Raw genomic sequence first — 218,666 nt, 5'->3', positions numbered from 1 at the left:
AGGGAAGGCATTTTGCTTAAGTAGTGACCTCTTAGGTAATTTCAGGACATGTGTGTTTTCTTATGCTTTTTGTGCATCTACCAGTCTGTTTGCTGTGGGACTCTTCGGGCTAGTACTTCATGATTTAACAAACACAAAGGGAAAAATAATTGCTAACATTTATTTAGCTCCTATTATATGCTAGACACTGTGCTAAGTGCTTTAAATATGCACTAACATTCAATTCTCACAATAATTATATGAGATTTGTCTTCTTATCATCTTTATTTTACACATGAGGAAACTGAAATAGAGTCCTTACCCTGGATTAGCTACCCTAGTGGAAGAAACTAAAAGAGAAATAACACAACTATACTATTATTTGGTAAGATAACAGTGGTATATGGTCAGAGTTGTGTGAGCCCAGAAGGAGAAGCTACAAAGAGCTTGTCAGAAAGAGATTAGAGAAAGCTTCTTAGAGCAACTAATAGTCTGTGACTCCTTCAGAATTTCTATAAAGGGCTTAGTGGCTGCAATCTAGTTGGAAGTGTAGGCCAGCAGGGGACTTAGCTTAAAGATGTATAGAAAGTACTTTGCTTTTACTTCGATTGTATGTTATAGATCAATAAAAATAGAAATGTCCTTAAAAGATGCTTTTATACATAGTTTATATGAAGTTGCAAACAGTCCAATTGTCCATACCAAAAAAAAAATCTTATTTTTATTTTGATTTGGCTTGCTTTGGAGGACTGATAAAGATTATGTAAACAGCCCCTTTATACCATCTCTTGGAGCAACCAGGTAACCAGATGCTGGCTTTCAAGGATGAGGAAGAATTTTCTTGGTGATACGGCATACTGGACACAACAATGCATTAAGAATGGTAACCAGGATGTGTGTTGAGGATTAGGAGGAAGAGTGATAGGAGATAGAGCTAAAGAGCGGACTGGAGTTGGGTTCCTAAAGTTATTAAAAACTATGCTATAGTGTTTAGTCAAAATCCTGGATTTAGTGAGAATTGTGTCTCCTTCCACTGTGCATTCCTTTATTTTTAACTCTCAATAGACAAGCTTTCCATGTTTTGAGGAAATAACCAACTACAATCAAAATGGGTAGTCATCAAAGTTGTTTTTTTAAGTAGGTAACAAAACCAGGTGTGTTTCAGAAAGATAACTGTCAGCTCTATTGAAGATGGCCTGGTTTGAAGAAGCACCCAAGTCTCAGGATGCAATTAAAAAATAGTTTTGTCAACCTTAGAAATTGGAAATGGAGGAGAATCTGGTAACAGAGATATCAGATAGATTGAGATTATAGAACCTGGTGAATAATTAGATGGTGGGAGAAGATTGAAAGGAATTTTATAATTGCTATCAAAAATAGCATTTATTCAGGGGCATCTCGGTGGCTCAGTTGGTTAAGCATCTGCCTTCGGCTCAGGTCACGATCCCAGGGTTCTGGGATTGAGCCCCACGGGGCTCCCTGCTTAGCAGGGAGCCTGCTTCTCTCTCTCCTTCTGCCCCCTCCCCCATGAGAGCTCGTGCTCTCTCTCTCTCTCTCAAATAAATAAGATCTTTTTTAAAAAATTATGAAATTGTAATGTGTCATAACATAGCTCTGTATAAAGTGTAATCAGTGCATAAAGGAGAGGGAAACGATGGGATGATAACTTGGATAGGCTCCGTTATTGTAAGAGTTCACAAGACAAAAGAGGCATACTCTTGGCAAAAGGAGTTTAGAGGCAGTGGGGAATTCTAGTTGTTCCATATGGCTGGAGAGAAGGGAACAGATGGTAAGGGCAAGGGATAAAGTTGGATAGGGAGATGTAGAATCCAGGGAGTAGCACAATCAGATTTGCATTTTATTTTCATTATTTTTTTAAGTAGGCTCCATGCCTAGCATGGAACGCAGGGTGGGTCTTGAACTCAAACCTGTGAGATCAAGACCTGAGCTGAGATCAAGAGTCAGACACTTAAATGACTGGGCTACCCAGGCGCTCCAGATATGCATTTTAGAAAGATCACTCTGGGGACACCTGAGTGGCTCAGTCGGTTGAGCGACTGACTCTTGGTTTCAGCTCAGGTCATGGTCTCAGGGTCTTGAGATCAAGCCCGAGGGGCTTGATGCTCAGCAGGGAGTCTGCTTGGAATTCTCTCTCTCCCTCTACCTGTCCTCCCCCCTCCCCCACATTCTCTCTCTCTCAAATAAATCTTAAAGAAAAAGAGAGATTCTGGAAGTGGTATATAGAATGGAATGGAGCAGGGTGACAAGGCAGGGAGATCAGTGATGAGTATTCCAGTAACCAAGGCTTGGATGAGAGCAGTAGCTGGGGAGGTAGAGAGGTGTGGACATATTTGAGAGATTTAACATGTGGGTTGGAAAAACTTAGTAACTGATGTGGGGATGAGAGGAGGGAGTCATCTTAAAAGACTCAGGTTTCTGACTAGGGTGCCTGGGTGGTTGATGATATCATTAGCCAGAAATTGAAGCAAGCTTAGGATGTTTGAGCTGTCCGTGGGACGTTCCAGGGGCTGAGGACAAAATACTATGGAATAGAAAAAAGCCTGAGAAGGAGAATGAAAAGGAATATTCTGAAGTAAGAGAACTAGCAGGCTAAGGTGAGGAGGAAAGAGTGATTAATGTATAATCTCACTACTAATCAGAAGGGCAAATCAAGGCTAAGAGATTCCATTTGAACCTATCAAACTGAAAGGATTTTTTTAAAAAATACAGTGTTAGCAAGAGAATGATAAATTTCAGATACTCATGCATTGCTATGGGAATATAAATTACCTTTCCTTGTAAGTAATTACACAGTGTATATCATGAATGTTTATAACTTCATATCCCGAACCTAGTACTTCCCCTTCTTGGAATTTCCCATTAAGAAATAAGAATCTGGGGGCGCCTGGGTGGCTCAGTCATTAAGCGTCTGCCTTCGGCTCAGGTCGTGATCCCGGGGTCCTGGGATCAAGCCCTGCATCGGGCTCCCAGCTCCGCGGGAAGCCTGCTTCTCCCTCTCCCACTCCCCCTGCTGTGTTCCCTCTCTCGCTGTGTCTCTCTCTGTCAAATAAATAAAATCTTTAAAAAAAAAAAAAAGAAAGAAGAATCTGAGACCTAGGTATATTAGTGAAAATTGAAAACTAGCTGAATGTCAACAGTAGCAGAAGGCTAAATAAAGTATGGTACATCTATATAACACATTATGCAATGATTATAATTGTCTCCAAAACATCTGTTTAATGCCAAGGGAAGATGCTTAAAAGAAAAAACCCAAAATATATATTTATAATATCCCAATTTTCCATACTTATATAGAAAAAGGGACTTGAAGGAAATAAGATGCTGATGATGGTTAAGTGGTACTGATGATTTTATCTTTTAACTCACATATTTTTCATGTGTTCTACAAAGCACAGAAAATTAAGTAGGTTGGTTTGTTTGGGGGTAAGTAGAAGTAGTTAACAGTGTTGAATGCTGTTTGAGATGTCAACTAAGGTGCACACCTAGATTAGTTCATTAGATTTGGACATTATGATTTTACTGGCAGTTTTGTCAGTTGGTGTTTTTTATAGTAGTAGGAAGGGCAGAAAGGTGAGCAGGAGGTAAAGAAGTAGAACTTACCCTTTCAAGGAAGTAGACTGAAAAGGAGACAATGGTAGTTTGTTTTTAAGATAGAAGTAACTTCAGCACTTCGAAAAGAAGTTGGGAATAATCATTGAATCAGGACCATCAAGGAAGAGGCAGGGAGCAGTGGGATCAAGCACAAAGGGTCCTAACTGACACAGGGCACTTAAAGGAACTTCAGGTATTTAATACAATTAAAGCACCGAGGGGCGCCTGGGTGGCTCAGTCGTTAAGCGTCTGCCTTTGGCTCAGGTCATGATCCCAGGGTTCTGGAATCGAGCCCCGCATCGGGCTCCCTGCTCTGCGGGAAGCCTGCTTCTCCCTCTCGCACTCCCCCTGCTTGTGTTCCTGCTCTCGCTACCTCTGTCTCTGTCAAATAAATAAAGTCTTAAAAAAAAAAAAAAAAAAACGACAAAGCACCGAATGCATGTGGGACAGCAGTGGAAGATAAAGCTGGAAAAATACAGGCAGGCCAAAACATGAAGAACCCTGTAACCCATGCTAAGGACTACAAACAGGCCATTTAGGCAACATATTTAAGAAAAATTTAAAAGACAAATACATTATAGGACTTTTATTAAGATTATATAGAAAATATTTGGGGATGAGAAGAGACTGGAAGAAGGAAGACCTGTAAGGGGGTCATTGGAATAATTAAAGAAAAAGAGTGGCCCACGCTTAGGAAGTAAAATCAAGGATAGAAATAAGAGGATGGATTTGAGAGAGAATTGGAGGTAGAATGATCAAGATGTGGTTGCCATTTGAGGGTGAAGACTTGGGAGAAGGGATAAAGGTGATCCCCTACCCGTATCCCATAATTCTAACAAGTGAAAAAAAAAAATGGAAGGTAGATGGTTCCTAATTGGAAAAAAGATAATTTTCAATTTGGACATGTCACATTTGAGATTCAATTGAGATAACAAAGGTACATAGTATAACGTCTTTTGAAATTCAGAAACCCAACAAACTATGACCTTTCTACTCCCACCCCATCTTCTGCTAGTTTTGTGGAGGTTTGGACAGGTGAAAGTGGGGACTTGGTTTGGCTCTGTTTAATGATATATTGCAGGAGCTTTTATTAACTTGGAATTATCTATACACTCTTCTCCAGTGATATATATATTATTTTCATATTGTAAATTCTTATACCAAGAACACTTTGAATCTGGCTTAGGTATGAGAAGTGTACATTTTTATCATGTTAATATTGCATGAGTTACTTTTAGTGTCCATGATTCATCTTTCATACAGTGGTTCCTTAACTACTTCCAAATTTAGCCAACATTAGCATAAGAATTTTAATTTTGAGAATTTCAGTTCTATTCTGATTCTACATTTTTATAATAATATCCCAATCAATTAAACAATGAATTTCCAAATCAGGAAGATATTAAGAAAATATACTTTCACACAAGGACATATTTTTCCCTAAAAGAGTTTTCATATAAAATGTACCGCTTTTCTTTCCATTTATGCTCAATTTTAGCCTGGCAAGAGAACTTTATAAAAAACTGAAATAGAAATATACCTACATTTAAACTACTACATGCTTAGGAAAATATGTCTAACACCCTTACAAAACTTTTTTTACTTAGATATATGCAACTCTCAAAACATGCATAATCTACTTTTAAAGTCAAAAAGGTAAAATACTTTTACAGTTTTCTGATTTAAAGTATAGAGAACAACACTCAAGTTTAAGAAGTGAGAAAAATAACATTAAATTGAATCAGAAGAAAGGAATTAATACAGACAATAGTGGAACTTAATTAGAAATCAGAGATGAGTGAAACTGGTAAGTCTAAGAGCTGATTCTTAAAACAATCTCCACAATGGAGAGAAAAGCATAAGTACACAATATTAGAGATGAAATAACAAAATAGTAAGGTATTAATTTGCACAACTACATACAAAACGGTTGAAATGGACTTCTAGAGAAATATAAATTACAAAAACAGGCTCAAAAAGAGAAAATATACACCTTGGAAGAAACTGAGAAAGCATTCAAGATCTATCATTTTGGAGTATGGAGAAAGAAAAAAAGCCTCCAGATGCAATTTAAGAAACCATCACAGTGTGATCACCAAAACCTGCCTAAAGATAGCATAAAACAGAAAATTATGGAATAATATCACTTATAATAATGCAAAATTCCTGAAAGACTCAAACATTTAATACATGACAATTTATTTAAGGAATGCAAGATGATTTAATGTCGGGAATCCTATATGTATAGTACATCCATATTATAATATGGATGAAAATATGAAAAATAATATCATATAATATGAAAAATAATATCATCTCCATAGATACCAAAATCTAACTTGAAACAATGAAGCCAAAAGAGTACTATACAAAAACATGCATAGTGTTTTATTTTTTTTAAAGATTTTATTTATTTATTTGACAGAGAGAGACACAGTGAGAGAGGGAACACAAAAAGGGGGAGTGGGAGAGGGAGAAGCAGGCTTCCCGCTGAGCAGGGAGCCCTATGCGGGGCTCGATCCCAGGACCTTAGGATCATGACCTGAGCCAAAGGCAGATGCTTAACGACTGAGCCACCCAGGCGCCCTGCACAGTGTTTTAATATAATCTTGAAATAAGGGGCGCCTGGGTGGCTCAGTTGGTTAAGCGTCTGCCTTCAGCTCAGGTCACAATCATAGGGTCCTGGGAGCCAGCCCTGCATCAGGCGCCTTGCTCAGTGGGAGCCTGCTTCTCCCTCTGCCTGCCGCTCCCCCTGCTTGTACTCTCTCTCGCTCTCTGACAAATAAATAAAATCTTTAAAAATACATATATAATCTTGGGTGCCTGGGTGGCTCAGTCGGTTAAGTGTCTGCCTTCAGCTCAGGTCATGATCCCAGGGTCCTGATATTGAGTCCCATGTAGGGCTCTCTGCTCAGTGGGGAGCCTGCTTCTCCCTCTCCCTCTGCCTGCAGCTCCCCCTGCTTGTGCTCTCTCTCTGTGTCAAATAAATAAAAATCTTAATATATATATATATATATATATATATAAAATCTTGAAATAAAGTGCATGAGCCTCAGAAAACTCATGCAACTCTGAAACATAAAACATAAAGTATAAGATTGATAATTTGGCTATTTAAAATTTAGAACTAACGTATGCCCAAAATACCGTAAACAGAGTGAAAAAGCAAAAGATAAATTGGGGGAAAATTTTGTTTTTTAACAAAAATTAAAATGCAAACAGCTGGTAAATAATGAAAATATGTTTGACCAGACTCATGATTAACAAAGCATTAGAAAAAGAACCATAAAAGAAAAGGTTTTATTCCATGCTCATGGATCAGAAGAATAAACATTGTTAAAAGGTCTATGCTGCCCAGAGCAATCTATACCTTCAACGCCATCCCGATCAAAATTCCAATCACATTTTTCAAAGTGCTGGAACAAATGATCCTAAAATTTGTATGGAATCAGAAAAGACAGTGAATCGCCAAGGAAATGTTGAAAAAGAAAAACAAAGGTGGGGGCATCACGTTGCCTGGTTTCGAGCTATATTACAAAGCTGTGATCACCAAGACAGCATGGTACTGGCACAAAAACAGACACACAGACCAATGGAACAGAATAGAGAGCCCAAATACGGACCCTCAACTCTATGGTCAAATAATCTTCGACAAAGCAGGAAAAAATATGCAATGGAAAAAAGACAGTCTCTTCAATAAATGGCGCTGGGAAAATTGGACAACTATATACAGAAGAATGAACCTCAACCCATTCTCTTATACCATACACAAAGATAAACTCAAAATGGATGAAAGACCTCAATGTGAGACAGGAATCCATCAAAATCCTAGAGGAGAACACAGGCAGTAACCTCTTTGACATTGGCCACAGCAACTTCTTTCAAGATACATCTCCAAAGACAAGTGAAATAAAAGCAAAAATGAACTGTTGGGACTTCATCAAGATAAAAAGCTTCTGCAAAGCAAAGGAAACAGTCAACAAAACAAAGAGGCAACCCACAGAATGGGAGAAGATTTTTGCAAATGACACTGCAGACAAAGGGCTGATATCCAAGATCTATAAAGAACTTCTCAAACTCAACACCCAAAAAACAAATAATCGAGTCAAAAAATGGGCAGAAGACATGAACAGACACTTCTCAAAAGAAGACATACGAATGGCTAACAGACACATAAAAAAATGTTCATCATGTTTAGCCATCAGGGAAATTCAAATCAAAACCACATTGAGATAGCACCTTACACCAATTAGAATGGCAAAAATTGACAAGGCCAGAAACAACAGATGTTGGAGAGGTTGTGGAGAAAGGGGAACTCTCTTACACTGTTGGTGGGAATGCAAGTTGGTATAGCCACTTTGGAAAACAGTGTGGAGGTTCCTCAAAAAATTAAAAATAGAGCTACCCTATGACCCAGCAATTGCACTACTGGGTATTTACCCCAAAGACACAGATGTAGTGAAAAGAAGGGCCATATGCACCCCAATGTTCATAGCAGCAATGTCCACAATAGTCGAACTGTGGAAAGAGCCGAGATGCCCTTCAACAGTCGAATGGATAAAGAAGATGTGGTCCATATATACAATGGAATATTACTCAGCCATCAGAAAGGATGAATACCCAACTTTCACATCAACATGGATGGGACTGGAGGAGATTATGCTATGTGAAATAAGTCAGGCAGAGAAAGTCAATTATCATATGGTTTCACTCATCTGTGGGACATAAGGAATAGCATGGAGGACATTAGGAGAAGGAAGGGAAAAATGAAGGGGTGGGAATCAGAGGGGGAGATGAACCATGAGAGACTACAGACTCTGAGAAACAAACTGAGGGTTTTAGAGGGGAGGGGGATGGGGGGATGGGTTAGCCCGGTGATGGGTATTAAGGAGGGCATGTATTGCATGGAGCACTGGGTGTTATACTCAAACAATGAATCATGGAACCCTACATCAAAAACTAATGATGTACTGTATGGTGACTAACATAACATAATTAAAAAAAGAAAGAAAAGGTTTTTAAAAATATGAATAGATTCAATAAGTAATATATTTGATAAGTGAGAATATTATAAGTAAAATAAGTGAATATCCACTAACCCATTTTAATTAGGAATTACAAATGAAAACAAATTAGATGCTTTGCCAACCTTATAAAAAATTATTGGAACTAATTGGACTCAACTAACCAGTTGAAATATATTAAAGTAGAAAAATAATTCCAAGTATTACTATACAATACAAATTTAAATTATTGATCAATTTAGATAACTTACCTGGAATTCAGTTTCACCTCAATTTTGAAAATCAAGCTAGAATTCTGGGCAGATTATATTAAATGCAATTCAAGAACAGTGTGTGGGATGATTGTGCTTTTCATAGTCAATGAGATAAGAAAATCTAAAAATTACTAAGGAGGAAATGAAAATATTTTGGGCTGTCATATGTGGCACAAATGCCTGAGTCAATTTATATTGCCACACAGATTTATTTGTAGCATGTCAGTGTCAAGCAGCTATTATTACCATCACAGATTTAACACCCTTATTTGCTTTTTAAATTTTTAAATTTATTTAGAAGCAGAAAAAAAATCATAAGTTCAATGTTTATTCTTCCATAATTTTTTTCTTAAAAATTACTGATCATCTCAAAATTTATTTGAACATAATGTTGACAACATCTTAGAAATGACAATTCAGTCAGTAGATTCTGAAGTTAGTAATACTACTAAATGAAGAAAAATATTTCATATGTAAGAATTCTAAGGGGAAAAAATGTGAGTTTTCCCAAGTATGTTTTTTGGAAAGATGTGACTAGTTACCTGAGTCATCCGTGGGAGTGATGCTTCATTTGTGTATGAAAATAATCTCATTTTCATGTTTCATTTCCCTTAATTTTAATCACCAATAATATGATTATACCTTTATTAATTTTGATCAACTGTTTACCCTAAGTGAAAACTTGAAGTATCTATAGTTTCTTCCTTTACTTAAAGGGAGGATTTACTTTACTTAAAGTAAAGGATTTTATATTCTAAAAATTTTATACTAAGAAAAAACTAGAAAAGCAAGTTAGGAATCATTCACAGCAAGTATGACCAAGATTTATATTCTTAATATATAAATACCTCATACATCAATCAGGAGAATGCTAGTAGCCTAACAGAAAACTAGGCAAAAGGTAAAAACAAAATTAACAAAAGAAAAAATAGAAAGGATCAATAAAAATATAGTGAATGATTAAATGTTTTATATAGCAGTAAAGAGATACAAAACAAAACATGGGTTCATCTATTTAATTGATAAAATTATGAAACCTAATTTTGTCCAGAGTACAGTGACATCAGAATTACATTCATATATTGTTGGTGTAAATTGGTGCAAACTTTCTGGAAAGCACATTGACACATTGGCAATAGGAATATAGGCCTTAAAAATCTTTATAATCATTGACTTGATAATCTTACTTTTAGAAATTTAATGAATAATCAGAAATAGTTAAAAATACATATATATATGTATACCATGTTTTTAAAATCCTGAAATATAGGAATAATTTTATTTTGATATGTTGGGATATCATGCTACTTTAATAAATATCATGTTTTATATGAATATCTGATGATTTGGGGAATGCTCACAATAAACTGAAGGAGATATTAATGTAAATATGTAGTATAATCTATTTATGATAAAGACTGCTATGATAGTCTTACATGTCAGTTTGGCTAGGCTATTGTACCCAGTGATTTAATCAAACACTAACCTAGGTGTTGCTATGAGGTATTCTGTAAATGTACTTAGCCTCTATAATCACTTGACTAAGTACAGGAGATTATCCTCAATAATGTGAGTGGGCTGCATCCAATCTGTTGAAGGCCTTACAAGCACAAACTGAAGTTTCCTGAAGAAATTCTGCCTTAAGATAAAAGCACCAACTCCTGCCTGAGTTTCCAACCTGATCTACAGATTTCAGACTTGTCAGGCCCCACAATCCTGTGGGCTAATTCCTTAAAATAAGTCTAATATATATCTCTGATTGGTTCTGTTTCTCTGGACAACCCTGACCAGTGCAACTGCTATATCCTACTCTAACATCTATTCTTCTCCTTTTCCTTCCTAGTAGAACCCTGAATTTTATAGCTGGGCACTTGTCTACTCAGAATAAATAGTACATTTAGACTTAGGAAGCTAATCTTGCAGCTAATTATAACCCTGTGGCCAGGTTCTTTCCAATGAAATATAAATAAAAGTGTTGAGTAGTACTTCCTAAAAGAAAACAATATCATTTATAACTGCATCAAGAATAACAAAATACCTAGGAATAAACTTAACCAAGGAGGTGAAAGACCTGTACTCTGAAAACTACAAAACACCAGTAAAAGAAATTCAAGACAACACAAAGGGAAAGATACAACGTGTTAACAGATTGGAAGAACAAATATTATTAAAATGGCCATATTACCCAAAACAATCTACACATGTAATGCAATCCCTATCAAAATACCAACAGCACTTTTCACAAAACTAGAGCAAATAATCCTAAAACTTGTATGGAACCATGAAAGACCCAAATAGCCAAAGCAATCTTGAAAAAGAACAAAGCTGGAGGTATCACAATCCCAGATTTCAAGATATATTACAAAGCTATAGTAATCAAAACAGTATGCTACTGGCATAAAAATAGACACATAAATCAATAGAATAGAATGCAAAGCCCAGACGTAAACCTATGATTGTATGGTCAATTAATTTTGACAAAGGAGGCAAGAATATGCAATGGGAAAAAGACAGTCTATTCAACAAACAGTGTTGGGAAAACTGGACAGCTACAAGCAAAAGAATGAAACTGGACCACTTTCTTACACCATACACAAAAATAAACTCAAAATGGATTAAGGACCTAAATGGGAGACCTGAAACCACCTAGATGAGAACACAGTACATTTATCATGATGAGCACTGAGTAATGTATAAAGCTGTTGAATCACTATATTGTACGCCTGAAACTAATATAAAACTGTGTGTTAACTACACTGGAATTAAAATTAAAAATAACTAAAATATAGATGGTAACCTTTAATATTATCATTGAATTTTTTTGCACACTGGGGCGCCTGGCTGGCTCAATCAGAAGAGCATGTGACTCTTGATCTCAGGGTCATGAGTTCAAGTCCCTTGTTGTGTGTAGAGATTACTACTACTACTACTATTAATAATTATAATAGGTAAATAAATGCCTACCCTTTGAAAAAAAATTTTTTTGCCCACCAAAACAAGTCAAATGAGTTTGAAAGCACAGAACTAACTAAGAAAGGACTCATTCGGCTTATTTTTTATTCTCATTAAAATTATGTGGGGTGCCTGGTTGGCTCAGTTGGTGGAGCATGTGACTCTTGATCTTGGGGTTGTGAGTTTGAGCCCCACATTGGGTATAAAGATTACTTAAAAATAAAATCTTTTAAAAAATTATGTGCGCATATGGTTTAAAAAGTGAAATCGTTCTGCAATTTTCTGTAGAAAAACAAAAGTCAGTCCCCTGCCTGATTCTACCCACTCAAATCCCACTTCCTATAGCAACCACTTTCAAGTCTCTTAGCTATTTCTTGTTTGCTGCTATTTCTTTAAATGAAATGAATTCCCTTTGACAGAATCTGTCACAAATTAATTTTTCAGTTTTAGACATTATCTATTGTTGTCTCACTGTGGAAGATGAGAACTTGGTTCTCATTCACCTACCCTGATGACCCAAAATAGTTGTATCATAATTTTAGTTGTGTCAGGAATTAGGGTTTACATTATTATAATTATGAAAATACTACTTAATCGCTAAGTCGGTAAGTAACATTATTACTTTTTCTTCCATTCTGTTTTTCCTTCTCCCTGGATTTATAACTGTGCTTTTTGTTTGTCTGCTTCACTTTCTATGTAAATATAATTTATTCATAGCTAAACCCTACCTCAGTTATCTAAGTAGTCTTTCAGTATGTTCAAACACATCAGGTATCCATTTCAATTTATCCTCCTGAAAATCTTCCTCTTTGTTTTATAGTCTTATTTTGGTAGAGTACTTCCTCCAAAGGAGTGCAGGAGAGGCATAATTTTTGAGAACTTGAAAGTCAGAAGACACTTTTATTCTACCCATGTACTTACAAAGATAGTTTAACTGAATATAACATTCTTGATTGGGAGTAATTTTACTTCCAAATTTTGAATATGTTGTTTCCAGTGTTGTTGTTAAGTCTGATGCTATACTGGTTCTTGATGTTTTGCAAGTAGACTGAAGAATTTTAGGACTTTCTCTTTGTCCTTGATGTTATAAAAGATTATGACCATGTACTTGATGTGGGTATATTTCATTCATTGTCCTACACATGTGGGAGGCCTGATCAGTTTGGAAACTCATGTTCTTCCATTGTAGAAAATTTTCTTAGAGTATTCCTTCAATTATTTCTTCCTCCTCTATTTTCTCTGTTCTGTCTTTTTGGAACTCCTATTATTAGATATGGGACAATTTATACTTTTTCCCTCATATTAATCTCTTTGTCTTTGTCCTTTACTTCTTGGGGCATTTCTTCAAATTTGTCTCTCAGTCCTTCCATTCAGTTTTGCATTTTCATTACTGCTATTTTATTTTTTATTTTGTTCTTTGAAATTTTTGTTCTTTTTTTTTTAAAGATTTTATTTATTTATTTGAGAGAGAGAGAGAGCACAGAGGGAGTGTGAGAGGGAGTGAAATTTTCATTCTTAATAGTGTTTTGTTCTTGTGGCACTTGGGTGGGTCAGCCGGTTAAGTGTCTGACTTCAGCTCAGGTCATGATCGAGCCCCTCATCGGGCTCCCTGCTTATCAGGGAGTCTGCCTCTCCCTCTGTCCCTCCCCTCACTCCTGCTCTCTTTCTCTCTCTCTCAAATAAATAAGTAAAATCACTGAAAAGAAAAATATAGTATTTTGTTCTTGTTCCTTGGATGCAGTTTTTTCCTCATCTAAAGGTATAAATTATATATTTACAGTTTTATACTCTCTACACAGTGAGTTTCTTCCAATTTGCTTTTTTCTATTTGTTTCAATCTCTATTTTTTACATTAGAGGCATTCTTTGGCTTTTTGCTCATATTTTAGGGACTCAAATCTTTTTCAGAAACTATATGTGAGTTGGGCTTGTTGATGGTAGGCTTCTCTGCGGAATCATCTGATTGGGTTCATTTGAAACATGAATGTCAGCATCTTGAGGATGTTTTCACCTAATCTAGTTAGATTCCTCATAGAATAATCTTCCAATCTCCTGTCTGGAAGAAATGACCTTGATACCAATATTCTAAGAGCAATTGTGGGAAGAGGGCATCACTTTCTGTGTACATGTGCTCTTTTATCCTCCTGTTTCCAGCAAAGTCCACTTTCAGTTACACCTGTAGTCTCCCAATCAGAGAATGTCAGGTTTCCCTCTCCAGAGAAAGAACCCCTGATTCTGCTGAGGTGAGGGAGGAGGAGTCACCTGGTTATGTACAGAGCATCTTGAGTTCTGAATACTTCTTACACAGAATTTCAGTAATTCTTCTGCCTTTTAGTCACACCTCTGATACACCAGAAGCTCTGAAACAAATTCCTAAACCTCTGGGAGTTCTGAATTTCTTTCTGACTCTCCCCATTGCTAAGTTAGGCTTTAGCTTTCTTGGATTTATTAGATTAATTGTCACTCCTTTTGCTTCCAGCTTCCAAAACTGTTTTATCATCTCTACCATTCTCTTGTTTTATTTGGTGATGTATACTTTTATTTTTCTTTAAATATCTTCAGCACCATTTATAAGATTAAATTTGTTAATTTTGTTTTAGTTTTTTTACTATTTATTTGAGAGAGAGAGAGCACAAGCAGGAGTGAGGGGCAGAGGGAGAGGGAGAGGGACAAGCAGACTTCCTGCTGAGTGGGGAGCCCAACGTGGGGCTTAATCCCAGGACCCCGAGATCATGACCCAAGCTGAAGTCAGATGCTTAACTGACTGAGCTACCAGGCACGCCTTGTTTTAGATTTTTATGTTTTAAACTTCCTTCTTGTTTTTTGTGTCTTTTTCTCTACAAATCAGATTTCATTTGCTTTTCTGTAATGTTTTAAAAATTTAGTATTCCATTTTTAATTTTCCATACAGTTAACACCATTTTCCCTAAAACATTCTTTACCTTATATTTCTCCAACTCACAAGTATTAAATGTGTGATGACATCTTTTGAGTTTCCCCTACTGGAAATGAGAAATTAGCACAGCTCTCTCTCCACTACTCTCCTCTGGCCTTATGTCCTTTTCTTACTCCTTTGTGATACTGTTTAGATGTTTTGAGTGTTTGGATCCAGATTATCGTTCAGAATTTTTACATTATGTGTCTTACCTTTTAAGAGTAACTTTGACTTTTGTTTTAGCCCAGTTCTCCAGAAAACAGAACCTAAGGTAAAGCTTGTGGAACTGATGTTTTATCAGAGGGTTCAATCCCAGGGAAGCAACAGTGAGGGAAAAAGTGAAGTAAAACAGGGAAGGAAGGAAGCAAATACAAGGTAAAAAGCTATGCTCAGCTCCATGACAAATAGCTGCCTGCTTGGTTACACAAGACACCTTTGGAGAGGCCAAGGGAGCTTCTGAATCTTGGACCCATCGGGGAAAGAAGGGTGAAAATTTAACTGCTTGCTCTTCCCTCTTTTCTCTTCATGGCTCAAAGTTTGCCCCATAGGAGTTAATTCCTCCATACTTCCAGGCTGTGACATGGGCCCCTACTGGCAGCTACTGGAAAAGCCAGAGCCTCCCTCCATGGATCTCACTGGGCCAGTGCAGCTTCCGCGGTAGCATGTATGATGGAGCCCCTGCCAAAGCTATCCTTTAACACCTGCCTGGGAAGGCTGAGTCAGCTAGTGGTGTCAGGAGACAAAATCCAGTTGGAGCAATCAGGACTTATTATTGTAAGAATGGCAAGAGACTCTGACAGGTTCGTTTGGCCTGGGAAGCTGAGCCAGTGCTGAGACCAGGGAGGCAAGGGGTCAAAAGGATCTGAAGAGGGGCATAAATGAATGCATTACATTCGTGTTTTGCTTTGTGGCTACATTTATAATTCTCTAGATTTATGTTTTCATTTAACTCGTTTGGGTGCTCATTGCCTGTCCTTATCTCTCAGTTGGCTGAAAAATAGCTTGGAGTAATTATCTCCTATAGTTTAGTGTAGCAGCAGAGAAGTCTGAGGCGAACATGATTTTCTGTGCTTTCTCAGAAACATCTTTTGTTTCCTTCATAGATCTTAGTAGAACTTCTTCTGTAGTCTTGTAATTAAAAAAAAAAAAAATTGTCAGACTTGTCTAGTTGTAGGTCTTTGTCATTTACTTCTGCCAAAAACATGGTTATTTCTTTCTGTCTGCATCTATGGCCTTTCTTTTCTCATCATATATTTGATTTTCTCCCATTTGTTGTTCTCTTCTTCATGAATACCAATGACCTTTTCTCTCTTTTCCTGCTTTTATCTGTTCCACCTACCTCTAACCTGTATCTCTTCACCAAGTGTATCTCAAGTAACCCTCATTATCTATTCAATATTCTTGCAAAGTCAAGTCTTTCTTTATTGCCAATGGGGATTTTAATTCTGTGGTTGCATTATTTTTGTATCATTCCCTGTCCTTTATTTCAATCATAACATTCTATTGAATTTCCATTTCATCCTGTTTATATCTTTCTTCTCATACTTTATAGATGCATGTTTATAGAACTTGCGTGGCTTTTTGTACTCTATTAGGGATGCGAGTAGTCTCTTCATATTTTCTTTTTGGTCCTGTAGTAGATCATTTTTATGCTTTTCCTTTCTCTTTATGTTGCCATTTCCTTTCCCTTGTCCTGAAATTTTTTTTCATAGGTTCCATGTTGAATTTTCTTCTCTTACTCAGTTTCTGTGAGAGTCCTCAGACTTAAGTGTTTATCAATAGTTGGAATGCATATGTTTCTTTTGGTTCTGTTCCCTATCCACTTATTTTTAACTTTCACTTATTTTTCTTAATTTAAATTCAATTAGCCAACCTATAGTACATCATTAGTTTCAGATGTAAAGTTCAGTTACTCATCAGTTGCATATAACACCCAGTGTTCATCCCATCATGTGCCCTCCCTATCCACTTGAATGTATGTCAGTTCTTATTTCAACTTCCATGTCTACTAGGCATTGAACAACTGAACTTCCACTTTACTGGCTTTGCCTACCTTATTGTCTGATCTTCTATTACTTTGAAATGATGAGCTCATGAAAAATACAAAATTCTCAGTTTACACTGCTCTTGGGTTCACCCTCTTTTTGCCCCTACCTAAAATGCTATATATTGGGACCATACTTTTCTCAATATGCAGCCTTCTCCCTCCCTGCCCAGCTGTTTCCTTGGAGCTCTCTATGGATGTAGTACGAGAGAGATAGTGGAGATAAAGGGAGGAAGAGATAAAGAGATAATTAATATAACTCTAGCTGCTCCTTAGGCAAGTAAAAGATAAAAATAAAAATGAACAATTGGGATTACATTAAACCAAAAAATTTTGGCGAAGTAAAGGAAGCCATCAATAAAACAAAAAGGCAACCTACTGAATGGGAGAAGATATTTGCAAATAATATATCTGACAAGGGGTTAATATCCAAAATATATAAAGAACTTATACAACTCAGCAATAAACAAGCAAACAAACAAACAAACACAATTCAATTAAAAAGTGAGCAGAGAAACAAAGAGGCAGAACTTTCCAAGATGGCAGAGGAGTAGGAGAGCTTAGTTTTGTCTGGGCCCAGGAATTCAGCTAGGTACCTATCAAATCATTCTGAACACCTGTGAACTCAACCAGAGATCTAAGAAAAGATTTGCTCCAATTCTACAAATAGAAAAGCCACCACTTTCTGCAAGGTAGGAGGTGCAGAGAAGTGAATCCAAGGCCATATACTGGAAGATAAAGGATAGAGGGAGCCTCTGTAAGGCAGCTACCAAAAAGCGATACAGCAGTGGAGCACAAAATCAGAACTTTTAGAAATCTGCTCCAGTGAGGGGAGTCCCTGCCCGAAAGGCACTCAGGTGGCAAAGTGGGGCCGAATCCTACATGGGACAGTGTGGTCTCAGGATCCCTGGGGTCACAGGAAGACTGGGGGTGCCTGAGTGCGGCAGAGCTCCCAGGCATTGGAGCAGGGAAGCCGGCTGAACCAGCGAGTCCAGGAGTGGGCTCTCAGCTCTGGGTTGCCATAAACCTCGAACTGTAGCACAGATGGGTGACTGCAGGGGCCCAATAAGGGGCAGAACCCTCAAAACTCTCCTTCCTCCCCCAGAGGAGCAGCCACGGTGCGTGCTGCTGGAGTCTGCAGGGTTTGGAGACTCAAAGCCAATTCTTGTGCCTGAGATGGAAATGCGCAGTCACAGGCCAAGGATGCACAGAGTGCAGATGGAGACCATGGAGACTGCTTTTCCCTGAGGGTGCACTGAGGAGTGGGGGCACGAGCTTTTGGCTCCGCAGCTGGAGATTGGGAGGCCTCCATTTTCAATCTCATCCTCTAAAGTGGCATGGAAAGCCTTCAGGAAACAAAAGCCACATAGAGCAATCCGGAGCTGCTTACTTAGCCTGGCCCCCTGGCAAGAGCGGTGCAATTTCAACCAGGTCAAAGACACCTGAGAATCAGCACAAGGGGCCCCTCTCCCAGGAACATCCGGCTAAGACCAAGTTTACCGGTCACACAGAACTGCAATTACTCCAGCACTAGGGGAAAATAGTATATAGAATTCATGGTTTTTTCCTCATGATTCTTTAGTCTTTCAATTTTATTATTTTTCCCCTTTCCTTTTCAACCAATTTCTTATTTTATCAACTTTTTAAAAGTCTTTTTTAATTTTCATTTTTACAGTTACAGTCTATCCTTTCATTGTATATAATTTTATTTATATATATACAGGGGCGCCTGGGTGGCTCAGTCGTTAAGCGTCTGCTTTCAGCTCAGGTCATGATCCCAGGGTCCTGGGATTGAGCCCCGCATCAAGCTCCCTGCTTGGTGGGAAGCCTGCTTCTCCCTCTCCCACTCCCCCTGCTTGTGTTCCCTCTCTCCGTCTTTCTCTCTGTCATATAAATAAATAAAATCTTTAAAATATATATATAGGGGCGCCTGGGTGGCTCAGTCATTAAGCGTCTCCCTTCGGCTCAGGTCATGATCCCAGGGTCCTGGAATCGAGCCCCGCATCGGGCTCCCTGCTCGGTGGGAGGCCTGCTGCTCCCTCTCTCACTCCCCCTGCTTGTGTTCCTGCTCTCGCTGTCTCTCTCTGTCAAATAAATAAAATCTTTAAAAAAAAATTAAAATTAAAAAATTAAAAAAAAAATATATATATATATAAAGTTTTTCTTTCTTTATAATTTTGGGATGCAGTTTCTTCTAACAAACAGACCAAAATACACACAGAATCTAGTGTATTGCTCTGTTCTGTTCACCTGTCTGCTTATATTCTCTCTCCCTTTTTTTTGTCTTTTAATTTTCATTTTTACAGTTATATTCTATCTTTTCATTGTATTTAATCTTATTTTTGTACATGTATAAGTTTTTCTTTCTTTATAATTTTGGGATCCAGTTTTATAACAGACCAAAATACACACAGTATCCAGTATATTGCTCTGTTCTGTTCACCTGTTTGATTATATTCTCTCTCTCTTTTCTTTTAGTTTTAATTTTTTTTTCAGTTTTGGGTCCCTTCTGATTTGTTTAGTGTATATTTCTCTGGGGTCATTGTTGCCATTTTAGTATTTTGTTCTTTCATTCATCTATTCTTCTCTGGACAGAATGACAAGATGGAAAACTCACCTCAAAAAAGAGAACTAGAGGCAGTACTGACTGACAGGGACCTAATCAGTATGGATATAAGTAAGATGTCAGAACTAGAGTTCCAAATAATGATTATAAAGATACTAGCTGGGCTTGAAAAAGGCACAGAAGACACTAGAAAGTCCCTTTCTGGAGAAATTAAAAGAACTAAAATCTAATCAAGTCAAAATAAAAAAGGCTATTAATGAGATGCAATAAAAAAATGGAGGCTCTAGGGCCACCTGGTTGGCTCAGTCGGTTAAGCAACTGTCTCTGGCTCAGGTCATGATCCCAGGGTCCTGGGATTGAGCCCCAGATTGGGCTCCCTGCTCAGTGGGGAGCCTGCTTCTCCCTCTGCCCCCTGGCTCATGCTCTCTCTCTCACTCTCTATCTCAAATAAATAAAATCTTTAAAAAAACGGAGGCTCTAACTGCTAGGATAAATGAGGCAGAAGAGAGAATAAGTGATATAGAAGACAAAATGATGGAGAATAAAGAAGCTGAGAAAAAAGAGATAAACAACTACTGGATCACAAGGGGAGAATTCAAGAGGTAAGTGGTACCATAAAGCGAAACAATATTGGAATAATTGGGATCCCAGAAGAAGAGGAAAGAGAGATGGGGGCAGAAGGTATATTGGAGGAAATTATAGAGGAGAACTTCCCTAATCTGGGGAAGGAAAGAGGTATTCAATTCCAGGAGACATAGAGAACCCCCCTCAAAACCAATAAAAATAAGTCAACACCTCGACATATAATCATGAAGCTTGCAAATCTCAGAGACAAAGAGAAAATCCTGAAAGCAGCTCAGGACGAGAGGTCGGTAACCTACAAGGGTAGAAACATTAGATTGGCAGCAGAACTATCCACAGAGACCTGGCAAGCCAGAAAGGACTGGCATGATATATTCAGGGCGCTAAATGAGAAAAATATGCAGCCAAGAATACTTTATCCAGCAAGGCTGTCATTCAAAATAGAAGGAGAGATTAAAAGCTTCCAGGACAAAAAGAAACTAAAAGAATTTGTGATCTGGATGCCTGGGTGGCTCAGTTGGTTAAGTGTCTGCCTTCGGCTTAGGGCATGATCCAAGGGTCTTGGGATTGAGACCCACATTGGGCTTGTTGCTCAGCAGAGAGCCTGCTTCTCCCTCACCTGCTGCTTCCCCTGCTTGTGAGCTCTCTTGCTCTCTCTCTCTGACAAATAAATAAATAAAAACTTAAAAAATAAAAAAATAAAAATGAATAAAAGAATTTGTGATTACTAAACCAGCCCTGCAAGAAATATCATAGGGGATCTTTTGAGCAAAGAGAGAACCCAAAAGTAACATAGACCAGAAAGGAACAGAGACAATATACAGAAACACTGACTTTACAGGTAATACAATGGCACTAAATTCATATCTTTCAATAGTTACTCTGAATGTAACTGGACTAAATGCTCCAATCAAAAGACAGAGTATCAGGTTGGATAAAAAAACAAGACCCATCGATATGCTGTCTGCAAGAAATTCATTTTAGACCCAAACACACCTTCAGATAGAAAGTGAGGGTGGAGAACTATTTATCATGATAATGGATGTCAAAAGAAAGCTGGAGTAGCAATGCTTATATCAGACAAACTAGATTTTAAACCAAAGACTGTAACAAGAGATGAAGAAGGACAATATATTATAATAAAAGTGTTTATTCAACAAGAAGATTTAACAATTGTAAATATTTATGCCCCTAACTTGGAAGCACCAAAATATATAAAACAATTAACAACAAACATAAAGGAACTTATTGATAATAGTACAATAATAGTAGGAGACCTTAACACCCCACTCACAGCATTGGACAGATCATCTAAGCAGAAGATCAACAAGGAAACAAGGGCTTTGAATGACACACTGGACCAGATGGACTTCACAGATACATTCAGAACATTCCATCTTAAAGCAACAGAATACACATTCTTCTCAAGTGCACATGGAACATTCTGCAGAATAGATCACATACTGGGTCACAAATCAGGTCTCAACCAGTACCAAAAGATGCTGCATATTTTCAGACCACAATGCTTTGAAACTTGAACTCAACCACAAGAGGAAAGTTGGAAAGAACTCAAATACATGGAAGTTAAAAAACATTCTGCTAAAGAATGAATGGGTCAAACAGGAAATTAAAGGAAAATTTAAAAAAATTCATTGAAACAAATGAAAATGAAACACAACTGTTCAAAACCTTTGGGATGCAGCAAAGGCAGTCCTAAGAGGAAAGTATATAGCAATAAAAGACTTTCTCAAGAAACAAGAAAGGTCTCAAATACACAACCTAACCTTACACCTAAAGGAGCTGGAGAAAGAACAGTAAATAAAGCCTAAACCAGCAGGAGAAGAGAATTAATAAAGATTAGAGCAGAAATCAATGAAATAGAAACCAAAAGAACAGTAGAACTGATCAACAAAACTAGGAACTAGTGCTTTAAAATAATTAATAAGATTGATAAACCTCTGGCCAGACTTATCAAAAAGAAAAGAAAAAGGACCCAAATAAATAAGATCATGAATGAAAGAGGAAAGATCACAACCAACACCAAAGAAATACAAGCAATTATAAGAACTATTATGAGCAACTCTATACCAACAAAGTAGGCAATCTGGAAAAAATGGATGCATTCCTAGAGAAGTATAAACTACCAAAACTGAACCAGGAAGAAATAGAAAACCTGAATAGACATATAACCAGTAAGGAAATTGAAGCAGTAATCAAAATCTCCCAACAAACAAGAAACCAGGGCCAGAAGGCCTCCTAAGAGAATTCTACCCAACATTTAAAGAATAATTAATACCTATTCTTCTGAAGCTATTTCAAACAATAGAAATGAAAGGGAAACTTCCAAACTCTTTCTATGAGGCCAGCATTACCTTGATCCCAAAACCAAAGGCCCCAACAAAAAGGGGAATTACAGACCAATATACCCAATGAACATGAATGCAAAAATTCTCACCAAGATACTAGCCAGTAGGATCCAGCAGTACATTGAAAGGATTATTCACCACAACCAAGTGGGATTTATTCCTGGGCTGCAAGGGTGGTTCAATCAATCAATGTGATACACTACATTAATAAAAGAAAGGACAAGAACCATATGATCCTCTCAATAGATTCAGAAAAAGCATTTGACAAAGTACAGCATCCTTTCTTGATTAAAACTCTTTACAGTGTAGGGATGGAGGGAACATACCTCAATATCATAAAAGCCATATACAAAAAGCCCACGGCAAATAACATTCTCAGTGGGGAAAAACAGACTTTTCCCCTAATGTCAGGAACGTGGCAGGGATGCCCACTATCACCACTGCTATTCAACATAGTATTAGAAGTCCTAGCCTCAGCAATCAGACAACAAAAAGAAATAAAAGGCATCCAAATTGGCAAAGAAGAAGTCAAAAACTCTCACTCTTTGCAGATGATATGATACTTTATGTAGAAAACCCAAAAGACTCCACTCCAAAATTGCTAGAACCCAAACAGGAATTCAGCAAAATGTTAGGCTATAAAATCAATGCACAGAGATCAGTTGCATTCCTATACACTAACAATGAGACAGAAGAAAGAGAAATTAAGGAGTCAATCCCATTTACAATTGCACCAAAAACAATAAGATACCTAGGGATAAATCTAACCAAAGAGGCAAAGGATCTGTACTCAGATAAGTATAGAAGACTCATGAAAAAAATTGAGGAAGACACAAAGAAATGGAAAAACCTGCCAGCTCATGGACTGAAAGAACAAATACTGTTAAAGTGTCTATGCTACCTAGAGCAATCAACACATTCAAGGCAATCCGTATCAAAATACCATCAACTTTTTTCACAGAGCTGGAACAAATAATCCTAAAATTTGTATGAAACCAGAAAAGACCCCAAATAGCCAAAACAATGTTGAAAAAGAAAACCTAAACTGGTGGCATCACAATTCCAGACTTCAAGCTCTATTACAAAGCTATAATCATCAAGACATTATGGTACTGGCACAAAAACAAATAGATCAATGGAACAGAATAGAGAGCCCAGAAATGGCCCCTCAACTCTATGGTCAACTAATCTTTGACAAAGCAGGAAAGAATATCCAATGAAAAAAGACAGTCTCTTCAACAAATGGTTTGGGAAAATTGGACAGCCACATGCAGAAAAATGAAACTGGACCTCTTTCTTACACCATACACAAAAATAGACTCAAAATGGATGAAAGATCTAAATGTGAGACAGGAATCCATCAAAATCCTTGAGGAGAACACAGGCAGCAACCTCTTTGACCTCAGCTGCAGCAACTTCTTGCTAGACACATCACCAAAGCAAGGGAAACAAAGGCAAAAATGAACTATTGGGGCTTCATCAAGCTAAAAAGCTTTTGCACAGCAAAGGAAACAGTTGACAAAACCAAAAGACAACTGACAGAATGGGAGAAGATTTTTGCAAATGTCTTATCAGATAAAGGGCTAATATCTAAAATTTATAAAGAACTTATCAAATTCAACACACAACTAATCCAATCAAGAAATAGAAGACATGAACAGACATTTCTCTAAAGAAGACATTCAAATGACCAACAGACACATTTAAAAATGCTCAACATCACTCGGCATCAGGGAAATACAAATCAAAACCACAATGAGATATCACCTCACACCAGTCAGAATGGCTAAAATTAACAAGTAAGGAAACGACAGATGTTGGCGGGGATGCGGAGAAAGGGAAACCCTCCTACACTGTTGGTGGGAATGCAAGCTGGTGCAGCCACTCTGGAAAACAGTATGGAGGTTCCTCAAAAAGTTGAAAATAGAGCTATCTTATGACCCCACAATTGCACTACTGGATATCTACCCCAAAGATACAAATGTAGTGTTCCGAAGGGACACCTGCACCCCAATGTTATAGCAACAATGTCCGCAATAGCCAAACTATGGAAAGAGCCCTAATGTCCATCGACAGGTGAATGGATAAAGAAGATGTGGTATTAATATTCCATTGTGTATATATATATACAATGGAATATTACCCAGCCATCAAAAAAAATGAAATCTTGCCATTTGCAACAACGTGGATGGAACTAGAGGGTATTTTTTTTTTAAGATTTTATTTATCTATTTGACAGAGAGAGAGCACAAGCAGGGAGAGTGTCAGGCAGAGGGAGAGGAAGAAGGAGACTCCCCACCGAGCAAGGAGCCTGATGTGGGACTCAATCCCAGAACCCCGGGATCATGACCCGAGCCGAAGGCAGACACCTAACCAACTGAGCCACCCAGGCATCCCGGAACTAGAGGGTATTATGCTAAGTGAAATAAGTCAAACAGAGAAAGACAATTATCATATGATCTCACTGATATGTAGAATTTATGAAACAAAACAGAGGATCATAGGGGAAGATAGGAAAAAATAAAACAAGATGAAACCAGAGGGGTAGACAAACCATAAGAGACCCTTAATCATAGGAAACAAACTGAGGGTTGCTGGAGGGGACGGGGGTGGAGGGATGGGGTAATTGGGTGATGGACATTAAGGAGGGCCTGTTGATATAAGTAACATGGGGTATTATATAAGACTGATGAATCACAGGCCTGTACCTCTGAAACCAATAATACATTATATTCAATTAATTGAATTTAAATTTAAAAATATTTTTTAAAAAAAGGAAGGACATCCTGACACATGCTACAATGTGGATGAACCCTGAAGACATTATGCTGAGGGAAATAAGCCAGTCATAAAAGGCCCGTATGATTCCACATATAGGAGGTCCCTAGATTCATAAAGACAGAAAGTAAAATGGTGGTTGCCAAGGGCTGGATTGAAGGGGTAATGGGTAGTTATTGTTCAATGGGTACAGAGTTTCCATTATGGAGATGAAAAACTCTAGAGATGGTTGGTGGTGATAACTGAGCAACAGTGTGAATGTAGTTAATGTACACTTAAAAATGGTTAAAATGATAAATCTTATGTATATTTTATCACAATAAGATTTTTTAACAATTCTAAAAATTAATAAATAAATAAAGGGAAAAAATGAGTAGGGGCTCTGAATAGTCCTTTTTCCACAAAAGACACACAGATGGCTAATAGACACATGAAAAGATGATCAACAGCACTAGCCAGAATGGAAATGCAAATCAAAACCACAATGATTTATTACCTCACACCAGTCAGAATGGCCAGTATCAAAAAGACAAGAAATAACAAGTGTTGGCAAGGATGTGGAGTGGAGAAAGGGAAACCCTAATGCACTGTTGGTGGGAATGTGAATTCATGCAGCCACACAATATGGAAGTTGCTCAAAATTAAAAAAAAAAACAAAACAGTCATATGATTCAGTAATTCTACTGCTGGGTATATACCAGAAGAAAACAAAAACACTAATTCAAAAAAGTACATGCACCTCTATGTTTATTGCAGCATTATTTACAATGGCGAAGATATGGAAGTGACCTAAGTGTCCATCAATAAAGGGACAGATAAAGAAGTGATATATATATCAGTGATATATATAACAGATAAGGAAGAAGCAAATATATTGAATATATGCATATATGAATATATATTCATATTGAAAATATGTGATGAATATATTTATATATATAAAATTCAATATATGTATATTATATACATATACAGTATGTATGTGTACACATACACACTATGGAATATTACTCAGCCATAAAAAAATGAAATTCTTCCATTTGCAATAATATGGATGGACCCAGAGTATATTATGCTAAGTGAAATAAGTCAGACAGAAATAGACAAATAGCATATGATTTCACTTATATATGGAATCTAAAAAACAAATGAACAAATAAAAACCAAAAAACCAGACTCAGAAACTCAGAAATACAGAGAACAAACTGGTGGTTACCAGAGGGGAGGGGTTTGTGGGGATGGGTGGAATAGGAAAAGAGGATTAAGAGATACAAACTTCTAGTTATAAAATAAGTAAGTCATGGGGATGTAAAGTACAGCATAAGGAATATAGTCAGTAATATTATAATAACTTTGTATGTTGACAGATGGTAATTACACTTATTGTGGTGAGCATTTTGTAATATATATAATTGTCAAATCAGTATGTTATAGACCTGAAACTAACATAATATTTAATGTCAGCTATACTTCAATTAAAAAAAAAAAAAGAACTCTGGCTGCCTCAAAAAGAGGTACATACCTGGTAAAGTGATAACCACAAAATTTTTAGTTGGTGCACACCCTTGATCTGATGCGGGGCAGAGATAAATATTATGTATTTTTTATGCTTTATCATATGGTAAAACTTAACTATGCTTTGAAGGGTAGAAATTTCTTTATACAGTTCAAAATTACCTTAAACTCAGCTATTTTTATGTTCTCAGATCTAGTTTTTGCTGGTGTGTTGAGTTTTCATCTTAGTTGCTTTTACATTATGACTGAGAACTGAAGGCAGTTTCCCTTGCCAAAAACAAGAATCTGTCGAAATGTCAAAATTTTGAGGAATCCACCATTAAATTACAATTATGCTCAATAATCACATTAAACCAAAAGTCGCTAAAGCACAAGGGATTACCATTGAGGGTCAGCTGAGAACCAGGAGAGATTTAAGTCAAAGAGGATGAACAGAACCAGTGTGGTGGGAAAGTGCAAAAATTCTTTCTTAGTGCCTGAATAAAGAACTGAATAAAGGGTGCCTGGGTGGCTCAGTCGTTAAGCATCTGCCTTCAGCTCAGGTCATGATCCCAGGGTCCTGGGATCGAGCCCTGCATTGGGCTCCCTGCTCCACAGGAAGCCTGCTTCTCCCTCTCCCACTCCTCCTGCTTGTGTTCCCTCTCTCGCTGTCCCTCTATCAAACAAATAAATAAATAAAATCTTTTTAAAAAGCACTGAATATGTTTTGCTTTGATTTTCTAAACCCATATACATGCATACCCAAACCTATTTGGAAATAGAAAAGCTTTTGAAGCCAAACAACCAGCTGTTTTTAAAACATACAGCTTAGGGGCGCCTGGGTGGCTCAGACGGTTAAGCATCTGCCTTCGGCTCAGGTCATGATCTCCAGGTCCTGGGATCAAGCCCGCGTCCAGCTCTCAGCTCAGTGGGGAGCTTGCTTCTCCTTCTCCTTCTGCCTCTCACCCTGCTTGTGCTCTCTCTGTCTCTATCTCGAATAAATAAAATCTTTTAAAAAATAAATAAAACATACGGCTAATTAAGTTGAGCCTGTTGTTTTCAGTACAATGAATTGTTTAAATCCAATCATTTAAAAAATAAGAATTTATATACATGGTGAGATTTAAGAATATAGTACAATATCAGTTCCTGTATCAAAGAAAATTGATGAAAGGTTAGATTTGAAAACAGCCACTTTCTTTCATCAGATTTCCTCTACATTTTTCTTAGTCTTTGTGTGTGTGTGTGTTTCCTTTTGACAGTTTATAGCATCAAGGTCAGAATGTCGGGAATGAAGCAGATAACAAAAAGAACATGGAGTAGAGCCTCAAAAGAAAATGCTTGTTCAATATTTGCAATTGTTCAATATTTGCAGTTGACTAAAAGGGAAAATATTGAAGTACATTGATTATCAAAGCATTCAAGCCCCTAAGCAGATTAGAGGGTTTGCTGTTGCTGATGAAACTGAGACATCTCACAGCAACACTAAGCTATTCTTCGTACTGTCTCATAACAGCTTGTCATTCTACAACTAATGTGGAAATATGGCATTGTGAGGTTTATGAAATATATATTTTTTATTGATTATATGCTTTCAAGTGCAAGCTTACATTTTCCATCCAGGAATAAATAATTTATGGAATTAATTTTTCATTATAACTTTCTCACACTGCTGAATTAGGAATGTTCTGACACTAACCGTAAATGTAAATTGAACATATTTCTGTGTAGGAATTCTAGCAAGTAGTGAATCAGAGAGCTGGGCTGTTATAGAGTTGCCAAATATATTTGTGTTGTCAGTTTCAATACAGTTGGACCTGAATTGTGTAGAGAACCTTTAAAAGCACAACTCAAATAGCTTGATTTGTTCTGGTAATGAATGAATCACTGTAATATATAAGCCTCCCAGATAAAAACTCGTTAGCAGGGTTAACTGTTAAACATTTATTTCCAGTATATACCTCTCAGACAAATTAGTTAGACCCAGAAGACCAAAGCTTGAAATAAATTATTTCGAGCCTAATAGTAATAAGACTAAGAATTTTAATAAAAATTGAAGCCCCCATTGGTACTATTCATATTATGGCCACTAACATTCAATGAAGTCTGATATGTTATTATTGAGACACGAACTAGAGGTGTCTTCTATGTCAAGGCGAATGATACTTCAACATTTAAGTGTATTTATTAGTGTTTATTAGGTAGCAGACATTGTTCTAGGTACTAGAGATTCATCAGTGAACAAAACAGACAAAAGTCCATACTTTTGTGCAGTTTACATTCTAGTGAGAGAAGAAAAGCTGTAAACGATAAATACAGTAAGTATGTATATTAAATAGTATGTTAGAAGGTAGCAAATGATATGAAACAAAACACAGCAGGTTAAGAGGGATCAGAAGTCGTTCTAATTTTAGATGAGGAAGTCAAGGTGGGCTTTATTGGGAAGATGACAGTTGAGTTAAGTAAGATTTAAAGGAGTAGCGAGAGTGAACTATGAATACAGTTGGGAAGAGAGTACCTTTGACAGAAAAGCTGGTGCAAAAGCCCTGAGGCAGGAGCATGCCTGGAGATATGAGGAAAGGAAGGAGGCCAATGTGTCTGGAACAGAAGGAGCAAGTTAGGAAGATAGTAGTAGAAGGGGTTTAGGTAGTAATTGGCACTTAGACTCTATAGGTCATCAGAAGAACATAAGCTTTAATTCTGACTTCTATTTTATTTTATTTTATTTTATTTTATTTTATTTTGTTAAAGATTTTATTTATTCATTTGAGATGCAGAGATACAGAGAGAGAGAGAGAGCACGAGCAGGGGGAGAGGCAGAGGGAGAGGGAGAAGCAGGCTCCCCGCCGAGCCAGGAGCCCGATGTGGGGCTCAATCCCAGGACCCTGGGATCCTGACCTGAGCCGAAGGCAGACCCTTAACAATCTGAGCCACCCAGGCACCCCTCTGACTTCTATTTTAACAGGACTACGCTGGTTATTATGTTGAAAAAGGACTGTAAGGGGCAAGGCATAAATAGGGAGATCTCTTAGGAAGTGATTGCAATAATCCAGGTGATTAGTGATGGTTCAGACCAGGGAGGTGGTGAGAGTCTGGATGTATTTTGAACATACAGGCAACAAGATTTCCTGATGGATGAGAGGGAGTATATAAGAAACAGGCAAGGTATTTAAATTTAACAAGAGAAGTGTGAGTTATTAACTGAGATGGGGAAGACTATGGGTGGTACAGATATGAGAATAACATATACTTTACAGCCTTTATGGAGATTAATAGAATCATGTATGCAAAGTATCTGGTATAGTACTTGGTACACAGTAGGTTCTCGATAAGATTAGTTTTCTTTCCCTCCCTATTCTGGTCAGTTACCCAGAACTTCAGTACCTTCCCCAGAATGGACCCTTCTTTGCACTTGCCAGTTTTACTGCCGGAACTGGAGTTGCCGCTCTCAATTCGGCTAAGTCTCGTAGTATAACAGGTAGAAAGGAAAGGCTATTCTGCACTCTTACTTGTTGGGACCCCCTGCGGCTTAATTTTGGATGCCTCTCCTACCCCTCTGCAAATAGCCTGTTCAAAACATGAGGACCTTCCAAGGAGGGTCCTCTGGCCGACCCAACCTTCCTGCCCACACCAGCAGCTGTGTCAATTCCTCGAGTTCTGAAATCCACACGGTGTGGCTGGAGTCAGGTCTTGATTAATTTGACCTCTCCTATCCCGGCTTTAATGTCCAACAGCAGCAGTAAAAGAGCGCCCCTAATTTTAGTATCAGTTATACAACTCTAAACTTACAAAATGGTTACTTCAGGGAATAATTAATCCACATTACAAGTGTGCTCCAAAGGATTTTTCCTGGAGCAGTATTGTTTTTCCCCCAGCAATTATGTGTTTTACAAAGGAAGACATAAATAGTTTGGCATCCCAACCATAAGTTCTAGGCAAGTGTTGGCTTTTCTTTTTTCAATTTTTACAGTTGTGAACACCAGCACTTAATAATTTGCTGAGTTGCAGTCAGGTCTGAAAGCAATGGATTCCAAAAGAGTAAACAAACAGGCTTCTACTATGTTATACTTAACAGCCACGAATGAAAATGTGAGTCTTTATTTTTTCATAATTTGGATAAACCTGAGGCCACTTTGATTTCATATTGTCAATAACAGTAAAAGAATTAAGCCTGCATTTTAGAAAGTTGTGAAAAGTCAACTCCAGGCGACTAAGTCGAACGCAAAAAACAAACCAACCCCTCCACTTTCTCCTAATCACTTAGCAGTTGGTGAAAACCTTGCAATCTCAAGAGTAGGAAAGGCGGGGCCATCGTTAGCGAGGTCTGCGCCTGCGCGGAAGCCCAGCCAGTGGAGAGCGCGCACCGCGGCTGGAGTAGCCACGAACGTGCCTGGGCGTCTGTGCCCCGCCCTCCGTGCTTCTGGCTACTTGGGGGAACGTTCTGGAAGTTTGGGAGGCGACGTGGCCCCAGGGAGCCTCTGATCTGGTAGGTGTGTTTGCAGCTACCGAGGACCTGGTTCTTAACGTTTTTCTTGCTTCCTTCTCCTGCGGGTGTGTTTTTTCCTCAGACTTGCCGAGGTGCAGTCTTTATCTCAGAGCTTTGGCGGAGTGAGAGGATCCGCCCCACTCTTTTCTTCCTTTGAGAGTTGTGTGGAAAGGGGTTTCCTCATTTTTTCATGTAGGGTTGTAGAAGTGTTTCTTTTTCAGAAGCCCTGTCGTCGTGCAGCCTGCGAATTTATATTTTATTTACGTTAGCTGTTGTTTGTAACCCATTCCCCCCAACTGCCCCGCGGTGGGTGGGGGGGAGAATCTCAAGAATGGACGCGGCCCTGAAGATCACTTGTCAGTTGAGGTGACTGAGCGGGAACGCGATCTACGGGAGGTTTTTGTGCAGGGTTAAACCGATTTGAATTTGAAAACTTGAGAAAAACAAACAAAACCCTAATAGCTGAGAATGCTGGGGCCTTGGAACCAGCCAAGACTTAAGACGCCTTGAGTCCGAGCCTTTTAGTTTCCGACGAGGAAGCAGGCCAACTGGAAGTGCAGTGATTTGCCCAGAGTCGCGGAGCTGTGGACTGGATGAGCCGCCGGCCTGGCTGCTAGTCCAGGAGCGTTTCCCCAGACATTCCGGGGGGACCTTGCCGCCTCAGCCCTAGTTTTCTGATTCATTTCTAGTCGTTAATTGTACACTCTTGGGGATCTACTGATCGCAGTTCCTTTCGCACTTACAATTGCACCTCATAGCTTCAGTTAAATTAGTTTAAATTGTTCGTAAAACCTACATATGAGACTATATATTATGTGAGTATATTATCAGGAGGGTGGTCATTAGCTAAACAGTAAATTAAATTGTATGGGAGGGGAAATAAAAGTTACAGCCCTTTCCCTCGCCAGGTAGCCATTTACTCATTCAAAAACAAATGTGTGGTTTTGTTTTTTTGTTTAAAGATTTTTAAAAAATTTATTAGAGAGCATGAGCAGGGGGGAGGGGCAGAGGGAGAGGGAGAAGCAGGCTCCCTGCTGACAGGATCCCAGGACTCTGCGATCATGACCTGAGCCGAAGGCAGACGCTTAACCAACTGAGCTACCCAGGTGACCCCAAAACAAGTGTTTTTTGAGTGTCTACTGTGTGCCAGGTGCTGGAGATACAGTATTAAGTAAAACAGAAGGTGTTCCCTGCTCTCATAGAGCTAGTTGTCATTCATTCATTCATGCAATAAATGAGGAAATTATAGAACATTTGGTTTCAGACCAGCAGGAAGAACTTTCTAATTATTAGAGTTGTTCAGGAGTAGAAAGAAACTGCCTTAGGACATACTAACCGTAACTAAATGTGACTTTCATCTTGGTTAGTTGGTTTCTCAATTTTGCTTCAATCTAATTTTGTATTAAATAACATGACAAATATAAACTTGATGTTAAGATGCTTATGATTTAGGGGAAATGAAACATGTTTATAAATAATTTTGTTGGGCAAAATATGGTAGGTGCTCAGCAGAGCTGGTGTGAGGTGGAAGGAAGGAGAGGTCTCATTTAAGTTGGAGGGGATCAGGGATAGTTTCTTGCAGGAGATAGGCTTTTTAATGGACCTTGAAGGAGAGGTAGGATTTTTTTTTTTTAATAGACATTATTTTTTAGAATAGTTTTAGATTTACAGAAAAATTGAGGTCCAGAGTATTCCTACATACTGTTTAGTTTCCCCATTACTGACATTTTGTATTATATGGTACATTTGTCACAATTAATGAACCATTATTATTACATTATTATTAACAAAACTTCATAGTTTATTCTGATTTCCTTAGTTGTTTACTTAATGTCCTTTTTTTTCTGTTCCAGGATTCCAGTCAGTATAGCACGTTACATTTAATTACAATGTTTCCTTAGGTTCCTCCCGGCTGTGACAGTTTCTCACACCTTCTTTGTTTTTGATGACTTCGATGGCTTTGAGGAGTGCTGGTCAAGTGTTTTATAGGATGCCCTACTATTGGAATTTGGTGTGTTTCTCATGGTAGGACTAGGATTATGGATTATTGAGAGGAAGGTTACATTATATCAGTAGTACATACTGTCAACATGATTGATGACTGTTAATGTAGACTCTTGCCACCTGGCTGAGGTAGTACCTATCATGTTTCTCCAGTGTCTCTTGGAGGCAGTGTCAGGAGATTTGTCTCTTCTCCACCATTTATTAATTTACTCAATCCTTTATATCAGTATGGATGTGTGGATATTTGTTTTATACTTTGAATTATATTATTTTACTTAGTTTGCTACTCACGTTGTTCCAACTTTGGCTGTAGGAGTCTCTTTCAATTGATTACTCTTTTTGTCATATTCATCTCAATGTAAGTTTTTCCTTTGTTTTTGTTTTTAATCACCTTCCTTTCTGTCACTACAGAATACTCTAGGCTCAGCTTGTATATTCATTGTCCCAATCCTAGAATAAGCCATTTCTCCAAAGAGCCCTGCTTCTTTTTATTGGAGAATGGTACTAGAAACCAAAGTCTGATTGGTAGGTGTGATTGTTGCTGAGAAAGTATCATTTCTTTTAGGCCCCTCTCAGATAACAGAGCAAAGAAATACATACTTGTATGTACTAATCCATGTACGACCACACATCTATAAGTATTTCTATATATATTCATTTGTATTTCTGTTAAGCTGATAGTGATTTCATACTGATGTTGCCAACTCTAATCCATTACCACATGAATCATTCTAGCCTTGAAAGATAGATTAAAGATTTAAGCAAAAGTATGAGGAATAAAGTTTAAAAATGCTGTTATGAACATTCTTATACAAATCTTTTAATACACATTGTATGCATTTCTTTTCAGTATAAACTTAGGAGTTTAATTGCTGGTTGTGTATCTTCAACTTTGGTAGATACTTCCTGTCAAGAACTCTGAAAAGTCTGAGATTTTATCCTACTTGCAAGCTAACAAGTTGGCCTGATATTGTTTGTTTGATTCTGGCAGAAGATACTTGATGCCTGGATCAGACACAGGATTTAAAAGAAAATTATGGCAAAAGTAGTAGCCAAAGATTTAGGTTCCTAATGGTTTCCTTGGCTTCCAAATCCACAAGAGGTAGACGTGTTGGAATAACACAAGTGGACTTAGACACAGAGGTAACTGGTTACGTTAACAGAGAGGAACACTTAATAATGAGTGGTGATAAGCCTGCTCAATGCATTTCTCAGCGTTGCTCATTGCAAATGAAAAATGACCTGGGTAAAGAGTCAGGGCCTGATATTCTTGGCATTTTCAGAAAAAAACATGCAGGGACACTGAGGGCCCATCAAAGATTACCCCAGCAATCCCTAATTATCTTCCAAAATGGTTATATTAGTTTACATTTCAGCTACTCATGTGTAAGAGTCCTTGTGCTTCATATCCTAACCAGTTTTTTTTTTAAACCCTTAATTTTTATCACTTAAAATGCAGCCATTCTTAACTGGATTCTATAAGAGAATTAAACCTATAGAACATGATTTGAGTGATTCTTTTTTCATTTCTTCCAAGAATGGTACAAATCTAGTACCATTTTAGATGTATAGGAGAGAACCAAGATCATGATATACCATGAATGCCTTAGGGAGGGCTTGGAAAATTATGGCCCCGGAGTCAAATCTGGCCCTCCACCTTTGGAGCTAAGAATAAATCTTTATAGGAGTGCCTGAGTGGCTCAGTTGGTTAAGCAGCCAACCCTTGATTTCAGCTCCAGGTCATGATCTCAGGTTCCTGGGATCGAGACCTGCATTGGGCTCTGTGGGGAGTTTGCTTAAGGGTTGTCTCTCTCCCTCTCCCTCCACTTGTGCTCTCTTTCTCTCTCTCTCAAATAAATAAATCTTTAAAAAAAAAAAAAAGTAATTCTTTATAGTTTTAAGTGATTGGAAAAATATTTGTGATGCATGAATATTAATGTGAAATTCATATCTTCGTATCCTTAAATGTAATTTTAAGAAACCCAAACACATTAATTTGTTTACTTTTTGTCTGTTACTGGCTGCTTTCATGCTATAGTGGCAGAGTTGAGGCATTGCAAGAGACTGTGTGGCCCACAAAGCCTAAAGTAGTTACTGTCTGGCCCTTTACAGAAAACACAAATAAATGGAAGACATTCTTTGTCCATGGATGGGATGACTTACTATTCTTAAGATGTCCATACTACCCAAAGGTGTACGTGACTGTTGGGGCCAACCTCTCTCAGCCAGAATTTCCTGAAATGTAAAATTACATATTCTCTTTTCCTTTTCACATTGGTTGTTCAAAACCCAGCCAAAAATGAAGTTTAGTGCTCAGTTGCTTGTGTTCTCTTTTGAGCTTTCCACACACTAATATATATATTTAAATATATTTATACACCATTCTCATTCCATTTCCTTTTTTATAGATTTTATTTATTTGAGAGAGACAGAAGAAGAGAGAGAAAGCACAGAGGGAGAGTGAGAGGGAGAAGCAGACTCCCTGCTCAGCAGAGAGCCCAATGTGGGACTTGATCCCAGGACCCTGAAATTATGACCTGAGCTGAAAGCAGGTGCTTAACTGATTAAGCCACCCAAGTGCCCTCTCATTCCATTTCTAACTGATCTTTTGTGTTAGTATGTCTCCACTCTGTGCAGCCTTTAATTTTACTACCAAGTTGAAATCATTTCAGCTTTTTCTCTCCCATCTTGTCTCCCTAAGGAGTCTGTGTTGGAAGGAGAAGCCTGGGATATGGATTCCTTGGTTACCCAGTTAAATAACATAATGTTTATTAAATATCTACTGTGGGACTAGTATGGAAGGAGACCAAAAATTGAAATATAGTCCGAGAATTCTTCATGGAAATGTTGAGGCATAATCTAAACTACAAAGTAACCATAGGATTTGAGCATTCTAAGAGGAGTAGAAATAACAGACATCAAATTCTGTTACTTATAAAACAAGGGCGAGCTCTCCTTTTACTACATTGACCACAAGCATTCTCTTTTTAAAAAGTAAAAATTATACATTTAGAAATAACAATTTTAGGTGTATCATGTCTCTTGTTTAATAGTAGTAATTAACATTTATTGAAGCTTACTGTTTGCAAAGTGCATTTCAGTAATGACTACTTCACATATGTGCTCTACTGCTTTAAGTGCTTTATGCACAATAATACATTAATTCTCTTTTTTTTTTTTTTAAGATTTTTTAATTTATTCATTTGACAGAGAGAGACACAGCGAGAGAGGGAACACAAGCAGGGGGAGTGGGAGAGGGGGAAGCAGGCCTCCTGCAGAGCGAGGAGCCCGGTGCGGGGCTCCATCCCAGGACCCTGGGATCATGACCTGAGCCGAAGGCAGACGCTTAACGACTGAGCCACCCTGGCGCCCCTCATTCTCTTTTTTAAAAAAAAGATTTATTTATTTACTTGAGAGAGAGACACACAGAGCATGAGTGGGGGGAGGGGCAGAGAGAGAGGGGGGAGAGAGAATCCTTAAGCAGCTCCCTGCTGGGTGTGCAGAGCCCCAATGGGATTCAATCCAAGGACCCCGAGATCATGACCTGAGCTGAAATCAAGAGTTGGATGCTTAACAGACTGAGCCACCCAGGCACTCCCATTATCCACATTTTACAGATGAGGAACTGCAGTATGGAGAAGTTAAGTGATTTGCTCAAGATCAAATAATTTACAACTAGTAGATAGCAGAACCAAGGATTCAAATCAGGGAGCCTGTCTAGAGGCCACACACTTAAACAGTACACCATATTGCTACTTCATGGTGTGATGTAATCCTCACAGAAGTGTTGTGAAAGTAGGACTGTTACTTGCATTTTACAAACAAGACAGCTGAAGTTTAGAGAGGTAAAAATGACTTGCCCAAGTGCATATAACTAGTAGGTGAAGGGACCAGGGTTTGAATCTAGGTACTCCAACCATAGAATTTGTGCTCTTAATTATTGTTATATTCCTCTGAAGATGACTACACAGTCTTTTAAAGAATAACCTTTAATACCACATACTTTAGTCTTTTAAAAATCTAAAAACTCTTGGTCCCATTTATTCTAAGTTTTGATTTAATATTTGAGAATTCCCAGTATCTGTACCTCCCAAAGCCATGCTGGGTAGATTGCCAAGCCAGATAAACATTGTGCTCTTCTGAGTTTGTCTCAATTCTCAGTCCAGAAAGGCTTCCTGGGGCTTCCTTTCTTCCTTTAAGAACTCACTTTAGTGCTGCCCTCTTTTTCTCTCCATGTGCATAGAAACTTATCAATATATCCTCACCTTGGTGATTTCTGTGCTTTAAGAAAATGAAAAATAGTTGCTTCTTACAAAAATGTAGGAGAACTCTGTTTGATAATTCGAACTCTTCTGTTTCCATACTATTGTAAAAGATGTTACCATCTGAGCAGGGAGCCTGATGCGGGACTTGATCCCGGGACTCTAGGATCATGACCTGAGCCAAAGGCAGTTGCTTAACCAACTGAGCCACCCAGGCGCCCCTGAAATCCTGCATTTCTATACATCAATAATGAAGCAGTAGAAAGAAATTAAGAAAACAATCCCATTTACAATTACACCAAAAATAATAAGATACCTAGGAATAAAACTAACCAAGGAGGTGAAAGACCTGTACTCTGAAAACTATAAAACACTGATGAAAGAAATTAAAGACAACACAAAGAAATGGAAAAACATTCCATGCTTATAGACTAGAAGAACAAATATTGTTAACTCTTTTTAAAATGTTTGGTAGAATTAATCTGTGAAGCTCTCTAGTCCCAGACTTTTGTTCACTGGGAATTTTTTGATTACTGATTCAACTTAATATTCTGCTGTTTTGGGATGACATATTCTGTATATATCTGTTAGGTCCATTGGTCTAATTTGTTGTTCAGAGTCACTGTTTCTTTGTTGATTTTGTGTCTGGATGATCTATCCATTGACGTAAGTAGGGTGTTAAAGTCCCCTATTACTGTATTACTGCCAGTTTCTCCCTATATGTCTGTTAATATTTGCTTTATGTATTTAGGTGTTATTGTATTGGGTGCCTAGATATTTATAATTATATTCTCCTGTTGGACTGATTCCTTTATCAGTATGTAATGCTTTCGTTTGTCTTTTGTTACAGTCTTCATTTTAAAGTCTGGGGTTTTTTTTGTTTTGTTTTGTTTTGTTTTTGCCTTTGATTGCATATGTTTTTCCATCCCTTTACTCTCAGTCTGTATGTGTCTTTAGGTCTGAAGTGAGTCTCTTGTAGGCAGCATTATAGATGGGTCTTGTATTTTTATCCATTCAGTCACCCTTTGTCAACAGCCATCACCATGGAGGCAAGACCCTCCTACACTAAAAAGATTACAACTCACTGAAAGCTCAGATTATGGTTAGCATTTTTAGCAAGAAAGTATTTTTAAAGTAAGGTAGGTACATTGGTATTTTTTTAGATACAATGCTATTGTGCATCTAGCAGACTATACAATATAGTATATATAACTTTTATATGCACCAGGAAGCCAAAAAATTCATTTAACTTACGTTATTGTGATACTTGTTTTATTGTGGTGGGTCCAGAACCAAATTCACACTTTCTCTGTGGTATGCCTGTATTTAGATTTCTCTTATTTCTATTTTTTCATTAATGGTAATTTTTGTCTTTCTAGGAAAGTGTCCATTTTATATAGGTCATCAAATCTGTTGACACAAAGTTGTTTATAGTATTTCTTTATAATCTTAACTTCTGAAAGGTTGGCAGTGATATTCCTTCTTACATTCCAGATTTGGTAGTTTATATCCCCTCCCTCCTTCTCTCTGTTTCTCTCTGTTAGTTTAGCTCAATGTCAGTTTTGTTCATCTTTTCAAAGGCCCAACTTTTTATTTCATTAATTTTCTCTGTTGTTTTTCTGTATTCTATTTTACTGATTTCTGCTTTAATCTTTCTAATTGCTTTGGGTTTAATTTTTCTAGTTTTTTAAAATGGAGTAAGGTGCTAATTTGAGACCTTTTTAAATTTAGTCTTTTAAAGTTATAAATTTCCCTCTAGTACTGCTTTAGCTATATCCCATAAATTTTGATATATTTTATTTTTATTTTCATTCATTCAAAATATTGTCTGATTTCCATTGTGATTAGTTTTTTGACTCATTTATTTCTTGTGTGTGTTTAATTTCTTTATATGAAGGCATTTGTTTTTATTTATATTGATTTCTAATTTAATTCTATTGTGGTTAGAGGACATACTTTATATGACTTTTGTTTCATGTATTTTGGGTTTCTGTTAGATGGAAATACATTTATAGTTGTTATATATCCCTAATATATTGAGTCTTTTATCATTGTAAAGCATTTCTCCTTGTCTCTAGTGATGTTTCTTAATGTCTATTTTGTTTTTTATTAATATAGTCACTCCAGCTCTCTTATGGTTAATGTTTGCATGGTGTATCTTTTTTCTATTTTATGATTTTCATTCTGTTTATATCTTTGAATCTAAGACAGCATGTAGTGGATTTTGCTTTGGCTGGAACATTTTATCTGTTCACATTTAATGTAATTATTTAATATGGCTGGATTTATGCCTGCTATTTAAGTTTTTTTAAGAGATATAATCCACATAAGACAAAAATAACCATTTTAAAGTGAATTAAAATGAATTTTTAAAGTGAATTGGAGTGAATTTTAAACTCAGTGATTTTTAGCATATTCACTATGCTGTACAACCATCACCACCATTAAATCTACCATTTTGTTATTTGTTCTTTATATATCTTTGTTGTTGTTCCTCTGTTACTTTTTTTTTTTTTTTTTTTTTAAGATTTTATTTATTTGACAGAGAGAGAGATAGCGAGAGCAGGAACACAAGCATGGGGAGTGGGAGAGGGAGAAGCAGGCTTCCCGCAGAGCAGGGAGCCCGATGTGGGACTCGATCCCGGGACCCCGGGATCATGACCTGAGCCGAAGGCAGACGCTTAACGACTGAGCCACCCAGGCGCCCCCTCTGTTACTTTTTTACTACCATTTTTGTAATATATGAATATTTTTTAGTTTACCACTTTAATTTCTCTGTTGATTTTTCTTTTACTTTTTTTAAGTTATTTTCTTAGTGCTTTCTCTTGGGATTATAATACGCATCTTATTATTTCAGATTAATACTTCTACTTGGCACTGTAAAATGGATTCTCCCACTGAGGGATCTTAGAAGTTAAATGTATGAGATGCTGCTTACAACCAAAATAATTTCTTTTGTTACTAGAAGCCTACTGTTAATATTGTCAGCATATCTTATCACTAATGTTATAGGAACATAATTCATTGACCAGCTACTTTAGTAAACACCACTGTGCTAAGTGTTAAGGGAATATAGTAAGGAGGTGAATTCATATCGCAAACAAGTAAAGGGAAGTCTTCTAATGATATTATTTAGGGAAAGATAATTGTGGGATAATATTTGTCTGAGAAGGTTTTGTAGATTGAGATATGAAGTTTGCATTTGCAGAGATAAGAGGGAGTATTTTAGTGAGAAACCTGAGAGAATTTTGGAAGAGTTTAGAATAAGGATGGTATATATAAGTGATGGCAATGGAAATTAAAAAGGAATTAATCAAAATACCACAGGCTTCTTGTCTAAAATAGCAGATTGACCCCATCTGTTTATCTTTTTTTCTCCAAACATTTGAAATGATAGCAAAGATTTTTTTTTAATTAACAAACACAAAGAAGGAGTAAAATAGCAAGTGAGAAATTTAAATGAGTATGAGGAAACTGGAAGACAGAGAGGAATGGTAATCAATTTGGTTATAAAAGAAAGTTATCCAAGTGCCTATAGAGGGAGAAATTAATGAGAAGAGAGGAGTTTTGCCTCATGGACAAGAGGCTGAGTACTGTACTTGGAAGCATCAGGTATTGGTGCACATCAAGAGCAGAATGTGGAAGGAGAAAAGATTGTTGAAAGTTCATATGCAAATCTGTTAGAACTTCCTTGGGTTCTCTTCTCCATTCTGAACATTCAGGGAAATTCACCCTACAGTTCTCCGATGGAGAAGGCTGGAGGTTTGTTTCTGGAGACATTCATCTGGGAAGATGGATTTGGGAATACCGGGCACATCTCTTACCTTATAAGAGATGTCTTCTGTAACGATCCAACATTACATAACAATAGCCTCCAGCACTTATTCCCCATGTACTCTAATTTATTTTTCTTCATGGCACACATTGCTACCTTCTGTCACTCTCTCATCACCCATATTTGTCTTTTTTTTTGGAATCATCTCACTAGAATGGAAGCTTCATGAGGGTGGAGATTTGTTTTGTTCACTGTTGTGTCCATAGTCCCTATAATACCAAATACGTAAGTATTTTTTATTAATAAATACATAAGTAAGAAAAGACAATTAAGGATCACTAGGCATTTGAGGAAACCTTCCAACATGAAAACTAGATTAAATGAAAAAAGAGATCTGTAGAAAACCGAGGCAATGTGGACAACGGAAGAAAACTTCAAAAAATGTAATTAGTTACCTCAGAGAGATGAGAGATATTGAATTCATAAAACAAAGAGATGCAATGAAGAAGAATGATCAGAGAATAAGAAAGTGCTCCTAGTAACAAAAAATATACATATGTGGTAGTTTAAAATTTTAAAAATAAAACTCTCGGCTTCTGGTTTCTAGTCTAGCATGTAATGGAATTAGTAATTCCATCCTAACAAGTAAAAAGCTGAACAAACTGAAAAATCAACAACTCAAATCTGTCAGAGAAGTGAGGTCACGTGGCAAACTTCTGCACCCAAAATTGTAGAGACAGAGGGATTGATACGAAGAATCACTTACTGGAGCAGAAACCAATAAGCAGAAACCTCTACAGGTACCAGTACTGGGATGGGATGGGAAAACCTAAAGTGTAATTGAAGAATTGCTGGAGGCACTGTGTCAATAAGTAGGGGGACCCACTAATTAGGGGGCCCTGTCTTAGTGTGAACTGCCAAAGCAAAATCCCGTGGACTTGGGTGGCTTATACAACGGACATTTATTTTCTCAAAGTTCTGGAGGCTGGAAGTCCCAAGATGAGGGTGCCATCCTGGGTGGTTTCTGGCGAGAACTTTCTTCCTAGCTTGCAGACAGTGGGCCACCTTTTTGCTGTAGCATCTCTTCTTTTAAGGGCACTGATCCCATCATGAGGGCCCCACTCTCTTGACCTCACCTCATCGAATCCTGATTATCTCCCAAAGGACCCATTTTGAAATACCATCACATGGGGGATTGGGGCTTCATTATATGATTTTGGTGGAACATTATTCAGTCCGTAGCAGGCCCCCACACTTTTGTGAGTTCTACCTCTGGGAGCTCTACCAGGTTCTCACAGTGAATATTGAAGAAAAATTCCTTTGTGATTCTGGCAGGGGGAAAAGAAAAAAAACAAAACAAAACATTTTGAAATATGTGAGAGCATCCTGTCTTAAAAATTCTGCCCTCAAGATGGGGCATCTGGGTGGTTCAGTTGGTTAAACATCTGATTCTTGATTTCGGATTAGGTCATGATCTCAGGGTTGTGAGATCAAGCCCTGCCTTGGGCCCTGCACTGGGCGTGGAGCCTGCTTAAAACTCTCTCTCTCCCCCCCAAAAAAAAAAAAAAATTAAAAATTTTACCAGAACCTAACCCTGTTGGTATTTTATCATAGACTAATCAACATGGGCCAAGGGAAATACCCAGCTTTAGCCGCCTGGAGGCATCCCGTCCCACCTAAGCAGGGGAAAAATCTGAGAAACACTGGTGAAATTCACAGCTCAGCATTGCAGGCTTCTGAAAAGACTGAGACCTAATAATAGGACTGTAGAATCCTTCTCCTCCCCTTAGACCTTACCACCATGTCACCAAAGGCCTGTGTACCAGAGTTTCTTTTACCAAGTAGGTCATGTTAGGCTTTCAACAAAAAACTGTAAGGCATACTAAAAGGGAGAAAACATAATTTGAGGAGACAGCACCAGAGGTCCAGATATAGCAGGGATGTTGGAATTATCAGACTAGGAATTTTAAACAACTGTAACTGATATGTGGGAGGCTGTAATGGAAAAAGTAGACAATATAACAAGAACAGATGGGTAGTGTAAGCAGAGAGATGGAAATAGTAAGAAAGAATAAAAAAAGGAAGTGTTGGAAATAAAAGAGAATGTAACAGAAAGGAAGAATGCATCTGATGGACTCATTAATGGAATTGACACAGCTGAGGAAGGAATCTCTGAGCTTGAGGATATGCTAATAGAAACTTCCAAAAGTGAAACGCAAAGAGAAAAAAAGACTGAAAAAAAACTGAGCAAAATATCCAAGGACTGTGGAACAATTACAAGAAGTGTAACTTATGTGTAATGTGAATACCAAAAAGAGAAGAAAGAGAAAGGAACAGAAGAAATACTTGAAGCAGTGACTAAGAATTTCCATTTCCCCAAATTAATGCCAGACACCAAACCACAGATCCAGGAATCTCAGGGAACACCAAGGATGATAATTGCCAAAACAACAACAACAACAAAACCCCCAAAAAACCAAACCCCACCTAGGCATATCATACTCAAACTACAGAAAATCAAAGATAAAATATCTTGATAGAAACCACCTTATCTATAAGAGGAGCAAAGATACAAATTACATTACACCAGAGCTTGCTGGTGCTATCACTCTCTGTGCCACGTGAGGACACAGTAAAAAGGTGGCCAACTGTCTGCAAACTAGGACGAAAGTTCTCACCAGAACCCATCTCGGATGGCACCCTGATCTTGGATGTAATTGCATGTAAACCATGCAAGCAAGAGAGTGGAGTAAAATACTGAGAGAATAAAACCACTGACCTGGAATTCTCTGTCTTGCTGTGTCCTCCTTCAAAGTGAAAGAGAAATAAAGATTTTCTCAGATAAGCAGAAATTGAAAGATTGGTTGCCAGTTGTTGATCTGTTTTATAAGAAACGTTAAGAATTTCTTGAGAGTTATATGTTAGTTAACTATGTTAACTAACTGGAATATGCACAAAACCTAAAAAAATTAAAATAAAATAAAAACACATTGTACAACCTAAAAAAAATTTCTTGAGAGAAGAGAAATGATAGTGTCAGAAACTCAGATCTATGTGAAGAAAGGGAGAACAATAGAGAAGGAATAAGTGAAAATAAAAAACTTATTTCTCTTATTCCTCATTCATCTAACAAATAAAAGCTTGTTCAAGATAATAGTAACAACAATGTATTTGATGGTTATAGCTTGTGTAAAAGTGAAAAGAATGACAGCAATGGCATAAGGGATAGGATGGAGGACTTAGGAATATTTTTTGTTATAAGATACTTGTACTATTAATGAAGTGGTATACTGTTATTTGAAAATAAACTTGGATTGGATGTAAATGTATATTGTACACTCTAGGGCAACCAGTAAAAAAAAAAAAAGTTTAAGAAAAAACCTTTAGAGCCAGTTAGGAAAAATCACCTGGAAAATGACCTCCCCTCCCCCCAAAAAATGAAAACAGTAGAAGACTAAGATCAAGCTATGAGATCTAATACCCAGCTAATAGCAGTTGCAAAAAAAAAAAAAAAAAGAATATTGGGAATATTAAATAAGTATTACAAAATAGTTTTCTAGAATTGAAGAACATGAGTATCCAGATTAAAAGGTCTTGCTGAGTACTTAGTACAATGCTGGTAAAAAGATCTACCCAAAGACACGTTGTTGTGAAATTTCAGAACACTAGAGATTAGGAAAGACGCTAAACATTAAGGTACCAAAAAAGCTTCTGGAGAAAACAAATGAAAAATAAGTCACTTACACAGTAGGAATAGGAATCAACATGATATGTCCACAGCTACATTGGTTGTCTAGAAAACAGAGTAATATTTATAAAGTTCTGAAAGAAAACATATCTAATAAGATATATAGGCACAAACATATATAAATACACACATACACATATACATATATTTATAAATATCAATCAAATAGGATAAAGATTTTCAGACATGCAAGGGCTCAAAATACATCTATGTCTTTATATTATTTATTTGCCGTGCATACTCTTTTTAAGGGAACTACTAAAGAATGCTTCAGTGAAACAAAAGAACAAGGAAAGGGAAACATGGCTCTAACACAGGAGAGAGATGCTGGGAAGTCCCAGGATGACAGCTAATGAATCAGAGAAATATCCAGTTTATATTTTTATCTGCAGGAATGGGAAGGGATCTCTAGGGAGAAAAATGTAACTGAGGGATTATTTGTGTTGGAATGTTTGAAAAAAGTACCAAAAGTCTTGTGAAAATAGTTTATTGTTTTGTTTTGGTTGAAAGGATTGACTAAAGTATATAATGATGATAATAATATATTTGTATTATGTCATTTGATTTTCTGAATGACTCTGAGGTATTGGCAAGCCAGTATTATTCGTCTCATTGTATGTAATTATATGTGTGAAAATACGCTTAAAGACATTGAGTGATTACAGTATTAGAGGTAAGACTAGAACCCTGGTCTAACTCCCATTGTATTTTTTCTACTATACTATGGATCTTCTACCAAAAGGTCTGAATGTATGCCTTATATTTGGCATAGATTCCACATACACTCCACATCCTCACTGAATCATAAAAGCCATAATCACCCATTTTGTCTTTTGCAGTTCTACCCCTCCCCCCGCCCCTGATACACCACCAATATTCTAACATAGTTTTTCTTGTTGCTAAGATATTTTTGCTTCTTTACCTTTCACCAGACACTAAACTAAACTCAGTGACAGGAACCTTCATTCTGTTTCTAGAATTAGTCTTTATATTTGATCCCCCTGGCTTTTGAATTGCATCTTTCTCTTTTATTTTTTTTTTCTTTTAAATGTGTTTGGAAATTTATTTTTATACATTTAACTATGCACGCAGGGTTTTTTTCTCTTTTATTCCTGACTAGACTCTGCTGCAACTCATGGAACTCAACCCCATATACTTCTTTTAGTTTAAAACAACTTTGCATCTAATTGGCCTTCTTTTAGGCAAGAATAAGCATTTGGCAACTATTTCCAGAGTTCTTCAGGGATGATTCTGAAGTATCATATATGGAGTACCAGGTACCTACTTTCCCAATGGCCATTTGCTTCTTGCCGTTTTGCCACCAAGTCAGGTCAGTACATCCTCTTCAAAATGTTTCTTCAACAAGATGTTTTGTAAGCATGTAATTCTATTTGTATATTTATTATGAACTATGACATGTGCTCAGGGTAAAGACCCAGAAAGCCATTTAATTCACTTCTGACTACATATCATTCTATTTATTCAAGGGACTCTGATCATCATGAGATTTTGGTAATAGGAAAAGCTCTCACCAAGAACACAGCCTCTGTAGAATCTAAGTTTATTCATTACCACTTAAGAATTTAAGAATTCTTCTGCCTCCACAGGTTACTTTGCCACTTGTACACTAACCACAGATCTGTATTCATAGCATAGTTTTTGAAAGCATTGTTTATTGCCTAACATATCCACATTTATTTGTCACCGCCCATCACCCAACAAATCATCAGCTAGATCATGGTAGAATACTTGGGCTTCCTTACTTATGGTGAAAGGGATTGGTTCATCTACACACCTGCCACATATATTTACTTATAAAATCCCCCCACATTCTTTTACCCCCCTGCCCTTTGATCAACCTGATAGAGAGAACTAGAGTTCATGATAGATATGCTGAGCTCTTGTTGATGCCTTTGCCAGCTGCATGTCAGATACAGTGAGAGGGTAGGTATGACCCAGGAGAGGAGTTCATGTGACTTCAGTCTATTCCTAAGAATCTGATCCCAGAATACTCAGAGTCTCACCAGGTAAACTCAGCAAACCCTGCCTTGTTTACTGGGAAGAAAGACTGACATTGTGAGGATGGTGCCTTTTAAGCTAGCTTGATCCATCTCTGCACCACGTATTTCTAACATATAAAGACACATGGCAAAACCCTTCCACTGTTAATGGCAGTCATCCAGGACTTACCTTATTTGTTCCCAGCTTGCAATAACCTTTATTTTGCTTCTGACTTCTGGACTACTGTTTATATTTAGCAAAAGTGCCAGGCACTGTGCTAGGCATTGGGAATACAAAGATGAATAAAACATGGTTCCTCTCCTTGAGGAGCCTCCAGTGAGAAGTCTCTTCATTGAGAATACAACTATGTAAACAAATTTAACTATATTAATGAGTAATTTAACAGATATGCTTGGGCTACTATAGGTCCACAGAAGAGGGAAGTCCTGATTGCCTGTGGAGAACAGGGAGAGTTTTTTTAGAGGAAGTAACACACAAACTGCTAATTTTAAAAAATAACTAGGAATTGACAAGAAAGTGAGGGGAATTTTATTCAGAATATATAGAGATGAGGTGTGAAAAAGCATTTCTTGTTTAGGACTATAGGTTCTTCAGAATAGCTAGAGCACATGTGATACGTTAAGGAATGGTAGGACATGAGCCTGAAAAGGAAAGAATTTGTACACCTTGAGTAGGCCATGGTGAATCATTAAAGGATTTTAATTGGGGAGGAATATGATATTTGTGGTTTTGCAAGATAACTCCATGTTATTGCAAATTATTTATAATTGGAAAAGTTTGGGACCACATCATATGTCCATTGTAAATTACCAGAGATAATTGAAGGGTAGCAGAATATGCCTATTTGACATGAGGATTATTTTGAGCTGATTATTTTAAGAAATACAGACATAGGAGAAGCTCTGAAGCAGAATAGGAGTTACCCTTTTGTAAGGTACATTCACACTTTTGAAGAAAGCCTCCATTTTTAAGTATCTTTCTCTCTGTATCAGGAAGAGAAGGGTGACTCTAAATCACAAGAGACTTAAAGATGGCACTGACTTAAATCTGCATAACAAACCTTACTCTTGTTTACTGTGTTTTTCCTGGTACCTTCCCAACACTGGCCTCTCCCATAACATCTTTCTTTTGTCTTTATCTGAAGATGGTATTTAAAGTGGTGGCTTAGGCTCTCTCAAGGAATTAACTCCTTTTTTTTCTGGTTATCTTCCATGTATATGTCAGGTATACATGTTAATAAAGTGGTTTGTTTTTCTCTTGTTAATCTGTCTTTTATTATAGGGGATCTCAGCCAAGACCTCATAAGGGTAAAAGGAAAATTATTTTCCTTTCCTGCATAAGGGTCAAATAAAGGGTGGCAAATCCATACAACAGAAATTATATAGCCTTTACATATTTCCTAAAAATACATAAGGAAATAGTTTATGACAGATATTAAATGAAAACACTAGAGTATAAGTCCTAAATATATGGAAAGATACACCATATTCATAAATGGAAAGACTCAATTTCATAAAGAATTTAGTTTTTTCCAAATTGTTTTATAGGTAAATGCACTTCTAATTTTAAAGATCCTCTAACAGTTTTAAAGCAACTGACATGATGATTTTAAAATTTATGGGGGGTGGTGAGCCTGGGTGGCTCAGTCGGTTAAGTGTTTTGGCTCAGGTCATGAGATCGAGCCCCATGTCGGGCTCTGCTTGAGATGCTCTTTGTCCTCTGTCCCTCCCCCAACTCATGATCTTTCTCTAAATAAATAAAATCTTTTAAAAAAATAAAATAAAATTTAGAGGGAAGAAAAAAGACCCAAGAACACATATAGCACTACTGAAAAAGAAGAGTAAGATATCGAGACTTCCCATATAGAAATCAAGAGTTTTTATAAAACTATAAAAATTAAAAACAGCATGACATTGACTTGGGAATAATTGAACAATGGAATAGAATATAGAACCCAGAAGCAGACCTATGAATATGTAAAAACAATGTGTCACTAAGGTGACATTGCATTGCAAATAATGAGGGGGAGAAAAGACTACTAGTGTTGAGACAACTAGGTAGCCATATTTTTAGAAAATGAAATTGGATCCCTACTTCAGACTCTATACAAAATTCTAGATAATTAAAGACTTAAATGTGAAAGATCAAACTAAAAATTTAGAAGACAATGAAAGAGAATATCTGTGACTTCTGGGTAGAGAGGATTTCTTAAATAAAAAGCACTGAGAATAAATGAAAACATTGGTAAATTTGACAATATTGAAAATTCTAAGTTGTGTATCAAATAATATAAAGAAGGGGAAAAGGCAAGTCTAAACTGGGAGAAAATACAAACAGTTGACAAAAATTAATATCTAGAATATATAAGGAAATTCTACAAATGAGAAAAAGAAAAGGAAAATCTAATAGAAAAATGGACAAAAGACATACCCATTTCACAGAAATTGGAACATGGCTTAAGAGTGTCAGTGTCCATAATAATCAGAAAAGTGCCAAATTTAGACCACAGTGATACTCACTTGAATGCTACTAGATTTACAGTAATTAATTTTTACCTTTTCTCCCACCCACCTCAGACAACTGTACTTCAAACTTTTTTTTTTTTTTTTTAAAGACTTTATTTATTTATTTGACAGAGACACAGCGAGAGAGGGAACACAAGCAGGGGGAGTGGGAGAGGGAGAAGCAGGCTTTCCGCTGAGCAGAGAGCCCGACACGGGGCTCGATCCCAGGACTCTGGGATCATGACCTGAGCTGAAGGCAGATGCTTAACGACTGAGCCACCCAGGCGCCCCTGTACTTTAAACTTTAGCACACTGATGTTTTTGAAATTTTCTTATATCATTTTCTTTTATTATCTGGTTGCCAGTGTGTACAGTACTTGGTGTTTGCCAATGTGTACAGTACTTTGTGTTGTTCTTGCCCAGAAAACTCTTCCTTCCTTTAGTGCAGCAGTTCTTAAAAGTATGGTCCCTAGACAGGCATTAACAACACCAACAGAAATACACATATACTGGCCCCACCCCTCAACTATCTTTTCAAGGATGTGTAGTGAATAGTTTTGTAGGTTAGAGATAATATTTTCCTCTAGAGCACAGGGCAGGTTTGGTTGCAGCCCATTATAAAAATTAGGGATTCCTAAGCTCAGGATTCCTTTCCTATAATACACCTCACTGTTTCTGCTGATATTACCTAGCCTTTTCCCCATAACCGTGTGGGAATTGGATTTGGGGAATTGCTGCAAGAGAATGAGGATCCTGGGGTGCCTGGGTGGCTCAGTCATTTAAGCATTTGACTCTTGATTTTGGCTCGGGTCATGACCTCAGGGTTGTGAGATTGAGCCCCACTTTGGGCTCTGCACTCACTGGGGAGTCCGCTTGAGATTCTCTCTCCTTGTTCCCCTCCACCTGTGTTCTCTCTCTCTCTAAAACAATAAATCTTTAAAAAAGAGAGAGAATGAGGTTACTTCTCTTGCTGTGAGTAAAAAAACAAGTAAAAAAAACATTCTTTGTCCTCTGACCCAGGAGTCTTCTGTCTTTTGTTAAATCCATTAACTGTGGCAGGCTAACTTTTTTTTTAGCTTGCAAATACAGTAAAACCATAGGCCTTTCACAGTTCTTGACACAAGTCTTCTTTCATGAAGTTAGTGCCCTGAAATGGGAACCATTGCTTTTAGTAATTGTTAATAGAGTTAAATAACAAGAATTCAACCGAGTAAATTTAAAAATCAGATTGGCTTCATTCAGTGAATCATGAATTGGGCAACATCCCAATTAGCAAGGGAAAGGAGCTCCACCAAACTGTAGAAAAGGGGGTTTTTAAAGGTAGGTGGAAAAAAAATTATTTGCAAAGAATGCATTGTTTCAGGCAAGATCGCCTTCCTGAGGGGAAAGGAAGGGATTTATTGGGTGGATTATTTATTTCACTAGTGCTGACCAGGTAATTTGGTGTTGACTGGTTAAAGGTTACATACATTCAAAGGGGTTGAAAATGTAGTTAGGTTAGATATTAAGTTTTGGTTTACTGATGTGGGGTTTAGCACAAATGACTCCATTTTGGGTGTTCTGTCTCCTTTTTAACAGTAGGAAGCATGGTATTGCAATCGGAAGCATGGTATTGAATAAGCTTAATGTATAACAAGACAGATATTTTTCAGTTTCAAATTTTAACTTTCAAATATTCATTAGAGTGTCTCCATTAACCTAGTTTCATTTCTGTCTTTAATTTTCATTCACCAGACGTTTCTACATTGTCCTGTTTGCTCTTTCTTTTTATCAGATTGTGGCACCATTAGAAGCTGGGTTGATCCAGAGACAGACAGATGGCTGAAAATGGCAGAAAAGAAAAAATAAAATGGACAACCACTATTATTATTAGCTCATCTCTTAAGGTAAAGAGGCATTTGGGCCATTGATCTTTAATTTAAAAATTAAAAGCAATAGAACAATATTTTAAAAGATCCTTAGCTTGATTATCCAAAGTTATATGGATCTGGAAGAACATAAACTAAATGTATTTTATTTATTTTTTTATTTTTTTAAAGATTTTATTTATTTATTTGACAGAGAGACACAGCGAGAGAGGGAACACAAGCAGGGGGAGTGGGAGAGGGAGAAGCAGGCTTCCCGCGGAGCAGGGAGCCCGATGTGGGACTCGATCCCAGGCCCCTGGGATCATGACCTGAGCCGAAGGCAGACGCTTAATGACTAAGCCACCCAGGCGCCCCAAACGAAATGTATTTTAAAGATAAATTCTAAACTTTACTGCATCCATTTTCAACATCCTACTTCTCTAAATATTTGAAGGTTGGAAATTTTTTAAAGTTCTTATGTTTCTCTATAAGCCTGTTCTAATAGAGATGTTACAGGATTTGAGAAGCAGTAATGCGCACATGTATATTACTTGTTTTCAAAGAAATAAACCACAGAAACTGATCTGTGTACCTTAGTGTCGTTAGAGGGAGGCTGTCTCCATACAGTTTGGGTGGGGAAGGGATGGAAAGTTGAATCCATGAAGGCAGTTGGTCAGTCCACAACCATTTTTAGCTCCTCAGCCAACAGGATTTCTCCATTGCGCTGGTATTTATCTATGGACACTAGCTGACGTCTAGAGGGAAGGGGCAAGAAATGACTGTTCCACAGTAAAGATGAGAGAGGCAAGAATAAGACTAAAAATAAGATTTTTTAATCCATTCTATCCTCCCACTGCTTCCTCAAGCTGCACTTTGCCCCAGTGGCTTTCGCCATCTAGCTCCATAACACAAACCAGTTTAAGACAGCCTTAAGTCTCACTGTTTTTTTTGTGCTTCTATTTGTTAGGTTTCTGGAATTCCTGTTTTTCTCTTAATTCTGTGTCTTTTTCAGACTGATTTTGAGAGAGGGAGCCAGCAACCCATGCTAATTTGCCAAGAACAACTACTTCATAATTCATTTATTATGTTTAACCGTCTTGCTTTGTCCTATTTGTTTCTTCTTTATCTCGTCACTTTTTGTATTGATTGGTTTCTCTCTCTCTCCTTCTCTACCCCTCTCCCTCCCTCTTCCCTCTGTGTCCCTCTCCTTTCTTCCTTTCCTTATTATATGCTCTATTTCTACTTCTTTCTTCCCTTCCTTATTATATGCTCTATTTCTACTATTTTAGTAGTTTCCCTAGAAATTTTAACATGCATACTTATCTCCACAAAATCCACAGTGAATAATTACCTTTATTTTCCTCTTAAGGGACAAAAGAATCTTTAATTCCAGTCATCCCTTTCTGTGTTACATCCTGTTTTTATATTTAGTTTAATTCTATTTTTTAACTTTTCTAAAGTTAGCATTTGTTTATATACTCATGTCTTTGCTACTGTTTTTGCTGTCCTTTCCTTCTTTTGGTTCAGACCTCCCAATTTAAATCACTTTCTTTTTATCTGAAGAATGTAATTTAGAAGTTACCTCAATGAGTATCTTCTAGAGGTAAAAACTTATTCTCAGTTTTTGTTAATATCAAAATATTTCTATTTTCCCCTTGATCTTGAAAGATATTTTAAAGGTCAATTTAATTGACGTATAACTTACATACAATAAAATGCACACATTTTAAATGTACAGTTTGATGAGTTTTGACAAATGTGTATACCTGTGTAACCACCACCCTAATCAAAATATAGAACGTATGCATCACTCCAGAAAATTCCTTCATGTAGTCATTTGTAGTCATTTCTTTTCTCACTCCTTGCCTCAAGCAACTATTGATCTGATATTTATCACTATAATTAGTTTTGCCTGTTCTAGAACATCATATAAGTGGAATAATATAGTTGGTACTCTTTTGTGCCTTGCTTTCATGTTATTGCATATAACAATTTGTACCCTTTTATTGCTGGGTAGTAGTTTAGTGTATGAGTATACTACCCCAATTTATTTATCTGTTCACCAATAGATGGACATTTGGGTTTCCAGTTTTTGGCTGTTATGAATTAAAGCTGCTCTTAACCTCAGTATAGGTCTGTATGTTTACATGGTTTCATTTCTCTTGTAAATACCTAGTAATGGAATTGCTGGGTCATATGGGTCATATGTTTATTTTTATAAGAAATTGCACAACTCTTCTCAGGTTCAGTACAAATGAGCACTGAATCTATTTAACTGTGTAACTAAAATAAAAATAAATGTGGGGATTATGGTTTTATATTCCCATCAGCAATGTATGAAAATTCCAGTTGCTCCAAAGTGAAAGATATTTTCGCTAGATTTACAGATACTTTCTTACAGCATATTGAGGAACTCATTTCACTAGATTCTGACTTTCATTGTTGCTGTTGATAAGCTAGCAGTCAGTTTGTCACTTCTTTGAAGATTACCTGTCTTTCCTCTTTGACTGCCTTTCAGATTTTGGCATTCTCTAGTTTTTTTTTTAAAGATTTTATTTATTTATTTGACAGAGAGAGACACAGCGAGAGAGGGAACACAAGCAGGGGGAGTGGGAGAGGGAGAAGCAGGCTTCCCGCGGAGCAGGGAGCCCGATGCGGGGCTTGATCCCAGGACTCTGGGATCGTGACCTGAGTTGAAGGCAGTAGCTTAACGACTGAGCCACCCAGGTGCCCCTGGCATTCTGTAGTTTTAAGGTATAGATTTTCTTTTTCTTTTTTTTTTTTTTTTTTGAGGTTTCATGAATCTTTGAATTGTTGTTATTATCAAGTTCTTATTCATCATCTCCTTTATTCCCTTGCTCCTTCCTGTCTGAACTCCCATTAGATGTATGTTAGATCTTCTCACAATGTTCTCTATGCATTTTGACCTCTCTTTCACTTTTTCTGTCTTTAGGTTGCAATCTAGGTAATTTCATCCGTTCTGTCTTCCATGTCAGTATTTCTCTCTACTCCTATTAAACTCATCCATTGGAAGGTTTTTTGGTTTTTCTGTTTCGTTTGACTTTTTTCAACTTAGGAAATATAGAGAAAAGTACACAAAAGTATATATGAACCATTTAATGGAGTTATTGTAAAAAGAATACCATGTAGCCAATCAGGTCAACAAACAGAACATTACTAATTCTCTTTTCTCTTCAGGACTTTTATTAATTATATCAATGATCAAATACCAATTATATTAGATATTTATAATTTATTAATTATATCAAATGTGTATAACACCTATACTTTTTCTGTAGCTGTAATTCCCACATTTATTTTCATGTTAGTTACACAGTTAAATTGATTCAAGATATATCTTTGTTTTTTTTTTCAAGTCTTTATTTTTCTCAGGTATGATTTAAAAAATTTTCTTCATATTGTTCCTATTTCATTTTAAGTACTGTAGATAGTTGATGTTTTTGTTGCTGTTATGGAATATTGTTTCCCCATGTTTTCAGTCTATAAGTAGCAATTTTTGAGTTTGTGGTAATTTATTTTTAATCACTTCACTGAATTTTCATGATACATTATCAGTTGATTCTATTGGATTTTCAAGGGAGGCAGTCATAATTTGTGATTAGAATTTCTGACAGCTATATCTCATGGCCTTTTGCTGTAACCAGAGCATCTAAAATAGTGTTTCTGATTTTAATGGGAATACTTCCAGTGTTTTATTACATATGATGTACCTGTTGCTATAAAATATTTGTTGTGTTAATATTCATCTAAGCTTAATTTATAAAGGTTTTCTCTTCATCAGAAATAGGTGTACAGGGGCTCCAGGGTGGCTCAGTCAGTTAAGCATCTGCCTTCGTCGGCTCAGGTCATGATCCTGGAGTCCCAGGATTGAGTCCCACATCAGGCTCCCTGCTAAGCAGGGAGTCTGCTTCTCCCTCTGACCCTCCCCCTTCATGTGCTCTCTCTTTCTCTCTCTCAAATAAATAAATAAAATCTTTAAAGAAAAATAGGTGTTCAGTTTCAAGTGCATTATTTTTTGTTGTCTGTTGAGAAGAACTTAAGTGACTAATCTTTGCATTTCTTGATTAAACTAGTTGATCGTTACGAGTTTTTCTTTCATAGTCTCTTAAAATTTGGTTTTCTAATATTTTATTTTTGAATCCTTATTTACTAATGATTAGGCTGTGGTTTTCTCTTTCTGTGCTATTTTTGTAGGCAAGAGGGGGTTTCCTTTTCCATACTTTTTTTTCATTTGTTTATATCTGTGAAGTTATATAGTATGGAAATTATTTGTTCTTTAAGGTAAAAGCTTTTCTATTAAATTTTCTGTGCTGATAATTTTTTATGAACTGTAGAAAAATAGTGATTTCTATGGTTTTTGCTCTGTTAAGTTTTATACTATGTTATGAGTCTATTTTTATAAATTATATATTTTTAAAAAATTTACCTAAGTCATAGAGGTGGTAAACTTACTAAGTTGAAATTTATGAGATTGCCATTTCTGTGATTAAAATTTTCATACTGACATTCTTTTAAATTTTCTGATAAACTCTGTCAGTTATTGAGTACCCTTTCCCACTTCTGTTTTTATTTATATTTCCTTTTTTATGAGTAGATTTGGTAGATAGAATACTAGTTTTACAGAATATTAATAGGTATTAAATTTGTAGAAAGAAGTATTGGATTATATTTGGAATGCTTATATAAACAAATTTATACAAGTTTTTTTTACTGCACTACTCTTAAGAGCCTTTCATATGCTTAAATGCGTGGTAAATCCTCAAAAGGAGACAAAATAATATTCAGTGTTTCCCAATATTATTTGAATACAAGGAACATCTTTTAATACTTCATGGGACTAATAGTCCATGAAACATGCTTTGGAAAATTTAGTCTTAGCTCCTGGTTATTTTGAAAAATTAACTTTTAAAAAAATTTTCAGGGCACCTGGGTGGCTCAGTTGGTTAGGCGACTGCCTTCGGCTCAGGTCATGATCCTGGAGTCCTGGGATCGAGTCCCACATCAGGCTCCCTGCTCAGCAGGGAGTCTGCTTCTCCCTCTGACCCTCCTCCCTCTCATGCTCTCTGTCTCTCATTGTCTCTCTTGCAAATAAATAAAATCTTAAAAAAATAAAATATAAAATAAAAAAAATAAAAAATTTTTCATTTTGTATTTTTTAAAAGATTTATTTATTTATTTTGGGAGAGAGTGCACATGTGAGTGCAGGGGGGAGGGGCAGAGAGAGAGGAAGAGAATCCTAGGCAGAGTCTACTGAGCATGGAGACAGACTCTGGGCTCGAGGCCATGACCCTAAGATCCTGACCACAGCTGAAACCAAGAGTCAGATGCTTTAACCAACTATGCCCCTTTATTCATTTATTTATTATCATTATTTTTAAAAATTTTAGTTTTTCTTAGTGCATGAGCAGGAGGAAGGGCAGAGGGAGAGGGGGAATTGGGCTCCCTGGGAGCCCGATGCGGGGCTCCATCCTAGGACCCTGAGGTCATGACCCAAGCAGAAGGCAGACACTTAACCAACTGAACTACCCAGGCGCCCCAGCAGGTGCCCCTTTAAATTTTATTTTTAAGTCTTTTTTTTTTTTTTTAAAGTAGGCTCCACATCCAGCGTGAAGCCCAACATGGGGTTTGAACTCACAACCCTGAGATCAAGACTGAGCTGAAATCAAGAGTCAGACACTTAACTGAACCACCCAGGCACCCCTTTAGATTTTATTTTTAATTTAATTTTGAAGATTTTTATTTTATTTTAAAGATTTTATTTTTAAGTAATCTCCATACCCAGTGAGGGAATAGAACTCACAACCTGGAGATCAAGAGTCTCATGCTCCAAGGACTGAGCCAGCCATGCCTCCCCACCCTCCACCCTCCACCCCTTTTCTTACTGGATCAGCAGTTGACAGATTGATAGGGCATGAGAGCACCCCCTTATGGCTTCTGACTCCATTTCATCTGCCTATTTATTTTCAAAGGTTTTTTTTGTTTGTTTTTTGTAATTTCTACACCCAGCCTGGGGCTCCAACTCATGACCTGAGCTGCATGCTCTTCCAGTTGAGCCAGCCAGGCACCCCCAATGACTCTATTTTAAATGAGGTTTCCTCTGATGAATTTTCACAATACCAGTTATTCCTTTTTGTTTTATTGCTGAATAATTTCCATTGTGTGAATATGCTTGAAAAAGTCAACGTTGTTAAAAAAAACTAGGAGACTAACAAAAGATGTAACAACCAAATGCATGATCCTGGTTTGAAAAACCGGCTGGTTCAGTCAGTAGAGCATGCAGTTCTTGATCTCAGGGTCCTGACTTCACACCCCATGTTGGGCATAGAGCCTACTTTAAAAAAAACAAAAACAAAAAACAACTATAAAAGCCATTACTTGGCCAATTGAGGAAATTTAAATATCAACTGATTATTAGGTACTACCAGGTAATTAATGGTTTTATTATCTCACTAAGCCTTTTTTTTTTTTTTTTTTGGCAAAATCTCTGTCTCGTTTCTCTATTAATGGCACTACTGTTCTATCAGTTGTTCAGGCTTAAAGCTCTTGTACCACCAGCTCCAACCTTTTTGCTTCCACCCCCACCCACCCTCATATCAGTTCAGGTTTTCAGCACTTTTTTTTTCACAGCTTGAGAGAAAACTCACATACCATACAACTTACCTATTTAAAATATACACTTAAATGGTTTAAAAGCATATTCACAGGGTGTTCAACTGTCATCAAAATCAATTATGAGAACATTTTCATCACCTCCCCCAAAAAACTCTGTACCCATTAGCAGTCACTCCTCAGTAGGTTTTTATCACTTCTGATGTGGCTCCTTAAAACAGCCTTCCAACTCATCATCTTCATTGCTCTCCTTTCAGTTTATCTCATGTACATCACAGACAATTCAGTTTCTCTAAAGCATGGTTTAGATACACCTTCTTAACTAGATACCTTCAGTGACTTCCCCAAAGGACGCTTGGATTCAAGTAAACAAATATCCATTAACACACATTCTGTTCTGGGAACTGTGCTAGGTGCTGTGAACAAAATGGGTACTACTGAAGACTTCTTTTACCGCTCTAGTGCCTGTGCTCAGGCAGGGCCTCTGCCTAGAATGACCTCTTGACCCCCACCTCACCCCCAACTGCTAGAAATTTTTCCCAACTTTCAATGACCGTCTTCCCCAGCAATTGAGTGCGAACTCAGCAGTCAATTGCTGAGTCAGTGAACTTTCCTGACACTTCTCTACCCCGTTCACTTACACACACTTAAAACCTCAGTACTTGTTTGCTCAGTACATCCACAGAACATTCTGTGGCAGCAGCAATGCTCCTTTCTGTGGGAACTGCCAGCTTCTCTCCCCACCGGATTGATTCCTCAGAATCCCACCTCCTTTCCTCCAGTTATCAAAGACCTCCGCCACCCCCGAAAAATTTACTCTTGAATTTGGCTGTTTTTTTCTTAATTCAGTACTTTCTGTATTTATCTTTATTATTTTTTTATTATTTTTATTATTCTTTTAGTTGGCATTGAAAGTTAGGAAAAATTTCTAGCAGTTGGGGGTGAGGTGGGGGTCAAGAGGTCATTCTAGGGGCACCTGGGTGGCTCAGTCGTTAAGCGTCTGCCTTCGGCTCAGGTCATGATCCCAGGGTCCTGGGATCGAGCCCCACATCGGGCTCCCTGCTTGGTGGGAAGCCTGCTTCTCCCTCTCCCACTCCCCCTGCTTGTGTTCCCTCTCTTGCTGTGTCTCTCTCTGTCAAATAAATAAAATCTTGGGGAAAAAAAAAAAGTCATTCTAGGCAGAGGGCCCTGCCTGAGCAGAGGCACTGGAGTATGATTTTTTTAAATTTATTATTATTTTTAATTGAAGTATAGTTGACACACGATATTACATTAGTTTCCAGTTGTATAGCATAGTGATTTGACAAGCCTTTGCATTACTATATACTCAACACAGGTGTAGCTACTGATAGAATATGATTGAAATTCATTAACATGGCATACATGGGTCCTTAGGATATGCCAGCAGTTATTCCTAATACCATCTCCAAATTAACTGACTTGTGTACACCTTACACACTTACCATATAAGAATCATACTTTTGCATCTGAATGCCTTTGCCTTTACTCTTTCTGTCCTTGCTCTTCTCACATTTGTCTTCTTGTCTGCTTACTAAACTCCTTTCCACTTTAAAGATTCACTCATATTTTATGAAGCTTTTTGACTCTTTGACATCTGTTATATCCTTTTATAGTTTTTTTTTTTGCCAAAATTCTCAATCTTGTCTTTCATCTCCTTGAACATAGTAAACATCACTGTTTTAAGGCATGTATCTATGTAAGTTCACTATATGTAACATCCCCTGTGAGTCTATTGCCTGTTGTTTCTTATAGTTCTCTTTCAAGTAATTTTGTCTCTGATTATTTTTAATTGTGTGTTGGAATTTGTATTTGAAAAATTGTAGAAATAACTTGAGGCCTAGAATAGTGTTCTGTTCCTCTAAAAAGTCTTAATTTTACAAGAGAATTAAATCCCCAAAGCCCTAAGGGTTGCCACATAAAATACAGGACATTCAGTTACAACATTTGGGTTTTAGGTAAACAATGAAATTGGTAAAAGTACATCCCAAATATTGCATGGGAAATACTTACACTAAAAAATTATGTTGTTTATCTGAAACTTAGATTCAACTGGGTATTTATTTTTATTTGCTAAATCTGGCAATCCAAGCCTTAAAGCATCTGTTGTATGTAATAAATGAACTACAACTAGAATGGCACTAGTTATGTGAGAATTGAAAAAATAGTCACTCAAATAATTTTCTTTGTAGTTCATATAAAGAAACCTGATTGAGAAAGGTTACTCTAGGCAGTGCTTCTGCAAGGTGCTTGTAGTAATACAGTATCACCTAAAGACAATTTCAGGGATTAAAAGGCTTTGAAGGTAGGCTATAGCCCCTGTGAGAGCTGTCCTACTTTTGTCAGAAGCTGTGTTCAGCCTCTCATCTCTTTCTGAATTGGCAAATGCCCTTAGGGAAAAGGTGGCCTAAATGTTGGTCTCATATCTCTGAACTTCTGTGTAGATTTTGGCCTTATACTTTTTCACTATCCTGCTAGTTCTCTGATGCATTCAAGCAGATTTTAAAAATTGTCCAGCTTTTCTCATTGCCTCAGCAGGAGGTTTGGCCTAAATTACTTAGTCTGCCATTGCTGGAATCAATGTATAATTTTAAAACAGCAGAAGAAATTCATGGGAAGAGCCATAGTTGTACTCTAGGTCAGGATCTGTTTGGCACAGAATACTCTCTTTAGGACAGAAAGGAAGCATATATTTTATATATAATTCCAGCCTGTATACTTAAAATATACACGTTCTAAAGCAAAATGTAAAATTAACGTACCTAAGGGATTTTTGTCTACTTGGAGAACAACCAGCTTGAGTTGTAACCAATCAGGAAACACTATCAACCGTTTATATCTTAGTGGCTTGGATAAAATGATCTAAGTAATTACTTGGATGGATAGAGTAGGAAATGAGATGATTTTTAAAATGGTAAAGTAGAAACCCTGTTGCTATGTTTATACATGTTTTCTGACTTGTCTAAGGCTTAGAACATTTTAAAGGTAAAGTAAAAGTGGTGCCTGGGTGGCTCAGTCAGTTAGGAGTCTGACTCTTGGTTTTGGCTCAGGTCATGATCTCAGGGTTGTGAGATCGAGCCCCATGTCAGACTGAGCCCCATGCTCAGCAGGGAGTCTGCTTGAGATTCTCTCCCTCTCCCTCTGGCCACCCCCTCTCCACCCCATGTGCTCTCTCTCTAAAATAAATAAATAAATATTATATATTTTTAATAAGTATAAAAGTAGGGATACCTGGGTGGCTCAATCGGTTAAGCGTCTGCCTTTGGCTCAGGTTGTGATCCCAGGGTCCTGGGATTGAGTCCTGCATTGGGCTCCTTGCTCAGTGGAGAGTCTGCTTCTCCCTCTGCCAGCTACTCCCCCACTTGTGCTCTCTCTCTGACAAATAAAATCTTAAAATTAAAAAAGAAAAAAAGTATAAAAATAACTGTAAGGTACACAAATGAATTGGAGAATTGGTTGTCTCCTTGTGGTATTCTATATGTCTGGCACTTCATGTTATTGTGAACCACCTAAGAAACTCACCGCCACCCACCTTCCAATTTACATTAATGCATGTCAGAATCTGTCTCCCAGTTGTTTTTTTTTTTTTTTTTTTTTTTTAAAGATTTTACTTATTTATTTGACAGACAGAGACCAGCAAGAGAGGGAACACAAGCAGGGAGAGGGAGAAGCAGGCTCCCCACAGAGCAGGGAGCCCGATGCAGGGCTTGATCCCAGGACCCTGGGATCATGACCTGAGCTGAAGGCAGACACCCAACGACTGAGTCACCCAGGCGCCCCCCAGTTGTTTTTTAACGAAGTTTGCATTTGCTCTGTTTCTTATAGTTCTTTAATACTGTCCTTAGTTTCTGTCCCTAAATAACTAGTGCACAACTCATTTCCAAACACTGTGTGTTTCAGTAGAACTAAATATTTTTGCTTTTTTTAAAGTGTTTTTTTTTCACCAGAGGGAACATTTACTGTCTCCTTTGATGAGCAAATATTTAAGTGGTTATAAAAGAAGCTATTAAACTTAATTTTTCATTAGCTTTAATAAAAAATCATTCATTCTAAAAGCATGTCTTAAGTTTGTGTTTCTGAAAAAAATTTTTTTAGAGTTGTGAAGTTGCAACTGCCCTAGAAAATCGAAGCCACAAGATTCGGTATTCAGATTCCGTGGAAAATGGATCAATTATATTTTCTCTTTCTGGTACGGTATATTTGTTAACTGTCTTGATTTAAGTTTCTTATAAAATACGTGAGTATAAATTCTAATAGTGGTAGTTCAATAACCAGGTAAGAAGCTTAAGGTATTATCTTTTGGGAGAAGTAAATGTATAAAACTTTAATTACTGCTACAAAAGTAGTGCACGTGGCCAACTACAACATGCATTTCTGTTTAGATTATAATTGGGGGCACCTGGGTGTCTCAGTCAGTTAAGCATCCGATTCTTGATTTCGGTTCAGGTCGTGATCTCAGGGTTTGAGATCAAGCACTGCACTGGGCTCTGTGCTGGGCATGGAGCCTGCTTAAGATTCTCCCCCCCCCACCCCCCCGCCGCTTCCTCTTTAAACAAACAGACAAAAATTATTGTTGAACTAAAGCTGAACCCATGGAATCTGGTAGAGGATAGTAAAAACGACATGCTTTGGAACTAAGATGCAAATAGAACAAAGTCATCTCTCCAACAGTCAGTACTTAATGTGTTACCAGTATTAAAGAGGCCAACATCACAACACTGGTCAAAAGCCATATATAAAAACAATATAGGAGAATGTTTTTTCAGGATTTTGTACAAGAGTTTGCTGAAACAAATACTAACTAAAAGAAAAGAGCCAAATAGAGACAAATAAAATTTCTTCAAATCATAAAACTGTACAACTGTCATGGGCAAAATATAGGAAGGAATTAGATTAGGATATGAGAACCCTAAGGTGATGGGAAGGGAGCAGCACAGAGCATAGGTTTGCGGTAGGGAAATGACCAAAATGACAAAAGAGGTGGAGGTAAAGGATTTTACCAGGAGGGTTGCAGATAGACTGGTAATTCTAGCAGAGGTTTTGGAAGACAGGCAGCTTTCAAAAGCTCCTAGAAATAAAACTCCAGGCTGAAAGTGGTCCAACTTCAAACTCATCCTTCCTGGTTGAATAGAGCCCTCTAGGGAGAAGTGAAATGTTTTTGAATACCTCCTGTGTCCCTTGGCCACTTTATATACAGTATCTTATTTAATCCTCTTAACAAACCTATGAAAGAATTATTACATTCTTATAGATGGGAGAACTTAGGTTCAGGAAGGTTTATGTAAATTGTGCAAGTTCATTCAATTAGCATATAATCATATAATCACTTTCCTCAGATTGTCTTCTCTTTTAAAGAGCTATAATTGGATCAAATTTCCCTTCAGGACTATTTTTACAGGCCTGATACTGTTTCAAAAGTCCTAGATTACAGGACACCTGGGTGGCTCAGTCGATTAAGCGTCTGCTTTCGGCTCAGGTCATGATCCCAGGGACCTGGGATCGAGTCCACATCGGGCTCCTTGCTCAGCAGGGAGTCTGCTTCTCCCTCTGCCTGCCATTCCCTCTACTTGTACTTTCTCTGACAAATAAAATCTTAAAAAAAAAAATCCTAGATTATCTGCTCACTGTTTTAATAATAGTTAATGTTCTCTACAAAGGTTTCTCCAAGAAATAGTTGAAGGCTTAAGATTATCTTTGATTTCCATCTTTTAAAAAAGTCATTATAACACACACAAAAAACGACTTTTAACTAAAATTAGGCATTACTTTCATTGTGTACAGTGCCTTGGTTTGAAAATGGTTACTGACCAAAAAAGTTTTTTCCTCTAGAGTAAGTTATCCTTTTATAGAGAGCATTTTAAAGAATTAGCTAAATCATTTTGTAGTATAAGAATTTTGTTAGGGGCGCCTGGGTGGCTCAGTCATTAAGTGTCAGCCTTCGGCTCAGGTCCTGATCCCAGGGTGCTGGGATTGAGCCCCGCATCAGGCTCTCTGCTCCGCAGGAGGCCTGCTTCTCCCTCTCCCACTCCCCCTGCTTGTGTTCCCTCTCTCATGGGTCTCTCTCTCTCAAATAAATAAATAAAATGTATTAAAAAAAAAAATTTGTTACAGTAAATTCTGTTTCTTACAGGTTTGCATCCTGGACACTTAGAGCTGTATTATAGCTATTTTTGTTGATTCTACTGAGTTTACAAAATATTTTCATTATTACAACAAAGTAATGTTTTATATTATGCTTACCTTTTCTAGGACTTGCATTTTTATTGATGGATGCTAAAGAATGCTTTATATCAGCTGAAGAAATATTTCTAGCCAAAATTGAGAAGTTTATTAATATTCACCAAAAGAGTTTTTTGGTTCTGTCTGCTGCCCTCCATGGGCCTGAGGAATGGAAACTGATGTTCAGGATTCAGCAGAGGTATGGAAGAATAGTACTACAGACTTTTCTTAAATCACATGTGTTTACTTTAGTTCTTAATCCTTTTAAGCAGTTGAGTTATGTTTTGCCAAAGGATAAACATTGTAATGTTAACTTGTCATATTTAATAAAATGCAGGCCTAATGGCTACTCCAAGAATCAGGGTGACAAGTTTCAGAGTTCATGCTGATTTCTGAGATTTTCGTGCAAGACCAAAACAAAAGTGAATACTTTTTAGTCTATTAAATTCTGGGTATAAAGCCGTATCATATCCTCTGTGGAATAGGGCAGGGCATGAATAAATAAATGACAAACAATAAGAGGTTTCTGTCTCCTTTCCGCTTAACAGATGTCTGTATAAGTTATATGATCTGTTTATGAATTATTTTTCAGATTCCTGGGTAGTAATTTACGGATACTTCCAGTACACAACACAGTAAATGCTATTAATCTTATGTGCACTATAGCTAAGGTGAGTCACTTAGGAAAATGACGCATTACATAGCACTCATAGATTTTAAGGTTCTTGACTTCAAAATGCACACCCTCTTAAGCAGGATTAACAAATAGTCTGCTTCTGTTCCCCTCAGAAGTTGCTCTTTCAGCATGCAGCTCTTTGAAGCCTGAACTCAGCCTATCATCTTCTCAGTTTACTTCCAGTAGCCACTACAAGAATGACTAACTTTAGGCCAAAAGAGCATTTGGCATATATACATTGTGTTGGCCCTACTGGTTTCTTAAATCTTCCTTCAAGTTCTAAAGTACAATTATTGATCAGGTTGTAGACAAGAACTGTCGAAGTGCAAACATACTATTTTATAGGATGATCTTCACAAGTTGTCCACTTGGTTTTCATGCTTGTCCTCCCCTGTGAAGTGTGCCCTAGGCAGAGTTAGATGTTTCTTACTCTTTCTTATACTTGGAACAGATCTCCATATTAAAGCGGTTCTTAAAGTATTCTACTTTTGGCTTGTTGGAAATTCCTTAAAGACAAAGACCAAGCACTTTTCTGTTACTCATAATTAACTCATACCTAGTATTTAGCACAAAGAAGGTGATTTGATACCTGTTGAATAAGTCAAAGTTTTTTATATGACCCTGTAAAAATTACTTATTTTTGTAAATATTTCTGTAAATAATGTTGCATGTTTATAACTTCTTACAGACTGCCTCCAAACCATACACAGACAGCATTTGCTATAGAATGATAACAACTGAGGCTTACATCATTGAGCAAAGTCCTGTTTGGAAGACACTTCAAAAGTTAAAACTGAGTAGTGATTCATTTAATCCAAATTAGAGTATCAATTACAAAAGTTCTTTTGGAAGAATGTTAATTACCAGTTAAATTATAATGTTCAAATATATATTTAAAGATTTTTTAAAAATTTAAAATAATAAAATGTATATGATCAAAAATGATTTTGTTTTGTTGATAATTCATTTAATAATGTTTAGAAAAAACTGGTACATATAAAACTCAGATGCAGTTCCTTAGTGATACAAACTAAGTTGGATGGAAAATATTTACTACAAAATAACACAGCATTTTCTAACTAGCCCCTTAGACTAAAGGAAAAGTCACACTTTTTAGCTTTTCCACAAGGGCTGCCAGTATTTCTAAAATTAATGTTTGCAGATGCTTTCATACTGTAAGTGCTGCTAGAGAGGTGGTGATGGACTCTGCCCCCTAGACTCCTCCTGAGGTAGGGAAAGAAAGAGAAATTAAGGGGTGCCTGGGTGGCTCAGATGGTTAAGCATCTGCCTTCGGCTTGGGTCATGATCCCAGAGTCCGGGGATCGAGCCCCACGTCCGGCTCCTGGCTCAGCGGGGAGCCTGCTTCTCCCTCTGCCTCTCCCCCTGCTCGTGCTCTCTCTCTTCCTCTCTCTCTATCTGTGTGTCTCGAATGAATAAATAAAATCTTTAAAAAAAAAAAAAAGGGAAATTAAGAGAAGCAGCCAAGTGGCCTAATTAAAAACCTCTCCTGTACACTTCTACAGTGGTGTGATATCCTATTTGACACCAGGAATTCTGAAGTGTAACAAAGCATCTAATTGGAACATAAAGTGTAAAATGTATTTATAAATTCACTACAACTGTATGAATAAGGGCAATACAACTACATTTTATGAGATTATAATACAAAATTATTAGTTTGTATTGGATTTTCAACAGAATTTAGAATACATATTTGGGCATTATTTACCATGAAAAGTATCTTTTTAAAACCAAAGAATACTACTGATCCATAATGTGTCATCACAGAAACCAGTATGAGAAAGGCTACATTTATTTTTCTAGCAGTGTCTTACAGAAAAGTTTTTACAAGGGTACTAAATAATCATAATGGAAAATACAGTATTTTACTAGTCTTTATTTAGGAAATGGAGGTTTCACTTTATCCCAATATTTTCTTCAGGGGTAGACTTTGTTTTTATTTCAATGAGTTCTTCTACTCGAGCCAGAACACTTTCAATCAAATCAAATGTGAAAAGAGCTGAATGTAGGACCTGCAGTGCCAAGGGAAATTAGTGTTACATTAATGTTGCTGTTAAAGCAAAAAAAACAAAAGTCTTCAGCTGGATATAGCTTAGGAAAATTTCAGATCTACCTTAAGCTGCATTTCAGGAGGCATATTAGGGATCTCTTCTCCACCTACAGTTACAGAACAAAGATCTTTAGACTTCTGGACTTCTGTAAGAGAAGAAAAAAAAAGTGTCACATTTAACCATTAAAACAAATCTCAGATTTCAATAATTTATAAGCTACTTTCATTATTATACCCATTACACTAAAAAAAAAAATTTCTAGTAATGCCTATAAGAAATACTCCATAGCTATACAGAAAAGAGCAGAAGATTATTATAGAATTGCTTGCTGACTTTAAAAAGTAATTCTGGATCTAAGATTCTTTTTCGTAATTTGTACAGATTTACTTGAGGGTGAGGATGGACAGAGCCCTACCCAAGTTAGTGTAATATCCAAACAGAAATACTTGTAATACAATTATATTCTTAATCAGAATTTGATTTTAATCTGGTTTTAAACCAGAATATGCTTCAATTTGGTTTAAATCTTTGTTAACCCGATTTCAGTGTTAACTGGCTTACAGATCTGCTAAAAATCATTTTAATTATAAATAAAATGACTTAGCTGTCATGGTTCCATGTTAGAAAATAAACAAGTATGAGATGAAAAAGTTCTTTGAGTATAACTGACAGTTCTAAAATTTGACTAATTTTTAGACCTAACCAAAAATGAAATTGCACATTACCAACCTTGGCTATTTTCTTGGCTATTTTTAATTTCTGCTTCATAATGTGCTTTTGACATATTAAGTCCTGTATGGAGTGGCTTTAAGAAATTATTCTCAATCTTTCCAAGTTCTGTCCATAATCCAGTCTGTTCAGAAGAATTAATGAAAGAATTAGTTATTTGGTTCAACATTTCTTGATTGCCTACTATTATTAAACACACGTTGAGAGTTGGAGAAACAAAAATAAAATCTAATCCTTGCCTTCCAAAATAGTTTACTATTTAATAAATACGTTCATTATTACATCTAGTTATTTTATGTGAATACCAATACAAACAAAAATGTACTTTGGACAGTGTACTCATTAATACACCATTTGGACAGCTCCTGATTTTGAGATCTGTAACTCACAAGTTTTATTCATGAGAAAATTATTTGAGAATAATCCTTATGATGAGACATTTCTTTTCCTGTAAAAACCATCGCTACAATGACTACATTATATATTCCTTTAACTCATGACCTTTCAATTGATATCCTTGTCACAGATCTTGTTCTAGAGGATTCCCTCCCTTCCCTATTGATAGAAACATTTTTTTTAAAAGATTTTATTTTTTGAGAGAGCAAAAGCGAGAGGGAGAGGGAGAAGCAGACTCCTCACTGAGCAGGGAGCTCGATGTGGGGCTTGATCCCAGGACCCTGAGATCATGACCTGAGCCAAAAAGGCAGACACTTAACCTAACTGAGCCACCCAGGCGCCCCGATGGAAACATTTCTAACACAAAGTTGTTATGAACTTTCTGGTGATCAATGTAGACAGAGATTTTACCTGCCTAAGACAGCTTAGGTTTATTCTGTCATCCACATTATAAGTTTTTATTCCAAGAGCATTTCCTCCTATAGTACTTAAAGGAGAGTCCTAAAGTCTTAATTTTATTAGGAAGAAAGGGAAATGGGAGGGGAGGGGCTGGAGGTAGGAGAGAAAGAAGGAGAAGTGGAGAGAGAGAGAGAGAGGAGACAGAAGAGGAAAGAAAAAATTGAGTAGTAGAATTAAGTTTCCAGGTACTTTTTTTTTTTTTTAAAGATTTTATTTGACAGAGACACAGCGAGAGAAGGAACACAAACAGGGGGAGTGGGAGAGGGAGAAGCAGGCTTCCCGCAGAGCGGGGAGCCCGATGTGGGGCTCGATGCCAGGGCCCTGGGATCATGACCTGAGCCGAAGGCAGATGCTTAACGACTGAGCCACCCAGGTACTCTTTACAAAGAAAATATCTTAGGTAAAAAAAGGGAAACTTAGGAACCCAATTATCCTTAACTAGAAGTTGACCACTTGAAAACCTATTTTGTAATCAACTTTTGATTATTCAGTTTTAAATAGTTAATATCTTTTATCATGTATACAAACATCTCATAAAATTGATTTTATTCATAATTCATAATTATATAAAGGTTCTCAAACTTCAGTGTGCTAATTAAAAATGTAGATTTCTGTGCTTTACTTGGTGACTGAGTAGATTTAGGGCTAAACCCAGGAATTTGCATTTATATGCATAAAGGAACAAATACCCAGGTGATTTCGATTAGGACTATATGTTAAGATACAATGATCTAAAATGGCCCCATCCAATGCCAATGAGAAACTGAATTTTTAATTAAATTTTTTTGATTCACATTTTAAATATTCAGATATGGCTACTAAATATTTTATTTATTTGAGAGAGAGAGAGAGCACAGGCAGGGGAGGGAGGGCAGCAGGCAAAGGGAGAAGCAGATGCCCCCCTGAGCAGGGAGCCGGACGTGGGGTTTAGTCCTAAGACTTCGAGATCATGACCTGAGCTGAAGGCAGATGCTTAACTGACTGATCCACTCAGGCGCCCCTTGTTTTTGTTTTTAAAGATTTTAAGGCAATAAAATCGTGGAAAAATTAGGTTACAGAAAATCTGTTGTGCACTCTGTTCAGCATAATTCCACAAATCTTTCATATGATGAACTGTAATAATTTTAGAAGCATGTAGGAGTGTAAGAGCTATGGAAGTAAGAATATTTTCTCTTATAATAAGGTTACTAGATACTTAAAAAATACTACAAAGAAAATCATTTTAAGATTTATCTTCAATGTCTAGAAAAAGTAACTTAAGAATTAAAAAAATAGTTATAAGGATAAAAATAAAAATGTGAAGTTTTCACAAATGTTTGCTTTTAATTTTTCCCAAGTAGAATCACTTATGTAGTAACGAAAGTTTTTTCAGTTCTAAAGCTTACCTATATAATTCAAAATGCACTGTAGCCTATCTCAAAAAAGGAAGACTACGCAGTTCTAAAAACTGAAATTTATTGCCAGAACAGACTGGGACCTTGCAAAAGATAGTCAACCATGATAATGAAGAAATAAAAGAAGGAAATAATACACAAGGCATATGTTTCAATAAATGAAAACCCAAAACATGGATTATATGGAATTATATGTATGTGTATATATATGCCAGATACTTATAGCTTTTTTCCTAAATGAAAAGCAAATCTGCATACATTATATAATTCAGTTTTTAAAAATTCCTAATACTTTTGGCCTTTATAATCTCCCATGGTTTCCCTTGACCCTGCTTTCATTCAACATATTACAATATCAATTTAGGACAAAAATAGGTAAGCAGGCAGATGGGAAAGTATATGAGTAGATAGGACAGAAAGGGATAAAAATTATTATGGGCTGTGTATTAGAATAAATTACTGTAATTCAAAACAACTAACATTTAAAGATACCTAGCAAAATAAAGAAAGAAAGAAAGATACCTACCAAACAGAACACTAGGTATAAAAACTAAGTTGGTTTTACCAGGAGAGATGGAGGTTCAAGAAAAGTTTTGTGAAGCTGAAGTGTGGGAGAAGATACCTATAACTTATGCAGAGAGATAATAGGGTGAAGAGATATAGGGTGAAAAGGGGAATGACTTCTGAAAAGAATGAGTCAGCTGACAGCAACCCAAAATAGTAGGAAAAGAAATGGATTATTATTCAATTATGAATCACTTTGTTTTCTATTTGAATGATCCTGTTCTTAATTTTCCTATATACCTTTCTGATTGCTTCTCAGCTTTTCATCTGACTAGTTCAGCTCTCAGCATGCTTAACAGGTCAAAAATAGGTACTGGGAGGGGGTGCCTGGGTGGCTTACTTGGTTGAATATCTTTTTAGATAAAATCTAAAGTCTAAAATCTAAAAAAAATGTTTCAATTAGTCATATCTGGTGAGGGGCTAGCAAATTATCAGATGATTTTATTTTAGACAGCTTAGACTTAAATCATGACCTATAGGTGGAGGCAACTGAACAAGACACCCAAACATATGCACACTCCAAAAATTTAGTTAACTCAGGACCTGCAACGTATCTTCCTGACAGGGCTAAGCAATGCTTGCAGCAAGATAGCAGAGGTTCAATAGGAAAAGGAAAGGGAAGCTGGGTGTGGGGTGGTAAGGGCTCCTGGGAATTAGAATAACTTCAGGTTTTAGAATAACTGCTGGTACTTCTCCTAGCCTTTGTTGTTGGGTAAGATAATATTGGCTCGTGCATTTTGAATATACTGTTTCTTTAAAAAAAAAAAACTCACTTACTTGATTGTCTTTCTCATTATCTTTGATAACCAAATATCTCAATAAATTTAATGAAGCCATTATCCTGTTAATTAAAAATATATAATTTGTTACTTACAGTACGGTTTTATATAATCAGCAATTTCAATGAATAAAATAAGTTAAAACCTAGGGCATATTTTTACAATTATGTTTGCCATTAGAAATTATTCCCCTTAACACATCTTTTGGAGTAGTAATTATCACTCTTGTTCTCCAAGTTCACAAAATACAATTGTGAAAATTACTATTCTTTTCCCCTGAGGGAGCCTTTTATCTTTAATACTTGAGAATAACATCTCTTACTGCCTGAATTTTAAGACTCCTTTTATAAGCTTACAACCACTTCTCATCATCCATGCTAGCAGACTGAAAGTAAAATTACATGTTGTCCTAGAAAACAAAACAATAAAACCCAAACCACGTCTTTTATATAAGTTATATATATGAAATTCTTAGTTTTTAGTCACCAATGCTATAGTTGCAAATCCCTATGAGTTGTGTATTGGAACGCAGGGCACATCATAGGTATAAAACCATCCTGTTGGTCATAATTTTGGAAAGGAATTTTTAATTTCGTTTTTACACAGTATCTAATTACCTAAATATGAAAATCTTTATGTAATTTTATGAATTAGCCATAGATCATAACGTAACAGGAAAATACATCTTATTTGTTTAGGTTTGCTAAGGAGGGGGTTCCACATTTTATTGTGAATTTACTATGTGAACCTTAGTAATGGTCACCTTACCTATCTGAGTTTTGGAGTAAATCTGTTTCAGCACCCTCTGGGAGAAAGAGTACCAAATCTAGAAGTGAGATCAGCTGTGGGCCTGTAAACCATTTGTTGTTATGTGTTCTCTGAAAAGCAAAATAAAAATTGGGAAAGGTTTTAAATAACAGTTGATTAATTCATGTGTTTTTCTAATACCTTCATACTATAAAAATAAACAAACATTACACATTTAAAATATATTTTTTAAACTTTCATTTCCATTCTTTCACACTCTTTGTAGACACTGGGAACAAAATGCCAGTTGAAAACACTGATATATTCTTTCTGTTTTCAATATAGAATTACTGACTATTCATAAACAGAGTAGCCTTAGGTTTCCATTAATATTTCAGAAGTATAGAGCAAAACAAAGTCATATTCTCAGCTCAAAGAATTAATACTATTTAAATATATAGTTAACAAAATTTCAAAATTCAGGTTTTTAAAAAACAGAAATGGTGAATAAATATGCCCTAACACAAGATATAGAAAAAGTCCATAGGGTAAAGTCCACATTAATGTATTCCACAAATGAATGAATATATCCTACAAAATAAAAAAGATAATCAACACCTTAGCTATGCTCTTACCTTTAATGACACATCAATTTGATTTTTGATATTCTGAATAATGAAAGCCTCCACACCTGAATGATTACTTGTATTCAATAAGCACCTTAAAAGCAAAATTACAATACATTTGAACTTATCCTCAACTGCATTATACTTAAATGATGATGAAAATTTTACAAATTCAAATGGGCCATGTGTTATTTCTAGAAATAAAACAATCAGTGAAGACAGCAATGTGTCAACCAGTTACCAAGTCACTTGTGGGTTCTTGCTGTAACCGGCAAATTCTATTTTTTTTTTTTTTTATAGACTTTATTTATTTGACAGAGAGAGACACAGCGCAAGAGGAAACACAAGCAGGGGGAGTCAGAGAGGGAGAAGCAGGCTTCCCGCGGAGCAGGGAGCCCGATGCGGGGCTTGATCCTAGGACCCTGGGATCATGACCTGAGCCGAAGGCAGACGCTTAACGACTGAGCCACCCAGGCGCCCCCAGCAAATTCTATTTTAACTGGATCTTTCCAACAAGAAATTTCTATTAAACCTAATGTGAATCTTTTGTGCATATAGTTGCAATGACTTGACATGGCAAAAATGGGCACTAGTATATAATAGCCTAAAAACTCCCAGAATTACTCCCTGTGAAAGTAGACTAGTCTTGTTAGACTAACTTAACTACAAAAAAAGGAAACTCAGTATGAATGGCTTAAGAAGAAAGGGGGATTTCTTGGTAGGGATATAGGTAGATAAGAACAGGAAAGCTGGTATAAGACCTAAGCATCAAATTAAAATTTCATAAACCTGGTCTAAGTCTTATCAATAGAAGTGAAGATGGGATCAAGGGTGCTAGTATTGGCCAATCCTCAAAAAAGACTTCTTGGCACATTGACATTGCCCAAATCTATTTTTAACTCATTTTTATTTACTACCAGGTATGTCAACAAACTAGGTCGGCAGGCCAAATTCAGCCTGGTGCCTGTTTTCTTTTATTGGAACACATCCACCCCCCACTACAGAGACAAAGTTGAGTAGATGCAACAGAGACCGTGTGATACATAAATGTGTATTTGCTATTTGGCCCTTTATACAAAAGTCTGCTGCTCTTTAACTTGGAAAGGTGCTAGAATCTTTTTCCCCTTAAACAGCACTATTAATAATCTCTACTATTAACTTACAGTGAATAGCCTTTGATATCAAAGTTATAACTCCAGAGCAATTAATTTCAACAGTGAATAATGGAGATTATTGACATGTAAAGTTCTAGCAGGAGCCTTATCAATCTCTTATTTAATCTCTCTCTAGTCTTTTAATTTTAGAATATTTCAATTAGTTGAACTGAAATACTATTATTCATATAATATGTATCCATAATATTTGACTAACCCTTCTCTACCTATAGGGATAAAAAAATTTATTATAATAAGGCTTCCAAGTAGAGTCGACTTACATGTAAAACATACTTAAATACTATAACCTGGAATAATTAAATGGCATTAATTTGGTTTTTAATCAACTACACACTTGACAACCATTCCTGATACCTACCTAAATAACGTATATTTGCCTTGTGAATCCAACTTGTTAATATACAGTTGAAGCATAGCTAAACTCTTTTTCCTCTAAAATAAAACAAATAATATTGTTACATAAAGTGGAGATTATAGTTGACTCTTGAACACGAGGAGTCTCAAATGTGCAGGTCCACTTATGAGCAGATTTTTTCGATAAAGTATAATACTGTAAATGTTTTTTTTCTTACGATTTTTTTCTTATAATTTTCTTAACATTTTCTTTTCTCTAGCTTACTTTATTGCATGCATATAGTATATAATACATATAACATACAAACTATATGTTAATCAACTCTTGTTATCAGTAAGGTTTCTGGTCAGTAGGAGGCTATTAGTGGTTAAGTCTTTAGGGAGTCAAAAGTTATACATGGCTTTTCGACTGTGCTGGAGGTTAGCACCCCTAATCCCTGTGTTGTTCAAGAATCAATTATAAACTATTCATTAAAATTTCTCACTGTAATTCATTATTATTTAGTCCCAAACATTTACATACCAATGTCTCAATGGGGCAAAGTGTCATTACTTTGACTAAGCCCTGGAAATTAAAAAAAAAAAAATTCAGATATTAATAGATTACACTGACAATAGACAACTATATTATCAATGGTGGGTACTAAAATTTCAGAGAAGGTAGGAGATATAAAAATTAAGTAAATTTTTCCCTGAGCCTCTTTATTTTTTTTTTTAAAGATTTTATTTGAGAGAGAGAGAGGAACATGAGCAGGGGTTGGGGTGGGCGGGGGGGGGGCAGCAGGAGAGGGACAAGCAGACTCCCCACTGAGCAGGGAACAAGACGCGACGGCTCCATCCCAGGAGCCTGAGATCATGACCTGAGCTAAAGGCAGATGCTTAACTGATTGAGCCACCCAGGTGCCACTCCCCGAGCGTTTCATTCCACTGTTACATCTAAGGAAACTAAGTTCAATCCATTTTGTAATTAAAACTGAGGGGTGTTACAGAGCGTAAATTTAGAAGTCAATTGTAATTTACAATTTTGTCTAGAGTGGCAAAAAATGAAATTAGACATGTGAAAATATAATCCATTCATTAAAAAACAATCAGTGTTAATTTAGTAACAACAGCCATGTTTTTCTATTTAAATAGTGGAAAAACATGTTTCTACATCAACATCTTAAGACCTACCTGGCTATTATAACTAACAAATAGTACAAAGTAAAATAAATCACAGGAGGAAAAAACAAAATGTCTTTCTAGTAATGAGTCCATGCACCCCTTGATGGAGTCCTTAGGACTTGAGTTATGAGTAAAGGAGTTTCATTTCCAAGGTCCCTACAGAAACAAAGTGCCAAAGAAGAAAATTATGTTTTTCCACTAAGTGTTATGCTATCAATTATGATAGCCATTAGCCACATATAGCTATTTAAGTTTAAATTAATTTAAATTAAATTAAAAATTCAGTTCCTTAATCAACTTTAGCCACATTTCAAGTGCTCAGTGTGGCTAGTGGCTTTCATACTGATCAGAGCTAGAACACTTCCACCATCACAGCAAGTTTTACTGGACACATGGCACTAGAGTTTTCAGAGGATATGGAGAAGAAAGTAGGAGAGGAGTCTGAAAAGACCTTTACTTAAGTTCAAAATAGGAAAGGGGCTATGTCAAAATCAGAATACACATTTTACTTACCTGAGGTACAGTAAGAAAGCTCTTGATTTCTAAGTACTGGTGAAGTAGACCGTTGTCTTCTATTCTCAATAAACCATTCTCCAACAGATCCTACAGATTAAAATATATGCAGAGATACATATATAGCGAAATCAACAGCTGTATTTGTTGACAATGGCTGTGTGTAAATTACAATGGGCGCAAATGAATCTTACCACTCCTTTGGAGAAAACAGACTCTTCTGTTCTGGAAGAGAATATTAAAATTTATCAACATGGCTTTCTTTTCTTTTTTTTTTAAAGATTTTATTTATTTATTTGACAGAGAGAGAGAGCGAGAGCAGGAACACAAGCAGGGGGAGTGGGAGAGGGAGAAGCAGGCTTCCCGCAGAGCAGGGAGCCCGATGCAGGGCTCGATCCCAGGACCCTGGGATCATGACCTGAGCCGAAGGCAGACACTTAACAACTGAGCCACCCAGGCACCCCTCAACATGGTTTTCTAAACTGCTTTAAAATGATTCTTCATTTTAGGAAAAATAAAGCAAAAATTGAAATTTAAAGACTTTAAAAATATCATTAAGGAAAAATTCTGTTGAAGAACTTAGTCAAAATTCTTAATCCATGTTTGATCTGTCTTTTGACTTGGTTACTGACATCTGAATCTGACCAAAATCTGCCCTCTCAGGGCTTCTTTCATAGTAACAAATCAACAGATCTTCAACAGCAAGTGCTAAGAAACCAATTATACATGATATACTATGTATTCCAGTTGATTAATCTGTAAACTCTTTCCCATTCTTTTTATACAAGAAGTAAATGCTTTCCATTTATGATAATATTTTTTTAAAGGTGTATAATCTTTGTTAAGTAAATATTTAAGCTCTGTGGCAAAAAATTTTATCTAAAGCCTAAGTTCGTATTCTAACCATGCAAGGAGTTAAAACTGTTGTTTTTGTTTAATGACTAAATAGTTTGGAAATCTTAAGAATATAGAACTTAAGATTCAAATCAATACATATTCTCATTGTATGAATATAACAGAGACTAAAAAGAATGTAAAATCATTAAGACATACATAATACAATAAATTTACAGAGTTAATAACTACTCGTGCCAGGAGACCCTTGGAAATTCCTGCCTTGTAGGCCGAGGCTTTGGACATTTGCCATGTTACAAATCTTCCTTCACCTGGGAAGAGATGGGATTGATAAACTGTCACTAATGTTCCTATAGGATACTACTGAAAGGTCCTGATTGATCGCAAGAGATAATTTAAACATGTTACAAGAAAACACAAAGCGTATAGAGTTTTGCAAAATTCTTAAATATCTATCTGGAAGAATTATACATATTTGTCACTTTGTAATTTTTTTAAAGAGAAAGACTTGTATTCTTAATGCCTCAAATAAGAAAAGTTATTGGATATAATCACTGTCAATAATCTAATAATCTAAGTTATAAAAAGGTGGGGTCAAGACACCTCCTTCCTTTCGATGCAGTTCAGATTGTGTCCATGAAGCAAAAACATGGATAAATTTCTTTTACTGACCACCTCTTCTTAGATCAAGGAGGCTGCAGTGGGAGAGCGGTGTTTTAATCTACCAACTTTTAAAATAAGAGAAGAAACCTCAGAAGCATATGACTGGAAATTACCTTAGAAGACAGTATTTTAATATTTAAAAGAGATTTTTTTGTTGTAAAACCTCTTTGACTCATTTTTGTCTCATGTTTACATCACTGTTTTATAAAATAACCAATTAATTAGGGTCTGGCAAAGAGAAGGTAGTCTCCCCCACTCTTAACAAGAACTACTTTAATACCACTATTTAATTCTGAGATGCCATCTAAATGATCTTACCTTTGCAAAAAGACTTCAATATGCCCCATATTAAATTGCAAAAGGTACGATGGGCTAAAATAGACAACATATATATATATGTATGTATATATCATCACATACACGTACATTTTTAGAAATTTTATATACATAAACACTGTTACGGGTTGAATTGTGCCCCCCTCTAAAAAGAAATATTGGAATCCTAACCTCTAGAAAGAACGTCAGCATATGACGTTATTTGGAGATAGGGCCACCTTATTTATTTTTTTTAAATTGGGATGAACAAGAACCTCCCCACCCTGGAGATAAAGTGAAGTCATTAGTGTGAGCCCTAATCTGGTACAACTGGTGTCCTTATAATAAAGGGAAATGTGGACAGAGACATACACAGAGAGAATGCCACATGAACATGAAGGCAGAATGGAGTGATAGATCTACAAGCCAAGAAACATCAAGGATTGCCAGCAAACCACCAGCAAACAGGGGAGAGGCATGAAACAGATTCTCCCTCAGAGCCCTCCGAAGGAACCAATCCTGCCCACACCCTGACCTTGGACTTCTATCCTCCAGAACTATGAGACAAAAAATTTCTGTTATTTTAAAACTATCCAGTTTGTGGCATTTTATTATGGCAGCCTTAGCAAACCAACATACGTACCTAAGCCGTTCTGGTGGTAGTATGATGAAGAGTACAGGCTCTAGGGTCAGATGGAACTGTCTGGAAGGCAGCTGTGCTAACCACTATACCACCACCACCTACTCAGAACGGTTTGAATCTACCTATCCCACTAGTTAAGTTGTATGGTATTGACTGGTATCCTAACTTGTCTAAGCCTGTTATTTTCATCTGTAAAATGAGAATGCTCTATTTCATAGTATTGTAAAGATTAGATAATGCATACAAAGCTGTCTGCATATTGTTTAATACATGGTGAACATGAAAGTCGTAACCATTATTGCAGTATTTACATAGAAATATATCCCCAGGTATATTCATACATAAATATATAAATGCACACAAAGAGATACACCTATGGCCTGCAAGACAAGCAAGCACGTAATCCTTATTATCATGGATATTAAAGTCCAAAAGGTATTACATTATAAAATTATATATTTATTTAAAAAATAATTTTGATAAACTTTATAGGAAAAGGAGGACAAGGTTAAGATAATTACAACAGTTGGGTGATGAGAGAAGACTTTCCTCATAAGGTGATATTTAATAGAGATGGTCTAAGCATATACAAAGGCCCTATAGCAGAAAGGTTCATGACACATTTGAATAAGAAACCAAAAAAAGGTCTGTTACTGGAGCATAGTAAACAAGACAAAAGGTGTAGAAGGTGAACCAGGACAATCAAGCAGGGACCAGATTATGCATAAGCTTGTCTCATGTGAAGATTTTTAGACTTTAAAGCAATAAATAGCCACTGAAGGGTTTTCATTAGGGACTACTCTTAGTGTTTTGAAAGAGCTGGATTAAAAGGGACTGAGGTTGGATATATAAATACTCAGGATTACATGAGTAATACAGTTAAAAGAAGATGGCAATTTAGACCACCCCATGGGTAACTGACCAGTTCCCTCCCTTATAGACCAGGATGATCCCAACAGCTTCAAAACCAAGCCCAACGGTTTGGCTTCACACTTTCTGAGTCTTGTCCCCATGATTATGTCTGTTTCAACCCTACCCTCCCCCCCAACACCTTTTCACTCTTTGAGTACTACTGGCTTTAATAGATGATAGGCAGTAATATTAATAAAAATAGCTTTTGTTTATACTTCATTTAAAATGTATTAGTACATTAATAAACATATACTGGAAATTAGATTGAGTTTGATACTCCTTTTAGAATTATATGAAGAAACCAAACATTAACTCCTACCTTAAGACCATTGGAAGCTGATCAATACTGATGCCCTGTACAAATACCAGATAGGCCAGAGAAGCCATAGAGTCTGCTAACTGTTTGTCTTCTTCTTCCTCAAATTCAAGATAGTCCCAAGTCCTCTTTTTCCTTCCATGATTAAAAATCATTTTGGGAAAAGGATGTCCAATTGCTGATAAAAAGCCCTGTGAAACAGATAAAAAAGTAAGCTATAGCAGGCAGGCTCTATTATGTTCTTCCCATCCTCCCTAGCCATATTCACATCCTGTATAATCCCCTCCCTTGAGTGTCAGTGGGACCTGTTGGACTTGCTTCTAACCAACAAAGTATGGCAAGATGTCACCCCATGATGAGATTATGTCATGACAAAAGTGAAAGGATTTTTGCAGATGTATTTAAGGTACCAAATCAGTTGATTGGGGTCATTCAGAATGGTGACTATCTTTGGTGGGCCTGACTTAAGCAGGTAGAAGACTTTTAAAAAGGGGCCAGGCCCTTCTTCAGAGTCAGAAACTCACCTCTGTAGGCATTGAAGAACTAAGCTGCCATGTTATGAGAGGGCCTACAAGAGAGGGCTGTAGGGCAAGGAACTACAGACAGCCTCTAGGAGCTGAAAATGGTCCCTGACCAAACAGCCAACAAGAAAATGGGGACCTCAATCTATAGCTTCAAGGAGATAAATTCGCCAACAACCTGAGGGAACCAGGTGGAAAGATGAAAAAATTTTAGAGATGGATGGTGGTGACAGCTGCATGACAATGTGAATGTATTTAATGCCACTGAACTGTACCCTTAAAAATGGTTAAAATAGTAAATTTTATGTTATATATATTTTATCACTTTTTTTTAAAAAGTGCTTCAGAGGTATTTGAGAACAATCTAAAAATGTGAGACATACAAATATCATGAAATGATAGTAAACTAACTACTCAGATAAAGAATACTCTAGGAGCAGTGCTCCACTGACCACTGTCTTCCTAGATACAGAGCGGGCAGGAGGAATACTGGTCAGTGGCACCAGAGGCTTTGGAAAACAGTGCTACTATCTCAGGTCGTAAGGGTTCTTGTGTCATAAGAGAAAAAGCATGAGTGGACAGGACTACAGTTTTATCTTTTTTTTTAAGGAGGGAAGAAGAGAGAAAAAGAGACACTCAGGAAACAGAAGGCCACTCCTATGCGTCTTATGTTATTTCTAACTATAGTATACTAGAAAGCATCTGGTCTTCAGAGTCCAATGGAATTGATTTGAATTTTGGCTTTACCATTTATTAGCTGTGAGATAGTGCTAACTTCTCTAAAGCCTCAATCTCCCTATCTAGAAAATGATATAATGTCTATGTCAAATATTTATTGAGAAGGTTCACAAAAAGAGTATAAGAAAAGGTTACAACAAACTACTATATACAAAGGGAATGACAAAAACAGCTAAATCAGAATACTGACCTTCCACATATTCACTCATTTATTTTAATAAATACTTGAATGTCAGGCACTGCGCCTGACATTGTGGGGAATTATAAAGTCAAATAAGACTTTTCCAGCCTTCAGGGAAGTAAAATCTGCTGATCCCAGATGGCTCCATTAGTCATTTCAGAACACAAAAAAGAACCATGGGAAATCATCCTCAGTCACAAGAGACTGCTATTCAGCTACCATACGCTAAATATATACTTGCATACTGATTTTCAAAGCCACGCATTCCTGTTATAGCTATAAGACAACAAGTTTACTGTACTTGGGTTCTAAATGTCCTCTTAATCATGAAGCTCCATTTCTTCATTCGGCCAATACTAGATATATTTTTTTTTTCCCAGAGTAAGGTTAGCCTTTTAAAAAATCATTACATATAACCAGATTCTTCAGTGCTGCTTTAGGATACATGGAGTCCACCTGTGTCCAAATTAGGGCCTTCACTATCTACCCACACACCCTCCAGCAGTCTTGCTCATACCCAGGATGTACCTGCCACTCCGTAATTTCTCATGGCAGCCTTGGCCCTTTTAGGCATGTTTCTGTGGTGAAACCCTTGGGACATTCAAGCAGTTCTATATCAAAATAACTTCTGCCAAAGGAGGGATAGTTAAGGCTATCAATCTCAAGCATGCCACACTTACTTGAACTTCTCCAGCATAGAACAGAAGGCACCTCCTCACTTCATCTCCTACCCTGATTTCACCTCTACTTTTTTTTTTTTTTTAATTTTTAAAATTTTAATACAGTTCAAATCAGTGTGCCAGGTTCATTTCAGCTCCTTCACTGCCAAAACTGAGGGCAGGGGCTGCTTTAGTTTCTCTGCCTTCTTTGTGTGTGATGACCAAGGTGTATACTAGGTCTCTGCTGCATCGAACTTTTAACTTCACCATTATCCTTCTTTTTCTTGATGGATTTGGCATCCTTCCGCCTGGCCATGAGCAGAAAGTCCTTGATTTTTTTCGATTTTGCAAAGAATGGCTATGAGGGGTACAGGGGTGCATGTGGCTGGCACAGCAAGTGGCAAAAAAAGAGCTCACCTCTGGGGCGCCTGGGTGGCTCAGTTGGTTAAGCAACTGCCTTCAGCTCAGGTCATGATCCTGGAGTCCTGGGATCGAGTCCCGCATCGGGCTCCCCGCTCAGTGGGGAGTCTGCTTCTCCCTCTGACTCTCTCCCCTCTCATGTGCTCTCTCTCTCTCTCATTCTCTGTCTTTCAAATAAATAAATAAATCTTTAAAAAAAAAAAAAAAAAAAAGAGCTCACCTCTACTTGACTGCTTTGTGCTTCCTCATTCTGTCTCTACTTACAACGATCCTTCCGCTGAGGTCTTACAACCTCTTCCCTACACCCTCAACCTCTTCATAAGATACTTGCTCTATCTCACTGCTGTAATTAAACCTGACTTGATTTCTGGTGCAAGCTGCTCATCCTCTCCCATCTCTTCCACAGCACAGTGAGGGAGGCAGCAGTGGGGAAGGGTGGTATGGGTAGAGCCTGGCTATTATCTTGGTTCTTCCTGCACTCTCAAGCAAAAGCACATTTTCCTTTGAGGCAGATGCCATACTGCCCTTTATCTGTCCTATCTCTGGCATATGCTGACTGCCAGGTCATTGCCTCACATTCACTGCAGACTCTCGTACCTGCTCACAATCATTTTCTCTACCCAACTCCTGCTACCATATGGGAAAAAATTCAATGTTCATGTAGATAACTCCTCTAATAGGCCAGCCTCAGGGCTCTTGATTTCTGAATTCCAATGACCTTAATTTCTAATTCATTTCAGCACATAATCCCAGCATTTGCAGCTACTCTACATTAGATACCTAAACCCCAACATCTCATTTTGTGACTATAACTTCTTTTCTACCTCTGACTTCTCTAGTTCTGGGATCCCTTCATCTAACCTACCTGTCTGTCCCCTCCTAACTCCCCTTCTTTCCCTGTCCAACCAACACATTATTGGTTAGTTGAACTACCTACACCCTATATTTTCTTCAGCTCCATCTACCCCATAAAATGCCAGCTTGGGAAAATAACTACAATCCACCTTCTCTACTTCTATACCCAGGCAGTTGAGTACTGCTGGTGAAAAATCATACACAAATACAAACTGTTACCACTATAGTTGTGGTCTCCAACCACAGTTGAATGCTCAGACTACTGACTAATGCTATTATGGTCTTCTACCATCTATTTCCTTTCCCTTCAATATTCCAAACCCTTACCAATTCCTTGAAGCCCCATTTCTAATTCTTAGATTCTTTTTTTTTTAAGATTTTATTTATTTATTTGAGAGAGAGACAGAGAGACAGAGAGAGTAGGAGAGAGAACACGAGCAGGGTGAGGGGCAGAGGGAGAAGCAGACTCCCCGCTGAACAGGGAGCCCAATGCGGGACTCAATCCTGGGACTCCAGGATCATGACCTGAGCTGAAGGCAGACGCTTAACAGACTGAGCCACCCAGGCACCCTAATTCTTAGATTCTTAAGAGATCTCCTTGGGCGCCTGGGTGGCTCAGTTGGTTAAGCGACTGCCTTCGGCTCAGGTCATGATCCTGGAGTCCCTGGATCGAGTCCCGCATCGGGCTCCCTGCTCGGCAGGGAGTCTGCTTCTCCCTCTGACCCTCCCCCCTCTCATGTGCTCTCTCTGTCTCATTCTCTCTCTCTCAAATAAATAAATAAAATCTTTAAAAAAAAAAAAAAAAAGAGATCTCCTTCACCTAGAAATCTGAAGCCAGTGAGTTTGATTCCCTTCAATTTTAATATTCCATTCCTGCTACAAATTTCCCTGCATGCATACCCATTCTTACCTCCTCTAGGTGTCCCTGATCCTGTGCTCAGCTGTGCGCTCTCGAGCCACATTATTTCAGTTATCCCATAGTAACACTTCTCTTTTCCTCTCTAATGGTTCCCACCCTTTCAGTCTATAAATATACATGCTCAAGACTCCCTATCTCCCCCATTACCTTCCTACCTCAGGGCCATCTTCCCACTATTCTTCTTTCTTATCTTGTTTTGAAGAACACCTTATACTAGTTGGCATCTTTTTCTCATTGTTCATGCACTCCTTTAACCACTCCACTGTTCTTTGTCTCCAACACTCCACTTAAACTGTTCTTGCTAAGATTATCAATGCCTGGGGCGCCTGGGTGGCTCAGTCGTTAAGCGTCTGCCTTCGGCTCAGGTCATGATCCCAGGGTCCTGGGATCGAGCCCCGCATGGGGCTCCATCCTCTGCAGGAAGCCTGCTTCTCCTTCTCCCACTTCCCCTGCTTGTGTTCCCTCTCTCACTGTGTCTCTCTCTGCCAAATAAATAAATAAAATCTTAAAAAAAAAAAAAAAAAGATTATCAATGCCATCTCCCTAAATCCAATGGATGCTTTTCAACTGTTACTTTACAGGCTACATGTAACATGACCAATCACTTTTTTCTTCCTTAAACTCTACTACCCCAGTTTCTGTGATATCTGTACCACCTCTGTGACCCTTCTTTCTTGGTCTCTTTGGTAGGCTTATCTTAAGTGTTGGTACTCTGTAGGGTTCAGTCCTATGCCTTTTCTTTTCTCACACTTAACTACCTCTTTAGACGATCTCATCAAAATTTGATCACCATTCAAAATTTTCCCCTTCAAAACCTGCTCTCTGGGAATTAAATATATATTAAGAAATTACTGTTAAGGGGTGCCTGGGTGGCTCAGTCATTAAGCGTCTGCCTTCGGCTCAGGTCATGAGCCCAGGGTCCTGGGATCGAGCCCCGCATCGGGCTTCCTGCTCCGTGGGAAGCCTCCTTCTCCCTCTCCCACTCCCCCTGCTTGTGTTCCTGCTTTCGCTGTGTCTATCTCTGTCAAATAAATAAATAAAAATCTTTAAAAAAAAAAAAAAAGAAATTACTGTTAATCTTGTTATATGTCATAATGAATTGTGGCTATTTTTAGAAGTCCTTACTAATTAGAGAAGCATACTTGAAGACTTATGGATGATAGGTCTAGGACTTGCTATAAAATACTACAGTAAAAAAAGATTGGCAAAATGTCAAAATTGTTAAAGCTGGGTAATGGGTACATGAGGTTACGTTATATTGTTCTTTCTACTTTTCTGGATTTTTAAAATTATCTTAATAAAAAATGTTTTTAAAGCACAAAACACCCTGTTCCTTGCCCTGTATTCTCTATCTCAATCATCTGCCCAGTTACCCAAGCATAAAACTTCATCCATGAATCAACTTTTTAACTAATTTTCTAAATCCAATTAATGACCAAATTTTTTATTTTGCTCTCTCCTCTTCATCTCTACAACCATTTCAAGGATCCCATTATTTCTCACTTAACTCCCAAAAGACACCTAAGGATCTCCCTATTTCTAATCTTATCTTGGTTAAATTCAACCTCCACTGATGTGATGAATCCAAAACAATTACATCACTCCCAGGCTTAAAATCCTGCAACAGTTACCAATTTTCATATCTATCTTCTCAAAATAGGGTACATTTATCATATAAGGTAATGTTTATACTATATCCAGGGGATTATGCTGTACGCTAACACTGGCAACAATGAGGAGGCCCCAGGCTCCTGGGAAAACCCCTCCCCTTTTCTCCCTCTACATCACTCAGAGCCTCTTCTCAACTATCTTGACCATCGGCATTAACCCCATTAACTATGTAACCCTATTTATATTAGTTACCACATTATTTCTTATTCTCAGAATCTAGTTCCCCTAAATTTCTGGCATCTCCTCTTCTAAACCCTTCTCCTACCTCTTCTCAGATCTCAGGTACCCTTCAAAGTATGGCCTGTGGAACTCACAGTTATTAGCAAAATCCATTCTTCATGAAATTGTCTCTTACCTCTTTTGCTCTAAAAGAAATCTGACTCTTCTGAAAACAACTATTTTCTCTGCAGACCTCTCAAAGAGTTGCTATTTTTCACCCATATCCACTATACCAAGCCTGGAAGTAAAATACCTATTCTCCTTGCTGCTTTTAGACCATTCTCCCCCATCCTTTCTGAACCCCTCAGCTTTGAAACTCATTTCATGTGACTATCCAACATCTACCCCAAGGTCACTCCATTAATTGGGTTTTGGACATTATTCTTATAATTGTGTGACTTAAATGTACAACCAAAGAACTTCTAAAGCATGGACTCTCAGGTACTTCACTGTCTAGTCCAATGATTTCAGTCTCCACCCGCTCCTTAGAACACCCACCCACTCCATGGTCATACCCCAGACATTGTTATTAGTAACTGAACTTTTCCACAGTATTATTTCAAGCATCCTGTTCTTTAATCTCCAATCTTTTCAGCTCATTCCTTTTAGTAACCTAGCTCCAACAACTTGTCAGTCACACTGGGAACTACAATCCAGTGATCCCATCATCTTTTCCACTGTCTCTCACATTTAGTATGTCCAAACTTCCTTCCTTACTCAGCTTAAATTCTACTGTCCATCACAGTCACTTCCTTGCATACATGTCTTTCCCCCTCTCTTGCTTTGTAGAACTCACACAGTTCTCCAAACTCTAACCTAGTTAAATCCAACTTTCTTCCTATACAGCTGAACATGGCTGAAGAAAACCCACAACCACAATGACTGCTCTAACCTGAAATTCATGACTATCAATCTCAAGTACATATTTTCCATATTTCAAATTAGTTCCCTAATATAGAATCCCAACACACTTAAAAATACTCTTGGATGCATTAAGCCAAATTACTTTTAAAATAAAATTTACTTATGTCTGGAGTTATTTTGAAAATATTTATCATAAGTCTTAAAAGTGAGAATATCCTTTGGCACAGAAATTCCACTTCTAGAAATTTAAGAAAACAACTAAAGAAATATGCAAAGATTTGGTTAAAAGGATACATATCACAGACTTAACAGTTAAAAAAAGAAAGTTGGAATTGTTTTATAATGCTGAAAAATTGGGAGAAAACGTAGAGCTAGATGGCCCAAGTTAAACAAAAACAGAAAGACAATGTAAAAATATTCGTAATATGCTAAGAGAAACAAAGTACATTACAAAGGAGTATGTATAATGCTATAGAATCTTTTAAAAAATTATACCTATGTATATATTTATTTCTGACTACAAAAGCAAAATCTGGAAGGTGTTGATTTCATTACCCAAATAATATTGCTGTTTATTTTCCATCCTTTTATCTATGTTCTACAAAAAACACGTATCACATTAATAATGTATCAATTTACATGCCCATGTGCAGTACATGAGAATATAGCAGGATAACATTTTAAATTATAGCAGATTTTATGGCAGATTAAATAGCTATACTTACTATTATTTCAGATGCAAAACATCTTAAAGGATCATTTCCAGCTTCTTTGGACTGCTCAAAGAATTGTGCTGTCAGCAAAGGGCATTTCAAGCTTTTGAAACAACTAAGGTATAAGAAATAGGTAACTGTAAATAGAGTATTTCCTAAGTATAAAATGTCTAGTTCTATAAACGTATCAAAGTTAATTCTACATGAAAAATAACTCAACCGCCTGTAAAACTGCTGATGTAGTATCCTTCCTCCTAGGGGCGCCTGGGTGGCTCAGTCAGTTAAGCGGCTGCCTTCAGCTCAGATCATGATCCCAGGGTTTCAACCCGCACCAGGCTCCACCCGCGTCGGGCTCTCTGCTCAGCAGGGAGCCTGCTTCTCCCTCTCCCTCTGCCTGCCACTTCCCCTGCTTGTGCTCTCTCTCTGTCAAATAAATAAATAAAACCTTAAAAAAAAAAAATCCTTCCTACTGGTACTGGGGAAAGCATGAGAACACCTTGCTAGACTCTGTGGTAAGATGCACTTCCATGTCTGGACTGTATCAGTGGTTACTGAAGGTTTAAGGACTAGTGCTATTCCATGATGTAGGTTTCATTAGGTCAAGGAAAAATCGGGAAATTTAATTTTTTTCATAAAGCTCTATTTGTTTTATTTAGAAAACCAAACTTTATTCTGTGATTAAGCCTTCCCAATTTCTTTAGTTTAAATATCTTTACTTCATGAAATAATGGGTTCTATAAATGGCAAAAATTTTTTTAATGTCCTAACCTGAAAAAATAGAAAGCTAACTATAGTTTTAGTCTCCAAAATTTAAAAGATAAAATTACTAGTCCATGTAATTCAATAATCTAGTCCAATACTGTCCAACAGAAATATAATACAAGCCCCACATATAATTTAAAATCTTTTAGTAGTCACATTAAAAAAGAAACAAGGGAAAGTAGTAACTTTTCTTATTAACCCAATATAGCTGAAGTATTATCTCAATATGTCAGTATGAAAATTATTGAGGGGCGCCTGGGTGGCTCAGATGGTTAAGCGTCTGCCTTCGGCTCAGGTCATGATCCCAGGGTCCTGGGATCAAGCCCCACACCGGGCTCCCGGCTCTGCGGGAAGTCTGCTTCTCCCTCTCCCTCTGCCCCTGCTTGTGTTCTCTCTCTCGCTGTGTATGTCTCTCTCTGTGTCAAATAAATAAAATCTTAAAAAAAAAAAAAAAAATTCTTGAGGTATTTTAGTATTTTTTTTAATAACAAGTCTTCAAAATCCAAGGAGCATTTTATACTTAGAGCACATCTTAATGTGGACTAGCCAAACATCAAGTGCTTGACAGCCACACTGAACAGCCCATGTTTACTGTATAGGGCCCCTAGACTGAATGCTGCTGGGTACTCTGTTACCATTTTTGTGGTCAAGTTGGATGTTCAACTGTCTGGTGCTGCTTCTGTTGCTTTCAAAAGGAGAGTAAAAACACAATTCCCCCACAGAAAGACCAGATTCTTTGAGCTATACCTATTTCCCCCACTTTAATTATTCACTTACTATGATGAATAAAAGTAAGTCACAGAAGAATATAAAGTAAATTAAACAAATGGATTTTGGTTTTTAATTTTTAAAAATGCAGAACATGGCATTTAATGAGGCACCCCATAATCTTCTAAAATTCAAAACCTGAAAATAGATTTATATGTCCATGGCAAACAAATACAACAAAGAAACATAAAATAACTGATTGGTTACTTAATTCCATTGTGAAATGTTACCAAAAATATACTTACAATTTCAGTAATTCATCCTTTAACTTTTCATTTTCATCTTCCAGTGAGTTTTCTTTGTCATTAATGACTTCTTCCACAAAAGGCTTAGTGAACTCTATTAAGGCGTTGCAACACTGACAAAGGCCATAGTCATCTGTTTGTATTTGTTCTTCTGAGTATGGAACAGGAAGGAGAGATAGCTGACTCCAAAGAGTGGACAATGCTAATCCCACCGAATATGCCTTGTTGTTATGAAGTTTCTGAATCACTAAAACAGAGACCAAGTTGTGACTTGAGGTAGCTTCATCAAGTATGCTACACATGGGACCAGAAGTCCAGTAAATGTAGAATTATAACACGTTTAAAAAAAAAAACATAGTAACAACTTTGAAATCAGGATGACATATCATAACTTAATTGGTAGTGTTTTTATTCTTCTTAGGGGTGCATGAAATATTGGATCATCTTACAATCGTGGCACCTTACAATAGATGCCATGAAATCTTGTTTAAGTTTGTTTCTAACGGTTTACATAGATAAGACAGAAACACTTCGTTCCATTATTTTTTGGTTGTTGTAAGTATCAAATAAGAGAAAGTGTCTTTGTAAAATATAACGTAAAAATGAGAGGTAGTTTTACTGTATTTTCCTTTCTAGGAGACTTTGAATATTTTAAGCGGTACAAAGCTGCTTCATTCTCATTTAAAATGAATTTACTCTCACTTCTAGATGCTGGGTCCTTCTATCAGACTCTGAGTTATATGTAAGTTATAAAATGAAAAAGTAGTCTCTTCCCATGGATAAATACTGTCTGCTTTGGTTGCCAAGGTCCATTGCTTAACAATAATGTTACTGCACTCAATCCTGGAGACTTTTCTTTCTACACTTGTTTCATTCAGTAGTTCTTTTGCTATTCCCAGCCCTGACTTCCCAGTGCAGAGGATGAGCAATGCCTGTGCAATACTGTTCTTAACCAAGATACAGGACCTACCACAATGCTAACAGACAGAGTAAAGCAGACATCACAGAGGCAATCCTTTAAATATGTTTACAGGGAAAATTCTAGATTAATGTTGTAGATAGGAAGGTTAGGCAGAAAGCTATAGATTATAACATAATACCAGAAAAACAGCATGACATTCAACAAATGTCAAAATTAGGTACCCATCAGTGCCAGGTATTGTCATCTTTGTATAGGCAGCAGGATTCAAACTGGTACTGCTACTGCTAGTTTAAGCAGAGTACTCAATAATTAGTCATAAATTTTACTTTGGTATAGTGCTGACATTTTGGAGTAATATCAAGAACTTAACACAGATAAAATAAGAAACACTTAGATATCAAAACACTCATTACCTGTTTGTAATGGCTGAAGTAAAAGAAGAATAATTTGGGATATCTGTTTTCCAGAGGGCTCTTCAATCAGTTCAAGCAAACCCAACAATAATTCCTTTGGATTACACAACTATAAAAATATTCACAATTGAACCTGTTTAATACAAGTTGTATTTAAAGCCACATGATTACTATTTTTAAAAGGCAGCACATACTGAGAAAATATGATTATTTTTGCTTAACAGTAAAACACCTCATACACTTGTTAAAAAAATACACTAAAAAAACATAGAATCTGACTGTCAAATCACTGTAAAACTACAAAGAAGCAAGAAGTCATAAGTCTCTTAATAGACAACTATATTTGGGGTGCCTGAGTGGCTCAGTTAGTTAAGCCTCCGACTCTTCGTTTTGGCTTTGGTCATGATCTCACGGTTGTGTGATTGAGCCCTTCGCTGGGCTCTGTGCTCAGTGTGAAGACTGCTTCAGATTCTCTCTCCCTCTCCATCTCCCTCACTCTCTCTCAAATAAATAAATAAAATCTTAAAAAAAAAAAAAAAATAGACAAGGGTGCCTGGGTGGTTCGGTCGGTTAAGGGTCTGCCTTCAGCTCAGGTCATGATCCCAGGGTGCTGGGATTGAGTCCTGCATTGGGCTCCCTGCTCAGCGGGGAGTCTGCTTCTCCCTCTGCCTCTGCCCCTCTCCCCTGCTTGTGCTCTCTCTCTCAAATAAATAAAATCTTTAAAAAAGTAGACAACTATATTTTGGAGACTTAAATTCCTGGCTAAAGGAAAAATAGGGAGAAAGAAGAACTTGATTATCAGAACTGAGGTTTCCTTTGAGCTTTGCCTGTCTACTCTGAAAGCTACCTTAGTTTCCCAGGACTTCAGCAGGTGGGACCTTTCTATCTCACACTGCCAGGGTATTAACATGAATACAGTCTCTTTTGTACTTTCTGAACAGATAAAACTTCGCATTGTCTTCTGACTAGCCAGAATTACCTCACCTGCCTTTTTGAAAAGTCCTCATAGTTAATAACTACTATCTAGATGGGGTTTCCTCTTTCCAAGTATATATTTTTATTTGGACTGATCTCTAGGTAGCTTCTTATAATATCCTTTTCCTTATCCTCCTATACCATCATTTTTGACTTATAACTCTAGTAACCTTTTATCAAAAGTCTCTAGGGTTGTTGGTTGCAACAAATCTACTTCCTCTTCCTATATCCCCTGTGATCATTTGCATTCTAGGTTTCTGATATTCTTTTAGAGAATATACCACAGAGAAAAGAACACTGAGATTTGCTAGTTCCAATGCTGCTGAAAGAACAGTGCGGCTTTGAACTAAACCCTGAATTCCACATCTATACAATAAGCTATTATTAAAAATAAAACTTCTTAGGTATCTTCCCGGAGATTTTGAATCAGTGGGTCTGAGATGAGGTTAGATAATTCTTATATCCAGAAATTTGGAAAAACTGAAATGGACTTGCCCATCCAACCAATAAAATTGGGCCTTTTCTTCAAAGAATTCTCTATATTTTCATGAACAAAAAGCTTTGTCACCCACAATGAGCATTAAACATTAAAGGGAATTACAAAATACTGCTGGCTATTGGGACAAAGAGTACCTAATTTTGTTAACTTACCTTTACCAATAAATCAAGCATCAGAAAATAATATTTTCTTTTCCCATCGTCCTTATTCCACAAAAGACATCGAACAACAGGACCAACAAGATTCCAGCCCATATTCTTGATAATGACCTGTAAAAACATTTTCAGAGTAAAGAAAATACTGCCATCTATAGGACTCTTACGGTGAACTTTCTTACCTTGAATGAAGGAGCTTAAAATTTCCTCTGAAATAGCTAAGATGAGGCAAATGAAGCCTACAGCATTTCACCCTGACTTCTTAGGGTTGGCTGCTAACAACTATCAACATTTTAAGATAGTTTTTAATACTCTCACTGAGGAAAGGTGAATGGGCATTTATTTTAAATCAGGTAAGCTGGTCTTTTTCACAATTTAAATAGTTCCTCTATTTCCAACAAGAGAGTTAATTTGTGAGCAAACACTTATTTTCATGGAGAATTTTGCTCTCCTGATTCATGAAGAAATCCATCCAATGCTTATGAACGTTTTAAAGTTCCTTGGAAAATCTGTACATATATTACGATTACGTAACTTACGTAAAAGAAGGGGATGCCACTTTATTTTCTCTCCTACATATAAGTTACTTCTATTTTCAAAGATATTTCAGAATATTTACCACACAAGTAAAAGTTTATCTTTTTAATTAGTGATTCACATTCATGATCAAAACCACTATTTTCGGAACTAGCAACAATATACTCCATTTCTCTGGCCTGCTTTCTATTTTAACTCATCAGTATTTATCAAGAATATACTACTATATGTCAAGTCCCTAAAATATTCTGGTGCTAGAAATAAGGCAAGGTAAGATCTCCATCCTGATAGAGTTTACATTCTAGGTTCACTCATTAAAAACAAAAAACAAAACACACACACATCTAGGAAGAAGACAATTAAGTACAATAACCCCCGCCATGATCTCAGTCTTACAAGATAATCAAGGTAGAGTATAAGGTATAGCAGGAGAATTGTCACTTCCATCTAGGAAAGGCAACAAAGGCTTCCCAGAAGAGGCAATGGCTAAGCTAAGGCTTGTTAGGGAAATGTGTCAGGCATAGATAGGTGGGAAATATATTTAAGGCTCTGAAATAGCAATGTGTAAAGATGTAAGACTTAACATGTCCTAGAGAACTAGCAACAGAATATGTTAGGGTACATGAACATATAACTCACAAAAGAGGAAATACTGTTTATACTTTTGCTCATTTATCAATTGGACATTTTAGCGTCTGTCTTTATCAATCTGCATAAGCTCCCTACAAGTTAATATTCCCTTCTTGTATTTATGACAAATAATTACTTAGTGTTTTGGTTGTCCTTATTTTTTATATAGCAAAATATACTTATTTTTCTTTCGTTCCTTTCCTACTGGCTTTTAGGTCTAAAATGGATTCCCTCTTTTAGGGATTCATAAACATTCATTTACATTTAAATATATATACATTTCACCTTTCTTTTTATTCAGTAAGATTTATACTAAAAACATGAAGTAAGGGGCACCTGGGTGGCTCAGCTGGTTAGGTGTTCAGGTCTGGATTTTGGCTCAGGTCATGAGATCAAGCCCTGTGTCAGGCTCTGTGCTCAGTAGGGAGTCTGCTTGTCCCTCTGCCTATCCCCCACTCATGCGCATGCAGATGCGCGCGTGCTCTCTCTTAAATAAATAAAATCTTTTTTTTATTATGTTATGTTAATCACCATACATTACATCATTAGTTTTTGATGTAGTGTTCCATGATTCATTGTTTGCGTATAAACACCAATAAAATCTTTTTAAAAAATGGCATAAAACGAAGGCTTAAATTGATTTTTAAAAAATAAATAGCAAAACAATCATCCATTTTATCTAATGGAAAAGACAGTTCAGCTGTTTTCTCTAAATATTTTCATACTAGTTATTTCCTCTGCCTGGCACACTCTTCTCCCAGACAGCCCCATGGTTTACACCCCTCCTTCTGTCAAATCTCTGCAATTTCACCTAGCATGGTCCATCCCCCAGCTATGCTTTATTTTTCTCTATAGTATCTAACATACTATATAATTTTTCATGTAGATCCCTGTCTTCATTAGAATTTAAGATCCATATGGACAGTGATTTTTTGTTTACTGCTACATCTATTCCTGGCATCTAGACAAGGGCCTGTTATAAAAAGGTGCTCCATAAATACAGGTTAAATAATATCTGTTATCTTTAAGTGTAACAAATTATCCTCCTCCCTCCAAAGATTTGACATTCTGTTCTGTTTTCTTCTATTTTTTTGTGTGGCTAGACTTTTAATATTTAGGTCTTTAGATTTTATTTATTTGTCAGAATGAGAGAGAGAGCGAGCACACACATGAGGAGAGGGAGAAGCAGGCTTTCCTCTGAGCAGGGAGCCCGATGCGGGGCTCAATCCCAGGACCCTGGGATCATGACCTGAGCTGAAGGCAGATGCTTAACCAACTGAGCCACCCAGGTGCCCCTAATATTTAGGCGTTTAATCAGAAATTTATATTATGAGCTTATTAATTTTTTTCCAAACTACCTTATTCCAACATTAATTAAGACTATACTTGCTTTTTAAAACTTAACTAGCTCCTGTTAAGACTCTACTTTTCCAACTAAGCACTTCTTTCCCTTTCCATTGGTGTACTTCTACCCTATAAGTGATTCTCTGAGAATAATTAACTATATGGGAAATTATAGATTTGAGTAAGATTTTGCATATGTGAAATGAAAAAAAATTTTGATAAAATATTTTACAAACATCATTTCAGCTGCAAGGTATCTAGTCATTCTGTAAATAGTGAATATAAGGAAGGGGAATCAATACTAACTATAAACTACACCTTGTTTAGTTTAATACTATCTACAGAGTAAGATTATCCCCAAATGACAGATGAGAATGCCAAAGTTTAGAGATTACTGACACGCCCAAATATCAAATAAATGTGGCAGAACCAGGAACTGCATATAAATCTGTCCAGCTCCAAAGCCCATGTGTTTCCCACTACACCAGTAGTTTTCAATAGGGGCAATTTTGTTATCTACCAGGGGACATTTGGCAATCTGGAGACAATTTTGATTGTCATTACGGAGTGGGGGGCGGGGCAGGGGGTTGCTAAAAAATACCTGAGTACTAATGTTGAGAAGCCCTGTACTATAGGACAAACTATTCATATGGCTTTTTTTTCTTTTTAATTTACACAAAGCAGAGTAATAGTAAATCTTGATCAATTCTGATTGCGTCACCTGGCAAGAAAATGAAGTCACAGTCAGTTTGAAACACTGTCTTATCAGTGTCTGAACCTTTGAATTTAGCAGACCACACATTCCAAAAGTGATTCTCAAGCTATTAAGACAAACTCACTATGCTCAAAAATATCACAATCACCTAATTTCCTTTCAGTTTTTTTTTTTGTTTCAAGTGTTTATTTAAATTCTAGTTAACACAATCACCTAATTTTTTTTAAGGACTTATTTATTTTACAGAGGGAGAGAGAGAGGGAGAGAAGGGGGGGAGGGCAGAGGGAGAGGGAGAATCTCCAGCAGACTCCCTGCTGAGCACGAAGCCCTGACACAGGGCTGGATCCCACAACCCAGAGATCATGAAGTCAGGAGTCGGATGCTTAAGTGACTGAGCCACCCAGGTGCCCCAATCACCTAATTTCTAATAGTGATGCACAATTCTACATTTTAATCTCCTGTTTCTTGACTGAGCTCCAAACGTTACTTTTCAACTGCCTGCTGCATCTTAAACTGAACATTTCCAAAGTAAATTTACTTACACTCCTTCAAGAAATTCTCTCTTTTTAGGTTGCCCTTTTCTGTTCAGGATATAATATATTATCCTCTTCAGGGCTAGAAACCCAGTCATCTTTGTCATCTCTCTCTCTCAGCCCCACAATCAATTAGTCCCTGGTAACACTCTAAAACTTCCTTCTAAGTGCCACACAGTGCTAACTGGAGAGTGGTTAAGAGCTCTGAAACCAGGATGCACAGGTCTGAACCCTAGATGTTACATAAAAACTGAGTTACTTCTGGACAAGTCACTTATCTTTCAGCGACTGTTTCCTTATCTACAAAATGAACTTAATAGTACCTTATGGGATTCTGGGAAGCTAAATGAGTTAACACATGTAAAGCATTTAGGACAGCATCTGGCACATGGTAAATACTTAAGTATTAGCCGTTATTAAATTTATTATTATTAGCTATAAGTAAGATACTCTCAAAGGTTATCCTCTGAGAACACAATTGGGAAATATCAAGGAGTTAAAGAAAATATATTTTTTTTTTTTTTAAGAAAATATTAAATTTACTGTATTTGGGGCTAAAAGGTTCCATAAACACATATCAAAAACAAATGTATTAAATGAAATGTCCTAATTTTTCTTTAAAAAATTATTTTTAATAAAAAAGGAATAAGCCCTTTGAACTACTATGTGTGGTTTAAAAGTTTCAGTAATCTCCTGAACACAATCAAGGTGCCCTGGTTATAATCAGAGGCCAGCATGACTAGACTGTGATTATCAACAAAAAAACCTTTCATGTAAATAAATAGTACTGTAAATGAAGAAAGAGTGTATTCCTGGAAAGAAGATGGTCTTTTCTTGTATAAGAAGGCGAGTACAAAGACACAAAATTTGGCAGTGTTGCCAACACTGTGTCCCAGGAAAAAGTTGTTCCTGATCCCCCAAAGATCCTTTTCCCATTGTTGAGAATGACCTCTCAGATAATCACAGCTGTATGGTATCAGCCAGTAAGGCCATCTAGGTCTCCTCCTATTCTGATTCTATGCACCCAAATATTATCCTTTTTTTTTTTTAAGATTTTATTTATTTATTTGAGATAGAGAGAGAAAGAAAACGAGCAAGGGAGGGGGCAGAGGGAGAGGAAGAAGCAGATCCCCTGCTGAGCAGGGAGCCCGATGTGGGGCTTAATCCCAGGACCCCAGGATCATGACCTGAGCAGAAGGCAGACGCTTAACTGACTGAGCCACCCAGGCGCCCCCCAAAAATTATCTTACTTAATATTTGGTTTTCTATATACATCTGGCTGAAGGAAGAGAAAGTGCTGATCACCAAAAATGAGTATCCAGGTTGCCTGATACTTATAGCACTAAATGTAAATTAATAATCCAAATGCCACCTTTGATCCCTAAACCAGATGTAATCCCTGCTTTTATTTTAAAGTATTTTACTTATACTTCAACTATCACTTATTTCATTTTTTGTGCCTTCTTATTGCTAGTTTACATACTTATCTCTTCCACCAGACTATAAGCACCTTCAAGTATATGAATAGCCCTAATTCCTTTTTTGTTTTCCACTTTCTTACTGTAGAAATTTAATTCTTAAATGTTTGATAAATAAATGAGTGGACAAATAATAGTATCATGTGGCTGTTATCTTCCCAGTAAAGGCTAAAAAGGACTCATAAAGATTGTACTTACCTTATTCTTTTCATTTTGAATAATTTCTAATAGCTGCTCTATATGCCCTTCATCTATGCATCTTTGGCCTGCTAACTGAAATAGACCAAAATCTTCTTCTTTAAAGTCTTGTTCTTCTAGGATTTGCTGACAGAAACAAAATGAAGGCAAAACAAACATGTTTTGGTGAATAAAAATTCAATAACTACTTGATTTATTCTCTCTGGAAAAAAAAGTAAATCTGTTTGAATTCTAGGTAAGTTGCACATAGCATACGTGTGAAAATTAGGATAAGCCTAAAAAGTACTTTAATGAATGATCTTGAAATCCAGTCCGCCAAAAAATTCTCCAATAAGGATCAGTATTAAAAATTTAAAAGGTTAAACAAGTAGGTCACTTGGAGAAATAATCCAATCTGCCTTCTGGCCCTCCTGCTATTTATTCACAGGTCAAACAAAGCAAGGATTAAATAAGATAAGCAATTTGAATGACCTTAATTATAACTAAAAATAATCTGGTATTTAACTTTCATTAAAAAGAAAAAAAGTTACTTACACATCTCATTATTATGGATTGAAGCTCTTCCACAGCCATTCCTCGTTATTTTTCCTAGTTTTGATGCTGAAATATAAAACAGTTAACTATCAGTGCTATTAAAGTGTTAGTAAGTTGTGTTTCATTCTGATGAATTATTAGTAAATACAATAAAGAAAATGTGAAGTTTTAATACTGAAATGTTTTTACTGAAAGCATCTTAGCCTAAGGAGTAAAAAACTTGCATCTTTTAACAGTTTTGAAAGATACACTTGAAAAAAAAAATCCTCTAGGGTACGCCCAACAGGAGAGCAAATATGGACTAAATAAATGGCTTTAAAAAGGCAAAGTATTTCTTTTCTGAAAAAATTTCTGAAAAGTGTTCCTGAAGTCAGTTCTAGTAATTAGGGAATTAAAATTTTTTTCAATGTCCCCCTTGACAAAAACTGGAGCCAATACAACTCACCCAGAGTGGGTGAAAGTTCAGACGCCCACCGTCCCAAGTGTGACCCGGACATTTTTCTGTAAGAGATGCAGTCCCCCAAATAATCCAGTTGGTGTAATCCCTATATTGCACGGAGACGAAGCAACCAGCAGCGCTCAGGAGAACACCGTTCCGTCCCGCAGGCCATCGTTTGTCCCAGCGGGAAGACCCGGCCCCAGGCCCGCAGCCGGAGCACAGGTCAGCCGGTCCTCACGGCCGCGCGCTCCAGGGCGGATAAAACCCCAGCGCGCGTGCGGACTGCATCCAAGGGAAGCCATTTCTCCCGATTCCTGCTCGCCTAGGCGTTCGGGCCCCATGACCTCGCGGGGCCTTGCGGGCCGTGGCGCCGGGTCCTCCGCGGCTCACAGCTGGCCGCGAGCCCGGGCCCTCCCGGACTCCCAAGTGCGTCCACTTACCCGCCGGGCCTCTCGCCGTTCTCGGCGCCCTCCTCCACCTCCTCCGGCAGCGCAGGCCTCTCTCGGGGCCCTGCCCCGCCCCGGCCGGCCCCGCCCCGCGCTACGCGAGGGGAGGCGGAGCCTCAGAGGGAGACGCCGGGTCCGGGCCTGACCTTCTCACGACGCTGCCGATGGCTGACTCCGCGGGGCCGCGCTCTCCGCGCCTCAAGGCCCGGGCCCCCCGCGCCTCCCGAAACGCCGCAGGTAGGAAGAAGGGCCTCTCTCACGTTTGCACCCTGAGAACTGAGCCCCTTCAGGGTTCCACAGTAACGCCCGCGGGGCGCACCGGAAAGACTGCTCCAGGAGCGGAGGTCTCCAGGGCAGAGAAGGCCGAGAGCGTCTCATCACTGTCCTGGGTCTTCTTGGAAAGACCTCCGGCCATACCCCCACCTCTTTACACTAGTGTTCCAAGATTTCCCCCAGAATGGGCTGTCTCTGAGGGAAAGGGAGTAGAGGTGCTGGAGTCTAGAGCTGGCTCGCCAGAGTGGTCAGGTGAGCCCACCGTAGAGATGTACTGCTGCTTTGGTCCCCGGGTCCTCTGAGGTGTCACCCCCACCCCCCGAACATTCGGGGGACAGAAACGGGTTGCCCCTAAAAGTACCCATATCTCAGATTTTCAGGAGGACGTAACCGCCCGGCCGTGATACGTGAGAAAATTCAATCCCCAAAGAAATACATTTTAACCAAGAGAAATTCGGAAATAACACAAGCAAACTGAATTCCCTGCCCATTTCATTTGTTTTACACACAGGATTGGAAAGTAATGTGTGGGGAAAAGAAGAAAAGGTTGTCTGCAGTTTGAGTAGGAATCTGTCCTGTAAGCTAGTGTGTTTCTGAAGACTTGACCTACTGTTTTTTTATTATTGTAGGTGCTAAACAGACAAATGCCTTAAAACAAGAAGATGCTTCTAAAAGGTATGAGAACTACTTGGACAAATGCATTTGCTTATCTGTTTATTTCATATTAATTGAACCATTTTTAAAAACAGTAATGGGGGCGCCTGGATGGCTCAGTTGGTTAAGTGACTGCCTTCGGCTCAGGTCATGATCCCGGAGTCCTGGGATCGAGTCCCACATCGGGCTCCCGGCTCAGCGGAGAGCCTGCTTCTCCCTCTGACCCTATCCCCTCTCATGCTGTTTCTCTCTCTCTGTCAAATAAATAAACAAAATCTTTAAAAAAAAAAACAAAACAGTAATGGGTGATACCTTAGAAAAAATTATTATGGGAGAGGAGGGGAAGATCTGAGAAGCACTATAAATTCTCATATAGACTCATTATATCTCTCCACTCCAGGCTTTAAGAAAAGCAAATCAAGACACTTGTAGATTGCTGGTGAAGGTATGAGTATCTGTAGAAAGATTAAGGGAATAAACATTCCTGATTTAACCAGGTATTCCTTTTCCACCTCTTCAGGTACACTTGCCTTTTATTACTTTATATGCCAGAGACTCCAAGAAACCTTTACTGTTGTTTGTTTACATCATGTCTGTATTTTCAGCAAAAAGTCCTATTCTGTTTCTTGGCATCTCCTAAAAAGGCTAGATTTAGCTCCTGTCACAAAGAAGTTTCTAGACTAGGAGTAGTCTATGAAAGTGATTAAAATACATATGTCTATGGTTTATCCTTTTTTTAAAAAAAAAAGATTTATTTATTTTAGAGAGAGAGTGAGTGCAGGTGTGGGGGGGGGCTGTGGGGAGGGGCAGAAGGAGAGGGAAAGAGAGAATCTCAGACTCCCCCATGGAACACAGAGCCTGATGCAGGGCTTGATCTCATGACCCTGAGATCATGAGCTGAAATCGAGTCAGATGCTTAACCAACTGAGCCACCCAGGCACCTCTATGATTTATCCTTTATCAGGCTTTCATTTACTCATTCTTTGAAAAATTATTTACCAAATTTGAGATGTTCCAGACCTGTGTTAGGCCTTCAGGATATGGTTTTGAACAGAATAAACACAGTTCCTTTCTAGTGGAACAGAGAACTACCAATTAAATTATCATAACTGAATACATAGTTACATACTGTGATAAGTATTATAAAGGAAAAGACTATGATGTTATCAGATGAAACTAATAGGAGTTCAGATTAGCTGGGAATTATCAGGGAAAGACTTCTCCAAGGAAGTAATAAGCTGAGATCTGAAGGTAAGTAGGCATTAACCAGAGAGTCCTGAGCCAGAGATGGCAGTATGTATAAAGACCCTGAAAGAAAAAAAAGCTAGGTCAGTTCAAAGAAAGGAAGGATTCCCGTGGTGTAGTGTACGGCATTTTGAGCAAGGGAAGAAAGGAGCATAGGGGCGCCTGGGTGGCTCAGTCGTTAAGCGTCTGCCTTCGGCTCAGGTCATGATCTCAGGGTCCTGGGATTGAGCCCCACATCGGGCTCCCTGCTCCGCGGGAAGCCTGCTTCTCCCTCTCCCACTCCCCCTGCTTGTGTTCCCTCTCTCGCTCTCTCTCTCTCTGTCAAATAAATAAATAAAATCTTAAAAAAAAAAAAAAGAGCATAGGAAAAACTTAGACAGGACTCCATTCATGTAGTATCTGGTGGGCCATGGTGAGAAATTTGGATTTTCTAAGTGCAAATAGGAAAATTTCAAGTAATAGAGTGATGGAATTTAAGTTTAACAAGTTTTACAGATGTTAGGGATGGTGATCATCTAGGAATGGAGAAATTGGATGGATTTGAGATCTATTTGTTTTTAAGATTTATTTATCAGAGAGAGAGTGCACACGAGTGGGATGTGCAGAGGGAGAGGGAGAGAGAATCCCAAGCAGACTCTGCGCTGAGTGAGGAGTCTGACGAGGGGTTCAATCCCATGACCCTGACATCACGACCTGAATGGAAACTAAGAGTCAGACATTTAACTGACTATACCACCGAAGCGCCCCTTGCGATCTATTTTAGAGAATATTTCCCTGTGGAGCAGCATAATGATATTGACTTGGTTTTGTGATACACTGCAAGAGTAAAGTTAATATTGATAATGATGGTAATTTGCAACTTTCCTCAATAGTGATCTGACCACAAACGCAAGGAGATTATATTTTATTCTGAGCAGTACAGTGTGGGAAGTATAAATACACTAGAATGTATTGTGGACAGATTACCCTGGATGATGAAACAGTTAAAAATCCATGGAGGTAGGTAACCAAATAGTTGTTGAAGGAAGTGATCCTTTATAAATCTATGCCAACTGAAAAATACTTCTACATTCAATCCAACCAAATACTATTAAGCCAGAAATTAAAGAACTTTGCAAAGATATAAAATAATTCTACTCTTTTCACTAAGTTTTTTATTTAAAAAGTTATTAACATGTAATTACTATTTTTACATGCATTAGTAAGTGCTTAAAATTTTTCTCATTTTTAATCCAGGTATGGTAAATATCAATTCATATAATCCACATAAGCAGAAGTTCTAATTTTAAAAGTGTAAAGGAATGCTGAGACCAAAAAATTTGAGAACCACTGCTGTACACCATACTACCTGTCATCATTTAGGACAGAGGGCAACAGCGAGATAGGGCTGTTCATGGGAAGCAGCTCTAGGCATCAGTTAAGAGTGAGTGTGACTTACTGCAGGTTGAGGTAGTTAACACCTTCAGCCAGCAATTCCTTAGTGTGGGTTGTTAGACTGATCCTAGTATATGGCATAGCTTTTATTGGTAGGCAGCAATATGAGAAAAATAAAATAATGTTTTTCATAAAGCCAAATACATTTAACATAAAAAACTGCTTTTAAATCTGTATTCATGTCTTTTATACTCCTTTGATGTAAGAATGGCCTTTATGAAATCGTAGGAGAACAGTTGTTAGTTGCAAATTTCTTCTGGTTTTAATGTCCCTATTTGGCAAAAGAAAGAGTTGGCAATCCGGCATCATCCTTCTTTTTTGTAGCACATTATTAATACATGTTATATTGTTTTTGTAGAATATTATTTTTCTAGGCAAGGAATTAGAGTCTAAAGTCTTGAGAGTGAGTGAAAGTAGGAAGAAAAAATGAATACATTATAGATCCAGATATGAGAGCCAAGTCAAGGCCCAGGAGGCTGACTGAGGTAGTTCTGATAGGAAAGGAGAAACCAGTGCAGGATAGGAGCAAATAGGTTACCAAGATGGTTGAGTATCTTTGGTTCTATGGCAAGGTCTCTCAACCCTTTTGCACATTAGGATTATCTGGAGCTTGCAGTGGGACCTAGGCATAAAATCTTTTAAAGAAATCTCCTTAGATGATCCTAATGTGCAGCTAGGATTGAGAACCACTCTCCTAGAGCCATTGTTTATCGTTATGTTCCATGGTGTGTAGGGGCTAGCAAAGGCTGACAGTCCCACTGGTGCCAGGGCAAGGACCAGCCCTCGTAGGAAGATTGTTTTCCTAAACTACATTGTCATGTCGATATAGTTATTTAATAAGACTTAATAACAAAAGTAAACACTTCTTTGCAAATAGGACTCTATCTTGTCAAACTGGGCTATCATTAACTTTTGAGAGTTGACACAAATACATTTTTACTTGTAAGAACAGCTGAAGTTATCTTTTTCCTCTCTGATCTTTCCTGATTTCTAAGGATTTCAAAGGAAAAGCCTGTCTTTTTAGGTACACACAGGAGTAATTGAGAGAGTATAATCACTAACTGGCAAAAAAATTTCACCTCATTTTCTTCCTTGTGCTCTAAGCCTTGGAAATCAAATAGTCCTGTTATTGTGGCAGACTTCTATGTGTTAATACTTTGAAAAGTATTATATCAAAAGTAACAGCATTAAAAAATACAAATTTAAATAGCAAAATAGCATGTTTGTGCTGTGTTCTAAGACAGAAAATTGGCTATGATAAAACTTTTAAGTAGAATAACTTTTAAATTTTATTTTATTTTTTTAAAGATTTTATTCATGAGAAGAGAGAGACAGAGGGAGCACAAGCAAGGAGAGAGGCAGAGAGAGAGGGAGAAGCAGATTCCCCGCTGAGTTGAGAGCCCAACTCAGGACTCGACCCCAGGATCTGGAGATCATAACCTGAGCGGAAGGCAGATGCTTAACCCTCTGAGCCACCCAGGCGCCCCAAACTTTTAAATTTTAAATACGTTTTCATTTTTTAATTTTAGGAAAGCAGAACTAGAAGCAGCTGTGAGAAAGAAGATTGAATTTGAGAGAAAAGCTCTACATATTGTTGAACAGCTTTTAGAAGAAGATATTACAGAAGAATTCCTAAGGGAATGTGTATGTGTTAAGTTGGGAAATTATTACATTTGTAGTATTAGATCTTTAAATCTGTGTAATATGAGACTTCCTTGTATTATCAAAACCTTGAATCTGTTCTCAGTCACTAGATGCAGGTAGCATGCTATATAATTCATGCATTTGAAAATAATCACCTATTAGGCATTCCTTGTTGTATGATTTTAAAATGCACTAATGAAAAATAATATGCATATTTTACCCCTTAATAGTAGTTCTTTAAATATGTCTGCTAATCTCACTTGATTTTCATCACTTTGCACTAATTATCCCGATGTTATTTTCCATATTCTGTGTGTTGTCCTATTTTAGTAACAGAAGGTTATAATTTTTATTAATGTAGTTCTATTAGTTTTGATATTTTAAAAACCTAGACTGTAGATCATTTATCATTTAACACATAACAAGAGAATTATAATCTGCATTAAAAGTTTTTTTTCCTTTAACAACTCTATTGCATTAAAATTTCAAATGGAAATTTCTATTATATCCTCATAATCCTTAAGAGAAAAAAGAAAAGGAAAATTAAAACTCAGAGCTTCCATTGCAAAAATAATTATTAGTGTGGGTCAGAGATTTTTCTAAACAAGGAATATAAGTAGGACAATATTTAAATTGATAGAGGTAACTACATCAGAATCTGCATGCATGATGACACTAAAGACAAAGACAAACCAGAAATGCTTCATTTGAAACAAATACCTTCTATCACTCTTAGTAAGAAGTATTTCAGTCCCTGGGAAAACAGAAAAACTTGTTCAAAAATGATCTCAAAGTTATGAAATAGTTATGAGTTGAGATTTAAACATGAAGATACATCAAGGGGAAATATTTGGTGTCAGCTTATAACCACCTCATCAGTCTCCTGTACAGTTTTCCAGAAGCTGGAAGATTTTGCATCCTGACACCTTTGATATACTTCATTTTTTAAGATAGTTCTTTGAAAACAGGTAAATTATATTTTATTCTACATGGTTTATTTTTTGAATATTTTTATTTTTTATTTTTTTTAAAGATTTTATTTATTTATTTGACAGAGAGAGACACAACTAGAGAGGGAACACAAGTAGGGGGAGTAGGAGAGGGGGAAGCAGGCTTCCCACTGACCAGGGGGCCCAATGCGGGGCTTAATCCCAGGACCCTGGGATCATGACCTGAGCCAAAGGCAGACGCTTAACGACTAAGCCACCCAAGTGCCCCTGAATAATATATTCTTAAAATAAAATATACTTTTCAGTGTTTTGCTTTGGAATAGCAATCACTATAGCACCACTTCTTTCTCCTGCCTCAGAATTATTTCATGAACTATATATCTACAAAGATGTATAGTCTCTTGGCAGAAGTTTTTTCGGGTTGTTTGTTTTTTTTAATAATAGCTAACATTTGGGGCACCTGGGTGGCTCATTCGGTTAAGTGTCTGCCTTCAGCTCAGGTCGTGATCCCAGGGTCCTGGGATCGAGCCCTGCATTGGGCTCCCTGCTCAGCGGAGAGCCTGCTTTTCCCTCTCCCTGTGCCTGCCACTCTGCCTACTTGTGCTCTATCTCTCTGTCAAGTAAATAAATTTAAAAAAAAAAATTTTTTTTTTTTAAATACAACTCTTTAGAAGAAAATAATAGCTAACATTTTTGAGTGCTTACTATGTGTCCAGTGCTTTTCTAAATGTATTTCCTTTATTTTCTCCTCTGATTCTAACATCATACCTGTGAGATAGACTTATTATCCCTACATTTTCAGATGAGATCAGTGAGGCTTAGAGAGATGATAAATGAACTTGTCCAGTAATCTAGTGGGGAAATGCCCCTCTCATTTCATTTTAGGGGAAGTTCATCACACCTGCTCACTATAGCGATGTCGTGGATGAGCGTTCTATTATTAAACTCTGCGGTTATCCCTTATGTCAGAAGAAACTAGGAATTGTAAGTAATTAATTTTTTAAAATAGAAGCTTAAATTTTTTATATTTAGCAAAATACTTTGTAGACAAGACAAGAAATGAAACAGGTCATGAACTAATTACATGAGTTAGCCAAAGATATGATATGTGGATACTTGAATTCTTCTTAAGCTATACTTTCGTTTTTTTAGGTACCAAAACAGAAATATAAAATTTCTACCAAAACCAATAAAGTCTATGATATTACTGAAAGAAAGGTAAGCTTAAAGGCTATTCTCATGTGGCAGTTAATTTTTAATATACTAAAGGGAATTTAAAAAGAATTGTTTGAAAAGTTTGCCTTTTAGAAAGTAGCCACATTAAAAGTTTATTTGAAAATATTTCAAAAATATTTGAAAAAGTTTATTTGAAAAATATCTAATATTTGAAAATATTTGAAAATTAAAGCTTATGCTTTAATTAATACTTGAACGTTTAAAAATTAAAAGTGCAAGGGCACCTGGGTGGCTCAGTTGGTTAAGTGTCTGACTCTTGATTTCGGCTCAGGTCATGATCCTAGGGTAGTGAGATCAAGTCCTGCATCTGGCTCCCATGCTGAGCGTGGAGCCTGCTTGGGGTTCTCTCTCTCTCTGTCTCCTCTCTGCCCCTCCCTCCTCCTGTTCATGCTTTCTTTCTTGCTCTAAAAATAAAATAAAATTTAAATAAATAAAATAAAAACTAAAAGTGCATACCAGCACAAATTCAGGCAAGTAAATCATGAAACAGAATAGAGAGCCAGAAGCAGACTCACCACATATGTGGACACTTTATATGTGACAACAGGAATATTATAGATCAGTGGAGAAAGTATGGATTTTTCAGTAAAATAGTACTGGCACAAATCCAAATGGAAAAACTGAAAATTGATCCCTGTTTCAGTAATATTTAAATTAAAAAGATAAACGCCTTTTTAAAGAGAATATGGGAAGGTATCTTTATAAACTTGGAGAGAAAATTTCTTAAATAAGATAGACAATTACAGACCATAGAGGAAAAATTGGTAAGTTTTTCTACATTAAAATTAAAAACATTTGCTTATCAGAAGTTTCCAAAAAAGAGTGAAAAGATAAGCTATAAATCAGAAGGAGGTGTATTTCCTACATATAACTGACCACAGATTCATAACCAGGGAAAGACAGAAAATCTTGCAGAAAAAAATTTTTTTGAGAGAGTGAGTGAGTCAGGTTGGGTGGGGGGGGCAGGCAGAGAGAGAGGGAGAAAGAATCTCAAGCTGAGTGTGGAGTCTTGACAGGGGGCTCTATCTCACAACCCTGAGACCATGACCTGAGCCAAAATTGAGAGTCAGACGCTTAACCAACTGAGCCACCCAGGTACCCCTAGAAAAATTTTATAGAAGGAACTTGATTATGAATATATGAAAAGATATTCAACCTTATCAGTAATAAGGGAAATAGCAAATAAAAAATAAAAACACATTGATTTACATTCTCACAGCCCCCAAATTAGCAAAATTAAAATCTGACAATATTAGGCATTCTTTATACTACTGGTTAAATATTAGGAACTCTTTATACTACTGGTTAAATAAAATTGCATCCTTTTTGAGAAATTGGTATTATCTAGTAAAGTCAAGTTCACACATTTTTTATGGCCAAGACTTTCTGTTGTTTGGTATATATTTTAAGGAATTTCTTGCCCATTTGTACAACTATGTATGTATATAAATGTTCCTAGTTGGATTAACAAAATATGCTATATACATAGAATGGAATATTATCCTTTTAAAGGAGGGAAATTCTGACACATGCTACAACATGAATGTACTTTAAGACATTATGCTCTTATGAGACATTATGCTAAGTGAAATAAGCCTGCACAAAAGAACAAATATTAAATGCTTCAACTTCTGTGAGGTAACTAGAGTAGTTGGATTCATAGTTACAAAAGTAGAATGATGATTGAAGAGGCAGAAATGGGGAGTTGTTGTTTAATGGTATAGAGTTTCATTTTGCAAGATGAAAAGAGTTCTAGAGATAGATGGTGGTGATGGTTGTACTACAATGAGAAGGTATTTAGTGCCACTGAAGTATAACACTTAAAAATGGTTAAGATGGTAAATTTTGTGTATTTTACAACAATTTTTTTTAATTTTAAAAATTCTTAAAAAAATGTTTATAGGCACATTGTAGTGATGGCCAAAAAGTTAGAAACAACTCAATTATTCATAAACAATAAAGGTAATATACTTACATAATGGAATGTAATACCGAGCGTAAATATATAAGCTACACCTACATGAATCTGAAAAATATAACATGGAACAAAAAAACCCCAGAAAACATAGCAGTACAGTTACATTTACACGAAGTTTAGAATTAGGCAAAACTGAGAATGATATCTTTTGTAGGTATGTGTATATAGATAGCAAAACTAAAGGAAAGCAAGGGAATGAGGAACACAGAATTTATGATAGCGATTACTTCTGGGGAATATGGAAATGACTCTGGGACAGATACATGGAGAGCTTCAAAGGTACTATACATTATTTCTTTTCTTGGGCTTTCATTATTTTCTTTGCACTACATATTTATATTTTCTGTACATAAATTGTGTTGCACAATAAGAAAAAAATAATTTGCTAATTTTAAAAATGTTCCTTTCAGTGTTTTTGCAGCAATTTTTGTTATAAAGCATCTAAGTTTTTTGAAGCACAAATTCCTAAAACTCCAGTATGGGTTCGAGAAGAGGAAAGGTAATTTAAATCATTACATATACATTTGTTGATATAGTCCAACTTTTTGAGATATATAGAGAGTAGTCCTAGTTTTCTGTAGAATTTACCATTGTACACATTTTAATTGTGGGGAAACGGTTATATTTTAAGCATAGTTATTAAGGATTTTATACTTAAAATCAGAAAATAATTATACATGTTGTTTCTTAGCTGTTTTAGCTTTAGTCTCAAAACCTGAACTTTGCTTTCTGCTATGCCAATTATTTCTATTAATCCTACTAGTATAATAATCCTAGAGTAAGAATGTTAAAGTTTTCCAGTAGATACTAGATCTTAGGATCCAGCTGAACTGACTTTGTTGTTAGAAAACTATGTACTAAAAACAAACAAACAAAAAATATGTACTAAGGTTAAAAAGTTCAGGTTACTAATTCACTCAATCTTTATTAAAAATCAGTACAGTATTTCATAAATTTAAAGAAATACAATATAATTTTTAGCAAAAAGGTATAGGAACATTTCTGGGGTTTTGCCTCTTGGGAAATGTTTAAACATTTGCAACATTTTAATTGTTGAATTTGAGAGAAAATTTATTATTGAGGGGCAAATGCCATAATCTACCTTTTCTATAAAAGGTAACAAAAATTGTTGTGTAATTGAACTGTATTATCGAATTTCAAACAGGCTTAAATGAAATAATGTCCCAAATAACTCATGTTTCATAGAGAATATTGCAACACAAGGCATGTAGTAAAAGAGTATCAATGCTAAATAACCTTAATGACGTAAATGTAATGAGACCCAAGTTAACTAAAGATCTTTGCCTAAAAAAAAGCTTATTAAAGTCTTATCTGATGCACAAGATAATATGAAACCACTGTAGTTTGAACTAGCATCATTTGTACTGAGGGACAGTCCCTTTGTTGGCTGACACCTTTGCCTGCAGATCCAATGCTCTGGTTTAGAGTATGTCAAGGGGTGCCTGGGTGGCTCAGTTGGTTAAGCATCTGACTCTTGATTTCAGCTCAAGTCATGATCTCAGGGTTGTGAGATTGAGCACCATGCCTTGTTGGGCTCTGCACTCAGCGTGGAGTCTGCTTAAGATTCTCTCTATCCCTTCCCGCCGCTCCCCACCCCGCCTCATTCACACACTCTCTCTAAAAAAAAAAAAAAAAAGATAATGTAAAACACACCACCCTATGGCCTTTGTTAAGTGAATTACACATAATGAAGACTAAATTGTTCACTATTTCTCCACCAGCCTGACTTTTTTATTTAGAGGATAAAGGATTGTAGCATTGTCCAAGGTGACTGGGGACCTGAGAGCACCTTTTTCGCTAACACTTTTTTTTCTTTCTTAACATTTCTTTCAGCAGAGCTACTCATCGCCTCCTTAGTCTTATGGCAGTTACATGTTCTGTTCCTGAGCTGTTAAAACTAGTGTTTCCTTAAGTTACCCTTTGTTTCCAGTGATACCTTCTCTACTTATTAAATTTAGCCCATCCTCATATCTGCTTCAAAACCATTTACCAAATCAGCTTTTCTGTCACCTTCATATTCTTCAAATATAGTTATTGGTACTTCCTTCAGCTAATTTAAAAGTTCTTCCCTCTTTTTCCTAAAATCTTATTCTATGTTCAGAATGCCCACCTTTTCCCAGAATATGAAGCTCTGTCACTTTATATTTGTGGTTCTTGAAATTCCACTTTACCTATATGCCCTTCCCTACCTCACTAAAAAAGAGAGATGAAAATGGCCTTGGTTTCCCTAATCTATACAAATCAATTTAATTTATATTCAGTGTGTGTAGTATGTGCTTAGTATACGACAGGCTACCCATACCTGTACGAGCACACACACACTTATGAAACCAAATCTATGAGTTTATTTTTTTTTTTAAGATTTTATTTATTTATTTGACAGAGACACAGCGAGAGAGGGAATATAAGCAGGGGGAGCGGGAGAGGGAGAAGAGGCTTCCCGCTGAGCAGGGAGCCCGATGTGGGGCTCGATCCCAGGACCCTGGGATCATGATCTGAGCTTAACGACTGAGCCACCCAGGCGCCCCCAAATCTGTGAGTTTAAATTGAAATGTTAATGGGATGGCATAACGAGTACACAAGTGAAACAGATTTGTACTTAATTCTAATGGGGACAAGTATTGGGGAGCCTTCAAATGCTTTTGAACAGAATTTGATCTGACATTGGTGTACAAGATGAATTAAAGAAGAAAAGATCATAAAGAGCTGAAAGGCCCTTAGACACAATTTAACCCAATATCTTTATCAAAGGAGCTCAGAAAGATTAAATGTATTTCGTAAGCTAGTGATAGGTTCTGAACAATGCCAGGATTCCAGTTGATTGGAAGTAACCAGTGAGTAATCTATAAATATACAATTGTCACAATGTACATAGTGTAACTGTAGCCCTTATTTATGTATGATACTTGTCAGTATGTAGCCATATTAGTATTTTTTATATTTGCGTGCATCAGTGTTACCTTAATTTATAAATTCTTATGGGCAAGCGTTATGTTAATTTATTTCATGAATCCACTAGAGGTCACTGTGTCTTCAGAGAATGATGTTTTTAAGTGTTTTAATGATAAGAATTCTAGAATTCAGTGTTCTTTTCAAAAGCCTTTCTAGCTGGTGCACGTGTAAGCTCTACAGAAATGTGATTTTTAAAGAAAGTCTGTTCACAAATGGTATGGGGTATAACATTCAGAACCTATCTTCTTTAAAAGAAGGGGAAAAAATGTTTCTTTTAAATGGCAGCATTTAGTATTTAATGCAGAGTTATTTTTATTAACTTAAAAGTGTCATCATAATAAATTACATCACCATCATAATTAAATCATAATATTTTTTTAATTTATTTTATTATTAAATAATAATAAATCTTAAATTTTTAAAAAATAAAAGAAAATTTTAAAATCCACTCAAAGAATTGAATATTTTATCACAGTGACTTCCAAAATTTTTGAGCACCATAAGTATATTTTACATTATGATCTAATACATATAACTGAAACAAAGTTTTATTAAATTACATTTATCCTTATAACACAAAAGCCTCTGATATTTTCTGCTCTTGCTTTTTTAAAATGCTGGTAGCAACCCATTTACTTGGTTGATTCTGATCCACAGTTTTAAGAGTACTGTTTTGTTGTATCTAGCTTAGGTTTTTAGTTGTGTTCTGTCAGAAAGTGTTATCATCAACAGTAAGCCTCAGTTTCCTCATTTGCAAAGTAGAAAGTTGCATTTAACCTCTTAGTTCCCTTTAATTCTAATGTTTTACAGTTCTGGGTCAGTCACTGCCACTGTAGTGAAAATTTGCTAGATAGGAAATGTCTTATTTATAAAAGTGATGAAAATTAAAATTATCAACATAAGACTAGGGAAAGTTATACTACTTTTAGGGAAGTCTGTCTCATTTAAGAATTTAGATTAAAAGTTACTGACTTAAATAATTTGAACTCTTCAGCCTGTAAAGTTGAAGGTTGATAAAGGATTGGATCAAAGTTTTTCAATTATGAAGAAAAACAGGAATGTTTTATAGCATGTCCAGAGCAACTTGAAGTTGACATCTTCAGGGACACCAAGATCTTGCACACTATTTGGAAATAGAATATTGAATTTGACTCAGTATAGTCTTTCTTACATTGCTGTGAAAGCTAATATAAATTTCTTCATCAGATACCAAAATACTAAAATCTGTAGTGTCTCTTAACATTTCTAAGGTATTATTTTATATCACAGAAAGCTCACTACCTCATTGGTAAATATGTATAGATAGATTTAAGAAAGATTTAGACAAATTCATGAATTCTAGCTCCATACTTCTGTTGAGGCTTTGGAGTCAGAAGGGGCCTTAGAGGTTTTCTACTCCCTCATTTTTATTATTAAGGTATGAAAAAATATCTAGAGTATATCTTTAATGTCATGGAGAATAGCAGTGCTTCTCACAAAATGTCTCCTAATGCCGTGTGAGAGACAAAACATTGACCTAGATGGACTGGGCCATGACGCAGTATGATGCTTCTTATGTTGTGAGTTAGAAATTTTTCACCCACTTGGTGGCCAGAAACAGACCACATACACTGTGTTCCTCTGAGACAGCGTGCTCATTTAGATAGTCATATAGTTACACTTAGAAATCCTGTTTTGTTTGACTGTAGGCTCTGACAAGCCTTGGAAGTTTCTTTGTAACCTAAAAAGTCAGGAGTTAAAACTAAGAAGGAAGGGCAAATGTTGAGAATCAAATTATGGTTTAAAAGATAAAATTAGGGTGAATGGTTAATGCTGACAGAGCTAAAAGCGCCATCATGTGGCCCGGAGTAGGGGATTTTCACACATGCTTCTTGGCAATAACAGTATAATCTCAGAGGTGCGGAAGCCAAAAAACCTCTGCAGAACAACTTCTGTAACCTCTTCCTGAACAGCCACTTCTGTTGCTTGGTATACAGAATAAAAACTTTCTGAAAGAGGTTGTTTGTTTTTTTTTTAAGATTTTATTTATTTGTCAGAGAGAGTACAAGCAGAGGGAGTAGCAGGCAGAGTGATAAGAGGTTTTAACATGTCTCAGATTATATTTGGAAAATTTCCACCACAGGGGGGAATTGTAGCCTGCTGCTTCTGTTGGTTTATGTTGAATACACATATTCTGACCGACAAAAACATATACATCGATACGCATACATTCACAGGTTTTTTGGCACAAGTTACTTCTAATTTTAGATTTTTTTTGCTAAAGTTACAATTAATCATCTAATTTATACTTCCATGAAAATAATATGAAATATTTATGAAGAACTAGTTTGAACATTTTCTTTAACATGATTATTTTTGTTTTTTAAGTTAATCTCATGTCAGTTAGATTGAGAATTATCTCTGGGGCAACATAAACTTTGAAGGGAAGTGCATAGAGCAAAGAGAGGCAGCACTTTTAACAAAAAGCTTTTGAATTTCATCTAAGGATAAAAAAGAAAGCAACATAACTTCGTGCCTCATTCTTTCTAAAACAGCTCATAGCAAAACAAACTGAAGTTTTATATTGAACCTTTCATTTAATACCTCATTAAACTAAAATCTAATTTATTTCAGTGTCATGTATCATTCTCCATTTTATAGACTGGGAATCAGGGAGACTGTTAAGGTTACTCATCAAGTATCTAGAAACGATGTTCCATATAGTTCTCTTTACCTGAAGTCAAAAAAATGAAACAAAGGAGAGGAAAATAGTAGCTTGTGAAGTATATTGAGTTCCTATGAGAGAGGGTAAGCAAAAGTGGCACCCTCACAACTTTGAGTCTTTTTTAGAAGTTTAATTAGGGGCAGCATGTTGTAGAAAGAGCTTGGACTTTGAAAGACCCAAATTCGAATCCTAGATTTACTAGTTAATTAGTTAACTCCTCACAGCTTCAGATTCCTCATCTGTAAAAATAAACTCGTAAGTTATTTGGGGATTAATGAAGTAATGTAAAAACCAGCTAGCAGAAAGTATGGGAAGATGAAAAAGCCCTGGGGATGGATGGTGGTGATAGTTGTACAAAAGTATGAATGTACTTAATGCCACTGAACTGTAACTAAAAATGGTTTAAATGGTAAATTTTATGTAATGTGTAGTATACCACAAAAAACCCCACCTCCCATATGGTAGGCACTTAGTATATTCTGATTTTCCCCTTGCCTTTAGAGATTGAGTTTTCTTTTAATTGTTAATGTTTTTCCTCAAAAAATGTCATTGTAGAGCTGGATATTTATCATAAAACTACCTTAAATTGTATTCATGATTTAGAATGTTTACATTTTGATTACCCTTTCATTCAGCCATACTTAGACCTATTCTTATATGGGCTATTCTGCCTCCAAGATCTTGAAATAAGAGCTTCCCGTTTCTCACCACAACCTCTATCTCATCTACAGCTATCACTCTTGAGTGTGCTTTGTGACCTCATTTTGACCTCCTATCTCTACCTTAGCTCTGTTCCAGGTTGGCCAGACCTTCATTAAATTAGCTTTCTTGAGCACTGCGGTTAGCAGTTACAGTACTGTCCTTTCAAACAATCCCAGATTCTTTCTCCCTTAACCTTCTACCATGTCTACTTTCCCAAGCTTCAGTCATCTTTTTTTTCTGTGCTTGGGTTCCTGAACTTTATTGGGTAAAGTTCTCACGCGCTTTAGATAAGCTGTCTCATTTAGCACTTTAGTGCTTTAGATAAGCTGTCTCATTTAATTCAGTCTTTAGAAGACCCCTGGGAAATACTGTTACCCATTTCATGGATGATGGAACTGAGGCTCACAGAGGTTTAGTGACTCACCCAGGAACACTTGGCTCATATACACAGATTTGGGATTTAAACCCAGATCTCTCTGCATTCCTCTGGCCCGGTTCCAGTTTATTCTGTGTAGTCTCAATTGTGTGCTCCCATGTTTTTTCTTTGTTTCTTATTGACTATTTGACACATTCATACCTGTTCTTCTCTTCTTAAACTTTGAACCCAAACCCCAACTCATAGTAGATAATTTAACCTACTGCTTAACTGAAAGGACTGAGCACATTCAGCAGAATCTCCTTAAGCACTATTTTCTACTTATGCTCTCTCATTTCTCTGCCTCATTGCAAATACAGTACTTTCTATGTTCTTGATTCTTTTCTCACTGAGGCTTGTTTCATGATTTGTTCCTATTTTCTTCCTCTTTCAAGCTCTCCTTTCATACTGATTATTTTTCTTCTACTTTAAAAAGGGTGGGGGGGGTGGATCCTGAAAAATATCCATTAGATTTAGCATTTCTATGATCTTAGCAAGAGCCATGTCAGTAGAGTAATGCATACAGATTCCAGGAGGCAGAGGGATGATGACTGAATAGGAGATGTGGAATTGAAAACTAGTGCAGACATTAAAGAAAGCTTAAAATGAAAAATGGAGGGGGAGCTGCATGATTGAAGGAAGGGTTTGTTTGTTTTTTCTAAACATAGATTTAAGTATGATAACATCCTAAAAGGAAAGAGAAAAAAGGGAGACTTTATGGAGTAAAACCTCAGATTCAGGATTAGCTTTTATAATACAAACTGTATCAAATCTTTATAGACCCATCTGAATCCAAGGCTTTTTTTTATTCGCTCAACAAGAAGTTTTTATTTCTTCTCTAATTTTTTGTAGCAGCTCATGTATATCTCATCATACTTGCCACATATTCTCTTGAATTATATGATGCAAAATGTCAGGAGCCCTGCTGTCTTGGTTTGATTCCTGGCTTTACCATTACGAGCTATGTGACTTTGCACAAATTACTGATTCTTTCAGTACTCAAGTCTTTTTATCTGTAACATGAGGATAATAGTAGTAACTACTCATTCTTATGAGGATTAACATTTGTAAAGCTCTTAGAACAGCCATTTTCCTCCTACTAAATTGTAACATCCTTAAGAATCTGTTCTTTATATTACTTAGTATACCCAGCATAATTCATATAATAGTTCAGAATTTTATATTTGAAGGAATGATGGAATATACTCTGCTTTTGCAGGTTAGTGATTGAGTATAAGAATTCAATTGAGAATCACCGTCTACACACCCTTTCTTCCCTATAATGATACTCAGATCCCAGTGTAGGACCAAATGCCAGACAGCTGCAAGGTACTGAACCTTGATAATTTTAGCCAAGAAGACTTGGGTGGGGATGTGGGATAGGAAAAATGAGAGAACTCCAAGTGGAAGTGGGAGGATGTAGTCAACAGGCAATAAAATTCTCTGTTGTGAAAGTTAGCATATTATTTCAGCCAAAAAAGCTCTTAATGGGAGTTATAAATATCCCCTGGGGCAGTCAAAGCTAGTCACCATCCAAGTGGTGTCCTTTGCTTTGAGGAACACTAACCCAAGATAGCTTCTATGACTAGAGTTTTAGTGAGTGGAAAGAAGTAGGGTAAACAGGATAATTTGGGTGATTGGGAAAGGATATGCCTCAATGGGCTGAGGGACTAAGGAAGAAACAAAAATAGATTACATTTTTACTCTCTGGCCCATTGCCATATTTTGCCTTTCCTTGTACATTTTTTATTACTGGTTTTTGGGAATTCCTGAACTACAGGGGAATTCTCTAAAGCAGGGATTGCAAATACTGGTTTCATCCCTTATACTTCCTGATGTGTGGTACTGAGAAGGAATTTAATGGGAAAGAATGCCTCGATCAGGTAGCAGTGCCTCCCATAACTTAAGGAGAGGATTGGTAGTTGAGCCCATTCCCTGCAATGCCTCTTACGCTTAAGACTGACCAAAGATGAATAGATTATCTAGATAATATTATATGGTTGATGTTGTGATGTTTAATTATATAGAAAAAGACTTGCAACTCTGACATTTTTTGAGTGGCAGTCTTTCAGTGTAATAACTCAAATGACCTCTGGTTCCATCTATCCATTTAGCTTCACTTTTTTTAATTAAAAGTTTTTTGCAATATCATGGCCTTCATGGCAACCCTATTTTGTCCTTTAAATGGGATTAATACTCAATGCCTTATCTTCTCTTTCATGTACACCTAGTTTCTTATGTTTACTTTTTTTTTTTCTATTTATTAATAGACTTTATTCTTTAGAGCAATTGTAGCTTTGTAGCAAAATGGAGAAGGAAGGTAGAGAGATTTCCCATATACCCCCTACCCTCATTCATATATAACCTCCCCCATTACCAGCATCCCCCACCAAAATTGTACGTCTGTTTCCATTGATGGGCCTATATTGACACATCATTGTCACCCAAAGCCCATAGTTTACATTAGGGTTCACTCTAAGCTTTGTGTATTCTGTGGCTTTGGACAAATATATAATGACTTGTATCCACCATTACAGTATCATACAGAGTAGTTTTATAGTCCAGAAAATCCTGTGTGCTCCACTTATTCATCTCCCACCCCCCATAACCCTTGATCTTTTTACTATCTCCATAGTTTTATCTTTCCCAGAATGTCATATAGTTGGAATTACACAGTATGTAGCCTTTTCAGGCTGGCTTATTTCACTTATTAATATGCATTTAAGTTTTTCTGTGTCTTTTCCTAGCTTGATGGTGGCTCATTTCTTATTAGTGCTTAATAGTATTCTGTTCTCTGAATTTACTACAATTTATTTAACCATTCACCTACTGAAGGACATCTTGGCTGCTTCTAAGTTTTGGCAGATATGAATAGAGCTGCAATGAACATCCATGTGCAGGCTTTTGTGTAGACATAAGTTTTCATCTCCTTTGGGTAAATACTGAGGAGCAAGAGTTTTGGATTATATGGTTAGAGTATGTTTAGTTTTTAAAGAAATCACCAAACTATATTTCAAAGTGACTGTACCATTTTGCATTCCCACCAGCAAGAAATGAGAATTCTCTTGCTCCAAATGCTCACCACCATGTGATGTTGTCAGTGTTCTGGATTTTAGCTATTCTGATAAGGGTGTAGTGGTATCTCATTATTGTTTTAATTTGTATTTTGCTGATGGTATATGATGTACAGCATCTTTTCATATGCTTATTTGCCATCCTTATATCTTCTTTGGTGAGGTGTCTGTTAAGGTCTTTGACTAATTTTTATTGAGTTGTTTTCTGATTGTTGAGTTTTAGCAGTTATTTCATATTTTGGATAATAGTCTTTTGCAAATATTTTCTCCTAATCTGTGTTTTTTCTTTTTATTCTCTTAACAGTATCTTTGACAAAGCAGAAATTTTTAATTAAATGAAACCTGGCTTACCAGTTTTTTCTTTCATGGATTGTGTCTTTGGTGTCCTATGTAAAAAGTCATCTAGGTTTTCTCCTGTTATCTGTAGGAGTTCTATAGTTTTGTCTTTTATATTTTGGTCTGTGATCCATTTTGAGTTAGTTTTTGTGAAGGCTGTCAGTCTTCGTCTTGCTTCACTTTTTTTGTAATGTGAATACCCACTTGTTCCAATACCATTCTCCTTTGTATTGCTTTTGCTTCTTTGTCAAAGATCCATTGACTATATTCATGTGGCTCTCTTTCTGGGTTCTCTGTTCTATTCCAGTGATCTATTTGTCTCTTCTTTGGCCACTACCACATTATCTTGATTACTGTAGCTTTAAAATATGTCTTGAAGTCAGATAATGTCAGTCCTCCAACTTTGTTCTTCTCCTTCAATATAGTGTTTGCTATTCGGGGTCTTTTGCCTCCCCCAAAACTTTAGACTCAATATGGTGATACCCCCAAAATAACTTGCTGGGATTTTGATTGGGATTGCATTGAATCTGTAGATCAAGTTGAAAAGAACTGACATCTTGACAATATTGAGTCTTTCTTTGATGAACATGGAATATCACTCCATTTTTTTTTTCTTCTTTGTATATTTAATCTGTTTTGTAATCTTTAGAAGGCACTTTTTCTGAGTCACTTCAGAAGTATTTTACAGAGTTTTCCTGTCCTCTTGGATTCACTTGCTATTATATTTGTTCCTTTTTATATTGGCTTTCTAAGAGCTTTTTCTTCCCCTTTTTAAATATCTATGATGCCCAGCCAAATATGATTTCTGGTATTGCATAGCAAAATTGTTCCTAGAATTAAATTAAATCACCTTATCTACAGAGTTCACATCCATAAAAAGGAAATAAAAGAGCATTATAGTACATAATCCTTGCCCTCAAGGAGTTGTAGTTTAGTTAAGAAACCACACTTAAACATATGAAAAGTAAGACATGGAGATAATAATTCTAGTATTAAGTCATAGAGGAGGACCCGATTAATATGTATTAATTGAATGGATAATACTGACTCTGGAATTTACAGAAGGAAGTGATTTACTTTAGTCAGGTTATTCAGGGAAAACTTTATTGGGCTCATGGAAATTGAACTTCTGAAGTATGAATAAATTTTGGAAAAGAGATTAATCCAGATTTCTTACAGATGAGTTTCACATTACTTCGTCCTTCAATTTTTTCTTAAAAAAACTTTAAATGAACTATTTCGTTTTAGTTATATTTTCTACTCAATATAGTTATAACAAACACTCGAAAATGTTTGCCATAAGAGTTGCCTTCAGTTTTCTATTGCTGTGTTTTGTCACAGGCATCCTGATTTTCAGCTGCTACAGGAAGGACAAAGGTATGGTTGAATCAGTATTACTTACCTTCTATATATTCATGTTAATAGAAACATTAAGAGTAAACCAGGTGATATGAGCTCTTGGACTTCCTGTGTTGATGCATTATGTAAGTGCCCATTTTAGCCCACACAAAGAAATATTTGCCTTGTACAGCTTTTTCTTTTGTGATAGTAAGATGATGTGTTTGATCTGTATGATTTATTGTACAGCTGTTCCTACCAAGGCAATCTAATCGAACCTGTTGAAATATGACACAAACACAGCTTCCATCTGAGATACTGTGCTTCTTTGTCAAATAGATTATACCAATTATATTTGTCGAAAGGTTTTTATAGTCTTATTTTATAGGATTTCAAAACTTAATATATCACTTTATATATCTATATATAATATAGATATATATATGATATATACTTAATACATCACTTAACATATTTACTAATGCTTTAGACACTTTGGAGTATCTAAAGCATTAGTAGAAATTTGAAGTTGTGATATTTTCTAAACTCTTGTGTTGTTTGCCCAACTATAACCATCTCTCAAAACTTTTTTTTTTATCTTTTATCAGGATAAATTTTCCTGGTTATTAGTTGCTACCTTAGTACATGGAATTGAGCACATGTGAGAGATATTTATTGATACATATTTTTAATTTACAGATTTAAAGTAATATAGAAAAATATAATTACCTTAAAATTCCAAGAGAAATTATGAAATGTGAAAGTCAAATTGTTCTAATTTTTTTGAAATTATACTTGCTTCAAATACAGGAAACAGTCCCATGGCTATATAGACTAGATTCTAACTAAAAAATGATAATCTAATACTGAATAAACTTGTCTTCTTTATTCCCATCCACAACCTTACTTTCAACTCTTTTTCTTTTTTTTATATTTCTTCCTAGCATGCTTCTTTTTTTATTACTATTGCATTATTTTATTTCATTTTATTCTTTAATCATTTAAAAAAATTAATAGCCCCTTTAGGGAGCAATTTTAGGTTTACAGAAAAATTGCCTGAAAAATAGAAAGTTCCCATATACTCTCTTACCACCCCCTGCCCCCGCTTGACCCAGAAGCCTTATCCTAATCTTTTAAAGTTTTGATATGTGCATTTGCTTGAAAGTAGCTGCTTATCTATCATTGCATATCTCAAGTTTGTATAGACACAGCTGATTGAAAATTGAAGGAACATAGTCAAAGGGAAAACTACTATTTTTTATTGTTAGCATTATGTTGTAACTCTGGGTTTTCAAATATATCTTTCATCAATAAATGTTAATTTGCCAACTTTATTTTCTGCTATGACTTTCTTGTGTTTTTTATTCTATCTATGGAATTGTCTGTATAACTATCAACCAGAATTGGAAAATTTTAAACATGTCTCTTTTTATCCTGTTATCTTTCAAAATCTAAGCAGAGTTTCTGTAATATGTTTTTTGGACAAAGCAAGAGTGAAGTTTTCAAAAGAAAATCTTTTTTTAAAAAGGATATATGAAATAGTCACAGAAATATAACAGGCAAAAATCAAAATAATTCATTAGGGTGGAATTATCAAAGCTTTTTTTTTCTTTTTGCTGTACTCTTTTAACACTTTTTAAATAATGGGGAGAAAAATGGAAAGAAGATGGTGGAATTATATCAAATAAGATATAGAGAAATTATAGATTTATAGTAGTCTTTGGAAATGTGTGTATATGTGTGTGTATATACATATATATGCTTATAAATAAGGCTTTGCCTAGGGAATACAAACTTTTACCTTGAAAGTTACAAAATATAAATGCTATGGGACATTTTGCTTTCCCATTTTAGTTATTTTGTTTCTTTCCTTCTACAGTGGCCATTCTGGAAAGGAAGTACAGTTATGCACTAAGGCCATTAAAGCATCAGATATTGACAATCCTGGCCATTTTGAGAAGCATTATAAATCTAGTTCTTCTAGCTCTCATGGTGATAGTAGCAGTGATAATGAGCAAGACTTTGTTTCCTCCATTCTACCAGGAAACAGACCAAATGCAACGGGTGTAAGTCCACAGCTGCACAAAAAAAGCATAATGAAAAAGAAAGCTGGTCAGAAAGCTAACTCCAAACATGAAGACCAAAAACAGACAGTAGTAGATGTCACTGAGCAGCTAGGCAATTGCAGAATAGATAGTCATGAGAAAGCTGCTGCTTGTGAACTTCCTTTACAGAAAGTAAGTACTCAGATTTCTTCAAATAGTCCTTTGCAAGAAAAATTAGAAGCTACAGAAAATTCTGAAAATAAATACAGTAGTTCAAAAATAACTCTAGTAGGTATAAGTAAGAAAAGTGCTGAGCATTTCAAGAGAAAATTTGCCAAATCAATCCAAGTTTCTAGGTCAGCCTCTAGTCCGATGCAGATGTGTCCTGAAGTTGCAAAGGCAAACTTACTTAAAGTCCTGAAGGAGACTTTGATTGAATGGAAGACAGAAGAAACTTTGAGGTTTTTGTATGGCCAGAATTACACTTCTTTGTGTCTGAAACTCTCTTCAGCCCCTCTGGTTAAAGAACAAGAACTTGATGAAGATGACATACACTCTGACCCAGATAGACATTCCCCTGCCTTGCAGGAATCTCAGTACAGCTTGGATGAGTCTTTACCTTTTAGGGCCTCAGATACAGCCATTAAACCACTGCCAAGTTATGAGAACTTGAAAAAAGAAACTGAAACATTGAATCTGAGGATAAGGGAGTTTTATAGAGGACGATATGTTTTGAGTGAAGAAACCACCAAATCACAAGACTCAGAAGAGGTATGTCTTGATGATAAGTTTTCTATGCTGCTAGCATATGGGACACTTACCATAATAAATCTTGACACAGGAGTAATTTTAAAGAGATAATTGTTAAATTTTCAGAAGGTTTGTTTGTTGATCAGTTTTTTGGTTTAAAGTACCATCTCTGGGGGCGCCTGGGTGGCTCAGATGGTTCAGCGTCTGCCTTCGGCTCAAGTCATGATGATCCCAGGGTCCTGGGATCCAGTCCCGCATTGGGCTCCCTGCTAGGCAGGGAGGCTGCTTCTCCCTCTGCCTCTGCCTCTCTCTCTCTGACTCTCATGAATAAATAAATAAAACATTTTAAAAAATAAATAAATAAAATGCCATCTCCAGAGGCACCTGGGTGGCTCAGACCATTAACGGTCTGCCTTTAGCTCAGTTCGTGATTCCAGGGTTGTGGGATCAAGCCCCACATCCGGCTCCCTGTCCAGAGGGGAATCTGCTTGAGATTGTCTCTTTCCTTCTCCACCGTCCCTCCCCGCCGCCGCCACTTGTGTTCTCTCTCTCTCATAAATAAATAAAATCTTTTTAAAAAATGCCGTCTCCAGTATTGGCATTACAATTTTCCAAATAAGTTGAAATTTGCCCCTGGAAAATTTCATAAATGGGCAGTATTTTTCTCTAATATAGAAATAGCCTAGAATTGTGGGATAAAGTTTTCTTTAAAACCTAGTTCTTTGTAAAATATGTAGACTCTCTGAAGAGTTTTTTTTTTTTCCTACCAACAAATATTCTTTGTATTCTTGTATTCTTTCAAATTTCTGCATGGGGTGTGTATCTTCGTATTTTATTTCCAATGGGACTATATACAGTGGAGTAGACTTAACTAGTTGAATGGTAAAATATTTATCTGTATAGTATTTGGCAAGCATGCCCATTCAAAATAATATCAATGAAAATAATATAGTAATGGAGACTTATTGGGAAATAATGGACATAAGAGAAAGTAGAAGGAGTACATTAGACCTAGATTTTATTTTATTTTATTTTATTTATTTTTTTAAGATTGTATTTATTTATTTGACAGAGAGACATAGCGAGAGAGGGAACACAAGCAGGGGGAGCGGGAGAGGGAGAAACAGACTTCCCAGGGAGCAGGGAGCCCGATGCGGGGCTCGATCCCAGGACCCCAGGATAATGACCTGAGCCGAACGCAGACACTTAACAACTGAACCACCCAGGTGCCCCCAGATCAAGATTTTAATATTTGCTCTCTCATTTACTTAGCTGTATGAAAAGTTGGTCTCTTGAGTCTGAGTGTTCATCTGTAAATGGGACTATAAATAGCTTTCCTTGTTCAGTTGTTAAGAATTTTAAAAATAATGTATGTAAAGCATTTATCACAGTGCCTGACATACAGTTAGTATTCAGTAAATAGTAATTATCTATAGAGATTAAATGTACGTTGCTGAGATTAAGGGGGAGGGGTTCTCTCAATATTTCTCTTACCCAGGTTTGTTTTGATGTATAGCTTGAGAAATGAAGTTAATGAAGAAGACTAGGCAATAACCTTGTTTTCTGACAAAACTTTATTATTAAAGATTTCTGAGTAAATGTGGCTCTAAATTTAAGAACACATTTGGAGGGGGGCGCCTGGGTGGCTCAGTTGGTTAAGCAACTGCCTTCGGCTCAGGTCATGATCCTGGAGTCCCTGGATCGAGTCCCACATCGGGCTCCCTGCTCGGCAGGGAGTCTGCTTCTCCCTCTGACCCTCCCCCCTCTCATGTGCTGTCTCTCTCATTCTCTCTCTCTCAAATAAATAAATAAAATCTTAAAAAAAAAAAAGAACACATTTGGAGGGACGCCTGGGTGGCTCAGTCGGGTAAGCGTCTGCCTTCAGCTCGGGTTATGATCTTAATGGTTCTGGGATCGAGTCCCATGTTGGGCTCCCTGCTCAGTGGGGAGTCTGCTTCTCCCTCTCACTCTGCCGCTCCCCTGCTTGTGCTCTCTCTCTCTCAAATAAATAAGATTTAAAAAAAACACACACACATTTGGAGATTTAGAAAGAGAGTGAAAGTGGAAATACAGTAAAAATTTAGAAATTTCTTGTACTTCTACAGAATGCTCCCTAGCCCAGTACTATATTTTAAATTGCTTCAATTGTATTATTATACAGTATTCATAAGTTTTATAGTAAGCTTGGAGAAACCTTGATCTCTGTCACTCAGCTGCATAAAACTACATTAATGTATCATTTGTATTATCATTTTTGTGCTATAAGCCTTAAACAAGAAAAATTACTTAAGAAAGAAAATTGACTGTTCCTCTGTTGCATAATATTTTAAAACTTTTTCATTGAAGTATTAAGTGTACAACTCACTATCACAAAAGAACACAGCCTTGTAATCATTACCCAGGCCAAGAAATTTGAGTAAAACAAAAGCCCCACTATGTCTCCTCCTAATTATTACCCCTTTCCAAAATGAATATTATAATAACATGGATGAGTTTTGCCAGTTTTGAACTGTAGTAAATTCACATAGTTTATATTCTTTGGTTTCCTGTTTATTTCATGCATTGTTATGTTCATGAGTCATTTGTGTTGTTCCATGTGACTATAGTTCATTCTTTCATTGCTGCATAGTATTTCATAGAAATATGCCACAATTTATTCATATTAATGAGCATTTAGGCTTTTCAGTTTAGGGCTCTAGTGTTACGAACTTTCTTTTCTATGTCTCTAAGGTACATGTATTTCTGTTGGGTGTGTATCTAGGACTGGAATTTTTAGGTCATGATGTATGTGTATATGTGACTATATTGGATGGTGCCAGTTTTCCAAAATGGTTTTGCCAATTTTTATTCCACTACGATTGTATGAGAGTTTCCACGATTCCACATTCTTGACCAGTACTTGACATTGTTACTTTTTACCGTTTCAGTGGTATTGGGTTTTGGTTATAATACATTTCTCTAATGATTAATGAATTGAGCACTGTTTCATTTGCTTTTTGACCATTTGGAATGTCACTTTTGTTAAGTGTCTTATCAAGTCTTTTTCCCATTTATCTGTTGGAATATCTAGGTATTTTTTTCTTACTGATTTTGTAGGAATTCTTTATTCAGGATTCAAATCCATTTTTAGTTGTGTGTTTTGCAAATATCATCTTCCACTCTGAGACTTGCCTTTTCACTTTCATTAATGATATCTTTGGTCCAGTTTATTAATTGTTCCCTTTAGTGACTTCTTTAGAAATCTTTGTTTAGCCCAGGTTATTTCATCTTCTAGATTGTTTTTCCCCTCACAGTTAGATCTGCAGTTCACATGAAATTGATTTTTATGATGAGGAGTATGGGTCAGATTTCATTATTTTCCTTTGGGGAAATGTGTTCATATTAAAGTTTGAGAAACACTATTGATTGGGGGAGGGTGGGGAGAGGTGTTACTCATTCTATTAGTTACTGAGAGAGGTGAGAGAGGTGGGTAAAAGATCTGTCACCATAATTATGTTTTGGTTATTTCTACTTTCAGTTTAGTGAATTTTACTTTTAATATTTTGAGACCATGTTATATGGTATTAAAAAAAAAAGATTGTTATGTCTTCCTAGTAAATTGAACCTCAATATTATGGAGTGACCTTTCTCTACATTGGTAAGTTTTTTTTCTTACCGTCTGTTTTGCCAGCATTAGCATTCTTTTATTAGTATTTTCAGGACTCTTTTTTTACTTCGGCTGATAATTGTTTTTATGTGGAGAATTTAGTCTGTTTACATTCAATGTCATAATTGATATATTTGGGTTTAATTGTGCCATCTCATTCATTGCTTTCTGCTTATCCCCATCTATTCTGTGTTCCTCTTTCTCTCCTTTCCTGCTTTCTTTGAATTAAATATTATTATTTCATTGTTTACCCTCTGTTAGCTTTTTATACTTTATTTTACTAATTAGAAGTGGTTACTATAAAGATTAAAACCTGAATTATTATAAAAGTTCAATATAAGTTAATTCTTTTGCTTCCTAGACAGTACCTTAGAAACTTTAATTCCATTTACCCTCTCTGTGCTTATGTGCTCTTGTTGTCTGTTTTTATTCTCTCTATATTTTAAATCCTGTAAGACGATTTGTAGTCAGTATTCAGTTGGAGTTATCCACTTAATTACTCTTCCACTATTTTTCATTCCTTCCTGCATCTCTATTCTTCTATCTGGGATCATTTGCCTTGGACCTGAAGAATATCCTTTATTTTGATTAGTGCAGTTCGCTAATGATGAATTTCCTCAGTTTTTTTCAGAAAATTCTTTATTTTACTTTCACTTTTGAAAGATACTTTTCTGGGTATTCAATTCTAGATTAGCATTTCTTTTTTTTTTTTTTTTTTCTCAGTCCATTGAAAATATTTCCTTGTCTTTTGGCTTCCATTTATTTCTCTTATGGCTACTCCTTTGAAAACACTGTTTTTCTTCCACTAGCCATTTTTAAGACATTTTTTTGTCTTTGTTTACCATCAATTTTAGAATGCTTTGCTTAGGTGTGATTATAATTGTATTTATTCTTTTGGCTGTTGTAATACTTGAATCTTGATTTCTTTCATCAGTTTTGGAATATTCTCAATTATTATCTTTATAGATACTGCTTTTGTCTCATTCTTACTTTCCTCTCTGTCTGGTACTCCAATTACAGACATGTTAGTCTTTTTCATTGTGTCTCATATTCTTTTATGCTTTGCATTATGTGTGTATGTGGGAGGGGGTGTTGGGTGTGACTGTGCTTTATTCTGAGTATTTTCCAGATCTGTATTCTCTCTTCAGTCATTTCTACTATATTATTAAATATATCCATTGAGTTCTCACTTTTGAATACTATATTTTTCAGTTTGAGAATTTTCATTTGGTTCTTTTATATAGTTTCTAGTTCTCTGCAGAAATTTTTAGTCTTGTCATTTTTCTTTGAATATATCAACATAGGTATTTTAAATAAAGTTGATAACTTCCATTATCTGTATTCCTTGGGGGCTGTTTCCTATGGGCTAATGTTTGAGATTTTGACCATATTGTCTTGTTTTCTTATTTTATTATATGGCAAACATTGTATATTAAAAATTACAGATAACTTGAGACCCAAACTGATGTTATCTTCCTCTAAAACAGATTTATGTTTGCTTCAGGCAGATGATTTGTAGTAGTTCCAAATCGCTTAATTCAATCAGGGATTAAGATGATTTGAAGCTGGACTTCAGTCCCTGTAAGAGCCAGTCTGTTTCCTATTCATTCTTAGTCCTAGAATATGGTCCTTCTAAGTCAGGCTTGGAGGGGAGGGTTGCGGGTACCTCTTCCTTCTTGGCATTCCCCAAGCTTTAATGCTTATTAGAAAAACAATGCTTAGGTTCTCAGTATCTGAATTGCTTCTTCTGGAATTAGTCACTGCCCTCTCTGGAATTACCTTCTCTAGAATCTCTGGCCTTAATTCTTTGCTGCCTTGTTAGTTCTCTGATGTTTTCAAACAAATGTGGGTATTTTCCCAGTGTTTTTTCAGTTCTCAGCAGGAAGGATGGTTAGAATTATTTTGTCTGCCATTTCTAGAAGTGGAATTCCCCATAATATATATATAGTATCTGCTAATTTTAAAGCTTTATCTCCAACATTTGTATAGCATTTAGTAGTTTACAAAGTTCTTTTGTATACGTTTTTTCATTTAATAAAGAAGGTATTAGTATCCCTTTATACAGATGAGAAAAATTTCTCAGAAGCAGGCATATGACTCAAGTTCACATCAGCCCAATGACTGAACCAGTGCTCAAATTTAAATCTTCTAATAATTCTCAAGTCTAGTTTTTATTCTACCATACCCCAGGTGTGAACTTTTATGTTTTACTGTTTATTGTTCTTATCAAAGAAGAATGTATATTGTTCTTATCAAAGAAGAATGTAAATTTATGATTTTACTTTGTTTTGTTTAAAAATGTGATTCAGCATGATCCCACCTTTCCACTGATAGATTCAAGTTCTCAGAACCAGATTAGAAAACGCATCGTACTTGAAAAGTTGAGTAAAGTGTAAGTATGTAATTGTCATTCCACTTTACGATATTTAAAATTAACCTGGTATTTGTGGGTTCATAATTTATATTAATTTTTATCCTTGAGTTTTGAACAGTTTGAAAAATAATGTGAAAAGTTTACATGGATGTCTTTACCTGAGAAATTGAGATTTTTAAGATATCCTGCCAAGGAAATATTGAAATTAAGTTTTGTGTAGACGACACAGAAGTACATAATAAAGAGGAAGGTTGAGATTATGGGAGTAGAAAACTAAACTCTGTCACTTCCACTTAATCAGTGAAGTCAGGGAAAAAAATATCAAAGCTAGACCATTTAAATACTGATTTGTGGTATATGTGTCACATCAGTTTCACATGTGAATGAAACTTTATGAAGTTTTAACGGTCTGTTAACTCACTCTGCATACATATTTATAGAACCATTTCACACTCAGCAACTTAAGAGTTTTTGTTCAAGTCAACTTTGCACTTTAGTTTTAAACTTCATATGGTGGAAATTATTTTTCTTGTAATTAGTCCAGTCATAAATGACATTTAAAAATTGTAATCTTGGTTTGTCTTTCAAAGGAAGTTTGAAAATCTTTTTTCCAGAGGTGTGAGGGCTGTCTTGAACTTTTCAATTTCTATTTTCTTTCTTTAGCAGAGAAAATGTAAAGGTGTTTTCAGTCATTGTTTAAGGTCTGCATATGGATTAGGGGCACCTGGCTGGCTCTGTGGGTGGAGCATGCAACTCTTGATCTCACTCAGGGTTGTGAGTTCAAGCCCCATGTTGAGTGTAGAGATTACTTTAAAATTAAAAAAGAAAAAGAAAAAAAGGCTGTACATATGGAGTAGTCTTAATTTTGTAGTAGCAATGATAAGAAAAACCTATCTTCTGGAAGCCTTAATATTTTGAGCAGCCTACTCCTGTAAGTTTTACATTTTAAATAACTATTTAATATTTATTGAGTTCCTCTTATGTTAGGCTCCTCACAGATAATAAATCTGTTATTAGTTTTGCCTTTTATATGGTCCTCATACATAGACATTTGTTTCTGTTTGATATTAGGTTAGAAAACAATAAAAGTCACCATGTGTCTGATTCATAAGACAAGATCTCAATCCTTGACTGTGGTTACACAGGTTTTGAAAGTTAGGTTGGATTATTGATACTTGTATGTAATCGGTAGATAGGGATTTATCTGAAAATAGTTTTCTAGACTTTCTAGTACTTTAGAAAGTACCCAGTTTTAAATTTAAGACCCCATAGTTATACTGTTGAAGGAATTCTGTTTTTTCTGGGTTTTGGCTGCAACAGAAGATGCCAGAAGTTGCCATGCCAGAAAACCGAATTATTGATAATAGCTCAAGATCTAAATTTGAGAAAAGGTGGAATAACTTACAGAAACACAAAGAACACTAAAACCAAAATAATTATTGACATAGAGGGTTTTTTCGGTTATTTATGAAAGCAGTTCAGTTTTTTCTCATTATAAAAGTAAGACTTTAAAAAAAATAACAAAAGTAAGACCTTTTTTGGTTTCTCATTGGAACAAACCAGTTGTAAACAGACTTTTTTTTTAGATATGGAAGAAAATGAAGTATGTACTGGGTATTAGATGATATTAAGGAATTGTTAATTTGGTTAGGTATGATCATTTTATTGCGATTATGTAAGAAAATGCTCTTGTATTTAGAGATAAGTATTTAGGGGCCAAATGACATGATGTCAGGGATTTACTCTAAAAGAGTACTGGCAAAAAAAAAAGGAAGGAAAAAATGAAATAAATGTAACAAAATACTGGGAGGTTGAATCTGGGAGTAGGTATATGGGGTTATTGTTATTCTCTGTGTTTTGAAATATATCTGAAACTTTATAATAAGTTTTAAAAAAAGTAATGCATGCTTATTATAGAAGATTTAGGCAGCACAAAATGGTTTAAAGAAGGAAGTGAAGATCACCTGTAATCCCACTGAATAGTAACTACTATTAATATTTTGATGTTTATCCCTGACACATACATAATATATATGGTGTGTGTATATTCATTCCCTTTGGTTCTCCCTGTTATAGTATAAACTTGGGAGGAATGAAACATATTTGAAATATACTGTCTATCATATATAATGTCATATATTAAGTTTTTATAAAAATGGGACAATACTACATATGCATTTTTCACTTAACACTTAAACTGTATCTTTCCACATTAAAAATTTATAGATTCACATTATCATTTTAAAGGTTTTATTATATTCCACAGTATGTTTATATCATAATTTATTTAACAAATGACCTATTGGTGGACATTTGTTTCCATTTTTCACTACTAAAAATGGTTTTTGCAATAAGCATCTTTTTTATGTTTATCTGATTATTTCTTTAGGATAAATTTTTTTCATGGTAAAACTGTTGGATCAAAGAATATCCACATTTAAAATGTTAACATATATTGTCAGATTGCTCTCTTTTAGAAATGTATCAGTTTCTACTCCCACCATAAGGATTTCATAAGGAGAAATAGATCACACTCCTAAATTGGACCATTTGGGGGGTCCAGTTCCTCTAGCCTTGTGTTCTTTCCGTTTAGTCTAATATTTGAAAGTAAAGGTAAGAAAAACAAGTACAAGAATATAGATAGCAGCCAAAATAATATTTTTCAGTGCCTCACACTGTAGCATAGACTACAAAGTGGAGTGCATGGTTATGAAATGTATCCTGATGAGTTCCCACCAGTCAGAAACTAGCTTACCTGCCTCTACCTAAGTGCCATTATTACCTATGGAAAATCCAGACTTAGGCAAGATTCAGAGAATATATCTATATAATTAAATTATATTTTAAAAGAAGTCTAATTTTTTATTTTCAGAGTGCCTGGACTTGTGGGGCCTCTTCAGATCACATTAGGAGATATTTATGCACAACTGAAAAATCTCATCCGAACTTTCAGGTTGGTGTTACTAATGAAATTTTCCATCTCAGTTATTTTGACTTCCTGTGATTGCCTTGCAGAATCCATAGAAAGACTGTGTTACCTAATGATCTATCACAGCCACTAACTCAGGAAATGAATGGGTAAACCCTGGCATGCTGCCATGGCCAACTGCTCCATCCTAGGAAATCCTGAGGGGGCTGGACTAATCAAAAGCATAGCTCCTGGCTGGATTTGCCCACACTCTTGTTGAACAAACTTGGATAAACTTGTCCCAAGAGAAACCAATAACTCAAGAGACAAGAGTTTGGAAAAGAGAAAGGGAAAGATTTATTTTGGGTGCCAGCAGCCAGGAGAGGTGGCAGACCTTAACAACCAGTCTCTCCACCCGCAAGACGGACACCTAGAGTTTTATAAGGAGAGGTTTAGGAGGGTCCGTGCAAGAGAGCAGGCAGGGAGCACATGATCATGGGTCAGGGTCAGTATGTGGTCAGCCCATGATCGTGGGCAGGGAAGGACACATGTGGGATGTAGTCTTCTAGGCATTCCTTTGCTATCAGGGCATTTCTGGTCAGGCAGTTTGGATGTTCTGGGGTATTGCAAAACAGCTTCATCAATGCCTCAAAGTACAATAAGAAATAAGCACATGGGTTTTAATTAAAACAAGAGTTATGTTAAACAGTCTTGTCTAGTTCTGATTTTAACTGTTGGGGCTTTCAACAAAGACATGAAAAAAGTGACTTACCTTCAGTGTCTTAGATCTAAGAATAGTGTTCTATTGTCTCCTCCACTAATCATCTTTTATTTTTTTTTTTAAAGATTTTATTTATTTATTTGAGAGAGAGAATGAGATAGAGCATGAGAGGGGGGAAGGTCAGAGGGAAAAGCAGACTCCCTGCTCAGCAGGGAGCCCGATGGGGGACTCGATCCCGGGACTCCAGGATCATGACCTGAGCCGAAGGCAGTCGCTTAACCAACTGAGCCACCCAGGCACCCCAATCATCTTTTATTAAATGCAGCATCTTCTTTGCTCAAACGTTGATATAGTTAGTTTTGGATTGTTTATTGCCTAAAATTAAGAAGGAAAATGATGTCTCAGACACAAAGGTGATTAGCCAGTAACATATTGAATCTTAGTGAATTAATAGATACAGATCAGATGACCAGCACTGTGCTGCTACACCCGATGGGCAATGCAAAAGAAGCATTATGCCTACCCTCAAGGAAGAACTCTCCTGTTAGAAAATAATTTGAACACAGTGAACAGTACACAACAGTGGGTAATTTAATACTGAATTGTGTGGAATGGATTTGAAGTGATAAGAAGTATAAAGAAAGGAAGAAAAGAGAGTATCAATTGTGAAACAGAGCAGTTGGGATTTTTCTAAAATTGTCAAGGTGAAAATATTCATCTGGGCTAAGACTGTGTTCTGTACCAAGAAGCATAAGGATAGGCCTCTAAATACTGTATTGGTAGAGGTGCACCAAACACACATTTTGGCCAAATGCCAGTGACCAAATATTAAAATCATTACTTGCCTGTGGCTAAAACTAGATAGCACCAACATCGAACAAACTTCTAAATTGGAAGAATCATTTCATCCAATAAATAATCAGTATGGTTTATTGTTATCTACTGTAGTAATAATGTTTTAAAAGTTTAAAATTACAGTACAAAAATAATTTCTTGACATTGTTAGCTGTTAGATTTCTCTTGTAGTCACTGTACTATATATCAGTAATACCAAATAGCCATTCACTTTAAACTAACACATTTAAAAACATCACTAACCTTTTTGTATGCCACAAAGTGATTCAGGAAACTGTTTTTCAATAAGGTATGTACTAGAGGAATCTGGGATTCATAGTTTAGGCAAATCTCAAAAAACTTCATCCTCTGAAAAGGATCATTTGTACCACTTTATGTTTAAATATTTGGCCTTTGTAGATTCAAGACTATAGGCGTTGTTTTAAGACATTCTTGTAGAGTCTTTTGTTGTGAAGTTTGACTAAGCAGAATGTGTTAGGGGTACCTCAATTTATTCTTAACAGTTTTGTCTTAACATTTTTATTATTTTGATTAGAGATTGTATTGAGATTATTGCATATGTATTTACATAATTTAGATATTTTTTCAACTCATGATATTTTGAAGTGGCATTGTGTTAAATTCATCATCACAGGATTCTAAGAATTCCCCAGTAGGCCATTTTCTTGAAGATTTATAACTTAAATGGCAGTAAATAAGTAAAATTTAAATGTAGCTCTTAAAGCTCTTAAAGAACAAAAATTCAGGGGCGCCTAGGTGGCTCAGTCGTTAGGCATCTGCCTTTGGCTCAGGTCATGATCCCAGGGGCCTGGGATGGAGCCCCGCATCTGGCTCCCTGCTCAGCAGGAAGCCTGCTTCTCCCTCTCCCACTCCCCCTGCTTGTGTTCCCTCTCTCACTGTGTCTCTCTCTGTCAAATAAATAAAATCTTTAAAAAAAAAAAAAATTCAATCAAGTCAGTTTTTAAAGATCTAATTGACTTCACTTAGTGGTTAATGAATTAGACAGCATTTCATCTAACAAATGGAAGGATGCTCAGAGGGGTTGTACAAAATAGAAGGCATTTGTAGGCAGAAATGGGGCAGGACAAGGAAGTTATTAGAAAAAATAAAAGAAAGGATTGTTTCAGGCAAGGTCACCTTCCCTTAGAGGGAAAGGCAGGGGGTCTTATCATACAGATTACCTCCTTAGTGGTAATCAGGAAATTCCAGACTGATGGGTTTAAAACTCCAGATGAAACTACAGTTAGGTTAGGTGTAAAGTCTTGGTGGGTCTTAGCATAAGGGACTCCATTTTGGGGCCTGTTGTTCCTTTTTAACAACAGTTATTTTCTTTAATGTTGTGAATCCTAATATATAATAGAGTTCTGCAAAGATCGAATTATGATAAAATCTAATCTCTATTATTCTGTCCTAACATTATTTGAATTTATATAAACATTTTTTCCAAGATACAACATTCTCAAGAAAGTAATCTGTTTAATGTATTTACCATTTGTATTAACTGTTGATCTATTTTGCTAAATAATTAAAATTTTTTACTAATTGTTTTATACATAAAATTAATGGTTTTCACAGGCATCATTGATTACTGCAGCATTTTATTTTTCTGACTGACAAAAACATATAAGGACATTTTTACTTTATCTAGAATGTTTAGACTTTAAAGTGAATGTTCAGGTAATAACAGTATATCTGAATGACATGATTGTTCTAATTACTGAGGTTGTTACCCTTATTAGATAACATGGAAACAATGCAACTACAAGATCATTAATCACACACAAATATAAGAAACCTTGATGTTAATTATTTTTTAAATCTTTACTTTTTAGTACCTGCAGGTCAGAGTCTATAGCTTTAATAAAAATTGCTTAAATTGGCTTTGCTGCTGCTTTTTAGGAAAATGTCAGTTACTTAGAGTACAGAATTACCTCTAGTAAAATAACTCATGGGGTCTTCAGATTCTAGTAGGACAACTTCAGCAGGTATGTGACTATTTGTGGGCTAGGGCTTTCTACACGAAGTCTCTAAAAAAAAATGCCATATTGATGACAGGGACTAGTGTTGAGAGATCTTTTCAGTAGATCCTGGCAATGGAAAAGAGTTGACATAAATAACCATATCCTTCCCTTTGAAATGATAATCAATAATAGGAACTTGTAAAACAGTGATTCTCAAACCAGTTGTGCATCAGAATTACCTGGGGAGCTTTTAACAACTACAGATGCCTGGCTCTACCCCTAGGGATTGAGTTTCATTTGGTTAGGGTTGGGCCCAGACATCAGTATTCTTTAAAAGCCCCCCAGGTGATTCTAATGTGCAGCCAGAGTTGAGAGCCTATTAGAACTTACACATAAAGCAGCTTTTTCAGCTCTTTGAAGAATCTTTCCCCTGTGAATAGAGCTGTCCTTTCCACTGAATTGCATCACAGTCATTTATCCAGAATGTTACTTTGATTTACCTGCCATAGTGGTTCCATCAGAAGTTGCTTGGTAAAGATTCACTGTTATCAGAGTTGGGTCAAGATATTTTCTAAATCTGATTTGAATTAAAATTCTGTTTTGACACAAAAAGATCTTGTGTTTTCCCCAGTGCCTGCAGCAGTGGTATAGAGCAGGCACTGAATACGTTTTTTGCTGGATGAGTAAATGAATTCATGAAATCTTAAATTTGGGTCAACTTTGGGAGATTTGAGTATAGTAGAGAAGGAATTTCTTTAAAAAAAGAAAAAGAAAAGGAATTTATTTTTAATTGTTTTTGCCATGTTTTACATGCTTATGTTTTGACCTTTTTTGGTCATGTGCTAGATTCTGTTTGAGTTGCTCCAGACAAAGCAGTGAACAAAACAGACAAAAATCCCTTCTCTCATGGAACTATTCTAATAGAAAGGATATGTAAATATTTAAGAACAGTATATGTATTATCATTATCTGGTGATATGCCCTTTCCCCTTTCTCATTTCATTCTCTTCCCTTTTTCCCCAGAAGCAGGGAAAGGGGTTGGTACTGAGGAGGGGAAGGTAGTTCTGATTTTTCATCTGTGACAGACTGGTCAGGGAAGACCTCATGGAGAAGATGCCATTTATAGAAAGATCTAAAAGTTGGTGAGGGAGCAAGCCATCTTGTTGTCTGTGAAAATATATTAGGTACTGCAGGCCTGGTATATTCATAAAATATTAAGGATGCTAGTGAGGCTGGAGAAATGAGCAGAGGAAAAGGTACAAAAAGATATGGTCAGAGAAGTACAGGGCAGGGAGTGGGTGTGGTATAGATTATATAGGCCTTATAGCTATGGTCATTCTTTTACTTTTACTCCAAGTGTGATGTGAGATGAAGAGCAATTGGTTGATTCTGAACAGAGGAATGATATGATCTCACATACATTTTTAACAACATCACTCTGTTGATTTGAGAATTACAATAGATGGGCAGAGGCAGGAAGACCATTTAGGATGCTGTCTTGGTAATCTAGGCAAGAAATGAAGTGGACCAAGGTGAAAGCAGTAGAGGTAATAAGTAATCAAATTCTCTTTTGAAGATAGTTCCATCAGGATTTAATGACTGTTTGGACATGGGACATGAAGAGAGCCAAGGTTAACCACAAGATTTTTGGCCTAAGTAACTGGATTCTGGAAGGATTGCATAGCCATTTACTGAGATGGACCTATCCGCAGGAGGACCTGGTTTTGGGGGAAGATGAGGAACTCCATTTTGGCTGTACTAAGTTTTGAGATGCCTGTTACATATTCAAGTGGAAATGTCAAGGAGACCATTAGATATAGAAGTCTGGAATTCAAGGGAAGGGTCCAGGCTAGAGATCATAAATATGAGAGCTATCAGCACATAGTTATCTAATATTTAAAGCTATGAGATTGGAGTTATCTAATATTTAAAGCTATGAGCACTAAGGGAATGAGCATATAGAGAGGAAATGAGAGAACCAAGGGTAGAGGCCATGGAGTTACCCAAATCAGAAGGTTTGAGAAAAAGTGCCAGTGAGAGGGAGGGAAATCAAGCAGGTGGAAGGCAGGTAAAGAAAGTGCCCCAAGGAGAAAGGAAGTATTAGTTGTCTCAAATATTGCTAATCGATTAAGATGAGGACTGAGAAATGTCCGTTGAATTTGGCAACATGGATGTCTTTTGTACATTTAGTCCTCACAAGAACTCTACGAGGTAGGCAGTACTGTTGTTCCTGTTTTATTGAATTTTTAAAAAGTTTTACAGCTGTTGAATGTGTCCCAAGTATGGCCAAGTGACAGATCTGAGTAACGAACCCATATGTCTGTCACAATTTTTAACCACTATAGTGTACTTTATATCATCTGGACTTTTTAGAATCTTGTAAAACATTTTTAACTATGGGAAAAATTCAGATTAATGTAATAAAGATATACATGTTCTCTACTCAGAATTAATAGATATTTTGCAATATTTGATCCAGATATATTTTTTAAATTAAAATATTAAAGTTTAAGTCACTCATTTAGAAAAAAATTAATTGAATGCCTACCTTGTCTGGGTGTTTGGAATAAATAGGTGAAGAGAAAGGACTTAAGATGGCAGAGTACTAGAGGGCCCTATGCTTGCCTCATCCCTTGAACACAGTTAGATAAATATCAGATCATTCTGAACACCCAAGAAATTGATCTGAAATAAATAGGTGAAGAACGTATAGATTCCTGCCACAAGCCAAAAAAACAAACAAACAGATAATAAACAATAACTATATGTTAGAAGGTGATAGTAGATGGGTGCCTGGGTGGCACAGTCAGTTGAGTGTCAACTCTTGGTCTCAGCTCAGGTCTGATCTCAGCCTTGTGGGATGGAGCCCCACATTGGGCTCCAGCCGCGCATTGGTCTCTGCACTCAGCCTGGAGTCTGCTTGTGTTTCTCTCTCCCTCTCCCCCTCCCCTCCCACACTCTTTCTGAAATAAATAAAATAAATCTTAAAAAAAAAAAAAAAGGTGATAACTGGAATAGGAGAAGAAAGAAAAATATATAGCTGGATAAGGGAGTCAGGAATCTGGGGCTGGGAAGTGGAAAGAAGTTTCACTTTTTTTCTTTTTTTAAGATTTACTTGAGAGAGAGAAGTGGTGCACGTTTGAGCAGAGGGAAAGAGAGAATCTCGAGCAGACTTCCCACTGAGCATAGAGCCCCACACAGGGCTCGATCTCACCACCCTAAGGTCATGACCTGAGCCAAAATCAAGAATTGGACGCTTAACCGATTAAGCCACCCAGGCGCCCCTAGAAGTTTCACTTTTTAATATGGTGGTCCAGATAGGCCTTATTGTGAAGGTGACAAGAAAACTTACCTGGGGAAGATAGTTTCAGGCAATGGAATAGCCAATGCAAAGGCCCTGACGTGAATTCCCCTTTGTTCTCTTTCCCAGTCCATTCTCCTTTCCTCGCCCAGAAGCAGCTGATACTGTGAATTTGATATGTATCTTTCTAGTCTTTGTTTTTATACTTCTCCTCATGTGTATCCAAAAATAATACTGAGTATTGTCTGTTCTTGAGTTATATAAATAATGTGATACCGTACTTGCTGTCTTTCATTCAAATTATGATGAGCAAAATATGTAAGTCTATTTCGTTCATCATTTTGACCTGTTTAGTATTCTGTAAAAATGCCACAACTTATGATTTTTTTCCTATTACAAGCACATTAACTATCTTTATACATATTTCCTTAAACATAAGTGAGAGTTTGTTTAGGGCTTATATCTAGAAGTGAAATAATTGAGCTATTCATATGCATTTCAGCTTTATTAGATACTGCCAAATTGTTTGATTGCTCACATCAACAAGTGTGTTAAAAATACCATTTCTTCATATTCTCACCAGCCTTTAGTATTATCAGTATTTTATTTTTGCCAGTGTGGTGGAGTGAATTATTGCTTTTATATTAGTTTTCTAGATTACTAGTGAAATTAAACTCTTGTTCAAATGTTTACTGACAATTCAACTTTCCTTCTCTGTAAATTGCCTGCTTATATCCTTTGTCTCTTTGTTTATTGGCTGGGGTTTTTTTAAGACTATATATTTTTTTTTAAGATTTTTTTAAATTTTATTTTTATTTATTTGACACAGAGAGAGAGCACAAGCAGGGGGAGCAGCAGGCAGGCAGAGGGAGAGGGAGAAGCAGGCTCCCTGCTGAGCAAGGAGCCCGGTGCAGGCTCGATCCCAGGACCCTGGGATCATGACCTGAGCCGAAGGCAGCCGCTTAACGACTGAGCCACCTAGGTGCCCCAAGACTATATTTTAAGAGCAGTTTTAAATTCATAGCAAAATTGAGAAAAAGGTACAGAGATTCCCTATAATACTCCTTGCCCCCACATATGCATAGCCTCCCCCATTAGCCACCTTCCAACCGGGCTTACACATTTGCTGCAGTTGATGAACCTACATTGACAACATCATTGTCACCCAGAGTCCACAGTTTACATTAGAGTTCACTCTTGGTATTATATAATCTGTGGGCTTGGATGAGTGTATGACATGTACCTATCATTATAGTATCATACAGTATTTTCACTGCCCTAAAGCACCTCTGTGCTCCACCTATTTGTCTACTCCCCCACCACCACCCCCATTCCACAACCCCTGGCAACCACTGATCTTTTTACTATCTCCATAGTTTTACCTTTTCCCAAATGTCATATAGGTGGAATTATACAGTATGTACCCTTTTCAGACTGTCTTCTTTCACTTAAGTAATATGCATATAAAGTACCTCCGTTGGGACGCCTGGGTGGCTCAATTGGTTAAACATCTGCCTTCAGCTCAGGTCATGATCCCAGGATCCTGGGATCAAGTGCTGCATCGGGCTCCTTGCTGAGCAGGGAGCCTGCTTTTCCCTCTGCCTGCCGTTCCTCCTGCTTGTGCACACTCTCTCTCTGACAAATAAATAAAAATCTTTAAAAAAAAATAAATAGGGATGCCTGGGTGGCTCATCAGTTAAGTGGCCGCCGTCGGCTCAGGTCATGATCCCAGGATCCTGGGATTGAGTCCCGCATCAGGCTCCTTGCTATGCAGGGAGCCTACTTCTCCCTCTGCCTCTGCCACTCCCCCTGCTTATGCTTATTCTCTGTGTCTCTCTCCCTCTCTCTCTGACAAATAAATAAATAAAATCTAATAAATAAATAAGTACCTCCACATCTTTTGGCAGTTTGATAGCACAAAGCTTTGGGGCTGAATAATGATCCATTATCTGGATGTACCACAGCTTATTTTTCCATTCACCTACTGAGGGCCGTTTTGGTTGCTTCCACGTTTTGGAAGTTGTAAATAGAGCTGCTATAAACATCTGTGCGCAGGTTTTTTATAGTCATAAGTTGTTGACTCCTTTGGATAAATACCAAGGAACATGATTGCTGATCAGATGGTGGAATATGTTTAGTTTTGTAAGAAAGCACCAAACTCTTCCAAAGTTGCTGTACCATTCTGTATTCCCATCAGCACTGAATGAGAGTTCCTGTTGCTCCACATCCTTGCTACAGAGCCAAACATTTGACCATGTGATGATGATGTCAGTGTAGGTTTATCAGTTGTAGCAAATGTATGACTCTTGTGGATGGATTTTGATTCAGCATTTGATTTTGTCAATGTTTGGGATTTTGGCCATTGTGATTGGTGTATAGTAGTATCTCATTTTCATTTTAAATTGCAGTTCCGTTATGAGATATGATGTGGAACATCTTTTCATCTGCCTATTTGTCATTTGTTTATCTTTGATGAGATGTCTGTTAAGGTGTTTGGCCCATTTTTTCATTGGGCTGTTTGTTTTCCTGTTGTTAAATTTTAAGTGCTCTTTGTCTGTTTTGGGTAGTGGTCCTTTATCAGATATCATTGGCTGTCTTTTTTTTCTTACTGATTTATATCATTTTTTTTATTTAGAGCAGTTTTTCCAAATGGTTTCTGAGAAACTAAGTTGACTACAATGTATTTTGTTGTCATCAACTGCTAAGTGATAGAATTAATTTCTGATATTTTAAAGCTTTTTTTTGTTTTTTTATTTAAATTCAGTTAATTAACATATAATGTATTATTGGTTTAGAGGCAGAAGTCAGTGATTCCTCAGTCTTATATAATACCCAGTGCTCATTATATCACATGCCCTTCTCAATGTCCATCACCCAGTTACCCCACCACTCCCACGCCCTCCCCTCCAGCAACCCTCAGTTTGTTTCCTGTGATTAAGAGTCTCTTATGATTTGTCTCTCTCTTTGATTTTGTCTTGTTTTATTTTTTCCTCCCTTCTTCTATGATCCTCTGTGTTGTTTCTTAAATTCCACATGAGTGAGATCATATAATTGTCTTTCTCTGGTTGACTTATTTCGCTTAGCATAATGCCCTCTAGTTCCCTCCACGTCATTGCAAATGGCAAGATTTCATTTTTTGATGGCTGAGTAGTATTCCCTTGTATATATATATACCACATCTTCTTTATCCATTCATCTGTCAGGGAACATCTGGGCTCTTTCCATAGTTTGGCTATTGTGGACACTGCTGCTATAAACATTGGGGTGCAGGTGCCCCTTCAGATTATAAAACTTTTTTTGTTAAAGACCTAGTCTTATAATTTGTCAACTTTTATTTCTGTAAATTATGGATTATGACATCCCTTCAGTGCCTGCTGCCGACCTACCACAAGGTAGGAAGGTGCAAAAGATGAATTAAAATCAGAAATTGCTTATTAGCTTGTTAGTTTTAATGAAAAATTTGATTGGGGGAAAATACAGAAGATATGGTTACAGGGAACTGTGTGTGTGTATTTTGATAAACCATGCAATTTAGTTGCCCATATTGTTCCTATATTCCCATCCTGTCTAACAGTAATATTGTTATAAATATATAGAAGTGGGCTGGAACATGTTCTTTTGAGATGGTCATTATCAGGTACTGAAGATCAAGCCACAGTATTATTCTGCTGACTCCTATCAAACAAAAAAAGAATAGAAAATAGTGCTTTTTGACACAAGATGTCATAAATCTGATTTTATCTAAAAATAGATGATTTATGTATTTAAATGTAACAATCCTTTGGTAAACTTTATCTTCCTGTCTTACAGATTAACAAATAGAAATATTATACACAAACCTGCAGAGTGGACCTTAATTGCCGTGGTGTTGCTGTCATTGTAAGTACTCCTTCAGATTTTAATTCTAAATACTAAATAGAATTTTGACTGGGGAAAAACCAAGTTATTCATTGATTTTATAAGCATCTTTGGAAAATGTACCTCTATTTTGTGCCTTACTTTCCTTTCCTATGTGATGAAATAACTTTCATGTAAAGTGATATGCTGGTGTTTTGTTAAGCTTTAATTATTCTCTATCTTTTTTGCCATCTTTTCTTCTGAGGGCCTTTTTCTTCACAAATATTATTTGTTATCTTTTGAAAGAGGAGAACATCTCCATGTGGAATATATATGGAATAGTCCTTTAATTTCATTTTTAACAATGCATTTTTATTAACATTGAATGGGTCTCATTATTTTATAACTCTAGTTTTACCAACATATTTAATGCTATTTCATTTTTTTTCAACATATTTTATCATTCATAGCTTTAGGACTGTTTTAATTTCCAAACTAATATACATCTTTAAAATCAAACAGATATAAAGGAACTAAAGTAGATACTTACTACACAAGCATATATAAAACATTTAATACTCATTCACCTTTTAAGAAATCACTAGTGGTTTCCAAAGCTGTCTTTCAGTAGGGTTAAAACCATCTAGTAAGTGTAGTGTTTTTCAGCTTGAATTGCAAGTCTTCTTTTGAGGACCATTCATTACTGCATTAGTGTTGCTACTTGCTGCTTGTTAGGTCATTGAAGCCCATAGGACACTGAATACTTACTGGACACTCATAGGTCAAGAAGTGTTCCGAGCCAACCTCATAGCATCTCCAGCCCTGCTTTCTCTTTCTTTGATATTTCTTCAGTCTGACATGTTACTCTGGCTTCACTGTCCCAAGGAAGGCTGTGCTGGGAGGCATTAGCGTAGGCTTCAGTGAGCCGGCATCTGTGTCACCCAGCCAGATACAACTCACATGATTCATTAAACCAGAACACAGAAAATAACTTTACTTGAATGCCCTGATATAAATTTTTTATCACCCATAAGAACAAATCTTTTGTCATTTCTACTATTCAGTGTTCCAGTTGAATTGGTTATTTGTGAAACAGATCTTACTAATTTTTTAGAAAGTTCTTTCCATTTTATGAAATTTGTAAATATTTTGGTCACTAGCAAAAAAAAATATATCAGTATCTCTGCTCACCCACCATATCCTATGCCTGCCAATAAACCCTCATAGATAACTGTTTAACTGTACTTCTGCAATTCATTATACTAAAGAGGAAGTAACTTTTTTGGTTGACAAGTCACAGGCCTGCGCCAAGCAGTAATCTCAGAATCTTGCTTTCTAAGCCAGTAACTGGAAGTATTATCTTAATGAGCAGCTGCTTACTGAGGACACATGTTAGGTCCTACTTTTTTTTGTATCAAACTCTGGGCACATCTTCTCCAAAATGTATAGCAAGGGACAAAAAAAGTATAGAAAATGAAATAATAAAGACTGCCATTAAAATTTCAAATAATTATGCCACACAAAAATAAGCTTCTAGTGTTTGATTTTAATAAAGGTCCCCATGTGGCACAAAATATTGTAAGCTTTGCTAATCCTTTTAGGCACTATTTGACTTCCCTAACTTTGGATATAGTTTAGGGAACCTCTTATTTCAGGGGTCAGTGACCCATAAAAATAGTAACTTAATTGAAGTTAAGAAACAAACTGCACACATCTTATTTGTATTGCATGTTGCACGTTACGTGGTCAGTCTTGAGGTAGCAGTAAACACTGACTGGTTCCTTTTGTCATTCACCTTGAATCCTTTTCTTTCATTATATATTGACCCCTAGCTAGATCTGTCCATCTTTCTCCTGGTCCTTGGTCCTTTTGATACCTGCACAACTAAAATACTGTACAGTTAGGGCTCTTCTGGCTTCTTTTAAAATCATTGGTCATTGTAGACACCAAGTCAGCTGACACTTTCTTGGTTTTTGCCTTTGAAACATTATTTTCTCATAATTCTAACTTTTGCCATTAGCCCTCCTTGCAGGTTATTCCTGATCCCTTCCATTCTGTATTTGTACCTTCTATATGTTCACTAGCTGAATCCCCTTATTCTTTGGTCATCAGGTTCTAAGACTTTGTCTCCTGTCCCAGTATCATTTTATTTATTTCCTCTTTTCTCAGAAAGTCCCCTTTAGCTTTTCATATTTCTTCCCCCAAAGAATCTCTGGCTCAACTCATAAGCCCCTTCTTTCTCAGCCTTGTCCTTTTATTATCCTTTTAGAGTAAATATTACTTTATGAGATGGGGATAAAATTAAAATACTTAGTGAAATACTAATCCCATTGACTTCTCTAAAGTATAATTATACTTCATATTTGCACTCCTCTTTCTGCCCACTTTGAGTTCACAATTACTTTTTGGGAAAGGCATTTTGTCATTGGGGGAAGAAAAAGCAGGCTTGAGGGCAAGCATTGGCTAAAGAATCTTAAACACGGTGAAAAATGTGGAGACTTTAGACACCCAAAGAGACATGCACATAAAAGGAGAAAGGAAGTAACATACTCACATGTATTTGTGGAGCAATAACCGCACTACTCAGCCTTTTAATTTATTGCCACTAAGATTGAACATAGGCTAAATGGGATTATCTTTTTTTTTAAATAATTATTCTATGATTTGGAAAACCTTTGCATCTACTCTCAAATTTCCAGTGGAATTTTTTTAGCCATTACTTGCAGATGTTTCTGGAATTCATGTTAAAAGTGAACTTCTTATAAATCTTTATAGCTAGGAAAAAGATTCTGAATGGCAGTGATAAGTCCTGAAGATGAGTATAATAAGATAATATGTTCAGTATTATATAACAATAGTACTATTCTTTGTATATGAACATTGCAAGGTTTTGTTATTAGCACTTGTTTAATGTATGAAAGCTGTATCAAAATTTGTCTTGAGAACTACTTAGAAAATATACATTTTATTAGCATTTTTACTGTACTGGCTCCAGTCTAACACTTGTTGGAGGGGAAAAAAATCAGTATTTTGAGAAAAACACAGTAGTCCAGAAGAATGAAAGAGGGCTGATTCTTGAACTTTCACATCTGTACTCTTAATAGTAAATAAGGTGTTTCGGTAGCAAATCATCTTTTCCTCGTAACTTCCCTTGCAATTTCACAGATGTATTAACATTAGAAAAATTTAAACCACAATGTGTAATCTGTCAGTGTATACTGATGGGAATTTTATACCCATATAATCTCAGGAAGGAATTGATCAAATCAAATTATACACTTCATCTTTGCACACCCCATGAAATACACTTATATGTAAAAATACATCATGATCTATTCCCATTTCATTTAGATTTCTCCATATGACTTGAACGGCCAATATGACTGCAACGTTTATGGATATTTATACTTTGTACTCACACCTTAAATAGCTGTCAAGAGCACACAGAAAAAGACCTTTTAAATCAGAGCTTAAACAGTATACATTTATTTAACAGTGAAGGAATTAATTTCCCTTTAGTCCCTTCATGTTTATTTAATAAATGTTAAAATTAGCAAAGATTCTGAAGTACTCCTTACATAGAACATCTGTAATACTGATAATTGACCCAGTATTGTTTTGTTTTGTTTTAAAGATTTTATTTATTTATTTGAGAGAGAGAAAACAAGCAGGGGGAGGGGTAGAGGGAGAGGGAGAAGCAAACTCCCCGCTGATCAGGGAACCCGACACAGGGCTCAGTCCCAGGACCCCGAGATTATGACCTGAGCTGAAGGCAGACGTTTAACCAACTGAGCCACCCAGGTGCCCCTTTTTTTGTTTTTTAATAACTCATTAGAAATGCAGTAAAGTAGCCTGGTAATTGGTGTTACTGCTTAAGCACTTGCTTATAGTAATTTTTTAGCTTAGTTGAACTTTATCAGACTTTACTCTTACATACTATATGTTGAAATAATACAGAGTTGAATCTGATTTTCCCACAAAGTAATGCTCTAATACTAGGCTCTTTCCATAGTCTTGATGCATGATTTTTTATAAAGATGTGTATAAATATAGAAACAGTCTGCTATAAATATTTTAGTGCCTGTATACTCTATTGTGTAAGGCTAGTTAATGTATTTATATAATTTTGATGTGTTTATATACCAAATTCGCAAGCATAATAATTAAAGTACATTTTGTGATGCCTCCTCATAATGTATCATATTTGTTTTTATATTCCTCATAATTCTCATCCTACTCCTAGTACAGGAAAAACAGAAACTGTAGAATCAATTTTCATCACGGTCTCGGTACTCAGTATAGTTTCTTTGAGAATATTTTGACTGGTATTCTGAGAAGATTTTATAGCCATAGGACACCCCCATCAGCTTGATCCCTTTTCTCCTTTTCCTCTTCCCTTTGTTCTTAGTCTTCCCAGTCTTCTTTGAGCTCTCATTATACGTCACCCTGTAACACAAGAGGGAACTATGTTGACCGAAAGCTGAGAAATCTAGAGAAAGGTCCAGACTAGCAGCCAAAGAGAAACCATATAGAGGGCTATGGAGAATTAGATTAACTGGCCTAATTTACTTTATGCACAGCCCACATGCCAGAAATGGGAATCCATTTCCTCACTGACTTTTCATATTTAAAATGTAACTTTTCCACCCAAGCTAACCTTTGTAAACAGCCACTACTTTGTATTATGACAATCTCTGGTTAATTGTAGCATAGGAGTTGAGTGTCTTTTAGTAGGTAGCCAGAGAGAGGGGTAAGTGTTGTTCTATGGGCATGATTTGATTATCTAATGAAGGAGATGAATACTTTGTATTACTTAGAGAAGGTACAGAGTGACTTGTGGTAGTTTAACATGGATACATGCTATTCCTAGTTTTATGCCCTTGATGTTCTCTAATGGAAAGCTTTCAAGATCATCTCCAAAAATGTCTGCTTTCATTTTATTTATCTGAACTGTCTGTTTCCAGTGAACTGTGGCCCACTTCCTAGGCAGAGACCATGCAATAGTTTATTCCCCCTAAAAGCTTTCAGTATTCCATTGTTTAGGGAAGAGCATGTTAAGTCCTGAGAAATGGTATTTAAACAAGCTCAACTTGACCATGATCACTAAACAAAAGCCGTCACTGGATATGGGCAGCCACTTTAGGTAACCATCATACAGATAGACACTCAAGAGAGTCACTTCCCTAGGGTACCAGGCATGACTAGAAAGATGTAACTAAGGCTTTTTGCCTCGGCAGGTTGTTTTTTTAGCCCACCCATCACTAATTTCCTTAGAGAAGTTTGTGAGCATACCATGAAAAATGAAGAGATGGTTCCTTAGAAATTTATTGGTTTTCGGAAGTATTCTAAGGCCTTCCTTCTAACATTCGCAATTTGGTTCTGAGTAGTTGAGACCATAATGGAAGATCATTGAAATAACTTTTTTATTTTTCGTTATAATTGTGGAATTTTTTATATTTAATTGAATTTTTATTGAGATATAGATTCATATAACATGAAATTCACCATTTTAAAGTGGATCATTCACTGGTTTTTAGTATATTCACTATATTATATAATGGCCATAACTGTCTAATTCCAGAACATTGCCATCACCCCAAAAAGAAACCTCATATCTCTTAGCTTAGTTCCAATTTCCTCTTCTTTCAACCCCCGGCAACCACTAATCTACTTTCTGTCTCTATGGATTTACCTATTTTGAACATTTCATACAGATGGGATGATATAATATGTGGCCTTTTGTGTCAGGCATCTTTCACTTAACATGTTTTCAAAGTTCATTAATGTTGTAGCACATAACAGTACTTCATTCCTTTTTATGTCTGAGTAATATTCCATTTTATGGATATACCACATTTTATTTATCCATTAATCAGCTGATGGACATTTAGGTTGTTTCTAGTTTTTGGTTATTGTGAACATTTGTGTACAAGTTTTGGTATGAACATGTTTCAGTTCTCTTACATATATACCTGAAAGTAGAGTTACCATCAGATGGTAGCTTCTTTGTTTAATCTTTTGAGGAACTGTTAGCCTGTTTTCCAAGGTGGTTTCACTGTTGTAAATTTCCACTGAGGGCTCCATAGATTAAACTGTAAAGGTCTTCTCTTCTTACCTCATACCCAGTAGTCATTCAGAGGCTTATATTTGCAGTTTTTCCAAAACTTAAATATGCCTATTGTGAGTGATTTTAGACCTTCATGGACTTGTAATATCAATTTGTTATGTTCTAGGAATTTCTCAATATGCAAAATGACTACTTATGACCCCCCGCCCTTTCAGAAAGACCATAGTGTTGAATTATAAGACCATATAAATTGAATATCTGAATCATAACAGGTGTTTGTTTTTTTTATTTCTCAGTATCCATAAAATTCCTCTTTTTGTTTGTTTTTTCCCTTGTGTAAATCTTGGATTTGTTTATCCTACAACGTTTACTATCACAGTACCATTGTCATAGTGAAGTTTAAGTATTTGTTTACTGAGGATTAAATAATAATTCGATTATTTCTAAACCCTCCATACTTATTGCTGAGAGTTTATATAAGAAAAATATATTTTTAGGGGTGCCTGGGTGGCTCAGTCGGTTAGGCGGCTGCCTTCAGCTCAGGTCATGATCCTGGGGTCTTGGGCTCGAGCCCCACGTCTGGCTCCCTGCTCGGCAGGAAGCCTGCTTCTCCCTCTCCCACTCCCCCTGCTTGTGTTCCCTCTCTCGCTGTGTCTCTCTCTGTCAAATAAATAAAATCTTTAAAAAAAAAAAAAAAGAAAAATATATTTTTAAATTGAAGTAACTTTACTCTGGGAATCCAGATATTTTCTAAAGAAAAAAATACTTGTTTAAATTTTTAACCAAAGCCAGTGATTTTTCCCCCCTCAGAATTCCTCATATTTTTGACAATTTTATAATGTTAGTGTTTTTAACGACAAGTAGTTGAGTGTCCCCAACTTAAGGCCACAATACATATTAAAGTCACCAAGGATGCTCAACACAGAGGTGTTCCCTCTAGCTTCCTCATCTCCAGCAACAGTGGCAGCATGGGTGACATGCAGGTAGCAAGCAGCACTGGGCCCTTGACAGTCACAGCCTTGACTTGAGGAGTCAGTCTCTGTATCTACCAATGACATTTTCACATCCTGACTGAGCTCACTGAGACAGGCCTGGGGAGGGAGGCTAGGAAGCTAGAGACTCAAGGGCATTGTTATCCCCAGCCTCAGGGTTCTGCACGGTAAGAATGAGATAATGGTGCATATGGACACCACTGGTTGGTTCCGTTTCATTGTAGAGCATTGAAAAAAAAAGTTGGAGCTGCTATTGTGAGAGAATTGTTACATAGCAACAATTATGAAGAAAGGCTTTTCCAGCTCTCCTCTACAAAGCTGCTCTTATAGATCTGTCACAAGCAGGATTTAGATATAAAGTTTAAAGTCACTACAGCCCAGCCCTTTAAACAAACCTATGTGTAATATATCACTACAAAGTGAGTTACAAAGAACTTGTTTGCTTTGAATTAGAAATATCAATGGAAAGCATCCCGGCTTCCTTATTAATAGGTAATCCTAAAGCACTAAATACAAACATTATCAGGGCATAAACCATCTGTTATAAGAAAAACATTTTATTTTATTTGGCTAGCATAGTCTTTTGTAATCAAAGTTTTTATCTCCCTTTCCTAGATAATAGTTATGAAGTAGAAAGCCCACAATGACATACTTCTTCATGGTACCTTCTTCTTTTCTACTTTATTTTTCTTAGACGTCCTTAATAGTAATAGCCTCGTATGCCTCTTGATTTGGGGACTTTAGCTTTGTGTCCAGGATAAAAGTAAATGCAATTTAAATGGATGTAAATAATTTTTATTAATCATTACAATACTTTTATTAAATGTAATTCCCTTACCTCTAGCTATGCAGGGGCCTCTTAAAATCCTAAATTCGGTCTCATTCTGGATTATATCCTGTTTTGTTTTGTTTTTTTTCCCCTTTGCACTGGCAGTGTAGCCTTGAACAGGTTTCTTAACCTCATCTTGCATTATTTTTCTTGTTGGCAAAATGAGGGGTTAGACTGTATCCAGGTTAAGTCAACTTAGTAGTGTGAATTCAACTATGAGATGTTATAAGTAAGAAGTTATTCAAATGCAGTATGTAAAAGGCTAATGAAAGAGACAATGAGGATGAGTATATTTAGCATAGAAAACAATTTAGTTTTGCTGATAAAGAACCATGGTGACTCTGCCCAAGTATTATTACTTAATGATCTTAGTCCTTAAACTTGGCAAAGAAATGGCACTGAATGATACGGCTAGTCTAGTCACTCTTTCTGTGGAAAGATTACGGAGTACTCATTGAAGTCAAGGGGAGAAACACCCCTCAAGATTCCTTTGCTGTCTTTCTACTGCAGACTGACATTATATTAGCTGACATTATATTGCACTCCACATCAAAGCTGAGGAACCTGCAAAAGGAAGCAATGGAGTGATTTAGTACTTCAGCATTATACTTCTAGAGTGGTGGAGAGCAAAATAAAATGTGTATGTTGATTGTTTTTAATGTAAAAATATGGGGGGGTTGTGGGGAGGGTAATTTTTTTTTTTTTTAGATTTTATTTATTTATTTACTTACTTGATGAGAGAGAGAGAGCACAAGGGCAAGCAGGGGGAGCAGCAGAGGGAGAGGGAAAAGCAGACTCTCCAGTGAGCAGAGAACCCTATGTGGGTTCAATCCCAGGACCCCAGGATCATGACCTGAGCTGAAGGTAGACACTTAACTGACTAAGCCACCCAGGCACCCTGTAAAAATATGTTAAAACTATTTTGCTTACAGAATCCTCACTACAATCTGTGGACCTCTTTTCCCTCTTCTACATTATTTTTTACATTTTATTCTAGGAATAAGTCTTGTCAGTGAATAGGGATGTCTAGAAAGCTGCTCATGTGAATTTTAGATTCTTTGTTCAGATCATATTTAAGTAAATTTTTGAAGTGGTTCTAGAATAACATTTTCCTTTTTTACTTCCTACTTTTTTTTTTTCATTCATTGAGGAAAAGATCTCAAGGGTTCATTTATAAATCTTTAAACTAGATATGGTGGGACGCCTGGGTGGCTCACTCGGTAAAGCGTCTGCCTTAGGCTCAGGTCATGATCCCAAGGTCCTGGGATCGAGCCCCGCATTGGGCTCCCTGCTCAGCGGGGAGCCTGCTTCTCCCTCTGCCTGCCGCTCCCCCTGCTTGTGTTCCCTCTTTCTGAGAAATAAATAAATAAACAAACTAGATATGGTAAAGCAACCTGAGTTTCTTCTCTGAGATAGTATCATCTTGTTGTTAGCTAAAGGATGGATAAGTACCTGACTTGTAGCTCTGATTTTTCTTCTAAAGAGTTGGTTTAGTCTTTTTTTGTGTGTCTCTAATCCATGCCATGAAAATCAACGTAAGTAGAACCCATATATGCCAGAAAAGGAAATGAGACCCACACTTCATTGTAGCATCATAACTATAAATCAGTGTAGAGGCTGGCATCTACACAATAATTGAAAAGGTTCCAAATACTTAGAAATCTGAATTTAAAAATAGACAACAAAGGTGTATTGAGCAGCTGCTACTGGTAAGACTGTATTTTAGGCACTGTGGGGGATACAAAGATTAAACAAAGCCTCTGCACTCAAAGACTTTACAGCCTGCTGGATGTTGAGGAAAGGGGGAGATGAATGTGTGCACAGGTAACTACATTAAAAAGTTAAATATATCAAATGGCAAAAAAAGCACAGACTATTGGGAATTTCAAAGAAGCAAAATATCTCGACCAGAAAGATTTAAAAAAAAAAAAAAAAAAAGAGGGTTTCACAGAAGTGGGGTTTGTGATTGGCCCAAAGGATAGAAAGGGTTTCAAGAAATAGAAATGAAAGGATGAGGGCATTCTGAGGCGCCTGGGTGGCTCAGTTGACTAAGAGTCTCCCTTCAGCTCAGGTCATGATCCCGGGTCCTGGGATTGAGCCCCACGTCTGAGCAGGGAGCCTGCTTCTCCCTCTCTCTCTCTCTGTCCCTCTCCCTGACCTGAGCGTGTTCTCTCTCTCTCAATCACTCACTCACTCTCAAATAAATAAAATCTTAAAAAAAAAAAAAAAGAAAGAAAGAAAGGATGAGGGCATGGTAGGAGGTACCTATAACATGGATAAAAAAGCAAAAAGAAGGGATTTGATGAAGAGTACAAAATAACTGTAAAGAGTGGTTGAAAAGTTGGGTGTATCATAGAGATAGATCCTTTCATGGCAGATAAACTTACTTCAGTGGACAGTGAAAGTCATTTAAGTTTTGAGCAGAGTACTGTCATGAAACCTGCACTTTAGGAAGATTAGTCTTGCAGAGATCTGGAGTCAGATCTGATCCTGTCTTCCACCAGTCCTTCCAGTCCTTCAAAAGCTTCCAACTGCTCTTAAAGAAAAAACCTCTTATTGTGGCCTACATGGCCCTGCGTAGTACAGCCCCTTCTTATCCAGCCTTCTCTCACACCACCCTACCTTGTTCTCTTTCGCAGAACATTGACCTTCTTTCAGCCCTTCTCATCACAGCCTCACCATAGGACACTGGTTGTTCCCTCTGTCCAGAATATTCTTCCCTCCCCTCTTCCTTTGGTTAATTCCCCTTCATCTTTTAGAACCTGAGGAAACTTCCTCAAGAAATTTTTCTTGACTTCCCTGACTAGAGCAGATATCTTTACAAATAGACTTTAATAACACCATGCACTTACCTTTCCTACACTTGTCTTGTTTTCAGTTTTATATGTAACTGTATGATTATTTGATTAATGTCTGCCTCTGTCTTTCAACTTGAAGATTGTAGGGACTGGTTCTTTGTCTGATTTTATTCACCATTATATACCCAGCACTTAGCATTGTGCCTAATTATAGATTTATAATAAATATCTGGAAGTGAATGAGTGAATTAATGTATGAATGAGATTAATTAGCATACTATCCTTTCGTACTCCTTCCCTCCTGCCTACAACTGCTTATTCATCTTTGAAGTTTAAAAATCAAAACAAAAAACACCTATCCTTTGTCCTTAACTTCACTGACCCCCTCAGACTATCCATCCATTAGTAAACTTCTTAAAGACCTAGTCTGCTGTCAGTGATTCTACTGCTTTTCAATAATCTCTTGCATTCTTATTCTTGCGCACACCATTTATGAAATTGATTTCTCAAAGACTCTAGTAGTGATAGTGTAGTTAACCAAAGAGTACTGAGGCAGTGAACTAAAATGATGACAAGGAAAATTAAATGGGAGAGACAGATGATAAGAGACATTACAACTCCAGAATCTACAAGGTTTAGCAATGTGTGTGTGTATTGGGGGGACGGAGAATAATAAATGATTTCAAAATACAGGCACACTTCATTTGATTATGCTTTACGTTATGCTTCGCAGCTTGCATTTTTTACAGATTTAAAGTTTGTGGCAACCCTGCATTGAGCAAGTCTGTCAGCACTATTTTCTGACAGCATTTGCTCACTTTGTGTCTCTTTGTCACATTTTGGTAATTTTTGCAATATTTTGAACTTTATTATTATATTATGGTGACCTGTGATCAGTGATCATGACTCACTGAAAGCTCAGGTGATAGCATTTTGAAATTATTTTTAATTAAAGTGTATACTTCTTTTAGACATAGTGCTGTTGTACGTAATATACTACAGTATAGTGTATACATAACTTTTATCTGTACTAGGAAATCAAAAAATTCAGTCGGTTTTATTATGATACTCATTTTACTGTAATGGTCTGGACCAAACCTGCAATATCTCCACAGTATGCCTGTATTAAGACAGGTGACTGGGAAAATACTAGTGCCTCTAGGGAAATGGGTAGGAGGAACTAATTTTAAGAGGTGGTGCATTTGGTTTCATACCTGCTCTACAAGCTCCGAGGCTATTCCTGTTCAGGAGTAGGAAAGGTTCAGGCAGATTATCCACTTGGGTGGTTCCCCAGTAGGTAGTTGAAAGTGTGGAATTGGAGCTAAAGAATGGTAAGGAGTCTTCCCACGTCCAATGCCCAGAGTCAGACCAGCACCCCAACATGGACCCTGAGTGCGATTGGGAAGGCATTAGTGCCGAGGGGCCACGATCCAGCTTGCTGGAGGAAACCTGGGGACATCTGTAAGGAGAGGAATAGGAAGGACCTGAGGAGAAACAGTAAAGGAGGGCATTATAGATCCTTTGGAGCCAAGGACTAGAACTGACTTGCAAGACCTCTACCAATGAGGGGTTTCATGAGCACACTCCTTTGCCAAGATCTTGGTGAATAATCTTTCACCATGTTTTTGTGTCTTGGACATTGTTTTACTTGTTATCATGATCATGCTTGGCTGGATGCTTTTTGTTGCATTTACATGTTACATGGGCACATTTCTGGAGTTCACTCCTCCAACTCTGAAGTGGAAAGGGAAGTGGCCTGAGGAGAGCAAGGCACAACTGAGGACCCAGGCTTTGGATGAAGAACCGCAACTATGAGAACCATGTGGAAGGGATATAAGTATCCCCCAGTAAGGACCCTGGTGGAAATAAGCAAAGATGATCCTGGTAAAGCAGGATCAGATTACAAAAATAAATAATTTTTTTTTTAAATGGTAAGGATAATGAGAGACCTAGACTTTGGAATCAGCACTGAAATGGTGAGAGGGCAGAGGTAGAGGGTGTTAAATGCTAAGTCAAGATGAGATAGAACCTGTGAAACAGCTGCATCCATGCCAAGGATGCCTGAGCACTACAGAGAAAGCAGAAAGAGGGGGAAAGTGGACATTTTTGAACATCAACTATGTGCAACACCTTGCTAGATTCTTTACATGCATTATTTAATTTGATCTTCACAATCCAGTAAGGTCAGTAGTGGTGTCCCACTTCCCAGAGGAAGAAACAGACTGGGAAGACAAGTACTTTGTCCGAGGTCACACCGGGACTCAGACTCAGACTGTGTAACTTCAAAATGTGTGCACTTTCCTTGGCACAGTGTACTTCAGAAAGGTATGTATCCAACCAGAACACTGCCAAGGAATCCAAAGCAGTTATGAGGTTAAAAAAAGAAGTGGTAACTACCTTTCTGAGAACCTGGTATTTATCCTCTATTGAAGAAGGACGAGGGGGCGCCTGGGTGGCTCAGATGGTTAAGTGTCTGCCTTCGGCTCAGGTCATCAGGGTGCTGGGATCGAGCCCCACATTGGGCTCCTGGCTCAACGGGGAGCCTGCTTCTCCCTCTCCTTCTGCCTCTCTCCCTGTTCATGCTCTCTCTCTCTCTCTCTATCTCTGTGTCTCAAATGCATAAATAAAATCCTTTAAAAAAAAAAAAAAAGAAAAAGGACAAGGACTGAAAAAAGCTGTGGCTTTGGCAATTAGGTGGTTGTAGGTGACCTTCAAGAAAGCAGTTTTTTTAGGATGATAAGCATGGAGACCAGATTGCAAGGACAACTACAGTAGACAGTTGTGAAGATACTAGACGTAGCACATGTTGACCACTCTTTCCAATTTGGTTGGCAGAAGAGGAGAGGGAAGCGATTATAACCCTATATGACATGGTAAATCTTCAGAAGACTTCTCAAGATAGTGGAGGCTTGGGCTTGTTGGTGGCAAGGAGCAAGGAAATGTTAGGTAGAGCACTTTTGGGAGTACTAAAGACACTGGGTAACTGGCAGGATGAGGCCCATGAAGAAACTGGGAATGTTATCAAGGGAAAATTTGCCTATTAATTTTTCTTCTCAAACCCCTTTCACCCACCTCTCCCACTGTTTCCTTCACATGTTTCTCTCTCCTTGCCTTAAATGTATTATTTGCTAACATTTTGCCTTCTTAATTTCAAAAGTGAATGAACCAAACCTTGTATATTTCTCCTTCCAAAAATCCATGTTAGTATTATTGATTTATTACTTGCTCTGATTGAGTCTACCCTGCTCCACTGCAGGTCCTAGGAGAATTAAGTGTAAGGCAGCATTTCTAAGCTTGACCTATATACAGCCATTATGTTTAATTCTAGTGACTAACTTTTTTTCATATTCATGAATTTTACCTTCCCTGCCTTCTCATCTTTCATGACCCACAAATCATTCCTAGGGCCATATGCATGTACTTCACACACACACACACACACACACACACACACACACACACACGTTTCTACATGAAAATAAGAGACTTCCCATTGTTCTAGAAATTGTGTTTGGACAATACATAAGCAGTACTAAACCAGGAAAGATGTCTACCATAAGTGAGGTGAATTTGAAACTATTTCCTTACCAAAACATAATCTCCTTCAGCCAAGGGTATTGTTTAGATTACTTTTGTCTCCCTCGTGCCAAACATTCAATCTGGCACTTAGTACTCAATATTTATAGAATAAATCAAATGAATGAATGGATAGGAACAACTTAAATAAATTGTTGTTGATGTTATGGACTTAAACATAGAATTGGTAGCACTGGTAAAATGGCTTTGCACAGGAAAAAACAAAAATCGTTGCTTACTATAATGAGTGAAAGGAAGGACAGTAACCCTGTGTCTCTGTAATGATTCATATTTTCCAGGGTGGGTATGGTCTGATAAGGGTGTGACTATTTAGCCTAAAAGGAATCGCTACTTTTAACCAAATCTAGCATTGCTTTTTTGCAAATAGATTGTTAAAAAATCTTTAATGAAATTAATGAAAAACCGCTAAAGCTAGATGTAAATGTGACATTGTTTTTTTTAACTCCTATAATTATAAAATTAGTGAATATTTAAATTTTTTAAATGTTTCTTTGATTTAAAAACTTGATTCCAAATACTGCTTTTCTCTTACCTTCCATGGACTTTATCTTTTATCTTCTGTGGACTGATAAAAAAGAAGAATTGGTTAAAGAGCAGTTAATTACCAAGTATGTATGGTATTGTACGAAATCTTTTATTTATCTGGTACATCACAGACAGAATTCTGGAGAATTCTTTGAATGTTTTACATGTTGGTATTTGTTGAATTGGAAGCATTTATCAAATATTAATGGATCCTAATGGAAAATTTTACTCTAGAGGCAAACGCTTCCTTTAACTAGTTTTATGAATGTATTTTATTAACTAGTCTTGCAAAGTTGAATGAAAGTTTTAAGGAGAAAAAATGATTATTCCCATTGTATCGAGTGTTTGTTAAATTCAAGATCCTAATCGCCTAGTGTGTTTTTCCTCTGTTGTCTTTAAACACTTCCGTTTAGATTGTTTATTATAGAGACTTAACACCTTTTTAATATTCTTCCTGCCGCTGACTTTTCTCATTCTGATAGTTCTAGTTAACTGTAAAGTCACTTCTTGGAGGCAAAATTCAAATGCTTCCATTTTACTCCTTGTCTAAATATTTTTTACAAAGCTTTAAAGAAGATTTTAAGGCCAAAGGGTAAAATGAGGCTTGATGTTCTATTATTGCTGTTTGTGTTGTTCCACTATGCATTTTGAATGAGGAGTTTGAGAGTTGGCTTTCTGTCATTTTAGTACAGCTAGAAAAGGTATACTCTTGTCTTAAAAGACGAGGCATATCAAAATATACACAAGGTTTAATACTGAAAATTCCACTGGAGCAAAAATACTTGAGAAACTACTACAAACTGCTTGGTGAACACCTGCAATTACTGTGGAAATGAAATCATGTTATAGTAACTGAATTGCCTGTACTATTTCAGAGTTCCATTTATTTACAGATTTTTCTTTCCATTGAGTTTTTCAAACCCCCCCACCCCGTTATGATGTTGTTCGTCATATGGAGGTTTTTAATTACAGTGAGTGGCAAATCAGCTGCACTGCAAAAATGTTTTGTAAGAATAAAGCAGTCACCAGGTTATAACTAGTATTCTTACGGTTTCATTGCAGAGAAAAATGTTGCTCATCTGAAAACAGATTTACACACTTTTCACATGTTCCCAATTCCTAAAACTATAAAATTAAATGCCACTAATTCTCTGCAGCTAAGGTTATACATTGATATATGGTTATACAGTTGATCCTTGAATGTAGTGGGGGCTGGGGCACTGACCTCCCCCCCCCGCCACAGTCAAAAATCCACATGTAACTTTTGACTCCCCCTAAACTTTACTAATAGCCTGTTGTTGACTGGAAGCCTCACCAATAACATAAACAGATGATCAACACATACTTTGTTATATGTATTATATATACTGTATTACTACAATAAAGTAAATTATCAAGAAAATCATTAGGAAGAGAAAATACATTTATAGTACTGTACTATATATTTAAAAAAAAACAAAAAATTCCGTGTATAAGTAGACCCATGTAGTTCAAACCCATGTTGTTCAGGGGTCAACTGTACATTAAAAGTAGACGTAGGGGTATCTGGGTGGCTTAGTCGGTTAAATGTCTGCCTTTAGCTCAGGTCATGATCCCAGGGTCCTGGGATTGAGCCCCGCATTGGGCTCCCTGCTCAGTGGGAAGCCTGCTTCTTCCTCTCCCACTCCCCCTGCTTGTGTTCCCTCTCTGGCTGTGTCTCTCTCTGTCAAATAAATAAATAAAATCTTTAAAATAAATAAAAAATATATGTATGTATGTATGTAGAAGTAAAGGAATGCCTGGGTGGCTCAGTCGGTTAAGCATCTGCCTTCGGCTCAGGTCGTGATCTTGGGGTCCTGGGATCAAGTCCCGCATTGGGCTCCCTGCTCAGCAGGGAGCCTGCTGCCTCTGCCACTCCCCCTGCTTGTGCTCTCTCTCTCTCTGACATTTTTTTAAAAATCTTAATTAATAAATAAATAAAAGGAATAAAGATATGTATTCTTTCCTCAAGGGAAAAAAATGCACATTTGGAAAAAAAAAACTTCTTATGTAATTGGAAGGAATATATAAACTCTTATATCTGAGATTAAGATGAGGAAGTAGAGTCAGCAAATGTAGATTTCTCTGTTGAGAAACTTAATCGTAAGGGTAGGAGAGAGATTGAACAATTTGTTTTGAAAAGACACTTAAGCATGGTAATAGGGTGTGGAGAAGGAGCCAGTAAAGAAAAATAATCTGAAATTGAGAATGAGATGGAGGGGCGATATATACCATGGAACAGGGTCCCGGGGGAGGCACAAAGAAATGGGACGATGGTCACAGGCAGATGGAATAGCTTGAACAGGGGAAAACAACTACATCGTCTGAGACTGGAAGCAAATAAGTGAGGAATGGCTATAGATAAGTTTGTAAGTAGAAGGGAGAGATTTTAAATCATGTCTGACAACTTCATTTTTCATGAAGTAGGATATGAAGTTGGTCGGGTAGAGAGTGAAAATACTGGTAACAGAGTAGTCATTAAGAGGATCTGGAAAAGGCTCTATGCCAAGGCCAGAGAATATTGGCCAGAAGAGGCCAGAGATCGTGGATTTGTAGCGGTAGCAGTCTCCTTCCTCCCACTGCCCTCCCCGCAGGGGTTTGTAGCCATCCTGCTTGTGGCTGTGCAGAAAGCAGCTTGTAGCACTGATGCCAGCTTGTAGCTGTCATGACTAGGGAAGCTAAGACAAGGAGGCAGGAGATTCAGACGAGTGCTGGTAAAAGAGTAATTCAAGAAATCAGCACAAATATAATTGGTAAAGGATAATGGAGTTATCTTAGGAAGGATATTAGTCATCCCAATCAAACATTTCTTGTGTGTCTCTTCCCAAAGTGTACCTTCAGCTCCGACATTTCTCTTAGGTTGCAGACAAAACTTTATTTTTTGTTGGGCATCTCCATTTGGATATTCCTCAGGCAATTCAAAGTCTCAAATCTGAGTTGAGTTCATCTTTGGAAAGTCCCCTATTTCTTTTGGTGACATTTCCCTCTTCCTAATTATCCAGAGTTGAAAGCCGACTTGTCGTTGGTGCTTCTCTTGTGCTTATCCCTCCTATCTAGTCAATGCTAAGTCCTGCCTTTGTGACTTCTCTTACCCAGGGGTCTGTCTCCTTTCCCAGTGCTGCTAACTACATCAGGCTTTCATTGCTTGCCTAGACTGCTGCAATTAGAGCCTTCTCAAACAGGTCTCCTAGCCAAGTGTCTCTTCCTTCAACTTAGTCCATCCTTCCTCCAGCTTTAACAAAAATCTCACTAAAGCTTAATCCTGATTAGGGCAGGCCTTTATTCAGAAACCTAGTGATGCCCCACTTCTACTATGTAATTTTGCTTGAAATTGAAGGTTCTCTTAAAGTGGTCCCAACCTGCCTCTCCAACTTACTCTCTTGTTTTCTTACATTGTGTCCACTGTTTCCCCCACAGACATCTTTGTTAGCACTCTGAACTGTGTTTAAAATGCCAATTGCCTTTTCATATCTATCTGTCCTAGTCTTCAAAGCCCAGTTCAAATGTTGCTGCCACCTTAGAAGCATTCCTTAACCTCTCAGAGGTAGAAATAATGACTTCCTTGAATAAATTCCTGTGGATGAGACCATTCTTTTTTTTTCCCCAAAGATTTTACTTATTTGACAGAGAGAGAGGGAACACAGCAGTGGGAGAGGGAAAGCAGGCTTCTGGGATCATGACCTGAGCCAAAGGCAGACGCTTAACGACTGAGCCACCCAAGCGCCCCTAGATGAGACCATTCTTTGGGACTCTGTTACCTTCAGCTTTGTTACATAGCTGTTTGTGCAAAGATTTCATTTCCTTTGCTATTTGGTTTCTTCGAACTGTGTAGGTAACAAGTATAACACATAGTCAGAACTACTCAAATGTATTCAGTTGAGGAATTTACAGTGGTTCTCAACACTCATTGTTCATTGGAATCACATAGGAAGTTTTTTAAAAATACCAATACCTGATTCAGAGATTTCAATTCATTGGTCTGGGGGTGGGGCCTGGACATACGTAGTTTTTAAGTTCTGCAAGTGATTGTAATTTGTACAGACAGAATTGAGAACCACTGTCTTTAATTCTGGGGCAGTTATTAGTGTACCAGAGCTATGCTAAATCAGTTGATTTGTCTATGTCTGCTAGGATTTGCTTGCTTTAAGGCAGTTCTTAGCTTTCTTCTAAAGTCTTTAGTTAATGGTGTTGGAAGGTGCTTTTTGGCTGTCAGAAAAGATGAATTAGAAACAGTAGACTTGTCAGTTTTCATTAGCACATTTTATTTTGTAATGATAGATTTCAGAAATTATTTGAAGAACATATACAAGTGGGCCTTTGAAATCATAAGGTATACTCAGTTCTTAAAATTAATCAGATATGTGAGCTTGTGTGGTATAGTGGTTAAAAGTGTGGACTAGTGGGAGTACTTCTGGGTTATTTGCTCATCTCTTACTGACTGTGTGACCTTAAGAAAGTCACATCAGTCACAAAGCCTCACCTTGGAGTTCACACTTGCTGCAACTTCACAGAAAGGTTAAAGACCAACTAAGTCTCATAAAGGGGAAAAAAAAAAATCTTTTTATAAACTTGGAAATCACTGAAGCTTCATATATTTGACTCAGTGGTTGAGATCCTGCCACAAAGGGAACAACTGGGAAAAAGAACTGGCATTTCTTCAAGGGAAACAAATTCATTTACTCCCATTTAGAAAGCCACCCACCACCCCTATTAAACTATCTGAATTCCTTGTCAGTTGTAAAACCATGTTTACTCTCTACATAAAAACAACATCAACAGCAGTTTAGGAAAGTGCCACAAGGTGGTTACTTCTGCACATGAGCCAGTCCGTGTTGATGGATGGAAAAAGAAAAGCTGTTCCTCAGGGTGGCTTTTTTGGTTCTTTCCCTGTGCCCAAGTGTGTTTTGTTACTTCAGGGAGGAAGCCAGGGGCCACAGATGACACAAATGTTTTTAGAGAATCACTGACAGAGTTGAATATTCTTCATTCTCCCCAATAAGAAACAAGCAAGGTGAAAAAAGAGTTATCTTAAACATGAAATCCTAATTACTCACATGCTAAGGAGCCCTGAAGAAGACAGATAAAATTCCTTTTCAAAGTTTATACTAGGAAATTTTTTTTAAATCTGAGAGATACATTTTGCAAAATGTCTTGGGTTTGGGTGAGCCCTCAAATTTCTGAAAATAGATGACATTTTGACCCAAGGTGTTACAGACTGGTCACAGCTCTCTTTTGTTTCAGTTTTGAGTGTGTGTGTGTACAGACAGAGGTGTTCTGCTTTAATCCTTTATCATTTAGCATTTGTTCTTACAGAGAAGAAGGGAAAATCCCAACTCATTTTTTAGAAGATAAAATATGGGTGAAGTAACAATTGTTACCGCAGGAAGAAAGGAGTAACAAGACTTGATTGGTAAGCAAGATGCCTTTGTGATAAAGGTGTCCGTTTTTAGCACTGTTCTTAGCCTTTGTGACCCTGGATAAATCCCTTACCCAGTCCAAAGCCTGAGATACAGTCACCTGTCAAAAGGACACTTGCTGGATAGGTTGAGACTAAATCCCTCTTGAGGAAACAAAGTGGTGGGATAGCCTTATAAAATAAGACTATGCAGCTAAACCTCCACTTTTCGAGTCTGCACTTCCCCTGGCCATTATTGGTAAAGATGCCTCATCTGTCCTAGAAGACTTTTGTTTTTTGTTTATTCGAAGCCCCCCAAGTGTCAGGTATTGTAGTATCTGTTCTGTTCTAACTGGTAAAGTGACAAGCCTAGTGCCTGTGCATGCTGCTTACCTTCTCCTTCCCAGCACTAACTTCTGAAGGATCAGAGAGTGAGTGTTTAAAAATTTCTTTAAAGCCCAGCATTATCTTTTAGCAGCCTTGCATGTTCATCACCTTTATGCACGGTAATCAGCAGAACAGGTTTCCCTACTGCAACAGAACTCTGTGTGAACCCAGTCATTTCTCAAATCTGATAGGTACAGAAAAGTATGTGGCTTTTCACTTCCTGTCCCTTCCTCCAACCCCAAACCAAAGAGAAGCATGCTTTCTGGTGACATTTATTCACATAGACGTTCTCACAGCTCGCTCTTCTCTTGAGGCTGTGTTGACTTTGAGGAGTGTCGTTCAGTGTCATTTTACAATAGCCTACTGTTTTTGATTCTGTGAGCTTGGAAATCAACAATAAAGACTCAGGAAACTCTAGAAGTTGTTGCTTTTCTTCTAGTTTTGAGGGCAAGGTTGAAGGATGTCTGTGCTATATCATTTCAGGCAAGTGCCTATGTGATCTTCACACAGATTACCCAGATGATTCAGGGAAGGGTAATCTGGACTGTGCTGTGATTTCCAGTGTCCAGGAGCTGCATTATGTATTCTCCAGGAGGAATGAGTGCAATGAGCAAAGCAGTAGGGACCACAATGGGGAAGGCCTTGTAAAAATCCAGGTTCATGACTGACTTTGATCGCACTACAGGACATGGATAACAGAGTTCCCTCGATTGTTTAGCTCTCCTTGCTCACTAAATCACAGCTTTAACTCTTTATATAGCTTTCACAGTTGATAGGACACAAACCAGGCACTCACCCAATTATAGGTGACTTCTCAGACACAAACGTTTGTACAGCTCTAAATCCTTGGACATAATATGGGTTTTTTTTAAATGCCACTTTTTAATTAGAAATCTCTCTCGTTTCAGTTGTCAGACTTTGAAAGTCCTCTCACTGCTGTGCATAATTCCTGTTAACCAGATGTTTGATAGCTCAGTGATAACAAATGGAAGGTGCTGGTCCTAACCTGACTTACATTCTCTCCTTTTGAGCTGTAGCGTATGTGGAGCAGTCAGCTAAATAATGGTCTTACCAATAAGATGCGGCATGACACTTGACTTTTTTGCTTTTTGTCATACCATTTACCATATGGTAAGGAACTAGTTACATAAGGCTGCCTGCCTTTTCAAAAGAGAGATCTGAATCGGTGGACTTTTAAGAAGAAGTTTCCTTTCTTGTTTGTGATTTATACATTGCAAGGTATTATGTCGTTTTTTTCTAATTATATTCTCCAGCACACAGACTGTTTGTGGTAAGCCATACTTTTAGTGTCACCTCTAGAGGTTTTTATTCTTACTTAAAAGCACTTGAAAGAAATAAGTGAAACATAAAAAATCTTTAGTTTTTACTCACGGCCAATCACATTTTCTGTTACTTATTTTAAAGGTATTTCCTACCTAAAACACATAAATACCAACTGGAGTGTATTACTGTTATTTAAGTAGATGTAGTTTTGGGGGCTTTATTTATTGTTTATTGTGGCTTTCTTTAATATTCACTATTACAAGTTTCAGGAACAGAATACAGGCTTGAGTCCCTTTCAGTATGTAATAGGATGGGAGTTCCTTAATGAAAAAGTTAAAGAGATAAGTGATTAGCATATCATGATTAATAGTGCACAGATAAGGAGTTAAGAGGAAAGGAGGAGCCTGGGGAGTCAGTTAAACAAAAAGGGGGGGGGGTGTTTGATAAGATCCTGAGATAGTACATCAAAAATAACATAGACATGAAAGATTTTATTTTGTGGTATCTTTCTGTGAGGTGGGAAGTATGTTGTTGTTTTGAAGTAATGAATTTGGACAATGTGTATGTTCTGGGGCAGTAGTTAAAAGGAGAACCTAGAAGGGGGTTTAGGGAAGAATACTAATCTGAATAAGGAGGAGTCAGATGGCATTTATGAGGAAAGATTAAAAGGACTTGAAATTAATTGAGAACTATTTTCAAGAATATGAAGAAATAACTTATAAGAGCTGCCCCACAAAAAGTTCCATGAAGGAGAAAATAAAATTCTGCAAGAGACATTTAGTTTATGTAGGAGGAACAATGGCTACAATTTAAAGTTTGTTATCCATTGCAACATGCTGTACACAGAGGTGTAGAATCCCCCCTCCTTCAAGATCATGGAGTTAGTTATTTGCAGTCTTGTGTAAAGGGACCAAATTATTACATTAAGAAAGGATTGAGGGGTGCCTGGGTGGCTCAGTCATTAAGCATCTGCCTTCGGCTCAGGTCATGATCCCGGGTCCTGGGATCGAGCCCCGCATCGGGCTCCCTGCTCAGCGGGAAGCCTGCTTCTCCCTCTCCCACTCCCCCTGCTTGTGTTCCCTCTCTCGCTGTCTCTGTGTCAGATAAATGAATAAAATCTTTAAAAACAAAACAAAACAAAAAAGGATTGAGCCTGTTTTCTTAGATCATATAAATCTTTTCTTTGTTTTTATTGAAGTTTAGTTGACATACAATGTTAACTTAGTTTCAGTTGTACAACATAGTGATTCAACAGCTCTATACATTATGCTATCCTCACCACAGTTGTAGCTACCATTTGTTACCACACTACGCTATTATAATACCATGGACTATATTCCCTATGTTGTACCTTTTATTCCTGTGACTTACCTCCTGTATCCCACTTCCCCTCACCCCTCTCCTCTCTGGCAACCATCAGTTTGTTCTCTGTATTTTTAAAGATTGATTGATTGGTTTGACACAGAGCACAAGCAGGGGGAGCGAGAGGGTGGAGAAGCAGGCTCCCCACAGAGCAGGACGCCCGATGCAGGGCTTGATCCCAGGACCCTGGGATCATGACCTGAGCCGAAGGCAGATGCTTAACCGACTGAGCCACCCAAGCACCCCTGTTTTGTTTTTTTCTTTCAATTCCACATATAAGTGAAATCACATGGTACTTGTTTTTCTCTTTTTCCACTTAGCATAATGTCCTCTAGATCCATCCATGTTGTTGAAAATGTCAAGATCTCATTCTTTTTTATGGCCGAGTAATAATCCATGGTGTGTGTGTGTATGCACATGCATACCCATCTTCATTATCCGTCAGTGGACACTTGGGTTGCTTCCATATCTTATCTTGGCTATTGTAAATAATGGTGCAGTAAACATAGGGGTACATATCTCTTTTTGAAATAGTGTTTTTGTTTTCTTTGCGTAAATACCCAGTAGCGGAATTACTGGATTATGTGGGATTTCTATTTTTTATTTTTTAATGACCTCCATACTGTTTTCGCCAGTGGCTATAACCAATTTACATTCCCACCAAACAGTTCATGAGGGTTCCTTTTTCTCCACATTCTTGCCAAAGCTTGTTATTGTTGTATTTTTGATTCTAGCCAATCTGACAGGTGTAAGGTGGTATCTTTTCGTAGTTTAGATTTGTATTTCCTTGATTAGTGATGTTGAGCATCTTTTCGTCTTCCTGTTGGCCATGTGTAGGTCTTCTTCGTAAATATTTGTCTCTGCCCATTTGTAAATCAGATTGTCCTTTTTTTTTGGTGTTGAATTGTATTAAGTTCTTCATATATTTTGGATATTAACCCTTTATCAGATATATCCTTTGCAAATATCTTCTCCCATTCAGTAGATTTTCTTTTAGATTTTTTCATCCATGTTCATCAGACATACTGGCCTATAGATTTCTTTGTATATAGTGTCTTTGTCTAGTTTTGGTATCAGGATAATGCTGCCTTCATAGAATGAATTTGGAAGTTTTCCTTCCTCCTGTTTTTTTTGGAATCATTTGGAAAGAGTACTTATTAACTCTTATTTAAATGTTTGTAGAATTCACCTGTGAAGCTTATCTAGTCCTGGACTTTTGTTATTGGGAGATTTCTGATTACCCCATTTAGTTTTGTTACTAATAATTAGTATGTTCACATTTTGTATTTCTTCCTGATTCACTTTTTTGGAAGATTGTATATTTCTAGAAATTTATCCATTTCTTCTAAGTTGTCTAATTTATTGGCATATAATTTTTCATAGTAGCTTCTTACAATCCTTTGTATTTCTGTGTTGTCCGCTTTTACTTCTCATTCATTCCTAATTTTACTTATTTGAGTCCTCTTTTTTTCTTTTGATGAATCTGGCTAGAGGATTATCAATATTATCTTTTCAAAGATGCAGGTCTTAGTTTCCATTGATTTTTTTTTTCCTTTTTTTTTTTTTTTTTTTTAGTCTCCATTTCATTTAATCCTGCTTTGATCTTTATTGTTTCCTTCCTTCTACTAATTTTGGGCCTTGTTTAGTCTTCTTTTTCTAGTTCTTTTAGGTATAAGGTTTGATTGTTTACCTGAGATTTTTCTTGGGTCTTGGTAGACCTGTATCATTGTAAACTTCCCTCTTAGAACTGCTTTTGTTGCATCCCAGAGATTTGGGGCCATTGTATTTTCATTTCCATTTATCTCCATGTATTTTTTAATTTCCTCTTTGATTTCTTGGTTGACCCTACTTGTTGTTTAGGAACCTGTTGTTTAGCCTCCATATGTTTATGTTCTTTCCAGATTTTTTTTCTTGTATTTGAGTCCTGGTTTCATATGATTGTGGTTGGAAAAGCTGCTTGATATAATTTCACTCTTTAATTAAACTTATTGAGATTCATTTTATGGCTTAACATGTGATCTGGAGAATGTTCTATGTGCACTTGGAAAGAATGTGTATTCTGCTGCTTTGGAATGAAATGTTCTGGGCATATCTCTTAAGTCCATCTGATCTAATGTATCATTCCAAGCCACTGTTTCCTTATTGATCTTCTGTCTGGATGATCTATCCATTGATGTAAGTGCGATGTTAAAGTCCTCTACTATTGTTGTATTACTGTTATTTTCTCCCTTTATGTCTGTTAATATTTGCTTTATTTATTTAGGTGTTCCTGTGTTGGGTGCATAGATATTTACAATTGTTATATCCTCTTGTTGGATTGATCCCTTTATCACTATGTAATGTCCTTCTTTGTCTTCTATTACAGTCTTTGTCTTAAACTCTCTTTTGTATAAGTATTGTTACCTCGGCTTTTTTTTTTTGCACTTTCATTTGCATGGTCATATGTTTTTCCATCCCTTTACTTCCAGTCTGTTTGTGTCTTTCAATCAGAGGTGAGTCTCTTGTATGCAGCATAATAGATGGGTTTTTTTTTTTTAACCCAATCAGTCACCCTATGTCTTTTGATTGGAGCATTAGAACATACACATTTAAAGTAACCATTGATAGGTATGGACTTATTGCCATTTTGTTAATTGTTTTCTGGTGGTTTTTATAGTTCTTCTCTGTCCATTTCTTCTTTTGCTCTCTTCCCTTGTGATTGATGGCTTTCTTTAGTTTTAGGCTTGGATTCCTTTAATTTTTTTGTGTATCTGTTAAAGGATTTTGGTTTGTGGTTACCATGAGGTTCATATATAACATCCTAATTATATTATAGTCTATATTAACTTGATGGTTGCTTAAGTTCAAACTCATTCTGAAAGCACTACATTTTTCCTATTCATGTTTTATGTATATGCTATATTTTACATCCTTTTATTTTCTGAGTCCTATAATTTTTTAGATATAATTGATTTTACTACTTTTTTAAAAATTATAATTCAGTATAGTTAATATACATTGTTATATTAGTTTCAGGCATATAATAATAGCAATTCAACAATTCCATATATTACTCAATGCTCATCACAGTAAGTGTACTCTTAACCCCCCTCACCTATTTCACCCATGTCCCCTCTGATAACCCTCTCTTTGTTCTCTATAGTTAAGATTCTGGTTTTTTTTTTTGGGTTGTCTTTTTTTTCCCCCCTTTGTTCATTTGTTTTCTTTATTAAATACTATGTATGAGTGTAATCATACGGTATTTGTCTTTCTCTGACTGGCTTATTTTGCTTGGCATTAAACTATCTAGATCCATCCATGCTGATGTAAATGGCAAGATTTCATTCTTAGGGCTGAATAATATTTCACTGTGTGTGTACCACATTTTCTTTATCCATTCATCTATAGATGGACACTGGGGTTGCTTCCATATCTTGGCTATTGTAAATACTGTAATAAACATAGGGATGCATGTATCCCTTCAAATTAGTATTTTTGTAATCTTTGGGTAAATATCCAGTAGTGCAATTACTGGATTGTAGGATAGTTCTATTTTTAACTTTTTGAGGAACCTCCATACTGTTTTCCACAGTGGCTGCACCAGTTTGCATTCCCACTAACAGTGCATGAGGGTTCCTTTTTCTTCACATCCTCACCAGCACTTGTTTTTTGAGTTTTTTATTTTAGCCATCTGACAAGTGTGAGATGATATCTCATTGTGGTTGTTTGCATTTCCCTGATGAGTGATGTTGAGCATCTTTTCATATGTCTATTGGCCATCTATATTTTTTAGAAAAATGTCTGGTGATTTTACTACTATTGTCTTTTAATATTCATACTAGCTTTTTTAGTGATTGACCTATTAACTTTATGTTTACTTATGACGTTTTTTTCTTTTCATAATATTCTAATTATGACTTCTCTTTTTTTGCTTAAAGAAGTCCTTTTAACATTTCTTGTAAGGCTGGTTTAGTGGTGATGAACTCCTTTAACTTTTGTCTGGGAGACTATCTCTCCTTCTATTCTGAATACCCTTGCTAGTTGGAATATTCTTGGTTGTAGGTTTTTCCTTTCAGCACTTTGATTATATCCTATCTTCTGGCTTGCAAAAGTTCTACTGAAAAATCAGCTCAGAGCTTCATGGGGTTTTCCTTACACGTAACCAGTTGTTTTTCTGTTGGTTGCTACTTTTATTCTTTATCTTTACTCTGACATTTTAATTATCATGTGGCTTGGTGTAGATATCCTTGGGTTCATCTTGTTAGGGACTTTCTGTGCCTCCTGGACCTAGATGTCTGTCTCCTTCCCCAAGTTAAGGAAGTTTTTAGCTATTATTTCTTCAAAATGTTCTGCCCCTTTCTCTCTTTCTTTCTCTCTCTCTCTCCCCTTTTTCTGGGACCTCTATCAAGTGAATGTTAGTACACTTGATATTGTCCTAAAGATCTCTTAACCTATTCTCATTTTTTAAAATCCTTTTAGGATTTTGCTGTTCAGCTTGGATGCTTTTCATTACCCTGTTTTCTACATTGCTGATCCTTTCTTCTGTATCCTCTCATCTACTGTTAATTCCCTTTAGTATATTTTTCATTTCAGTTACTTTATTCTTCAGCTGGTTGGTTCTTTATCCTTTTATCTTTGTTGAAGTTCAGAGTTTATCCACTCAAGTCCAGTGAGCATCTTTATGACTATTACTTTGAATTCTTTATCATGTAGATTGCTTGGCTCTGTTTCTTTCTTTTTCTGAAATTTTGCTTTGTTCTTTTGAAGCATATTCCTCTATCTCCTCATTTTGTTTGATTTTCTGTTTCTATAAATTAGGCAGAACAGCTATTTCTCTTAGACATGAGGTAATGGCCTTGTGTAGGAATATCTCCGGTGTAGACTATGCCTGTGACTTTAGCTGGCTGGCTGAAGCTGTAACAGGTGTAGGCTGGGAGTCCTGGGGTGTCCCAGGCATATAGCACCCTGGTGGGATGGCTTGAGCCAAAGCGGGCAACAGGGGGTGGGAGTGGGTCCCACAGTGTTCTGCAGTATGGGGCGTCCTGGCAAGGTGGCAGGAGCTGGAGCATAACCCGGTGGTCCTTGGGTACTCCGCACAGGGGGGCGCCACGCCAGGACAGCTGGAACCAAAGTGACCTTGGGCTAGGAGTCACAGGGTGCTCCATGTAGAGTGTTCCTTGATGGGACAGCAGGAGCTGAAGCAGGTGTGGGCCCGGGGGTCCTGAGGCACTCCATGCAGGGAGTACCCTGACAGGATGGCTGGAGCGAAGACAGATGCCAGCCAGGAGGTCTCAGGGCTCTCTGCACTTGGGGCGCCCTGGCAGGACAGATGCTGCTGAAGCAGGTATGGGCTGGGAGGTCCTGGGCCACTCGGTGCAGTAGGTGCCCTCATGAGTCATCTAGAGCTGAAGTGATGTCGCACAATGATTGTGCCTGTGTTGCCTTGGCAAGACAGCTGGAGCTGTAGTGGGTGCTGTCTGGGGGTGGTTCAGTGTGCACTGCACTGGGGCTACCTTAGGGAGACAGCTAGAGCTCTAGCGGGCGAGGGTTGGAGGGCCACCTGTAGGGGCAGCTGGGTTTGGTGGGGTTTGGTGGGCTAGGGGCCCGGGCTCACTGTGGCAGGTGGCTAGGGTGCCCAGACCTTGCTTTTGTCGGTGCTATGAAGTAGGAGGGGAACATGAGCCATGGCACTCACCAGCACCTTTGATACTAGTGTGTTCCAGCAGCTCCCTGGCCTTTTGGCAGATGCCCTTAGAACTCATTCCATTATCTTCCAGTTGTTCTTTTAATCTACAGCCTTTTTTTCCTGTGCAGTAGGGCAGCTGGGGCTAGTGGGGTCCTAAGGGACTGAGGCTCACTGATGCAGCAGGCCAGCTCCCATCTATGCTATCAGGGTGGACAGGGAATATGAACAATGGTGCTGGCCAGTACCTGGGACCCAGGGAGAGTGTTCTAGCAGCTCCCTGCCGTTTTTCAGATGCTCTAGAGCTGGTTCCTTCATATTCTAGATGCTCTTTTAAAGTGCATCTTTTTTATCTCTGCCACAGGGCTGAGCTGTACTTCTGGTCTCTGGATACGACCTTCGCCACTGCAGTTGGCAAGATGGGGGCGTGGCGGGGGTGGGGGTTGGATTACTGTTGTTACTGTGTCTCTCTCTCTCTCTCTCCTGTCTTTCTCTGTGTGGTCCCTCTATCCCTGTTCAGTCAGCCCTAGTTCTTCAGGGGGAATTGCTCAACATGTAGGCGTAGATTCACTGTGTGGAGGAGGTGAGCTGAGGGTCTTTCTGCATCATTGTCTTCCCTCCTTTGTAAACAAAACTTTTAGGTGTCTATGAACACATAATGAAGTTATTATAATTTTAGTCTTATAAGTTTGCTAGAGAAGTATCACTGTTCCTAAAATATTTTATAACCCTGGCACTTGATAGAATGATTCTTAAGAGCTGCTTCTTAATCTTCCCATTTTCTGCTCTCATGTGGGCACATAGGTTGAGAAATCTAGCTATCACCATTTACTTCTACTTTGAGGGTTAAATTTTAAAACATACTAATGGCACTTTGAGAAGTAATTGAGACCTTGTTTTCATATATGGATCAAATACTAGTCTCTTTCTTTGAAAGTCAGAAGTTGTTTTGGATGTGCCATGTATACCATTTTTAAATATACACAAAAGCTACCTTTGTATGGAGTTGACGGATCTGATCTGCCTCCTGACTTCTTGGTTTTATTTTAGCTGAAGTTATCCAATCCCCAGTAACTTTGGTTGTATTGTGGGGAAAGAGCAACTTTATTCGTGTGAGAAAAGCCAGAGTTGACTTCTGGGTTCCACCTTCATGGCAGGAAGATGACTCAGGAAAAGCTGGCCACAAATGCCTAAGTTTGCCCAAGTGCCCAGCGTGGGCTTGGCATTGGAAAGCTTGTGTTACCCTGTTTCCTAACGACCTTTGGGGAATACCTGCAGATAAAGCTCATTAAAATGTCAAAACCTGGTAGTGCATTCTCCAGCTGTAAAGAAATACAGGAGAGGTGGGGAAGGAATACACTACAGTGGTTTTCCCATGTTAGAACTCTGTAGATTTCACTGAACTTTTGGAGTCACCTAGTCTCCAGTTCTTGGTAAGATACCTTGAGAGATAGAGAATTTACCACCTCTTCCAAGTCCCGGCTGTCTTTAGACAATGTGACAAAGATTTCCTTTTAATTCTGCTTTCTGTGTAAGATGGCTAAGCAAGCAAGAAATCTCTGAGAACGTAACATTTCCTCTTCCACACTCATTACCGTGGAGTTGCTCCACTCTGAGTCCTTGAGCTTTATTGATTGAAGTCAGAGGGTTATTTATATTTGATGTGCCTGGTGGCACCAGTGTTCAAAAAGCATCTGGAAGACCTTTGTGGTAAGTATAAGACTACTCAAGGATAAAAGAATTTTCTCACCAAAAGCTTTCCAGAAACATACCTTACAAAGGCTCTGTGAAGCATGCTCTCTGGAGATTATACATAATATATACATAATTATTATATGTAGTTACATATATAATTTATGGAAAGTAATGGTCTTAATCTTTGATTAGTAAGCATGACTTTTAAAAAGTGAATAATGACATTTCATTGAAAATTACTTTTGAGAATATTATATGCAATCAGTTGTTTATTGGAAGTGACTTGGGAAAGAAGCAGAGTGCGTAGAAGATTGTATTAAGTGCCTTATAAGATGTAATTCATCTATTTAGTGTTTTAAAAATAAAAATATTAAGGTTTCATCCAAAAGGTAATCCTGTTTATCATTTATTATTTTTTTTATTCAGGTGATATAAACATTCAGTATGGTTTTAAAGCAGTTCTCACCTCTAAGCTTCTTTCCACAGCTTCTTTTCCCTAAGTGGAAAGACTTCATTTTCATTTCTGAGAACTTGGTAGCTTTTCCTGGCATAATGAAGAACATGTTATAGATTCAGGCTTTTAGGTTTCTTAACAGTATGTTTGATCTTTCATTCTTTTCCTGAGATTTCTTCTCTGCCTTTATTTAGTAAAGCCTTCTGTCTCTGGAAATTTTGTTAAATCAGAAAGACTTCATTTCTCTGCTGTGACAAAAATCCCCTCTGCTATGTAGAAGACAGGAACCCCTTAGTCCTCATTTCATGGAATTGCATTTAATATTTTTGGTCTTTTCAGACTGACCCCAATTCTTGGCATTCAGAAGCATTCTCAGGAAAATGTGGTGTTTACACAGTTTATAGAGACTTTGCTTGAAGAATTACATTTAAAGAATGAAGACCTTGAAAGCTTAACCATCATATTTAAAACCAGCTGTTAACCACGGAGTGGTGAGTTAGATTGTGTTTTGTTTTTTCATTTGTTGCCTGTTTGGAATCTTTTTTCATATTCAAAAATTTAAAAACCAAGTATAGACCTCAAGATCTCCTCAGTTTGCTAAGGAAGAACATGATATCCCTTAGTTCTCAGCCACCCTATCACTTTCTATCCACTCCTATTACTTTCTGCCCCGCCCCCCCAATCCTTGTTGTTATTCCTCCTTATAGGTTACTGGAGTTAGTTCTATTTCTGGTACTTGAGAAAACTGTCTCCTACCAGCTTCACACTCAAACCTAGACCATGCCTCATGTCCCACCTTACTGGTTGAAGTAAATTGCTATTTCCTGGGAAAAACCTAACTACTGCAGCCATCCACTGAGAACATCCTCATCCTACTCCCCTTTTTGAGGAAACCATCCCCTACCCAGTCACTACTTTAGTCATCTCCTGGGCAGATAACTAGATAAATGTGTAAGTCCCACTGTTGAATCCTGACCCTGTTCCCCGGCACACAGCCCTCCCCTCGTCTCCCAGCTTCTTGCCTCTTTCACAACTATCAGAGTGTCCCCTCCTTCAACCTGCCTTCGGCATACCTCTCTCCCTTTCCTCCACTTCTCACTTCGCTCTCTCAGGTGCTCCATAGGTATTGATTTAACGTTATGATTGAAGAAATTCAGCTGAAACTACAAGTGAGACCCTCCCAGGGAACATTTTTTTTTTTAATTTCAATTTCTTAAATTATACAAGCTTGTTGTAAAAATTGAACAATACAAAAGTGCATATGTAATTTAGAAAAGGAAAATCCACCTCTCACTCTCCCTCCAATCCTGTCTACTTTGCAGAAATATGTTTGATGTATATATCATTTTTTGTAAAAACAGAACCAAAAAACTCTTCAAGCACATTTTTAAATATATGAGAAGGATATTTGAGAGAAGAATTTTGGCAGGGAAGAAAGAACATCCCTTTATTGAACATGCTCAAAAATTGAATGTAAGAAGTCAGCACTGTCTTCCCCTCCCAATTTATACCCACTGGCTTTTTCATATGACCCTGCTTCCCCCGAGAACCTTGTAAAACAAAAGCTTTTCCTTAGGGAGTGAGCTCAGATTGGCATGTATAAGCATTAATTCAGAGGCCCTTCTAAGAATACAGTGAAGTTGGAGTTTTTTGTTTTATTGAGCTTCAGATACAGAAAATCGATAAAAAAAAAATGTCTTAACCAGAAGTCCTTCCAGATCTGCTTTAGTGAACAATACCAAGTAAGAATCATTTTTATTAGCATATTTAAAACTTGTATATAAACAGATACTGAAAGTCCTCAAAAGTACTTTCACACCAATAGATGTTTTTAAGTTTCCTCTGTGATCACTTTTTACTTACACACATAAACAATGTAAATCATCAAAAGTAAACCTTTGCCAAACCTTCAATATTATAAGCGATTCTGAATGAATTGAGCCCTCATACATAATTTTCCCTATGAGAAGAAGAGAGTTGTGACTAGGTAGAGTTTTATTTCTCTTTACATGATTTTTGTAAATCATAAGTTCACTTGTATATAATGACTAATGTCTAATATACTTGCTAATAGTAATTTAATATTGAAAAGATTGTATTAATGTGTTTTCAGTTGCAAATAAAATCCAGCTTTTTTTTTTTAAGATTTTATTTATTTATTCATGAGAGGCAGAGGGAGAAGCAGGCTCTCCGCTGAGCAGGGAGCCCGATGCGGGACTCGATCCCAAGACTCCAGGATCATGACCTGAGCCAAAGGCAGACGCTTAACCATCTCAGCCATGCAGGCGCCCTCCAGCTTTTCTTATGATAGAATGATAGTTAACTTTTGCTGCTTAACAGCTTACTCCAAAGACTTTTTATCTCACACTTTCTATGAGTCAGGAATCTGGACAGTTTAGCTTTGGGCCTCAGGCTCACGGTCTCTCCTGAGTATGCAGTGAAGCTGTTAGGGCTACAGTGTCATCTGAAGGCCCAACTAGAGGACGATCCCTTTCTAAGGTCACTCTTGTGGTTGTTGGCAGGATTTACTTCCTCAGAGGCTGGTGCACTCAGGGCCTCAGTGTCTCACTGGCTATCGTCCAGGGACCTCTACATAGTGTACCTCGTACTTGTCATGTGCCTTACCCTCATAGGGAGTAAGATGGAAGCCACAGTTTTGTAACTAATCTAAGTGACATCCCATCACTTTTTCCATGACAAGTTATAATCACTAGGTCCACCCCACATTCAAGGTGAAAGGACTGCATAATGGCATGACTACTAAAGCCAAGGGTCGTTGGTGGCCATCTTCGAAGCTGAGTGGCAAAATTTTTCGGGAGTTCCCAGCTTCGTATGTAGTATATTCCAACGTCTGGGTAAGAGTCTTGAACTTCACACTAATTGAGGGCACCCTGAACCAAACCACATGCCCATGGGATTGCTATAAACTAACCCAATCATCCTGACAAAGGATGGGCGAGAGAAGAGGATTTTCTTACTGACCTAGACCCATCACAGCCTTCCCTCAAGCTGAATATGAGTTGGGTCTATTCCACATCAATCAATCACTATTGCTACATAATGAGGAAAAAATGCAATGTATATTGGGAAAACAACACACAGTGTTCCCAAAAGCTAGTAAAATATTTTAGGTGTTTTATCCAAACTGTCTTTTTTGCTTCACAGGTATAATCCATGAAGACCAAATAGAAGATGATCGTCTATTCATCATTTCTGGAATTCTAGCTACAATAATGTTCTGGTGGTAACTGATAACTAGCTTTGTTCCAAGAAAGACCTCCTTAGATTTCAGCCCCCTGCTTCCCGGTCCCTAACTGTACAGTGACTTCCCCTAGATAGAGGAGAACCATTTTTCCAACAAGGATAACCAAATCCTTGCATCCCTAGCTGTAAGACATAGTATTTTTATTTACTTGAAAATTGAAATCTTAAGTTGAAACATTAATAAATATTGATCTTATTTATTGGTTGACAAACATTTGAGAACATTCCCATTTTGGCCTCACAATCTAAACTCTAGATTCTAAAAACGGTGAAGAGTTCAATAAATGCAATCTAAGATGAAGCCCTTTGGAAGTGTAGTCACTATTCTTTTAAAGAAACTGTGCTATAAAATGGTCCTGAGCAGTGTAATCTTACAAGTCCAAAACAGGAGTATTCCAGAATTTTCTGGACTCAACTAGAAAAAGGAAACTGTAGTTTATTTTCAAAATTTACAGTTTTTTCAAAATGTCTGTCAAGCATGCAAGTTACAAGGCCTCCAGAGCAGTTAAGGGGGGGGCCCTCAGACAATTTGGGAAGCCTTACTGGAGGGCCAAGAAACAAAATAAGAATCAGATCTACACTCTTGGACACTGGAGGAAATGACAGCTGCTAGAAGTCTAACCATGGAAAGGGTCCAGAAAGCAGCCTGGTGGAGTGAGGAGCTTAATGGACAAGAATCTACAAGTTCAGGGCGCCTGGGTGGCTCAGTTGGTTAAGCGACTGCCTTCGGCTCAGGTCATGATCCTGGAGTCCCTGGATCGAGTCCCGCATCGGGCTCCCTGCCGAGCAGGGAGCCTGCTTCTCCCTCTGACCCTCCCCCCTCTCACGTGCTCTCTCTCTCTCTCATTCTGTCTGTCTCAAATAAATAAATAAAATCTTTAAAAAAAAAAAAAAGAATCTACAAGTTCAGTAAGTCACAGGCTACAATATACAGAAATCAGCTGTTTTTGTATATTAGCAATGAAAAATCCAAAAAGGAAGAAAATTCCATTCACAGTAGCACCAGAAAGAATTCAATACTTAGTAAATTTAACAAAAGAAGTACAAGACTTGTGGGGCGCCTGGTGGCATAGTCAGTTAAGCGTCTGACTCTTGATTTCAGATCATGTCCTGATCTCAGTGTCTTGAGATCAAGCTGTGGGTTAGCTCATGCTCAGCAGTCTGCTTGAGATTCTCTCCTTCTCCCTCTGCCCCTTCCACTTGTGCACTTGCTCTCTAAAATAAAAAAATCCTTAAAAATAAATGGAGTGTAAAACTTATATAATGAGGGGCACCTGGGTGGCTCAGTTGGTTAAGCATCTGCCTTTGGCTTGGGTCCTGATCCCAGGATCCTGGGATCAAGCCCCACGTCAGGCTCCCTGCTCAGCAGAGAGTCTGCTTCTCCCTTTCTCTTTCCCTCTGCCTCTCCCCTGCTCATGCTCTCTCTCAAATAAAAATAAAAATCTTAAAAAAAAAAAAACTTGCATAATGAATACTATAAAACAGACATTAAAGAAGGCATAGAGATATTCCACGTTTATGAATTAGAAGTTTCAGTTATTAAGATGGTAGTCCTCCCCACATTGGTATAGATCAATGCAATCCCTCTTAAAATCCCAGTAGGCTTTTTTTGAAATATTTTCAAGCTGATCCTAAAATTTCTAGGGAAATACAAAGGATTTCCAAAATAGCCAAAACAATTCTGAAAAACACTTCCTGATTTCAAAACTTACTACAAAGCTACAGTAAGCAATACAGTAGGATACTGATAGGCATAAAGATCAGTGGGGCAGAGGGGCAGCTGGGAAGATGGCTGAGTAGGAGGATGTTAAGCTCCCCTTGCCCCATGGATACAAGTAGGTAACACATCAGTATAAACGCAAAAGATGATGCGAAGACTGGCAGGATAAACTCCACAACTAAATAAATGGTAGACAAGAGGCCACATCAAAGAAGGTAGAAAGGACAAAGACGTGGTCCGGGAGCAAAGCGGACTAGGGCCATCCACAGCGGGAAGGGAAACAGTGGCACAAAGGACAGAAAACACTTTAACACTGGGGAGCCCATAAATGGGGAGGACGAATCCCCATATTTGCCTTTGAAAATGAGAGGAGGCCGGGGCGCCTGGGTGGCTCAGTCGTTAAGTGTCTGCCTTCGGCTCAGGTCATGATCCCAGGGTCCTGGGATCGAGCCCCGCATCGGGCTCCCTGCTCCGCGGGAAGCCTGCTTCTCCCTCTCCCACTCCCCCCTGCTTGTGTTCCCTCTCTCGCTGTGTCTCTGTCAAATAAATAAATAAAATCTTTAAAAAAAAAAAAAAAAAAGTGAGAGGAGGCCAATTTCTTGAGTTACAACCACTGGGACTTAAGAGGCAGGAATTTTTAAATCAATGGGCTCAGCTCCAGGAGAGCCTGGAGGGCATTAGGAAGCAGAGTTCCCACCCCTAAAGAGTCTTGGACAGATACAGCACAGAACCAGCAGTTTGAAAAACCAGCAGTAGATGGGAAGGAGAGTGATTTGTTCATCTCTCAGAGCATGGCCTGGAGAGAGGGATCACAGGGAGACCCCTCTAGGAACAAGGGAGCCAGCGGGTGCCATTTCCCTCCCCTGCCCACCACATAAACAACGGATACCTGCAGGAATCATTGCAGCACTAACATTTGTTACCTAACTTGCTTACACCAAGCCCCACTGCACACTTGTGCGGATCCACCCTTCCCAGTCATGATCACCTTAGTCCAGTCACTGTGGGCCCCCTCCCTGAGAAGACCCGTGGAAACCCTGCCAACACCACATCTGACTGGCACATTGTGCAGGAACTCCGTTCTGGCGTGAGCAGGTCTCATTTCATTAGCAAACCACCACACACCTTGTTAAACGCTGCCCACAATAGGCAAACACAGCCTCTGCAGACAACCGGACTGAAGAAAAAAGAGGGCAAGACTCTACAGCAGAGCACACACAACACCCATAAGAGACATTCCCTGAAGCACCAGGCCCTGGAGAACAAGGAACACTGCACGAAAAGATCTCTTCTACATAAGGCTTTTATAGTTAAGAGCAAGAGAAGTAGCTGACTTTCCTAACAAAGAAATAGACACAGGAAGTCCGACAAAACAAGGAGACAGGGAAATAGCTCTTAAATGAAAGAACAGGACCAAACCACAGCAAGAAATCAAAGCAAAATAGATATAAGTGGTATGCCTGATAGAAAATTTAAAGTAATGATCATAAAGCTACACACTGGACCTGAGACAAGAGTGGAGGACATCAGTGAGACCCTTAACACATACAAAAGAATCAGATGAACAACACAATAAATGAAATTTAAAATACACTTGATGGAACATAGAGGAGGCTAGATAAAGCAGAGGAAATAAAAACGACTTGGAAGACAGTAATAGAAAGTAAGCTGAACAAAAGAGAAGAAAGAAAATAGGCAGATCGAGAATAGTCTTAGAGAACTCATTGATTCCATTAGTGTAATAACATTTGCATTATAGGGATCTCAGAAGAGAGAGAAAGGGGGGCAGGAAATTCATTTGAACAAATAGCTGAAAAATTCCCTACACATCCAGGAGATCCACATATCCACATCCAGGAGGCACAGAGATCTCCCACACACCCCACCAAATTCAACCCAAGGAATTCCACACCAAGACACACAGTAATTAAAATGGCAAAAAGTAGCAATAAGGAAAAAAATTTTGCAGCTTTTTCAGCAGAAACTGCAGGCCAGAAGGGGGTAGCAGGATATATTCGACATGCTGAAAGGGAAAAATCTAGAGCCAAAAATACTCCTATCTACAAGGATATTGTTCAGAATATAAGGAGAGATCAAGAATTTCTCAAAAAAGGAGTTCCTGACCACTACTAAACCAGCTCTATAAGAAATATTAATGGGGACTCTGAATGGAAAGGAAAGACCTTAAGTTGAGAGTATGAAGTGTAGGAAAACACAAAAGTAGTAAAAAGTATTTCTGTAAAAAAAAAAAAAAGTCAGTCAAGGGTTTCACAAAAAATAAAAGGATGTAAAATACCATATACCTAAAATTTGTGGGGCGAGAAGAGTAAAGAATGGGTTTGAACTTAAGTGACCATCAACTGCTATATGCAGAAGATACTATATATAAATCTAATGGTAACCACAAATCAAAAACCAGTAACAGATATCAAAGAATAAAGAGAAAGGAATTCAAGTATATCACTGAAGAAAGCCAATAAACCATGAAAGCAAGGATCAGAGAAAATCTACAGAAACAACCACAAATAAGTAACAAATTGGCAATACTTATTTATCAGTAATTACTTTGAACATAATGACTAAACACTCCAAATCAAAAGACATTTTTTTATCTACTCCATCACCCTATAAGATCCATCTATATGCTACCTATAACAGACTCATTTCAGACTGAATGGCACCTGCAGATTGAAAGTAAGGGGATGGAGATACATTTATCAAGCAAATGGAAGTCCAAAGAAAGCTGGAGTAGTAATACTTATATCAGACAAAATAGCCTTTAAAACAAAGACTGTAACGAGACAAAGGACACTATATACTAAGAAAGGGGATAATCCAACAAAAAATATAATAACTGTACATATTTATGCACCCAACATGGGAGCACCCAAATACATAACAGTTATACAAACACAAAGGAAGTAATTGATAGCAATACAGTAACAATAGGGGACTTTAATACCTCACTCACACTGATGGACAGATCATCCAAACAGCAAATCAAGAGGGAAACAGTGACTTTGAATGACACACTGGACCAGATAGATTTTACGGACATATTCAGAACATTCCATCCTAAAAGAGCAGAATACACATTCTTTTCAAGTGCATATGGGATGTTCTCCAGAATAGATCACATGTTAGGCCACAAAACAAGTTTCAACAACAACAAAAGAAAAAAAAAAAAGTACTCTCATGCATCTTTCCTACCACAACACTATGGAAATCCATCACAAGAAAAAAATCTAGGAATAATACAAATACATGGAGGTTGAATAACATGCTACTAAACAATGAATGGGTCAACCAAGAAATCAATGAGGACATCAAAAATTACATGGAAACAAATGAAAATGAAAACACAACAGTCCAAAATCTCTGGGATGCAGCAAAAGTGGTTCTAAGAGGGAAGTTTATAGAACTACAGGCCTCCTCAAGAGTCAAGAAAAATCTCAAAGCAACCTAACCTTACACTTAAAGGAGCCAGAAAAAAAACAATAAATGTAATCCAGAACCAGTAGGAGGGAGAAAATAATAAGGATTAGAGCAGAAATAAAATAGAAACTAAAAAAACTATAGAGCAGATCAATGAAACAAGGAGTTGATTCTTTGAAAAGATCAATAAAATGGATAAACCTTTAGCCAAACTCCTTAAAAGGGAGTGGGACCCAAGTAGGCAAAATAACTAATGAAAGTGGAGAAATAACCAACACCACAGAAATACAATTATAACAGAATATTAGGAAAACCTTATGTCAACAAAATGGACAACTTAGAAGAAATGGATAAATTCCTAGAAACCTATTACCTACCAAAACTAAAGCAGGAAGAAATAGAAAATTTGAACAAACCAATTACCATTAATGAAATTGAATCAAGTAATCAAAACACTTCCAAAAAACAGAAGTCCAGAACCAGACAGCCTCATAGGTGAATTCTACCAAACATTTAAAGAAGAACTAATACTTATTACTTTCAAACTATTCCAAAAAATATTAGAGGAAAGAAAACTTCCACATTCAGTCTAAAACCAGATAAAGGCCAAAACCAGATAAAGATACCACAAAAAAATAGAACTACAGTCCAGTATCTCTCATGAATATAGATGCAAAAAACCTCAACAAAATATTAGCAAACCCAATCCAACAGTATATTTAAAAAAAAAAATCATTCACCACAACCAAGTGAGAGTTATTACCAGACACAAGGCTGGTTCAATATGTGCAACAATCAATGTGATAAATCAATAGGATAAAAACCATATGATCATTTCAGTAGATGCAGGAAGAGCACTTGACAAACTACAAATCACTCATGATGGAAACCCTCTGCACATTAGGTCTAGAGGGAACATAACTCAACATAATAAAGGCCATATATGAAAAACCCACAGCCAACATCATACTCAATGGTGAAAAACAGAGCTTTTCCCTGTTTATCAGGGAAATAAGACATGGATGTCCACTGTCACCACTTTTTTTTTTAAAGATTTATTTATTTTAGAGAGCATGCATGAGTGAGCCCCCAAGCGGGGGAGGGAGAGAGAAACTTTAGCAGACTCTACATTGAGTGCAGAGCTTGATATGGAGCTCAATCCCATGATCCTGAGATCACTACCTTAGCTGAAGCCAAGAGTCCGATGTTTAACCAACTGCACCACCTAGATGCCCCTCTCACCACTTTTATTCAACATAGTACTGGAAGTCCTAGCCACAGCAATTCAACAACATAAATAAAAGGCATCCAAATTGGTAAGGAAGAAGTAAAAGTTTCACTATTTGCAGATGACATGATTGTATATATAGAAAATCCTAAAGACTCCACCAAAAAACCACTAAAACTGTTATGTGAATTCAGTAAAGTCGCAGGATACAAAATCAATGTACAGAAATCTGTTGCATTCCTATAACTAATAATGAAGCAGCAGAAAGAGAAATTAAGAAAACAATCCCATTTACAATTGCACCAATAATAATAAAATATCGAAGAATAAACTTAACCAAAGAGGTGAAAGACCTGTACTCGGAAAACTGTAAAACATTGGTGAAATTGAAGATGACATAAAGAGGGGCGCCTGGGTGGCTCAGCTGGTTAAGTGGCTGCCTTCAGCTCAGACCATGATCCCAGGGTCCTGGGATCAAGCCCTGCATCAGGCTTCCTGCTCAGCGGGGAGTGTGCTTCTCCCTCTACCTCTGCTCCCCCACCCCCACTCATGCTCACTCTCTCAAATAAATAAAATCTTTGAAAAAAAAAATGAAGATGACACAAAGAAATGGAAAGACTATTCCATGCTCATGGATTGGAAAAACAAATATTAAATGTCTATACTACCCAAAGCGATCTATACAATTAATGCAATCCCTATCAAAATACCAATAGCATTTTTCACAGAACTAAAACAATTCTAAAATTTGTATGGAAATACAAAAGACCTTGAACAGCCAAAGCAATCTTGAGAAAGAAAAAACGGGCACCTGGGTGGCTCAGTAGGTTAAGCACCTAACTCTTGATTTTGGTTCAGGTCATGATCTCAGGGTCATGAGATTGAGCCCTGTGTCAGGCTCCGTGGTCAGTGGGGAGTCTACTTGAGCTCTTGCCCTGCTCCTCCCCCACCTCTCTCCAATAAAAATATCTTAAAAAAGAAAAGAAGAGAAAAAACTGGAAGTATCACAATTCCAGATTTTTGCTATATTGCAAAGTGGTAGTAATTAAAACAGTATGGTACTGGCATAAAAACAGACACATAGATCAATGGAATAGAACAGAAAACCCAGAAATAGACCCACAATTCTATGGTCAATTAATCTTCCACCAAGGAGGAATGAATGTGCAATGGGAAAAAGACAGTCTCTTCAACAAATGGTGTGGGGAAAACTGGACAACCGCATGCTAAAGATAGAAACTGGACCACTTTCTTACACCATGCACAAAAATAAACTTATAAATGGATTAAAGACCTAAATGTGAGACCTGAAACCATAAAAATCCTAGATGAGAAGATAGGCAGTAATCTCTCTGACACTAGCCATAGCAACACTTTTCTAGATAGGTCTCCTGAGGCAAGGGGAATAAAAATAAAAATAAACTACTGGTATTACACCAACAAAGTTTCTGCACAGTGAAGGAAACAAATCAAGAAAACTAAATGGCAACTACTGAACAAGAGAAGATATTTGCAAATGACATATCCAGTAAAGGGTTAGTATCCAAAATATATAAAGAAATGATACAACTCAATACCCACAGAACAAATAATCCAAGAAAAAAATGAGCAGAACACATGAACAGACATTTCTCCAAAGACATATACAGATGGCCAAAAGACACACGAAAAGATGCTCAATAGTACTCATCATCAGCAACATGCAAATCAAAACCACAATGAGGTATCACCTCACATCTGCCACATTGACTAACATAAAAAACACAAGAAACAACAAGTGCTGGCAAGGGTGTGGAGAAAATGGAACTCTCTTGCACTCTTGGTGGGAATGCAAACTGGTGCAGCCACTGTGGAAAACAATATGGAGTTTCCTAAAAAAATTATATATAGAACTACCCTATGATCCAATAATAGCACTACTGGATATTTATCCAAAGAATACGAAAAACAGTAATTGAAAGGAATATATGCACCCCTATGCTTACTGCAGCATTATTTACAATAGCCAAACTATGGAAGCTGCCCATGTGTCCATCAGAACATGAATAGATAAAGAAGATGTGGCATTTATATACAATGGAATATATTTTTCAGCCATAAAAAAATGAAATCTTGCCATTTGCAATGACATGGACAGGGCTAGAGAGTATAATGCTAAGTAAATAAGTCAGAGAAAGACAAATATCATATGATCTCATCTGTGGAATTTAAGAAACAAAACAAAGAAGCAAAGAAGAGAGAAAGAGAGAAAAACTAAGAAACAGACCCTTAACTATAGAGAATACACTGATGGTTACCAGAGGGAGGTGGGTGGATAGATGGGTGAAATAGGTGATGGGGATTAAAGAGTACCCTTATCACGACAAAAAAAAAAAAAAAAAAAAAAAATCAATGGAACAGAATTGAGAGTCCATGAGTAAACCCTCATATTTATGGTCAATTGATTTGCAAAGAAGAAAGGATGGTCTCTTCAACAAATGGTGCTGGAATGTTTGGATATCAGATACAAAAAAGATGAATTTAGACCCTTACCTACCACCATATGCAAAAATAAATTCAAAATGGATCAGAGACTTAAATGTCAGAGCTGGAAGTATATAACTTTTAGAGCAAACAGGAGAAAACTTACATGACATTGGTTTATAATGAGAGTTCTTACATATGATGCCAAACATACAATCCATAAAGAAAACTTTAAGTTAGACTTCATCAAATAGAAGAGGAAGGAAAACTTTCAAACTCATTCTATGAGGTCAACATTACCATGATGCCAAAAACAAAATAAAACTACAGGCCAGTATCTACGATAAATGTATACACAAAAACCCTCAACAAAATATTAGCAAACCAAATTCAACAATACATTTAAAAAGTCATTCACAATGACCAAGTAGGATTTATTCCAGGGATGCAAAGGTGGTTCAATATTGCAAATCAATGTGATATATCACATTAATAAGACAAAATATAAAAACCATACGATCATCTCAATAGATGCAGGAAAAAAGCATTTGAAAAAGTACAACATCCATTCATGAGAAAAACTCTCAACAAAGTCGGTTTAAAGGGAAAATACCTAAACATAATAAAGGCCATGTATGAAAAACACACAGCCAACATCACTCAGTGGTGAAAAACAGCTTTTCCTCTGAGGTCAGGAACAAGACAAGGATGTCCACTCTCTCACCACTTTTATTCAGCATAGTACTGGAAATCCCAGCTGCAGCAATCAGACAACATAAATAAATAAAAGGCATTCAAATTGGTAAGGAAGAAGAGAAGACCTGATACTATATCTAGAAAACCCTAAAGACTCCACCAAAAAACCTATTAGAACTGATAAATGAATTCAGTAAAGTTGCAGGATTCAAAATTTATAGAAATCTGTTGCCTTTCTCTACACTAATAATGAAGCAGCAGTAAGAAAAATTAAGATAACAATCCCATTTACAATTGCACCAAAAAGAATAAAATACCTATAGATCTTTAACCTCCTCCTTGGTTAAGAAGGTAAAAGACCCCTACTCTGAAAGGAATTGAAGACCACACAAATGGAAAGCATTCCATGCTCGTGGTTTGGAAGAATTAATAACTGTTAAAATGTCCATACTACCCAAAGCAATCTACAGATTCAATGCAATCCCTATGAAAATACCAATAGCATTTTTCACAGAACTAGAATAATCTTAAAATTTGTATTGAACCACAAAGACCCCAAATAGCCAATGAAATCTTGAGAAAGAAGAACAAAGCTGGAGGTATCATAATTCCAGATTCAACATATACTGCAGAGCTATAGTAATCAAAAGAGTATATGGTACTGGAACAAAAACAAATAGATCAATAGAACAGAATAGCCCAGAAATAAACCCATGCTTATACGGCTAATTAATCTACAACAAAAGAGGCAAGAATATACAATGGAGAAAAGACAATCTTTTTAATAATGGTGCTGGGAAAACTGGACAGCTACATGCAGAATAGTGAAACTGGACCACTTTCTCACCCATACACAAATTAAACTCAAAATGGATTAAAGACCTAAATGTGAGCCCTGAAACCATAAAACTCCTAGAAGAAAACATAGTAACCTCTCTGACATCAGCCTTAGCAACTTTTTCTAGCTATGTCCCCTCAGGCAATGGAAACAAAAGCAAAAATAAACTATTGAGACTACCCCAAAATAAAAAGCTTTAGCACAGCAAAGGAAACAAAATGAAAAGGCAACCTACTGAATGGGAGAGGCTATTTGCAAAGAAAGGATAGATCTGATAAGGGGTTAATATCCAAAATATATTAAGAACTTATATAACTCAGCACCAAAACAAAATAAATTCCAATTAAAAATGGGCAAAGGAAATGCACACCAAGAAAACAAATAATCCAATTAAAAAATGGGCAGAAGACATGAACAGACATTTCTCCAAAGAAGGCATACAGATGGCCAACACACACATGAAAAGATGCTCAGTAGCACTCATCATCAGCAACATGCAAATCAAAACCACAATGAGGTATCACCTTGTACCTGTCAGACTGGCTAAAATCAAAAACACAAGAAACAAATGTTGGCGAAGATGTGGAGAAAAAGGAACTCTCTTGCACTGCTGGTGGGAATACAAACTGGTGCAGCCATGGTGAAAAAACAATATAGAGGTCCCTCAAAAAATTAAAAATAGAACTGCCCAATGATCCAGTAATTGCTCTACTGGGTATTTACCCAAGGAATATAAAAACACTAATTCAAAAAGATATATGCATCCCTATGTTTACTGCAGCATTATTTACAATAGCCAAACTATGGAAGCAACGCAAGTGTCCATCCATAGATGAATGGATAAAGAAGAGGTGGTGTTTGTGTATACCGTGTGTGTGTGTGTGTGTGTGAGATACAATGGAGTATTACTCAGCCATAAAAAAATAATGGAATCTTGCAATTTGCAACAACATGGATGGATGTAGCAAGTATAATGCTAAGTTAAATAAGTCAAAGAAAGACAAATCCCATATGATTTCACTCAAATGTACAACTTAAGAAACATGAAGAAAAAAAAAGAGATAAAGCAAAAAAATAGACTCTCAACTATACAAAGCAAACAGAGGGTTACCAGAGGAGAAGTGGGTAGGGGCTGAGTAAAACAGGTGAAGGGAATTAAGAGTACACTTATGATGAGCACGGAGTAATGTACAGAATTGTTGTATCACTATATTGTACTGCTGAAACTAATATAACACTATATGTTAATTATACTAGAATCAAAATATCTTTTTAAAGTGGGCAGAGGGATGCCTGGGTGGCACAGTAGGTTAAGTGTCCAGCTCTTGGTTTCAGCTCAGGTCATGATCCCAGGGTCCTGAGATCAAGCCCCACATCAGACTCCACACTTAGCACTGAGTCTGCTTGAGATTCCCTCGATAAATAAATAAATAAATCTTTAAAAAAAATAAAATAAAAATAAAAATGGGCAGGGGACCTGAATAGACATTTTTTCAAAGACAATAGATGGCCAACAGACACATGAAAAGATGCTCAATAGTATTAATCATCAAGGAAATGCGTATCAAAACCATAATGACATATCACTACAAACTAGTACAGACAGCTAGAATCAAAAAGACAAGAATGACAAGTGTTAGCAAGGATATGGAGAAGACAGCCCTTGTGCTTTGCTGGTGGGAGTGTAAATTGGTGCAGCCACTGTGGAAGACACTATGGAGCTTGCTCAAAAAATTAAAAATAGAAATAACATACAATCCAGTAAACCCATTATTAGGTATTACCCAAAGAAAACAAAAATACTAATTCAAAAAGATATATGCACCCCTGTTTATTGCAGCATTATTTACAATAGCCAAGATATGGAGCAACCCAGTTCCAATGATGAACCCAAGCTCACTAATAGATGGATAAAGAAGAGGTGGTATATGTGTATATACATATATATAATGGATTATTACTCAGCCATAAAAAAGAATGAAATCTTGCCATTTGTGACAAGATGGATGGACCTAGAGGGTATTATTCTAAGTGGAATAAGTCAGAGAAAGACAAATACTGTATGACTTCACTTATACGTGGAATCTAAAAAACAAAACAAATAAAAAAGTCTTTTAAATACAGTGATCAAACTGGTAGTTGCCAGAGGGGAGATGTGTGGAGAGATGGACAAATAGATGAAGGGGATTAAGAGGTACCAACTTCCGGGGCGCCTGGGTGGCTCAGATGGTTAAGCGTCTGCCTTCAGCTCATGTCATGATCTCAGGGTCCTGGGATCGAGTCCCACATCGGGAGCCTGCTTCTCCCTCTGCCTGCCACTCCCCCTGCTTGTAGGTGCTCTTTCTCTCTCTGGCAAATAAGTAAATAAAATCTTAAAAAAAAAAAAGAGGTACAAACTTCCGGTTATAAAATAAATGTCACAGAGATGAAAAATACAACATAGGGAATATAGTCAGTAATATCTTAATAACGCTGTATGGTGACAGATGGTGACTACACTTAAGATGAGCACTGATTAATGTATAAAATTGTTGAATTTATATGTTATACAACTGAAACTATTAACATTGTATGTTACTTATATGTCAATGAAAAAAAAAGACAAGAAATAACAAGTATTGGCGAGGATGGGAGAAAAGAGAATCCTCATGCATTGTTGGTGGAAATGTAAATTGGTGCGGCCACTCTGGAAAACAGTAATGGAGTTCCTCAAAAAATTGAAGTAGAGGGGTGCCTGAGTGGCTCAGTTGGTTAAGTGTCTGCCTTCAGCTCAGGTCATGATCTCAGGGTCCTGGGATCAAGCCCCACATATGGCTCCTTGCTCAGTGGGAGTCTGCTTCTCCCTCTGAGCCTCCCCTCACTTGTGCTCTCTCTCTAATAAATAAATAAAATCTTTAAAAACATTGAAGTAGAATTACCATATGACCCAGTAAATTCCACTTCTGGGTATTTATCCAAAGGAAACAAAAACACTAATTCTAAAAGATATGTGTACCCCCATGTTCACTGCAGCACTATTTACAATAGCCAAGACAGGGGAACAACTTAAATGCCCACTGACTAATTAAAGGATAAAGAAAATGCACCATATATACACAAGAGAATATTACATATCCTAAAAAAGGATAAGATTGTGCCATTTGAGACAACATGGATGTACCTACAGGGTATTACGCTAAATGAAAGAAGTCAGAGAAAGACAAATACCATATGATCTCATTTGTATGTGCAATCTACCAATAAAAGTTTTAGAATATTTAAAAACCAAGCTCAAAGATACAGAGAACAGATTGGTGGTTTCAAGGGAGGGTGGGTAAAATGGGTAAAAGGAGACAAAGGTACCAACCTCCCGTTATAAAATAATTAAGTCCTGGGAATGTAATGTATAGCATGGTGACTATGGTTAATAATACTGTGTTTCCTATTTGAAGGGTGCTAAGAGAGTAGATCTTAAAAATTCTCATTACAAGAAAAACATTTTGTAGCTATGTGTGGGGACAGATGTCGACTAGACTTACTGTGGTGATCATTTCACAATATATACAAATATCAAATCATGTTGTACACCTGAAATTAATAAAATGTTATGTTGATTATACCTCAATAAAAAAATTTTTAAACAAAATTTTTAAAAATCATAGATGACAGGGCCCCTCCCTCTGGCCTACTAATGACAATTCTCCAGGGTAAAGAGGGGAAGAAGCTGCTGTATCCCACTGCTCCCCTCTCTGGGCCCTGAGACATTTCTTTACTTTTCTCCCCCACCCTGCAGGTGTAGGGCCCTCAAGTAAGGACACAGTAGCTCACCACAGAAACATTAGGAAGCCAAATGAACTAATGCCCAATTGGACCACAACCATCTCTGTCCCCCGGTCACCTCAAGGCCAGCAGCTTTGGGGGTGCTGCATCTGCCTCCTACACACCCCTACCAGGTTTATGTTCGTTCAGGAGGACCAGAGCAGATTTCAGTTCAGCTCCAAGACCTGTGCTATATCTTGGTTTCTAAATGTCATTTTCCAATAAAAGGAACCAAGTCTGCTTTGGAAATTGGTTCTAAGTTCTAGTTCTAAGGCTGAGGTAGAAAAAATACAAGATGAGCCTGGAGCATCTCGCAGTATCAGAAAGTAAACAAGTGTTTCCTGCTGAAGAAAGGCGTGCATGGCCTTCCACTGCAGACTCATCTGCAGCGTCCACTGCTCAGGCCACTGAATGGGTAGGAAAAACGATTGGGTGATCTTAAGCTAGCTATTTGTCCCCAGGCTCTTAAACAGAAAACAGAAGTAAGGTCAGAAAATAAACATCAGTTTTGAAATAAATCAATGAATAATACTATTTGAAGATAGTATTCCTTGCAGGAGGTGGAGCTTAGTCCACCCTTTGAGAGTGGTTTCAACTTAGTGACCTGCTTCCATAGAATAGGGAAAGGAAAAACACCGGCTTTACCAAGTGATGAAGGTTCACGTCCCCGGGGCTATAAGGTGCCTATCATGTGCCCCCTGATATATGTGATGAGAAGGCACTTCAATTCTGTGGTATTCTTCCCCAAAACCATAACCTGGGTCTAATTATGCAAAAACAGACAAATCCAGTTTGGGCACATTTCTTCAGAAAATTTGGCCATGACCCTCAAGGCTCAAAGTCATGAAAAACAAGGAAAGACTGAAAAGTTGTCACAGATCAGGGGAGACATGTAAACTAAATGCAGTATGGTATCCTGATCTGGATGAGAACAGAAAGAGGACATTAATAGAAAAACTGGTCTGGAGTTTAGTTAATAGTAATAAATCAATAGAGTTTCTTAGTTTTAACAAATGCGCCAAGGAAATGCAAAATGTAAATAATGGGGGAAGGTGGGTGAGGGGTATGCGGGAACTCTGTACTTCTCCCCAACTTTCTGTAAATCTATAATTATTTCAAAATAAAAAGTTTATTTTATAAAAAAGTACTGACTGGCCATGAGCAGGGATGCAAAGACAAGACAGGCATTGCCCTCAGAATCTTCTGCCTTCCTACAGGAGGGACCCATGACGAGGTTAAATGCCTTGAAGGAACAAGCACCCTGGCTTGCCTGGGACAGTCCCTAGTTTATACCCATTATCTCAGCATCATGATTAATTACAAGCACCCCCTTTTACTTCTGAAAGTATTCTGATTTGGACATTAAATTTTATGGTCATACCACGTAAAAGCACAGAGTATGCTGTGGTGGTCAGAGATAAGAGGGAATACTTGTGATGGCAGGGAAGGATGGATGGGGGTTAAGAAGTGGAAATAGGGGGATAGGAAGGAAGAGATATGGCTCAGACTGGGGCAGCCTCAAGAGGAAGGGCCCAGAGGCAAGTAAGACCCAAGGGGTATTCTTTTTAAGACACGGAAGTCTGAAGTTGGAGAAAACGGAGAAAAGCAGCAGACACGATTAAGAAGATGGGGTCAACTAGGGTTGGAAGCACATTAAAAGGACTAGCACTCTCCTGGGGCAGTAATGTATTTTCAAGCAGATGGGAGGGGAAGGGACTATACCACCCTACAAATGAAAAACCTACAAAATCAACTTTCTTCAGAAAGATCCTTTTCCCTGGGGCCCTTATCTATTCTTCCCTAACTTTTCCTATACTTTCTCTGGGCCCTTGGTATATACTGAGCTCCAGCTCACCCAAGCTAACCTCAAGGTATTGTGAGGTCCCTCTCTACACTGATATTGCCATTCATTCAGCTCTCAACATACACAAGATTCAAGCAGCTGCTTCCCTAGCCTTGGGTGTCTGACCCAAACTGTGGTTCAGTCATATGCTCTGCTGACTCAGAGCCTACACGCCTCCTCTCCAGAACGCCAGTCCTTGACCCCGCATGTGGCATTCTTTGCCATTGAAGTAAAGGGTCACCTTCAATAAAGCATAACCCCCAAGCCTTCTTGTGAACTCCAAATTTCAGAGAACGGGAAGAAATGTTTTTACAAAAACCCTGTTGCTCTTTCAGGGAAGGAGGCTTGCATTCTAAATAGTTTTACTATGAAAAGTAAGCTGTGATTCAGTTTCACTTTCTATTTAAATACTTCAGGAACTAATTCATATGCTATTATTTTCAGAGAATGATGACTTTATATATTTTTTAAATCTTGTCCTTTGAATCATTTCATTCCTATGTGATTCTCAAACACTTAAAAATCCCCAAAATCCCACCAAGCTTAATATACTTAGTGAAGTCTCTACAAGGGATTATTTAGCATCTTCTGCTTATAGTCCTGTCCAAAAACCAGCTGATCTTCCTACCCTAAAGATTTACCTAGACCAAAGTAAGAGATACCATTCTGAAATCTGAGTGTCTTTACTAGCTGCACACTCTACACCCTGGTAGAAAAATCAGAGTAAGAATGTCTAGAAGCCCACCTCTCCCGGGCTATGGGTACAGTGGGGAGCAGGGGGTACTTTTCCCCTGCAGTGTGCCCAGGAGGCCTGAGTGAGACTGGGCCTGGCTTCTGTGGCCTCTGCAGCCCAACCTGGAGGCTGAGAGGTGGGGGGCAGTGGTGGCTGGGGATGCCCTGGGAGCCCGCAGATAAAATTCTCCGATGAAATTTGGTCTTCCTCCACGAACCTTGCTTTCTCTAGGAATTCCTATGTCCTTTACCAAATTAAATAGGAATAGGAACTTTCATAAAATCTGAGCCATCCAGCTCTCTGCTCTCTAAATTTCCAAGCCTTTGCATGTCCTTCCGTCAGCAAAAAATGCTCATGTTTTAGAAAACTGACTGCCAGTGAAGTAACGGAGAGGTGGAATTGGACCAAACACGTTTATGTGAGAGCAGCTTCCCCAAGCCCTTCCCTATGAAGGAGCAGGCCTCACTTCTGGGGCCAGTGGAGAGAAGCCCACTCCAAGGTGCTAGTTTTCAGTTGGCTTCCCAGCACCTCTGCAGTCATAACCAAAGCGAAGGAGAATATTGCATGACTTCAGAAGAAAGCCGGCCACCTTGCAACATCTTCAGGAAATTCTGCACTCCCCTAGGGCTTGCAAAACTCCCTATGTCTTGCAGACCAAAGGCAAGATCTCAGTCACCTAGCTCTAGTTTGCATAATTAAAGAAAGTGGAAGCTAGTTATTTTCTGGGTGACCCTTGGCCCAACCAAGCTCACAGGGCCTGTGACAGAAATAAGATAGCAATAAAATGAACTATGGTAGCAGTGAAAACTCGTACTACTTACATGAGCAGGAAAAGCCAGGGCCCTGGATGTTCATCCGACCCCTTAACCTGCAAGGGTCACATGGCCAAAGCAGCGTCCACTGACCGTACTCTAATGTTATTCTTTTGAAGATGGACACATGCAACTTAATGTAATTTCATGTCATAATCCCTAAGACTTTTCAGAGAAACAATTTACTAAAATCTTCTATAATACCTTTTATCTTCCTTTTTGATGTGGAAAAGCATAGCCTGTGATCTGTTAATTTGCTATCACATCTTTACCTCTTTCTGGTCCTTCTTCCCCTGTCCTATTAACATACTATCCAACTGTGGGGAAAAAATTAAAACACAAAAGTTTAAAACAAAAAAGAAAAAAAGTTTAAAACACACACGCGCGCACACACACACACACACACACACACACACAGAAGTTTAGAGCCACAACCAGTAGGACCACACAGGGAGAGAGAGAGAGAAAGTCCACCTTCAAAGTAAGCTGAGCAGCTCTACCTCTTCCACATGCGGCATCCAGACAGATTTCCTTTGTACAAAGAGTCTCGCTACTAGGGGAAGAAATTTGAAAATCACCCAGTTACTCTAAACTCCCTCACTTTAAAGAAGCACAAATCAAGACACAGGTTTACTTGGCGGGAGGTCACTTTTAGCAGAGCAATCGCTGGAAACCAGGTCTCACACTCCCAGTCCGTGGCAACAAAAAAGCCCAACTAGCTTAGGAGAGACAGAAGAAGCTCCACGTGGGCCTCTTTCAATCAAAAGCCACCTGGGATGAGGGCAGCCACCCTGTCTGTGGAGCTAAACTAAGAGCCCTCCGCCCCCGCCCCCACTTCCGTTGCAGAACAAGGGTCACTGCCACAGGGAGAGCTGAACCTGTGGACTGGGTTCTGGTTTGAGTCAGAGCACAATTTGGTTTTTAAGCCCAGAATTTGTTTGGATCCTCCAGCCTTGTTTAGAGGTTGAGAGACCATGGGGCCACCTAGCAGCCCTTGGCTTTTCAGAGTTTGGGAAAGCAACTCAGTTGCATTAGGAGTTTCTCGGAGAAAGCTTCTAAGACAAAGAAGGAATATTTATTTACTAAGTGGGAGAGGAAGCTACTGCTGAAGACCTTTCTAACCCACTTCTGTAAGGTTCACTTCCATAAAACCAGTAAACATACCTATCACAACTTTGTTTCTCTGTAAGTAAAGCCTTGAGACTTTTTTGTGTGTGTGTGTGTGGAAAGTGACGCAGCAAGCAAGCTAGCTTGCTCATGTTAGCAAGACTGAGGATATCTACAGAAGTGGGGTTCTGGGTCACTTTGCGGATGGGAGTAATAAATTTAACATTAATATGAAGGTCTGTGACAGTTTCTGGCTTCTTTTTTTTTTCTTTCTTTCTTTCTTTTTTTTAGGAATATATGAAATTTCACAGTCTTCATCTTGTGCAGCTCCAGGCCCTGGGAGGCAGGCTAGCTGGGGGTTAATTAAGCACAGGGTGGGTAGGCCTAACCTGGCAGCCTGAGTTTTTTAGCATCTAGGCAGCATGGAGTTTTTGAGTCTCCCCTGAAGTTGTCCCCTCCCCCCACACACAGCCTACATTCCTGGGGAGGGTCCTAACATCTGCCTGGGGCTTCAGAACCATGCACACTCATTCATTCATTCAACCAAAATTTACTGAGTACTCACCTTAGGCCAGGCCTTCCCATCTGGGACCACTCACTAAGTGCCCTCCAGGGTGCTCTGTGCCCTTTCTCAAAGAGGCACAGAGGACCAGATTCCGCTGTCTCCTGCGCTCCCTGCAGTAGCTTATAGTTAGCCTGCGCTAAAAAACATTCAGTAAACCCACGCGCACAATAGGCAAAATGGGAAAAGGCTGGGATTTGTGGCCAGACTGACCCAATTGAAGTCCTACCATTGGGGCAATTGGCAATAACCAGCTGCTTGATCTTGAGCAGGTGGTTAAAGTTCTCTGAGCCTCAGCTTCTTTAGATGAAAATGGAGGATAAGAAAATATATTCCTGGGATGCCTGGGTGGCTCAGTCGGTTAAGCATATGCCTTCAGCTCGGGTCATGATACCAGGGTCCTGGGATCGAGTCCTGCATCAGGCTCCTTGCTCAGCGGAGAGCCTGCTTCTCCTTCCCCCTGGTTGTGCGCGCTCTCTCTCTCTCTCTCTTCCCCCCGCCCCGACAAATAAATAAAATCTTAAAAAAGAAAAAATATATTCCTTACAGGGAATTTGTTTAATGGGACATAAAGACATATAAGTAAATATATAGGGACCACCAGTATTAGGTAAAAACTTTTTTTAAGATTCAGCATAATTTTTATTTTAATATATTTCAAAGTAATGCCTGTACATAATTACAACAGTAACACCAACATAGCTTTTACTCTGTACCAGGCACTATTCCAAATATTTTACATAGATTAAACTAGTTCACCCTAACAACAACCTTCTGAAGTAAGTACAATTACCTGGTGTTCAACAAATGATGTAACTGAGGCACAGAGAAGTTGAGTGACTTGCCTAAGATCACACAGCTAGCAAGTGGCATGACCTGGCTTCAAATCATGTCCATATTCACACAGTTCAATAATTCAAAAAATTCTGTAAGACTTGTTTTGAAAAGCAGCCACTCTCTGCATTTCCTTCCCTGGCGTTCCCACTCTCTATATAACCAATGCTTATAGAAGTTGAGGATTTAAATTTTTTTCACCATTACTGGAAACCACCATATCCCACTCACACACCACCCTTCCCCTCTTCCAACCTTTCAGTATCATTTTTTAGTTGGATGTAATGTTTACATCATCATCACTTCTAACACTATGACAGGCTCTGCAGTGTTCCATCATTCTCTTTCCTCCCTATACAGCTAGTAACTAGTTAATACTCGTCTTATTAGTTTGCTTAGCTTCTGTGCACCTTCCACTAATCCATCACCAAACTCTCCATGTTAATCTCCTCTCCATTTATTCGCACACATCAGAAGTCCATCGATCCCTTGAACACACCTCTCCCAGAGCCTTTCTGCTCCAATCTACACTGGACACTCCTAGTCCTCCTGCACAACCATATCTTGGGAGCTCCTTTCATCATCCCTAGAATTACTTTTACTTCTTCCTTGGGCCAGTTCACCTGGGTCCTTTACATTTTTATGAAGTTGAAATTTCTCAATTTCTTTCTTTTTTTTTTAAGTTTGTGTCTTTTGTATCCTATTAAAGAAATCTTTTCCTACTGTGAAGTAATGAAATTTTTCTAAGATTTCTTCTAGAAGTTTTATAATTTTAGCTTTTATGTTTAGGTCTGGGATCCATTTTTATTTGCTTTTTGTGTATGGTGTGAAGTGAGGGGTGAGATTCTTTATCTCCATATAGATATCCACTTGATCCAGCATCATTTCAAGAAAAATTGTCCTTTTCCCCATTGAAATACCTTGGTCTCTTTGTCAAAAATCAATGGACTATTTATGTGTGAGTCTTTATCTAAACTCTCTATCGAGACACCTGCGTGGCTCAGTCGGTTAAGTGTCTGCCTTCTGCTCAGGTCATGATCCCCGGGTCCTGGGATTGAGTCCTGCATCGGGCTTCCTGCTCCGCGGGGAGCCTGCTTCTCCCTCTGCCTGCCGCTTCCCCTGCTTGTGTTCCCTCTCTGACAAATAAATTAAATCTTGAAGAAAAATAAAATAAAATAAATTCTCTATCATCTTCTATTAGCCCATATATCTGTATTTATGCCAGTAACAGAATGTCTTGATAACTGAAACTTTATAGTGAATCTTCAAATTCAGTAGTATAAGACTTGCTTCAAATTTGTTTTGGCCATTTAAGGTCTTTGCATTACCCTATACATTTTAGAATCAGTTTGTGATTACACTGAATCTACAGGTCAATTTGGAGAAACCGTCTTTTTTTTTTTTTTTAAGAGAAAGAGAGGGAGAGGTGGGGAAGGGGCGGAGGGAGAGAGAGACTCCTAAGCAGGCTCCATGCCCAGTGCGGACCCACATGGGGCTCGATCTTACAACCCTGAGATCATGACCTGAGCTGGAACACAAGAGATGGATGCTTAACAGACTGAGCCATACAGGTGTCCCTGGAGAAACTGACATCTTAACAACATTAAGTCTTCCGTCCACAAACATGGCATCTCTCTCCATTCATGTAGGTCTCCTCTAACACAGAAATGTTTAGTAGTTTTTAGTGTACAAGTCTCAAACAAATCTTGTAAAATGTCCCTGAATATTTCATGTGCTTTTTGTTTCTTAAAAAATAGACTTTATTTTTTAGAGCAGTTTTAGGTTTACAGCAAAATCGAAATACAGAGAGTTTCCATGTAACTCTGCCCCCCCTCCCCCCACACACACAATCTCTCCCAGCTAGGATGCTTTTTATGCTACTGTAAATGGTATTTTTATTTTTTATGTTTAAAACAGTTGAAACTTTTGGGCGCCTGGGTGGCTCAGTCGTTAAGCGTCTGCCTTCGGCTCAGGTCATGATCCCAGGGTCCTGGGATCGAGTCCCACATCGGGCTCCCTGCTCCGCGGGAGGCCTGCTTCTCCTCTCCCACTCCCCCTGCTTGTGTTCCCTCTCTCGCTATCTCTCTCTCTGTCAAATAAATAAATAAAATCTTTAAAAAAAAAAAAAAAAAAAAAGTTGAAACTTTTTTTTAAAGTTTATTTATTTAAGTAATCTCAGCACCCAACAACTCTAACCCATGACTCCAAAATCAAGAGTCGCATGCTCTTCCAACTGAGCCAGCCAGGTTCCCCTCTAAATGGTGTTTTTAAAATCCCATTTCAAAATTGTTCATTGCTAGTATACAGGGGAAAAAAATTAAACATTAATCTTGTATCCTGTGAACTTGCTGACCTACTTATTAGTTCTAATACTTTTTCTGTAGAATCCTTAGGATTTTCTACATAATCATGTCATTTGCAAATAAATATTATTTTACTTCTTCTTTGCCAATCTATATGTCTTACCTTACTGCCCTGGCTAGAACCTTCAGAAGGATATTAAATATAAGTGGTGAAAGCTGACATCCTTAGGTCTTAGAGGTAAAATATTCAGTCTTTCACCATGAAGTATAACCTCATTTGTAGGTTTTCATGGAGGCCCCTTACCAGGTTGATGAAGTTCCCAGGTACTCATAGTTTACTGAGAGGTTTATGTCTTTTTAAATCACAAATAAGTTTTGAATTTTGCCAAAGGCTTTTTTTAAAGATGTATTTATTTATTTGAGAGACAGAGTGGGGAGGAGTAGAGGGAAAGGGAGCGAAATCCTCAAGCAGACTTCCCACTGAGCTTGGAGCCTGACATGGGGCTCAATCCCAGGACCATGAGATCATGACCTGAGTCAAAATCAAGAGTTGGGCACTCGACTAACTGAGCCACCCAGGCACCTTGCCAAAGGCTTTTGATGCATCTATAGACATGACATTTTTTCTCTTCATTTCTACTAATGTGTAAGTTAGACTAGTTGGTATTTAAATATTAAATTAACTTTGCATTCCTGGGATAAGCCCCACTGAGTCATGATGTATTTTCCTTTTAGTATTCATTTGCTAGTAGCTTGTTAAGGATTTTACCTATGATCATGAGAGATATTGGTTTGTAATTTTTTTTCTTGTAATGTCTCTCTCTGGTTTTAAAATCAAAATAAGACTGGCCTCATAAAATGAGCTGGAAAGTGTACTATCCAATTCTACCTCTGAAAGTTCTGCATGGCTAAAGGATTGGTATTACTTCTTCCTTAAATGTTTGCTATAATTCACCAGTGACACCATCAGGGCCTGGGAGTTTTCTTTGTGGAAAAATTTCTTAATATGAATTAAATTACTTTCATTGATATACTGATATTCAGGAATATTTCTCCCTGAGTCAGTATTGGAAATTTGTGTTTGCCAAGGAATTGTTCCATTTCATCTAAGTTTTCAAATGTATTTGCATAGTTATTCATATCCTTTTATTATCCCCTTAATTAATGTATATTAGTAATGTTTTCTCTTTTCCCAGATCCTGATAATTTGTGTTTTTCTTGATCATTCTATTTTAATGTTATCAATTTTATTGATTTTTTTTAAAAATTAAATTTTTTGTTTCATTGATTTTCTCTTTTTTCTATTTTTGGTTGTTTTCTGATCTTTATTATTTCCTCTCTTCTACTTCCTTTGGGTTTAAATTCTCCTCTGCCCCTAGCTTCTTAAGGTGGAAGTCTAGCTCATAGGTTTGAGACCTATCAAAGACATAAATTTTTTTTTAAAGATTTTATTTATTTGGGGCGCCTGGGTGGCTCAGTTGGTTAAGCAACTGCCTTCGGCTCAGGTCATGATCCTGGAGTCCCGGGATCGAGTCCCACATCGGACTCCCTGCTCAGCGGGGAGTCTGCTTCTCCCTCTGATCCTCCCCCTCTCATGCTCTCTGTCTCCCATTCTCTCTCTCAGATAAATAAATAAAAAATCTTTAAAAAAAAAAAGATTTTATTTATTTGACAGATAGAGACATAGCGAGAGAGGGAACACAAGCAGGGGGAGTGGGAGAGGGAGAAGCAGGCCTCCCACCGAGCAGGGAGCCCAATGCAGGGCTCGATCCCAGGACCCTGGGATCATGACCCGAGCTAAAGGCAGACGCTTAACGACTGAGCCACCCAGGCGCCCCAAAGATATAAATTTTTGATATAAGTTTTCTTCTAAGGACTGCTTTAGCTGCATCGCATAAATTTCGAAAACTTTCTTCTTCATTCAAAATATTTAGAAATTTCCTTTGTGATTTCTAACTTTACATTATTTAGAAGTGTGCTGTTTTTTCCAAATATCTGTTATTTTTAATTTAATTCCATTCTTATCAGAGGACATACTCAGTATGATTTCAGTTGTTTTACATTTATTGAGTCTTTTTTTTATGGCTCATAATATGGCCTAATTTGGTGAATGTTTCATATGCACTTGAAAGGAATGTGTATTCTGCTGTTGTTAGGTAAAGTATTCTGCATCAGTTAGGTCAAGCTGGCTGATACTGTTGTTTATTATCTTCTGTATCTTCACTAATTTTGTCAGTTTGTTCTATCAGTTACTGAAAGAAGAATATTGAAATCTCTAAAAATGCTCCAAAAATCTTCCATCAGTTTTTGCTGCATGTATTTTGAAGCTCTGTTATTGGGTATACACACATTTAGAATTGTTATGTCCTCTTGACCAACTGTACTCTCAATTATTATGAAATGACCCTACTTATTCCATGTGACATTTCTTGTGCTAATACTTTGATATTAATATAGCCACTCTAGCTTTCTTATGATTGGTACTTGCATGGTATATAACTTTTTCATCCTTTCACTTTTAATCTATGTGTGTATTTATATTTTAAATGGGTTTCTGGGGCACCTGGGTGGTGCAGTCAGTTGGGTGTCAGACTTGGTTTCATCTCAGGGTCATGGGATCGAGCCCTGCATTCGACTCTGCACTCAGTGCAGAGTCTGCTTAGGACTCTTTCTCCCTCTCCCTCTGCCCTCCCCCCGACCCTGCACATGCTCTCTCTCTCAAATAAATAAATCTTAAAAAAAAAAAAAAAAAATGGGTTTCCTCTGAACAGTGCACAGTTGGAACTTGCTTTTTTTATCCAGTTAGTCTGACCATCTCTGACTTATAACTGGGGTTTTTAATTATTAAGATAGTTGGGCTTAATTCTACCATCTTTGTATTTGTTTTTTTGGTCCTATCTGTTCATTGTTCTTTTTTTCCTTTTTTGCTGCCTTCTTTCGTGATAATTGAGTATTTTTAGCACTCCATTTAATCTACAATATTGGTTTATTAGCTATACCTCTTTGTTTAGGTTTTTTTAGTAGTTGCTCTAGAATTTTAAACATGCATATTTTACTTATTACACTACACTTTCAAATAATGCTATATTACTTCTGGTATAATGTAAAAACCTCATAACAAAAATATGCTATCATTTCATTTCTCCCATCCTTTGTGCTACTATTGTCACACATTTCACTTCTATAGATGGTCTAAATCCTACGATGCATGTAATTTTTGCTTTAAATCATCAATTATATCTTAAATACATTTTAAAATGAGGGAGAAGAGAGTGTTTTATATTTACCCACATATATGTCATTTCAAGCACTCTTCATTCCTTTGTGTAAATCTACATTCCCATCTGATATTTTCTTTCTGCCTGAGTAACATTTTTCACTCTGCAAGTTTACCGACAACAAATTCTTTCAACTTTTGTTTGTATGAAAAAGCCTCTTTTTTTTTTTTTTAATTGGCCTTCACTTTTCAAGAAGCTTCACTTATTTCCAAGTTGTTTTATTTTATTTTTTTTTTCTTTTGGTACCTTAAAGATGCCATTCCACTGTCTCCTGGTTTGGATAGCTTTAGATGTAAAGTCTGTAGACTTTCTTATCTTTGTTTTTCTGTACATAGTCTTATTTCTATCTCTTTATCATTAGTTTTTAACAACTTGATTATGATATAGTTTGATGTGAGTTTTTGTGTATGTAGGTTTATTCTGTTGAGTTTCTTGTATCTTTGTGTTAGCATTTTCATCTAATTTAGAAAATTTTTCAATTTTTTTCTTACTATTATTTCTTAGTAATCAGAAAGACTTAAGATTTCTGGAGAACTTTTCTGTATAACTCCCTCTCATCTGGAATTCTTCCTCACAACTTTCAGCTGCCTTAGTTTCCCTGAACTCCAATCTCTCTCTTCAACTAAGTGAGACCACCATGCTATACTTGGGATTCTCCTCCCAGCTCCATGATCTGGAATGTGCTTCCAGGTAGAAACCTAAGTGATAATAGAGCTTACCTCATTTGTCTCTCTTCTCTCAGGAATCCCAATCTGTTCTACCTCTAGTCCAATATCAGAAAACAGGCATCTCATGCTTTTATACAGTTTCTGGTTATTTCTGTGGCAGCTCTTATTACTCCATCATGGATTAAAACAGAAGTCCACTTATGCTTTTCTAAAAATCCATTTACTGACAATTTTTGGAAGGTAGTAGAGAGTAAACACATATTCAATCCACCATGCTTAGCTGGAAAGCCACCTTAATTTTAAAAACTGTAAACAAAACATAATAGTTTTAAAATTAATAAGTACTCCAAACAGTGAGAGATAATTGTTTTCAACTTTTCACCAAGGTGTCTGTGGTCAGCTCAGTGAGTGAATTACAAATCAGGTTCCACATCTAGTTGTTTTCTTTACCTTCTTGCAGTAGGATCTTCTGATAAATGAATTGGGCCAAAAGCTTGTTCTGGTTGTTCTCCAAGCCCAACACTTATTATTAACTTTGCTTAGGCTGGTTATTCAAGCATCTCCACATTAATATGACTTGTATGTAATTTTGCTCTGAGAGGTACAATTTTGAACAATATCTTTATAGTTTTGGTCTCTTTACATTTACTGACAAAACTAGTCAGGTTCCTACACTCACTCTAGAAAATAACACTTGATTTACCAGGGAGGTAATCATACTTTGTTTGAAAATTATGTTAAAATTTGGTGGCTTTGTGCCACTATAGGAAAAGTGTCACAAGAAACAGTGCCCTTGGGGACCATTACAATGCAATAAAGTCCAATTTTCAAACATTCAGTAATGTATTTCCTAATTGAACATCCCTATTCTAGCTATTATGCTAAATCAACAATCATACAGATTATTTTGTCCTAGTTCATACAGATTCATGCTGTATATTCATATTGAAATTGTATTCAATATTTACACATATAGAATTCTGTATTATGCTATTGATAATATTTCTCCATCATTAATGGCACCCTTCAATTATTTTTGATTCATGAGATTTAATACAACACAAAAGTAACAAAAATGTAAATTTTTACAACTAAGAATCTTAATACTATCATGATGTAAAACACATTATACAAAATAATCTATAATTGACCACTGAAATTAGCTATCATGAACTGACCAATATAGTCCTTGCAGTGAATGGCATAAAACAATTATTAAGAAGGTAGTAGAATTTCTATAGAAGTCTTAATTAATCTTACATTTAAAATTAGCTAAGTAAGGGGCGCCTGGGTGGCTCAGTTGTTAAGCATCTGCCTTCGGCTCAGGTCATGATCCCAGGGTTCTGGGATCAAGCCCCGCATCAGGCTCCCTGCTCAGCAGGAGGCCTTCTTCTCCCTCTCCCACTCCCCCTGCTTGTGTTCCCTCTCTTGCTGTGTCTCTGTCAAATAAATATATAAAATCTTTAAAAAAAATTTTTAAATAAAATAAAATTAGCTAAGAGTATGTGAACAAAATTGTTTCATCATTTTTTCCTCTAAAATCATCAAACCACTTGCAAACTCCTTGATAAACCACCAGAGTTTCATAGACCATCTCTGTGAAATCCTGTTTCAAGGATACAAATTTGTATTTTTAATCAGTGGTAGTAATTACTGATTCTCAGTGATTCATATATAGAAGACATTTAATACCCATCTAATAAATTATTAAGCAATGGTTTTTGGGTTCATACATGTTAAGCACTATTCCAAACTCTGAGGATAAAGCAGTGAACCAGACAGATACTGTTTCTATTCTGGAGGCACTTCCTATCTAGTGGGAAGAAGGAGACAGTACAAAGAAAGCAGGTGAGTTCAGAAAATGTTAATGATATAAAAGAAATAGTGTAATGAGATAAAGTGTGACTTAAAGAGTTACTTTGTATGGGGTGTTCAAGAAAGATCTCACTGAAGTTACTGTTAAACAGCATGCTGAGTGATGAGAAGGAGGCAGGCATTGAGGAGCTGAGACCATTCTAGGCAGAAGGCTCAGAAAGTGTAAAGGCTTTGAGGTAGTGGTAATGGTTTGGCCTTTTGGGGGAACAGAGAGAAAGCTGAGGTGTCTGAAGCAGATTGAACAAGAGGAATATGGGATAAGAGGTTGGGAAGGCACACATGGACCAGAGTAACAGAGCCCTGTGAGCTGTGGTGAATCTGGGAAACTACTGGAAGACTGTAAACCAGGGAGTGACTAGAGCTAATTTACATCTATGAAAGATCACTAAATGTTCCATGGAGTACAGAGGAGTTGGAGAGAGGCAAAGTGAGAACAAAGAGACCAGTTACAAGAGTATTTAATAATCCAAGCAAGATGGGGCGCCTGGGTGGCTCAGTCGGTTAAATGACTGCCTTCGGCTCAGGTCAAGATCCCAGGGTCCTGGGATCAAGCCATGTCGGGCTCCCTGCTCAGCAGGGGAGTCTACTTCTCCCCCTCCCTCTGCTCATGCTCTCTCTCTTGCTCACTCTCTATCTTTCAAATAAATAAATAAAATCTTAAAAAAAAAAAAAAAATCCAAGCAAGAGGTGACTAGGTTGGTAGCAGTACAGATGCAGAGAAGTAGATGGAGTTGGGAAGTATTTTTCATACAGAACAAGTAAGACTTGTCAATGTATTGAATGAATTAATGTATAAGATAATTAATGAATAGTCACTAAAATGGGGAGATCTGAAAGAAAGGTCAGCATGTGCTACAGAAGTTAAGGAAAGCTTTCTGGAGGAGGCAGAATGAGAGCTGGGCTTGAGAGATGAGCTAGCTATGGCTAAGAAGTACAACGGTAGCGGTTCAATTGCAAACAAAATCAGTGAGATGGGAATGACGGGAATGAGCTTCAGTGTGTCTGGGGACTCATGAGGAACAGCCTGCTAGCTGGATGTTGAGGAATGAACAGAGTGGGATGGAAAGGGGCTGGATCATGGAAGATCTGGAAAGCCTAGAAGGGTGAACTCTGTGTCTACGCCTATCCAATCCCCAGAATAGCTGGAGCTTGGGCTTCCTAGCAAGGAGACCGGCAATGAGCCCTTTCTCCAAGTTCCATGCCTGAACCCAGAGACCCCACTGGGCCAGGCAAGCTCAGATTCATAGACCCTGTGCCCTCTGTGACTGGACCAGAGACTTCCCTGCCATGTGTGAGCTCTACGGAGGCAAGGATGCTGCCTGTGTCACACATGCTTTTCCCCAGAAGCTGACACAGGGTATTTAGAATAAATGACTGGCTATGACGTGGATGTAAGGGATGGGACACAAAAACTACTCAACGCCTGAACAGCACCCCTGTAAGTCGCCCGCCTCCTCCATGGAAACAACAGCCGCCTTTTACTTGGTGGTATATAATGTAGGACAAAAGTGCTAGGCACATTTCTCACATTTTTTCACTTAATACACACAACATCCACCCTTTAAGCTATGCATTTCTACCCACATTGCACTGATGGGGGAACTGAAAGGCAGACAAGTTAAGGTCACATACTAGCAAGAGGCAAAGCCAGGTCTCCCACTGGCCTATAGCTAGTACAGGTCATCTCCTATCACAAAATGAGGCTCTTTCCACTAGTCCTAAAACAATTCTGTGGGTGAAAGCACTGGAGTCTCCCACCTGCCACTCTGGAGGGCAATTCAGCAGCCCTTTAGTTCGAGCTCCCACCTCAGCAGGAAGCCGTTTATCAGATTAACAACCCACCTGCTCCCACAGCAGAGAGCAGGGCTCTGAGGAAGCAGAACTGGGCTTGGTTGGGCTCTCTGTGGGGGACAAGGACCCAGGGACATCTTGGGCCTTACAACTGGGAAGCCACTTGGTGCTTTTCCCCTCCCCGGGAGGAGACTAGAATGTGTTCTTTGACCTCACTGTCAGCATGAAGTAATGGGAAGAACACAGGATTTGGAGCCAGACAGATGTGGATTTGAGTCCTGATAAGCTTTATGATCTTGGTCAAGCCACTTAAACTCTCCATGTCTCCGTTCTTTCAGCTGATCTTGGTCAAGCCATTTAGACTCTCCATGTCTCAGTTCTTTCAGCTGAAGAATGACTTAATGCCACTTCCCTCATGGAATTCTCTTGGGCATTAAATGAGATGGCATATTTAAGGAGCCCACACCACAGCCGGCACCCAACAGTGCTCTCAAGCAAGAGCTCTCCTTTCCTCTCTCAACTGGATAGGGCAATCATTATTGGGTCCACTTATCAGATGAGCAAACTGAGGTGCCAAGAGATTGAGTTGCCTACAGCTAATAGAGGTCATCTCCTAACTCACAAAATGAGGCTCTTTCCACTAGGTTTGTTTGTTTTTTCTGGCTTCTCAAAAGCAAAAACAGGTCACTCTCCCCAAAACTGGTTGTTTTGCCTTGAATATGTAGCTGTCTGGGCCCTCCTTCTCCTCTCTTTGCTTCCCTTCTCTAAATCCTTATCTCACCAGTCTCTTTAACACACAAATCAGACTGATCATCATAAAGTAATAGAGAGAGTCACAAGCAGAACGAGAGGTAAATACAATTCTCTCCACAAGCAAGACAAGCCCTCTCTGTTGGTGCAAAATCATGACTCATTCGAAACCTTTTATGATGGCCAGATGCTGAGCACATCTAAATTGCTTCAAATTGCTTCTACAGTGTATGTTAGTGGTAGGGAGGGGAACAACCAACATCTATATATATTTATACATTTACCAGGAAATGTGTTTATACTGTTTTCCAATCAGGATTAACCACAAGCCAGGAGTTCCACACCTAATGAATAGGCTAAACCCAGCCCACTGTCAAGAGTGAAAAGTCCATCTCAAACATAAGATTTTAAATCAAAATAAATGTTAGAAGAACATGGTTCTCAGGATTGTTGGGCAGCCAGAGCTCTTTCTAGCAGCTGGCAGGGTGAGTGATGGCTGTTTCTGAGCTCAAACTTTATCCTGGAAGCCTTAGAAGCTAGGCAAGGGAGGCTTCCAAGGAAGGAAAGGATCTCTTTTTAGCCAGCAACTGCTCCACATTTAGGTCGTTGGAAATTCCTGGTGTGATCTCTGACCACCCAGAACCCATCCCTGAGTTGACCCACAGCCAGCAGCCCAAGTCACTCTGGAGCCACAGCTTGGGTCTTCCCCAAGACAACCTGACCCCAGAGATCTGTGTGGACTCACTATGCCTAGATGTTACATCTTGTAGACTTAGGTCACTGTCCAAAATGTGAAACTTCTCATTTGTTCTCACATTCTCAACCCCATACTGTCCCATGGCTCTTCTCCCAAACACCAATTGCTCCTCTTTCCTGCAAAATTTCCCTCTGTGACCACTGGAATCCTTCATTCCATGGCAAATCAATCCTTCATCCTTCACCTTATCACAGAAGGCTCTCTTCTCTTCTTGGACTTCCCTGAGACACAGTTATCCCCTGATCACAAGCATCTTCTACAGCCATCCTGAGGGATGACTTCTTGTTCGCTCATGCCTATGTATCTACCTGGTTTAGCAGATGAAGCCCCAAGGTGGGATCAGTGTCCTCAGACTCCTGTGTGTTTCAAGACCATTACTCTCCTCCAGTGTAACTCCTTTGGGGCTCACACTATCTAACTACACCAGCTTCCCTGCATTTCTCTGTCTCCCTACTCCTGCTATCCTCCTGGAGTGGTTCAGTGTACAGGGGGAGAACCCTCCAATGCCATTCATTACGTTCCTTACATTGAATGACCCTGATCACCCTTCCACATCCATCACCCATTGCCACAGCCACATTGTTCCTCTTGTCACTGCCAAATACACCATTTTCTTTCTTTTTTTTTTTAATTATTGGTTTATTCATTATGAAGTGATACTTTTTTTTTTAAGAGGAAGGGAGAGGGAAAGAGAGAATCTTAAGCAGGCTCCACACCCAGTGCAGAGCCCAACATGGGGCTCGATCTCACAACACTGAGATCATGACCTGAGCTGAAAACAAGAGTAGGATGTTTAACCGACTAGCCACCCAGGTGCCCCACAAATACGCCATTTTCTGACATGGTCTCCCAGCCATCTAGCTGTGCATCTGCTTTTCAGCCTCTCTGAGATCACTAATCCCTTGATCCCTCATCTTTCTACCAGTCCATCGTCCCCCAGCCTTCTTTCCTTTCCAACAAAACTGTTCTCTCATCCACACTCTCTATGCCTGCACTCCTTTTCTTCTGCTGACCCGCAATCCTCTGCACCATGTTCCATTCAACTTCTCCTTCTCCTTTCTGCACTAGCAGCTGAGGGCTACAAAAGAAAACACACGCCCGCACCTCCCCACAAACATACCCGCATCAGAGACTGCTGGTTGCCAATCCCAATGTCTGTTATCACTATTTTAGAATCCTGATTTGGAATAAAAAATCCTTATAATCTTTAGAATTTTGATCTTGAATAAAAATATTTCCCAGCATCCCTTGGAGCTAGACGTGACCATATTATTCAGTTCTGTTCAATAAGGTGAGTAGAGTTATTGTGTGGCAGCTTCTGGGAAATTTCTTTATGATATACCTATGATATGCCCTTTGTCTCTTCTTCCCCTTCCTCCATCCTTCTACTGGAACATGGATGTGATGCCTGGAGTTCATCTTAGACCATAATGATGAGGACTACATCTGAAGGATAGCAGAATATAAAGCTAGAAGTAGTCTGGATTCCTGGGAACTACAGAGCCTGAATTGCCTATAATAGACTTCTTTGTGTAAGAGAGAAATAAACATTATTCTAAGTACTCCACTGTTTTTTAGACTTCTATTACTCACAGCTGCTCACAGTGGAAGAGACTCCTACTAACACAATGCCCTGAACACACAACCAATTCTTCTTCTAGTGCTTGGTCTGCTTCCTTTCCTAATACTCTCAGGCTCCAGGCCAACCCAGCCTTGTCCCCACAGACCCCAACACATTCAATTCCCACCCAGTCCCCAATCTTACCATGTAACTTTACATTCTTTGGTAATGTGGCCGAATGAATATATGATAAACATTAAAAAAATTTGTAACTTTATTCTACTGGCAAGCATTAGTAAAAGAAATGAGTAAAGTATTACATTTAAGCAACCAAAATTATAATACACTTAGAGATCTGTTTAATAAGAAAGACACAGGCTTAAATGAAATAAATGTATTAGAATATATACAACAAGATCTTGATAATGGAAAGTTACGCTATGTTCTTGGGGAAGAAGACCCTCCTAGTTTAAAAAGTCAGCTTCCTCAGACTAATATGTACATTGAATTAGTTCCAATTAGAATCTAAACAATAATTTTAATGAAATTTCATAATTATCTTTAAATTCACATGAAAAATGACTGAAAATAACAAAGAAACACATAAAAAGAACAGTTAGTCTTGCCGTATAGAACATATTATAAAGTCAAACAGAAATGAAAAACTGGTAAAACAAAATAGAAAATCCATAATCGACAGCCATATTTATGAATTATCCCCATGGAAGAAAGTAAAATGGACTCTAATCTTATATATTACACATAAAAAAATCCAAATGGATAAAAATATGGAGAGCAAAACAGTGAAAAAAAATATTGCAAGAAAACTTTGAAGACTATACTATAAACTGAGGATAGGGGAGATCTTCCTAACAAAGACTGGAAAGTTGGAGGCTCTAAAAAAGATGAAAGACCCTCAGACCAGCGTCTCACTCTGCACTTTACCATGCCTTTCACCAGAGACCCTTTCCAGCACCCTACATTGGATAATGATTCCTACTTGGGAAAACTCTGGGCTTCCAAGAAACTGTCATATTAAGAGCCCAACTCACCTTGCTCAGCAACAGGAACCCTGGAGTCAGCTCAGATCAACTCCCACAGTCACCTTCATGAGGCAGGAGGTTTATTTTTTTGATCCTGAGATACCAAAGGATGACATGGGTTTCTGCTTAGCAGCCTTGTACAACCACTACACAGGGACATTCAAGAACAAAAGTGAGATAGATACTCTTACACTAGAAGACCACCCAGAAAACCCATGGAATCATCAAGACTCAATACCCTGAAGTATTGTTACCCTTTACTCTGCTACCTTCCATCACTTTCGGAGCTAACATCAGACACTGGATCAACCCTAAGAAGGAGTCTATCCACAGCATCCAGGGATCCATAGTGTCCCCTCACAATGAGGCCACCAATGGAGGCTACTCCTGAAAGAATGATGGTGGCTTCTTTTCTCTACCTAGTGTTGACAGGTCCCTGGACTAATTAATCATAGTGGAACATCCTGCCACCTACCTGAATTAAATAGATTTGTGACAGATGGAAAAAAAATATGAAAGGTGTATTTGACTATAAACTTTACAACTTTTGTACCACTAAGGCCACAGAGAAAATATATGGGAAAATATTTGTAATATAAATTTTAAAAGTTAATTTCTATTAAGAAGTAGGTGAATATGATCCAAAGAGTATATTAAAATGACCCCAAAGATCATGTGTGTATGTGTATGTGTATGCAAAGATTTTGTTGGGGCTCCAAAGGGTCCTCCATGAATAGCACCCCTCTTTCTTGCCCAAGATCCTGAAAAAGTTGGAAGAGTAAAGAGTAAATATGGGAGCCAAAATACCCTATTTTTAATGATAGAGGCTAAGTTCCCTAGCCTGTATTCCCACCAGACTGTCACCCCTTTAAGCCTCTCTATTAAATTCTAGGTTGCTCACAGCCAGGCCGCATATCTACATCCTTTTTCATTCTGTTTCTAGAAAAGAAGGTGGCTCTTCTGGTAACTCTTAAGGCATCTAGCTTCTCCTTGGTTCACTGTTTCTTTCTTTTTTTTTTTAATCTTTTTTTTTTTAAGATTTTTTATTTATTTATTTGACAGAGAGAGACACAGCAAGAGAGGGAACACAAGCAGGAGGAGTGGGAGAGGGAGAAGCAGGCTTCCAAGCAGGGAGCCCAATGCGGGGTTCGATCCCAGGACCCTGAGATCATGACCTGAGCTGAAGGCAGAGGCTTAACAACTGAGCCACCCAGGCGCCCTGGTTCACTGTTTCTGAGTATACTCTTACATACCTGAACTGATCATAGTTAATAAGTAGAATGAGACATGACAATTGGCTTAAACAATCAGACCCTTGCCTGGAGCTGGAGGGAAGGGTGTCAGTAATACTAACTAGGAGGCTAACTATGGGGGAGGAATGGATTTCCCGAATGGGAAGTCCAAGAACTTCCTGCAAGAAAAGAGGGAAAATGGAAGTGAAGAGTTAACCAGCAAATGTCCCCTACCCAGCCTTGGGTACAGAGTCAGGCAACAGGCAAGCTGAGACCTGAAGAATGAAAAGGAATTGGCAGGGAAAAGGAGAGGTGGAAGGCATTCCAGGCAGAGCAAATAGCATGTATAAAGCTCTGGGGATAAGAGATACAGGACACAGGCAGGAACTGCTAGTATTTCAGTGTGCCTAAAGCACAGACCTGGCATCCCTGCCCTCAAAGACCAAACAAAACCTAGGTAATATCAGTAAACTTTTGTGGACTAAAGGACTAGCATCCCATGAGTCAGCCTGAGCCCTGGACACAGCTCCTTACTCCAACAGTCCCTTAGCCCCCCACCCCTGTTCTGCAGTGCCCTCCCCAATCTCAAGGAACCCACAACTGCCAAAAAGCACCCAAAGCTTAGACATAAAGGGCTGGGCCCCAGGCTGCTAGGCCTCCAGAGATGACTCTGCCCCATAGGTGTACTCTGGCTACCAGATCCTGAAGACATAGCAACTAGAGCTGATGGAGGGCTGGGGAGGGACTAGAAGAAGACTAAGGGCAATCACAGCTGCCTGAGGGAAATCTGGAGAAAGCTGACTGAGTGAGACTTCCCAAAGCCTTTGCTGGCCTCTTCCAGAAGCCTGAGAAACTAACTCCCTCCAGCATAAACTCTGGAGCCTTAGCACCCCTTCCAAGACATATGGAAGTGAAAAGGCCCACAGTATCTGAAGATCTGGATGTTGGGTTTGTCACTCACCATCTCCCTAGAGGCTGAAGGCCTTTAGGAGTCTCTGTTCAGAAGCTCCCAGACTCCAAGTACTCATGAAGGGTCTAAGGAAATGGCCAGTGCTAACCATACCATACCCACCTGATCACCAATGTGCACAGAGCTTGGACTTTGAACTCACACAGAACTGGATTTGAACCTTGGCTCTGCTACTCACTGTGTGACCATGGGCAAGATACTTTATATCCTGATCCTCAACTTTCTTATTTGCAAAATGGGGATGGTAGTGTTGAGAAGATTAGATACAATAACATATATGAGGTGCTAGATGTGAATATTCTTCATAAGTTTTAGTTCCTTTCCTTCCCTTGATGTCACCAGGCTCCTTTCCCCGCTCTTGGATCCTTTCTCTTGTTGTTCAGACCCTATCTTGTCTCCTATTCTTGCTGCGAACAGACTGTCGAGAAGCTTCATAGTCCTGTCTGCTTAGAATAACTGCCTCCCAACCCAAGGCACTTGCACTTGAGGAAACTCAGGCAGTCATAAATCACAATCACTCGGTCATGTGAACTGAACACTGTGCCTGGTTTTATGCCAAGTATGGGGGAATACCATGGAAAATAAGGCACAGACTCTTCCTCAAGAAGCTCTGCTCCAGTGGGGGAAAGCAGCACAAAAGAGCTTATAATAATACAGCACAATAACTTAGAAGTAAAAGGGGACATACCCACTGAGTCTGGGGGCATCATGGAGGGGGTGACAGATTAGGTAAGTCTTAAAAGGATGAGTAGGTGTCAGCCGGAGGAAGGAAGGTGAGGAAAGAGCAGAGGGGAAAGCATTAGCAAATTAAGGAAAGCACATAGAGCCTTGACTGTGCAAAGAAATGGGCAGTTCTGGGCTTCTGGAAAATAAAGTGGAGATGCCCAGTTATGTTTGGATAAGCATAGAAAAGAGTCTGATGGGATATACACCAAACTGTTTACCTACATTGAGGTTGGAAATATGGGAGATGGGAGTCTTTCAGGTTTTACTTTATTTTTTTTTAAGATTTTTAATTTATTTTATTTGAAAGAGAGAGAGCACGAGCTGGGGGGAGTGGCAGAGGAAGAGGGAAAACAGACTCCCCACTGAGCAGGGAGCCTGATGCGGGACTTGATCCCAGGGTCCTGGGATCAAGACCTGAGCTGAAGGCAGAGGCTTAACTAACTGAGCCACCCAGGCGCCCCCAAGTTTTACTTTATATCCCACTACATTGTTTCAAATTGTTACTAGTGTGTATAAATTTTATAATTTAAATATATCCTTTTTAAAAAATGTAAAAACAGTTAATTTTGGCTACAATGCATAGAACAACTTAGAATGGGGCAAGTCTAAAGCAGAAAGACCGGTTATAAGGCTACTGCAGGTGGTGAAATCCTAAACCAGAGAAGTGGCTATGGGGATGGGGAGAAGGAGAAGTCAAGGGTGTCAAGACTAGAATTGTGTAGGCGGTGGTACCTTTACCGAGACAAAGTCCATGAGAGAAAACAGATACTAAGAGGTCAAGGAATTGAGGACTCAAAAGTCACCTTGACATGTCCAACAAGATCTCTGGGTTTCCTGGGATCCTAGGTGGAAGGGATAGGCAATGGAGCCTTCATCCTGTTTATGGCTGTATCTGAGCCAACATTTACCCTTTGCTTTCTAGTCTCAGTGGTGTAGGACCCCAGTCTTGTCACTACAGTCTCAGCCTGGCCTAGTACATCCCGAGCTCTAGAAAGTCTCCTCAAATGAAAAGGGTCAGTACAAGCAAACACCTGGGCATCCTGGGAAAGGCACTTGTCCTGGTGCAACCCTAATTCTCTCTTTGACCCTGAGGAAGCCACACTCCTCAGTGGGCCTCAGTTTTCCCATTAGTAATTTAGAGGGCCAGAGGGAATCATTTTTAAGGCCCCCTTCCAACTCTCATATTCCATGATCCAATAAACCACATGAACAGACTCCTACTTAGCTTTTTCTGAGCAGGGAACATTTAAAAATCTGGTTTTCTGATGTAAAAAGCTTGCTCAGAGATCATAGGTTCTGTGTTAATTAGCCATGGGTAAGAAAGCATTAAGGCCTACAGTTAGCTAGATTTCAAACACAATGACGAAAGGATATCACACTGAATAGATGTTTGACTTCAGAGAAAGCCCTATTCTTTAAGCCCTTCTTTGGTGCCACTATACAAACCCAGCTTCAAATCCCCACTTAGGAGCTGTGTGACCTTGGGCAAGTTATCTGGTCTCTCTGTGTACTGGTTTTCTCTGACATTAAATAGGGATAATAATAGTACCTACTTCATAAAACTGAGATGATTAAATGAGTTAATATTTATAAAACACATACAACAGCACCTGGCACATAAGAAACATAACACACATGATTGTTAAATAAAATAATAATAATACACATAGTCACAATTCCTGCCCTCCAGGAGCTTAGAGCCTAGAAAAAGGCCATTGTCACCCAGCACAAGGAGAGAAGCATGAACGCAGCAGCCTAGAGGAGGGTCACTCTACTTGGCCAGGCCAGAGGTCAAAGAGGCATAAGAGAGTAGGAGTGGCATTGTCATGGAGATTCCCAAAAGAGGTGAATCTTGAAAGAGAAGTAAAGCTTTATCAGGTGAGGAAAAGGAGAAGGAATTTCCAAGCACAGAGCACCAAATGATCAAAGGCATAGAAAATGCAAGTAGTTCAGAATGACTGAAGCATAAAGTACATGTAGGGATGGGGAGAGGAGGAAGCAGTCAGGGAAGAGTGGGGAGATGTGAGATGGAGAGGCCAGCGGACCCCAACTCAGGTCAGATCTGTACTGAGATCTATGTAGCATTGGCATGAACTCAACAGTTCAAAATCTGAGGTAAGTTGAGAATAAGGAAAAGATCATGCAGAACAAAAGGAACCAGGAAAGAGCCTGAAAATGTGTTACCAGAGAGGTAGAAGAACTCGAGTAAAATAGAAGGAAAAAACATTTTTGAAAGGAAAAGATAGAAAGTGACAGTTGTTGCAAAGAGATTAGGCAGGATGGGGTCTGAGAAGACTTGTGATTAGTAACTGATGTTGACCTTGACCTCTGACAGAGCAGCTTCAGTGATTGTGGACAAGCGAGGATTGCTTAGAATTCAGTAACCTGGAATTAAAAGTTGAAGTGATGGCAGTTGGCTACTCTTATAAAAATGTTTATATTTTACAATAAAATATGTATCTAAATACTTAAAATATGCACTCAGGAACTTCTCTGCAGAAATTTGTACTACAGAAATAATCAGGACTATGTGCAGAGATTTATTTACAAAGGTTATACTCTTATGTTCATGAGAGCAAATAATTGGAAATAATCCTATGATGTGATTTAAAATGGCTACATAAATAAAACTGCATCCATCAATGAAAATTTAAGATTTATTTTATTTTAGGGGCGCCTGGGTGGCTCAGTCGTTAAGCATCTGCCTTTGGCTCAGGTCATGATCCCGGGGTCCTGGGATCGAGCCCTGCGGCAGGCTCCCTGCTCCACGGGAAGCCTGCTTCTCCCTCTCCCACTCCCCCTGCTTGTGTTCCCTCTCTCGCTGTCTCTCTGTCAAATAAACAAAATAAAACCTTTTTTAAAAAAAGATTTATTTTATTTTAGAGAGAGAGAACAGGGGGAAAGAACAAAGGGAGAGGGAGGGGGAATCTTCAGCAGACTCCGCACTGAGAGGTGAGCCCAATGCGGGGCTCGATATCACGACTCTGAGATCATGACCTGAGCTGAAACCAAGAGTCCGATGTTTAACTAACTGCGCCACCCAGGAGCTCCCATACAATGGAAATTTTAATGCAATGATTAGAAAAATACTGACACAGGAAAAGTGTCAAGTTACAAAAGAGAACATCCAGAATGCCCTCTAAGTAGATCTCAAAGTCTTAGAAATAAGATTGGAAGGATATAAACCAAAATGTTAACATTGGTGGTTACCTCTACAAGTGTGATTATGGGTGTCTGAAACATGTTTGATTTTTTGTACTTCCCAATTTTCTACTACATTATTTTTGTAATGAGAAAAAAATATTAAGAGCTTAACAGTACTGAAAAAGGAACATGATTCACTTAAAGAGAAATATGGTTGGCTTTCTTATGGGTTGAGGAAGACTTGAGCTTGTTTGTGTGTGAAGGGAAAAGAAGAGGAAAGATTGAAGCTAGGAGAGAGGGAGTAAATGAAACAGCCAGGCTCTGAGAGATAAAGGGGATCCTGGGCATGAGGTGAAGATGGCAGAGGACCAAAAGGCAGTGGGAAAGAGACTTGATCACGGAAGCACGATCACCTGCCACTCAGTGTGTGGAGAGCAGGGAGATTAAAGGGATGGAGGAGAGTGGAAAAGGTTTACAACAGCTGCTGGAGGGAATTAGGAAGTCAATTAGCAATAAGTGAAGGGATTGTAGAGCGGCTCCAAGGGAGGGCCCAGCTGCCACTGAGGAGCAGGACTTGATCCCACTGCCAGTTAACATATTAGCTGCAGCCAAAGAGAAAATGCACGGCCTGGATCTAACCAATGAATGTCTAAATAATATCCAGAAAATATGACCCAGAATAACTGCAACACTAAGGACTATATTAATGTATTAACTAATTTAAGCCCTGCTTTTCTAGTTTGGTCTCAGGCAGTTGTACATCTTCACTGTCCTCATTATTTTTAAAACTGCTTGTGTTGGCTAAGCTTGTAATGTGTTAGTGTGAAGCAGAAGCACTGTGCTTTCCACCTTATTTTTCTACCAAATAAATACCACAAGGGATGGGAAAATGGAAAAAAAGAAAAAAAGATAAATAAAGGAGGTGGGAAAAGGTAGTGAAATGAAGAAAGATTTAGAGAAATGACACTTTATCAGTCAAAATGATGAGTGTTAAAACATCACTAATCTATTGGCGCACAATACATAGCTAGCTGTTTCCAGGGCTGTTGTGCTTGTTCATTCCCTAGATGAGTGTCTATAGAAGTCTTCCTAGCGTCTGATAATAAACAAGTCTCTTTACTTCAGCCTTGCAGGTAGGTAACTAGAAAGTATTCCTGTATCATAAATCAATGGTATCAGACTTTCCTATCTGACCAGTATAATCATTATAATTTACCTTGAAGGGGAAGTATCAGGAAATTCAAGATTGTTAGAACAAAGCAGAATCCTCATCTAATATAGTTTGTGCTTACTGGAATCACTTCCTGGACTGAGGGAAAGCAGCTACCATCTGTTAGGCATCTACTATGTGCGTGTTCTTTGCGAGGCCCTCTATTTTCACTCTCTCGTTTAATCCTCCCGATAGTTCTGCAAGGAAGATATAATTTTCTTCATTTTACAGACAACAAAAGAAGCTCAGAGATGGTAAAACAGTGAAAATGATAGCACCGACCTCATAAGACTATTTTGAGTATTAAATGAGATAATAAATGTGAAGCATTTAAGAGCAGCACAGAGTACTTTCCTCATAAACATTAACCACAATAATGGCTATTAGCCATAATAATATTCCAGGATTTATGCTATCATTTGACAAAATAAGGTGGGTCTTGTTATCACTATTCCCATTTCACAACAAATGAAATAGGTTTAGCCAAGGTTACAGCAAGATCACTATAGGCAATATATCAACTATCACTTTCACTAGGCTCTGCTAGGCCACCATGCTTCTGCACTAGATTCACGTTCATTATATCTTCCCTTCGTTCCCAGTCAAATAACTTTACAATCCCTTGAGGGTACAAACCAATGAGGGTGAGGACAACCCAGAGGAGCAGCCTGGGCTCCAAAAGGAGTAAGTCTGGAATCAAAAAAGCACTAAAACATAAAAACACAGAGAAAGGAAAGTCTTTTCAACAAATGGTGCTGGGAAAACTGGATATCCACATGCAAAAGATTGAAATTGAACTCT

General features: G+C 37.6%; 3 protein-coding genes, 2 long non-coding RNA genes and 2 pseudogenes across 9 annotated transcripts in view; 4 read left to right on the top strand and 3 right to left on the bottom strand.

The window, feature by feature from the left end:
* Positions 1–30,941: 30,941 nt before the first annotated feature.
* C5H1orf146 (chromosome 5 C1orf146 homolog) lies at positions 30,942–65,833 on the top strand. Of its 2 annotated transcripts, XM_036103370.2 has the most exons (7): positions 30,950–31,071; positions 46,063–46,190; positions 51,161–51,272; positions 61,977–62,070; positions 64,131–64,299; positions 64,693–64,771; positions 65,465–65,833. In XM_036103370.2, the coding sequence occupies exons 3-7, from the start codon at positions 51,204–51,206 to the stop codon at positions 65,597–65,599; spliced, it is 546 nt and encodes a 181-aa protein (XP_035959263.1). In that variant the 5' UTR covers positions 30,950–31,071; positions 46,063–46,190; positions 51,161–51,203; the 3' UTR covers positions 65,600–65,833. The 2 variants fall into 2 exon arrangements, with proteins under 2 accessions (XP_035959264.1, XP_035959263.1); XM_036103371.2 differs by lacking the exon at positions 46,063–46,190 and having other exon boundaries at positions 30,942–31,071; positions 65,465–65,830.
* Positions 65,834–66,571: 738 nt separating this feature from the next.
* Positions 66,572–98,898, bottom strand: GLMN (glomulin, FKBP associated protein). 4 transcript variants are annotated; one of them, XM_036103363.2, is made up of 19 exons: positions 98,800–98,898; positions 97,921–97,986; positions 97,387–97,512; positions 91,949–92,065; positions 90,323–90,431; positions 88,988–89,234; positions 87,225–87,327; positions 79,456–79,643; positions 77,585–77,638; positions 75,943–75,973; positions 75,749–75,838; positions 74,595–74,636; positions 74,076–74,149; positions 72,552–72,636; positions 71,938–72,047; positions 71,168–71,231; positions 67,578–67,701; positions 66,911–66,993; positions 66,572–66,809 (listed from the first exon to the last, which is right to left on the bottom strand). In XM_036103363.2, exons 2-19 carry the CDS (start codon positions 97,957–97,959, stop codon positions 66,693–66,695), a joined length of 1,803 nt encoding a protein of 600 aa, XP_035959256.1. In that variant the 5' UTR covers positions 97,960–97,986; positions 98,800–98,898; the 3' UTR covers positions 66,572–66,692. The 4 variants fall into 4 exon arrangements, with proteins under 4 accessions (XP_035959256.1, XP_077928886.1, XP_035959257.1 ...); XM_078072760.1 differs by having other exon boundaries at positions 88,988–89,138; XM_036103364.2 differs by lacking the exon at positions 98,800–98,898 and adding an exon at positions 98,366–98,607.
* LOC118542793 (uncharacterized) lies at positions 81,641–83,353 on the bottom strand. The gene is made up of 2 exons (XR_013448050.1): positions 82,192–83,353; positions 81,641–81,968 (listed from the first exon to the last, which is right to left on the bottom strand). It is a non-coding gene; the product is annotated as an uncharacterized LOC118542793 (long non-coding RNA).
* RPAP2 (RNA polymerase II associated protein 2) lies at positions 98,898–176,789 on the top strand. Its single transcript, XM_036103359.2, has 13 exons — positions 98,898–99,042; positions 99,708–99,753; positions 103,941–104,055; positions 105,891–105,989; positions 106,158–106,223; positions 108,630–108,718; positions 119,765–119,800; positions 121,641–122,577; positions 128,512–128,594; positions 131,449–131,529; positions 142,133–142,201; positions 173,564–173,715; positions 176,390–176,789. The coding sequence occupies exons 1-12, from the start codon at positions 98,970–98,972 to the stop codon at positions 173,703–173,705; spliced, it is 1,836 nt and encodes a 611-aa protein (XP_035959252.2). The 5' UTR covers positions 98,898–98,969; the 3' UTR covers positions 173,706–173,715; positions 176,390–176,789.
* On the top strand, positions 153,789–156,746 carry LOC118542843 (mitochondrial sheath formation-associated protein pseudogene; annotated as a pseudogene).
* A 33,697-nt stretch (positions 176,790–210,486) lies between the features above and the next one.
* On the top strand, positions 210,487–211,028 carry LOC118542795 (cilia- and flagella-associated protein 276 pseudogene; annotated as a pseudogene).
* A 6,926-nt stretch (positions 211,029–217,954) lies between these two features.
* The window catches only part of LOC118542844 (uncharacterized), a 5,469-nt gene continuing 4,757 nt past the window's right edge, over positions 217,955–218,666 (bottom strand). Inside the window, exon 3 of the long non-coding RNA XR_013447551.1 lies at positions 217,955–218,062. This is a non-coding gene — a long non-coding RNA (uncharacterized LOC118542844). The remainder of the gene's footprint in view (positions 218,063–218,666) is intronic.

This window comes from Halichoerus grypus, chromosome 5 (assembly GCF_964656455.1).
Source record: "Halichoerus grypus chromosome 5, mHalGry1.hap1.1, whole genome shotgun sequence".
Taxonomy (NCBI): Eukaryota; Metazoa; Chordata; class Mammalia; order Carnivora; family Phocidae; genus Halichoerus; species Halichoerus grypus.
Note: the sequence above shows the minus strand (reverse complement) of the source record. Positions and strands in the feature narration are given on the sequence as shown.

Excerpts from the sequence above, each read along its gene's own strand:
- GLMN (XM_036103363.2), bottom strand. The coding sequence starts at position 97,959 with ATGGCTGTGGAAGAGCTTCAATCCATAATAATGAGATGT. Across the intron at positions 72,637-74,075 it reads GGCAAATATACGTTATTTAG|GTGCTTATTGAATACAAGTA; the intron begins GTAGGTATCAGG and ends TTTGCTTTTAAG. Across the intron at positions 71,232-71,937 it reads TTACTCCAAAACTCAGATAG|GATAATGGCTTCATTAAATT; the intron begins GTAAGGTGACCA and ends TTTAATTAACAG.
- C5H1orf146 (XM_036103370.2), top strand. The coding sequence starts at position 51,204 with ATGGCTGAAAATGGCAGAAAAGAAAAAATAAAATGGACAACCACTATT. Across the intron at positions 51,273-61,976 it reads TTATTAGCTCATCTCTTAAG|AGTTGTGAAGTTGCAACTGC; the intron begins GTAAAGAGGCAT and ends AAATTTTTTTAG. Across the intron at positions 64,300-64,692 it reads ATGTTCAGGATTCAGCAGAG|ATTCCTGGGTAGTAATTTAC; the intron begins GTATGGAAGAAT and ends ATTATTTTTCAG.
- RPAP2 (XM_036103359.2), top strand. The coding sequence starts at position 98,970 with ATGGCTGACTCCGCGGGGCCGCGCTCTCCGCGCCTCAAGGCCCGGGCC. Across the intron at positions 106,224-108,629 it reads ATGATATTACTGAAAGAAAG|TGTTTTTGCAGCAATTTTTG; the intron begins GTAAGCTTAAAG and ends TGTTCCTTTCAG. Across the intron at positions 122,578-128,511 it reads AATCACAAGACTCAGAAGAG|CATGATCCCACCTTTCCACT; the intron begins GTATGTCTTGAT and ends AATGTGATTCAG.